Below are 255022 nucleotides of genomic sequence, written 5' to 3' on the forward strand. Positions count from 1 at the left end.
TTATTATCCCTGCTTTACATTTGAGCAAACAGAGGTTAAGTGACCTGCCTAGGGTCACACAGGTGTCTAAAGCTAGATTAGAACAAAGTCCTTGATTTCAGGCCCAGCCCTTTCACTGTTCCACTAACTGCCTCTCACCTGAGAGGGTCTATGTTGCTCTCAAGACTTAGGAGTCAGTGACCTGTTCCTTAGTTGCTTGCTTTGGTATTCTCCTGGGAAGAGCACTAGACTAAGTAACCTGGGTGCCAGTAATTTGATGTATGATTCTGGGCAGATCACTTCCCTTCTGTATGCTCCAGTTTCCTCATACATAAAAAAATACATTAAGAGAGATACACTATGAGTAGATGGAAAGAATGCTGGATTTGGAGTCAAGGGATTCTGTTACTATCTTTATGTCTTTGGGCAAGTTACTTCACTTGTGTTTAGCTTTATTGACCACAAAATAAGGGGAGTGGAATAGGTGATCTCTAGGGTCTAAATCCTGGGAGGCCATGAAGAGCTGTTTTATCTACCTTACATAAATATCAAGGATAAGAATTATACCTGTAATATCATTAATATTGTTGTTGTTCCATCCTTTCTTTTCAAAGAGGACCAATGACATCAGGGATGATGTCTTGACTTGCTCCTCAATTGGATTTAAATGAGGCAGAGTTGCATAAAGTAAGTCATCAGCTTCACTCTCTCCTAGAGTCATCGAAGTCCAGTGGCTGCACAAAAGTCAGGAAGACTGCTGATGGTATCTTCAATGCCTGACCAAGCTCTAAGATCTCCACAGCACCTGCTTCAGCTGTCTTTATGGCCCTTGGAACAAATTATCTTCACCCACCCATTCCACCAGAAAAGGTCTTCACATGCTTGAGGCAGACATCGCCCTAACTCACCAATGGGTTTGAGGTCTGTCAGTTACCCTCAACCTGGTTTAGCCCCTGTGCTAAGATGGTTTTAGTTGGGGCAGGGGATGGCTAATAAGTATGCTACAGTTTGTTGGAGCCACAGGTGAGAGTTGGGTGAAAGGTGGACACCAAAGGAGGAAGATGAGTCCTGAAAAGAGCTCAGCAAGCCCTCACATCAGAGGTGCTAGTCTTCCTAAAACACTCCATATGTCCCAATTTCATTAATAAAGGAATGTCGGAATAAGTAAACTTTCTCCACCAATGCAAATCAGCATATTCTCTGCAAATTATAACCGTAGAGAAATATCTAGAGATATTGAAGAATTGAATGATTTGCCACATGTTACGGAGTCAGTATGTGTTAGATGTGTCTAACACATATGGACTTGAACCTAGGTCTTCCTAGGCATCTTGAAGGCTGCCTTTCCTAACCATTGTAACCACATTGCCTCTCCATAATAATAGCAGCTGGTATTTATACAGTATTTTACATATATTCAATTTATCTTCAAAACAGCCCTGGGAAATTTGTACTATTATTATCCCCATTGATAGATGAGGAAACTGAGGCTATGAGAGGTTGAGGGACTTGGCTAGTCAGAGTCATACAACCAGTCCTTGTCAGAGCACCGCTGTCTTCATGGTTCTGAGATCAGTTTTCTATCTACTATTCCAGGGCTGCTTCTTCCAAGAGGTGCTATAAGGACTAAAAGTCTGGAAAGAAGAGACAATTGCTATGAAATGCCTAGAAAAACTATTACCTATAAAGAAACACAATGAAGGTTATTATTATTTATATGCTAATAGGTCTAGAATTATTATGAAGGTCCCTAAATCAGGCAGAGATTAAATGGCTGTATCTTGTATGCAAAACTATAGTAAATATCTAACATCCATCTTAATTCCAGTTTTACCACTGAGACATATAAGAATAAATTTATGTACCTAGGAAATATACGAATAAATCAACTAATTGAGTGAGAAACATTTATAGAGGTCTTATAATATACTTGGCATTGTGTGAAGCCTGAAGTAGACATCAAAATCAGTAAGACATAGATTCTGCCCTGAAGAAACTTTCATTCTGGTAGGAAAGATAAGGTATGTATACCCAAAAATTATAATACAAGGTAGAATTGATAAATGCATAATAGAAGTACAAACAAAGTGCTAAGAGAGTTCAGAGACAGATAGATAACACTTTGAGGAAGATTTCCTAGAGGAGGTAGCATCTGATGTTGAAGGTGGGCAGTTAGACAAGAAGACAGAAGAGTATTTCAGGCACACAGAACAGCGTAAGTAACAGAGATGGAAAAACTTTTAAGAAAGAAGTCAGGGTCCTAGACATGTCTTTGCCCAATTGGTCCTAGCCCCTCTCTTCAAAATATTGTCCCAACACCTCCCAGGATGATAAAAGCAAAGCAGTTTCCTCTTCAGTGATCAGCATAATATAGACATTGAATAAGCATTTATTAAATAAAATATTGAGCACATCCTGATCTCCTCAACTTTCTGGATATAAATATCATCCCTAATCCAGGCCTCATACCTCTATTGAAGTTCTAGTCCTGAATCTTCAGCTACCTATTAACATCTCCACCTGTGTGTCCCCTGGGCATCTTAAAATCAACACACCCAAAACAAGACATTATGTTTCCTCCACACCCACCCTTTCTCCTAGTTTACCTGTTTCTGTGAAGGACTCCACCATTCTTCTAGTCACCAAGAGTTGTGACCTAGGAGACACCTTGTCCTCTTTAATCTAACTAAATAGTAATTGTTTCTCTTTTACCCAGAAACCCTGAGGGTCTTCCCCTCCCAGTTTGATTTTTTATTTAAGGGATCATGCCTTGAGTAACTTAAAGAAGCCTATTTATTGAATGGGTGTATCTCACTCAAAGTGAGAATGTGATAAGACCTTAGCCTGAAAGGGCCAGGGTCTCACATTGCATCCTGGGTCATCTCCAGTCATCGTAATGAATATCAGGACACTGGACCCAGATGGCTTAGGAGAAGAAAGTGAGATTGGTGACCTTATACAGCCCTTCCTCTCTCAAATCAAAGTCAACTACAAGTCATGTCTTCATCTTGATGCCATGGTCCTCTTCGAGAATGAAGGGCAAACACATTGCCTGCATCGAGCAAGCAGTCTGGTCTTGCCAATTCTGTCTTTTTAACATCTCTCCAATCTGTTCTCTCTATCCACTCAACAACCACCCTAATTCAGGTCTTCATTACCTCTCTTCTCTCCAAACCGTCTCCCACAAAGCTGCCAAACTGATATTACTAAAGCACAGGTCTGACCATGCTATTTCTCTGCTCAAGAACTTCAGTGATTCCCCATTGCTTGAAAGTTAAAACACCAAATCTTCTGCTTGGCCTTTGGAGCCCTTCACTATCTGGAGCTAGCCAATCTTCCCAGGCTGATTACAAATGACTCTCCCCTCACAACTTGATATCCCAGCCAAATTGTGAAATTTCATCTTCTGTTTCCAAGCCTTTGTAGAGGCTCTGCTCCATGCCCAGAATTCTCTCTCTCCTCTTCTGTTTTTGGAACACTCTCCAAGATTCAAATCAAGAATCACCTCCTTCAAGAAACTTTCTCATGACTCTCTCAGTTGTTAGTGCCCCATCATTAATTATTTTCTTTTCTATGGAACAGGGACCTAGGACCGGCCAAGGATACCCTAGTCCTAATGAGCACATGCAGTATGCTCTGCCTAGTGTAATTCTCACATGGACTTGGGGGACTGCACAGGCATTATTCCCAGTCTTCCTACTCCAGGAAGAAGAGGAGCACAGTCCTGAGCCAGGATTAAGAATGCTTCCAAAAGGTACTCACCATATGAATCTACCTTTTATCCTTCTTTGGTGTTGAGTAAGAAGGAGAAACTGTGGAGTGAAGGGTACATGGTCCCACTATTGCTGAGAGAGATAAACAGCAGGAGCATCAGTGGCCTTCTAATGCCATTTACTTATTACCCCATGCCTACTACTCCAGAGAGTCAATGAGGACCTTTTCTCTTTAATTTTTTGTATTTGCTCTTTTCTGTTCATAGGTAAAGGAGTACCAGACTAAGCTGCAACCTTATGACTTTCAAAAAGTCAGATTATCAAGCGCCAGAGGTCAGGGAGCTGAAGTCCATGCAAGATTTTTCAGGGGGCAAAGTCAAGATGACAGAGTAGAAAGATGCACATACTATAGCTCTTCCCCAACAGCCCATAAAGTAGCCGTAAAAAATGACTCTCAACAAATTCTAGAGCAGCAGAAGCCACAGAACGACAGAGTGGAGCAGAGCCTAGCCCTGGCCACAAGGCACCAGGAGGAGCAGGACCAGAACAGGCCTCCGAGGCAGAATCTTCAGCAGAGAGGGTCTCAAATTCCTTAATCCACAAGCTCCAAAGAAAGCTTCAAACATCAGTGAAAGGGCTTTCCAAGCTGGGCAGGAGGGGAGCAGGATCCCCCCCAGCATGAGCTCCAAGCAGTGGCAGCAGCAACAGCAGCAGTGGGGCAGTAGCACTGCATGGCAGTGGCCAAGTCGGGCAGCAGCTTCCATCGTGGGAGTGGTTCAGCTTAAAGCCCCTGGGGGAATTGAGCAGCTGATCTGAATCTCAGCCCTGAGCACAGTCCTGGGGTGAGGAGGAGCACTAGGACCTTCCTCTTGACAAAAGATTCAGAAGTCAAGTAACTGACTGGGAAAATGTCCAGAAAAGGGGAAAAAAATAAGACCATAGAAGCTTACTTTCTTAGTGACCAGGTATTTCCTTCCATCCTTTCAGATGAGGAAGAGCAATGCATTCTGTCAGAGGAAGTTAAGGTTTCTGCAGCAGCTCACTAAAGAAGATCCCAAAAAAATACTGAAGAAAATAACACCTTTAAAAATAGGCTAGCTCAATTGGAAAAAGAGGTCCAAAAAGCCAATGAGGAGAAGAAGGCTTTAAAAAGCAGAATCAGTCAAATGGAAAAGGAGGTTCAAAAGCTCACTGAAGAAAGTGTTCTTTAAAAATGAGAGTGGAGCTGAGGGAAGCTAATGACTATATGATAAACTAAGAAATTACAAAACAAAACCAAAAGAATGAAAAAATAGAAGTCAATGTGAAATATCTCATTGAAAAAATGACTGACTTGGAAAATAGATCCAAGAGAGATTTTTTAAAAATTATGAGACTACCTGAAAGCTATGATCAAAAAAAGAACCTAAACATCATCTTTCGTGAAATTATCAAGGAAAATTGCCCTGATATTCTAGAACCAGAGGGCAAAATAAATATTGAAAGAATTCACCAATCACCTCCTGAAAGAGACCCAAAAAGAGAAACTCCTTGGAATATTATGGCCAAATTTCAGAGTTCCCAGGTCAAGGAGAAAATATTGCAAGCAGCTAGAAAGAAACAATTCTAATATTATGGAAATACAATCAGGATAACACAGGATCTGGGGGCTTCTACATTAAGGGATCAAAGGGCTTGGAACAGGATATTCCAGAAGTCAAAGGAACTGGGATTAAAACCAAGAATCACCTACCCAGAAAAACTGAATATAATAATTCTGGAGAAAAAATGGTCATTCAATGATACAGAGGACTTTCAAACATTCTTGATGAAAAGACCAGAAATGAAGAGAAAATTTGACTTTCAAACACAAGAATCAAGAGAAGCATGTAAAAGGTAAACAGGAAAGAGAATCATAAAGGACTTTCTGAAGTTGAACTATTTGTTTTCTTACATGGAAAGATAATATTTGTAACTCTTGAGACTTTTGTCAGTATTTGGATAGGTGGAGGGATTATACACACACATACACACACACACACACACACATAGACAGAGAGAACAGGTTGAGTTGAATCAGAAGGGATGATATCTATAAAAAAAATAAAATTAAGGGGTGAGAGAGGAATGTATTGGAAGGAGAAAGGGAGAAATGGAATGGGGCAAATTATCACTCATAAAAGAGATAAGAAAAATCTTTTTCAATGGAGGAGAAAAGGGAGGAAGTGAGAGGGGAAAAGTGAAGCTTATTCTCTTCACATATGGCTTAAGGAGGGAATAACATGCTCACTAGATTTGGTATGAAAATCTATCTTACACTACAGGAAAGTAGGGGAGAAGGGGACAACTGGGATGAGGGGGATGATACAAGGAAGGCCAAATGGGGGAAGGAAGTAACTAGAAGTAAACACTTTTGGGAAGGGACAAGGTCAAATGAGAGAATCGAATAAAGGGGGGACAGGGTAGGATGGAGGGAAATATAGCTAGTCTTACACAACATGACTATTATGGAAGTCTTTTCCAAAACGACACATATATAGCCTGTATTGAATTGCTTGCCTTCTCAGTGTGGACGGGTGGGGAGGAAGGAAGGGAGAGAAGTTGGAATTCAAAGTATTAGAAACAAATGTTGAGAATTGTTATTGCATATAACTGGGAAATAAGAAATACAGGTAATGGAGTATAGAAATCTATCTTGCCGTACAGGAAAAGAGACAAGATGGGGATAAGGGAAGGGTGGGGTGTGATAGAAGGGAGGGTACATTGAGGCAAGGAGTAATCAGAATGCAAGGTGTTATGAGTTGGGGGAAGGGGAGAGATGGGGAGAAAAATTGGAACTTAAAATTTTGTGGAAATGAATGTCTTAATGTAAAAATAAATAAATAATTAAAATAGAAAACTCCAAGTAGAGTCATAAAGAGTCAAAAACGACTGAACAACAACTGAGGATGTTTTGGGCAATAAGGATAACAAATCTCATTTTTAACTTTTTGGACATTTTCAGAAGTCTGCCGAAAGGCTCTCTTAGTAAAATTCAATTTACCTATAAAAATTTTAAGTTCAATAATTGGATAAATATCTCTTACAGAGAGTAGAAATGCAAAACTGAAGACTTAATTAGGTGGTCCCATAATTATAATTTCATTAGATGACTTTATTTTTCTCATTTGTAAAGTGAAGGAGATTTAACTAAACAATCACTGAGGTTTTTTCCAGCTTTAAAATTTTTATGGTTCTAATTTTTTTGAGGCAACAGATTATTTACCTTATCCATAGGTAAGGAGGGAGTGGGAAAATATACTTCATATGTATATGCTCTGTCTTCTTTAGATAGTAGGGATTATAACTTTCCACAAGGTAATAAAGTGTTTTTGTTTAAATACTGTATAATGAACCCAGCTTACTATATACATTTAATGATCTTTTTAATGTATCTTTGCATAAACATTGCCTATTGATTCAGAAAAATCTCTAAAAAAAATTTAAAAAAAAAGATTTTTCAGACAGTTGAGCCCAGTGAGAAGCAAAGACTTGTGGAAACTTGACCCAAAGTAAAAGTGGATTGAAGGCAACCAAGAGAGGTATAGCAACATATCCATCCATTGTACCAGTTCAGAAGTGGACTTGGTGGGCTAAATGCTATGCACTACCTACCTTAAATTGAGCCCACTCTCCCCTGGAATTGAAGTAATATTAAGGATAGTGTGAACCCAAGATTGAGTGGAGATCAAGGGAAGAAATGTTCGCACTTTTCATCTTGTTACATCTTCTCAGTAAATATCCCTCCATAAGAGCTAATTGATGTAAACTGGTTAAATAATACCGAGGCACAAATCACTGGCAATTAACAGGGGGGACAGAACACACTGCAATCAGAGTATAAGTCAATCTCATTAGAGAAGATACCCCAAACTATTCAGTGTACCCCAAAACTCTAACCTAGGAGTAAACCCCAGGATTTAGCCTTGGAAAAAGCCTTATTTAGGGGAGATCATTTGTCAGAACAAATTAGATTTGAGATGAGGACCTCATAACTAATATGGGCTACATATATATAAATAATGTTTATCTATGAACATAATAACTCCTGGGAGAATATAAACACCTTGCAGACAGGGACTGTCTTACTTTTATATCTGTATCTCATTGCTTTGCATGTAGTAAGTATAAATAAATACTTGGTGATTGATTGATATAATTCCAGTATCTCTTGCCTAAGCTACAAATGACTAATGCTTGTCATTTCAGATCAGTTTAAGAGAGGAGGTAGACACCAAAGGGAAAGCGATTGTGAGAAAGGCAGGGCTTGGTGTGCCTTTCAAATTGTACCAGATAGACAGCCATCTAGTCTGCCTATGTATAAAACTGGACCAGAGTATCAAGTCATTTCTCACTAAGAGTGAAACCAAATACTAAGATTTATCACTTAAACCAAAGGCCTCTTTACCTTTTATTTTTTTAATAAATAAGGAAATTGAAACAGAGTTAAGAGATACTTTTCCTATGCCTAGGAAAGAATGAGCAATGGAAAAAAAAAGCAGAGTGTGCTGGAGAATGTATAGCAAAGGAGAGTTTGAGTTTGAAATAAGAGATGAGAATACATATGTTAGGGACAAAGGAGAAAAGCAGCATAATTATCCACCTCCTTTTGCATTCATGGAACAAGGGAAGGCTAATTGGCCAAAATACCAAGATGTAACATGTAACCCTGGCCTCCTTAACACCATCATCTGGCCAGCAGAGTTAATGGGCCACAGATGAATTACAAGTATACTATGAAAATGATTACGTTATTTTTGGTGAACTTACCGCTTAGTAAAGAATTGTTCCAAGAACTTGAGAGAAATCACTGGGAGGGGACTAACTCTAACATTAATGTAACCTAGAAAAAAATCCCTTTCCCTCTCAGCCTCAGTTTCCTCCTCTGAAAAAAGGAGGGGAATAGCATAGAATTGATGATTTCTAAGGTGCTTTTCGGATCAGTCTGCTTCTGTGAGCTGGAAACGTGAGCTTTGTGTGGAGGCACAGAAATGATTATGGGAAAGTGGGACAGGAGAGTACACATGGTTCTCCCTTTATCAGACCCAGATGTCCAGGCACCGGTTCTCAAGATACTCATGTAATAGTACAAAGCACTGCTGATCTGGGCTTTGGTGTTTTCTTAACCACCAAAGAGCTTGAGGAAACCAGTGGCTGGGAGCTTTTCATTGTGCACTCAAGAGCTCCCTGGGGCCCTTAAATAGTCAATGCCACTTCCAAGTGGGATAAATTTACACATAGTCAGAACTGGATCTGGGCAAAATCTCTGCCTCTTCACAGTAACAGTATATGGAAGAGGGCTTATCTTCCCCTTGCCCTTCCCTCTTTATCTTCCCAATTAAATTCATAAGACCATAGATCTAGTAATGGAAGGAATCTTAAAGGTCATCTGGTTCAACACTCTCATTTTATTGATATAGAAACTGAGGCCCTTCGAGATGAAGTGACTTGCTCCAGGTCACACAAGTAGTAAGTGACAGAGACAGGATTTGAAGTTGGACCCTGTTTATTCCATTTTACCACTCCAAGTTCAACACTCTATTTTTTCCTGTTGAACATAGGATCATAGATTTAGAGTAGGAAAGGAACTTAGAATACAAGCCCCTCAATTTACAGTGAAGGAAAATGAAACCCAAAGAGATTAAGTGATTTTCCTAAAGTTTTGTTTTTTTTCACATTTGTATAAGACTTTTGTTATTGTTGTTGTATGAAAAAGACCAATGGCACCACAGGATGACATCTTGAGAGTAAATTAGATTGAAGGGAGGTAGTTGCACAAAGTCGTGAACCTCACTCTCTCTTCCAAAGTCATCTAAGTTCAGTAGCAGGACTTAAGTCAGGAAGACTGAGACAGTGAATGACCTTGGCATCTTTGATTTCTGACCAAGCTCTAAGCTCTCCACAGGGCCTGCTTTAGCTGTCTTCACCCATTCCACCAGGGGAAGTCTTCATATGCTTGGGGGAGATATCCTCCTAACTCATCAATGGGCCTGAGGTCCATCAGGTTACCCTCAACTCGGTTTAGCAGGTCTCCTAAGATGGTTTGCTAAGGTGTGGTCACTGCCTATGCTCCAGCTTCTTGGAGCCACGGTGTTGAGTTGAGTGCGAGGTGCACATCAAAGGAGGATAAGTGACCCTGAAGAGATCAGCAAGCCCTCACACCAGTGGTGCTAATCCTCCCTGAATAACCCATATATCCCATAAGATTTTTAATATATTTTTAAAGCATGCGCACGTAGGATTTGGAACACACAGAATTTCAAGCTGGAAAGGATATAGACAGCATTTTATTCAGGGGCTCTTAACCTGTTGTCCATGAACCTTTTTAAAAACTATATTTTAATATAATCAGTTTTCTTTGTAATCCTATGAATTTTATTTTATACATTTAAAAATATTATTCTGAGAAAGGATCTACCAAACTGCCAAAGGGATCTATGATGCAAAAAAAGTTAAAAACCCCTGGTGTAATCCAACTTCTTTATTTTACACATGAGGAAATTGAGACCCAAGTAGGGTTAGTAAATTGTCACATAAGTAACAAGTTGCAGAGGTGGTGGTGGTGTTTGAATCCAGGTCCTCTGAGCCCAAATCCACCTTTTCTATAGCATTTATAAGTTTATAAAGTGTTTTACCAAAAACAACCCTATGAGGTAGGTAATACAAATATATTATCATCCCATTTTACACAAAAGTAAATGAAGGCTCTGATGGCTAAATGACTTGCCCAAGGTCACCCAGTAAGTAAATCAGGAAAAACTGCTGCTTAACTGAAGATAAAATGGAGTCTTTTCTCCTTATCATTTCAGGATTATCCAATTGATTCCATCCTAGAGCAGAATCTTCTAGTCTTTACAGGGCAGATCTGGTTCCTGTAAGTGAAACTAATTCTCCTTTTCCAGACAGAATTGGGACCTCTGGCCAAATTGGGAACTTAGCCAGTGTGTCTGGGCTCTTTCCAATGATGGAAAAGTTGGCTCATAAGGTAGAAGCTCTGGCTTCACTGTGGGTGGCCATGCTTTGCTCAGTGTAAGAGTCGTCATTTTCAAGCTTGCTTTTCAGAGCAGGGGAAAAAGTCTGGATTCTGACACCAGATTTCCTGTTTCCCAATACAATGCCTACTATGCTGTACATATTTAAATTTTACAATATTTGGGAATAAAATTAATCTGTCAATGGGCATTTATTAAGCATTGCTGTGTAACAGGCACTGTAATATGTATCAGAGATTAAAAAAAATAAAAGAAAAAATCCCTGCCTTCAAGGATCTTGGATGGTGTAGAGTTGAATTGGTTCACTAAGGAATTAAGGTTGGAAATATAGAAGAGTATAGACAGATTTGGGGATGATACTTAGGGGTGGAAGGACTAGAGATTACAATGAGGATGGAGAGTAGGCTTAGTAAGAGATAGTGGAGGATGGAAAGGTAAAAGATTATGATCTGATAAAGAATCCTTAGACACCAGCTAACCAAATTTCCTCATTCATAAAATGAAGAAATTGCTTCCCAGAGAGGAAATGGTTTGCCAGAGGTGATACAGAGTAAGGATGAGAGTCAGCATTGGAACACAGGTCCTTTGATGTCAAATTCAATTGTCTTTCTCTCATATAATGCTGCCTCTTAATATGTATATATTTTTTTAAATATTTTTACCCAAAATTTCTTTGGGGACTTTGTTTTCCACATTGATTGGGATGGGTGTTGATTTGTAAGTACCCTTTCTAGCCAAGGCTGGAGAAAGATTTAAGGCTTTTTTGCCTTTGTGAACAACCCCAGTCCTACCAGCTGACTACCTGCTCTTTTAGGCTATCTCTAGGGAAATGGGGAAGGGGTGGGAGTTGAGGGGGGGTGTGGACTGGGAGAAAAGGCAAAGAGAATAAACATTTATTAAGTACCTGCTATATAGCAGGGGCTGCACTAAGTACTTTCATAAATATTATCCCATTTGAGATTCACAACAATCCTGTGAGGTGGGTGTTGCTATTTCCCCCATCTTACAGTTCAGGAAACTAAGGTAGACAGAAGTTGGTAATATGGGTACAATAGAAAGAATACTAGCCCGGGGTCTAATCCAGGCTCTAACATAACACACGCATAACAGATGGCCAATGATGGTTGGTTGCCATGAATCACATGACAGCTACCCAAAATCTTTTAGCGGGCAGCATGTTGTGCAGGACTACTCCAGTATTTACTACCTGTGTTATTGTAGGATAGTCATTTTATCATTCTGGTCCTGAATTTCTCTTATCCATATATAAAGAGGGTTAGAGCATATCCCATGAGGCATTCTTGGGATTGAGCCTTAGGGAGCCATCCCATGGAGCATATAATAATCCCCAAGAGGTACTTACAGTTATACATGTGCTTAGTACTGAAAGACATGGACTTTGGGATGAAGCAGTCCCTTTGTGCCTCCCTCTACCTTTTAATAGCTATTGTGTCAAAGAGGATTGGTCCCTGATCCAAGAAGAGTGGCCCATTCAGTAGACCTTAAAATACCTGCCCTCTGGCATCTCCTCTCATCTAAGTGTAAGGGCTCTTTAGAGACTCTCTTTTGGACTTGCGTTGGGGTTGCGGAAGCTCTCCCAGCCAGCAGCTGTTATAAATGCCTACACATTGCAGCAGGCACATATGGAGTTTAGGTGAGCCTCAGCGCAGACCTTGGGCCCTTGTCTTCCTTTTCTCTTTGTGTTTCTCTCCTTGAAGATAGGGGACCAACTAGTGATTCTAAGTTATACATTTCTAGCCTTAAAGGCAACCTTGTAAATTCAAGAGGTTAGAAACTCCAAGGTACTTCAGACTGAGCTGACTGACAGCAGATGGTTTTCTATAATCACATCCTTCTTAGAAAAGATGGGCATTCATTTTAGAAAAGAGGAAGCAAGATGGTATAGTGTATAGAGTGTCAGGCCTGAAGTCAAGGAGAGTCAGTTTCCTGAGTTCAAATCTAGCCTCAGACACTTACTAGCTATGTGAATGCTAGACAAGTTATTTAATCCTATTTGCCTCAATTACCTCATCTGTTAAACGAGGTGGAGAAGGAAATGGAAAACCAGTCCAGTATCTTTGCCAAGAAAACCCTAAATGTTGTCACAAAGAGTCAAACACAACTGAACAACTAGAAAAGATTACCACCAAACTATGCCTCAACTTGTCAGAAGACATGAACTTTGAGGGAGTTGCCTGGACAGTGCAGAGCTAAGGTAGAAGTAAAATCGCTACTCTGCAGTCCCTCTAAATGTCTCATATTTTAGTGTTTTAAGTATCACACTCCCAGGAGAATGCAATAGGAGTTATCAGTTACTGATAGATGTTTTATGTCTTTGTAAATATATGCTCATGAGTCTTTTGTGTTGCAAGAATTTCTTTTGTGTTGAATAAATAAATATCTATCCTTTGATGTACTTTGCACACTGTTTCTTTCTAGTCTTTTTGGATAAGTCTTAGACTTAAGCAAAACCTAAGCTTTAAGTAATTTTCCCTGGGGCTCCAACATGGGGACATAAAGAGCCAAAGACAATGAAAAATTGTCCGATTCTTCTTCAGAGGTCAAGTTCCTTCCAGATTAAAACTAATTAAGAGTATAAGCCCAGTGCACCACAGCTGGATGGTTCCATTGATAGAATACTGGACCTAGAAATCAGGAAGATCTGAGCTCAAATGTGACCTTAGACACTAAGCAGTTGTATGACCCTGGGCAAGGTACATAACCTCTGTCTTACTCAGTTTCCTCATCTCTAAAATGGGAATAATAATAGCTCCTTCATCCCAGAGCTGTTGTGAGGATAAAATCAGTTAATATTTTTAAAATGCTTTTTAAACCTTAAAGTACTATATAAAATGCTAAGTGACGATGAGGATGATGATGTTCAAGACTCAGCTTAAGTGCTACTTCCTACAAGAGGCTGGGACTAAGGCAGTTGTGTTGTGATTAAAAAGAGGGGACATATGCAAAAAAGTGTTAAAGAGGTAGAATTGACCAGTTTTGACAAGTGGGTGAATATGGGGAATGATTGAAGGTGAAGAGTCAAGGGTGGACTCCTAGACTGTGAACCTAAGTTACTAGAAGTATAAATAGAGCCTTTGATGGGAACAGGTAAGTTAGGAAGAAGGGTTAGTTTAGGAGCAAAGATAATTTTAGAGATGATGAGTTTGGTATGTTGATGGGACATCCAGATGGAGGGACCCCAGCAGGAAGCTGGAAGATGTAGATGATGTAGAATTGGAATTCAGGAAGGAGATTGGATATGTATTAATCATATTCATAGAGATGAACTCAAGTCGAATCCAAAGAAACTGATGATGATGATAATGATGAGGATGGTGGTGCTATTTATGTAACAGTGACTACCTTGCCTGAAAGTCACATGCATTACATTTCATCTTTCTCCAAGGGTTCTCTGATACCCTTAAGGGGGTTTAGGAGTATCTAGACATTCTGTGTTATTTTTTCCAGTCACCAATGGTGTTCTCATTGTGGGGAATCCTTTTGCACTCCAGTTCTATTTAACCACTTAACAGTTTGATTAGCTTTTAAAGGCACATTTGCTTCAAAAGTATAATGAATATACAAGTATATTCCCCATACATGGTCCATAATCCATCCACCACCAGCGCCTCATTCTCTGGGGAAGGAAATGGGATGAGGTTCACAGTTTAGCTCAGTTCTCATACAGTAGAGTTCCAAGTTCCAAGTCCCAGCTCTCTTGACTTCCCTGTCAGTTTGTCTGACTGCAACATCCAATCTAGAATCCTGGTCCTGAGGTCACCAGTGAGATCCAGGTCCAGTGAGTCTCCTGCACCATGGGTAAACCTTCCATCCTCTTTGGACACTGATGCAGGAAAAAAGAGGGAAGACCGTCTCCGGCAATTTTAAAGATGTAGCAGCCAGTTGAAAGAAGCTCCTTCCATTCATGTAGTAGGGAAACACAGATTGTTTTCTTCCTGAAGCATAGTGCCTTCCTGTTAGGTAATCTGGACACGCTCCAAAGCCCCAGTTATATTTATACAGCACTTTAAGGTACATAGGTATATAACACTTTAAGCACTTTGCAAATATCTCATTTTTTCCCTCACAACTCTTCTGAGAGGTAGGTGCTATTATTCCCACTTTACAGATGAAAAAACTAAAGTACTCAAAGGTTATATGATTTGCCCAAGGTAACACAGCTAGTAAATGTCTGAGACCGGACTTGAACTCAGTTCAGATTTAATGATCTCCTGATGAGATCACTAAAAAATAAAAGGAAAAGGAGAGAAGGGCTTTAAAAGTATTCTGGGGTTTATACCCATTCTCAGGAGATAACCTGTAAAGCCCCTTTCAGCTTTAGATCTCTGATTCCCCTACATAGAATTTTTTTAAGCATAACTTTCCTATATTTTGTGACAAATAGAAAAGGGAACTAGAGAATTGCTATAACTAGAGAATTGCTATAACGGAATTCAAGTGATGTCTTGTTTCATATCTCTTATAGTATTATAGATTTCAAGGTGAAAGGGTCCTCAGAGATCACCTAGTCCAACCCTCTCATGTTACGGATGAGGAACCTGAGGTTCAGAAAGGTTATATAATCATAATAATTGATGAATTTATAAAACACTTTGTACCCATTATCTTTTTTGACCTTCACAGTGATCCTTTGATGCTAGTGATGCAGACACTATCTTCATTTGACAGATGAGGAAACTGAGACACAGCAGCCAAGTGACACGTCCAAGATCATGCAACTGGTAAATAGCAGAGCTAGGTCTTTTGACCCCCCAAATCCAGGGCTATTTCCTCAGCTGCCTGCTCAAGGTCAGCTAGGTAGCAATGAGCAGACCTGATATTCAAACCCTGATCTCCTGGCACAGGATTCAGTCCTCTTTCCCTAGAAAAATATCTGCTATTTAGAATTTTTCACGGGCTCCAATATTCTCTCAGTTGGCAGCAAATCGCATATAGGTGAGATAAGTGCCCTTGTGCTACTCCTTAAGGATGTGCATAAATATGCACAGCTGTCCCTGCATGCTTTAATACACCCTGAAGAATAGGGCTGAATATTAATACCACAGTTGGATTTATACCATCCCTTTCTTCTGGAAACACCCATGACTTTTGCAACTTAGGTTGAGAGGAGAATAGCTACTACTGTGTTTGCTATAATATGACTACCTTTATGGCATGACCAAAGGGATAGCGGCTTGCCTTGTCTATCTCTCGGGGAGGGGGGGGGGAGGCACCCTTGAGGATTCTGGGATCTCCCCTGGATAGCGACCGTTCTTTCTGGAACCATGAGCCTGCTTTGGACTCACAGCTTCCTTTTTTTTTTCGTTTAGTATTCACATGCCAAAAACAATTCCTCATAGACACGCCTCACCTACCAGAAGCAAGGAGCAGGTCCTGGGAGCGTGGAAGTGTGGGAATGCACATGAGCAATACCTCTTTCAAAGGGAATCCATCCCCTGACTGGTTCATTAAAATGTGTAGGAACAATGTGATCAGACTATATAATTATTCTCTCATGAGGGAGGCCTGGAGGCAGAGAAATGCCGCCAACTGTAAAGACAAATACTTTCCCCCAGCTGTTTATCATGCTTGTTGGACATCATAAACTTGGAAGGCTGGGGGCAATAATTAATCTCTAGCAAATCAGCAAGGTCCTTGTATATCCCGACTCTTTTGTAGGCTTGGATAATTACATAAAATATTTTTCTTGGGACAGGCAAGCAAGACTGTATTTCTTCCCCTTCCTCTTTCCCTCTCCCCCTTATTTAAGTGACCAACTTGTCTCTCAAAAGAAGTCTACTTTATACAACTCTCCATGCTATTAGTTTCTACCTTCTTGGTGCAGTTAGAAACCATAACCACTCTGTTTGATATCAGTCTGATACAAAAATGTACACTGGATTTAGAGTCTGTGGATATGGGTTCAAATCCAGTTCTTTCTGAGCCTTGGCTCCGTTATCTAAAAATGAGAGGGGTGGACTAAATAACTCTTCCAGCTCTATAAACTGTAACTTGGGATGTCTGACCCTTAGCAAAATTCTGAGGCAAAAAACATTTATATCCACCTACTTCCCCTTTTACAGATCTTTTCTTTCTTGTCCCTGCTTGTGCATGGAAATCAGGTGTTAGCTGATAAGGTCTTAAGGTGTTTATTACCTCTCCTGGAATATTTGCGTTTTAATATAAGACTCTAAAGGAGGCCAACATTTTTTTTTTTTTAGAGACAACTGAATAAATTTCTAATGGTGGGATTTTCAGCTGATGGCAGACTATTAGGGGAGACGTTTTGGGAGTGGAGGCCTTTATGCCATACCTCCTGTCAATCACATAAGTGGCCATGCATTATAAAATGAGACTGCCTTGGAACCAGAAGGTTGTATAATACAATGAAAGAATGCTGGATTTAACGTTAGAGCACCTAGGTTCAAATCCTGGCTCTGTTACTGATTGCCCATGTTGTCTTGAGCAAGTCATTTTCCTTTCTGGGTTCAATTTCCTTTTCTGTAAAATGAGAGTGTTGAACTAGATGCTTTTTGTAAAATCTTCTCTACCCTAGGATAATGAATGCTACTGCTACTTCTCCTACTTAACAGGGTTGGCATTGGAGCCCTGAACTGGACCACATTTCTCTGCCATTGTGGGGAATAGAGAATTTTATCAGGCTCACATTTCCTCACATTTGTCAGGCACACTGTGGATGTTCCTCTTCTACTCCAGAAGGCTGTCAATCATTTCAATTTATCAAAGAGTTTCACAGCCAAATCTTGGCCTTCATTGCCTCCCAAATGTCAAGGTGTTCCAGCACAGTGGCTCATGTTCTTTTATCTTAATGGGAAAATGCTCTGGACTGTGAATTTGTGGACACTCAAAAAAGGAAAATGACTATCTTTCTGTGACTGCAGGCTTCTTGCAGAGTAACTATTACTGTCCAGGGCTTGGGTCCTGAAGGAGGAAAGAACTACAGACTGGCTCCTGTGACTTGTAGGTTGTGTGTGTATCGGGGTGAAAATCCAGACTGTCAACTAGAGACTGGTAAATTGAATCTAACCAGTTCTCTCCTATCAGAAATCTGTCCAGAATCATGTATATACACATCAATCAATGCTAGGAGGGTCATGATTGGTTCTGCCTAAGGATATCCAGAAACTGGAGATGGGAATGTGATCTAGGGCAAAGCAGCAGGAACAAGACAAACACAGTCATGGGGATCACAGGATTGAGAGCAGGAAGGTACCTCAGGGAACATCTAATCCAATCCCTCCTTTTACACAGAAGGAGACTGAGACCCAAGGAGATTTAGTGACTTGGTCCAAAGTCATATAGGTAGTAAGAAGCAGAGGCAGGGTTCAAACCAGGTTCTCTAGTTTCCATCACAATATGCTGCCTAGAGACAGAGGATAAGCTACCAGAACATGAAGACTGAATTGAACACGATAGATCTGAAGTTGGAAGGGACCTTAGAGGTCAGCTAGTTCAACTCTTTCATCTTCCACATGAAGAAACCAAAATGCAATGACTTGCCCAAGGTTACATAAGTAATAAATGTGGTGGGATTTGAACACAGGTCTTCTGTCTCCAAAGTCAGTGCTCTTTCCCTCTGTCTCTCAGTTTCGGGCTTCTCACTTCCCAGAGTCTATCATAATGATACCCCAATCCTCCCACTTCCAAGAAATAAATCTGATCCTAGAAGCCATTAGAAGAAAGGCTAGGAGGTAGCTTCTCTGAGGCTTCTTATCCAGTGTCCTTCACAACTGCCCAGGGTGAGCCTATTATCAGGGCTTTGCATTCCCATTCCATTCAAACAAGCATCTATTATATTCCAGTTATATGTCTGGCACTGTAACAGACAATGGGGATACAAAACTAAAAATGAAAACAGTCCCAGTCCTTAAAGAGCTTATAGTACATTTGAGGGCCTCAACATATTCACAGATAAGTAAATAAAAGCTAAATGCAAAGTAATTTTGGAAGGGGAGGTGAATATTAACTACTGTGTGAATGAGGATCAAGAAATTCTCTTAGAGGATATGGCTCACTACATATCAAGAAGAACAACAATGTGACATGTCTGGAAAGATGGGCTGGAGCAAGACTGAAAATGCCAGAGAGGTTTTATTTTATTCTGACACAATAGAGTTTCTTGAGTAGGACAATAACATAGTTAGACCTCGGCTTTAAGAAAATCCATTAGGCAGTAAAGTGGAAGATGGAGAGATTGGAAGCAGAGAGAGAGAAAACATTTAGAAAACCAATACAATGAGTGGTCCAGAAAAGAGGAGATAAAGGCTTAAACTAGGGTGGAAGATGTATGAGTGGAGGACATGATGGCAGGGCTATGAGAGATTTGAAGGAAGATTTGGCTATTGATTTTATTTACAGAGTAAGGAAGAGAGAAGCTGATTGCAAACTTGATTATGGTCATGGGTAACTGGAAGGATGATTGTGTTCTCATCAGAAATATGGAAGTTAGCTGGGAAGATATATGAACTGAAGCAGAATGAGGTGAGCAGAACCAGGAGGACATTGTACATGGTAATAGCAATTTTATATGATGGTCAACCGTGAGTGACTTGGATATTCTGATCAATGCCATGATCCAAATGCAGTTCCAAAGAACTTATGAAGAAAAATGATACCCAATTCCAGAGAACTGATGGAATCTGAGTGCAGACTGAAGCATGATTTTTTCACTTTATTTTCTTGCCTTTTTTTTTCTTTTTTGCATCATGGCTAATATAGAAATATGTTTTGCATGATTTTGCATGTATAACTGATATCACATTTCTTGCCTTCTCAATGGGTGAGGGCTGGGTGAATGGGAGGGAGAGAAATCAGAACTCAAAATTAAAAAAAAAAGAATGCTAAAAATAAATAATACATTTATTTTAGAAAATAGGGAAGTTAGGAAAATGGGGTGGGTTTTGGGGTAAAGATGCTGAATTATAATTTGATTCTAATCACAGGGCCTCATTTGGGGTTTGAGAACTCTCATTCCTCTGTTTATATCTTCATACGCCCCTAGAATCTATAGTACTAGTATTCCAGTAGGAGGAGAATTCCTGCCGTGAGACAGTATTGTATACTAGAATAAAGACTGGACTGTGAGTCAGAATACCTGGGTTGTAGTTCCAGTTCTGCTTTGAACAAGCTATGTGCTTGAGCAAGTCCGGGTTGACTTTTCTAAATCTTTTTCCTTTCTCTATAAAGTGAGGTTCATAATCTATAAGGTTCCTTGTAACTCTAAAATTCTATGATCTTCTGGATCCTATCTGCATCCTTTACTGGGTGTTCACACCTTTCCTAAGCCTACTTTTCACCAGTTAGATGTGTAATTGACATCTAGAGGAACTGAGACACTGTCCAAGGTCACCAGAGCCCCAGGGATCGTCGCTTCTAGTAGCCCCCTCACTCTGGCTGCTCAGCTCACAGAGCCAAGCAACCGAACTAATGAGCATCTCTCTCTTCTGGACAACCCCACGAAAGCTGAGTTAATAAGGAAGCCTTCCTGCCTGCCCCTTTCCAGCTTCAGCTCTGACTCACCCGCACTAGGGAGTTCCAGAGACATAACCCTAGAGGATGAGCGGAGGGGGGAAGGGTGGGGAAAGAGGTCGAGGCCTGAGTTGACAGCCCTAAGGGCAGGCAACTCCCTCCTTCGATGGGAGGAGTCCTGCAGCTGAAGCCAAAGACTAGGAAGTGCCGAGAGCCAACACCAGCCCAGCCGCAGCTCTTACAGACAGACAGCAGCAGCAGCAGCAGCAGCAGCAGCAGCAGCAGCAGCAGCAGCAGCAGCAGCAGCAGCAGCAGCAGCAGCGCGGGTGAAAGCGGACTCCTGCCGTCCGGAGATGTAAAATAACATGGGTTAGTAATTTTCATATTCAAAATTAATTGGGAAAAACAATCTGATCGTCTCTAAAATGGATGGATGCCTCGGTGCGACTTGTAGATAAATGCGTTTGGGGGTTTTGTTTTTGGACTGGGTCACCGGAGTCCTGGAGTGTGACATAGAATAGTAATTCTGTCTGTCATGTCCTTTGGGTGACCTAATTAGGTCTCAGCAGTCACAGAGGTGGTTTGACCTGGGAGTGGTTTCGGCTGTAGCGAGGAGAGTAGCACCCGGGGGGGGGGGGGGGGGGGGTGCCTTTGGACTTAGCTTTACATAGATTCCCATGGGTGGTAGGGACCTTCAGAGGTCATCCTGTCCATCCCTCGGCTTCTATATCCCAGATCCCCTTCCCCCAACCCCACTCCCCCACCCCACGAAGTCATCTCACAGAGATGGCAGTCTGCCCTCTTCTTAAAATACCTCTGAGGAAGGAGATTCCAGTCTCTCACATCGTTCCTTCCAGAGTCTCACACACCTCGCTGTGAATTGAGTCCTTTCCTCTGCAGGTCTGAGAGTGTATTGACCTATATTCACAGCCCTTTATTGGAATAGATTCTAATGGTTCTCCAGGCGGTAGGTTGGTGGCGGCTGGCAGTCCTCTTCACTTTCTGGTTTTTTAGAGCAGGAAAGAATGATTTAGGGTCAGAGGACCAGAGTTCAAATCCTAGTTCTGCCCCTTAGTACTCCATGTATGCCCTTGTGCCAGACATTTAACTTTTCCCGACCTCAGTTCCTCATCTTCCATCCGAGTATATTGAATGTCCAAGATCCTTTTCAGTCCCAAATCTAAGATCCTAACGTCCTTTAGCTGGAGAGTGTGCAAAACCAAACTTTCTGAGATTTCAGAGTACCATGTCAAGAGTTCAGTCTTGGAAGTTGAGGGTGTGACTTGAGTCAGCTGAGAAAACTTGACTGCCACTCCAAAGAGACATACACGTCTTTCTTCTGTCTACTGGAGCAGACAGCAGAGAAATTATCTAGATAATTGGATCAACGTAGAGAGCCAATCTGAATAATTCAGTCATTCCTTCCACAGAAACTCACCTCCTTTCTCCCTCATGGCAGGTTTCCATCCCAAAATCATCCATAAAATTGCTTCAATTTATTTTGCCTGTGAGTCCTTTGGCTTGGGGGATGGAGAATTAAAAGAGTGCTTATCAGAGTCAGATTCCAAAATTTTCTTCTTTGAATGAATGAAAGAAAAAAAGCATTTGTTAAGTGCCTATTATATGCAAAGCATTTATTAAGTGCCTACTTTGAGGCAGCTAGGTGATTCAGTGAATTGAGTGTCTGGCTTCTAATGTGGCCCCAGACATTTACTAGCTGTGTGACCTTGGGCAAACCACTTATCCTGGTTTGCCTCAGTTTCCTCATCTGTAAAATGAGCTGGAGAAGGAAATGGCAAACCACTTCAGTGTCTTTGCCAAGAAAACCCCAAATGGGGGTCACAAAAAGTCAAACAACTAAAAAAGACAACTAAACAATGACAAAAATGTGCGAAGTGCTAAGGGTACAAATAGACAAGCAAGACAGTCCTTGCTGTCAAAGAACTTACATTTTAATGGGAGAGACAATACATACAGAAAATTTCAGCTGCAAGTCAGAGGGACATCAAACTTGAAAAACAGATCCATTAGCCAAAAGTTATTTTGCTGGGTTTAACATTTAGCAGATTGCAAAAGAGGGATTTTTCTCTACAAAATAAGAATTCTCTTTAAAAATATTTTATACTCATCTAAGGTATTCATTTGGGCTCAGAACACATGGGCCTCAGAATAAATTTGCCAAAGTAAATAAAGAGCATAACCCTTGACTACATGATGGCCTATAACCTGACAGGCAGTGCCAAGTGGTGCATTTACTTTCATACCCCTCACATGACTGAGCTAAAATTCTTCTTTTTTATTTTTTCAAAAGTCTATGGATGTTGTAATTGTTGAGATGAAAACTGCAAATCATAAAATTACAGATTTAAAGCTGGGATCTAGTCCTACCTCTCCATTTTACAGATGAGGAAGAAACAGGCCTAGAGAGAGAAAACTGCTTGTGCAAAGTCACACAGGTATCACCTGATTAGAATCAAAGGATATCAGAGTCATTAGGGAACTGACTGGCCACCTAGGTTAGTCCTGCCCAGAAAAAGAATTCCCTATATCACATACTCAACAAGAGGTCTTTCCACATTTGCTTGAAGACCTCTAGGGAGGGAAAGCCCACAACCTCCCTAATCAGTCCTACTGTAATTTAGGATACTTCTGTTATAAAATGTTTCCTTAAAGTAAGTCTAAATTTATCTCTATGTAGCTTCTACCCATTGCTACTGGTTCTGTCATTCAGGACCAAAGAGAACAAGCCTTCAGATACTCAGTCATTGTGTGCTCTCAATCATATCCCCATTTCCTTTACTTGGACAGAAAGATACTTCCCCATTCTGGTTGCCTCCCTCTGGATATTCAATTCACTTCTTTTAGATTGGGAACTCACCAAGGGCCAGGACTATCTTTTGTTACTTTTTATACCCTCAGGGCTTAGCACAGTGCCTGGCACACAGGAGGTGCTTAATAAATGCTTATTGACTGATTGATTAGACATTCTCCAGTTTGGTAATGTCCCTCCTATACTGGGGCACATAGAACTAAACACAGTAGTCCAGAAATAGTCTAACTAAGACAGAGTACAGTAAAGTTATAGTCATGTTGATTCAAATCAGCAAGCTTTTATTAAGTGCCTACTATGAGCTGGGCACTGTGCTAACCTCTTCGTTATAGAAAACTATGTTTCTCTTAATGGAACCTAAAATTTTACTAACTTTTTTTTTGTGGTAGCGGTTGTATTATTACACTGTTGACTCACCTGGATTTTCAGTGTTCTTTGTTTTTTCTTTCAGACAAACTGTCTAACCTTGCTTTTCCACATCTTATACTTATTCAATTTTTTGAACTCAGATTTAAGGCTTTACATTTATTCCAACCAGATTTCATCTTATTATAGCTAGAATTTATATAGCACTTTAAGATTTGCAAAGCATTATTTATCCTCTCAACAGCCCTGTGAGATTTTTATCCCCATTTTACCAAAGAGAAAACTAAGGCTTAGAGAGATTAAGTAACATGCCCAGGGTCACACAGCTAGCAAATGTCTGAGGCAGGGTTTGAACTCAGGACTTCCTGACTGTCCAAGTCTAGCACTCTTAGCCACACTGAACCACAGTATTCTAGAAAGAAGTGCGCTTAGATTTTGAACCTGATCTTTGAGTCCATATCCGGTACTCTTTCCATTATTCCATGCCACCTAATTCAAAGCACTATCACTAATTAATTAATTAATTACTAATTAATAACAGTGGTTGATACTTTTACTGTGCTTTACAATTTGCTCACAGCTTCTGTATCATCTCCATCTTACAGTTGAGGAAACTATGAGTTAATGAGTGGGATTTGATCCTGTTTATGTGGCTGATAAGTGGTGAAGCCAAGGCTTAAATCCCAAATCTTCTGACTCCAAGATTAAAGTTCCTACACAAAGTAGTTAAACAAATTGTGAGGAGGCAGCATATACAAAAAGCACTAAATTTAGACTCAAAAGGCCTGGGTTCAAATTTGCCACTTACTGGTTCTGAGATTTTGAACAAGTCATTTCTACTCTCTGGACTTCATTTTCTTTTTTTGTAGATGGGGCTAGTTTAGATAAACTTTAAAGTCTTTCCTAGCTCCAAAGCCTTGTATCCTATTTTACCATCCTTATTTTTTAAAAATAACCATATGTTTATATAACCAGATTGTCATTGGTCACCTCTTCTCTCATGGGTGTGTGAATGGGACATTAAAATATGATGATCATGTTGTTATAACTATTGTTCTGATGTTTATGCAAAGGGGAGTTTAAAATATTAAATCATACTGCATTTCAATATTACTTTTTTGTCAAAAAGCTAGCTGACCAGTGGATAGAGCACTAGACCTGGAGTGAGGAAGGCTTGAGTTCAAATACAGCTTCAGACTGCAAACTAGCTGACCCTGGGCAAATCACTTAACCACCATTTACCTCAGTTTACTCCTCTATAAAATGGGAATAATAATAGCACCTACCTCCCAGGGTTGCTGTGCAAATTAAATGAGATAATATTTGTAAAGTGCTTTGCCAACCTTAAAGCAATATGTAAGCAGTAGGTGTTATTATTATTATGTATCATCTTTGTTGTTAAAGTATTTGAGGAAAGGGTGAAGTATGACAAGTGGTTTTCTCATATATTTAACCAACACAAGAGGGAGTTTGCTACTTTGACTTGTGTATGTGAAAGAGAGAAAAGAGAGAGAAAGAATGCATTTATCAAGTGATTACTACGTGCCAGATCCTGGGCATGCAGATTCAAAATTTTATTCCCATAAGGGAAGACATACCTTATCCCCATAAGGGAATGATGACTAGGGAGATCTTTTTGGTTTAGGAAGTTGAAAGGATGGTGAGTAAAGACCTAACACAACTGATAAATCAGTCCTTTCCAGGAATAATAGTGCTGATAGATTTCTATGCCCGTTCGTTGGTCAGTGGGTCATTTGATAAGTCAGTCAGTTGGTCAGTCAGTGAGTATTTATCAATCACTTATTATAAGACCAGCACCTTAGGACTGATAACATAAGTACAAAGAATGAGACAATCTCAACTCTCAGAGATCTTTCTTTCCACTGGAAGGGAAGAGGTGAAGAAGGATGGTAGTTGTCCTTAGTTTTCAAAGGGGACCAAAATAACATGACTACAGTTCGTCTGACTGTGACTCATCTTACCAACATGAACTTGGAAGACTCTGCCACAATTCAGGCACAAATAATCCATGAAGAAGGATGACAAGTACATATATAAGTAAAAATTATACAGAATAACTAGAGTATAACTATATACTCTAGAGCATAACTAGAGGATCACAGAATAACAGAGTAAATACAAATAAATGAAAGGTACTTAAATAAAAAACAGTTATGGGAGGAAGTATTAGCAACTGGGAATCAGGAAAGACTTCATGTGGGAGGTGGTGCTTGAACTGCATCTTGGAGGAAGGGAATCTATGAGGCAGGCAGAGGTGAAGAGGGAATTTATTTCTGATATGGGAGATAGCCAGTGCAAAGATACAGAGCCCAGAGACAGAGTATACTGTGTGAGGAACAGAGAGAAAGCCAATTTGGCTGGATGACAGAATGTGTGAGAGGGAATAATCTTTCCAGCAAGGCCTGAAAGATAGTATGGGTCCAGGTTGTAAAGGACTTTAAAAGCTAAACAGAGGAATATGTACTTTATCCTAAAGGTAATAGAGAGCCCCTGGCAATTAGTGAATAGAGGAATGACATGGTCAGGCATGTGCTTAAGGAAAATAATTGTGTCAGCTATAAAGAAGATAGACTAGAGTAGGAAGGAAGAAGGCAGGAAGACAAATTAGGAAGCCATTGTAATAGTCTCGAACTAAGGAGGAGGTAGTAAATAGATTGGGATTGATGAGAGGGGATCTCCAATCTCCTCTGAGAAGAGGAATGGTACCTTCCACTCAGTGACGCAGGGTCATACCCATCATTCAATGATTATGAACCTCAAAACTCATCTTCAATCCCCAGCTCTTGATTCCTTATTTTCATACACCTCAATTCTCCCACCCTAAAGTTCCAACCAAACACCATTCATTCCCTCCCTTGTGTCCTCCGGAATTCCTCTTCCATAGGCAACAAATTTCCCTTCAGACTAGATTCTTTTCCCACTATGTTCATCTTCTACCTGACTCCCCACAATGACACAGTCTCTCTGACCACCCTTTCCCATAGTGGATGCATCTTCCTTCATTCGTTCCCCTTGATTCACTGGTTGAGATCAGGGCGTTCAAATATTCCTTACTTTCCACTGCCACTTCCAGGTTCTCTCCCTATGTCTTTTCCTCCTTTGAAGTGTGTGCTATATTTATCTACCATCCAATCAAAATCTTGGTAGCTATTGTTTACAGACTTCCAGACCACTTCAATTCCTTCCTTAATGAACTCAGAACCAAGCTCATAATTATTCTCTCTTTCCCCAACTCCTTTGATACTAGGAGACTTAGTATTCATGCTGACTCTCCCTCAAATACCTTAACCATTCAGTTCCTCAACCGATTCATTTCTCATGACCTACTCTTCCACCCCACTTCAGACCCACACAGATGGTCATACCCTTGATCTTGCCATCACTCATAAAAGCAATACCTCCATGTTAAAGAATCCCAAAGTCCCCTGATCTGACCATAGCCTATTGGCTTTTCCTCTCTTCACTTACCAAATCTTACTCTTTGTCTACACCACAACCTATCATCCCTTGATCTCTCAGTTTTCTCCCAGGCTATACGCCCCCTGAAGTATTCACTCTCTCCTTTTGTACCCTTTGTGATCCATTGATGAATCAGTTCGACTTTACATTGTTTTCTTCTCTTGAATCCCTGGTCTTCTTAACATATCATTGAGCTCCCCTGCCAACACCCAGCCTTGAATGACTCCCACCATCTACTACCTTCACTCCTACACATGTGTTGCTGAATGCAGGGGGAGAAAATCACACTGTACTGAGTTCAGTATGGATTATTTTATGCAACTTTAAGTGGGCTCTCTCGCTGCCTCTGGACAATCTTTCTGCACTTCCCCAATCAACTCACTATCCCACTCTCCAAAGCAACACTTTCAAAACTATTTTTTAAAATTTCTCTTCAAACATCCTATTGCTCTCCTTTCCCTCTTCTCAACTGAGAACCTTGCTTCATATTTTACAGAAAAAAAATTAGACCATTCTCTGTGAGTTCCCTCTTCTCCCCTCTTCTCTATCTTCTATCACTCAGATGTCTTCTTTCACTATCTCCTTCTTTCTCCTTGGCTCACATGAAAAAGTGACCTCACTCCTTACCAAGGCCTGCTGCTCCATTTGCAAAATTGTTCCCATTTCATCCCATCTCCTCCAATAGAATGCCCCTTTTGTCATCCCACCCTGTCACTTATCTTCAAATGCTTCCTGTTTACTGGTTCTTTCTGTACTGCTCACACACATGCTCATGTCTCCTCCATCCTTAAAAAAAAAAATCACCTGATCCCTTCATCTCAGCAAATTTTCATCCTATATCTCTTCTGCCTTTTGTGACCAAATTCCTTCTGCATACAGGTCCAACCATATTAGGCCCTTGACCACTCAATAAATTCCCATGGTTTCCTATTGCTTCCAGTATCATCTATAATATCCTCTGTTTGTTATTCAAACCCCTTCATGATCTAGTCCCTGCCTCTACTTCTTTCCCTGCCATATACTTTTTTATCCAGAGACAATGGCCTCCTTGCAGTTCCTTGAACAAGACACCCAGTCTCTTGGCTCCAGGCATTTTCTCTAGCTGTTCCCCATTCCTGGAACGCTGCCCCTCCTCATCTCTACTTGCTGGTTTCTCTCATTTCCTACAAGTCCCAACTAAAATTTCATCTTCTGCAAGAAGCATTTCCCTGCCCCTCTTAATTCTAGTGACTTCTTCCTTTACTTATTTCCTGTTTTTCCTGTATATAGCTTGTTTGTACATATCTATTTGCTTACTGTCTCTCCCTTTAGTTATATGCTTCTTGAAGGTAGGGACTGCCTTTTGCCCCTTTTTTGTATCACAAGCACTTAACACAGTGCCAGGCATATAGTAGGTGCCTAATAAATGTTTTTTGACCAACTGCTTGTGAAGGTAGAAATGGTAAGATTTGTTCTGTGGGGTAAGGGAGAGTGAGGAGTCTAGGGTAATTCTGAGGTTACAAACCAGGAGTAGGGGAATGAGTTTACTGAAATAGTCATGGAGATGGCTAAATAGTAAGTGTGATGGGTCTAGAATAGGATGGATTGGGAGAACTCCTATCAATCAGGAGTCCAGGGCCCCATGATAGAAGCCAAGGTGCCAGGTGGGAGGCTTAATGTGAAGGGAGGGGACATGGCAAGAGCAAAGATAGTAAAATATAAAGTTATTTTGGCTGAGATAGAAAAAAAATTGTCAGTGTTTAAGCTGGTTTCGTCACAAGTAAAAGAGTGATATTTACATGTGATCCTTGGTCTGTATAGAACCAACTGGAACATATACTCACATAGGCATAGTTTGTCTTTGACACTTGCCTTCCTTTGATAACCTTTCCAGGTGTCAACAGCTAACCCTCTAATCAGTGCTTTCAGCCCCAGTGCCCCAGCTCATATTTGGCCCATTTCAGCCTTTCTCTTTTCCTCCACCAAGCTAAAAACTTTTGTCTTCTCTATTTAGGAGTAAAGACAGTGGAATGCTTCCAGCTTTTAAAGAGATGGGACTTGTAGCTTTGCCTAGAAGATGTTACTATGTAAGCAACTTGTTCACATATTATGGAGCTGTCTCTCATATGTTTATGAGCATAAAGTTTTAGAACTAGAAGAGACCTTAGAGGTCATCTAATCCAATCTCCTCATTTCACAAATTAGAAAACTGAGAATGAGAGAGGAATTGACTAGGAAGAGTCAGAGCTCCATTTATAAATCAAACAGCATACATTTCTTAAGTGCCTTTTATGTGCCAGGCACCGTGTTAGGAACTGGAGATATAAAGACAGAAAATGAAACAGCCCTTACCCTCAAGGTACTTACATGTTACCCACCCACATACACACACTCTAACATGTAAAATTTAAGGAAATACAAAATACATGATCTGATCATAGGGATTGTAGAATTTAGAGCTGGAAGGTACTTCAGAGATTATAGTCCAATTTTTTTCATTTTGCAGATATGAAAATGGAAAATCTGAGAGTTAAGTTCATAGGTGTAGAGATAGAAGGGATGTTAGATGTCATCTAGTACAATCCCCTGTTTTCGTGTAAGGAAACTGAGGCACAGGGAGAGGATAAGGACTACTCTTTCTCTTCCTGGTATCTTTAAGTCCCCCAACATGGCCTAACACTGTGCCTTACTTGCACTGACTCATTAAATATTTATTGAATAAATGAAGGGAAGTGAGGGAGGAAAGAGTGTCCTTAAAAAAAGGGGAGAGCTTCTATGACTTCACAATTTTGCCTAGGGTAAGCCTGGCTTTTTGATCAAAAGATTCTGGTAGCCTAAAGAAAATAGGAAGCAGGACAAGCTCTAGAACCTATAGTTTCATGGTGTTAAAAATTATACTTACAATCACCTTTATCTCCACATGAAGAAGAGTTACTTCAGGGTATCCTTTAAACTTTAAAGACCTTTTATCTGCTTGAGGTCTTGTATTTTAGCTATTAACTCCTCACCTCAGGATTAAATCATCTGTGGCCTTAATGACTAGAGTTGATAAGAGGGTCTTTAAAGTTTAAATAGTCCCCTGCAAAACCTAGGTGGTTTTCCTACTGTGTTTGGGAAATCTTTATGGGGATGTGAAGCATGTTAGATACTGGGAGAGGGGGAACCTCAAAGAAAAAGATTCTGGGAGCAACAGGGGTACAAATAACATTTAAAAATCCAATCTTGTCTGACCATTGTCCCTCCAACACTTTCCTTCTTTTTTCACTATCTGAATTACATTAATTAGGCACTTACTCTGTGTATGATCCATTTCAGACTTCTATGTACTGGTTCCATAGTGATGCTGTATTGAGAAACAGTGTCACTCATATAAACACTTTGGTCACTCAACTCAAGTATTTATAAAGGACCAACTACTTGTTTAACATTCTGTCAGTGTTTATTTGGATTCTTGGTTTATAATTATTGTATGAACTGGAATTTTTGTTGGTTTCCTTAAAGTTTATGGTAAGACATCAACAAGATCATTCATTTGTTTTTCCTGGTAAAGAGAAACAATGGTTTAAATTGACTTTTTGCATGGTCTTAGGTCTGGTTTGGCTCTTCGTAAATAGGTTTTTTAAAATTTTAATATTTGTTTTTAACATTCTTTTCTTTTAAAATTTTGAGTTCCAAATTCTCTCCCTCCCACCCCTCCCCACTCACTGAGAAGGCAAATAATACGTTATTAATTATACATGTGAAATCATACAAAACATATTTCCATATTAGCCATAATGCAAAGAAAAGAAAACATATTTCCATATTAGCCATAATGCAAAGAAAAGCAAGAAAAGTAAAATGAGAAACTTATACTTCAGTTCTCACTTAGAGGTCATCAATTCTCTCTCTGGAGATAAATAGCATTTTTTCATCAGGAATCTTTTGGAATTGTCTGGGATCATGTATTGATCAGAGTAGCCAGGTCTTTCACAGTTGATCATCATTAACATTACTGTTACTATGTGCAATGATCTGGTTCTTCTCACTTTACTTTGCAGCTCATATAGGTCTTGCCATCTTTTTCTGAAATCACCTCTCTTGTCATTTCCCACAGCACATTATAATCATATGCTACAACTTGCTCAACCATTCCCTAACTGATGAACATTCATTTGACTTTCAATTTTTTACCACACAAGAAGAGCTGCTATAAATATCTTTGTACATGTAGGTCCTTTTCCATTTTTTTTTTACTTCTTTGTGTTACAGACCTAGTAGGGTTACTGCTAGGTCAAAGGGTATGCACAGTTTTATAGCCCAGTTCTAAACTGTTCTGCAAAATGATTGTACCGATTCAGTACTCCACCAACAATTCATTAGTGTCATTTTCTCATCCCCTCCAGCATTTGTCATTTCTCATAGGTATGAGGTGGTACCTCAGAGTTGTTTTAATTTGCCTTTCTCTAATTAGTGATTAAAGTGATTTAGGGCATTTTTTCATATGACTATAAAAAACTTTGATTTCTTCTTCTGAAAACTGCCTGTTTATGTCCTTTGACTATTTCTCAATTGGGGAATGGCTCTTATTTTATAAATTTGACTCAATTCTGTACTCAGCATATATTTGAGACATGAAGCATTTATTTGAGAAACTTGCTGTAAGAGCATTTCGGTATTACTTCATTGTCTATGCTACCTTTTAGTAAAATGTATCTAGTAAAATGTAAAATCATGATTGCTACATTCCTGCCTTTTTTAGTTTATCTGAAACATATTAGATTCTATTCTAGCTCGTTATTTTAACTCTGTGTGTGTCTTTCTGTTTCAAGTGAATCTTTTGTAAACGACATATTGTTGGTTTTTATTTCTAATCCATTCTGTTATCCATCTGTTTCATGGGTAAGCTCATCCCATTCATATTCACAGTTTTGATTACTAACATTGTTTTTCCCTCCGATTGGGTGCTTGGGTACATGTGCTTGGGCCCCAATTCTAAAATCACATTTCTCTTTAAAAATCACATTTCTCCCTAGCCTCAAAATACTATCCCAGGAAGTTTCTCCCCAGCTCAAGAATATAGCCTGCCCCAGTAACAACCATTGTCGCCTTTCCTGAAATAGCAGCCAGCTGCACCTATGAAACTCATTAGGCTTAACCAGTTGTGCATTGGCTGAACAGGCTGTGTAGTGGGTCATAATGACATTTACTACTCACTGACCAATATATGTATCCTACACTTAGACATATGTATACTCCCTTACATTTATCTTGTCTAACAAGACATTGATGAGAGCAACCTGGTATTTTTGAGTCAGTCCTGACTGCTAGCTGACTTTGTGATATTTCAGACCTAAAAACACACTTCCAGGTAGCCCTTCCCACCCCTGGGCTATTTCCCAATGAATTTTGGGTAAAATACCTGCACAGCAGATACAAAAAGTACATGTTCCTTTACGAACTGACCACTCCTTAATCACTCCCTAATCCCACCCCAAAGCACCCTAGTTAGCATACTTGGCACACATCTTACTATAGAATAATCTATATAAACTTTATCTATAACTGTTGTAAATTACAGGTTCCCTAAGAACTCTTGCCCACTGAAAAGCATAATAAATCTTTACCTTGTCCTCAGCAGAGCTTGAGCATGTGAATTCTTCTCCAGACGACCTGCTCCTGGTACCTCTGTGGTTGTGGCGGTCTTATACCCCCCTTCTAGCCCTTATCATCTCCATCCCATTTGCTTCTATTTCTTTTCTGTCTCTCTCTCCTGTACTTCCTCAAAAGTCTATTTTGCTTGTAACCACTGCTTCCCTTAATCTGTCCTCCTTTTTATCATCCCCCCTTTCTCTTATCCCCTTTACATCACTGCATGTATATGTGTGTGTGTGTGTGTATATATATATATATATATATATATATATATATATATATATATATAGTCTTCCCTCTTTGAACCAATTCTGATGAGAATGGGATTCAAGTCTTGCCTGCCAACTTCCCCTCCTATTTTCCTCTCCATTGTAAAAGTTCTTCCTTGCCTGCCTCTTTTATATGAGAAAAATTTCCCCATTCTATCTTGCCTTTCCCTCTTTTCCCAGTGCATCCCTCTTTCTCACCCCTTTCCTTTGTTTGGAGATAATTCCAATATAAAGAACTTATATCCATGCCCTCTGTCTATGTAAACTCCTTTTAACTGTCCTAATAATGATAAAATTCTTAGGAGTTCCATGTATCATTATCCAATATAGAAATGAAAACAGGTGAAATTTACTGAGGTCCTTATGATTACTCTTTCATGTTTATTTTTTTGTGCTTCTCTTGAAACTTATGTTTGAATGCCAAATTTTTTATTCCTTTCTGCTCTTTACAACAGCAATGCTTCAAAGTCCTCCATTTCATTAAATACCCATTTTGCCCACTAAAAGATTACACTCAGTTTTGCTGGGTAAATTTTTCTAGATTGTAATCCTAGTTCCTTTGCCTTCCAGAATATCATATTCCAAGCCCTTCACTTCTTTAATGTGGAAGCAGCTAAGTCTTGTATGATCCTGACTGTGACTTCACAATATTTTAATCATTTCTTTTTGGCTCCTTGAAGTATTTTCTCTTTGACCTGGGACCTCTGAAGTTTGACTATAATTCCTGGGAATTTTAATTTTGGGATCTCTTTCAGGATGTGATTAGTGGATTCTTTCCCTTTCTGTTTTACCCTCTGAATCTAAGAATATCAGGGCAGTTTTGCTTGATAATTTCTTGAAATGTGATATCTAGCATCTTTCTTTGATCATGGCTTTCAGGTACAGACAGTTCTCATTTTATGCAAATTCACATTATGTAAATTAGACTTTATGTAAGGAATTCTGAGAAAATCTGCATTCTAAAAAAAGACCCATATTAACTTTACTAAACATTACTGTGTTCTCTCTTTTCACTGCTGACCCTGCCTGAGTGGTGGCTTGAGAGGAGATCTTCACCCCGTTCTGCCCACCTGCCCAAATTCACATAAAATAAAAAAATAAAATAAAAAATAAAAAATAAAAATCACTTTACATAGAGGTCTGTAAAATGATCCACTTACATAAATCAAGAACTGCCTGTAGTCCAATAATTCTTAAATAATGTCTCCTTCAATGATATATTTTCTACTTTCTAATATTTTTTTCATTCTTTTCACTTTGCTTTATTTTTTCTTGAGGTCTTATGGAGTCATTAGCTTCTACTAGCCCAATTCTGATTTTTAAGGGATTATTTTCTTCACTGAGATTTTGTACTTCTTTTTCCATTTAGCCAATTACGTTTTTTAAGAAGTCCTTTTCTTCATTGAATTTTTGTACTTTTTTTTCCATTTGGGCTGTTCTGCTTTTTAAGGAGTTCTTTTCTTCAGTGAATTTTTGTGTCTCTTTTACCAGTAAGCCAATTTTGTTTTTTAAGATGTTATTTTCGTTAATATTTTTTAAGTCTCTTTTATCAAGCTGTTAATTCTCTTATAATTTTCTTCATGATTCTCATTTCTTTTCCCAATTTTTCCTCTACTACTCTTACTCTTTCCCCAGCTCTTAAAGGAATTCTTGTTGGCCTTGGATCCAAGTATTTTTCTTTGAGGATTTATAGCTGTTTTCACATTATTGTCTTCTCTGAGTTTATGTCTTGGTTTTCCCTGATATCAGGGAAAGCTTTTTATGGTCAAGTCCTTTTTTTTTTTTTTTTTGGTTGTTTGCTAATTTTTCTAGCCAATTTCTTGATTTTGAATTTTATGTTAAAATTGGGCTTTGCCCACCTTGGGGTAGGGAGGCACTGTGCCAAGTTTCAGATTTTTTTTGTACTGCTATTTTCAGAGCTAGTTCTGGGAATCTGTGCATTCAGTGTTTCCAAGAGGCTAGAGATGTGGTCACTGCTCCCCTGGTCTACATGCTGATCTTTATCCAGGAAGAATCCCTGGTCTCTTGCAGCTACAAAAACTGCATTGGAACTGCAACCAGGACCCCTGCTCCCTTGTGACTTACTCCCTCTTTGCCCTAGACCTGACCCAGAGCTGTGTAATGGCAATAGAGTTGCCTATCAGTGCCAACTGCACCCAGGGTCAGCATAAGGTCTTTGGTAATTTCTTTCTGACCAGTTGTCGAAACCACGTATTGCCTCTGGGCTGAAAACTCCTGAACCTGTTGTTGCTACTACTGCTGCTACAGCTGCTACAGTGACCACTATTGCTACTGCCTTCCATGTGGGCTCTGGAAAGACCTCCAACTGGATGTCACAAACTTCTTCTACTGACCTCTTAAATTTTCTTGAGCCAAAATAATGTTCCACCCTGGCTTTTTGTTGGCTCTGCCACTTTAAAATTTGATTTTGAGTGATATTTTAAAGTTTTTTGGAGGGAATGTTGGGAGAGTTCCAATGGGTTGCCTCTAATCTGCCATCTTGGCTCCTTCATGGTTAATATTTTGAAGAATAAAAAGATCCTCCTTTTCATAAAAAGTGTTTTTTAAATTATTTTTTTTCAAGTAAAAAATTTCCAATTGTGAGTAAGGCCCCTAAGGTTGGGATTTTCCAAGCTTCCAATTTGGATAAGAGGTTGGTAATGTGGAGTTGGGACTCTCTGGGGCTGCACTCGAGTCTCTTCCTCAATGAAGATGTGGACTTTTGGAAACTTTTTTATATACCTAGTTTTTGTGAATTTAGGGTTTTTCCTGCTTTGCTGCTCAGCTGCACCTTTATTTTTCTGTCAAGAATTTCTCACTTCCTCAGCCAAGTGAAGGAATTTGTTTTTAACTTATTTCTTTTCAGGAAGAGAGTGAGAAAGTGTGCATGCTTCGAGCTATCAGCTAGGCTGTTCCTTTGGCTTTGAACTTTCATAGCATTTTTGCTGAGATAATGGACCTAAGTTACTGGGTCTCTCATCTCCTCCCTGGCAGGTTACCTTCCTGCAGAGTACTGACTTTAAAAAAAAAAAAGAAAGAAAGAGGACTTGGTTTGTGGGTCTTGCTTTGTTGTTTTGTGACCATTCATAAGTTATCCAGAAGCTGAAATCTGAAAAAAAAATATTTATAAATATCCAAGATCTGACATAAGAAGATCATAGGAACTAGAGCTGGAAGGATCCAAGATTTAATCTAACACATCTAGAGCTCTAAGAAGAATATCGGGGGGCAAGTTTCACAAAATGTATCCAAACCCAGCTTTGCAAAACATTCCCTGGGTGAGCAGCAGGAAAAGCATACTCACATCAACTTATAAAAATTAATTCATTTGGCTTAGGAAAGACAAAGGACCCTGGGACATAGTAAGATAGTTCCATTACAAAATGGGGATAGCAAAGTGCTCACCTAGTATGTAACAGCTGATGGGAGGAAAATAGCCTATAGAGTAGCTTCTGATTTCAAATGATTATTTTTGTTATGTGCTAAGCTCAACTGTTTCTATGCTACTGAAGAAGTATGTACTGTTAGCACCTTCTGAATTTCAGTACTTGTTCAAAATCCCAGTCACCCTATCCTGATTATTCCTCTATCACCCACTCAATTTTACAGGTGATGGAAGTGGCATCCAGCAAAGTTAAACGTCTTCCCCAGGGTCAGTCAGGTAGTAAGTTGCAGAACTGAAATTCAAATTTAGGTCATCTGACTTCAAATCCATTGTTCTTTAAACTATTCCATATTAGGAGTCTGAATGATTGATTGGTACCTAGTCTCTATGCTATGTGTGACCTTCATTCAGTCAGATTAAAACTGACCCCAAATTAGAGTATCTATTCTTTTGGGAAATTACAGATACATGGGATAGAAAATAGCCTGCAGAGAGCAAATGCCTGCCTGGCATTTACTATAATTTACCAAAAAAAAAGTTACTCACTATATTCTTGCTAAATATTATGCACTCTGAAAAGCAAATGGAGATATCTTTAGCAACATAGTGTGTACTATGAACTAGGAGTAGAGAGGCCTGGGTTAGCAATACTATTTTTGGATTAAAAAGTACAGATCAATTCCATGTTCCTACTTTCACAGAGGATGACATACAAGTCATACTTGACATATTATTAACCTACCCTGTTAAAAAAATTTTCATCGGGGAAGATGACAAACACAATTTCCCTTGGTAAGACATATTGATGTCTCATAATTGTTAGATTTAGGAAGTTTTTTCCTAATGTCCATTCTAAGATAACAAATGTCAGGAATGGTATTTCAGAATATACATGTGATTTACCGGTCCTATGTGAAAATGAACTACCCAATTCTGTGGAGCAGGTAGTTATAATTAATAAATCTTTCTGCTTCTATCAAAAGATTCTCGTGTGAAATTAATCATAGGATTGTAAACCTAGTGCTGGAAGAGACTTTAGAAGTCATCTAGTTTAACCTTCCCATTTTACAGATAAGGAAATTGGATTCCAAAATAGTGGACTGACTTGCTCCAGACTCCACAGCAGTAAATGGCAAAGCTGGGATTTGGACCTAAGTCCTGTGATTCCAAAGCCAATGTTCTTTTGTTTTTCAGTCACTTTTTAGTCCTGTTCCACTCTTTGTGACTCCTATTTGGGGTTTTCTTGGCAAAGATACTAGTTTGCTCTTTCCTTTTTCAGCTTATTTTACAGATGAGGAAACTGAGACAAACAGGGTTAAGTGACTTGCTCAGGGTCACACAGCTGATAAGTGTCTGAGGACAGATTTGTATTCAGAAAGAGGAGTCTTCCTGATTTCAGGCCCTATGCTCTATCCACTGCACTTAAAATGCCTTTCAATAAAAATAAAATAAACACTCTGGTAAATGTAGGTGTACTTCAAAATCTGACCTTATAAGGAAATATGTATAAGACAAACAAGAGCTCTGCTTATTATGGAGAGATAGAAAGTTAAAAGATGCTAAGGAAAAGATAGAAGAAGTGCTGGACTTAAAGTCAGGAAGATCTAGGGTCACTTATTAGTTGTGTGACCCTGGGCAAGTCACTCAACTTCTCTGGGCCTCAGTTTCCTCATCTATATAAAATGAGAGATTTCACTAAGTTTCTTTTCAGCTGCAAATCTATGATTATATGAAGCTATAAATTATGAACATAGCAAATCTTTCCCAACAGCTAAATGTAGGTATTGAAACTGAATACTGTGAGCTGCTTGAGGGCAGGGGCTGTCTCTTGCCTTTTTTTTTTTTTTTTTTTGTATATCCAGTGCTTACTACAGTCTCTGGCACATAGTAGATGCTTAATAAATGTTTATTGAATTGAATTGAGCTATTTAATTGATCCTACCTTGTCATACAAAAGCATGATCTGAATTCTGGACCACTTGTGGCAGAGTTCTATGCAGCAAACTATTCAAATAAATCAACAAGTGAACTAAGGAAACATTTCTTCGTTGGATTTCTTCTCAAGGCTAAACAAGATAGAGCGGATTTAAATCACTGTAAGTTTTAATGGATGGTGCAAGTGACTAGAGTGCTAGACCTAGAGTTAGGAAGATTCATTTTCCTGAGTTCAAATCTAGCCTCAGACACTGTGTGACCCTGGGCAAGTCACTTTAACCCTGTTTGCCTCAGTTTCCTCATCTGTAAAATGAGCAAGGAAAAAGAAATGGCAAACCACTCTAGTATCTTTGCCAAGGAAACCCCAAATGGGGTTGCAAAGAGTTGGACACAACTGGAAAAACAACAGCAAAGTTTTAATGTATTTCAAGGAAAAACTCTGCACTCTGCATCTATACACAAAATGTATAAGCCCACATTTTTCTTTTTTTAAAACAATATTTTATTTTTTCCAATTACATGTAAAGATAAATTTTAACATTCATAAAAAAAATTTTCAGTACCAAATTTTCTTCTTCCCTAAGATGGCAAACCATTTGATATGGGTTATAGATGTGTGGTCATGTAAAACATTTCTATATTAGTCATGTTGTGAAAGAAGAAATGGATCATAAGAAAAAAACACAAAAAATAAAGAAAATGAAAATTGTATGCTTCAATTTGCATTCAGTCTCCACCAGTTCTTTCTTTAGATGTGAACAGCATTTGCCCTCATGAGTCCTTTGGAATTGTCTTGGATCATTGTATTGCTGAGAACAGCTAAGTCATTCATAGTTGATCATCATACAATGTTGCTGTTACTGTGTACAATGTTCTCCTGGTTCTGCTCACTTCACTTTGCATCAGTTCATGTAAGTCTTTCCAGGTTTTTCTTAAATCTGCCTGCTCATTATTTTTTTATAGCAAAATAGTATTCCATTACATTTGTATATCACAACTTGTTTAGCCATTCCCCAGTTGATAGGCATCCCCTCAATTTCCAATTCCTTCCCACCACAAAGACAGCTGCTATAAATATTTTTGTACAAGGAGGTCCTTTTCCCCCTGTTTAAAATACATATATATGTATGTATATGTACATATATACAAATGTATGTATATACTTTTGATAACAGACCTAGTAGATAAACCCACATTCCTTTTCCTCAGCCTCTCCTTAGCCTTTGTTTCATGGAAGATAGAAATGCAGGTAGACCTGACTTTAAGCAAATCCATTTGCATTTGAAAACTGATTTATCTAAAAGTTAAAATTAACCTACTTGTTCAAGGACAAGAACCTTATTTATTTACCATAAAATTCTTTAAAATAGAAGATTTCCCAAGTATATTCAGAAGTAGCAAGATTTAGTGCCAAAAGGGATCATAAAAGTCCAAATGCTTCATTTACAGGCACAGAGGTGTGAGGCACAGAGAGGTTAAATTACTTGTCCAGGGTCACACAGCTAGAAACTATTAGAGTGGAATTTGAACTGTTTTCCTGATTTAAACTCCAGTGCCCAATCCATTCTATTTACTTTGCACATTTAGGACATTTATTAATCTCCTGTTATGGTAAGTGATTACCATAATATTGCCTAATATTAGGTATTGTGCTAAGTAAACTGGGAATAAAAAGAAAGACAAAAAGTGTTCCTGCAAAGAGTATATCTTTTAATGGGGGAGACAACTTGTGAATAACTAAATACATACAATATATAAAGGAGTCCAAAAGTAAGATCATCTCAGGAGGGCAGGCATTAGCAGCTAGGGAGACTGCAAAAGCCCTCCTGCAGATGATGTGAGATGAGTCTGGAAGAAAGCCAGGGAAACCACAAGGTGGGGTGAAGGAGCAGAGTATTCCAGGAATGAGGGACAGCCAATGCAAAAACATGGAGCCAGAAGAAGGAATATCATGTGTGAGAAACTGCAAGTTCAAGGTCAGTGTTGCGGCAGAGCACAGGCAAGGGAATAAAGTGTGAGAAGACTGGAAAAGGAGGAAGAGGCTAGGTTATAAAGAGCTTCCTTCAACAGAGCAGTTTATATTTGAATCTAGAGGTAATAAAAAGTCAGAGGAGCTCATTGAGCAGTCAGATGACATACTTAGACCAATGCTTTAGAAAAATCATATTGGCAGCTATTTGAAGGGTTGATTGAAGTAGAGAGAGGCTTGAAGCAGGGAGACCAGTTAGAGGGCTATTGAAGTAGTCCCGATGAGAGATGATGAAGGCTTGGACTGGTGTTGTGGCAGTGTACATGGAGAAAAGGGACATATCTCAGAGATGTTGGGAAGGTGGAAATGATAAGGTTTGGAAGGAGATTGGCCGTGTGAATAAGAATGAGGAGCAATGGAGGACACCAAAGTTGCAAACTTGGGTGACTGGAAGGATAATGGTATTCTTGACAGTAACAAGGAAGACTGTAAGAGTGGTGGATTTGGGGGAAAAGATAATGAGTTCTGTTTTAGTCATTCTGAGTTTGAGATAGTTAGAGGACATCCAGTTTGAAATGTTTATGAGGCAGTTGGTGATGCATGACTAAAGCTCAGGAAAGAAACTAGGGCTGTTTATATAGTTCTAGGAATAATCTGCATAGAGATAATAATTGCACTTATGGAAACTGATGATATTTCCTCAGAACTGATGATCTCTCCAAGGGAGAGAGAAAAGATGATGGCACAGGATGGAGCCTGTGATACCATCCAGCAAAGGAGCTGGAGAAGGAACAGAAAGGAAGGAGAAGAATCAAGTGAGAATTGTGTTAGGAAAACTAAGAGAGGAGAGAGTATTGAGGGTGGGAAACTGATCAATAGTATCACATGCCATAGAGAGGTGAAGAACAAGGATTGAGAAAAGGTCATTGGATTTGATAATCAAGAGCTCTTTGGTAACTGGAGAGGGCTGTTTCCTTTGAATGATAAAGTTGGAAGAAAATATGCATGCAGAATTGAGAAGAGAGTGAGAGACAACTGTGAGCAATGAGTATAGATGGCTTTTAACTTAGAAGGGAATAGGATGATAATGGGGATGGTAGGTACCCATGAGGGTCTTTTAAGGATGAGGAAGACTTGGGCATGTTTGTAGTAAATGGAAAGAAATGGTAAATATCAAGGGACTGTAGAATGAGAAAGGGAAATGAGAATGGAAGCAGTCTACTAAAAGAGATTAGAGGGGATGAGATCAAGGGAGTGGTTACCCTTAGAAAGAACAAGGCAGAAACTATATGAAAGGAGGAATTAATGGAGAGTAATGTCGGGGAGCTGTGAGATGAGAAGAAGAGATAAATGGACTCTTGGAAGGAACACATTATGTACAGAGAAGTAGAAGTATAGAGTACTAAGATGGAAGGGATCTTAGAGATAAACTAGTCTAACCAATTCTCATTTTCTAAATTTGTAAATTGAAGTTCAGAAGATTTAAATGACTTCCTTAAGGAAGGACATGTAGCTAGTAAATAGCAAAGCTTCGAATAGAACCCAGGCTTCCAGGCTTCTCTTTCATTTTTCAGTCATATCCCCAAGTACACATGTAAAGAATCCCATAAACTATTGCCAGTTTGGAGCATGTGAACAACTATCAAGGGTGCTCTAAGCTCTCATAATCATAGTTTTTGGGCATCTAGGGAGCACAGCAGGTAGAGTAGTGGCCCGTTCAAATCAGGCCTCAGACACTTACTACCTCTGTGACCCTGGGCAAGTCACTTATCTTTGTTTGCCTCAGTTTCCTCTTCTGTAAAATGGGGATAATAATAGCACCTACTTCCCAGGACTGTTGTAAGGATCAAATGAGATAACATCTACAAGGCATTTTTTAAACTTTAAAGAGTGGTAGTTATTATTATTACTTAAAGGCAGGAGCTGAACTTGGATTTTAGACATTCCATCAAGCCCTATGCCCCCTGGTACCTGTGTAAAGATTACTTTAGTGACTTGTCCCTGAATAAATAGATCTAGAAGAAGAAAATGGACAGAGAACATCCATTTGATAATTTGCCACTCCTCAGAAACAGGGACATAAAGCCATTTCATGGGAAAGGACAATAGAGATCATTTAGTCTATGTCTGCAACTTTTAAATTTGAAAAAAAAATCCCTGAAAAAAATAGTTTTATTTACTTCTGGCCCTTTTAGCTTGGACACCTCCCCCAGTCCCTAATTTCCTTACACACTTTGATAATGAAAGAATATTCAATTATTCTATCTATGTAAAATTTGTATATGGACTGTGATGTAGAATCACTCACTGTCCCACCACATTTTTTCCTGCAAAACCAATACTCCACATTACAAATACATCCATGTGGTATGGTGAATAGACTGTTGAACTTGGATTTAGGAAGACCTGAGTTCAAATCCAGCCTTAGACACTTAGTTTCTTTGTGATCTGGGCAAGTCATTTAACCTCTGTTTGCCTCAGTTTCTACATTTGTGAAATTGAGGATAGTAATTGCTCCTACTTTCCAAGGTTGTTTGTGTGGATACAGGAACCATTTGAATGGCTTCACTCTCACTAACTCAATGAGCAACATACAGCTAGGAAAGACTGGCCATCTGTGACTGGCCAGAAAACTGGCTCCTTTTCTACTGGTCTGTTTAAAAGGTTAAAAAGCAAGGGTCTTAACCTTTTGGTGTGTATCACGGACCCCTTTGGAAGTCTGATGAAGCCTATAAGCCCATCTTGGAACAATGTTTTTTAAGTTAATAAAATACAATACATACAAAGGAAACCAATTATAATGAAATATAGATAGCAGATCTATATTTTAAAAATAGAACCCTTGCCTTGGAGAAACCTGTACTTTTCTTTGGCTCAGGGAAGCTTCTTAAACATCAGGGGCTAGTGTAAATTTAATTTTTCTCACTGGTGAATTTTATATCATTTCGGGTCTTTCTCCTAGCAGCTAATGGTTTAGCTCTTCAAACCATTATCCATTACTGCAAAAAAAGAAATTCTAAAGTATGTAAAGCATCCTTGTCTAGAGGAGGCAATGAAACATAAAAAAAAATTATTATGAGTCTAACTGCAATTAAAAATGATAAAGTAATTTATCTTCACAGATGTTGATAGCCATTAGTGATCTGTGATGGAATATCTAGTGTCCTGACTAGTGAATTAATTTAAACAAGAATCAGTCGAAATCTGATTACTTTCTTTATTCCCATACTATATTGAAAAACTCCATGAAGACAAGGAATATAACTTAATCTAAACTTTGTATCTCTTCCAGTGCTGAATATAGTGCAATGCACATAGCAGGGGCTTAATGACTTTGAAAAAGGAATGACTGAATAGGTAGGTCTCCAGATAAAGGTATAAGAATAATAGCTTTTGCCAGAGAGAGAATAAATTTAAATTTAGATTTAGCTGGCACAATATGTATTTGTTAGGTGTATTGTAAGTATAATCAAGAGAGCTTTGAATCAATAATCAGCCACCATATCCAATGTTGCCAGAGCCTGCTGATTTGACATTTGTCACATTTCTTTTCTGACACTGCCACATTGGTACAGAGCCTCTTTACTTCATGCCTAGACTGTTGCAATACCCTGCTGGTTAGTCTCCCTGTCACAAATCTCTTTCCAGTCTAATCCATCCTCCATTCAACTGTTAAATTGACCTTCCTAAAATACAAGTCTGGTCACATCAACCCTTCTCCCACCCCACTCAATAAACTCTAATGGCTGCCTTTCACCTCCATGATGCAAAGTCCTTCACAATCTCTCTGCCCTTTTCCTTTTCCCCTCCAATTCCTAACTTTCTAGTGTTTTTACATGTTATAGTTCATATACTCTGTAAGCCAGTGACACTGACCTCCTTACTGTTCTTTGTATCCCCACAAATTAGCACAGGGCCTGGCACATATTAAGCACTTAACAAATGCACATTGACTGACTAACTAACTGCTAGGTAAAATCAGTTAGCATCTCTGATTTTTAAAATGTTGTAAAAAAGGAGTAAAGTATTAAAAAATAGGGAACTTAGAATATCAAGATGTAACATTTAAAATAATGCCTAATAATAATAACAAATATTAGTCAGATAAGAGAAAAGTTATGCCTTAGGCTTTAAACTTTTCTGACATGTTGAATTCATTAATGTATTTGAATGATTTTTTTATGTATCATATTGATAAATCAGTGAACAGGTATTTAAGTGTCTACTTTGTATCAGGCACTGTAATAGGCCCTGAGGATACAAAGTAATAAATGAAAACATCCCCTTCCTCAAGGACATTTATATTCTATTAGATTAGATAATGCATACATAGATGCTAGCATTTGGGGAAAGGGGGAAGGACTAGCCCTGTGCTTTCAGTGTATAGGGGATCTTCCTTATAGGGAAACTGGGTAAGTGACACTCAGAAAGTAGTCTTTATTGAGTCTGTCAGTTTGCAGGTAGACCTTTAGTGGATTCTCACAGGGATGTCTGGTTGGCCTGGCACCATTTTCACATTTTTACCAATGACTTGTATGAAAGCATAGATGGCATACTTATCATATTTGAAGATGATACAAAGCTGGGAGGGAGCCATCATGCTGGATAACAGTCAGGATTGAAACAACTCTCAACAGAGTGGCTAGAATTCTAGCCATTAGAAAAGTTGGACCACTAAATATGACAAACTTTAGTAGAGATAAATGCAAAATCCTACGTTTGAATTTTTAAAAAATCGACTTCCCAAGTACAATATGGAGGAGGCATGGCTGAAGTTGGTTTATTTGAAAAATGTTTGGGAGTAGATTGCAAGTTTACTAGTAAGTATATTGCAGTGTAATTTGTAACAAAACATAATAATTCTGTATTTTAAAAAGCAGAGTGTTCATAGTGAAGCAGGGGATAGTCTCAAGTTCCTCTGCTAAAGGGAGATCATATTTGGGATTTTAGGAAGGACATCTTACTCCAAGATCCAGCCATAATCAGCTCTCTTGCCGTTCTTTTTACTGGACACTCCATCTTCTGTCTCTGCTTTTGTGATAGCTTCAGGCCTAGAATGCTCTCCCTTTTCACCTCTGTCTCTTAGAATCCCTTGGCCTATTTCAAGAGTCTGCTCAAACCACCCTCCTGAAGTAAGCCTTTCCAGGTAGCCTCAGCTACTACTGCCTTCCCTCTAAGATTAATCTTTCTTTTGTATGTACATACTGATGTGCATGTTTTCTCCTGTCCTTGAAGGTAAGTTCCTGGAGTACAGGGACTGTTTTTGCTTTTTCTGTGTATTCTCAGGGCATCCATAGCACAGTGCCTGGTATGTAATAAGTATTTAATGAATGCCTGCTGATTGATTGATTAAACTCAAGAGCATTCAGAGTTGGGTAACCAGTATGGTAAAAGGTCTTAAGATCATGTCATTTTGGGACTGGTTGGAATACCTGGGGATATTTAGCCAGGAGATTTAGGAGGGGACATGATAACAGCCATCCAGTACTCAAACAACTGTCATATGGAATAGGCATTAGACTTGTTCTGCTTGGTCCCATAGATTCAAACTAACCATTGATGGGTAGAAGCTGCAGAGATGCAGATTGTTACCCTGGATAACAAGTAAGGTCTTCAGAATGGATTTTCTCAGGAGACAGCAAAATCTTGGTCAGGTTCATAGATTTTGAACAGGTGGGACCTGAGTGGTCATCTAGTCAACCCTCTTATTGTACAAATGAGGAAATTTAGGCCCACAGATATTGGGTGACTTGCCTAGCAAATGGAAGAGATAGGATTTGAACTCAGGCTCTCTAATTAATAGAAATAAGGAAGGTAAACTGCCCATGTAACTATTGTGGTGCAGTGGAAAGGATCCTGGCCCCAAAGTCAGAGTCCAGGACTTGGTTTGAATCATGGCTGTTCTGCTTTGTGACCATAAGAAGGAAGAGGGAGGGAACAAACATTTCCATAGCACTTACTATGTGCCAAGCACTTTATCTCATTTGATCCTTACAACAACCCTGGGAGGTAGGTGCTATTACGACTCATTTCATGGAAGAGGAAACTGAAGCAAACAGGTTAAGTAACTTACCCATAGTTATATAGCTGGTAAGTGTCTGAGGCTGGTTTGGAACTCAGGTTTTCTTAACTCTAGATCCAGCGCTCTATCCACTGTGGCTCCACCTAGCTATAGAAACCATGGGTAGGTAGGTGCCTTCACCTGTCCGGGCTTCAGTTTCCTTCCTTATAGAGGAGAAGGCTGGATGATATCTACAGACCATTCCACCTTTAAATCCACCATCCATCTGATCCTATGATCTTCAGGTTTCCAGGATACTGGAAGAAGTGTGGCATAGGAGAAAGACCGTCAGATAGTTTTTAAGAACACTTGGGCTTTGGATTCATGCTCTGCGACTCTGGACACTTCCTTTACCTCTCTGGGCCTAAATTTCCTTATCTGTAAAAACAAAAGGGCTAGATTACAGGATCTCTTGGGGCCCCTCATTTCTAAATCTTCAGCTGGTATATTCGTGGTTAACACACGGGTGCAGAGGCTTTCATCATCTGTACGGTCACAACTGGATGTGGGGGGTGCCCCTTGGCATCAGCCAGGGTGGGAATCAGCAGCCCGAGACCTCAGGTCTGACCTCACCGCCTTTACAGGTGTGGCCCTGGCTCACCTTTCCTTTTCCAGTCTTACTTTCCTCATCAGCAAAATAGAGAAGATAAGGGTGCTGCCTTTTTACAAGGTTGTTTGCTAGCCTAAAAAAGCAGCACACAACTACACATTTTATTTCGTTACCGATAATAAAGGTTGGCTGATATTACTTCCCTACACACAAAGGTATTTTTTTTAAACTTAATGACTAATCTCCGATTCTTAATAGATAATAGGGGTGGAACCAGCTGACCCCTATCCGTTCAGAGGGGTCTTTTTTGGCTCCTGCTTCCACAATATAGGTGCAGAGGGCACTGGGATTATACGTTAAATTTGAGGTGGGCCTTGGTATACATACGTTAGCATTTGGAGACGGCAAATCTGAGAACGCGACTCGGGCTTCGCAGGCCCATTTGCCCCGCTCCACTAGAACGGGGAGAAACGTGCGGCCCATGCCCGGGGAGCGGCAGGGAGACACATGGTCCGGTAAATACCCTCATCCACTCGAGCAGTGGCTGGAGAGACGCCCGCCCCCGGCCGAGGTCTAGCAGGGTGGCAGCCCCGGGCAGGCTGGCGGGGGTCCGAAGCCAGGCCGTGACGTGGCGGCGGGGCCGCGTCCGGGGCGGGAGGCGTCGGGGTAGGAGCTGAGGGGCCGAGCGAGGCCCTGACGTGGCGGCTGGGCCGTGGGAAGGGGCGGGGCGGGGCGCTGCTGCACTGTGCCGAGCTTTGGCCAGAGGGCGCCACAGCCCGGGCCTTCCCGGCATCCGAGACCTCCCAGTGTGTGGTGCGAGGCGGTCGGGAGTAACCGCGCTGGGGATTGGGCTGCCGGAGCCGCGGGGCCTTGATGGAGCTGGGGCAACCCCGCCTCCCGCATCACCCTTCCCCATCCCTCCCCAGAGTTTGGGTCGGGCGTGGAGGGGAAGGAAGATTGGGATTAGGCGCCTCTTCTTTTGCAGTTCTAAATCTCCTCCGCTGCAGAAGCAGCCAGAGCCGCGGCTGCAGCCCCGCCCATTCGGGCCAATCAGCGGCTTGGGCACAAATATGCAAATGAGGCGCCTGTGCTGTCGGTGTGCCGCTCGTTGGGGCTGGTGGGGTCGCGCTTGGGGATTGAACTGGGCCAATCAGGCGGGTGCGTGGCGGCGCGGGGGAGGCGGTGCCCCTTCCCTCCTCCCTCCTCGACCCCGCTCTGACAGGGGGGCCTGGCCGCGCCGCCGGTAAGTGCTGCCGCCGCCGCCGCCTCTGCCGCCAACCGCTGCCAACCGCCGCCGGAGGGGAGAGCCAGGGCCCCCGCTCAACTGGTGGGGAGAGGCTGGAGGGCGGGGGGCGCGCGGGCTGGGGCCGGCGGGGGCGGGGGTCTGCCAGGCGGGTGGTCTCGGGGCCCCCTCCGGGCCAGCCGGTCGTGTCAGTTTCCGTCGAGGTGGGGGGTCGGCGCCGCCGGCGGCGGGGGGCGGCTCCGTCATGGCGAACCGAGCGGCGGTGAGTACGTGCCGGTGCCGCTGCCGCCGCCGCCGCCGCCGCCCGGCCGGGGGTCGGGGCCGGGGCCAGGCCGCGCTCCCGCGGAGGAGGTCTCCGGCTGAGGGGGTGTGGAAGGGGCGAGGTTGGAGGCTGGTGGCGAGGGGTCCCTGACACGTGTGGCCGAGGGCGCTGGAGTCTCCTGGGGCTGTCATGGCTGCGGGCTCCCTCCCCGTCCTCTGCCCGGGGACGGACCCAGCCGCCGCGGCCGTGCCTGTTGCACGGGTGTGTGAGAGTGAGAGAATGAGTGTGTGGTGTGTGGTGTGGGGAGGCGGTGTCTGCTCCTCGCGCTGCGTGTGGAGGGAGGGAGGGGGCCTTGGCATGCGGTTGCTTGGCCTCCAGCCGTGTTCCCAACATCCTTCGAGGGAGAAAGAAGCCCCTGGGTCTTAGGCCCCGGGCTCCTCTCCTACGCCCCCACCCCACCCTGGGCTCCTTCAGCTACCAGCCCCCCTCCATCTTTGATCTCCCTCTCGCCCCCCTCCTCCCTCCCCTGGTTCGCCTTCCGTGGCCAGCCGTGACTCATTGACCGGGTGTCCCGGGAGCACATCGTGCCCTAGGGCACCGGGCCTCCCGTGCTTTCCCAGGCCCTGGCTCTGGGGTTTCAGCCGAGCTGCTCCTCGGTGATACTTCACCCGCCCCCTCCCTGTCTCCCTCCCCCTCCTTCGGGTGGCAGCCCTCTCTGGGCCTATATTCATGCCAACAGCATGGCCAGGTTTCCTCTCACCTCCTGCCCTGTGCGTGCTTGGTTGCAGCTGCTTGGCATTAGAGTAGAGGATGTAATGGGTGATTCCATGGCACCTCCTGAACTAAGTACCGTGTCCAAAGTCTGGGCCCTTTCCTCAGCTGCAGGTCAGCCTTGGTTGTTTATGTTTTTGATTTGTTTTTGTTTTGCTTTCTTTTTTAAATAAAACTTTTCATCATGAAACCATGTAGAGGAGAATAATAAAAGTTATTTGAGACCTGCTGTTAACACATTACACACATTTACTTTCATAAAGGTGTTGGATATGACACTTTCCCATTACCCAGGAGATGTGAGCCCACCTCCAACTTGTGCCCCTTTGAACATTAAATCTTAGTTTTGTTAATAAAATTTCAAACTATCAGAATTTAGTTTGCCAGTCTCTAAATAGTGCTACGATCACATTTCTACCGTTTAATCATAATTTAAGTCCTCCATGTTTTGATTAGCCATTTATATATCATATTGAAGCAAAATATGATACGATGATCTTGTCCTATATTGCTTTATAGTTGTCCCCTATTTAAAGAAGATCTGGTATAGGAAAACATAGGATTATTGCTCTACACCTATAAAAGACCTCAGAAAACATCTGGCCCCTTTCCCTCAGTTTACAGATAAGAAAACTGAAGACCTAGGGAAGTTAAATGATTTGTCCAAGGGCAGGATGGTAGACTGCTTTAGAAGTAGACTGGGAACCCAGGTCCTCTAATTTCACAGGCTACTAGTACTCTTTCCAACCTACCGTACTTACAAAACATTACATTACAAAGAGATTTGGGGTAAAGAATGTAACATAAGTTTAAATAACGAATATACCTTTTATGTCAAGTTTATAGAAATTGAGTATGTATACACAAAACCCTGGGAATAGTGCTGTCTAGCAGTAGGTGTTTACTAAATATTTGTTGACTGAATATGAAAAGTGCATTGTCCTAGTAGTATTAGGATTTCACCACACTAGCTGGGGGACCTTTGGCAAATTGCTTTGCCCTTTGAGGGTTCAGGATCCACTATAAAATAAGGTAGTTTGACTAGATAATTTCTAAGTTCCCTTCCATCTCTCCAACTTCTGTGATTCAAACACACCTGTTGCTAAAAAGGCAAGGTACAGCACTACCAATAGATTTCTTCTATTACTATTTTAAAGTAACTATGCATTAAACAGACTGTACAATAAGTTATTAACAAATTTCTGCCTTTAGGGCTTATACTCTGAATTTCAGATTTCATAAAGCTGGCATAAAATGTACTAGAAGAAAAATTATTTACTCTGACCATCAGATTTCTAATCTATCTTTTCATGGAGAGTATGAGTTTCTAGCAGCAACTCATGAGTTAAGGAATGATAAAAGGGATGAGATAAAGAAGATAAAAGATAAATAGCTTGAAAGAAAACATGCTGATGGGTTGATTCAGGGAAATGAAAGGAAAAAAAATGAGGCAAGGAGGCATAGTACAGTGAAAAAGAACTAAACTGTCGGAACACCTGGGTCATAGTCCCAAGTCTGACACCTAATTGTGTCAGCTTCAATTCAACAAAAAAACATTTAGTGGATTTTAAAGCAAGTTACTTAGGGACCCCAGTTTCCTCATAACACAAAAGTTGGGGAGGGTAGTTTGAACTAGGGAGCATCTCTTAAAGCCTTCTACTGCAGTAAAATTGTGTGATTCTAAGCACCTGTAAAAATGGAAGAGAATGGGGGGGGGGGTTGAATTTTATAAGGAAGGACAAAGTAAAGGTATTAAATAGATAATATAGATGCGGAGAATGAAGGACTTTAAATAACATAATCTTAGTGGATAGATGAAAAAGCACAGTTAATCAGTGAAGAGTCCTTGTCAGGGTAAAATAATTCATTGATCAAGGTTTTAGTGTAGTTACGTGAAATAGAGAAAGACATTAGAAATGTGAAGGTGAAGAGGGATCTGCATATGAAATTTGAGAGATGGGGAAAGTGGAGAATATTGGTACTATAATCAGTAGAAGAAAACTTACTGGCCAGGTTGAGACATTTTGGTCTCCTTTTAAAAATAAATTTTAATTGGTACCTTGTTTTTACATCACACTTGTTAACATAATTCTTTCCCCATTTGACTTCCCATTTAGGTCTTTTTATGCAGTCACCATTAAATATTAAAGAAAAAGATCAATAAGGGAGTGATAAATCTGGAAATCACCAATGTAAATGTGATAAATTAGAGAAGGAAACTATCTTTACAGAGATATTGGAGATGATTAAGGAAAAAATAATTAAAATCATGGGAAATAGCAAATAATAAATTCATCAGAAATAGTGAGTAGACTGGAAAGAATTAACCAGATAATTAATTGTTATGGTGAGATCCATTCAATTGCAGAAAAAATATCCAAGAGTATATTCAAGGGTAAAAAGTTGAATTGGTATTTAGTTTTCAATTCAACAAACATTTGTTTTAGAATCAAGTTGCCTTAAGTGAGAGCTTAAGATCTTTAAGATTTGGGTCTCCAACTTGAAAGACTAAATAAAAGAGGCATATAAAATTAATGAAAATAGTGATCACAAATTGACAGTGTTTTCTAAACTTAAAAATTTCACATAGCTGCCACTGTGGCATTGGTATGCCATGTGGAGAATTTCATTGATGGTACAATGATTTAACTACATTGCTTTAATTCATAAATATAGGATGCTACATTCCATACAGTTTTATAAAATCGTAACTGTTCTAGCTTTCTGTTACTGGGTATCTCAGTTTCTGCCTTTGAGTAAATAGAGTGGTTAGAAAATCCAGCCACGCGATGAACTGAGCCTCTGGAGAATAGAAAGCCCAGTGGACCTGTAGTTGTTTTCTGGTTCTTTTCTGTCACATCTCCCCATCTTACTGAATCTCCAGATAGCACCATCTTAAGGTGACCCTTATTACCTGATCTTAGCAAAGATTCAGAGTGGTATTTATGCAGAAGGAGTACATGGGGCTTAGTAGATGTGTAACTCATGCACCATAGTATTATAGGTACCCAGCTTAGATGTGTTGTGTTTCTTTTTAAGACTGTTATTTCTGTTTAAATAAGTGTCACTGTATTTTAAAAGGACAGCAAAGCCTTCAAGCTTTCTTAATATCTCTTAATAGAAAAATAGTTAACAATATTTTACTGTTGGAAAAAAACCTTTTTTTTGACATTTACTAAGTGCATTTCTCTTTTTGAAAGTGTGTTGATAAATGTGTTTTCACTTTACATATAAAATTAGACATTCCTCCCCCCCAAAAATATGCCCTTAATAGTGTCATATACAGTTACAAACTTTTAAAAAACTACTGGTCTCAATTATGTCTTTATCTATTCAGTCATTGGCATGTGTAGCCTGTTTGAATGTATCATTTTTAATAAGAGCCCTAAAGCTAACTAGTAGAAATTGCTTAGGCCACTCTTTTAGTGATATGTATGAAATAACTGTAAGAAACAGTGGAGTTTCCTGTAATATAACTAATTATCACTGGATGAATGAATTTGTAAGGTGTTTTTTCAAGGTGGGAGGGGGTTGATGTTTGTTTTTTTAAGCTGGATGAGATTTATGTTTGAGAACTCTTGAAATCAGTCATTTAAAATATAATTGTTTCACCCAAAGGGACAGGATTGATATGAGTTGCAATAGTTGTTTCTGTTTGATTAGCATAAACTATATTAAATTTTGTTTATAATACATTATTGGAGGTTAACTACTAGTACCTTTTTAACTAAAGTATAATTTTAATATTTTGTCACATTGAGTTTGGTTTATTTTGGAATTTGTATACATTTTGACAGATAAGTAAATGTGATATAGTTTTGTTCCCTTTAACTTTGTAAACTTTATTATCTTTTAGAAACTGTCATATATGCATACAAGTGTGTAAACATACATGTATGTATTTGTCTTTTTGGTTGAAATGCAGTGTGTATAAAGAGTGGGTCTTTGGGTAGTCCTACCTCTGACAAATAATAGCTGTGAGACCCTGGGCAAGCCAATTTATCTGTCAGTTTCCAATGCAACTTTCTAAAACTACTAGTTTTAGAACATTTGCTGATTTGTATTGGTGGTGGAATTTATCATATCAGGATTTTCCTATGCCAGTGGAATCACAAACCTGAACCAAAGATTTGATTGAAATAATTCTAGCTTATTTTTGACAGTGGGGAGAGGGGGAAGGGAGGAATGGGTGCAACAATCCCATCACTGTAGTTTTAATATTATTTTGGTAATAATAATAGCTGACATTTACTTAGAACTTTAAGGTTTATAAAGCATTTTATATACGTTATTTCATTTGAGATGCACAACAGTTCTATTACCCAACTTTGTGTATACTGGACAGATACTGCAAATTGATGTTGCAAATCATCTTAGGAAATTTTACATTGAGGATCATCTAGAGGTCAGTGGAGAGGTTAATTGTGGACATGAATAGGCCACTCCACATTATGACCAAAGGATGAAGAAGCAAACTAAAGGGTGGTATCAAAGAAGTATGTGAATGAAAAATGAAATAGGTGTTAGTCATGTAACAAAAGCAATAAATAACTGATGCATAGCCTTTGTGCTCCACTGATGTACTGGGAGAAACTGAGGAAGGTGCTTTGCATGTTAAGTAGTCCTCCTGTGGCAGGTTTATGGAAGGAATTGGACAAGAGTCATTCAGAATGAGAAAGCATGGATGAGTTGCAGTCTATATCATTGATGAGATCACAGATGTATTTAAGTTATGGCATAAGATGTATAGATAGATCACAGTCATAGAATCAGAATCACAGAAACTGATCTTATGACTGGGGAATATTTTAGAAATTATCTAGCTCAAACTCCCTTAGTTTACAAAAAAAAAAGTTCCAGAGAGGTTATTAAATTTACCATACATCACACAATGGCAGAGCTAGAACTAGAGCCCTAGGTCACCTCATTCCCAAACCATGGTTCTTAACATTACTTCATGCCATTTCTTCAGAAAGACACCATGTTCCATAACAGATGTATGACCCTGTCAAATCTCTTTAATTTATTTGGGTCTTTGTGAGGGGTAGTAGAAAGTTCACGAGATCTGTATTCAAAGGACTTGCTTTTTAATATTGACTTTGTTACAGAGTTTCTTTGTGATATTGAGCAAGAAAGTTATAGCTCTCTGTATTTCAGTTTCCTCATCTGAAAAATAAGGGTATTGGATTAAAGTGACCTCTAAGTGTCTCGGAGGTTCCTAAAATTCTGTGATTTAAAAGATCCTGGATTCACTTTTTTTCTTACAAATTCCCATTCTGATGCTTCATGGTAGTATGGAAGTGACTGGGTTTTCAAAGGCCATTCTAACTGAGTGCCAGAGGCTACCAATCTGGAAAGGCTTTAGATAAGAGCCTGGAGATGCAGACCGACTGTGTGCCTGTCATGTGAGGACCAGTCAAGCTAAACTCCAGATTGGAACTCCATCTCTAGGCTGCAGAGTACTCCATCTCCATCTGGGCTGCAGAGTACTGATTTTTTTGACCACAACAACTCTGCAGGTGTGAATGGGTTTTGATCTGTGTGAGTGGAGGGAGGTTTCTATACTGACCAAATTTCAGATCTTTAAAATATTATTAGAGTTAGATTCAATCTTAGGTGGGGCTACTGGATTCCTTGGAAAACACTGTACTAGATGGTTCATAAAGGTTACAAAATGATTTCTGTCCTGAGAAATTCAGTGAACTTTTTCTTAGTCCTCATTTGATATTTGATGATAATGACTGTCCATTCCTTTTTGAAACTCACTTTCCTTGGCTTGTATAGTTTTCTTTCAACCTCTCCTCTTGAGTTCTGTAGAATATGGCTGCCCTATTTTGAAGCAAATCAAAGAGCTTAGAATGATAGAATTTGAAGAACTTTAACAATCTTGATCCTATAATTGTGATTTTCTTTGACTAGAGGACAAGAATCACAGAAGATAGATGACAAGGCATGGAGAGAGGTGATCTCCATCATTAGAGAAGATATCCATCAAATGAAGTAATGGAAATTTCAGAGTCTCAAAATATGAGATTCTCTAGTCCAACCCTCTCATTTTTCAGATAGGGGAAACAGAGGCAATGAGTGGCTAAATGCTTTGTATAATGTCACACAGGTAATTGAAAACCTTTATCTAAATATTTCAGTTAGTGTATAGGGATTTTTTTTTTGGTTGAAATCAGTAGCTGAAGCATTTTCAGTAGTACTTTAGTGGCATTTTTATTCATTCAAGAAGTTTTCAAATTCTACTTCAAAGCCTTTTGGTGGGGAGTGGGGCTCTAGATTTTAGGTCTTCATTAAGGTTTAAATGGTGGCAAATTATTTGAAAATTTTGTAATTATGCCTCATTTTGATATTCTCCAGAAGTACAAAAAGTATTCATGATGGGTTGCTCTTCACTCAACTGAACTCTCATTGTGGGTTCCTTCCTATTTACTTGGAGTGTAGTTGAAAGGAACAGCTGCAAATAGAAACCATTTTTAATTCATAGTTTATCCATATTATGTTAGATTAATTGCAGCAGAATAGAAAAAATTTTAGATTAGTTATAATACCATCTTACTTTCTAGGTGGTTTAATTTGGGAAGCGTGTATAATATTTCCCCTCATAGTTAGTTGTAGGGTTCTTGAAAGAGATAAAATTGAAGGAATGTGGGATATATTAAGATCAAAGAATTTTAGAGCTGGAAGAAATCTTAGAGATCATCTAGGTCAACTTCGTTCTTCTTTTCTCTAGCACCTAGCATGTCTTTCACATAGATGCTTAATGAATTCTGTTAATTTTAATTGGATTATATTTAAGAAACTGATTGGTGATTTACTCAAGGTTACATAGTATGTGATAGGTCTGTGTCCTAGTCAAGTGTTCTTTTCATATTATACTGCTAAGCTGCGTAGGATGCTATAAAAGAATATAAAGAGAAAAGTATGAAAAGAACATAATAAGGATCTGTATTATTTCTGAATTGAATTGAGTGGGTCACAAATGACCATTTACCCTGGTGCTTACATAGTGGTAATGTAGCAGTGATCCAGGCTTCTACTTTCTAAGTATTGTATAGTTTAGAGCCCTTTAGAGACTACAAGAGTATGAGGCAGTTTTACTAACGTGATAGTAATTTTCTTGCTACTACTTAGAATTGGCTTTATAACACAGAGTATTAAGGCAGAAAGAAATAATTGAGATTAATTTTCATTCAGAAGACACTTAAGTGTGCTTCATAGCAGCCTAGGTATAAGATTACAAATAAATTGATAAGGGTCTTGGTTATAGGATCACATCCTCATTGAACACAGTGAATTGCATACTTAAGTATTTGGATGAATGAAGTAGTCATTGTGGGGAGTAAGCCTAGAAGTACACAAGAAATGAACAAATAAATTGCAAAGAGAGGCTAGGATAAACTGGAGTTAGTGTGAAACTGTAATTGTTCTAGTCTATACTGTTCTTTTTCCTCTGTACCCAGAGACTTGAGGGTAGGAGTAAAAAGAACAGAGAGTAGTCTGGCCGTCTGAGCTAGAGTTGTGCGTTTACATGATTGTCCAAATAAAAGGCTCAGGGGACAAGGAGTTTACAATAGTAAAGGTGGTGAAAAAGCCAGAAGGAGAATATGATTTGTGTAAAGTGGAAGGGAGTGACTGTAGATCTGAGAGAAAAAGAACAGTACATGAAAGAGTGAGAAAGATGAGAGATAGGAAGGCTGTAGTCAGAGTGGGCTTGAAATCAGGATCTTGGAAGAAAAGCAGTGCTTCTTGATAATGAGGTGTGAAGTTTGCCTGATGGAATGGAAATGGAGATCAGTGGAGTCAGGGAAGGCAAAAAACAGGTTGCAACAGAGTTATGATGAAGTTTGAAAATATTGTTCCTCCCCTTCCAAGTTTATAAACCTAGCTACCTATATATTACTCTTCCCATGAAGCTTTGGGCTGTCTTTTGTAACATCTTCATTGTAGCTTGCAATTTTGTGCCTTACACATTTTTTAATTGTGTCACCTATATGTTACTCTTCCTTGGAAGCTTTTAAGCCTTCCCTGTAACACCTTCCCTGTAGTGTGAACTTTGACTCCTGCCTGCCATGAGGGGAAGATCATCACTGAACAAAACTGAAAGTTGGAGAAAGCCTTAATTAGTTGATGTTTAAACCCTCTATCTTTCCCTCTGTCTATAAATATGTTCAAGTTTTCCTTACCCCCAAAATTCTTTTTCCAAACCCCTAATATTCCTTGAAGCTGTCTTTGGACTCTGGAAAGAAAGGGCTTCAGAAATCTTAAATGTGATTTCTATTCACTGCCTCCACACCCACTCAGCCCTTTACTCCTTACTAATTTGCCTTGCATTTTTACCATGACAAAATTAATTTGCTTAAAAATTTCTAATGTCCTGATTGTCAAATCCAGCAGCCTTTTTCTCAAAGTTCCCATCTTCCAGGGCCTTTTTGAAGCATTTGAAACTTTTTCCTTGGAATTTCCTCCTTCCTTACCTTATGTAACATTGGTGCCACGCTTGTATTCCTTCTGTTTCTTATCAAAGCAATGTCTCATTATTTATTACAAATTCTTAAATGTAGGTATTCCTCACGGTTCTGTCCCTATCCCTCCCTTTTATTTGTCCTTTCTCTGTTCTCCTTTGTGGTCACATTTATATCCATGATTTCAACTGTTATCTCTACATAGAAGTAGCTTCTAAAATCAGAGGTTTTTTTGGCATGACATCTGATAATTTCCCGAGATGAACTTCTAAAAATATTTATTTCATTACTTTAAGTTTAATGTTCAAAACTGTTTCCTCTAATCATATGATTTTCTTTTTTAATGGACTTTAGGTGTTTGGAAATTCTGTATTGTCATCAATATCCTAAACTTAAGTCTTAATTATTTGAATTGTTCAAGGTTAGAAGATTGGAAAATACAGACACAAATTACAGAATTAACAGATTTAGAACTAATAAGATAAAGATGCCATCTACCTATAAATATAATTCAGATGATTTTATACTTTAAAATATACTAAGATGAGACCCTTGATGCATAATATCCATTCTGTAAGGATACTTTTAAGGGTTTGTACCCTGTACTGTACTGGTAAATACTATATGACAACTTCCTCATTTTACAGAGGAACAAAGGTTTAGAAAGCTTGAAGTGCCTTGCCCAAGGTGAAGTGGGTAGTAGGTAGTAAAGCTGGTGTCTGACCTCTCAGATACTGACTCAAAATTTACTTAAGTTTCATTAAGCCATATGTTTGTATTTGACTTTGGGATGTATTTTATTGTTATATTTGAATATGAGTATGTCTAATGAGAGTGGTATCATAAATTTAAATCTAGAAAGGACCTCAGATTATCTAGTCAGTCTCCTTATTTTACAGATGAGGAATCTGAGACTTAAAGAGATTGTGACTTCTCTTAAAATAATATATAGCTATGCTAAAGATTTGACTCAGGAGGTTTCCATATTAATATTTCTTCCTGCATCCTCCTTGAAGCATTGATAACTATTTGTTAGCTTTATTCCAGCATCAGTTGAAGTTGAGCTACCCTTTCTTAATAATTGAGATTAATGGAGTATTAAAGAATTTCCCTACTGAGATGCAAAGTAATAATAAATTTAATATGAATGTCAGCAAAGCAAGTAAATAAAAGGGGTAAGTTGTCAATGGTGGAAAGTTTTAACAAGAAATCTACAGAATTATTGTAATTTTAGACATAATATGCTATAGTCAGCATCAAATCAGGCCCCCTGCTTGTTTTTGTAGAAACTGAATAGTTGTTTTGTAAAATGTAAAAACTAGTCTTAGCTGGCAAAACAGGAGGAATGGGATTCAGGGCATAGTTTGCTAAATGTCAATAACCAAATTGTCAAAGCAATATTTTGCCTAAATAATGCCATTTATGGATAGCCTACTGATCTGCATTGGTAGAAGGAGTTTTCTTATCAGGAGTTTCCTGTATCAGTAAAATCGTAGTTCTGTTCCAAAAGTATACTTTTAAGAGTTAGGCTCTAAAATGGGTCATAAAATTATTAAGAGTATCATACCAACTCTTAACGTAAGACTTCAGAAGAAATTCCATAGAGTGCATTTGTGGTAACTTTTCTGTTTGTTTTTGAGGATAGTCTAAATCTTAACATCTGTAAAAAGTAGAGGAAGAGGATAGAGTTAAATATCATGAAAACAAAGGTAATCAGAAGTAAGTTACTATTATTGGTAATAAGATAATGATACCATTTACCTATAAATATAATTCAGATGATTTTATACTTTAAAATGTACCAAGATAAGACCCTTCATGCATAATATTCATTCTCTAAGGATGTTTTTAAGTGTTTGTACTCTGTACTGCTAAATACTACATGACAAGCCACAGTAGGTAGAAGACATGATGTGTGACTTTGAGAAGACCAGTACATTTTGAATAATATATGAAATTGACTTGATAAAAACAGTAGAATTTGTTAATAAAGCTGTTCGATTAAATAGAAATATATCTTCCTTCCCTTACTTTCCCTCCCCCTCACTACTCAGTATGTAGACAAGCTAAGAGCGTGGGTATTTGGTAGGTGACCTTAAATTGCTTTCAAAGTGAAACCACTTGCCATCTTGGCTGTTGTGATGCTTATACATTTTGAACACTAATGGAACATCTTGACAAGTTATATTTCCATTATCAACTGACATTAATTCAGAATGATGTATTCTTGGTTAACCAGAAAATTTTTTTCCATTGGTAAATTATAATTTTGGTTAATATTCATATTATTATAATTCTTGAAAGCCAGATTAAACTGAGAAATAGAAGTGGAATGATGATGATGGCACTTCTAATTTGAATTAACAGCACTTTTCTTCAATAGAGTTTAATAAAGATTTTAAACTTAGAAGGGCTGATACCACTTAAGACATAGTTACTCAACTTTTATCATTATACAGGAGATTTTGCTTGCATGCTTTGCTCTGAATAGAATTTTGAGACCTGGATCAATGCTTTTTTATTTTGCAAATGAGAACACTGTCATAGAGAAATTAAGAGATTAATCCACTATCATTTGGCTAGCTTGTGGCAGAGCCAGGAATAGAACCTACATTATCTGATAGGGAGAAAATGACATTTATTTGTTTAGTATAGTTAGCAATGAAAATGGTCCTTTTGAACGTTGTGAGGAAAGATTTTCATATTGTCCTTTAACATTTAAAAATAAACTATTAAGTAAAAGTTATTTGAAAAAGCTCTGGATCAGAATTTGGGACTTGCAACTAAAAATATCTGCTTTCTACAGACTATCCAATCTAAGTTTGGGCTTTCCAAGTCCTTTCTTCCTTTCTTCCTTCCTTATTTCTTTCCCTCCTTTCTTTCTTGTAGTGAAAGCAATCCATACTTCCAGTTTCAGGATAAAATTGAGTGAAAAGTGTGGGACATTTAGAAAATAGAATGGAGTCCATTCCAGAGTAGCCAAATGAATTTTAACTCACTAATAGAAAATACATTGAAACCAGTCAGTCAGTTTTTATTAAGTGCTTACTGTGTGCTATGCACTGTGCTAGGTGCTGAGGATGCAAGTATAAAGGATGAAAATCTCTTGAGTTCAAGGTGTTTACATTCCAGTCTCAAATGCAGATCCATACCAAATATATATGTTAGTCTTAACAAGTGGGATTTAAAATACTAGATAGTAAACTAATATTCTAGGTCATAGAACTCATGACATAAAAATAAGAATATAGATGTGAATCAGAATTTATAAGTAAATAAGATCCCTCCAGTTATATTACAGGAGGGAGTATAGGTAGGGAAACTTGATATCTTTTCAGTTGCCACATGGTGTGAGAAGATTCTTATAATGATGGCTAGTGTGCATCTGTATTTTAGGAGGTTAGATAACAAATCGAAGGCAGATAGGCACAATTGGGAATGTATAAGGGCTCTGGGATAAGGGTAAGTAGAGACTCTTACTCAACTCATGTTGCATGCAAGACTTTATTAAAAGGTGAGAGTAAATAATAGAAGTATTTAAATCTAATTCTTTGATCACTCTGTAACCTTGAAAGAGTCCACTCTAGGAAGTGGAAACTATCAGGAGATGGAATATTTCTCTTATCACTTACATCATAGACTGCACAGCAAAATTAATGATCCTAAATTTCTGTTAAATCTAGATATACAATAATTAATTTCAAACATGAGTTTTATTGTTGCCCTGTTTTTGTACCGTAATCATTTTCCCCTAGTCAGTGCCTTCTATAAACCCTACTTTGTAATAAAAAAGACATTTAAAGCCAGTGGATATAGCCGTGGTTTCTGATTCTATATATTGCATTCTTCATCTTGAGAATTCATCCCCTTTACTAAGAGCAGGTAGAGTTTCCTTACCAGCGTTTCAGGACTGAGTTTGTTCATTACAATTCATTTATATTACTGTAGCCACTGAATATATCGTTCTCTTGGTTCTACTCTGTTCATTCTTCATCACTTTATATTTCTCTGAATTCTTCACATTAGTCAATTCTTAAATGGATCTGTGTTCTCATGAATGTGGGTATTCCTTCCTGTGTTAGCAATCTCATCCTATTTATGCCTGTCCATCCTGTGCAACTAGTGTCTGGTACCTAGTAGGTACTTAAATGCTTATTGATTAAAAGTTCACAACTAGAACCACCAAAGGATGCCTTTAATGTGGATATTGATTATTTTTACAAAAAGTTTATTTGAATTTGGCATATGGAGATATTGTAAGAGGTTTAAGTGGAGAAGAAAGGGTTTGAAATAGCTGTTGTGGAGATTGGGATAGCAAATCAGTTAGGATTTAAAGTTATTGTCTTGTTGCAGTAGAGGTCCACTTGAGATTAAATAAACATTTTAATGGACCCAGTCAGTATGACTTTGTCATTTCTTCCAACTCAGTTGTGCACCATCTGAATGGGAGTAAAGGAGGCAAATGGGGGCAGTAATTAACGAGTGTGGTTGGTGAATGTTATTAGCAATAGGGCAAGAAGGAAAGGAATATGAGAGTAAATAATAAAGCTGAGTTGGCTTACCAGGAGCTTAAATAGAGAAGGCAGGAGAGTATAGCCAGTGCAGAAAAGATAGATTGAGAAATAACTGAGATGTTGAGGCAGTGGAGGCCATAGTGAGGATAAAAAACAGTGTTAAGGATCACAAGGCATAGGGGAAAAATTAAATGATAAAAGATTATCATCAGATAAAGGAATTTCAGAATTTGTTTAAAGCAAAAGTCAATCTCATGGGTCTGATGGCAAGATCAAAGAAGGGTATTACGGCAGAGCCAACCAAATGGACTGAATGGCAGAAAGTACGGCTGAGTTCTAGACTACAGCTCTTCCACGTGGATCTAGAAAATGTATCAGACCAAGTCCTAATGTGAAAACTCAAGAAAAAGTCACAGAGAGTCATTTCTTCAACCCAGGTCATCAAAGAGAAACAGAAAGTTCTGTGGAAACTGGGGATGAAGTCTAGACAGGAATGGTCAGTAGTAAAGAGAGGTTATGTACCAGAGGTCTTGGATTTGACACAGAAGGGCTTAGACTTGTGCAGGATATAGGAATTGGTACCAATCAGCAGTTCTACCACTTACTAGCCAGTTTTGGGTCACAGATCCAGGGCATACTGAAGGGAGACCTATAACTAGGGATGGTGTTGCAGGGTAGAAGACTATTGTGAACCTTACTCTGTGTACTGAGAGGGCAAGTTCAAAAGTTAGCAGTAGCTATGTGACTTGACCTTAGGAGTGGTTGGGGTCTCAATTCCAGCCCCTATCCCAGTCTGAAATCTACAGGGTAATAATCAAGGGAAGAGCAAAGGCAAGTAGTTCTGTTTCCATGAGACTACAAGATCTTTTTAGCAGGCTTATAGTGGCTAAATTCAACAGTAGCCTACTGGAGCTTCAACCAGGGGTAAGCCCATAGGCATGTTACTCAGAAAAAAACCCAGGTCAGGAACCTGCAGAGATCAGAAGAGAAGGGCAGTAGTGAGATTTACCCTGGATCACACTACTATGAGAGCTCTGAAAGCTTTCAGGTCTCTAGCCTGAGGTGTCCCTGAGATCCTGAAATAACATAACACTTAGTATCCCAGAAAGTAGGAGAAAGACCTAGTGAATAACTCTGCCTTAGGCATACCCTTCAGAAATGCACAGAGTCTGGCCCCAGCATAAGGTTTAAATTCAAAAATCAGGCAGGAAGAATGATCAAACAAACTAAAAGAATCCCCCAGTAAGGAGCTTTTATGGTGACAAGGATGCTCAGGACACCATACCAAAAGAAGAAAATGATTGAAATATCCACAAGCAGATCCTCAAAGTAAAACATAGCTTGAGTTCAACTAGAATTTCTAGAAGAGATGAAGTAAGAGTTAAAGAGTTAAAAATGTTTGTATAAATGAAATGAGAGTGCTAGAAGAAAAAATGGAGGGGTATGTGTATACATGAGAGCTATGGAAGAAAGAATTAGAAACAATTAACTGTTTGGGACAAAATGTACAAAACTTTACTCAACTAACGTACTACCAGAAAATTAGAGTGGACCAAATAGAAGATGATGATTCCGTGAGACAGCAAGAAATATCAGAACAAAGTCAAAAGACTGAAAACAATGGGAGAAAATAAAAGGTGATCATAGAAAAAACAAAACAAAACAACTTACTTGGAACCTGGAGATAATTTAAGAGTGACTAGACTACTTGAAAACCAGAACCAAAAAAGAGCCTAGACATCATCTTTTGAGAAATCATACAAGAAATCTGTTCACATCTTTGAACTGTATGGCAGCATAAAACGCCTGAGAAAAATCCCCCAAATGAAAACTCAGAATCATTGTAGCCAAAATCCAGAACTTCTAGGTCAAAGAAAATATTTTCCAAGTAGTTAGAGAGAAATTGAGTGCTGAGGAGCTACACAGTCAGAATCACAAATGATTTAATAGCCATCACTACAAAGAGACAGAGACTTTGGAATACACCATTCCAGAACATTATGATTAACTTACTCAGCAAAACTGAGCATAACCCTACAGGGGAAGAAATGGATCTTTAATGAAATAGAAATTTTCCAAGCATTCCTGATGAAAAGACCAGAGCTGCATAAAAACTTTGAAGTGTAAACACAGAAGTCAAGAGAAGCATAAAAAGGTCAACATGAGTGAACACAGGAAGTAAACATAAGAAATAAACATTCTAATATGGAGAGATGATGCCTATGTCCTTTCAGAACTCTGTCATTATCAGGAGTCATATAGAGAGAGTCTAATTAGAAAAGAGAGCTTGATCATGGTTCTGTTATGCTTTGATGATTTTAGAAGAATGGAAAGGGAGGGGAAGAGTAATATACTCGAGTTAGGGGAAGGGAGAAGGAAGCTTGGAAAATTTATTTCCTAACTAAGGTGCACTAGTAGAAGTCTATACAAAGAGGAAAGGGTGGGGGAAGTAGCACTAGAGGGAAGAATGAACAGTTGGATACAGAAATACATTTTTCATGCAACGTGGAAACAGGAAGAAAAAGGGAGAAGGGAGGATAAGAGAGAGGACAGATAAAGGGAGGGATTAATCCTAATCAAAGCAAACTCTAAGAATGTAGAGCAATGTATAGTAGCTATTTTTGGTGTGACAAGGAATTGGAAATTGAGGGGTGCCCATCATTGTGGAATGACTAAATAAGTTATGGTATATGAATGTGCTAGAATATTGTTGTGGAAGAAAGGATGGAAACAAGCATTTATTTGTGCCTACTATGTGCCAGGCGCTGTGCTGAAGTGTTGTGAGTGCTGATCCTCACAACAACCTTGAGAGCTAGGTGTTATCCCCATTTTACAAATAAGCAAACTGAGGCAGTTCAAGGTTAAGTAACTTTTCCAGGATCATACCATGAATGAGTGTCTAAGGCTGGATTTGAACTTAGGTCTTCCTGACTCTAGGTCCAGTGCATCAGTTCACTTTCTGTAAGAAATGTGCTATGGTTGTGCTATAGGAAATGAAGAGGTTGGTTTCAGAGAACCCTGAGTAGGCTCTTTTTCTGTGCTCCTGACATTAGGTATATTTTTATTATAAATGCTTCTAGATCAGTTAAAGAAATCTGTGCATAGAAAAATTTTAAAAGTTGTATTTTAGACTGCATAATGTGAAGTATACTTATTTTTTTCACAGAATAGTTTTGAGGAGACATGTGATTATGCTTTTGTATGTTTTCTTTCAGGCTTCCAATGATGATGAATTTCTTGGATGCAAATAAACATGTCCCAGAGTTTCTTAACCATTTGTGACAGTGTCTGTTCTGTATTCATGGGTAAGGATATTATTATTTGAAAGTTTATATGAATTGATAAAATTAATATGTTGTTGACAAAGGATCTTTCACTTATGAATTTTTTAATCATTATCTCAGAGTTCATGTTTATTTTAAACAGTTGATCATATTCTACCTTACTTCTATCCGCTCGTGTTTTAGATTACCAAAGGTTCCGAAAATGCATCAAATAAATCAATTAAATGAATGAAATGTTTGTTTAGATGCCCAGTTTTGAGCCTACCTTTCTAAAGTAAATTTTATATTTTCTTCAGGGATCCATGATTTCATTGGTGGGGCTACTCCCATCACAAATAAATGTTGCAAGCCCTGTATACCACTTTGGATATGAGTTGCTTTGGCAGGAAAATTCATCACTCTGAATTGTGATGGTGGTGAACATCTCCAAACCTACCTAGTTTAGTCCTTGAACAACAGATACATTGTCCAATATGGGGCTCATTACTTGAAGTCTTTCCTGCTTTTCAGGACCTGTCATAGCTTATATTTTATTGGTATAGCCTTGAAGAATCCAAGATTATCTCCTAACACCTGACATTTAAAAAAAAACTGAAAAATTACATTTGATAATGTAAAAGAAGCATTTATTTTCCAGTAACATTTAGAACTTCATATCTTTCTTATTGAGATGGATAAGTGACAGATTATTAGGCGCTTTTATAATGAATATAGATTAATTCTACAAAAGTGTCGGCTGCTTTAAAGTTTTCATTTGGAATTTAAAATTTATGTATTTTAAAATATGAAAGTAAACATTTAAATGACATACATGTAATTTTATCTTTAGGAGCAAAGGTTTCTGTATTGGTTCCTTCCTTTCTTTGGATATATATTATTTTAGCATCTTTATTAACTGTTGCTTAAACTTTTAGAACTAAGTACTATATTCAGATTTACTTTATTCATCTTTTTAAAGTCATATTTAACAAGTAAGGTATAATTTTAGTATGCTTTCCAAGCAAAACCTATTTTAAGGAGTAATAGTAAAATCTCTATACAAAATAAATATTCCATATCTTTGAATTTTTAGGAATGCTAAAAATTTTTTTCAAGTTGTAGTTAAAGGATAACATTACTCAGTACAGATTTCAGGTGATTCTAAAAAAAAAGATTACATCATTTTGGACAAATCAATAAAAGGATTGGCAGTCTAAAGTTTTAAATTCTAATTCTTATGCTATATTGAGAGCGTTTATTTCACAGAACTTCTGTTTTCGTATGAAATTGATATGAAAATGATACCTTTCTATTTTTCTGAATGCTTATAAACAATAAAGTATTTTTAAAAAAATATTCCAGCATTTTCCAAGTAGAAAGTTCTCAGAACTTTTTTTTTAAAGGCAATCAGGGTTAAGTGACTTTTCCCAGGGTCACAGAGCTAGTGAGTGTCTGGGGTTGAATTTGAACTCTGGTCCTCCTGCATTCAGAGCCAGTATTCTAGTCACCGTGCCACCTAGCTGCCCCTTTGTAATGCCTTTAAAAAAATAATGGATTACATTAATTTTCTCTTTAATAGTTAACTTGATGGAAAATGCTTCTTATTTTATGTGGTAGAAATTATCTGAAATATTTTTTCATTTAAATCCTGGGGATTTTTCTATTTTTAATCTTTGTATTGGATAAAACCATTGGTTGCAACAGAGAGATATATAGTTAGCATAAGTAGGCTGCAGTATATGTCCAAAAAGCTATGTATAAGAAGTAAGCTTCAGGTTGTAATTACCACCTGCTTTCCCTGGAATCCCTTTAGGCATCTCAGACTCAATATGTTGAAAATAAAACCCCAGACCTACCCCTCTTCTTAACTTCCCCTATTTTTGAATGTTCTGCCATCCTTCTAGTTACTTATGTTGACAACCTGGGAGGAAATTCTCAACTCTTTGCTTTCCTTCATCCCCTGTATGCATTCAGTTTATTAAGTCTTACACATCCATAATCCTTCACTGAGGCTGATAGAGTTGTGCTTTGGAAGTGAACTGGGCCAATCGAGCCAGGTGCATGGTGGCACAGGTGAGACAATGCTCTCACATCCTCCCTTTTCCATTCATATGCCAGCACCCTAGTTCAGGCCCTAATTATCTCTTGCCTGGACTATTGCTCTTATTTTCTAATTGTTTTCATTGTCCTAGTTCTTTCTCCACTCCAATCTATCTTTGGTTTAGTTGCCAAATTTATATTACTAAAGCACAGATGTGACCATGACACTCCCTCCTCTCCATTACTCAGGGATCTCCAGTAGCTCCCCCTTGCCTTTGGGATAAAAATAGAAATTCGTCTGTCTTTTAAAGCCTCTCACAATCTAGTTATAACCTACTTTTCAGGCTTATCGCACATCGCTCTCCACACATATTCCAGCCAAACTGGCCTACTTCTTTTTTCTTCTTACCCTGCTTTTACACAGGTTGTCCCCCAAACCTGGAACACATTTCTTCCTCTTAGCATCTTTAGCTCACTTCAAAGCTTAGTTCACTTGTCACCTCCTACAGTAAGTTTATCCCATCTCCACAGTTTGCTAATGTCCTACCCCCTCACTCCCCCAGAATTTATGTTGTATTTAACTTAATATACATTTTGAATTTACTTTTTGGTATATATATATTGTTTCTGTTCATATAGAATGTGAGCTCCTTGAAGGCAAATATTCTTTCTTTTTTGTCCTTGTATTCCAAGAGCCTGGCGTGGTGACTGGCATATATATAATGGATGTGTAATAAATGCTTTTCAAGTGAATGAATAAATAGAAGATATCATATAGGAAATGTATTATCAAGAAAGAAGGTGGGTTCATCATGAAGTGAGGTCACGATAGCAACCAAATAATCTAAGTCCTGTGCTAGACTAAAAGACCTACAAGAAGGCTTCTACCATATCTCAATGGAGTATTTATGGGAAGATACAGATAAGAATTGTATAGGATGAGAAGCTAGAGGTGAGAGGATGTGTCCCATTTAAGAGAGAGTACCTGTATGGATGAAATCACAGATCCATTGAAGTATGAGTTGGTAAGTGTTTTTTGGAAGATCTGTGGCTGACTAAGCACATCATTGATTACTTGATGGTGGAGGAAAAAGGAAGGGGATCCAAAAGAAATTCTGTAGTTGTATGTTTCAGGGATTATGTATAAGTGAATTTTCTAGCCAATTGAGGCTCATACCTTCTGGCACCAACATTTGAAAAAATTTAGTCATTTAAAATAAAAATGATTTTGAAGGGAATATTCCTCTGTTGTCTTATACGTTGAGTTCTGGTACAGGCTTTGAATTGCTCAAGGCTTTATCAAGTTACTGAACCTCTTTGTTTCCTTTTGTTGTGTTATTTCAGTCATGTCTGACTCTGTGGCCTCTGTGGCTTCTTTACAAAAGTACTGGAGTGGTTTGCCATTTCCTTCTCCATCTCATTTTACAGATGGGGTAAAGTGACTTGCCCAGGGTCACATAGCTAATAAGTTTGTGACAGAGGATTTGAACTCAGGTCTTCCTTACTCCAGGCAAGGTACTCTATCTATTGTGCCACGTAACTGGCCCCTTAAAATGAATAGATTGGATTTACTGGTCTTTAAGAACCCTTCCAGCTCTATGATCTTATTGATGATTCAGAACCATTATTATTAATAATAGTTAAATTATACTTTTTTTAATCCAAGGTCTGTTGAGAAGTGTAGTAGTGCTGTTTACTCTCAAAGTGCTGTGTATTTTCAGTTCTAGTATCTGCTTTATATAGAGATTTTTTTTGGTCACTTTTTGCTGCTATTGTATGTTTGTCATTTCCTTTCCTCTTCTTTCTAAATTTGTTGCTTCTGATCTGCTCCAGGCTAGGAAACCATCTATTCAATACTTGAGTGGATCTCTGATGATAATGATGTGAATTTTCCTTCTATCCTTGCAGTCACAATCCATCCATGTCTTTGTCCATGCCTTTTTAACTTTTTTTTGGCTTTCATTGTAGCCTATACATTGTATATTTGTTATCTCTCATTCTCATTTTGTAACTGACACATCTTTCCCTGTTGTACATTTCTCAGATAAATATTTGTTATGCTACTTGCATACTGGTAATTTTTGGAAATATATTGCAGCCTGCTTTTACTCATTATGCATCTCTCTTTTACCTGAAACTTAAAATTTATTTATTTATAGTTTTCAGTGTTCACTTTTATAAGATTTAGAGTTTTGAATTTTCTCCTTCTCCTTCCCCTTCATCCCCAAAATAGTGTGCAGTCTGATATAGGCTCTACATGTTCATTCATAGTAAATGTATTTTCACATTACTCATGTTGTAAAGAGGAATCAGAACCAAAAAGGAAAAACCATGAGAAAGAAAAAAAAAGGAAAAACAATATGCCTTCAGACTCCATAGTTCTTTCTCTGGATGTGGATAGCATTTTCCATTATGAGTCTTTTGGAATTATCTTAGATCCTTCCATTACTAACAAGAACTAAGTTTATCAAAGTTGATCATCGTACAGTGTTGCTATTACTGTGTATAATGTTCTCCTTCTGCTCACTTCACTCTGCATCAGTTCATGCAAGTCTTTTTCTTGTTGGTTTTTTGAACCACTTTTGCCATTTGGGTTAGTCTATGTTTTAAGGTGCAAATTAGTGAGGACCAAACTGAAATCCATAGCAAACTGAAATCAGGTGAAAGTAAATAGTAAGTTAGGGTCTATAAGTGTAAGGTAATAGAACAAGGCAACATATGTAGCATATATACATATGTTTCTTATGTGTGTGTGTTTTGGTGATAGCGAGGAGTCTCAGGACAACATTATAGATATGTGGAAAGTAAATTTTGTAAATTTTATATTTACTCATTTTGTAATATACTTAATTAAATTATTTTTAATTAATTATTTTTATTTTAATAGCTGATATATAAATTCATAAAAAATGATCCTAGGTAGGTTGATGTTAATTCCTATTTCTTCTGAAATTCTTAATATGGAACTATGCCTAAATCTAAGTTCTTTGGTCAAAAATAATTTTTTTAGAGAATTTACATGTATTATATATATGTATTGTATCCAGTTTAAATTATAAACCTTATAACATTTCAGAAAGGGCCCTTTATTTACTAAGATTAATTATAAAGTAAATAGGTCTTTAGAGAGCAGAAGCTTCTTTCTGTCATAACTCTCCCTGCAGTACAGGTGCATGGGGGAAGGACTATAAACTAAAGTTCAACTCTGGCTAAAAAAAAAAAAAGGAAAGAAAATAAGAAAGTCATAGAATTTGGGCACAATGGTAACAAGGTAAGATTGACAGTATAGAAAATGACCCTCTACATATATATATGCCTCACCATTTCTACATTATTCATACCTTTCCCTTGAAAGAGTAAATTATGCTGCTTTCTTTACTTGGTTTTGAGTCACGAAACTGATTTAGTTCTGTTTTAAGCTCTAGTTGATTTTATAAAGTATCTGGTTGACTGGGAGGGAAGAGGTTTAGAAATAAGGAATAAGCATAAATACTGATAATGCAATAATATTACCCTGATTTTCTCTTCCATTGCTGGAAAGCTTGATTTCTGTCTACAACCTTGGGATCTTTTTTTTGAGTTTCTATGGTGAAATTCAGTTTAATGTTATTATTAGTGCTGGAAAATGGAAATTATTGTTATAGAATACTTATCAATAAAGTTATGGTTTGTACTACACCATTATACTTTACATTTTTATATTTTGCCATTTTAGTTTCTGTGATTAAAAAAGCAGCAAAGAGAATTTTAGTTTTTCATTTATAGGTAAGGTTCACTTCTTCTGCTGGTGGGTTGGTTAAGATGATTTTATGGTCTAAACTTGAATTCTCACTTATCTTATTCCAAAAATATGAAGTACAGACTGATGACATGTAAATGTATATTGGTATCTGTAAGTACATATAATTATTTCATCTTTGACAAATTACTTCATATTGAGAGTACTGAACTACTTATAGTGAATTGTTCTGTAATATAAAGTACTGCATTTTGATATTTAAATTTAAAAAAATTTAATGGTTTCACAGTCCATTAGCTATAACATATATATATATATATATATATATATATATATATATATATAATATGTTGAAAAACTAATATTAAATTTGAAATTTTTGCTTTTTTTCTGTTAGAATTATGACATGCCATGATGCCCAATTCTCCAGAGCAATAATAAATATTGACATGCCTTGGATTAGTTAGTTGATGACTTCTGTTCCTACCCACTACAAAGAAGATAAGTTTATTACATTTGGAGTGAACCATTTAAGTGGCCTAGAATTTTCAAGATGACTGATCCAATGATGGACTTTTTTGACGATGCCAATCTTTTTGGTGAGACCTTAGAGGATTTGTCAGATGATGCCTTTGTACAACCAGTACCCGTTTCACTTGTTGATGAATTGAACTTGGGTGTAGAATTTGAACCTTTACATATAGATTCATTGAACCATGTCCAGGACACTCAAACACCACAGAAGATGACTGATTTTGAGCAGTTAAATCAGTTTGAATCACTGAAACTTCACCAAGTTAATCAGGCATTCAGTAGCCCAGTTGAAAATGTTTTATCACCACATTCTCAATTTAGTTGTTCCCCAGTTCACCCCCCAAATCAGTCCAATGGTTTGTTTCCAGATGTAGCTGATGGCAGTCCAATGTGGGGTCATCAGACTAGTGTTTCAAATCAAAATGGGTCTCCTTTTCACCAACAAGGACATTCACATTCTATGCAGCAAAATAAAAACTTTGTAGCACACCCTGACTTTGCCTTATTTCAGGTCAATGAACAACAGCAACAGTGCACATCACTACAGTCACAACAAAACAGAAACAATAATAACCCAGGGCAAGAAACTTTAAGCCAATCGAAAAACTTTATGGAGGTCAATATTTCTGGTCCACATAGAGTCCATGTTACCCATCCATCTCAAATAACCAGTGCATCAACTTCACAACAACCTCTCTCCATGCAACAATTTTCTCCAACATCAAATGCCTCAATGCACTTCTGTGGCAATCACCAAGATGGTAGTTTTAATGGACAGTCTCCAAATATGACTCCTTGCTCTGTCAATAATTCACAACAGTTTTCTTCACATTATTCCTTCTCCAGTAATCATATATCTCCAAGTAGTCTTCTTCAGCCCTCTACAGCTCTTGCATCTAGTCATTCAACTCCTACTTTATCTGATTTTACTGGAAGCAATGCCTTTATAGCTCCGACGGGGACCAAGCAGGAATCTACCCCGCATCTCCTAAACTCGAATTCATCTTTGAACTCAAATAATTTTGAAATGTTGCATTCAGCACATCCTCAGGGTAACTTCAGCAGCTCAAAATTATCTCCTGTGCACATGAATTTCCCAGATCCTGTTGGTTCTGCTTCTCATATGGGACATTTCAGTGATCATGTGGAAGCAAATGGTTTTTCATCTCTAGAAGATAATTTGCTTCATCCAGTAGAGTCTCAAACTGAGACATTCACAGGACTTGATCCAGAAGATCTTCTTCAGGAGGGTCTCCTTCCCCAATTTGATGACTCAGCATTTGGGCAAGATAGTTCAAGTCATGTCTTAGAACATGACCTTGATCAACAACTTACCCCACAACTTTTAACACAACCTCCGGATGTGGCTCGAACTCATTCTCAGAGCCAAGTTCACTCATGGCATTTGTCAGTTTCTAATCATCAACACTTACATGACAGAGAACATTCATCCTTCCATCGTCAGGTATGTAGCTTTCAGCTTTCTTTTTTGACAGTTTTTGGACAGTGTACATCTTAGATTGGGTTTCAATAATTTTTTTTTCTCAGAAGCATTCAGTGTCATTTGGTGTTTCTACTTTTTGGGTTTTTGTTGGGTTTTTTTTTTTAGTGCTCAGTTACTGTTAAATGTGTTAATTTTATTGTCATAACTTTTAATTTGGAAATGATTCATTGATTCTCTCATAGCAGTAAATATGTTGAACTCTTGGCATCTACTGTTTAGGAAGATTTGAAAGACATAATTTTAAGACCTTACCGTTAGCTTTCAGTTTATAAGTGGATTACATTAAGACATTTTATCACCTCTTTCTGATATGTTGTTACTTAATTAAGAATTTGTAAGGTGCTTATTTGTGATGTTACCCTAATTCTAAGACACACACACACATAATTTTGAAGTAAAAACAATTACCAATTTTTTTTTTCATTTTAAAAAAGCAGTGGTGTCCTATAAAGTGTCTCATCTTTCCATGGGGTTAAGTTCTAGTTCAAGTATGAATGAAATTTTTAGAGTCAAAGAATTATTTAAATGAGACAAATGTGCTCCTTTGTCACCCTTAACTATTTTTTTCATATGATTTCAAGTTCTGATGTTTTTGTTTCTGCTCAAGAGTTTTCAATATTGTTATCTTCATGTAGAGGGATTGGGTGGGAACTTGATTAAAGGTGTACCAGTGTGGATAGAGCACTGAGCCTGTATTCAGGAAGGTCTGAATTCAAATATGGCCTTGGACAGTTACTAGTGGTGTGACCCTGAGTAGTTCATGCAACCTCTTTTTGCCTGAATTTCCTCATCTGAAAAATGGGATAATATATAGCAATGATTTTCCAGAGTTGTTTTGAGGATGAAATGAAATAATTGTAAAGCTTTTAGTACAGTGCCTGGCACATAATGAGTGCTATATAAATGCTAGCTATTATTACTAATTGATAGAGATATAGTTTCTTTACTAGTTTGGCAAACCACCCCTTCCTTCTATCCCCACCCCAAACATAACTAGAAGTTATTGAACTTTAGGTTTTGCAGCCTTCCTTCTTAATTTTATTTTTCTGTTGTTTGCCCCCATTTTAGTTCATACTAGGCTATTATTTGTTTTTCTATGCATGTTTTCATAGTTAATAAAAAGTAAGTAATGAACACTCTGAGCCTCTTAAAGGTGTAGGATTTTTTGAAGGAATCTTGTACGAGTTTTCTTAACTCTATAGCAGCATCTGCTTAAGTGAACATGTTGTCTAGGAGAAACACCTCCTGGCTTTAACAAGTCATTTCTAGAATCATTACATTCCCTAACAGCTGTTTTAAGCACCATTTTTGATGTCTCTCTACATAGGGTAAAAGAAAAAGTAGTTCTTAGGAATGATTAACTGTATTTAAAAATTTACCCCATTTTATTTATAATGTTTCATTTTACTTGGGTAAAAAAAGTAATACCAGGTGTAATAGTACAGCAAGAATCTGTACTAATTATTAAAAAACAGGGCCTATGTTATGCAATAAAACACAGAATTTTTCTTCTTTAAAAAGATATTGGGGATTTATAGAAGTTATTCTAAAATGTTAAGTATATACAAGAAATGCAACTTATATGAAAGAAATGCATATTTAAGCACATGTACATATATTCTATGATCAATTTTTAAGTGAAGGAAATTTCGGAGAGTATAAACCTTTTTATTTTGCTTTATTTCTTTTTACTTTGTAACATCTTGAGCTTTTTTACTTTATGAAATGTAAATACTTTTAGAGACCTTGTGAGATGTGCTAATGTTTGAAAAATATAAGATTAAAAATTTTCTATTTAAGTGATTCAGTTAAAATGGCCTATGGTATAGTCAGTGTAATAGAAATAGCTATCAAAATACCAAATAGCATTTTTAAAGTCTACCCATCCCTCCAACTTTGTTAATCATTGGTCCGTTGTGAGTGTAATGCTTTCATGTGCTTGTCATAATTATAATTTTCCCATTTCTACTGAAGAAATGAGTTATTAAAATGTTTCCCATTACCTAAAGCCTTTCTGAAATTTTAGAGAAAGCAAATCTGAATAGCTTCTGATGAAATGTATTTTTTGTTTTATTGTGGTGGGAGTGGGGAAAGAGAAAGGGTAGCAGTCACATAGTAAGTGGTCTGTGAACTAAAAATGATTTAAAATGTGCCTACATTTTACTGGATATGTTTATCCAGTACATATGATTTTTTTTTTTAGTGCTCACATGAGCATTTAAATTTAAAATATAGAGATGTTCTTTTTTGTTTTGCTTTTAAAGTGATCTTCATTCTTGGGATCTTTATACTTCATTGATGTACTTCAAAAAAGCTAGGATACTATAAATACTTGGGTTAGCTTATTAACTGTCAACGGGCATTAAGTGCCTACTATGTTCAAGAAATCATGCTACGTGGGAATACATAATCCTTTTGATTCTTTCTTAAAGAAAGACTTCTGACTGTGAACTATTTTGTTTTATTCAGATGAACTATAAAGAGTCCAAGACTGAATCCAGTTTATTTCTTTTTAAGCTATTGTATTGATGAGGCAGAAATTTGTGTTATAAAGCTTCTTACAGCTAAAAAGTCAGTACCTTGTTCTGCTTTCTGGAACTTTTTACAGTGGGTCTTCCTTTAAAAAATGCCCTTTCAAAAAAGCCTCAAATAACTCCAGCTTTCAGAGCTGATATGACATCTTTTAAAAGATCATAGTAAAAAAAAACAAAAACAAAAAATTAGCTACATAAAAGTTAAGGGGATATCTGATAGCTATCTTAAATGTTTAAAGGACTATCATGTAGAAGAGAGAGGTTTTTTTTTTTCTTCAAAGGTCAGAACTAGGATCAGTGGGGTAGGCAGATTTCAGGATGAATCAGAATCAAATTCTAAAAAGATTTTGACACGCTAGAACATTTGGCCAAATTTAATAGGAGTAAGTCCAAAGCTCCTATGCTTGCCTAACTTCATAAGTATAACATAGGGGAGGTAGTAGTTCATTTGAAAAAGATATGCAAGTTTTAGTGGACCACCAGCTCATTAAAAGTGAACAGTATGTTATGACAGCTGAAAGACAAAACAAAACAAAAACTAATGTTAGGCTGGGTTGAGAGGTATTGTGACCAGGACCAGGGAGTTGATAGTATCACTGAGTACTGTGTTTAGTTCTGGCAGCCACATTTTAGGTCAGATAGTGGTCAGCTAAGAGAGTAAGATATATGGGATGGTGAAGAGCCTTGAAATCATACAGTATCAGGAGCAGTTGAAGAACTGGAACTGTAGGCTGAAGAAGGGAATACTTGCTGAGGGTGGGGGTAAGTGGATGATTAGCCATTCTCAGGTTATCTGAAGGACTGCTAGTGAAATTAGAGAAGAGAGATTATTAGAATTGTTCTGCTTAGCCCTACAGGACATGACTAGGAAAAATGGAGGGATGTTGCAGAAAGGCAGATTTACACTTGATTGTAAGGACAGTTTTCCCAATATTTAGAACTGTCCAAAAGTGGGGTGGCTGCCTTAGAAATTAATGATTCTGTTCACAATAGAGCTCTTTAATCAAAAAATAGAAAGTGCTCTTTCACATGCATCATAGCATTTAGATTTAGAACTAGAAGGGACTTTAGGGTCCATCTAGCATAGATCCCTTGTTTTATAGATGAGAAAATTATAGCCCAGAGAAGCTAAGTGACTTACCTAAAGTCACACTGGTAGTAAGTGAAGGAGATAGAATTGAACCCCATTCATCTGACTCCAATGCTAGTGCTCTTTCCACTGTACTACTTCCTCAGGTGATTTTTACTCAGTTATGAGTAGATGATTGCTGAGATCCTTCCAGCTCAGATGCTGTGATTCCTACCATTTAGACAGTTGAAGAGGATACCTTGTGAAGAGGTAGGGAGCTTCCCATTTCAGCTAATATTCAAATATAGGCTGAATGACAATCTGTTAAGAATTTCTGCGTTGGATGAGTTTGGAGTAGTGAATTGATTTAGGTCTATTCCACCTCTAAAATCCTATATTTCTGTGATCCTGATTTTGTGTCAGTAGGTGAAAATAATTGCTAAAAATATGCATTTATGATGTTGAAAGGATATTGTAATTGAGTCTGAGTAAATAAAGTAGAGAAATCATTCATCTGCATTGTTGGGGAGAGAAGTGTTATGGTTGAAAGAATTTTCATTATGCTTAAAACTTATATTTAAGCATCACAATTTAAAAAAAGATTAACTGCTTTTGATGGAAATATTACTAAAATATATGATATGCCTAAAATAAAAGTATTTTGTGAATACTCAAAAGATCTGTTAGCATAGAGATTCCCTTCCACCAATCCATATTAAAACCCATCTAGGATTTTTTAATTAAATTGAAGTGAATTGCCTAGGAAACATAAAGTGATTTGCCCACAGTCACACAGCTAGCAGGTATCAAAGGTTAGATTTTAACCTAGGTTTTCCTGATTCCAAGCCTAGCACTATCCATTATACCATGCTGCTTCTGCAGTAAAATGAGAATACTGAATATAATTTAGCCTTTTCTTATTGACTACATAGGTCATCGTTATGAATGTTAACTCACAATCAAGTATTTACTTCAGTGTCTAATGTTTGCAAATGCACTAGGATATCAACCGTTTTACTATGCTATAATACATTACTTTATTCAGGGATTATTGGCAGACTCAGGATTGTTTGTTCTTTGTTAAATGACTTTTGGTTTCTGTATTGTTTTGGTTTCCATATTAATAGTTGTCGTTTCTTGCTGTTGTCCCTGGATTTTTTTTTTTTTTGATACTTCACAGCTTCCATCCCTTGTAAGTATATATTTTATGTTAACAGAGAAACTAGGTAAACAAGGTTTTAAAATGGGTGTGCTTAATTTTTTTAAAATCAGTTTTATTGAGAATTTATCAGCTTCTAATTGACTTTTGCATGTATGTTAAACAGTTTTTCCTTAGTAACGTGGTCTTTCTTGAGTGGTCCCATGAATATTTTCTTCTCTTCCAGGATTTAGAAGTGGTCAAGGTGGGATGTTTTATAAGTACTAGAAGGAACTTTTGAGGAATGAGAACTTCTTAGTCTTGACAATGCAGTTTTAAGCATGATAAAAGTCATTGGTCACTTTACCAAAGTGGATTAAAAACTCCCAGAGACTAATGCTTTTGTCAGACAGAGTGGTATTTATGTAAGCATTGTTCATGAGCAGTTTTATCATTCTTGTTTTCGTATTCCTATTTGGTCTTGTAGATCTGACTTCACTTTTGTTAGTGTTAGCCTTTTTGACCAGCCTCATGTGATATAAAAGGTGCAGTGCCAAGACAGGCCACAACAAGCTATGACCGCAATGGTTTTTCAAGTCATCTTTTGGTGTGCCATTGGCTGATGACCTCTCCCTTTGGTCACACCATTGACATCAGTCATCTTGTCCTTTCTACACACAATAGACACTAGCTCCTGCTGTTCTTATTTCTCCTGGACCTAGTCTAGCTCTTAGCCATGATGTAGCAGTTCAGCTGACCTCCATAAAATGAGATTTCTTCTGCCTTGGGGAACAGAGCATATGGGTATAAATAATAACGTGGATTCCATGACAGCATTCTTTGTACTACTGAGGTCTATGTTAAGCTGTCCAAGCTGTTCCTTGGGGGCAGGTACTGTATTGTTAAGGTTTTTTTGGTTTCTGCATCTCCAGTTCCTGGAGCACAGGGGGAACTTAATAAATGTGTCTTGAATTCCCAGCCTTATCCTGGTATTTAATGTAACGTTTAGTGAAGTCCTTCTTGAATTTGTGACAGTTTCTATAGATTTCATTTTATACTTATCACTGACAGATCTGGCAAAGATTGAGGATTTGTACATAGCCCAGAATGCCTGTGATAACCACAAGGGGAAATTTGAGGGAGGACTGCACATTTCCACAGAGGTGATAGCCTATATTACCTCTTTCTTGTTCATCCAGTACCTAAACCTGTAAATGTTAATACATGATATCGGTTGTCCCTCCCTTGTACCTGAAAAATGGTGAATTAGGGGGATAATCCTTAGGGAGCTCTTTATCTTCCCAAAGTCCCTGCTGCTGCTTCTTTTCTAAAACGGTAATCCCATTGTCTTGTGTTTGTGAACAGAGAATTTTAGGTAGGACCTCTTGCTTCCAAGATTAGCTGGTAGAGCCTACCAACAGTTTTAGTCTTAAGTCAGTAGACTCTGAGGGTAGGAGGAAAGTGGGAAGAGAAATGGAAGGGAATAAGCCTTTATGTACCATATGCCTGTTATGTGCCAGGCACTGTGCTAATGCTTTACAAATGTTACATTTGGTCCTTAAAACAACCTTGCAAGGTAGGTGCTATTCCTACTCTGTATTACAGTTGAGGAAACTGAGACAGACAGAAGTTAAGGGACTTGCCCAGGGTCACAGCTAGCAAGTATCCAAGACCAGATTTGAACTCAGGCCTTCCTGATTTCAAGCCTATATCCATCATGCCACCTAGCTTACTCAAGACCAGGTACCTTTGGGTAGCCCCTTTCCTCCCCCATCTATGGAATAAAATGTATGGGCTTTATGGCTACTCTTTTCTTCACTGATCAAAAGATTTTTTTCATTTGGTTTTGTATTTGCAAGTTTGATCTAGATAGCATTGATTTCTACCAGTTTGACTGCTAGTTGAGTGTTATACTTTCCATTTTTTAAATTCGCAATTTTAAAAAATTTATTAATAAAATTTGTTTTGCTGCAACAGAAATGCATCTCGGAAAAGCACCCAAACCAACTTAAAAAGTATACTCCTACTTTTAAAAAGGATTAGTTCATTGACTATTTATAGTACTGGAATTTAAGAATTCCTTGAAGGGCCAAGTTATATCAATTCATGCAGTACATTTTTTTTTTCCATAGACAAAGAAAATAGAGATTAGGAGAGAAACTTACTTGAAAGCAAAATTTTAATATTGGCTTGTAATTATTTGTGTTTAGCATTTATTTTCACAGGATAAATTATAATAAAATTATAAAAAAATTTGCACCAATTGACACACTTGTTCTTTCTGATGTTCAGCTCGAAGGAAGGTATATATCCTTTTATTTTGGCAGTATAATTCTAACATTGGCTTGTATTTAGTCAGTGTTATTGCTTTGACTTTATTGACATTGTTGCAGTCATAGTTATTTTGCCTTCTTCACTTGGCATCATTTCATAGTTCCTAGGTCATAATCTGAATTTGTCATTCTTTCTGATGCAATAATATTCCATTCTATTCATAAACCCAAATTGTTCTGCCATTCTTCCAGTTCACTGAGCACATATTTTGTTTCTAGGTTTTTATTATCACAAATAATGCTGCTGAGAACCTTGCTGTACATATATTTCTTTTTTTCCTTTCCTATCTGTGACCTCCTTGGAATATAGCCTCAGCATTTTTGTAACTTTTAAAAAGTCCTTGCTAATCTTTTAAGGTTTTTAAAATGTTCACTTTTTAAAAAAAATGTAGATGAGATTACATATTATCTGAGTGGTTCACTTTTCTTTTGAATCTCCAGATATTTCTTTTGTTTGAGGCAACTTGTTACATTGTTTGATTTCTTTTTTCATTTCTAATCCTAGATTGAAAATGTTAGGAAAATAATCAAACAAGTATAGAAAGTAACTGCTGATGACTAAGGTTCACATTTTTTGTTTACCTTTATTAAATGTTCAAAGGCAAGTAAATATAAGTTTAATTTTTTTGAAACTTTAATTTATTTATTTTTAATTTTCAACATTCATTTCCACAAGATTTTGAGTTCCAAATTTTCTCCCCATCTCTCCCCTCCCCCCACCCCAAGACACCAAACATTCTGATTACCCCTTCCCCCAGTCTGCCCTCCCTTCTATCACACCCCTCCCTTCCCTTATCCCCATCTTCTCCCTTTTCTTGTAGGGCAAGAGAGATTTCTATACCCTATTACCTGTATTTCTTATTTCCCGGATGCATGCAAAAACAATTCTCAACATTTGTTCCTAAAACTTTGAGTTCCAACTTCTCTCTCATCCTTCCTCCCCACCCATTCCCACTGAGAAAGTAAGCAATTCAATATAGGCCATATATGTGTAGTTATGCAAAAGACTTCCATAATAGTCATGTTGTGAAAGACTAACTATATTTCCCTCCATCCTATCCTGTCCCCCATTTATTCTGTTCTCTCGTTTGACTTTGTTCCTCCCCAAAAGTGTTTTATGCCCTCCTCCCATTTGTCCTCCCTTCTGTCATCCCCCCACACCTCACTTTTATCTCCTTCTCCTCTACTTTCCTGTAGCGTAAGATAGATTTTCATACCAAATTAAGTGTGCATGTTATTTCCCCCTGAAGCCAAATGTGATAAGTAAGCTTCACTTTTTCTCTCTCACCTCCCCGCCTTTCCCCTCCATTGAAAAAGCTTTTTCTTGCCTCTTCTATGAGAGATAATTTGCTGCATTCCATTTCTCCCTTTCTCTTCCCAATGTATTCCTCTCCTACCCCTTAATTTTATTTTTTTAGATATCATCCCTTCCTATTCAACTTACCCTGTGCCCTCTGTCTGTATATATGCATTTAATCCCTCCAACTACCCAAATACTGAGAAAAGTTTCAAGACTTACAAATATTATCTTTCCACGTAGGAATGTAAACAGTTCAACTTTAGCAAGTCCCGTATGATTTCTCTTTCCTGTTTACCTTCTCATGCTTCTCTTGATTCCTGTGCTTGAAAGTCAAATTTTCTATTCAGTTCTGGTCTTTTCATCAAGAATGCTTGAAAGTCCTCTATTTCATTGAATGACCATTTTTACCCCAGAAGTATTATACTCAGTTTTGCTGGGTAGGTGATTCTTGGTTTTAATCCTAGTTCTGAACTTCTGGAATATTATATTCCAAGTCCTTCGATCCCTTAATGTAGAAGCTGCTAGATCTTGTGTTATCCTGATTGTATTTCCACAGTACTCGAATTGTTTCTTTCTGGCTGCTTGCAATATTTTCTCCTTGACCTGGGAATTCTTAGAATATTCCTAGAAGTTTTCCTTTTGAGATCTCTTTCAGGAGGTGATCGGTGGATTCTTTCAATATTTATTTTACCCTCTGGTTCTAGAATATCAGGGTAGCTTTCCTTGATAATTTCATGAAAGAAGATGTCCAGGTTCTTTTTTTTGATCATGACTTTCAGGTAGTCCCATAATTTTAACATTGTCTCTCCTGGATCTGTTTTCCAGGTCAGTTGTTTTTCTAGTGAGATATTTCACATTGTCTTCTATTTTTTCATTCTTTTGATTTTGTTTTGTAATTTCTTGGTTTCTCATAAAGTCATTAACTTCCATGTGCTCCATTCTAATTTTTAAAGAACTATTTTTTTCAGTGTTTTTGAATCTCCTTTTCCATTTGACTAATTGTGCTTTTTAAAACATTCTTCTTCTCACTGGCTTTTTGGACGTCTTTTGCCCTTTGGGTTAGTCTATTTTTAAAAGTGTTATTTTCTTCAACATTTTTTGAGTCTCCTTTAGCAGGCTGTTGATTCACTTTTCATGATTTTCTTGCATCACTGTCATTTCTCTTCTCAGTTTTTCCTCCACTTCTCTTACTTGATTTTCAACATCCTTTTTGAGCTCTTCCATGGCCTGAGACCATTGCATATTTATTTTGGAGGTTTTGGATGCAGAAACCTTGACTTTGATGTCTTCCTCTGATGGTATGCATTGTTATTCCTCATCTGAAAGGATGGAAGAAAATACCTGTTCACTAAGAAAGTAACCTTCTATAGTCTTATTTTTTTCCCTTCCTTGGGTATTTTCCCAGCCAGTTACTTGACTTTTGAGTCTTTTGTCAAGAGGAGGGTATACTCTGGGGATCTATAAGTTCTCAGTTCCTCCAAGATGGAACAATCAAGGGAGAGGAGTTTACTCCTCTCCTGGCCTGTACTCTGGTCTGGGAGCAACCACAACCACTCCTCTGCCCAGGATCTGCAAGTAGGAATCCCTGTCCAGAACCTCAACCAGTTCCACTAGCCAGTGCTCCTCCTTACCCCAGGACCTCCACTTAGGGCTGAGATCCAGATCAGGGGCTCAATTCCCCCAGGGTCTTTAGGCTGAGGGCTCCAAAAATGGATGCTGCAGCTGCCAGGGGCCAGGACTTGGGCAGGACTCTGCTCCCTTCTCACTCATGTGAAAAAGCTTTCTCACTGATCTTTGAAGCTGTCTTTGGCGTTTATGGTTTGAGAAATCTGGGAACCGCAACTGCTGCCCAGGATTCCATGCTCTGATCCTGTCGGTGATGCGCAACGCAGCCAAGGCTGGGCTGCATTCCACTCTGAGCCAGTGTGATAGACTTTTCTTGTCGGCATTCCACGCTGTCTTGGGCTAGAAATCTCTCACTGTCGTTTTGTGGCTTCTGCTGCTCTATAATTTGTTTAGAGTCATTTTTTACAGGGCTATGGGAGGAGAGCTACAGCAAGTTCGTTTTTCTACTCAGCCTTCTTGCTCCGCCCCTGGGTTGACTCTTAAGGAGCCCTAAGCATTTGTAATGCTTGTATTAACAAGTGGGCCACATAGAATCTCAGCTAGACAGTCTTGAATATCTATAAGTTTAATTTTTCCTGTATGTGTATGATAATAAGTTGAGTGATTGGCACTGTGGCTTTTTAAAGGTATTGAGAGTTTGACCTTTGATCTGTTAGGATGTTTTCCTTCTAAATGGAATGAAAAGCCCTGAAACAGCTGAGATACAATTTTTCCTCCTTAGAGAATGGTGTTTTTTTTTTCTGAAGGAGTTTGGCTGTTAGAGAACTGTCTTTAATACTTAAAAGTGTGAGGGTGTAAAATTCTTCCAGGTTTAGTAGTACTTAAATAGAATATCTGTTTTGCTAACCATTTTTCTGAATTCCTTTATTTGGAAATTGCATTTCATATGTGTTTAATATTATTTTAAAAGTTTTACTAATTTTTTGAGATATCTGCATACCCATTTGGCATAACAAGGGTTATAACTCACCACTTTAGCTATCTTGCAAAAGTAATAGCTTTCCAGTTGTCAAAAGTATCTGATTTGGTAGGAGAAAACAACTCCAGCATTTATAAGCCCAACCCATTTGCATAGATTAACTTTAGTGTATTGATTTCACTTGAAAATTACAGATTATTTCCCTAGTTGGAAGAAAGTTATGGATTTTTTTCTGTAAGATCATTAAAGAAGATAATTGAAGTGTTTTTAAGGTAATGGGGCACAGGGGATAAAGAGGTAGCCTTGGAGTCAGGAAGATAAGTTTAAATTCTACCTGTGACATATACTGATGCAGGGTAATTTTTCAGTGCTCCCAGGCAACTCTGTAAATCCCAGATTACTTACAGACTTACTTTGGCATGGAGTTTTTTCCTTATTTAGGGGTACCCTACGAAGTGAAATAATTCATAGTTCAAATTTTTAAAAAAATATTCTATTATGTAGATGTGGGGTTGGCATGACTTTTTAGATCTAACTTACCTTAATTTTAATAAAAAAGTGTGTCCTCTGAAAAAATAAGATGAATTACTTTGAAGTACCATAATCAGGAAAGAATCTGTATCAGTAGAAAGAGCATTGGACTTTGAGTTAGGCAACCTGGATTTCAGTCTTTGCTGCCACTTACTAGCTTTTTTGACCTTGGCACTTATATTTTCTAAGACTCAGTTTCCCTGTCTATAAAAATATCACAATAATTCCAGTATAGGTTTGCAGTGAAGAAAGTTTTGTATGTACACTAGAGTAAATGATGTATAAGAGCTATTTACAACTGAGTGAAATGAGTAATTAGCCATTTGTCCTAGACAACTAGAGGACACCAAAACAGTTATTTTAGTCTATAATCCACAAGAGCCTGGCTCCTAGAAGAGGTCCTGGAGGCAGAATTCTGAGAGAAATATTGATAATGGATATTCGGTCACAATTATCTTGTCACTTATTTTCATGTACTTGACAATGTTCCATAAAATTTCTTAATATAGTTTTTCTTTTTCATTTTTTTCACTGAACAGATTGAAGAAAAAATAATAGAACCCTCAATATCAAAGTTCAGAGTTTGACAAAACAAACTCTATTATGTCACTTCCATGACAGTAAGGGTCATTTCTTCTTGACTGGTGGTCTTTCACTGATGAGAGTTCTGAAGTCTTCCAAAATTGCTTTTCTCTATAGTGTTATTATCGTCATATATTCTACTAGTTATGCTCACTTTACTCTGCATTATGTCATAGAAATCTTCCCAGTTTCCTGTGATACTAACCATTTCATCATTTCCACAACATTCCATTATATTTGTATTCTGTAATTGGTTTAACCATTCTCCAATAGGAGATCCTCTTGGTTTCTAGTGTTGGGTCACTACAAAAAGACATACTACAAATATTTTTGTACATTTAGGTCATTTTCTTCTTTTCTTGATTTCTTTGTAGTGTAGACACAGAAATGGTATAGCTGGGTCAAAGGGTATGCACAATTTAGTAACTTTTAGGGCATAATCCTAAATTGCTTTCCCAAATGATGAGACCAATTCACAGTTCTACTGTGTACCAGTGTACCTGTTCTGCCTTTGTAATTTTATTGTTTTGTCATCTTTGCCAATCTGATGGATGTCTAGTAGGATCTTAATTTTTTATTTGCATTTTTTATTATTAATGACTTAGAGCATTTTTGTATGATTGTTGATGTTTGTATTTCTTCCTTTGAAAACCACCTCTTTGTATCCTTCAACTATTTTATCCATTAGGAAATGGTTTTTAGTCTTATAAATTTGCATAAGTTCCTCATGTATCTTGGATTTGAAATCTAATTACAGAATCTTGCTGCAGAGATTTTTTTTCCAGTTAACCTTTATTTATAACTTTATTATATTTGTGCAAAAACTTTTAAAATTTTATACTCCCAAAATTGTCCATTTTATTTTGTGCGGTTTTTCTATCATTGGTTTATTCATGAACTCTTCTTCAACCAGAGATCTGACAGGTAATTTCTTCTTTGCTTTTCTAATTTGTTAATGATGTAACTTATATATCTAGGTCATGTTATCATTTGGACCTTATCTTGCTATATATAGTGTGAGTTGTTGGTCTGAATCTGTTTTCTTAGAGACTGCAGTCCAATTTACCATCAGGTTTTGTCAGATAGTGAATTCTTCCCTTAGTAAACTAGGGATTTCAGATTTACTGAACACCATACTACTATGTTTGTTTGCTTTTGTATGTTGTATACATAATCCATTCTGCTGATCAATGTCTCTCTTTTTATAACCAGTACCAAATCATATTAGCATAATGATGATTGTTTTGTACTACATTTTGAGATTTGGTAAGACAGGTAGGTGGCGCAGTGGGTAGAGGAACACCCTGACTGGAGTCAGGAAAACTCATCTTCCTGAATTCAAATTTGGTCTCAGATACTTACTAGCTGTGTGACCCTGGGCAAGTTACTTAACTGTTGTTGTTGTTGTTGTTTTTATTTTTTGCTTCATTTTGCCTCATTTTCCTCATCTGCAAAATGAGCTGGAGAAGGAAATGGCAAGCCACTCTAGTATCTTTGCCAAGAAAACCCCAAATAGGGTCATGAAGAGTTGGACACACCTGATAAACAACTGAACAACTGACAGACCCCTTTTCTTTCTACTTTTTTCCTTTATTACCCTTAAAGTTCTAGATCTTTTGTTCTCCCATATTAATTTTGTTATTATTTCTTCTACTTCTATAAAATATTCCTTTGATCGTTTGATTCAGTACTGAATAAATTATTTTAGGTAGTGTTACCATTTTTATTGGTTTAAGTTATCCATAAACAGTTAATGTTTTTCAAATGTTTTAGATGGGGCAACAAAACTAGTTTTTGTTTCTGTTCAAAAACTTTTAAAAAAATCTTTGTAAAAAAACTCTTTCCTTTAAGATAATTTCTTGTTAAGACGTTGGTAGTATATTCCTCAAGGGATCAGCTACCCAGGATGTAAATTGGGTTGGATGTAAATAAATTTAGATAACTCCTAAATTAACAGGAGAGGAGGGAAAAGCTCCTAAAAAAGTGGAATGTCATTTAAAAAAATTTACTGTTTTTATTTTTTTCTCTTCTTTCTCCATGAGAAGGAAAGCCTGAACTCTGAGGGCAGGAGGGTTAAAAAGAAACATCCTTTTCTTGTGCCACCTCAAATAACTTATCCAAGACATGGAAGGTCTCCAAGTAAAACAAAGAAAGCTAGGTTCTGAGAAAAATATTGTGTTTCGATGCTTTGATAGCCTGTAGTTCATTATTCCAGTTGTGTTATTCAAGGAAACATTTAGAATGAAAATTTTAATAATGAGAGAAGTATAGCATTATACTGTAGGCAGTCATTTATATCTTTAGAGACATGTTCTTAAATCTTTGGAGATTTGGTAATTGCTATTGTTCACTTATTTTAATCAATATCTGTTTTTATGTATTTATGGTAGAAATTTAATTATTTAATCTGTGTTTGATCAGCTAGCTGTTTCTAAATCTTGTGTAAATCATTTATTTACTTTGTATCACATGCTTAGGGTATTATTGCCACCTGGTGGTCATGTATAAAAATTGCAGATTCAGGTATTAGTTTGGTTGTGGGGGTTTTTTAAGTGTCAGACTATTTCCTCTGTAAATTCTTAATCTGATTCATTATCCTGTCATGAAGGTATATCTGGCATGTGGAAAACTATCCCAACGGAATATAAGTTCTGGAAAGTCCAGCCAAGATGTGAAGGCTCCAAGTATGAACCTGATGATAAAGCATGTGTCTGCCATCTAGGGTTTATCAGCCTAGCTAAATTTGAAAAGGATAATTACCACCTTAGATGTGATATACATTTTTCGGTCTCAGCACCTTTAAATTATCTTTTTATTATGAACTTAGTCATCCACAAACACAAACACTTCAATATACAAAGGGAAGCCAGTATATGAACCTTATTTATTTGAAACAAGTTTCTTTTGAAAAAGGGTATTTTAAATATAACAAAATTGTATTGTGTATATCCCCTAATGAACTTTTTTTTCTGTTTTCAATATTTTATTGATGCTTCTTTATTTCTTTTTAAATATTTCTTTGATTTCTTATTTGAACCCTGTTGGGTTCAAATCTTGCCTCTGATACATACTGGTTGTTTGACCTTGGGCAACTCACTTAAGCTCCCACTGCCTCAGGTAATTTTTTAATACTATAAATCACAAAGAGGGTACTAATCTGTAGTGATAGACATTGCTCTACTGACCGAGAGTTCCTTGTACAAATGAAATCAAGATCTAATCCAAAAAAAGAGGGTAATATTGGTACAAAGTGCTGTAGAAGCTCTAATCAACAAGCATTTATTAGACCCCTGTTGCATGTTAGGCATTCTGCTAAATGTTATAGATCCCTACTCTAAAGGAGCCTATATTTGAATGGGGGAAACTGTGTAAGTGTGTGTATGTGTGGTGTGTGTGTGTGTGTTTGTGTGTGTGTGTGTGTGTGTATCTATCTACTCAGTAACCACAATGAGACAGGGCACTAGATCAAAAGAAGAACATATGTCATTGTGAGGAATCAAAAGAGGTTTAACGAGTATTGTGGTATTTGAACTGAACCTTGAAGAAAAAATAACCGTTCACTTATATAGTAATTTGAGGTTTTAAATTCAGGATGGTAGGTTGAAACAGAATTAGCAAACTGGATTCAAATCATAGCTCTACCACTTCTACCTGTTTGACCATGTGTAAGTTAGTTTACCTCTCTCCTGAGTCACAGTTTCCTCACCTGGAGAATGGGACTAATAACCTGGTCTACCTACATCACAAATTTGTTGTGGGTATTACTTTAGTGGAGCTATGATTTTATCCATGTCGATACTCCTTCCATTCATGTCTGTCCTTCCTTTTTTGCTCTTGACCATGTCTTACCATAAATCCACCAAGGTATCCACCTACCACACTGGGGAGCTTCTTTCAGTTTTCTGGACGCTAGGATATACTAGTGGACTATGTGGGTTGTTCAACTCTTACTTCTATCCTACCTGCATGAATCACTTTGACCTCTTACAATGTCTCAGGCCACTCTGTAAGATCATAAGATACTAAGCAGATATAGATACACTTTGAAAGAGGGACTTCTATAATCTAATGAAATTACAGATATTTTCCAGAGGAAAAATATATATATATGTCTTTGAACATGTGTGCATATGCTAGTAGATTAGCACTGTAAATTGTCCATCCAAATTCACATCAAAGTCTGAACAATAGACATCTCAAGCCACTTGTTTTTTCTTTAGATGATTCTTTTAATTGATTATAGTTCCCATTTAGAAGGCTCTGTAAACGTCTGGGCTTGATGCATTCAAGACTCAAAATATTCAAATGAATATGTCATCTCATCAGTTTGGGAGTTCCCTCCAATGCAGATTGTAACCCTTCTATTCCTGCCATCCCATGTGCTTCTTATCTATGTCCTTCCAAAAGTTCATCACAAGGGGTCTACCCAACATCTTGAGGTCTTCCTAACTTTCTGTTAATTTCTCAAGGTTACCAGTAAAGCAGTCTGATTGTGTCTCTTCCATTCCTCCCTTTTACCACATAACCAGCCAGTCTTCTCATTCTGTTACTCATATATTTGATGATATCTTTTAATTCCTTTTCTTTTTTGGAGTCTACTCACATCCACTATGCCTTTCCATTGCCTTCTGTGTGATATTTATCTTTAGTTCTTCTGAGACAGCATTCCAGGTCTCACTACCAATATTGCAACACTAATAAAATGTTTATAATGGAAAGATGGGCCTTTGCTGTTATGGGGAGCTTTGAGTGAATAAAAATTTTGCAGTTTTCGAACAGCAATCCCACCTGCTCTCCTCTTTCTCAGCTCTGAGCCTAGCTCATTGTCCATCTGTATTGTCAGTGCAAGACATACATGCTGTTGGACAAGTGCTGTAGTGTCTCTAGTCAGATGCATGTTGAAAACTAGGCCATAGACATTTGTCATCCATTTGGTCTTTTCTGTGTGAATGGACAAGCCAGACTCCTTTGAATGATTACAGTTCTCTTATGGGAAGTTCTTCCCTGTCTCAAGACTTGATGATATGATTTGCAAACAGGAACATCTGGAGAACCTCAGTATCCACAGGGAATTCCTTTTAAGCATGAACTCTTCTTCATTGAATCTCCATCACAGTGGCAAAGATTTTGTCAAACATACATTTCTCTGTTTTACACCTCGCCTGATATTTATTATCAGAGGGTCATTGGACAGGGATAATTTTGTTATATCATCTGAGAAATCCTGAATGATTTTGATATATGCACTCAAGGCAGACACTATATTGGAGCAGAGCTCTACCAACTTAAATACATTTTTGGAGCAAAACAATAAACATATTGGGTTCTTGTATTTGTTGCACCTTTCAGTCAGCAATTATTTTAAAATATGGTCCATTAGAAAGTATCATTTTAAAAAAACCTTTCTTTGTTATACCTTTGTCAATGTATGATACACATGTAGATTCTTATAAAAAGTTGTAGAGATGGGAAGGTAGACATATGGGTCAATAGTTATTTTATTATCTTGGCCATATTTTTAGTATAGTTCTAAGATGTCTTTTCCCAAATCTTTGAATCCACCTGGTTTTCCAATAATTTGAAAATTGATCAAGTAATTTCTCCATTTCATGGTTTTGAAAGTGTTCAGGAATACTCTCAGAATTGTATTGTCTCTAGCATTGATCTTTTTATATGGGCATTTGATCTAGTCTAATTATTTTTCTCACCTTTTTTTCTTCCTTTCAGTGGCATTTGTGCTTCCCCTATTGCTTTTTCAGGATGGTGATGTTAGAGACCAGATGTGGTCATTCCACTGTCTTTGCTATAAGAAATTGTTATGGGTCTTTTTTGTTTTTCATTTTCTTTCAGTTTATTGCCTGCTTTCAGTTTCATCCTTAAATGTCTTCAGGATGACTTGGTTCAGTTGGGTCTCTCACTAAGCTTTCATTAAACTAATTTTTCTCTCCATTGAAGCAATCTTATTGTATCTTAGGTGATTCTATTCATATTCTTCTACCATATTTCTCCATGAATGATTTTATATTCTAAACAAGTGTTGCCTTTGGTTATCATACCTGTGTTTGACAGGGAATGAAGTGTTAGCCAATTGAGGCAGTTTCTATGAGCTTTTGTTCTCTTTGTTATGGTAATTGATATATATTGGTTGAACTTCTTTAAGACACTTTTAAAGTACTTATATACACATGCATGTATATGTAAAACATGGGGGAATTATGAAAAGATAGCATTTGTTTTGATCCTTATCTGAGGGATATAGTGGACCACAAATTCAATGAGACAGTGGTGTGATGTGACAGCCAAAAAGCTATTCATTTGTGGGCAGCATTAGAAGAGACAAACTTCTAGAAACAAGGAGGAATAATCCTACAGTATTCTATGCTTGTAAGTCCTCATCTGGCTTATTTTGTTCATTTCTAGGCACCACAGCTTAAAGACATTGATAAAAACCATAGGGTACCTAGGAAAGGGCAGCCAAGATGACAGATGGCCTTGAGTAGATGACTGTGAGAATCCACTGAAAAAACTGGGTGTTTTTAGCTTTCAAAAAAAAAAAAATTAAAAAGACTGAGGATGAAGGGTGACATGGTGATTTTTTTCAATTATTTGAAGGATTATCATGTGGAGGAAGGATTAAATTTGTCCCCAGAGGGCAGAACCAGAAGCAATAGATGGAGTTACAAAGCTTCCAATTTATCCTTGATGTCAGGAGGGATTTTGTAATAGTTAGAGCTGTTCAAAAGTGAAAATGGCTTGCCTGAAGAGGTGGCCTCCTTAGCTGTAGAGGTCTTCAAGCAGATGGTGAGCAGCTGCTTTTCAGTTATGTTATAGTAGAGATTCCTGTTGTGTATGAGTTGGACTAGATGGCTACTGAGGTCCCTCTAACTCTCAAATTAAGCGATTAAGTGACAGTATTATTTCAAGGCCCCTTCCAGTTCTAAGTCCTTTGATTTGTTGTCTAGCAGGTTATTGGAAATAATGGTCAACTACTTGGAAGCAAGTTCCAGATCAAAGATAGAGATCTAGAAGTTCAGGAGTAAATCAAGTTGGCAAGGGAGACTATAGGAAACCTTGAAAAATGACTACACTAAGGTATGAGAAAAGGAATATTTGCCATCAAAAGAATGGTCAATGTGTTATTTTTAAACTAGCACTATCCCTTTCGTTCTGTTATAATATGTATGACAGTAGAGAAAGGTAAGGAATAAGCACTTTCTTTGATAGTTGTCAAGGAAACAGTTGGTGGTCTTCATCACTCAGATCTCTGAGGCCTTGAATACAGTTTTATACAGAAATTGTAGTTAAAATTTTTCAGTGTATTAAATATCAGCTATGGATTCCTTCTTATAAGTTGTTGCTACCAGGAAAACAATCCAATACTTGAAAATTATTTTAGGAGGACAGTTACATTTTAAGTGGAAATTTATAAGTGAAATTTATTACAGATGAATAAAAGTAAAGCAAGGGTGGCTAAGTGGCACAGTGGATAGAGTGGTGGGCCTGAAGTCAGGAAGACCCATCTTTCTGAGTTCAAATCTGGCCTCAGACACTTATTAGATGTATGATCCTGGGCAAGTCACTTAACCCTGTTTGCTTCAGTTTCCTCATTTGTCAAATGAGCTGGAGAAGGAAATGGCAAACCACTGTAATACCTTTGTCAAGAAAACCCCAAATGGGATAATGAAGAGTTAGATGTGACTGAAATAACTAAATATAACAAGAACAAAAGAATAACACTATATAAAGGCAATGGAGTATATTAAGTAGCAACTGATATGGAAAAAGAGTTAAAAGAACCTGGGGTATATTGCTTAATGTCTTTGAGCTTCAGTATCTTCATCTATTAAGAAGAAGAAATTGCTTATACTACCTACATTATGGGATTGTTATGAATAAGGTCAAATGAAGTTCTGTATATAAAATATTGTATAAACATAAAATACTAAATTATAATATTTAGAGCTAGAAAAGACCTTGGAGTCATAAATCCCAACCCGTCATTTTACAGAAGAAGAAACTGAAGCCAAGACAGGTTAAGTCACTTGTTCTGGATCACATAGTGAGTATCTGAGGTAGGTGGTGTTGTATAGGGTCAGAGATTTAGAGCTGGAATGAATTTTAGAGGCTGAGTCCCCTTATTTAACAGATAAAGAAGCTGAGGTACAGAGAGGTAAAGGACTTGCCAAAGGTCACATAGCTAGTAAATCTTTGAGGTGGTATTGAACTTAGGTCTTCCTAACTCCAAATCCAATAATTTTTTGTACTACCTACAGTGAACCTGAATTTTCCTGACTTGGATTCCAAGTCCAGTGCTCTATTTTTGGAGTAGTAAATTGTTTTTAAATTTTAAAAAAAGCTTTAGGTCATAATACAGCATAAAATTATTGAGCCTTAGTTTTTACATGAATAATAAAAATTTTGCTAAATTCTTCTCATTCTGCCTGGCTAACATTTCAGAATTGCATTATGGTATTCCTTTACAAGCCTTTAAAGTTTGTACATATTGAAAATTTGTCATGATATTGTTTTTAGTAATTTTTAAAGTTTTTAGATGTCTGACCAGCCAAAACAATTGAATGGGAATTTTTCCAGATGTTCTTTTTTATTAGCATGTTCACTTAGGTCATTAGTCTTTAGATTTGTCATTTCCAGTGAGTAATATTTAGTACAACATCCTATTAAAAACAGAGAAGTTTATGGAATGGCAGCTAGTGGTGAAATATGATCCTACTTATTATTAGGCTTTGTATTGTAAAGAGAGTTGAGCCCTGTGCTGCTGTTTGCCAGGAAACTGAATAACAGAAACAGTAGCTTCCAGGCTATTGGCCTCCTGTATACATTCTTAGGGGTAGTGAATTCCAGGAAAGGGGAGAGGAGGGTGTTGAGTTGGGGAAGTTGGTTAGATATTCGTGGATTAATGCAGAATGTGAAGATCATGAGGTATCCAAACCAAACAGTAGGTCTAAAAAAATTCTTTCAGTTTCTTATACTTCTGTTGGTGTAGTATAATTCCAAACATCTCAGAATAACAACTCATTAAGTCAATAACTACTAGTAAAGTTGTTCCTAAACTGGAGGAATTTAAAAGAAGCCTTTGAGGTCTACAGATGGAGCCTCTAGTCATTAAATATATAAGTATAGGTTGTCCGTATTATTATTCCTACAGTGAAAAAGCGGTTTTTAAAGCATTTCAAGCTCTGGTGACTGGGTCTATTTGGATAAACTCAAATAAGTTAAGGAGGTGAATCCATTGTATTTTAAATATAGAAAGCTTGATGTGTTCATGTGAATCAGGGAATGAAAATTTTTGAACAGTGAAAAGTTAAGTATATTCTCCAAAATATGGTGCTATTCATTCCTGAATAATGTAATGAGTGAAATATGGTAGTAAAGTACTATCTAACTACATAGAGATACTTTTTAAAAAATGTCCACCTGTTCACTTCTGCCTTAAACAGCAGGTATAATGAAATAAGATTAGTAATAATATCCATTTTAAATAAAATGTAGCAATAAGGAGCAATATAGGCTGGTCAGTGGATAGAATATTGGTATAAAAATTAGATTAGGATAAAAAACTAATTTTATATTGATTTCCTTTAAAAATTTTATTCAAAAATGAAGATATAAATTAATGTTTTTGATTAGAGGGATGATTTTCATATCAAAAAGTTATTTGTAACTCTTGAGTAGGTTAAAAGAGAAATGAATGTTAATGTTTGTTGTTTCATAAAGTATACATTTAATTTTTTTTAAATGAGTATCATTTTTTGTTTGCACTTAAATGCTTTTAACACACAGATTTTGAGAGTTTTTTTTTCATTTGTCAGGTGACTCTTTTGGGGAGAAAAGTCTGCAGACGTCCTGAAATCCTTTTGAAACAACTTTGTTACTTCAGCTTTGTACTGATATATATCCCCAGAGCTACTCTTTCCAATTAAGAGAGTGCTGTTTTAGTTGAATTAAAAGCATTAATATAGGGTGTCCCCAAAGTGTTAGTGCAGAAAATTGCACTAAGACTTTGGGGACACCCTGTATAATGTTAGAAAGTAAACTGCTTCAGAGTAAGATTAGTAAACTGTTAATGATTCAGTTTAATGAGCTCTAAGGGTTTATTGAGCACTTCCTATGTGCCATACACCTAAAACAGGGGCTGGGGAATACAATGACAAAAAAAGAAATAATCCTTACTCTAAAGCACTTTACATTATGCTGAGAAAAACAGCATGTACACAGGTAAAATACAAAATGCATGTAAAATAAATACAAAGTAATTTCAAGGGGAAGGGGGAGGGGAGAACAATATACTATTAGGGGAATCTGGAAAAGACCTTTTTTTAGGAGACAGCACTTGAACTAAGATTTCCAAGAGTAGAAGTGAGTATCTTTAGAGAAATCTTTACATTTCAAATAAACAAAGAAAATATGCACCAGTAAGTGAAACTTTAAAATTTTTTAGAAAATTTCATTGAAGAAGTTTATAGATTAAGAAAATTGGAAATTAGATTTCTAAGAGCTGATTCCTTCTGACTTTTTATTTTGGGAGCACATTGACTTTTTTAAATAATGTTTTCTTTTTTCTCCAGTTACATGTAAGGATAATTTTTTTAGCATCCTTTTTTTTTTTTAATTTTGAGTTTCAAATCTCTGTCCCTTCCCCCCTCCCTGAGACAATAAGCACATTGATATAGGTTGTATATCAGTCATGCAAAACATACTACCTTATTAATCATTTTGTGAAAGAAGACACAGATTCAAAGGAAAGAAAAAACTATCCAAAAAATACAGAAAGTTAAAAGTAGTATGTGTTGATCTGCATTCAGACTCCCATCATTTTTTTCTCTGGAGGTAGAAAGGATTTTCCATCGTGGGTCCTTTGGAACTGTCTTGGATCATTGGATTGCTGAGAATAACCAAGTTATTTACGGTTGATCATTGTGCAGTATTGCTGTTAATGTTCTCCTGGTTCTTCTCACTTCATTTTGCATCAGTTTATATAAATTTTTACAGGTTTTTCTGAAATCTGCATGCTTATCATTTCTTACAGCACAGTGATATTCCTTTACAATCATATACCACAACTTGTTGAGCCATTCCCCAGTTGATGGGCATCCCCTCAGTTTCTAATTCTTTGCCACCACAAAAAGAGCTACTATAAATATTTTTGTACACATAGGCCCTTTTCCCTTTTTTGTGATCTCTTTGGGATATAGAGCTCAGAGTGGTATTGCTACATCAAAGTCTGTTTCATAGCCTTTTGGGCATAGTTCCAAATTGCTTGCTGGAATGGTTGGATCAGAAGCCCATTGACTTTCAAGTTTCTTAGCTTCAAAGCAGCTAATCCCTATTTTGCTTTGTATTAAAAAATATTGCTGAATAATGGAATTCACCTAAATCAAGAGCTCTTAACCAGGAATCCACTAGTTTTTTTTTTGTTTTTCTTTTTTTTTATTTTGAAAACTGTATTCCTCCTGACTACACTATTTCTGTTAGTAGCAATAGTGTTATTTTTGCCTCCTCCCTTTCTTTCCTACCTCCTCCCTGGATTCAGATGGATCTGGAGGAGAACTGAGGCTGGTGACCTGCAAAGCCCTCCCTTACTCAAAACAAAGTCATGTCATCATTTCTCTGATGGCATGGTCTTCTTTGGCAATGAAGGATGAACACAATCCTGTGAATAGATGCAGCTGGCTGAACTCCTCCTCTCCTGTCTGCCTCCCCCTCCTCTTTCTTCTCTCCAAAGAACAGTAAATTTGGATGGCCCTTCCCTTCCCTTCCCTTCCCTTCCCCCTTCCCCCTTCCCCCTTCCCTTCCCCATTCCCCCTTCCCTTCCCCCTTCCCCCTTCCTTTCCCCTTTCTCTTCCCTTCCCCCTTCCCTTCCGCCTTCCCTTCCCTTATCCCGTCCCATGTGTATCCCGTTCCATGTCCCTTCCCGTCCCTTCCCTTCCTGTCCCTTCCTCCTGTTCTGTCCTGTCCTGCCCTGTCCTCTCCCATAACCTTCCTGTCCTCCTGTTCTGTCCAGTCCTGTCCTCTCCCATAATCTTAAACCTACTTTACTCTGAAACTGTGATGCCAAAGGGCCCCTGCCTAAGGGCTCCTCTTCACCCTCCTAGCATTACAGTGATTATCCATAGAAACTGTTGCTGTTTCCCACCCAGCCTGTTGTCTTTCTTTTTCTTGGCCTCCTTAAAGGGGCCATGCCCTGGCTACTTCTTAAACAGGCCTATTCAATGAATGAGCGTTACCTCACCCTAAGTGAGTACCTTCAAAGACCTTGGCCTATAGGACCCAAGGTCTCCCAGTGCATCCTAGATCATCTCTAGTCATCCTGATGAATATCTGGATGGAGGAGTGAGACTGGATGGACTCTGGAGGAGAAGTGAGGCTGGTGACCTGCACAGCCCTCCCTCACCCAAAACAAAGTCAGGTGCAAGTCATGTCATCATTTCTCTGATGGCATGGTCTTCTTCGGCAACGAAGGATGAGCACACACAGCAGCACTTTAACCTCTAATACTTTATTTCACCATACTCAAATAAAGTAACAATTTTAAAACACTGAGCCCTGTGCCTGGCACAGGGTAGTAAGCACTATGTAAATGTTAACTATTATTAGTAAATTGCTGTATGTCTTGTACTCTATGTTTATCTCTTCTGTACTAGATTCTAAGTTCCACAAAGGCAAGAACTAGTTCATCATATGTCACCCATAACATGTCAGTATGCTGTTCAAGAAATATTTATTAAATAAAATGAAAAATGATGTGATATGGTAAAAAAAAAGGGGGGGGGCATTGAACTTAGAGACAGAGTTCTAGAGTACCTCTTACTAGCAGTTTGACCTTGAGCAAGTCCACTTAATCACTCTGAGCCTTAGTTTCTTTATCTGAAATATCAGGGCACTAACATATGTAAGTGACCTATTTCACAGGTTTGTGAGAATCAGGTTAGATAACTGTATTCATGGAAGCACTTTGTAGATTGTAATATATTATGTGAATGTTAAGTGGAAACCCTGAATTCTAAGTCAGAAGACCTGAGTCCAAAACCAAGCTTTGTATCTTATAAATCATTCTATCTGTAAATCCTAAAAGTTAGATAAAAGCTACATTTCTTATGAAGCTGTTTTGAAATAGATAAAAAATAAAATTGCCAAGCAGTAGATACCTCCTCAATTAAAGAATAAGTAGGATTGTTGTGATATTAGGGTTAGATGGTCCCTCTGTATGTAGATGTTATCATTTCCTAAAGTCAGCACTTGAAAGTAGATCCTTTGTCTGAATTCATGCCTTCAGCTGTTAGAAACTTTTACATGAGCAGGACTAGAACAAGAGTAATATATGAAGAAACATGAAATATTGATTGCCTATAGTTGAAACTGAACTGACCTCTTATTAGCTACTAACATGCCAGTGGAGACTCATTTCAGTGTTCCCAGTATTTATGGCTTATTTTTAGGCCTGTGTTGATATTATACTATTATATAATCATCTAAAATCTAGAAATATATACATGTTTATATCATTTTACTGTGTTTATCTTTTTAAATCCAGCATATCAATTGCCAAACATACTTGTTTCTATTTGACTGTTAAATTTATTTTATTCTCACAGCTTGAGCAATGGAAATGACTTTTTTTTAGTTTAAAAAAATCAAAATTCTAGTACAAAAGGAAAGAGGTTGTGAGTTTTGCATGCAGACTTAATTATGTGTCAAGCATTCTGTTAACCACTTAAAATACAGACAGTTTCTACTCTCAAGGAGTTTGCATTCTTGTGAGATTGAGGAGTGGTGGTCAAGGAAGCATATTTTGGTCTGGGCAGCTTCTGGGAGGATGAGAGGAACATCTGGGCGATCCATTGACACATCTTTTTCCAGAGGAAATGGTAATGCTGATTTGATTACAATTCTCTGAAGTAGAGTTAGAAAGGAAGGGGAAGTTCATCTGTGGGAAAGATGGTCAAGGAGAAAATTAGGATACATCATCTCTGGGAATTCTGAACTGAATGGCTTAGTGATGAAGTAAAGTGTACAATTTACTTCTTTAAAAATCAGAGAGAAGATATGGTAATAAAACCCAGAAGAAAGCATTTAACAGGCTATATATAGTTAATTCTTTAGTTATTTACTAAGCATATATTTTCATAAGTAATGAGTAATATTAGTAGCATGTAAAAGAGATAAAGGCCATTGTCAGCTGAACCATAAAAAAGGTCTCCAAATCCATATTTGACATAGAAGACATAGAAGTTAAATTTACACTTTTCAAAAAGCTGACTTAATAGAAATATTTCAAACAAGTATTGACCTATATGCATGTCAAGGGTTTTTTAGATAATAAAATGTAAAACTAGCACCTGTTTTAATTCACATTGTTTAGAGGGAACTGAAATTTCACCCTGGAAATTGTCTTTACCATATATAACATTATTGTAATATGCTTGATTTGCATTTTAACTGTAAAAGAAATGAAAGTTAAAATAGTGATTAACCCACAGAAGTATGAAAGCACTTTTATATTAAGTGGTGAGGGCAATAAGAAAACAAATGCATGCTCTATAGGTTGTGTTCCACATGGGAATGTAGATGTACGAAACATGAATGTAAGGTTAAAAAGACTGAAAATAAGTCTCATTACATCATAACTAAGACAGTTAACTTTAGAATTAATAGGTGTGTGCGTGCATGTGGTGGTGGTGGTGGCAGCAGCAATGGCTCAGTGGAGAGAGTGTCAGGCCTGAAGTTAGGAAGACTTATCTTCCTGAGTTCAAATTGGGGCTCAGACACTTACTGGTTCTGTGACTCTGGGCAAGTCACTGAATCCTGTTTGCCTCAGTTCCTTGTCTGTAAAATGAGCTGAAGAAGGAAATGGCAAACCATTCCAGTATCTTTGCCAAGAAAACCCATAAAGAGTTGGGCACAACTGTAATGAATGAACAACAATAAAAATTGTTTTATTATTATTTTCAATATTTTGTTATTTTTCTTTTAAAAAACTTATTAGGAGGCCGTTGCCGTTATTGTCCAGGTGAGAAGTGATTAGAACCAGAGCCAATTTGATGGTTTTGTGAATAATGAGAAGGGGTTGACTGCAAGAAATGCTGGGAAGATAGCAATGGTATGATTTAGCAACTGACTGGATATGTAACATGAAGAATTGAGTATAATACCAAGGTTAGGAACCCAGGATTCTAGAAGGATGATGGCTCCCTCAACAAGAATAGGAAAATTTCAATAAAAAAGTTTGGAAGAGAAGTGAAGTGGGCTGGGGCAGGGACAGAACAGTGAGGTGGTAAGAGATAATTAGCTCAGTTTTGGATACTGCGTTTGAGATATCTATGGGATATCCATTTTGAAATGGCAATAAAAAGAGACTGGAAATGGATATGTGCACCTGAAGATCATTTGCATATGGATACCAGTTAACCCCCAGGGAACTGATGAGTTGACCAAGGGAGAAATACCAAATATATATATATATGTGTATATATATATATATATATATATATATATATATATATATATATATATATATATATATATATATATATATATATATATGTTTATATTTGTGTGTGTGTGTGTATGTGTATAATGCTTTAATTGTAGCAGAAAAAGTTTCTGTCAGTGTTGTTTCTTCTTCATCCTTTATTTTTATTTATTTATTTGTGCATGTGCCCTAACTTTGTGGAGCAACTCTGCTGATGGGAAATTTTTAATTATACTTGAATATTTACATGTTGAAAAAAATTCCTTCATCTGCATTTTACATCCACTAAAAATCTGTTATTGTTAAAGAGAATTTCTCAAATATGTTTGAACTCATCCCTTCATTTTTTTTTAAATGGGCCAAATTAGCACTTTTATTTTGGGCATATTTTGCTTGGTAGATGAGATCTATTGATTGTGGTAGACATGTATGTAACAGTGCCAGTTCACCCTCAGCTCAGTCTTGTCTGAAATTGATAAGACTTTCTTCTTTCTTCCACTTTGAGAGCTGGTTCATTATTTCCATTATTTTCATAACACCTTAAAAGTATTAAGTTTATATATTTTAGAGTTTGTAAGAATCTACAAAATCATCACCTTTGAGTAACTATGCTTTTTGGGGGAAATGGAGTTGGAGCGATGTAATTTTTACCAAAGAAGAAAGGTAAGAAACTGAGAAAATTTCTTCATCTCTTTGTCTATTTCCTTCTTTGGAGGGGAAGATTGATGTTTGCAAGGGATATGAACTGTATCATTAATGAAGAATAGCTACCTCTGTAAATTTGTTAAGAATGTTGACATTTGGAATAATAAAAATAATTCACGTGCTATACCTTAACTTTTTCAAATGCTTTTCTTAGAATAGCCCTGTGAAATAGTGCACATATTCTTATCCCCATTTCACGGATGAGGAAACTGAGGCTCTGATCACATACCTACTAAATATCTAAGGTGAGAATCAGACCCAAATTTATTGACTCTAAATGAAGCACTCTTTCCACTACACCAGGATGCCTTACAAACATAAAAATATAAAACAAAAACATGAATGAAACTTCAGCAGAGTTTACTGAGAATGAATGGTCAAACAGGTAGGAGAACCAGGATAGAGTAATATCACAAAAATCCAGAGAGAAGAGATTATTGTGGAGAAGAAGGTGGTTGACAGTGTCAGAGGCTGCAGAGCTCTAGAAGGATGGGGATTGAGAAAAAAGCCGGTAGATTTAGCAATTAAGAGATTATTGGTGACTTTGGAGAAAGCAGTTTTGTTTGAATGATTAGATCAGAAGTCAATTCAATTCAATCACTTTACAGGAACCTACCATGTGCCAAGTTCTGTGGCTACAAAGACTAAAAAAATGAAATAATCTCTGTTCTCAAAGAGCTTATATATATATATACATACATACATACATATATATATATATATATGTATATATATATATATATATATATACACACACACACACACACATATATACACACATATATAAATAAAATAAAAAATAATTACAAGGTAGTTAGAGAGAGCACTGGTAGTTGGACCAGGAAAAACATCTGTGGAAGATGGTAGTTGAACTACATCTTGAAGTGTGAGCTTTCATGAGTTGGAGTAGATTTTGGGCATGAAAGATGGACTTGGTAAAGGCAGGAGATGGGAGATGGAGTGTTTCATGTGAGAAATAGGAGACCAGATTGTTTGTGCTATGGAAAGAGGTGTAAGGTATAATGAAGCTGGAAAGGTAGGCTGGGGTCAGGTTGTGAAGGCCTTTATATGTCAAACAGAAGAGAGAGAAATATATTATTTTTTGTGTTTTTGGTATAATAACTTGCCTTACTAATTTTGGTTCTTATTTTTCTGGGTGCTTGGTTAATTAATAAAGCATCAGCATTTAAAGTAATGCTTTGCCATATTTAATTTCTTATTTGAAGGAGAGAAAGAATGGAGGAAGGAGAAGAAATATGGAGCTGGAATTTATCTATTTTCTGTACCTGAGTCACTAAGCATTTGCTAAGCATATATTATTGTGCTACACTGTCCTAGATACTGGGGAAGCAAAGAAAGGAAAAAAATAGTCCCAGCTCTCAAGAAGCAGTCTGCTGGGGTAGAAAACATGGAAACAACCATGTACAAACAAAAGATATACAAAGTAAGTTGGAGATAATCAGCATAGGTAAAGCACTGGCATTGAGGGGTGTTGGGAAAGACTTCCTATAGAAAGTGGATTTTAGCTGGGCTTGAGAGAAGCCAGGAGGCAAAGATAAGAAAAGAGAGAATTTAGACAAAAGAGATGAGGCAGTGAAAATGCTCAATCAGGAGACAGAATATGCTGTACGAGGATTAGCCAAGGTATTAGAAGACTGGAAAATAGGAAGAGGCAAAATTATGAAGGAATTTGAAGACCAGAGAATTTCATATTTAATATTGGATGTAATAGGGAGTCACTGGCATTTGTTGAGTAGTGTGACAACCTAGTCAGACCTGCATATTAGGAAGATCAATTTGACAGTTGAGTGGTGGATGAACTCTGGTGATGAGAGAACTCAAGAAGCCCAAGTAGCAGTCTGTTGGAGTATACAGTAGTACAGGTGTGAGGTGAGAGTGACTTGCAATGTTAGAATAGAGAAAGGGATGTATGTGAGAGATGTTAACAAAGATAAAATCAACAAGGTTTGTTAACAGGTTGGATATAGAGGGTGAGAGAGAGTGAGAAGTTAAGGATGACGTTGAGGTTGTGATCCTGGACAGCTGGGAGGATTGTGGTACCCTGGAGACTAATAGGGAAGTTAGGAAGAAGGGAGAGATGGGGAGGGGGGATAATGAGTTTAGTTTTGGATATGTCGAGTTTAAGAGTTAGTTCTTGGAATATCCAGTTTGTGATAGAATAGGTAGTTGGAAATATGAAATTGGAGGTGAGGAGATAGGTTAGACCTGGATGAGTAGACTCGAGAATCATCAGCATAAAGATAATAATTGAATTTATGGGAGCTAATAAAATCACCAGGTGAAATGGTATAGAGGTGGAAGAAAAGAAGGCCTTAGACAGAGAAGCCTGTAGGAAACCAACTATCAATGGGCATGATAGAGATGAAAATCCAGCAGAGGAGACTGAGAATGAATGCTCAGACAGGTAGGAGGAGAATCAGGATAGAATAGTATCATGAAAACCTAGAGAGAACAGAAAGTTCAAGAAGGGTTGAGGAAAAGCCATTCGATTCAGCAGTTAAGTGATTTTTGATGACTTTGGAGAAAGCAGTTTTGTTTGAATGATGAGGTCGGAATACAAAATGTAGAAAGTTTAAAAAAAAAGTGAGAGGAAAGCACATAGAGGCCTTGATTATTGCCTCCCAAGGAGTTTAGCTAGAAAAGGGAGAAGAGCTTTAAGATGGTAACATGGATCAAGCGTGAGGATTGTTTTGAGGATGGAAAGGGCACGGACGTATTTATAGGCAGTAAGGAAGCAGCCAGTAGAGAGACTGACAATAAGTGAAAGAGTAGAGATAATAGAAGAGGCAGTCTGATGGAGAAAATAGGGTGGAATGGGATCACTTGGGTATATGGACGGTTTACCTTGGCAAGAAGAGCCATCTCTTCATATGAGACAGAGGTAAAGGAGATAGTGACAGAAATTCTCTTAGTGATATAAGAGGAGGAGGAAGGGAAAAGAGAGAGTTCTTGGCAAATGGCTTCAACTTTTTCTGTGAAATATGAGGCCAGGTTCTCAGCTGAGAGGGTAAGGTGCAGGGCAGCCATGGTAACTTTGAGAAGGGATAAAAAGGTTTGGAAAAGCTACAGTGGTGAATGGGAAAATCAGTTAATTAGGGAGGTATCAAAGGATTGAGTTGATCTAATTGAGGACCCAGTTGGGATGATGTCATATGAATCTGTAATGGATCTAGTCAGCATGATTTCATGATTTTCTCCAGTTTCATTCAGCACATGAGTAAGAGTGAATGAAGGCAATGGATCATGATGTTTGGTAGGCAAAATTGGCAATAAGATAAAGGGAGAAGCAACTCAAGAGAACACAGTGTAGAGTTGAACTTGTTCACCAAGAGATCAAGATAAGGAAGGGAAAAATATAGCCAGTATTGCAGTGATGGCCTGGGAAAGAAATGCAGGGTTGAGGGAGTAGAGATCATGGTGAGGATGAAGAACAGTGTTTGGAGTTGCAACACAGAAAGAGAGGTATGTCATGAGTGAAATTTAACAAAGGTAGACTGAAGCACATTTTCTCTGAGCAATACAATAGTTTATTAACAGGGCATGAACCTATTAATGAAGCAGATTTAATGACTGTCTCATTTAGCCAGACAGTCTCAAAGCAAGACAGTTCTCTCTTCATAGGTTTTAGGGAGCATAGGACAAAGAACAAAACAGGTAGGTGAGGAAATAATACAGTTGTTATAGGGTTGGTGACAATGGCATTGAGGACAATATGATTGGTTATACATCTGAGGCATGGAGAAAAATAGTATTGGTTGGAAGTTGGGAATGAAGGGCTAGCACCAACCCCTTACCTCCTTCTGGTGACTAAGAAATGTTTGTTGTTTGAGTCTCCTTGCAAGGTTAGAGATAGTGGACCAGATGTCTTTGAAGGGTACGTTGGTGATTTATAGATACTGGAACAGACTCTCTGGTGTCCATCCTCATTCTTCAAGGGTAGCAGATTTCCATGAAGCAAGAATAGAACAGTGATTAGTAGGAGAACCGAATTTCTTAACTTAAATCATTAGAGGCCAGCTGAAGTTCTGACTTAGTTCAGAGACAAAGAACCATGGCTTAGGCAGTTGCATGACAAAAACAATTAATTGTAAATAGAATCTATAAAAAAAGATATAGAATCAATTTGATCATCTCAAGTAGAGTAACAACATATTGTAATCAGATAAGGGAATTTCAGAGTTCATTAAAATGGAAGTAGATCAAGTATATGACCATCTCTGTGTGGCTAAAATGAAATGGAGAAGTGCCTCCTGGGAAATGAATAAGTTGAAGAACTGGAAAGTTATGGTTTTGAGGGAATGTCATTATGGATGTTGAAGTCTCTATTATGAGGGCATGTATTGGGGAGACGTGAAGGACTGTGAGACAGAAGTTGTATTCATTGAGGAAAAAAGAAGAATGTTTTGGAGATCAGCGCACAATAGCCATCAGAATCTTGATTGGGTGATTAATATGGATTTTATGAACATGAGAGGAAAAGGGGTTACTGAGTGGTGTTTGGAGAAGGAGATTTTGAGAGTATCATTGGTAAGCAAGGAGTATTCCAACTCACCCACCATGACCAGTGAGTAGAATGAATCAACTAGTGTTGCAAAGGGTCACCATGAAGCTGTGTCATTAGGAGAGATCTCAGGTCCAAGTGAGTGCAAAAAAGATGGAAGGAGCAAGAAAGCAAAAGGTTTAAGATGAAAGCTAGTTTATTCCCTTTTAAGTAGATATTCTAGAGAGCTGTGGAAAGGATGAGTAGCTTTAGAGTAGGATCCTTGGTGGGACTGAGTTGAGGGAGATGGGAATAAGGGGAAGGGTCAATAGAAGATCAAGGATAGGATCTGAACAGTGGCAGCCAAGGATGGGAATCTCTGGGATGAAAAGGGAGTGATTGGGTTGAAGTATGTTAATCACTGAAGAATGAGTTCAGGTTAGCCAGAGGTTCAGCCTGGGGTAGAGGTATCCTATGGCATCATGTAGCAAAGTGCTGCTGGAAATGAGGGAGAGGTGGCCTGACGCAGACAAGCTGACTGCTGCTGTGTTTCAGCGGCCTAAGAGAATGATTGAAACATGATCCAGTGGTTTCCTTGGAAGCCCCAGAGCCATCACAGGCAGGCATATCCAAACCAACTGCTGTGTAGTTTGGATAGCCCAAGGGAGTACCTAGAGGCCCCCAGGCAAGCTGTCTGCCTCTCACTACCACATAGCCTCTCATAGCCATGGATATTTTTTGTAGTTTCCACTTAAGTCTATATGAGATCAAATTGTTCTATACATACCACTAGATGTCATATGAACAACTCAAGGAAATATTTTTGTATTCTATAAATACCTGCCATTTACTCCCATTTCTCAGTGCCTAATTGTCTTTAAATAGTGTATGTGGTTATCTATATCTTTTCAATTTTGTTAGTGTTAGCAGACAAGTTCTTACAGAACAGCTGGGTTTATAATTTTTACTTTATAGTTCCAAGTACATCATTATACATAGCTATGAGGATAGGGACTAGAACTGTGATTCGCTTGTATAGGGAACTCCACGATGAGGAAACTCTTCTCAGTACTGTTTGAAATCTCTGAAATTGACAATTTTGGAGAATTGCTGGAATGTTGAGGCTTTAAATGACTTGCTCAGGGTCATCCAGTCTATATGTGTCAGAAACAAAACTTGAATCTAAATCTTCTTGGCTCTAAGGCCAGCTTTGAGCACACTGTACAATGCATATGGATATGTTTTTAAAAATTAAACTTATTGATGAACAGTATCCTTTAAAGTCTAGAACTCTGATTCTAGGTTTTCCAAACCTTTTAATGGTCAACATTTTGTCTTTTCTCTTGCTTATAGTGAATCAAAAAAATATCTTACCATATAGTTCCTATTACTTAAAAAGCAGAAATTGCTACCTTCTGGTCTGTTGATTCTACCCTGGCTCAACTAATCTGCATAGTTGCCCTAGATAAACTTGCCTCTCTTTATAAATTCATATAAATTCTTTAAGTTCCTTTAGTCTCTTATCAAAATGTTGTATTGTCTTGTTATCATTTTTAATACTTTATTTTTTCTTTTTTTAAAAAATTTGATTATTGCAAGCAGTATTTATTTTATGATCATCTGATTGCCAAGAACTACTTTGGCCACTAGAACGTAAACTTCTTGAGAAGAAATTGTTTCATTTTTGTCTTTGTTTCCCCAGTATTTAACAGTGTTTTTTACATGGTAAGTGCTTAATAAATGCCTTTTAATGATTGAATATTGAAACATTAGCTTGCCCAGGTGTAGTTCAGTATAGTGGAAAGGAACATTGGCTTAGTAGTCAGAGCACCTGAATTCAAATCTGAGTTCTGCCAACTTATTATTTGCATTGCTGTTAACTTAATTATTCCTAGGCTTCATTTTCCTTGTTTAGAAAATGAGGAATTTGAATGAGATGGATCCTTGAGGTAATCTTCAGCTCTAGATACTCTACTTTAATAAAATAATTTGAAGGTCTTCAAAATTGTGTAATAGTCGATATTGAGATTTGAATCCTGAAGTCAAGGTCTTCTCAACTTGGGTATAGTTTTTCTCTTGAGTTCATTCTTTTGTCAGTATGACACACTAGAATTTCTTGTGTTTTTGAGTGCAGGGTTAACCCCATCTGTTTGTCCAACTGTTTGCTTGAGAATAAATTAAGTGGAAAATAATCTTTTAATTGAGGACCTTAAAGTGAGAATAGTAGCATCTGAATGACTTATCCTGATAGCAAAAGATATGTTTGGCTGTGAATTTTTTGTGGGAAATGACTTGATTATTTATTAAGATTTTATTTAAGTTTTTATTGCTTCTTAGAATGAGATGGGTAATGGAAATCTGGACAAATAAATACATTGCCTCTTGGTAGACAGTCTTTATAGATGTTTGTGTTTTGACATATCTTTCTATTACTATATCATAATTAGCAGTATTCTCATTTATTGGGGAGGGAAATATTTTTTATGGAAATTGATACTTCTAAGTAATCTTGCTAGGCAGTCACAGGTAAATAAATAGAAAACACTGAGTAGAACTGTTAGATCTATTTAAACCAATAACATTTAAAAATTAAACATTTAACTTTTCTTGGCAAAATGCTGCAGAAGAATTAGCAGCAGTTTATAACTTTAGATTTAGTTTAGGATGAGTTAAAGGTCAGAATTATTCATATAGATTAGTAAAAGTTTTACAAATTAGTCTCAAAAGACCAAAAGTCTTAATGTGTTCACAGAGATTCTTGAGTCTTCTAAAAGATGAAAAATAAAGTTTATTTTCTTTGGGGTTTCAAATCATGGATTTGTGGCTCTTTAGGGGGAAAATCTCAATAATAAAAGTATAGGGAGTCCTATTAATCAATACATTATATAAGTTTGTTATGTCCAGAGACAGTAGCCTGCAGGTCAATTTTCAGTGGATTACTAGACAACCACTGTTACCAAATCTTATACACTCTTTCCTCAATGCTTGTTGAGATTCATTATCATTTTGAAAAAGTATGCCTACTCTAAATATCCCCTTTTCTTAACCACCCCCAGATATTTATGTAGGCCAAATATGTCTTGTATGACTTCTCTATAACTAACCTTTTGCCTTCTGGTGTTCACCAACCCCTGCCCCTACCCCTTCTGTCACCTAAGAATTTATTGCTTTCTTATTGAATTTGGTATGCCCCAAATTCCTTTTATCTATTGGTGTTCCACTTAGATTTGACCATCCCATCAGAGCTTATCTTTCTAAACTATTTTTTTTTCATCACACCATTTTAGGTCAAGTTTATAGTCAAGTATTCTAAAGAAAGTAATCCTCTTCAATTAAAATTTCAGGATTATAGAACGTTGGAGCTAGATGGGACTTTAAAGCTATTAAGACCATCTTGGTTCTCATCTTTTACAAATGAGGAAACCAAGGCCTAGAGAATGTAAATGATTTATAAATTATTAAATAATTTATATAATTATTAATAATTTATAATTTATATGAAATCATTGTGCACATCTTTATAGTATAATCTTGATATCAAACTGGCTCTACTTTCTGACAGCCAACCTCAATAAGTACAGAGAACTTCATTGTGTTTAAAGCTGGATGCTTTTTGGCCATAACAACCCATGAAACAAAGAAAAATACAAAATGACCTTCAGTTGTATGGTCTTCTTCCATTGCTACAGTGATGGTGGCAGTGCTGGGAAAGGGATTGAGAATGCTAAGGTTATAGGCCATCCATAAATATTAACTTAGCTATTGGTACTCTAGATTTAAGATCCTTTCCCAATTACTAGGGAGAGAACATACTTTTAGAGGAGCTGGATCATCTCAATCTTGACATTTTCATTATAAGCAAAACTAAAAGACAAAACTACAAATCCCATTTTAGATGCTTTATACCTATGACCTAAAGCAAGTACCTTAACTTTCCTGACTCACAGTTTCCTCATCTGTAAAATGAAGGGATTGAACTAAATAACCTCTTAGATTCCTTCCAGATTTAAATCTATGATCTTATGTTAGATGGAAAAATGGTTCACAGGTTTTTCTTAGAGACAAAGAAGTTGATAAATTTGGCCTTGTGTATTTCAAGCCAACAAGGAATATTATTTCATGGGAAATTTGGTTAAACATCTTGTATTGTGCTTAGTAGAACGTAAGCTTCTTTAAGTCAGGAACTGGTTCTTTTTTATCTTTGTGTCCCCAGAACCTAGAGAGTACCTCATACATAGTAGGTACTTGCTAAATGCTTAAGTATTGGGGAAAAGATGGTAAAAAGTTTCATCTGCCAATATCAGTTTTGGAGGATGAAGAGGGGAAAGGAATCCCATGAAGAACTTGACGTAATACCTTCCAAATTAAATATATTTTTATTCTCAGTGTTTTCAGTGTAAGGGTGTATTTAGGTGATGATGGTGAATATGTTGGAAGATATGATTCAGGAGTAAAGAGTGAGAGAAATCAAAGTCTTAAAAGTTATGTAGAACTCACATACCTATATACCATACTTTCTTTGGTAAAAGAATTAGGAGGTGCTGGACATAGCATGAAAACTCCTCCAGTGCTCTCCCCACTCCACTCCAGTAATAGATTTGATTACATGTAGGGAATTATTAATATAGACATCATTCCCAAATACCTCTGAATATGTTCAGTCCACCAGCATGTTAGAGCAAAAATTAAAATAGTCCTCTTCAACTCTATATGTGTGGTCCTATAATCTCTAATAAAAGAATAAAAATGAGAAAAAGGTATCCTTTGCAATTAAAAATCTTCAGTCTGACTTTGAGGTAATGATACCAAAAATGTATCTAGGAAAGAACTTTGACACTGATATAAATTAATTACCATAAAAGGAAGAATGAAAGAACCTAAGTACCACTTTACTTGACCAATGCTTGATCTTCTCATGTAGAAGAACATGACAGCCAAGGACAACACTGGTTTCAACCATAAACTTACTTATAAAATTTCAGAGAGAAGCATAGAGGAAGATTATGAGCAACTTTTCTTTATGATAGTGAGAAATCATGAAAGAAAAAAAATCAATTTAATGAAAATTTGGTGAGAGATCCAACTAAGCCAAGTCATTATCAGGGCTTTTAAGTAGCAAACCAAAAGTAGCAGACCAAAGGAGGACAAGAAACAGAAAATTGAATATCTGTAAAGATTTGTAACAAACTTTTCATCAACTACATTCGAACTCATAGTCCTAGCGATTCTTCTTAAGTTCATAGAAATGTGTGGAGGTGACACGATTTGGGTATATATGAAGGAGGACAAGATACCAAAAGTGTGGAAAAATCTTGAACTTTATTCTTCTTCCCCCCCCCCCCCCCAATGACCAAGAAAACACTAAAAACTTGCTGAACTATATGCTTGCTTTCTTACTTATATAAAATCTTTTTATGGGAATTATCCATATATTTGTTAAGGGTATCCTTGGTGAGGACTATTAGAAAGGAAGAGAGGAAAGGAGGGAATAAACACATAATGCCTACTATATGCCAGACACTGCCCTAAGTACTCTATAAATATAATCATATTTGATCCTCATGACAAACCAGGAAAGTAGGTGCTATTATTATCCCCATTTTATATTTGAGGAAACTGGGGTAAATAGATACCACACTTGCCCCGAGTCACACAGGTACCCAGGGTCACACAGCGTCTGAGACCAGATTTGAATTCAGGTTTTCTTGATTCCACACCCAGCACTCTACCACTGCACTATCAACTTTAAAAGAAAATATATTTTTATTATAAATAATAATTTTATAATTTTTTATAATTTTATAATTTATAATAAAAAATAATTTTATAAGCTTTTTTACATAGGGGTCTTCATCTTTACCATTATGTCACTGCCCAAAAGATGTTGGCAAAACAGGATCTCACTGTTTATTGTCTGTTTAAAAAAAAGCACATGATTTGGTGGAGAAGAGGTGTTACTCTAAACCAGGTATCTCATATGCATATGTCAGAATTATCAAATTATAAAACATTATAAAAGATTGCTCGTATTATATAATGAAGATAACTCTGATTTTTAATATCAAATGAAATATAAAATAAGGAATTATATTCTTAACACTGTCATAGAGGACATCCAGTAAGAGACCAAGTCAAATAAAAATTCCCTAAAGATGGTGAGATCTTTTGGATGGTTCTGTTTGTAGATTTCATCAAGCCCGGGTTAACATTAACTTTGCTCAGTAAAATTTATAATCAGTCTAAAAAAGAATTAAATCTATTTATCTATGCAGGAATAACCCAAGTGGATGAAAAATGTCTATTGTCTAAACTCAGACAATTGCATTGATGGCTTTTATTCTTCTGTCAGTGTGGCTAGACAGTAAAAGCTAGGCCCAGAATTGATCCAGCAAGATGATGGCAGACTGTGAATTACCTTTGAAAAATAAAGAAGTTCTTATCATAACCCATAAAAAGTCTAATTTTTTAATACCATTATTCCTCCAGTGGCATAGAGCTGCATTATGAGACAGCAAAGGATTTAGAAAATTGAGGCTAAGGGTTACCCAAAGGACAATGAAGAGGAATATGTGGATTACAGAATGCTCTAACAGATTACAGACAAGGAAATTATGTGGGAAAAACTGTATAAAAGATGTCATCAGAGAAATGAAGACTGAAAAAGAAAATGTGCTGGTCAGATAATGAGGGCAAGGGATAAGTACTGAAATCTAGTCTTCATGTGCTCCCCATTAATACCCTCATGAAGTCAAAAGGGTACAAGAGATGTCCCCAGCACTTTGGGTAGACCACTTGTTACAAACTTAAAGGAAAAGATAGATTATCATTGCACAGAATAGGCAGCCATGGATGGGTTGTGATCTCCATCATTGGAAGGAGTATACACGGATGAAAACATAGATCAGTTGGAGTAAAAGAGTATCTTCAGAGTAAAAAAACCACAAAAACCAGCTCTTGATGAACTAGATGAAGTTTGTCTTTCACTCTTTCTCATCCCATTCCTCTTTCTTAGCCTCCACCTCATCTTGGATTCCATATCCCTCCAATTTCATATTACCTTCTATCAAATATAACCACTCTATAAAAAGCTCCCCTAAGTGCCCCATGTGCCAAAATTACCCCTCTCTCTGTCTTTTCCAGTTTTCCATCAAAGCAGAAGGAAAGCAATCTTACTGATTAACCTTATTGTAAATCAGTTTAGTGTAGCAAACTCAAATGTAGAGGGCAGGGTTATGCATTTTTATCAAGGATACTTGTAAATCCAAATGAATTTGAGAATGGTAGAATTTCACAGTATAATGTCCTAGAACAAGAATTCTTAACTCTTTTGTGTCATAGGCTCTTTTGGCATTCTAGTGACTTCTCATAATGATTTTAAATTCATTAAAGAAAATAGATGTGATTGCAAAAGAAAACAATGATATTGAAATACAATTATAAGAGCATATTTTTTAAAAAGTTCAGAATCCACATTAAAAACATCTGCCTTAGAGTATATTCTCCACTTTGCATCTGCTGCAGTGCTTTGCTTCAGCTTCACTAAACAAGATACCCCTCCTAGGATAAGTTCATCTTTTCTAAACTGACCAGCAAGCTACTAACTCCATCCCTGATTGACTTCACCTCCCTCAGCCTCCTTTCTCCTGTGATTCAGGGCCGACTGGTGGAGTACTAAACTCTTCCCAGTACCTTCCTTTATACAGGTCAGAAACTGGACTCAAATCTCCATTTTGCATCTGCTGCCCTGGCTGACTTCAACTCCAGGGAATAAGATGCCCATCTCTCCGTACTCTGTTGTGTCCCTTCTCCCTCTGTGCCTCCTATTATATATTGTCTTCCCCCTTTAGATTGTAAACTTTTTGATGGCATTGACTGTATTTAATTGTATTTCCAGTGCTTAGCACAGTGCCTGGCACATAGTTGGTTATTGTCCTTCTTTCTTAAAGAGGACCACAATGACATGATAAAGTGAAATTTCAGTGTGTCCAACTGTGACTTATCAGACCAATATGAGCTTGGAATGCTCTACCACAGGTTGGGCACAGATAGTCTGTGTGAATATTTGGGGTGGATACTCTTGTACGTTCACTTTGTGCTGTCTCAGTTCTGCATTGCTCATAGAACACAGCACCCTTTCTGATATGGGCATGCCATGCTGAGCGGTCCAGTGCCAGTGTCTCCCATGTTGCACAGTCAAATCCAAAGTTCTTGAGAGAGACCTTAAGAGTGTCCTTGCATCACTTCTTCAGCCTGCCATGTGATTGCCTGCTTCATGTGAGTTCTCCATAAAATAGTCTTTTTTGGCAAGCATACATTTTGCATTTGAACAAGTGGCCAGCCCATCCAAGTTGCGCACTCTGGGGCATAGTTTGAGTGCTTGGCTGTTAAGCTCGAGCAAGGACTTCATTGTCTGGTACCTTATCCTGCCAGGTAATCTTCAGAATCTTCCTAAGACAGTTCAAATGAAAGTGATTCTGTCTCTTGGCATCATGCTGGTAGACTGTCCATATTTCACAGGCATACAACAATGAGGTCAGCAAATGACTCTGTAGACCTTCAGTTTGTTAGCGTAATACCTCTTCTCTTCCAAATTTTTCTTTGGAGCCTCCCAAACACTGAGCTAGCCCTGTTAATGTGTGCCTTAACCTCATCGTCAATGTGTACATCACTGGAAAGTACACTACCAAGGTAAGTGAACTTATCCATAGCATTCAAAACTCCTCCATTTGTTGTAACCAATGGTTCCATGTATGGATGGTGTGGTGGTGGCTGATGGAGCACCTGTGTTTTCTTGCACATAGTAGGCACTTAATAAATATTTATTGGAATGGATTGTTATAGATTTTATAGTTTTTTCATTCATGTAGATTTTGTTTGCTCCTCATAACTTTGACAAGTAATAGGCTTATTTTATAGGCTAAGAGAAATTAAGTAGTTGCTTTCAAGTCAAACAGCTGTTTAGACCTCAACCAGCTACTAAGTAGAATACCCAGGTTTAGAAATCAGATTTTCTGGTTGTAGTCTGTTGCTTTCTGTTATATTGGGTTGCAGTCTTATAGTCAAGTGTAGAAAGATATTTTAGGGTTAGAGGAGCCTTCTTGATTCTTCTAAATCACACCGAACAGATTTATTTCCACTTAAGATTAATGCTTATTTTTTTTGTGATACCTTATTGAAGCTATAAACATTTTTTTAAAATTGAAAACAACTATTACTAAAATATGAACATCAACATTCTTTCATAGAAAATAAACTTATTTTCCCCCTTTCATTGTGGGAAGATAATATATGAGTAGTATCCAGTGAGTAGTAATAAATATTAATTATGCGACTGTTATTTACAAAAGGCATTATTCTGAGCACTGAGGATACAAAGGCAAATGAAAAATAGTCCCTGCCTTCAAGGAACTTGCATTCCATTGGGAATAGGGTATGTAAACAGATAAGCATATATAATGATAACTTGAGGAGGAAGGGGCAAAGTAAGGAAAGGAAATACCTTGACACGTCTGACTCTTTGTGATCCCATTTAGCATTTTCTTAGCATACTGGAGTGCTTTACCATTTCCTTTAACAGCTGGTTTTGCAGATTAGGAACCCCAGTGTCACACAATTATGAAGTATATGAGGCCAGATTTGAACTCAGGAAAATGGATTCCTGACTCTGAGTCCAGCAGGCTATCCACTGTGCCACTTAACTTAAAACACCAAAAAAATAATATTTTCATACATGTAGCAGAACACAAAAGAAGATCCTGTAATGAAACTATGAATCTCCATTTCATACTACTTGCATTTTAATAGTATTTTATCTTTTCAAATGAACATAAGAAGATAACTTTTAACATTCATTTTTTTAAAGTTTGAGTTCCAAATTTTCTGCTTCCCTTCCTCACATCCCTTCTCTAAGATGATAAACAATTTAATATAGGTTATGTATGTTTGTACAATCATATAAAACATTTCCATATTAGTCATGTTGTGAAAGAAGAAGCAGGCCAAAAGAAGAAGCAGGCCAAAAGAAAAGAACCATGAAAAAAAGTGAAAATAGAGTGTTTCAATCTGAATTCAGACTCTTTAACAGTTTTTTTTTCCTCTGGATATGCATACCATTTTCCATCATGAGTCCTTTGGAATTGTCCTGGATCATTGTATTGCTGAGAAGAACTAAATTATTCATAAGCTGATCATCACACAATATTGCTGATGCTGCATATTACTTATCATTTTAAGGAAAGCTCCATTTATCCCTCTGCTCCCTAGTTTTTTAAAATAAGAATGGGTGCTGTATTTTGTCAAAAGCCTTTTGTGCATCTGTTGAGATAATCATATGATTTCTGTTGGTTTTGTTATTGATATCCTGGTTGCATTTTTAAAAAATTTATATGATTTTACATATTACTTTCAAAATTGCCTTGCTTGTCTCTGCTTCTTTCTCAATGAACTTCCTTCTCTTAATGTGCTTCTCTGTTTTTTGGAGGATCTGTATTGTTACTCCTTCAGCTTACTCCCCCAATTAAAAACCAAAAGAAAAAAATCATATAATAGATAAGCATAGTATGTTGTTTTCTGCACCTTCTGTTCATCACTTCTCTGTCAGGACATGGGTAACAAACTTCATCATAGATCCTCAGGAGACATGTTTGGTCACTGGATCTGATTTCTTAAACTTTTCAGAATTGTTTTTCTTTGCAGTGTTGTTGTCCTTAAAGAAATTATTCTTCTGGTTCTGCTCATCTCTTGTCTTTTCCTTTTAATGCTATCCAAGATTCTCTAATATCATCTTTTTGTCATTTCTTACAACACAAAAATATTCTGTTACATTGCCTTATCAGAGTTTGTTCTGCAGTTCCCTAGTTGTCCAAGAGGCAATCTAAGGCACCCCTTTATATTATAGTTCTTTACTTTTCTTTATTTCCCCTTTTAAGGCCTACTTCTGGATCAGGAAGTTTGTTTGTGACTATTTCCTGCTTAGTTTATCTTCTCTCTTAATTCCCCTCCTTATCTCAAATGTTTTCCTTGTTGAGTTTGTATATATGTGTGTTCAACCCTCCTTTGTTTCAAGAGTGAGGTTCAACTGATGTCTCCTCCCCCAGCCCTTTTCTCCATGTTTGTACATTCCTCTTCTCATGTACCCCAATTATGAGAAATGGTGAGTTCTACCCCAAGTTCCTCCTTTGTGCACACTATTATATTTCTTCTTTTACCCTCCCTTTTCTTTCTCCACTTCAAACCCACAGAATAGAAGCATTCTACCCCAGGACCTTTTTTTTAATTTAACTCCTTCAATATCCTATAAAGGCATTAAAGTTCTGAAAGAACATGTGAATTTCTTCTTTTTCTGTTAGAAACTTAGCACAATACCATCATATGACTCCTTCCAGTTGCTCCAAAAATTTACTTTCTGGTTTCTCTGGACTCTTATGTTTATTTGTATTTCAGAGTTTTTACTCAGCTCTGGTCTTTTCATTAGAAATATGGTGAAAGTTCTTTATTCCATTAGGTGCTTGATGGCCTGGTGAATTTAGAATATCAGCCCTGGAATTAGAAAGATCTGCATTCAAATGTGGCCTCTGACCCTTACTAGCCCTGTGACCCTGAGCCATTCATTTAACCTCTTTCTGCTACAGCTTCCTCAACTGTTAGATGGGGATAATCATATCCCCAAAGGGCTTGTTGTGAAAATCAAGTGCTGTACTTTTTGTAAAGCACTTATGCTTGTGCTTGGCATACAATAGGTGCTTAACTAATGATCTCCCTTGCCCTTCTTTCCATTAAATGTACATATTTTTGTGTAAAAAAAAATTTTCGCATTTAAGAGTGTATTCAGTTTTGCTGGAGGAAAGTGATTCTTTGTTGTAAGCCTTTATATTTTGCATTTGGGATTATTGCATTTTAAAATCTCTTGTTTATTGAAGAAGGTTTTCTTTGATCTGCACTTTAGTTCCTTGGTACTTGAACTGTTTTTTTTTTTATGCTTGCAGTATGTTTTCTTTGATGTGTCGGTCCTGCATTTTGACCCTGACACTCCTGGGACTTTTTCTTTTGGGATTTCTTTCAAGAGTTGATCAGTGTATTCTTGCTATTCACCTTGTCCTCTGGTTCTGAGAGATTAGGGTGGTTTTCATTATGAATTCTTGAAATATAACATTCAGGGAGTGTTTTTGTAATTATAATTTTCAAGGAGTCTAATGATTCTTCAATTATTTCTCATTATTTTATAGGTCAGTTGCTTTTTATTTTAGATAGCACATATTTTCTTCTCTCCCCCCATCTGAATTTGTTCTAATATTTCTTGCTGTTTCATGGAGTCACTGATTTCTGTTTGGTCAGTTTTCAGGGGTAAGATTTCCTACCATCTCTTCTAATGAAGTTACTCTCCTTTCTTTCCTCAAGAGATTTTACCTCCTTTAAAAAAATCTCTTGCATAAGTTTTTTATGTATTTGTGTAGTCCTTCTGGAAAAATATCCTTTCGCCCTTCAGAGTTCATATTTCAGTAGGTCTGGTAGGTCGATGTGAAAGTTTGGTTAAAGGAAGCAAACAACCTAAGTGATATGCAAATCCATATAGTTTATTCCCTTAAAGTTACTGGACTTGTACATAGAAGGAGTCAGAATATAAGTTCTGACTGTGCTGAGTGACAAAGTCTTTTATATATTTTAGGACAATCCCAAGATGTCTATGTCCCTCAGATTTGTGGTCTCCATATGTTTTTAACCATACCATGAGAAAGGAAGTTTCTTAGTTGAATAAGGTGTAAATACAAATTGACAAGACAGACAAAGTAGTGTCAGTTGGAAATTATGTTCCCAGGATATCTCTTTTTCCCTATATAGCGTATGCCTCTGGGATACTAAGATAAGACAAGTTCCACCACTCTGGTTGCAGACATCCTTTCCAGTCTGACCTCCATTCAGATGCCAAAATGATTTTCCTGAAGTACAGGACTGATTGTCTCCTCTCTACTTGGTAAACTCCAGTTGTTCCCTATTACATTCAGAATCAAATAAAGAATACTATTTGTCATGTAAAGCGCTTCACAACCTGTTCTTTTCCTATTTGTCCATTCTTTTTATTCTTTATTCTCCGTCTGTGATACAGTGATACTGGCCCAGTTGATATTTTATCTTCTGACTCTGCTTTTTTACTGGCTGTCCTCAATACCTCAAATACTCATCGTTATCACTTCTGTTTTCTGATTTCTCTGGCTTCCTTCAGGACTCATCTAAAATCTGACATTCTACAAGAGGCTTTTGCTATTCTTTCCATGGCTACTATTACTCTGTGCTAGAATAATGGGGCAGGAGGGACCTTTCTCTGATATTATTTTCCATTTATTCTGTGTGTGTGTGTGTGTGTGTGTGTGTGTGTGTGTAGTTATAATTATAGTAATCTTTCACGTTGAAGGAAGGGGGGGTGGCTTTTGTAGTCTTTTTTTGTATTCCTGGCACTTAACACAGTGCCTGACAAATAGTAACCACTTACTAAATGCTTATTCTCTGACTGAAGGTTTTTGATCATGGAGGTGACATGGCCATTTTTTGTGCTTTTAAGATGATTGTTACAAAAGTTGTGTAGAGATGTTCAAGAGAGAAGAGACTAGAAGCTGGGGTTCATATTAGGAGGTTCTTGCTATGGTTAGTGATGAGGAATTGACCTAGAATGGTGTCTGTATCTGTTTCTGAGGAGAGAAGGAAATGCTACAAGGAATGTTGTGGCATTAGAAATGACAAAGTTTGACAACTGATGAAGTAAAACAGAGCAATGAGTGAGAAGGAAGTGTGGGATGATTCCAAGTTTACAAATCTGACTGACTGAGAATGGTGGTAACTTCAACAGAAAAAAAGAAAGTTTTGAGAAAGAGTGGGTCTAGGGAGGATCATACTGAGTAGTAAAGACTAATAGGTTGGAGATCCGATGAAGGAAGTAATTGATGACTAAAGGTATGATATTCTGAAAATTAGCATGGGGCTGGTGATTATGAATATAGAACCAAAACATTTCTTCCAGTGATTTGAAGATAGTGGAATATGGTATGGTTTCGTTTCTATGAGACCAAGGGGAAAGCCATCATGACAAGAGAGTGTGAAGAGGGTAAAAAATATAGTTTTAATTAGATATCAAAATCAGTCAATCTAAACCTAGAATCTGTGAGTTACAGTCAATAGTTAGACATGAAAATTCATGAAATATGCTCAGAAACTTTTTTTTTTTTGCCAAAAAGCAAGTTGAATATATTCCAACTGATCCTGTTATGCAAGTAGGAGATTTTCTTTACCATGCCAATGCTACTTTTATCAATGATTTCTATAAATAGTCCAGATTTAGTTAGGCTGTATCAATTCAATATTTATTTTCTGAAAGGAAATTTTTGTGTTATTAACAATGATTCTACGAGCCATTTACAGTAATTATTCTTCACATATCCCATGCAAAGCAGTAGTATTTTTTTCTGTTTTACAGTTTAGAAAACCAAGGTAGTAAAAATCAAATAACTAACCAAGGACAACAGAAGAGTTGATTTTTTGAACTATAATTAAAATAATGAAATTTAATTTTAGTGATACATTTTATATGAAAGCATTTCCTAAAATAATGAAAGACATTTTCAGGATTCAGCACCTGACACAATACATCTGACATAGAAGGCACTTTAATAATTTTTTAAAAATTGAATTTGCTATTTTTATACTTAGCATTTATAATTTATTGCCAGGATAAACACCTTTTAAGAAAACAAATTTCAGACTATACTTGAAAAGGTTAACACTAACCTTTATTTGGTGTGTAGTGTAAAGGTACAAGAAGAACATGAATTTGTTGTGATTTTTTTTAATGACAGATGAATTTATTGATAATCTTCAAATTAAGGGATTTTAAATAAGTATTGTTTTTAGTAAAAATTAAAATCTAGTTAGAAGGCCTTTGTATTTGGTTCTTTTTTATGGAGTGTTAAGTTGAAATATCAAATCATATTTGTGAGTTTAAATGTAGATACCTGCACTAATGATTTTTTTAAAATTTTAAGTGTGTAATACATTTTAAAAAGAAGAACCTATAAAAACTTTTTTCAGAGAGAGCTCTAACTTATTTGATTATTTCTTGGACCAATCCCTTAACCCATTGATCATCCTAAAATATTTTTGTATCACAAATATTTTTGCATCTTTGCTAAAAATTGTATAGATCTGTGTGTGTAGATATATATGTATATGTACATGGACATATATATGTTTTTATATGTGTGATGTATGCATGTGCATATATAGCATGTTAGGTCATATCTTGGTTTTAAGTTTGGTATTTTTTTATTGTCAGTGTTTTCTCAATAAAAAAATACAGAAGGAGTGAAGTGGCAGGGTAAGAGTTAACAACCCTGCCACATGTAGGGAAGAGCAGTCCATTGGGGGTTAAATTGCAGAGTCTAATGGAATAATAACTGGTAGCACCATCTGCTGGCCTACTTCTGCAGAAGGAGTCAGTATTTTTAACGACATCTCTAATATTCATGCTGATGCATTTTGATGCTTTGTGCATTCATTTCTTTCTGTGCTTTGTTGGAATCTGGCTATCTGCTTACAGCTTTTGTGGAAACTCAGCTTTTTAGGAGAGGTTGACAGTCTTTGTCATACCTGAGTAGGCTAAACAGTGGATATATACTTGTCAAGGAAGAAATATGTTTATAAATCACAATGTGTATTTGTGGAGGGTTGTTCATATCTTGGTTGCAGCTTGCTAAATAGGCCATTTAGGAATCTTCTTTCAATGCTTTTCTCTTGAGCACTGCCTGGGGTGGTGAAAAAGCAGAGGGCAAACCTTTGTCTGACGCCAAAAATGTCTTCAGTGAAGAGGCCAAGAGGAAGGGTAAGTGAAAGCCTGAATGAGTGGGAGGAGGAGGGGTTCTTTGGGCTAAAAGGCTAATGGGATTGAATAACCTTCCTTATTACTGGCTGCTGCTGCGGGAGTCGTACTGCATCGCCATCTTGAGCTTGTTGCTGTTTTCTCCAGTCTTGGTTATTTGTTATAGCCTGTAGGCCTTAAGGTGGCATTTAGTGAGTGAGCCTAAACCCTGCCTCCTTTCCCAGTGCTGCAGCACTGCTGTGAAACCTTTGATGAGGCTCGTATAGACAATGTATCCAGTGAAGTATACTGGATTTTGCCTGAAAATGTGTTTGGAAATTCCTGGTGGTTTTTCCCTTTGCTGTAGTCAGAGGCATGTTTACGGGTGAGAAAATAGCAAAACTGTGATCTGTTCCGTATCTGTTTGTGTGCATGTGTGTTTGAAGAAGAAATTCTTTCCATTCCTTTTTCAAAATTTGCTTTTTATTTGCCTTCTTTGATGTTTCAGAAACATTAGTACTTTTAATGTAGAACTATTAGAATTTAGTTTTCTCTACAATTATTTGAATAGGAAAAAAATGAGCAGATAAACTCATAGAACTAAAAGTTTCTCAATTCCATGTAAGGTACTATATATATTTGCCGACTGACATTTGATGAGATTATACATATATATATATGTATAATCTCATGATCCTAGATTATACTTGCTTATAAAAACGATTTTTTTAATGCGCTATAAATGTTATAATTAACAATTCTAAATTTAGATAATTTACATGTTTGTATTAGTTTTGTAGTCTACACATTCAAAAAGGAGGGGAAAGAGTTTTATTCCAAATGCACAAAAATATTTACAAGATTAAGATTTGATGTAGTCAGTTACCAAGGTGGCCAAGAATGCTATGAAAATTTCAATGAATCTGTTCCATCTAGTTGTTAGGTTTTTTGTTTTGTTTTGTTTTTGGTATGCAGTCAATACTAATTTAAAAGTCACAGTTCTGTTTGTTTTGAAACTAGGGCACTTTTTGGTCAAACAAAATGTGATTATGTTCTTAGATTTGTTTTACTTCACTTACATATTTGCTTATGTAATTCATCTTTACTAGGTAAGCAGATTTTTCTAGTTCCAGCTGTTTATGAGAATGACTTTAGACGTACTTCATTATTTTCTGTAAAATATATTTTATTTTTTCAGCCTCCTTCCTCTAAGAAAACTGATGGTTCCGGGACATATGCTAAGTTACAGAATACCCAGGTGAGAGCCCTGTCTGAGAAGAAGCAGAAAAGAAAGGTGGAATCAGAAAGCAAGCAAGAAAAGGCTAATCGTATTATATCAGAGGCAATAGCGAAAGCGAAGGAACGAGGAGAACGAAACATTCCTCGAGTAATGAGCCCAGAAAACTTTCCCAGTGTTTCAGCTGAAGGAAAGGAAGAAAAAAAAGGTAGAAGAATGAAATCTAAGCCAAAAGATAAGGAAAGCAAGAAAACAAAAACTTGTTCCTCAACTAAGTTAAAAGAGAAGACAAAAATTGGGTAAGTAGGTTAATATTTAAGTTTAAATGAATTAATTTTGTTAAAAGTGGAACTGATTTAATAATTTAAAAAACATTTCTTAAATTGAACTAGCCTTCAATTTCTGCTTAGCATGCTATGCTACATTTATTTACCCCTACTTTTCATAATACTATAGTTCTTAGTCACCAGATACGTTAAAAAAAATGTTTTAGGAGCCATGTTATATTATTTGAAGGCTGAGGATTGTACCAAGTGATCTTCCAAAATCTTGAAATTTCTAATATTCTGTTATTTTAGCTAATGTATATTTGGCAAGTAGAAGAAACTATGCTTTTGAAATGTTATAGTTTATTGCAAAAAACACAAGTAAAAGAAAAGCCTTAATGTTTCACTGGTGCTTTACTCACTATAGAAAGCATACGTTAAAATTCTTTGTAGGGTTTCTTCAACATAGCATATGTGTTTCACTATTTACATTAAAGTTTAGAAACAAGATTATAAAATGCATTTTGAAGGAGGCAAAACTTCTATATCCATATCCTATAGCTCTTCACACCCACACTAACCTTCAGATTGTTTTTTTCAGTGTAGAAGAATGGGAAACAATTCCTAATGTACCTCACCCAGTTTAGTCTCTAGGTTGCTTTGAGAAAGTAGATCAAAAAGTCTTCAGATTTTTACAAATTCTGGCCTTTCTTAGCAGACTGTCATGAAGTTCTTGTTTTATGTATCTATCTTTAAATAGAGGAAGAGTAATTTGAACAATTCATTTCACTTAAATAGGCTTTAAAGTTTACAGTATGTTTTGCCTACATTGTCTCATTTGATTCTCACAACCTTTGGAAGAAGCTACTTGCAAGTAATTTATTATCCCCATTCTAGGATGATTTTTGTCTGGCTATTTAATGATTTGGGATTTTGGAGAAGCATTTCTAATAATTATGGCAACTCATTGTATAGTACTTTAAAGTTTGCAGAGTACCTTGTCTACAGTATATCATTCTAGAGAATGTTATAAATTGAAATGTATATTTGCCCTCTTTTTTAATCATACAGAAGTATACTTGTTAAAAAGCATTTACCATTTTTAAAAAATGCAAATTTTCTTAGTAGTGATTAACATAAATTTTAAAACTCATTTTCATGTAAACTAATGAATAATGTGAATAAATTCTCAGCATTTTAAGTGAAACAACAAAACTAAATTGTTCTAAAAAGAAAAATGTTAGCATTAAATCTGCTGTTATTAATCTATAATAAAAATTGATTTTGTATTTTATCTATAGTTAACTAATGAAGTTTGAAGATTAAATTTTCTGTTTCTTCATGTATATTTTACTTTTGTGGGTAAAAGTTTGATTTTCCAAAGGTTGTTGAGGGAAAACAGTTTTTAAAAATCTTTGATACGTTAAAGTATTATTGAATGGTTTAAAATGTTTCAAGGTTTTTTAGTATTTAAATTGCAGTTTGTTTAGATATTATAAGCAATAATGGTGTACTGGTTTGAAGGCTGGCAAGTCATTGCATAATGTAAAAGGATATTAGTAAAGAATCTTGAAATGGAGGATTAATTAGAGCAGGGACAGTAGAAATTACTTTGTTAGCAAATTTTAGGACCTGCTAAATAAGACTCAAGAAGTGAGTGGTTAAAAAAAATGAGAGATAATTTAAAACTTACAAGTTAAGAGAAAAAATGGTTCAGAATTTTGAACAAGAAATGGCAGAGTTTGGTAGAAAGGTTTGGTGATAAAAGTAGAATAACTACCTCATAAGAATTTTTATGGCATTGATCAATGTTAGTTTATGTTGATATTGAAGAATATTTCTTTTCCTAGTGATAGGAAAGAAAAAAGAGTTGAATAATTATAGCAGAATAATAAGGTTCATTTTTTCCATGTTTAAAGTGTAAAAATAGTAAGGAATAATGGATAAAGAAATTCCTTGAGGTAAAGACCTAATGACAAAGTGATACGTGACAGTAGAAAAAAGTAGATTTGTGTTGGTAATAAGCTATTGGAGTAGAAAAAACACTTCTAGACTATCTGTTTATGAGAAATCAGGATCTATTTAATTTTTTGAAATTTTATTTTTAAAATAAACAAGTAATTTGTTTTCTTTCCCTTTCATTTCTCTTATCACCACCCCCATTGAGAAAGAAAAAAACAAAAACAAAACCTTTATCACAATTGTGTGTAGTCAAGTCATGCATATTTCATTCTGCATATTGATTCTATCACCTTTCTAGGAGACATTTTTCATCATGTCTCCTAGAATCATGGTTGACCATTGCAGTGATAACCATTTTAAAAGGGAAAAAATGATGGTCTGAATAAATGAAATCCTTACATGATTGAGTAGTTCCATGTTAGCTAATAGTTTCACTGAAATATATATATATATATATATTTAGCTATAGCTACAATTTCTATGACTAATTCTGTAAGGGTTATATGTTAGTATATATTGTCATTTTGGATTTGCAGTTATAAGATAATTTGATTCCATGAGTATTTTGAAAGTATTTAAATATATTGACTTCTTCCATTTGATTCATTTAAACTAGTGTCATTTAATGGTAAATACATGCAGTTCAAATTACTGTTTCTGTTTTCCTGCTCATATCAGGAAACTAGGGTTGTCACTTGTGACTTAAGGAAGATGTCACATAAATTTTAAAGGAATGAATTCTGAAAGTTTCTCCAGTAACAGTCTGAAGCACAGATTTGCACAACATTGAACTTTTAAAATTTAGTAGTTTAAAACTTCCGGGACCCTTCTGATGCATGGGTTAAGTAGCTGGTTCCCTATAAAATGTGAATTCAGGGGCAACCAAAGGTCAGTCTACTCCCAAAATATGTATAGAGCCTGCCACAGTGCCTGAAATACTATTTGAGCTACTCTTATGAATTACTAATAATGAATGCTTAATATTTGTATAGCTTTTTACAGATTTCATTTTATCCTCTCAGTAATTCTGAAGTCTGTTATCCTGCCTCATTGGTGTTATGGTATAGTTTGAAAGACCATATTTGGAGTTATAGGACCTGAGTATAAATTCTAGCTCTGCCCCTTACTTGGATAAGTTACTCAACTTCCCTGGGCCTTAATTTCTTCCTCTTTAAAATAAAGGTTTTGAAAGACTGTGTAGTCTGTGATGAAGGCATTTTCTAGTTCAGTCTGTTGATACCTATTTTACAAATTTAGAAATGGAGATAAAAGAAATTAAGTGATTTGCCTGAAGTTATATATAGTTAAATAGTGAAGGAACTGGGACAAAGAATCTTGATCTAAGAGTAGCCAAACTTTCAGCTGCATTAGGCTAACTCTTCATTAAGACATTCTATCTAGAAAACCTCAGTTAAAATTCACAGATAGCTTAAGGAAGGGGGTGGGGGTGGGGATAATACATAAAAACTTACTAGCACTTATTATCACATTAGTATGGATTGGTTTTTTAGACTAGGTCAAAATGATTTGTAGAATAGATAAATAAATGGTTGGGGTTGTAGTCTGGAAAAGGAATGAAACATTTTTTTGCTTGATAGGGCAAGCTGAAAAAGTGAAGTCCTTGAGTGGAAATTAAGGGAGAGAATACAAGGCATCAGGAAGTAGCATTAAAAAGAGGAAAGCAATGTGGAGGGAAACTAAAAACAAACCTATTTTACTACATTGTTTGCTTGTGGTTAGCCCCACTGGCCAGTTAAATGATTAAGAAATTACCTTTAAGGAAGAAGAGCTATTTTGTTAGTCACCAGAAGTAATTTAAAATGAAATGTCTTCTTCAGTCCATAGCAAAATGTGAAGACAACTAACAGTGGTTTCTTTGTGGGCATGTAACTAAATTAGATTATGTGATGGTGTATTGGGATGCTTAATTTATATTATGTGACTTTCACCTCTTTGAGGGTACGGATTGTTTCATTCTTTATATTTATATCCCCAGCGCAATACCTTGCACTTAATAAATACTTGACTTCATTCTTACTTGATTTTCTCCTCAAAGCTGGCATTATAAAAAGATCGCTGAATTTAAAATTAGGAGATATGGATATGTTTAAAACTGAGCTTAGCTTGGTACCATTTGTATGATCTTGGACACTCAAGTACTCTGGGCCTCAGTTTCCTGAAAATAAGGTTATGGGACTGGTTGTTTTTAAGGCCTTTTTGGACTTCCTTATTTAATTAATTAGATTTATTTACTAAAGCTGCCTCCTTTATTATCCATGGCAGTTTTTAAAAATTAGTATAGGAATAGCAGTTCATATCTTACACTAAAAATAGCTTCTAATATCTTTAAGACAGAAGATGAAAGAATTAAGGTTCTCCTTAATAGTACATGTTATAACTTATCTCTAGAAATAAGTATAGGAATATAAACAGGAGTTGATTTTTAGCATTAAAATTTTTTTAAAGTAAGCCTGTATTATACTTCTCAAAAAAAAGTAAAATCTATTTCATGTTTGAAAACTGAATTTTGGGGTTTGTTCATTTTTTTAAGTATTTGGAAGGAATTTATGGGGTGAAAACTCATTTATTCTCCCAGGTGTTGATACAGTATGACCTTAACTAATGATGCTCTGTGTATGGGTGCATTTCTTGCAAAAATTAAAAGATGAATGTCACATAGAGCTGGTTACATCATGATAATGGTTACACAGTGATTTAAAACTGGTTTAGAAATGTGTTAAAAATCTTAAATAGGATAGCTATGAAGCAGTCCATATCACTTGGTTATTATACCTGTGATCCTCATGTAAGTTTTTTAAGTACTTTTAAAAATTTGGTTAATGGGGAAAAATGTTTTTACTAAGATAAGCACTATTACAAATAATAAACACTAAGAATACCATTTTACCTGCTTGATGTTTCCTTTTTTCCTGAAATGACTATCTGAAGCATTTTATATTCATTGACTCTAAAAATAGTGCATTATGGCTCCAAATAAAAATTGTTATAAAAATTACTCTTATTTCCTTTACTATGAAAAATTGAGTGAACCAATCATAACAAATGAGCTAATTAGATAAGATACATTGTTTGTCCAATTATTTCAATGAGTGAATCAACAGGGGGCAATTACAGATTGACACAGTGTATAACACAGCTTGTTACACAGCATCTACTAATGCCATGTGGGCAGGATTTAGATGAATGCATAAATTAAATGTGAAAATCAAATATAGACACTCGAAGTATAAACACTGAAGTTTTCCATTGCTGGTATTTATTATATGGGTTAACGTGCTGAATTTATACCTTTGTTCCTGATTGTCCTTTTCCATCTGGAAAAATATTTTTTTTTGAATTGTGCTCATTTAAGTTGTCACTTTGTTTTGCTGTCATTTAATTGTTAAAAATTTTAAACATTAGTAAGATATGTCATCACATTTTCAAAACAGCTTGAACAAGGTCCTTCGAAACAAATTATTTCTATGTGATTTAGAATTGTGGACTCCTAGAACTAGAAGTAAACTTAAAGGTCATCAGGTCCAATTTCTTTGCTTTATAGATAAAGATGCTGACATCCAAGGTTATCTAACTAGTAAGTAGGGGAACCATGTATACATATGATATTTGATCTACTTATGTATTGTAGTCTTCCTCATACTTCCTCTTCTTTATAAATATATTCTCTTTAAAATGATTGCTTTATCGGTTCTTTCAAGACTTATAAAAATAATTATCTTTGCATGATGAGCACTAGCTTTAAAATGTACTGTTAAACTCTGTTAACAATCTATTGAACTATGGGGCCTTATGGTTAACTGTTAGTGCACACAAATTACACCCCCCCACACACACACACACCTCTTTGCAGGAGGGTGTTGGTGGTGTGTGTTTGACTCAATTGGCACAGGCTACCTCCTATCTTTCCTTCAGAATGCTCTGCTGCTTCATCTAGGTTGGCTTGCCTTGCACCATATGTGGCAGTTGGTTGGCTGTTGGTGAGGATATCTGACCAGTTTGAATCAGTGAACATTCTGATTGATACATTTTAAAACCACAATGTAATAAATTACTTTCTAACAGTTTTCCAAATGGGAAATCCTGCTTAACTTATTCTACTAAATAGGTATGTTATTCTTTGTATAGAACACTTAGGTTTTTATATTTATTTGTAATTTGTATTATCAAATATTCTTACAGTTTTCCTTAAGGTTTTAAGAGAAGAACATTCTCTTAAGCTGATGTAATGTGACAACTTTTTTCCTTTATTTTTTAAAATATATTTTTATTGATATATTTTATTTTTATAATACCTAGATCTCTCTTTGTATCCTTTCTTATTCTCCTTACAGAGTCATCTATATGACAACTTTTTTAAAATGAGAAAACAATTTAGCAAAACTGATTAATACATTGAAAAGAATCTTCTACCTCCCCATTTCTACAGTGGAGAGGAAAGTTTCTTCTCATATCTTTGGAGTCAAACTTGTTCGTTATAATTGCATAACATTCATTGTCTTCTTATATAGTAATAGTTGGTGTGTCCTTCATCTTCTGGTTCTGCTTTTTTTTTTTTTTTTTTTTTTTGCTCTGCATTATATACGTCTTTCCAGAGTTGTCAGTATGTTTTACACTTGTTACTTTTAATTACATTATAGTATTCCATTTTTGATTAACATGCCACAAATTACTTAATAGTTCCCTTGTTTCAGGTTTTGCTATTTTCTTTTGCAATTGCATGTACTATTGCTACAAAAATCTATGAATAAGGATAGCCCATTTTGGCTTTTTTGTTACCACATATAATATTAACAGTTGAATTATTAGTTCTAAGATGATTTTTACAATTTTAATGGATACAACCATGGATTCTCCAAAAAAGATTTAATGTATTTTTTAATTCTGCTAGCATGAATGAATGTACACATTCCTTAACAACCCTGCCAGCATTGAGTTTCATTGTTTTTAATTGGTTTTGACAATTTGATGGATATGAGTTGGCATTTCTAAGGTACCTCAATTTGAATCTCTTTGATTATTTGTGAAGTGGAGCATTTTTTCGAGTTATCTTTCATAGTTTGTGTTTCCATGTTTGAAAACTGGTTGATCTTACCTAGCCCTGAAAGAACCTCAAAAACTATGTAATCTGGTCCCCTTGTTTTATATATGAGGAAATGGAGGGACAGGGAAGATTCATACACATTGCCTCCTCTAAACTAATAAAAGATCTTCAAGGCAGCAATGGTTTCAGTTTTTATTTTGTTGTATCCTCAGGTCCTATTATAGTACGTGGTACATAGTTGGCACTTAAGTATTCATTGATTAATTTGCATGATTTTTTTAAAAAAATTACTGAAATTCACCAACACGTCAAAAAATGCAAATCTGAAAGTATAATCTTTCTTTTATTTGACAAATGTTTGTTGGGCATTGTTCTGACTACTCTATATTTATATTCTGTTTCTAACAGTTCCCCATTTCTTCTGCTTTGCTCCTTTTTACAACAGATTAAAAGTCATAGGTGCAAGTTTACCCAGCAGAGAGTCACCAAGTATTTATTAAGTGCTTACCACATTCTAACCACTTTGCTAAGCTGTGAAGATATAAAGTAAGGCAAGAATAGGTCCCACCTTTAAACAGCTCAATTCTAATGTGGGAAATAACATACAAAAAATTATATAAACAAGATATGTGCAGTGTAAATGGAAAGTAGTCACAGCAGATGGTAGAGGGGACCAGTAAAGTCCCCCCTGCAAAGGGTGGGACTTTGGCTAAGTCTTGAAGGAAACCAGGGAATTCAAGAAGATATGGAAGACAGCCAGTGAGAAGGAGCAGTCAGGACATAGATTATTGTGTTCAAGAAATTGAGAGAAGACAGTGTCACAGGGTTGTAGAACACACATGGAAGGGAAAGGGAGTGAAGTGAAAGTAGGCAAGAGAGGTAGAAAGGGGCCTGCTTGTTAAGGGTTAAATGTCAAAAAGGATTTTATATTAGATCCTGGAGGTATAATAGGAAGCTGCTGGTGGTGGTTCTTCCCCCATCTTCCACATTTTTTTCCTGGGTAGAAGTTTCAGGGGCAGAAGAAGTGACATTGTCAGACCTGTGCTTTAGGAAAATCACTTTGGCAGCGGAGTGGAAGGTGAACTGAAGTGGGAGAAATCTGAGGTTGGGAGACCACCTGGAAGACTATTTTGATATGATAAAAGCCTCCATTAGGGTAGCAAATACTGTAAAGTGAAATGGAGTCTCTAATGGTTCAAGATAGGGGGAAAATGGTTTAACCAGTACATGGAGAAATGGCCTGGAAGGAGTTGTATACCAGAGAGAAAGATAGATTGAAAAAAGGCTGAACAGATAAAGGAATTTCAGAGTTCATGAACATGGAATTAGAACACTTATGAATATTGATATGATAATCTCTATGTAGATTGCAGTGGAAGTCATGAGAATGAACTGGCAAGTTAAGGTATTTGAGGAACTATCAATGTGTGTTGAAGTCCCCTAGATTGTGGGCACAAGTTAGAGTGGAGAGAGAAACTATGATCCAGGCACTGAATTCATTGAGGAAGGATGGAGAATGTCATAGGAGTCATTAAATGTTGTTATTGTTGTGTGGTTGTTGGGTCTGTCCTTCCTTTTTGAAGACTATGACATCAGAGAAATGATGACATGACTTGCACTTGACTTTGTTTTGAGTGAGGGAGGGCCGTGCAAGGTCACCAACTTTGCTTTTTCCTCCAGAGCCATCTGGATCTAGTGACCAGTCAATAGTAAGAGCTTCTCTTTCCCTCCCAGTTTGATTTAGGTATTTTTTTTTCTTTTGCTCATTAAAAGGGCCATTCCCTGACTACTTCTTTAAGAGGCTTTTTTACTCAATGGGAGTCATTAAATAACAGCTAACAAAATCATGATTGGGTGATAAATTCCGATCTGAATGAGCATAAAAGGAGAGGTTCCTGACTGATGAAGATAGAGGAAGAGTCTGAAAATACATATTGGAGTAGCATGGAGATTACACAGCTCTACCATGGGTGACCAGGGATGGATTGTCAGTAGACTTGAGACATCTCTTAATGAGAGGTAGAAAATAATGAGAATAAGAAAGGAAAAGTTTAAAATAAAAACAAGTTTATTAATCATGTGTCAGGTACTCCATAGAACACGGTGAAAGAGGAAGGAGGTATATCTGGAGTGGAACATGGAGGGTATGGAATAGGTTTGCAGAGGATGAGAATGAGGGTTAGTGGGGGACAGGGAATAAGATTTGTATAAAGGGGGTGGGATTTATTTTCATAGCACACTTTTATGGTTGTACATTGGAATTTAAAAAGGCACAAAGGAAACTCCTAAGTAAAAAAAAAAAAATTAGTGCACTATTGAATAATGTAAATATTCTCCCTAATGTGGTTCTAGGTTAAGGGATCCTGTGTCAAGTGAGAGAAATACTGGGGGGGGGAGGGGGGGGGGGGTTACAGTTAACCCTTTGTTGGGTGTGAGAATTATACCCTCATCTCTCAGAAAACCAAAATCTGCCAGCCTGAGTTTTTAACTTTTCTATCTTCCATAGTTCCCTTTTAAAATGCACATATTTCTGGGAGTGATAGCTCTTTAAACCTTATCAGCTAATTCTTTAGCAGAAATTATCTAATTACCAGTTGAAGATTAGGACAGCTTAAGTGTAGGTGATGTGAGAAGAGAATGTCCAGAAACTTTCATGGTATTTGAAAGGTTCAGACCAGCTGGTTTTTGAGTAGAATTCTCTATCGTTGAGTTTCACTATGGGAAAAATGTTGGTTGCTTGAGTACCATTCAAATGAACTTTCCTGCACCATGAAAATGAAGACCTGCTTTTGTTCAATAAACCCTTCTTTAAATAGCATATTCTATGGTAGCCATTCATTTAGTGAACTGAACACAATCTCTGTGACCTTTTAAACATCCAAATGCAGTATACTAGATTAAAACTTCCAATATTTGTTTGTTTGGTCTTTTGGGGGGAAGGAGTCAGACTTGTTATTTTATTGACATAGAGAACTCACAGTGAGTTCTCTATCAATGCAGATTATTCACTCTTCTACAGTTTATATTCTGAAAGAGTTGCCTAGAGCACTGAGAAGGTGAGTGACTTTCATAAGATTACATAGCCAATGTGTTTCAAAGACTGAATTTGAACTCAGGTCTAACTGACTCTGAGGCATGCTTTTTATTTATCAAGCCTCTCTTCTATATTTTTAAAAGCATGAAAAGGTCACATAGTTAGATTATCTACTTAACTAAATTACCATGGGGGAATGTGGGGAAGAAAGAATGGTGACTGCTCACAAGGCGTGCATTTCCTGAAATGAATAAAGGGATGTTTGGAAGTAGATTTTATGAGTGCTACAATAATAAAACAAATAAGTAACATGCTGTGTCACAGCTATTTTTTAAAAATCTTCCATTTTGGAGAGTGGGAAAGATAAGGGATAGTGATTAGAGAGTCTACCTTAGAGTCAAGAAGACCTAATAATAATAATAGCAGCTATCATTTATATAGTGCCGACTATATACTAGGCATTATGCTTCAAAGGTTTACAAATATTATCTTGTGATCCTCATAGCAACTATGAGAGGTGCTAATATTATTTCCATCTAACAATTGAAGAAACCGGTTAAGTGACTTGTCTAAAGTCACACAGCTAGTAAGTATCTGAGCTGGATTTGAGACCAGATTTTTATTCAGGTCTTCCTGATTCTAGCCCCATTATACTATTCATTACACCATCTGGAGGCTTACGTCCTGAGCTCAAATTCCCATTCCAGAGACTTACTAGTTACATGACCATGAGCAAATCACTTAATCGCTTTGTGCCTCAGTTTCCTTACCTATAAAATAGAGGATTTCCACTCAGCCTCTAAGGTTCCTTCCAGCTCTAAATCTACGATCTTCTGACACACCCTGATTATATGATTCTGGGCAAGCCATTTAAATCCTGTGTCCCAGGTAAGGCTTGGCAAATAATCAAATATGGAGGGTGAAACAGAGTTAGTTATGACTCCCCAGCTGGGAACCTGGATGACTGAAAGTTAGTGACCAGGATGAAGAAAGGGAAGTTCAGAAGTGGGGGGAGGAGAATAGAATTTTGGGTATGTTGAGTTTGAGGTGATTATGGGAAACATCCAATATGCAATTAGTGATGTGAGACTGGAACTCAGTTGAGAAACTAGTGCAAGATATATAAATCTGAGTCATCCACATAGACCACACATGGGGGAAAAGGGAGAAGTAGAGAATAGAGGGAGAAATGAGTCTAGGACAGAACCTTAGGGTCAATTCACACGTGTGTTGAGGATATGTGACATGGATAATGATTCAGCGAAAGAGACTAGGGCATGTTGAAAGAGAAATAAAAGAGAGCCAGATTGCAAAAATCCAGAGAAAAGAGAATATCCCTAGAGGAAAGGATTTTCAGCAGTGCCAGATGCTTCTGAGAGAATGAGAGGAATTGAGAAAAGGCCATTGAATTTGTCAGTTGGTAACTGTAGAGAGTGGGCAGCTAGGTGGCACACTGGATAGAATGTGGGGCCTAGAGTCAGGGAGACTCATCTTCTGAGTTCAAATCTGGCCTCAGACACTAGCTTTGTGACCCTGGGCAAGTCACTTAACCCTGTTTGCCTCAGTCCCCTCATCTGTCAAATAAGTTGGAGAAGAAAGTGGCAAACTACTGTCTTTGCCAAGAAGATCCCAAATGGGGTCATGAAGAGTTGAACACAACTGAAAAACAACTAAACAAAAATTTTTAGATGGAGAAACTTCAGTTAAGTGAAACTGGAAGCCAAATTGCACAAGGGGTTAAGAAGTGAATGAGAGAAAATAGAAGCAGTGAGTTTAGACATCTTTTTCTAGGATTTTGGTAAAAAGGAGGGAATGATTTAGCTTGAAGAAATGATTGGTTCAAGCCTTGTTAAGAATGTAAGAGGCCTGGTCATATTTGTAGGTAGTAGAGAATGAATTAGTAGAGAGGGAGAAATAGAAAATTGGAAGGAAGGATGATTGTGGGGGTTGTCTGCCAGTATAAATGGTAGGGGGAGGAGATTAAGGGTGTAAGAGAGATTGTTCTTAGAGAAAAGGGCCACCTGTTCAGAATTAGGGAATACGTAAAGGAAGATTTTATGTCAAAGGGTTTTGAGATGTAGAGGAGAGGAGGGCTCTTTTTTTTTTTTTTGTAAGGGAGACTGGGTTTCCCTATTTTACCCAAGCTATTTCACTCATGGTCCCCAATTCCACCCTTAGCACTTGAGAGCTTTGACCAGCCCCATTTCTAATGAGCTTATTCTCCCTTCTTTGGCAACTTGGTTGGGGATCCTTCTACAGAGCTCTATTTGGTGTTGGACTTTGTTTGGACACCCAGTTGTCTTTAGCCCACTGTAGTTCCAAACGATCTCACCAGCCTCAATTACCCTGGTAGCAGGCATTAGAGGTATGCACCACTGTACCTGACTGCTTAATACAACTTTTGAGTTAAGGTCATCTGCTAAAAAGGTTGGAGACAGAGAGGGTTTGAGAAAAGATTTAGAAAAGTCATTCCTAACAAATATTCTCATAACATCAGTGTTGAGTAGATAGGAAGACAGGTAATAAAAGAGCCAATATTTTATGGTAGTTTAAAGTTTACAAAGTGCTTTACGTATGTTATCTCATTTAATGCAAACAACAGTCCTGTCACTTAGATGTTATTATCCGCATTCTTACCATAAGAAAATTGAGGCCAAAGTTAAGTGACTTACCCAAGATGAAAAGTAGCTACTAAGTGCCTAAGGAACAATTTAAAGCCAGGTCTTCTTGACCCCAGGCCCAGGCCTCTAATACACTAGGCTTTCACAATTTAGAATGCTGCATCGTGAAAAAGATCAATAACTTGAAATGCTCCATAAATGCAATGGTTTTGCTTTAGTTTACATGGATACTCCAGTCCAGCCTCCTCTTGGCTGTGGCAAGTAATTTTCCTAAAGCACAGGTATGACTATGTCATCCCTCCTACTCAGTAAACTCCTGGGGCTCCCTATCACTTCCGGGATCAAATATTAAATCCTGTGTCATTCAGAACTCTTCATAACCTTCTCTGTAATTAGTCCTTTTGGGTTTCATAGTGACTCTTTGTTCATGAAAATAATGTTCATGAAAAATAATAATCTGGCTGGTGTTACTTATGTATAGTTTGAGAGGTTCATTTTCTGACTGATTCTGAAAATCATTTCTGATTTTCTTTAACTTTCATCGTGGTGGTGTCCATGTTGGTTATTTGTAAATAATTTGTGTAATGATCATAGTTTAATATGTTGTGATAGTTACTATTTGTATTGCATGTAGCATTGTTTTTCCTGTCTCATCAACTTTAAGAACTAAATATTACCTTACCATTAAAAGAAACCTTTCCACTTACTGCATGTCATCATCCCCGTGCTTTAAGGAAAGTTTCTATATTATTGAATAGCCATGCTACATTATTTTATGTTGATCTGTAATACTTTGTGGGTTTTCCAAAATTCAGTACTTAAAGGATTTGTGTTTTTGTCAGTGTGAGTACTTCCTTTACTGATATAGCTTGTGACAAAAGTCCTCTATGACTTGGTAGAGTCTTCATGAGTTGCTCATACACACACACACATACAGCACACACACACACAAAATATATATGTATTGTATATTTTGTTTTCCTCCATTATATGTAGACAGATTTAACTTTGACTTTATTTTTTTTCTTTTTTAATATATAATTTGTTTTTCAGTTCTTAGCGTTCACTTCCACAACAAATTGAATTCAAAATTTTCTCCCCATCTCTCCCCACCCCCTCACCCCAGGAATCATTTATCCCATTCATCCCTTCCTCCAGTCTGTCCTCCCTTCTATTACCCACACTTCTTCCATCCCCCTTCCCCTCTGTTTTTCTGTAGGGCAAAGTAGATTTCTGTACTACATTGTCTGTATAGCTTAATTTCCAGTTGCATGCTCAAACAATTTTTAACATTCATTCTTAAAGCTTTGAGTTCCACATTCTCTCCCTCCCTCCCCACCCACCCTCATTGAGAAAACAAACTATTCAATATAAGTCATACATGTGTAACAATGCAAAGCACTTCCATAATAGTTATGTTGTAAAAGACTAACCACATTTTCCTCTGTCCTATCCTGCCCTTCATTTATTCTACCCTTTCCCTTGACCTGTCCTCCCACAATAGAGTTTGCTTCTGATTATCCCTTTCCCCAATTTGCTGTTCCTTCCCTCTCCTATCCCCTTCCTCCTTGTCTTCCTGCAGGGTAAAATAGATTTCCATATCCAATTGAGTGTGTGTTATTCCCTCCTTAAGACCCATCCCATGAGAGTAAGGCTCAATTATTTTCTTTTATCTCCCCCTTTTCCCCCTCCATTGTAAAAGCTCTTTCTTTCCTCCTTTATGTGAGATGATTTGCTATATTCTACCTCTCCATTTCTTTTGCTCCTAGTACATTCCATTCAACAGTAATTGTTTTATAGGTATTCTCCCTTCTTATTCAGCTCATCCTGTGCCCTTGATGTATAATACCTATGTACATATACATACACATACACATATACACCCATGTACATATACATACCTACACATATATAATAAACACATACATTCATACCCATACCTACCTATCTATCTAGATAGATAGGTAGGTATGGGTATGAATTAGGGTAGTTAGAAGAAATTTCTTCTAACTACACTAATACTGAAAAAGGTCTCATGAGTTACAAATACATCTTTCCATGTAGGAATGTAAACAGTTCAACTTTAATGAGTTCCTTAAGGCTTCTCTTTCCTGTTTACCTTTTCATGTTTCTCTTGATTCTTGTATTTGAAGGTCAAATTTTCTATTCAGCTCCAGTCTTTTCAACAAGAATTCTTGGAAGTCCTCTATTTCATTGAAATTCCATTTTTGCCCCTGAAGTTTTATACTCAGTTGTGCTGAATAGGTGATTTCTGGTTTTAATCCTATCTCCTTTGACATGGAATATCATATTCTAAGCCCTTTGATTCCTTAGTGTAGAAGCTGCCCAAATCCTGTGTTATCCTGATTGTATTTCTGCAATACTTGAATTGTTTCTGGTTGCTTGTAATATTTTTTCCTTCACCTGGGAATTTTTGGAATTTGGCTACAATATTCCTAGGAGTTTTCCTTTTGGGTTCTCTTTCAGAAAGTGATCGGTGAATTCTCTCCATTTCTATTTTGCCCTTTAGTTCTAGAATCTCAGGGCAGTTTTCCTTGATAATTTCTTGGAAGATGATGTCTAGGCTCTTTTTTGATCATGGTTTCAGGTAGACCAATAATTTTTAAATTATCTCTCCTAGACCTATTTTCCAGGTCAGTGGTTTTTCCAATGAGATATTTCACATTGTATTCAATTTTTTTCATTCTTTTGGTTTTGTTTTATAATTTCTTGGTTTCTCATAAAGTCATTAGCTTCCATCTGCTCCATTCTAATTATTAAAGAACTATTTTCTTCAGTGAGCTTTTGAACCTCCTTTTCCATTTGGACCATTCTGCTTCTTAAAGCATTCTCCTCATTGGCTTTTTGGACCTCTTTTGCCTTTTGAGTTAGTCTCATTTTAAAGGTGTTATTTTCTTCAGCATTTTTTTGGGTCTTCTTTAGCAGACTGTTGACTCACTTTTCTTGCATCTCTCTCATTTCTCCCTCCCAATTTTTCCTCCACCTCTCTTGATTTTCAAAATCCTTTTTGAGCTCTTTCAAGGCCAGGAAGACTATGCATATTTTTTTTGGAGGTTTTGGATGTAGAAACCTTGACTTGGATGTCTTCCTCTGATGGTATGCTGTGTTCTTCCTCACCCAAAAGGATGCAAGAAAATACCTTTTCACCAAGAAAGTAACCTTCTATAATCTTATTTTTTCTCCCTTTTAATACATTTTCCCAGTCAGTTACTTGACTTTTGAGTCCTTTGTCAAATGGAGGGTATATTCTAGGGACTGTAAGTTCTCAGTTCCTCTAAGGTGGCACAATCAAGGGAGAGGTGTTTACTTCTCTCCTGGCTTGTGCTCTGGTCTGAGCAACCACAAGCACTCTTTTCTGCCCAGGATCTGCGAGTAGGACTCCATCTCCACAACCACCACCACTCCACCATGCCAGTACTCCTTCTCACCCCAGACCTCCACTCATGGCTGAGATCCAGAGCAGGGGCTCAATTCCCCCAGGGTCTGTAGGTCAAGGACTCCAAAAGTAGATGCTGCTACTGGAGTGGCTGCTGCTGCCCTGGAGCCAGACCACACTCCCTTCTTACCTATGTGAAAGAACTTGCTTACTGGCCTTTAAAACTGCCTTTGGCATTTGTGGGTTGAGAAATCTGGGAACCACAGCTGCTACCTGTGATTCCATGCCCTGAAACCTGCTCCAGTCCTGTCTGTGCTACAGGCCCCAGGCTGAGCTGGGCTCTGCTTTGAGCCCGGGGCAATAGACCTTTCCTGTCGGCCTTTCAGGCAGTCTTGGGCTGGAAGTCTCTTTCACTGTGTAGTTTTGTGGCTTCTGCTGCTCTAGAATTTGTTTAGTCATTTTTATAGGTATTTTATGGGCTACGGGGGGAGAGCTAGAGCAGCTTTGTCTTTCTACTCTGCCATCTTGGCTCCATTCCCCCAACATTCACTTTAAAAAATTTTTGAGTTCAAAATTTTTTCTTTCCCTCCCTCACTTCCACTCTCCCTGAAATAGTAAGCAATTTGATACAGGTTATACATGTTCAATCATGCAAAACGTATTACCATATTATTCATGTTGTGAAAGAAGACACAGACCCAAAGGAAAAAAAACACACAAAAGTACACAAAAGTAGAAAATAGTATGCTTTGGTCTGCTTTGAGACTATTAGTTCTTTTTTTTTTTTTTTTTTAATTTATTTGTTTATTTATTTAACTTTTAACATTCATTTTCACAAAATTTTGGGTTCCAAATTTTCTTTTGTCCCCTACCCCTACCCCAAAACACCAAGCATTCTAATTGCCCCTATCACCAATCTGCTCTCTCTTTTATCATCCCTCTCTGCCCTTGTCTCCATCTTCTCTTTTGTCCTGTAGGGCCAAATAACTTTCTATACCCCTTTACCTGTATTTCTTATTTCCTAGTGGCAAGAACAGTACTCAACAGTTGTTCCTAAAACTTTGAGTTCCAACTTCTTTACCTCCCTCCCTCCCCACCCCTTCCCTTTGGAAGGCAAGCAATTCAATATAGGCCAAATCTGTGTAGTTTTGCAAATGACTTCCATAATAGTTGTGTTGTATAAGACTAACTATATTTCCCTCCATCCTGCCCCCCATTACTTCTATTCTCTTTTGATCCTGTCCTTCCCCATGAGTGTCAACCTCAAATTGCTCCCTCCTCCCCATGCCCTCCCTTCCATCATCCCCCCCACCCTACTTATCCCCTTCTCCCCCACTTTCCTGTATTGTAAGATAGGTTTTCATACCAAAATGAGTGTGCATTTTATTCCTTCCTTTAGTGGAATGTGATGAGAGTAAGCTTCATGTTTTTCTCTCACCTCCCCTCTTTATCCCTCCACTAATAAGTCTTTTGCTTGCCTCTTTTATGAGAGATAATTTGCCCCATTCCATTTCTCCCTTTCTCCTCCCAATATATTTCTCTCTCACTGCTTGATTTCATTTTTTTAAGATATGATCCCATCCTGTTCAATTCACTCTGTGCACTCTGTTTCTATGTGTGTGTGTGTGCGTGTGTGTATGTGTAATCCCACCCACTACCCAGATACTGAATAGTTTCAAGAGTTACAAATATTGTCTTTCCATGTAGGAATGTAAACAGTTCAACTTTTATAAGTCCCTTATGACTTCTCTTTGCTGTTTACCTTTTCATGCTTCTCTTCATTCTTGTGTTTGAAAGTCAAATTTTCTTTTCAGCTCTGGTCTTTTCATCAAGAATGCTTGAAAGTCCTCTATTTCATTGAAAGACCAATTTTTCCCCTGAAGTGTTATACTCAGTTTTGCTGGGTAGGTGATTCTTGGTTTTAGTCCAAGTTCCTTTGACTTCTGGAATATCCTATTTCACGCCCTTTTATCCCTTAATGTAGAAGCTGCTAGATCTTGTGTTATCCTGATTGTATTTCCACAATCCTTGAATTGTTTCTTTCTAGCTGCTTGCAATATTTTCTCCTTGACCTGGGAACTCTGGAATTTGGCCACAATGTTCCTAGGAGTTTCTCTTTTTGGATCTCTTTCAGGCAGTGTTCTGTGGATTCCTTGAATACTTATTTTGCCCTCTGGTTCTAGAATCTCAGGTCAGTTTTCCTTGATAATTTCATGAAAGATGATGTTTAGGCCCTTTTTTTGATCATGGCTTTCAGGTAGTCTCATAATTTTTAAATTGTCTCTCCTGGATCTATTCTCCAGGTCAGTTGTTTTTCCAATGAGATATTTCACATTATCTTCCATTTTTTCATTCTTTTGGTTTTGTTTTGTGATTTCTTGGTTTCTCATAAAGTCATTAGCCTCCATCTGTTCCATTCTAGTTTTGAAAGAACTGTTTTCTTCAATGAGCTTTTGAACCTCCTTTTCCATTTGGCTAATTCTGCTTTTGAAAGCATTCTTCTCCTCATTGGCTTTTTGAACCTGTTTTCCCAATTGAGTTAGCCTATTTTTCAAGGTGTTATTTTCTTCAGCATTTTTTTGGATCTCCTTTAGCAGGGTGTGGACCTGCTTTTCATGCTTTTCTTGCATCTGTCTCATTTCTCTTCCCAGTTTTTCCTTCACCTCTCTAACTTGATTTTCAAAATCCTTTTTGAGCTCTTCCATGACCTGAGCCCATTGGGTGGGCTGGGATACAGAAGCCTTGACTTCTGTGTCTTTCCCTGATGGTAAGCATTGTTCTTCCTCATCAGAAAGGAAGGGAGGAAATAACTGTTCACCAAGAAAGTAACCTTCTATAGTCTTATTTTTTTTCCCTTTTCTGGGCATTTTCCCAGCCAGTGACTTGACTTCTGAGCGTCCTCTTCACACCCACTTTGCCTCCAGCTCCTCCCAGCCAGCGCTTGGGGTCAGAGATTCCAATGCTGCTTCCCAGCCTCAGGGCTTTGGGCGGGGCGAGGCTGCTATTCAGTGTGAGATTAAGTTCAGGTGCTCAGGTTGTGGCAGGGCCGCCTCTCAGGCTCAGTTCCCTCAGAGGGTTTATGTGGAGACCTTCAACAATGGATCCAGGCTCCTGCCTGCTTGGGGAGCCCTGGTCTACTGCTGCCTCTGCTGCTGCCTCCCGAGGGGGCCTGAGTTATGGGGGCACCCCACTCCCCTCTTGACCTGCCAAAGAGACCCTCTCACCAACCCTTGTCACCTGTGGGTGAAGGGACCCGCGTGGCTGCTGGAGATTCCGTCCCTGAAGCCTGCTCGGATCTGCTTCTCTCAGCGCCGTGCCTCCAAGGAGGGCTGGATGCGCGAAGGACCTTTTACGAGAGGTTTTCAGGCTCTCTGGAACAGAAATCTCGTCTGCTCCATTGTTATGTGGCTTCTGCTGCTCCAGATTTTGTTGGGTGTTCTTTTTTACAGATATTTTATGGGCTGTGGGTTCGGAGCTAGCGTATGTGTGTCTTTCTACTCTGCCATCTTGACTCTGCCGTCTTGGCTCCGCCCCGAGACTATTAGTTCTTTATCTGAATGTGGATAGCAGTATTTCATAATGAGTCCTTTGAAATTGTCTTGGATCATTGTATTGCCGAGAATAGCAAAATCATTCACAGTTGATCATCATGTATTTTTGCTGTTACTTTGTATAGTGCTCTCCTGTTTCTGCTCACTTCACTTTGCATCAGTTCATATAAGTCTGTCCAGGTTTTTCTTTTTCTTTTTTGTGAAATGTACTTCAAGTTGCTCTTATCAAAAATGACTTGTTGCCTACCTTTCTGGTGGTGAGCCTTTCCAGATTTACTTAGGCTATTCCTCAGTATATAATCTACTAGCAAACCTGTACTAGAAACTTGCCTGGCTTAGTAGTATCTGCCAAACTTATACCCTGCTGACAAAACCTAAGCAAGCAATACTGTCATACATGAGGCATTAGAATGGGACTTTAGTGATGGTACTTTAATATCTTGCTTAATGACCTTTTTGTCATTGAGACCAATCAGTGAGCATTCTGCTAAGGATCAACGTGTTCAAATTATCATTGTTAATAATCTTGTTGTATTTTTTATTAGCATGTCTTATAATTGTTAGTATTGAAACTTATAAAGAAATAGAATGTTGTCTGTATTGAGTCCAACCAAATCCTAAATATTTGTTTTTTTAATTTGGTTTTATGTATCATTGATTTCTGAATATATCCTTCCCCCATCATATGCTTTAGAGCTAGCCTTTGTAACAAAGATTTTTTTAAAGGGTAAAAACAGCAGTTTTGCAAAACCAGTCATCACATCAGTCTTGTCCAAAGGCATATGCAAAATCCGACATTCGTGCTCCTTCACCTCTGAGATGAAGGGAGAAAAGTGCCTTTTTCAAGTTTTCTCCAGAGCCAGTCTTCATCATTATAATTAATACAGTATTGGGTGCCTTTTAAAAAAAATCTTTTCACATGCATTGTTGTAGTCATTATGTATATTATTTTTCTTCTTTTGCTTTCCTCATTTCCTATTAGTTCATTAAGTTTTTTCATGCTTTTCTGAATTCCTGGTGATTGTTTTTTATGGTATACTGATACTAAATTACATTTATGTACCAGTTTGATTAACCATTTCCCAATCAAAGGACATCTACTTTATTTCTAATTCTTTGCTGTGAATAAAATATGAAGCATTTTCATATGAAATTCACATGAAATATGAATATTTTAGTTTATATGTGACCTTTCTTTTGACTTTTGAAATTCATTGGGTATATACTAACAGTAGACCCTTTGAGTCAAAGGGTTTGTATCTTTTAGTTACTTTTTTTCACATAATCTGAAATTGCTTTTCAGTCAAGTCTTATATGGAGCTTGATTTGAATAACAGTAATAACTAACTTTATAAGTTTTAAGGTTTCCAAAGCTCTTTTTTTATGTTATCTCATTTGATCTTCAGAACTGCTCTATAAGACAGAAGCTATTATTCCCATTTTACAAATGAGGAAACTGAAGCTTTAAGGTTAAGTGCTTTGCCTAGGTAAGCACACAGGTACCTGTCACACATAGGAAATAAATGTCTGAGGTAGTACTTCAGCTCAGGTTTTTGTGATTGTAAGTCCAGCACTTTGTCCATTACAGTTCCTAGCTATATTGTGGACATCATGTGCTATTTAGTCAAAAGGTTTTTTACTGTCTTTATCTTGAATTTTAATTGCATTTCAGTCAGGTTCATTACCTAAAGGAATAGAGTCCCCCATTCCTAAAAATGTAAACACAGACACAGAGACACACACAAAGAGACACACACATAGAGACACACACACAGACACACACAGGGACACAGACACAGAGACACACACACACACACACACACACACACACAAAACATCAATGGAAGGATATTTGCATTCATGAGGTTTTCCAGCCACTTCCAAATTTTAGATGTTGATTCGAATGTCTGAAATGCAAAGAAATACACATTCATACTTTGAAGAAACCACACTTTTCAGGAACTATAGTGTTCCTGAATGGTGTCAGTGGTTAAGATTGATATCTTTTTGTACTCAAGAAGGCCAAGTGAGTTCAGGCCTTTTTAATACTCCAATCTTCAGTAACCAATTTCAGATGCTTTTTGAATACATCCTCCATTCATGAGTAAGATAAAGAAGGATGCACACAAAGGGGTTTATAGAATTTCTTTGATGTTACTTAAGGAGTCATCATTCACTTTAGCTATTTCAGTCTTTTTTTGCCCTAGTTTCTGGGAGAGTGAGCCTGTCACAAGCTGGATATCTTACAGTCATCAAACTTAACATATCCAAAACAGAATTCAGCATCTTTCCTGCAAACTCACCCTTTTTAATTTTCGTGTTTCTATTGAGGGTATCACCATACTTATAGTTAATCAGATTTACACTTTGACTCTTCATTCTCCTACCTACATATCAAATTGGTTACATATCTTGTTAATTCTGCCTCCATAACATCTTCATTCAGTCCCCTTTGCTCCATTCCCACAGATCCCAGCCTAGTTTAGGCACTTATTACCTCTCCTGCTTTGACTATTGAATTAGATTCCTAATTGGTTTCCTTGCCTCAAGTATCTCTCCTCACCAGTCTCTGTATAACTACCAAAGTTATGTTAGTAAATATGAATCTGACCATGTCACCCTCCTTCCTGTTCAATAAACTTCTCTTGTCTCTAGGAGCAAATCTATACTATGTTTGACATTTTAAATCCTTGACAATGTGATTCTGACCTGTCTTTCCAGGCTTTTTACACATTATTCTCCTTCACACTCCACATTCTAGCCAAACGGTTCTTTATCCCTCAGATTTAACATTCTGACTCCTCTCTGTGCCTTTGTACAGGCTGTCATCAGTGCCTGGTATACCCACTTTTGCCTTTCTAGAGTCAAAGGTTAGCTCAGGTGCCACCCCCTGTGTAAGACTTTTGCTCATCTCCCTGGATACTGGGTTCTCCCACAAAAAGGATCTTGTATTTATTTTGTACAAACTTGTATGTATGCATGGTGTTTAACCTAATAAAATATAAATTCCTTGAGGACAAGGACTGTTCATTTTGTTTTTGTGTCTCCAGCATCCAGTACAGTGTCCAGTGCAAAGGAGGCTCTTACTAAATTCATATTGGTTTCTTTATTGGCCAGATCCATTTGCTGTCCTATATGTTGTAGAAATTAGTTTTGGGAGATTTCAGTCTGTCACCCTACTTGCAATAAGAATACATAAAATTTGGTTTCATTGCTTTATAATTTTTATACTTTGTGATTAGTGTGATAAGGGAATTCTTAAGCTTTGGCCTTTGTAGTTATACAAACCAGTAAGAAAATCCTAGTCTTCTCTGATTCCAAAATGAAAAAGAGAAATAGTTAACACGATTTAATCATTTGAGACTCATTTACTGCATGTGTATTTGTGGCATGGATACAATTTTACCCATTCATTTGAATCACATATCTATTTGAATGTTCATTGTGAAGTTCCTACAGATAACCATCACGAGGTTGGACTACTCTGGAATGATATTCCGTTCAATTTAATAAGTATTTATTAAACATCAGTACGTGCAGACATTGTGCTACAGCCTAGGGAGAGGGGCAAAAATTGAGAACAATCTCTGCCTTCAATAAGTTTAAATTCTGAGTGCAGTAAGCTGTAAGAAAATTTTTCATGTGAATTTGATTCATCTGACATTATGATGGTTATGCTCTTTTAACTTGATTTTTAAAAAATCTTGAAACAGGAAGCTCATTATTACATTGGGTAAGAAGCAAAAAAGAAAGAATGTGTCTTCAGATGAAATGTCTGATGCTGAGCAGATTCCACAGCGTCCATTCAGAGATGAGGATTCTCAAGTGAGTATTTAAAAGTTTTGTTTTGTTTTGTTTTGTTTTGTTTTTAAGGGAAGACAGATACTCATAAGAGCATTTGATTATTAATTTACTTGGTAAAAACATGTACCCGTTTTGCTCATAAAGACACATTTCTTTTGATAGATGTCCTTGACAACATTTTACAACAGCAGTATAGTAATGATAATTAAGTTTTATACCTGTGTTTTTCAGTAACTGGATGTATGCAGTTTTAATTTTTTTAAGTGATTTTTTTAAAGTAAAATATAAGAGATGGATCAAAACAAAACATAGAATTTTTGTAAAGCCTATTTGAATTCATGTAGTTTGCATATGCTAAGTAAAACAATGATTCTGTTAAAATGCCCTAACCTATTAATATTGTGCTTAGTTCCTCTTTTTTTTTGAAGCAATCACAATAGTTTTGTGAGCTTAAAGAAACTATATAGTATGATCATCATCAGTCTTCTCACCCTGCACACTCTAGTAACTAAAGTACTGCTGTTGGCAGTAGGGTTAGTGACAGTTGTTTTATGAAGGGGCCAGGAAGCCCCTGAATGGCCTTTCTTCTTCCTTATGCAGCTTCTTATCCAATGGAGAGTAGTGGCTCAAGGCTCCTGGGCTGCTGGAAGAGTTGAGGTAAGGGCAGTGACATAAGCTCCTGATACTATGTGGCCTAGATTATTTTCTTCATATATTATATTGTACTTGACCTAAATAAACCCAACATATTACTTGTTCAACATAAAGAATTTCTGGTTAATTTTTTTATTAGTGTAACGCTGGCCATCTTTTCATTATGCAGTTGCCAAATAATGAAATGACAGTGTAGATAGCTCAGTCTACAACATGTGCTTTTTCTTTGTGCTTCTCACTATAGTATGTCTGTACTTTAATTTTAGCATAAAAGTTAAATGTTGTTGGGAAGGACTGTCTTGTAATTAATTACTAAACCAAGCATACCCTCCTGGAGAGTCTTCTCAGTGACAAAAGCACTTAAGTTTCAAAGGATTGTAACTTATGTTTAATTTGGAGTCAGACATGACTTAAGAAATCTCAAACGTATGTATTATTTTTGTTACCTTAGACCTTTAATATTTGATATTTTCTCAGTCTGACTATGCCTAGTGGCCTGAAGTTGATGGTGTTGTCCTTCCAGGCTTGCCATGTTTGGAGGGTTTCTGCTTTGCCTTCTGCAGACCCTATTGGGAATATTATAGGAAGCAGGTAATATGTCATAGGAATGAAGTGTTGTTATTAATTAACCATAATGCTTCTGGCCACTAATGCAAAATGCCTGAATTGAAGGTTGTGTCAACCAATATTAGTCTGCTTTGATGGTGCCTTTAAGTCTTGACAACAGAAAGTGTTAAAGTCAGGAAGGGAAGATTTATCAGGTTAAAATACTACCCTGAAGAACATTATGAAAAAAAAATGAGCTAGAAAAGGCATATTTATGGTTTAATAATATGAGGTCACCACTTTACATATCCAGAAGGTAGTAAGAACATTATATACCTGGAAAAAACTATTTAGTAAAAAAAATAGATATGTATTATTGCTTACAAAATACTTTTGTGAGAATAAATAACATAATTGATGCTTTGCTTAATTTATAGCTACCTAGTAGAATGAAATACAGTATGCTGACATTAACTTGATGACATAAAAAGCCCACAATTCATGTATATTTTATTTAGCATTTAGAGTCTAAGAAGTATGATTATTTTTAAAAATCATCATGCCTTCATATATGTTGAAAGAACTGAATTTTATGATAAGATCATGTACTTACTCTTTTGGAGGAAAAACATGTTAGATAATGATGTATATACATTTTTATAAGTGAATCAATCAATCAGTATTTATTAAATGCCTACTGTGTACCAAGCACAATGCTAGGTGCTGGGGATACAGACAAAACAAAAAACCAGTTCATTTCTTTAAGAAGCTTTATATAAAGTTTAGGAAGAGTGCCTTAGATCCATATAGTTAATGAGTTTACTGTCTACTGAAGATGCTAGATAATCTTGAATCCTTCTTGAAAGTACATGATTTTTCACTAGGAAGAATAGGAAATTCATAGAAAATTATATTTGTTCCTGTAAAAAGATTCCTTTTTACCAAATTTTAGGTCCTTTTATGGATCGGACAGATATGTAACATGTATATATGAAATAAAGCAGAGGGGACAGGATATTGGGGTTGGTAGGTTATATTTTAATACTTGGTTATGGAGGAGATAGAATCTAATTCAGTATAATCATTTTAGTGTGTCTCCTTTTTCCAATTATTGAGGGGGAAAGTTGAAAGTATCTTTTTCACTAATTGCAATAGCCAAAAAAATTTTCACACCTGAACCTCATGAATACTTCAAAAAAATTTCAGACTACCTGAGTATGTAAAGTACCAAATGATACACACAAGAAAATTGAAATTAATTTTGAATTTAAGAGGACTCCATCCACCAGTTACACACATAGCAGTCATTAGAGAATATGTTTTCTAGGTGTACTCAGAGCATCAGCTAGTTAAAGCATTGGTCCAAAGTAGTACAAAATTTAAAAATAAAGAAAAAGAGACAATGCTGCTTGTGATTATAACAATTTTGGCATATTTAAACAAACTGTTAATGCTAGGAAATAGAAGTAAAGAAATTAATTCTTAATGTCACCATTCCTTAATTGTTTAATTGATGCAAAATTCTACATTGAAGGAGCCAAAATCCCCAAGAAATTGCCTTTTTCAGTAATCATTTGATCCCCTTATCAACTGAGTACCAACTAATTTGTTCAGCAGCCCAGAGGAGGATGATAGAAGATTGTAAGCTGTATGGCATAAAAATCCTTCAGTCTAAAAAGAATAAAGGTTGTGGTTTACCCAAATGACAATGGAGAGCCATTTAAGTATAAAGTAGGATTCATCATATTATCAGTGATGACTTGTACACCAGAAGTAGTATAAGAAGATAATATTAAGTTTATATATGATCATAAAAGGATGAAACAATAACAATGGACAACTTGCTATAGATGTATACACAAAATATTTAGAAAACCAGAAGATTGCCTCTAAGACATTGGGTGGATAATCTTTGGAGGGTTTACAAGAACACATGGCTAAAAATTGGGTAAGATGATGTAGTTTTATGGAATTATTATGATCTCCCACCATTATTATGATAAAGAGGAATAAATACACCAGTGAAATCAGTCAATCACCAAGCATTTATTAAGTTTCAGGTATGTGCCAAGAACTTTACTAATTGCCAGGAACACAAAGACAAAAATGACAGTCCCTGTGCTCAAGGAAGACTGTGTTTTCTATCAGAGGAGATGACGTGTACATATTAATATATATACAAAATAAAGTAATTTAGGTAGTAATTTAGCTGTGAGAGTAAAGAAGGTTTTGATAAAGGAGCTATCATGGCATAATGGAAAGCTTGCTAGACTTGGAATCATGAAGACGTGGCTTCAGACCTCATTCCTGACACTTCAGCTGTATAACAAGGCAAGTCACTTAATCTTACCAGGCTTCAATTTTATATCTATAAATGGGTATAATAATAGCACCTATTTCACAGGGTTGTTGTGTGAATCACATAAGATAAAGTGTATAAAGCACTTTGCATGAGAATGCTGTATTAATGTTAATTATTTCTATTATTGTCTATTGGTGCTTGAGCTGAGGTGAGGAAGCAGAGCATTCTAGAAATGAATGATGGCCTGTACAAAGCACCACCCAAATATGGGAGATGCATAACCAAGGAGGCCAGTTTGTCTAGAACTTAGAGGGCAAGAAAGGTGCTGTTATATAACAAGGCTAAAAATATGAACTGTACCAAGTCACAAGGGGCTTTAAAAGGAAAACAGAAGTTTTTGTTTTATCTTAGGGACAGTAGGGAGTCACTGAAGCAGAAGAATAAAATGGTCACACCTGTGCTTAACAAAAATCACTTCAACAGCTCTCTACAGGCTGAATGGGAGTGACTAGGGACTTGAATTAGGAGGCCATTCTAGTAGTCCAGGCAAGAGGTAAAGAGGGCCTAGACCAGTGAGGAGGTGACTGTGTGAATAGTTAGAAGGGGAAAATTTGGGAGATTTTTGTAGACTGAGAAATGTAAAGGCGATGGTGATGATGCTAGCTGACATTTATATAATACCTTCTATGTGCCAGGTACTGTGCTAAGTGATCCTCACAACTCTGAGAAGTATTTGTTGAAGTTTAAACTCTGGGACATCAAAACCTGTTGGGATTTCATGATATGCTGGTGTGGAACTGTCTCTCAAAGAATTCAGTCAGACCACCTCCAATCCATGTATAGGCATTTATTGAGATTGACGCCTCTCATGAAGCTGGCTAAGTTCTGAGAGGAACCACCAACTTCAGAGAAAGCAAGATGGATTTTTATAGGGTGAAGATGCTGATTACACAATCAAAATTTACATAGAATGTAGGAATATGATCAATATTAAAAAGGCAGGGATTAGGGATTAGGTAATGGAGGAGGGGTCTCATCTATGGTTCAGAGGTTAAACATTCTGGTCATGCTGCCCTCCAATTGGCTAGCTATTGCGGTCCTGTCTGGTCAAGATAGATGGTTAGGTATTGTGGTCCTGTCTTGGGCTAGATGGATGAAGTGATTGTGATTGAATATAAGAACACACCTGTTCAAATATGTGGGAATGGGTCTGGGGGCTGTAGCTAGATAGAGGTAGTGACTGGGTTCCCATCACATGGACATGCCTACTGTTTCTGTGGGAACTAAGAGTTCAGGGACACACCTGTTGTTCTAATGAGCAGTGAGGCCTACATGAAGAAGTTAGGACATTGATGGAGTGGCTGGTACTGTTGTGGGAAATTTTACTTTTTCCTTTTAAAAGCCTGTGCATTGTTCCCTCAGTCAACTTTAATGACCTTTAAACAGTTTTGTTGTAGTTTTAGTCATTCAGTTGTTTCTGATCCTTTGTGCCCCCATTTGGAGTTTTCTTGGCAAAGATCCTGGACTAGTTTGCCCTTGCCTTCACCAACTCATTTTACAGATGAAGAAACTGAGGCAAACAGGGTTAGATGACTTGTCCAGGGTCACACAATCAGTGTCTGAGACCATATTTGAATACAGGAAGATGAATCTTCCCAAGTTCAGGCCTGGCACTCAATCTATGCCATCTAGCTGACCCCCCCAAAATTTTACTGTCCTTAAACTATAATGATGAGTGAAATTTTCTCCTACTTCTGGCCATATGGAGACAGATTTCTGGCCCTTGATCTTGTGCATCATTTCCTCTTGTGTCTCACCCATTTACTTGACCAACCTCTAGTCACTACTGAACATATATTACCTTGGAGATAGGTATGTCTTTTATATTCTTTGGTATTAGTGAAATATAATTATCAGAATGAAAGGAAGAAGACATTGTGCCCAGAGGATGATAGATATCACAGTGTCAGAGGCTTAGGAGGAGAATGAGACAGAGTCCCTTATGCCAACACACTGGGCAAAGATTAAACAAAAAAGAGACACAGAGCATTTGATGACAAATGGATGAATTCTTGTCTTTTACCTGCTCTAAAAGCTTCAGTTTCTACAGTAGTGTGGCTCCCTATTTTGTGTGGGATAAAATACAAACCTTTCACCTTTAAAACCCTTTACAATCTGTCTTTAATAACCTACTTTTCAGGCTTATAATTTATTACTCCCCTTGAAAGCCTACAGTCTAGCCATATTGACTACATGCTGTTCCGCATGAAAACATTCAACCTTCCATCTCTGCCATTTTATTTTATCTTAGGGACAGTAGGGAGTCACTGAAGCAGAAGAGTAAAATGGTCACACCTGTGCTTAACAAAAATCACTTTGGCAGCTCCCTACAGGCTAGATGGGAGTGAGTAGGGACGTCACTCTTGCTTGGAATACTCTCCTTTCTCATTTCTCCTGTTAGAATCCCTAGCTTCTTTCAGAGTTTATTTCAAGTGCCACCTCCTCCATGAGGCCTGTCCTGATCCTCCCAGCAATTAGTATTCCTCCCTACCCATCAGTGAATTAGTTTGTAATTTGTATTTTGAATTTACCTTGTATCAGCTTTATATTTACATCTCTTTACACATTTCCCTTGTCAATTCTTTGGTGAGTATAGATCCTTTCATTTTTGTCTTTGTATCTCTAACACCTAGCACTGGTGCCTGGCTCTTAATAAATGTTTATTGATTCATAGGATGATTGATACTCCCAAGAATCATTATTGTACATGAAAATCCCTCTGTCCCTTGTGACAGTGACCCATTGACCATTAATTAAATGAGTTCCTAAAGGTTCTGTTCTACCTCGAAACCTAGCAGAATGGAGTTGAGCAAAATTCTTTTTTATTAGACTCACCTAGCTATTCATCATTAAAAGCCTATTTAATTTATTATCCAAGATTGTTAATTTCCCCTAGTCATTCATGAAATTGAATGTTTACCAATGTATATTTAGGAATTTTCCAAATCTGGCCACCAATTTGTTTTTTATTTCTTTTAACTAACTTCAGGGAATTGAAATTAAAGGCTTTTAAAAATTGCTTATATTGTTACTATGTTAGAAATTAGAAAATCCAAAAGTTTTTTCTACTTTTTCTTTTTCCTGAGGATGCATAGATTAAAATTTCTTTTAAGCTAAGATGCTTAGTTAACATAGCTCTTCATTATAAAGATTCGTGTATATAACACTGATTGAGTTGCATTCTTCAAAGGCAACTACTGTTTTTAAAGAAAAAAGCTTATTGGTTTTACACATGGTTAACCTACCATACAGATTTTAATTTTGTCTTCCAATATTGCTATCATAAAAGAGTTCAGACTGTGTTTTAAACTGACTATACATACACATATAGATTCTTTTCACAGAGAGGAACTTTTTTATTTAGTAAAGAAATATCTCATTTAAAAATTTTCATGATTTTGTAGGCTGTTGACTAAATTTAAGATCTCTTTACTTCTGTGGCAAAAATCTTTGTTAATTTGGGAAAAAAAGACTATGGGGAGATAGCCAGTATAAATTCATGAGAAATCTAAATCATAAAATGTTTAAAGAAATATAATCTGAGTAATTTCAAGGTCATTAATGATTCCGACCCTTTTTAAATTGTAGCACAATTTCATGACACTTCTTTTCTTTCTAAAAGTAAAATATGATCTGTACGTAATTCGAAATGATCTCCCAATGTCCTGGTTGGGACGTTGGAATTAACCAACGTCCTCCTACTAGGAGTTAATTGGCAGCATCTAGGGCTAGAGGTTAATTGGAAAAAACCAACTGAACTAATGGACAAAGTGTTGCCACGTGGAGAGATATCAAGCTATGTCTGTTTGAATAAATAAATATAAATAATAGTGAGCATGGTAATCATTAGCAATGAATGATTTTTAAAGATATTTTCAAATAATTTCATAATAATAATTTATTTCTGAATTATGCTCTTTCCATTGTTGTTTTCACTATTAATTTATGCTAACAACTCTTTATAGATAGTACATACATAAATTTCAGTTCTACTGTTGCAAATTATTATGAATCTTCAAACTAATAGCATATTACACATATACACTGATAAAGCGTATAGTTCATTTAAGTAAGATGATCTTCAAAGTTAAGCTAAAAGAAAAAAAGTTTGCTGAGGATGCAGAAGGGAAACATGGAGAAGCAGCAAAAGTTTCTGTAAAGAAAAAAATTGTTTTAGCTTACTTAACCTGATAAGCAACTCTTGCAGCTATTTGTAGAATGCAAGACTCCATAAAAAGTATGAGGTTCTGTGCCTTATAAGTAGCTTAGGATGGATAGTTTATTTTTTACTTTAAAATACACATTTTTGAGTTTTAAATGTATGTAAAATATTAAAATTTCAAATAGATACAATAATTTACCTTTATGAAAACTTGTTTTAATTTTTGAGTCCATAGTCTAAATCTTCTAAATCTCAGTCAGTTTTGATGATATTAAATGATATCATCCCTTACATGACTTTTTACTTTTAAGAATAATTTAGATTTTAAAAATTATAATCATATTCCAATCATATGATCATACTTCACTTTGCATAGTGTTTGTAACAGAGATTTTATCCTTTCTTTACCACAATAATCCACTCTTTTTTAAGAAAAATAGAAGTACTTAAGCTTGAACTAATCCTTTTCCTGCTTTATTTAAATATTTGATGGCTTTAAAATTTTCTTTCTTTTTAAAGTACAAAAAACTTCATATTGTCTTTATTTCCATTAAGACTAAGTTCATCTATTCTTAGGCCTATACTATCAAACTGATTATTTTGACCGTAAAAAATTATTTTGCACTTTGGCGTGTATTTTCAAAACCACACAAAAAATATTAAAAACTAAAAATACACATTGCTTAAGCAGTAAAATAGCTGACTGAAAGAGATGAACCTTTTGATACATCTTGAAGACCATCAGTGTCCAAGTTTTGAGAAAATTCTTTACTAACCAAATTTTGTTTACTGAGGATTTGCAATCCTTTTATCCTTTTGTGGCAATGGGCACAATACTCTTCCTCTTGTTGTCAGGGAAAAGAAGGGAAAGAAATCTCATAAAATTAGTCTGTGTGTGTCAACCTTTTGAAAATATTAATTAATCTTTTAAAATAAGTTATAAAATTGCTCCTCTTATGGTTAATTCCAGAAGAGAAGATCGAATCGCCAAGTTAAAAGGAAAAAGTATGCTGAAGATGCAGAAGGAAAACAGTCAGAAGAAGAAGCAAAAGTTTCTGTGAAAATCAAAAAAAGTTCAGCTTCTTTACCAACTGAACAACCTTTGCAGTTATTTGTGGTAAGCAGAATTATAGACTGACAGGGAGAATATGAAAACCCATCTTTAATTCCTTTTAATTATTTTCTTCTAATAAGTAAAATGTGTCTCTTGTGATTTCTACCTTATCTCATTAACAATTTTAAGAGGTTCTCTCTTTTCTTTCTGCTTGAGTATTTCTCAAGCAGCTAAGGCATTTCTTTAAGAAAAGCATTCTAGTACTGTTTTCTTCTATTTTTCTTTTGTATTGATTTTTCTCCCCTTTCTCTTTTTAAGTTAGTACTTTGTTCCTCTGATTAATTTTAATTGTACTAATTTGATGCTAGCCCACTCCCACACCGTTTCCCATTCACTTTTATATGCCTTTTTCAACATTCCTTTAAGTAAACCTTCCTGTCTTCTTCCCTTTCTTCCATTTGTCTGTCTCTTTCTTTAATGTATATGAATATAGACCAGGTAAGATGAGAAGCATTTATTAGGCTTTTACTATGTACTTGGCACATGCTAAGAACTGGGAATACAAACAAAAGCAGAAAGTCTCTGTCCTGAAGAAGCTTACATTCTAATGAGGGAAGACAGTACATAAAATGGAAGGAGAATGGAGGCATGGGGTTGAAAGTTTGGAAAATCAGGAGCCCAGCTAGGAGGGGACTGGGCCCTTCTCTAGGATGGAGTCCTAAGGAGGAATTCACCGATGGGAGAAGGGAGCTAACACTAAGGAGAGATGTTGGGTGAGGAGACCCCTGGTGGTAAGGGCATCTGCCAAGGTGAGATTGCAGCTGAGGCATGATGTTGAGTTCTGAGAAATCAGAAACGGAGCCAAGAGAGCGAATGGAGGTTGGCCAACTCACCAGTTGAAGGAACTCACCAATGGGAAAAGGGTTTTGGCATGTTTGTGACTGAAATAACATTCTGTTGTGGCATTCTTTTCCAAGTCTTTCTTTGCTTTGTCCTTTTCCTTTTTCTCTTCCTTTCTATTATGAGTCCTATTCATTGGTATGGGTTCATGAGCTATACTTCTTTATTCTTTCTATGCCCCATATGAATATAGAACTGCTAAAATAAAATTAAAAAATTGAATTCCCCTCATCACATTTCTGGGGCAAGTAGGTGGTGCAGTGGATAAAACACTGAACTTAGAATCAGGAATACTTATCTTTTTGAGTTCAAATCCAACCTCAGACACTTAGTGGACCTGTGACCCTGGGCAAATCACTTAACCCTGTTTGCCTCAGTTCCTCATCTGTAAAATGAGCTGGAGAAGGAAATGGCAAGCCCCTGCAGTATCTTTGTCCAAAAAAAAAAAAAAGCCCAAAATAGGGTCACAGAGAGTTTCATACAACTTGGCAACATCATATTTCTATTTTATTGCATTTGTACATCTTACCCCATATTCCCTTTGTTTTGCTGAATGTCATTATTAGAACGATCAATTCAGAAGAAAGCCATGTCAAATGGAAGTCACTCTATGTTCAGAGCCTTGGTCCTATTCCTTTCCCCATGACCTTTTCTCCCTACCAGCTATGAGTTCTTTTATCCTTGGGCTCATGTATCTCCTCTCCTTGTGTGAGATGCAGTTCTGGTTAGGTTCAACTCTTTCTTGGAAAAAGGTATATTCTAATGTCTAAATTCCCCCATTAGAAGGTCCCTGCTTCTTATAGACATATATTTCATTCCATGTCAGAAAGTCTAAACAATTACTATTATTATTCTTTCCCTGATTGTGGGTGGGCTGTGCATAGAGAGGGGAGGAGAGGCATCTCTGTGGCTCCTGAGGCATTTCTTCATTTTAAAAATTTAGTCTTACTGAGTTTTTTTTTTTTATTAACAAGCATTTATTTTCTCTCTCTCCTCTCCCCTCTCAATTGAACAAGGAAAAAGAAAGGAAAAAAAAAACTTGTAACAAATACATACAGTTATGCAAAGCAAATTGCTACATTGGCTATGTCCAATAATGTATATCTCATTCTGCATCTTGAGTCTATCACCTCTCTCTCAGGAGGTGGATAGCATGCTTCATTTTTGGGCCTCTGGAACAATGATTTGTCATGTTTATCAGAGTTAGCAATTCTTTCACATTTGTTTCTCTTTATAATGTTATTATTCGATAGTGTGTTCTCTTTGATTCCACACAGTTCACTCTGTATCATTTTATATATGTTGTTCCACTTCTCTTTGAAGTTATCCGCCATTTTGTAATTTTTTTTACATGATATAGTATACTATTACTTTAATGTACCATAATTTGTTTAGCCATTCACCAATGCAACCAAGGTGACAACCAAATAAACTCCCTTAGTTTCCAGTTTGTTGCTACTACAAAGAGAGGTCCTATACATATTTTTATAGATTATGGGCACTTCTCTTTCTTTGACCTCTTTAGATTATGGGCCTTAAGTTTTACTTAGTATAGGCATATAGGTATTATTTGGTCAGTGAGGCATTTCTTTAAATATTTATTCAGTAAAAATTTATTCTAACTATAATAGTAAGAAAAGACAACATTAGCCATAGTTTCTTGTATGGAAAAATGAAATATTTAATGTTTGTTTATCATTGTGATTTTACCTAATAGAGTAGAACCCTAGTATGTTGGACAAAGTACTGGCATTAGAGTTAAGAACTCTGGAGCTTAGACCTGGTCTCCAGCTTTTACTAGCCATGTGACCAGGCAAATCAGTTCATTTCTTTGAACTTCATTTTCCTTACCTCTAAAATGGGGTTAATGATGCATGTAGTACATACTTCACAGGGTATTACGATGGCGTATTTAAAACATTTTGTAAACCATAAAGCACTATGCAAATAATCAGTTCTTATCATTATTAGTATTACTTGTTTCCAGAACTCACAATTAGCATATAGTACATTTGTGGATTAATGAGGTGACTTGGTATACAGATTCATTCATATATTTTAGCCAAGAGTCTGTGTGACCTGAGCTCTTCCTGATTGCCAGCCTTTGATCCAGGTTAATTGCTTACATAGTGAAATTGTCATTTAGCATTTACTCAAATTCATTCAACATCCTAACACAGCTTCTTTAGAATTATTATTAGTGTCCCTTGAAAAGGCTTTTTCCACTTCAGTGTTACACAAATGATGAACTGTTGTTATTGTCTTGAAGGCCACATTAAATAGTTTTGAGAAATCTTATAGTTTAAAAAATATTTCATAATCCCCCTAAAAGCTTACCTACTTCCCCTAACTTTCTATTTATAATGATTGCTTAGCTTTATCCTTTCAATCGTCTGGACTCTACATCTTTGGCTCTTCTGTATCCTTCATCTTCCAAGTCCAAACATTAGAAGCATCTAAATGACACAGTGTTAGTCTTTAAATCAGGAAAACCTGAGTTCAGATTCTACCTCAGAGTCTTACTTTGTGACTTTGGGCCATTAACCTCTCCCAGCTTTCATTTCTTCACCTGTAAAATGGAATAGTAATAGTTCTTGCCTCATATAATTCTTGTGAGGATCAAATGAGATAATAAGAAAGCCCTTTGTAAATCTTCAAGTACTATATAAATGCCAGCCATTGTTTGTTGTTGTTATTATCAGTCAAATCTTGTTGATTCAGCCTCCACAATATCTCTTTAATCTGTCTCCTTTAAATTTGAACTACCCAACTTGTTCAAGCTTTTGTCATCTATCACTTAAGCTGTTGTAAAAAGTACCCAACTTGCCTTGAAATCTCCCTATTCTCCAATCACTAAAACATGCAGTTAGAAAGGATCTTTGAGTTCCACCCATACCTGACTAGAATTCTCTTTCTAACATCCTCAGGAAGCAGTCATCCAGTTTTCATTTGAAGACTTCACAGGAAAGGGAACCCAGTGCTTTTTGATGCAGCCCATTTTATATTCAGATAGCTCTCTCTAATTTTTAAGAAGTTTTTCCCTATATATAGTATTCCCTTTATGATATCCTCCCATGGTTGGGTCCACAGAGGGATGCCTACTCCAGTTTCAAGATAGTCTAGGTCTATATTCCTAAAACTGTTGCTTGTGGGCCCCTACCAGTGAATTTGCCTTCAGTCAGCCAGAAGCCACAGTGATCTTATGCATTTACTGAGACGGAATAGGAAGAAGAGTAGCTACAAAACATCTTTCCCTTCATTCATATATTTTAGCCAAAATTATACACAGAGTATACTAGTAGAGAGATATACACTTCAGGAGCCCATGTAGCAGAGATAACTCACACTACAGAGTACCCCTTCTTTTCTTCTGGTATCCTTATGATGCTCCCCTTGTGCACAGCATCTCTTCTGGTCATATCACTCTGTGGAGATTCCTGGATCTGATCCCTACTGGGCACAGTGAGTCCTACTAGGTAAGTAATTGCATTGCAACATGCCAAGACTGATTTGGCAGGGATAGGGGAATCCCTGCCCTCCCCAAGAGGTATGAAGAGGGATTCTATCTAGAGAGCTGAGCTGTTATTCCATAGTAGGCTCTTATCAACCACCACAATTCATACTTCTTCATGCTACCCTGCCTCAAACCAATCTCTTGAGCAAAGGTTCTTAACCTTTGGTCTTTGAACTTATATGTTTTAATAACTGTATTTCAGCTTAATTTGTTTTCTTTATTACACTACGTATTTTATGCTTTTAAAAATAATATTTTGAGAAAAGGTCCCTAGGTTTCAGTAGACAAAGAAGTCCATGACACAAAAAGGTTAAGAATCCTTGTCATAGAGACTGTCTTGCCACCAGAGAAGTAGATGGCCTTTCTAATTCTATCAGGACAGTTAAGTGGTACAGTGGATAGACTGTGAGGCCTAGAGTCAAATAGATTGATCTTCCTGAGTTCAAGTCTGACCTTAGACACTTAACAGCTGTGTGACCTTAGGCAAGGGACTTAACTCTGCCTTTGTTCCTATCTGTAAAATGAGCTGGAGATGGAAATGGCAAACTACTCCAATATCTCTGCTAAGAAAACCCCAAATGGGGTCACAGAAAGTTGGACAGGACTGAAAAACAACTTAACAACAACTACCTTGATTGAAGGACTTATTGATAGTTCTTTTAAACCCTTCAGAACTCCTTGACCCTCTTACCTGGTGCTTGTTCTGTCATCACCTAGAGTTTGGAGTGATAATGTGGAGGAACCTGGGTACTCCTGATCAGTTCCTCAATTCTAATTAGACCAAACCTGAATCCATCTATCTGTAACATGTACCTGTTGCTAACTCTGCCCTCCAGGTCTTATCTGAGCAAGTTGAATCCCTTTTTATATATGATAGTCCTTCAGGTACTTAAAGATAACTGTCTTGTCACTCTAAATTTCTTCACTCTAAATATCCCTGCTTCCTTCAACTGATTCACCTAGGATATGATCTGGATGACCTTTTAGATAGTTCCTTGCTTATGGGTGTCTTTTCTAAAATGTAATGTCCAGAACTGAACATAGTTCTCTAGATATAGTCCAACCAGGGCTATGCAATGGAACCATCACCTCTGGACACTTATCTCTCTCTTTTAATGCAGTCTAAGATTGCATTAGCTGTCAGATCACATTGTTTTTTCAAACTGAACTTGAAATATAATGAAATCCCAAAGTTGTTTTTTTTTTCAGAAGTTGCATTTTGATGCCCCTCATCTTATACTTGTGAAGTGTAAGATTTTGCATTTATCCCTATTAAATTTCACATTATTAAAAAGATTGAAGGTAGCTAGGTGGCACAGTGGATAGAGCACCAAGCTTGCAGTCAGGAAGACTCATCTTCATGAATTCAAATCCAGTCTCAGACACTTACTGACTGTTACCCTGGACACGTCACATAACCGTGTTTGCCTCTGTTCCTTCATCTATAAAATGAGCTGGAGAAAGAAAAAGCAAACCTCTTCAGTATGTTTGCCAAGAAAACCTGAATGGGGTCACAGAATATGAGACAGAACTGCAAAATGACACAACAAAAGCAAGTAAGATTCAACCAAACATTCTACCCTGCCTAGATAGTTTTAACTTCTGACTTTATTCATATTATTTTAATCTTCTAGTTTTATGTCATTTGAAAACTTGATAAATATACTATCTTTATCAAAATCCTTATTAAAAATTTGAAATAGCACAGGACAGGTGGAACTCCACGGGACACAGTGCCATATACTTTCCTCCAAGTTGACATTAACATAGTATTGAGTGCCATAGGGATCTGGTCTTTAAAGTCGTTTGCAGACTTGATTTTTCCTTTCCTTGATCTGGGGAATGGTTATGCCTCTTTGGTCCTGTGATGCCTCTCCCATTTTCAGCATTCTTTCAGTGGTCACTTATAGTAATTCAGCAGTCACATCTTCCAGTTTTTTCATTATCCTCCAGTAATGATTTGAATTCATCAAGAGTAGACAGATATAGTCTACTGCAGTTAGAAAGAGAGCTGAATTTGGAATCAGAACCCAATTTAAGATGTCTGCGGGACATCCAATTCAAGATGTCTAATAGGTGTTTGGAGATGAGAAACCAGAGGTAAAGAGTTGTTAGGGCTGGACAAATAGATCTGAGATTCATCTGCATGGATTTTATCATTGAATCCATGGGAAATGATGAGATCACAAAGTGAAATAGCACTGAGAGTGAAGAAAAGAGAGCCAGAACTTAGCTGAAGGGTACCCACAGTTAGAAGGCACAACCTGAAGGAAGAAAAAAGGGAGAGTCAGACAAGTAGGAGGAAAGTCAAGAGAGAGCAGTGCTATAAAATTCTAAAGAAAAAAAGTATTAAGGAGAAGGTCACTGAAAGGTCAGTAAGTCTGAGGATGGAGGAAAAAAACCATTAGATACGGCAGTTAAGAGATCATTGGTAGGATTGGTAATAATAATCCTTAATAATCTTGGAATTTCAACTCCCAGTTAATAATTTTTATTCTGTCTTTTCTGGTTTCCTGGGCAGAAATAAAAATGAACTGTTAGTTGAGCAGTTCTACTTTCTCTTTTTGTCATCTATTGCCATTATCCTATCCACCTAAGCCAGAGATTTTGTCCTTTCTTTGATCTTCCTCTTTCCCACATTATACTAAGAAAACTTTGTTATTTTTAACATGCCTTCCCAGCTTCAGCTCATTGTAAGCTTTATTTCAATTGACACCATTTTTATAGAATCAAGCCACATTTTTGTGTTTGTTCTTAGTTATCTGCCTTTGCTTTCATCAGACATATGTGTCCTTTTCAGTCAGTGAGTTCCCTTTGCATCTGCATTGGACTTTGGAAACCACTCACTTTTCTCTGTTTTTTGAAATTGTTTCCATTTATGCCTTTAGAATTTTATTTTTGAAGTTTTCCCTCCCTCCTGGGCTGAATTGCTCAGTAGAATTTCAATCCCTGGGATTCTACTTAGTCTTTCTCTGAATTCTTTAGTGTAACATTGAATGCCCTTTTTAATTTTACTTCATCCTTCCTTTGCAGCTTTATTTCATACTATTACTCTGCTAGCTGTTACTGATCTTGTCCTACAAATTCTGCCTCTGCATTCACTTGCAGAATCTCTATCCCTTCAGATCTCTGTTCCTCCTCATCTCTACCCATTGAAGTCCTTCCCATTTTTAAGGTCCAGATCACCTTTCTGAAGCTTTTCTACGTTTCTTCTGTTAACCTGCCATAGCTGAAAGTGATCATTTCCCCTCAAATTTTTTAGAGCACTTTATCTATGTATTTGCTCCAAACACCTTCTACCTTATCTCATACTTATTTGTATAGACTCATCCACCCATTAAGTTGTAAACTTCCTGAGAGCAAAGGTATATTTTGATTTCATTTTTGTCTTTGTGTCCTAGCCACCTACCACAGTGTCTTGGGCATAATAAGTTTATAGTAAATGTTAAGTTGAATAAAATTTAAATTTCCCACTTTTCTTAGGAGAATCCAAGTGAAGAAGATGCTGCTATTGTGGACAAAATACTGTCTTCTAGGATAGTAAAGAAGGAAGTGAGTACCTGACTATTTTATATTGTATATTTCATCTTCTTTCTGAATTGTAATAATTGTTCTTTTTTTCCTTAGATATCACCTGGAGTGATGATTGATGCAGAAGAATTTTTTGTAAAATACAAGAATTAGTGAGTATTGATATGTTTAAGACGGTAAAAAAAGGAGACTGATTTAGAATGAAGTACAATGTTTGGAATATTAGGAAGCTATTAATTATCACCCTAATTTATTTTTTAATTTTAATATTGTTTTTATTGTTTAAATTATTGAATTAGCCTAATTGAAAGACTAAGTAGAAGCCCATGGTCCAAAATCACTTACAGGAAATTAAATAAATTTGTTCATTATGTTCCGTTTTTGAGATGCTTATATTTACTTTTTATGATTATCATCAACTCACATGGTGCCTAGTTAATTTCTTTAACATATAATTCTTATATTTTATATTATAAAATAAGTAAATTTTAACCTATTTTATGGATTAATCGAGTATAAAAATGAATAATTGATGGGGAGGGAGAAAAAAATTCCAAATCATATGTTTATAGTAAAAAGAGAAAGTCAAATAGATTTGATTTATTCTGTTGTTTTTTAAAATTCCTTTTTTTATCTTACTTCTTCCAGACTTAAAATTTAACTATGTGATTCTGGAATTTAAATGATTTTATTTTCATAAAATAGCATTTTCTTTAATGACAAGAGAGTTAACAATAAAGATATTAATAATAAATGACACTGTTGCTTATCAGTCTGCTTCTACTTAAACTGCTGACTTATACAGTAAATCTTGTTGAGACTACAGTGAGCAAAATATTTTTAGTCCAGAAATTATTTATGTGAGAGTAGTAATAAAGCAAAATGTCAGATCCCTTTTACAAAGCTGAAAGTTAGTATGTATTACTGGATAGTGTAATTAAATTCAGCTGTGCCCACCTTGGCTTACTTTGGTATGATAACATAATTTTTATAACAATTTCAGCTCCTATCTTCACTGTGAGTGGGCCACAGAACAACAACTTTTAAAAGATAAAAGAATACAGCAGAAAATCAAAAGATTCAAATTGAGACAAGCACAACGAGCACATTTTTTTGCAGATGTAAGTAATAAAAAACAAAAAAGGTGCCATAAACTTCCATTTGCTGAACTCTATGTTTACAATATTGTTTGCCAAGACTTTGATTAACTGTACATCTCAGCTTCTCAGCCTTCTTCTTTAAATGTAACTGCTGTATATTAAGTTTTTCTTAAAAATTCAATTTGAGGACATTTTTATGTCTTCATTTATGGAGAGTAATAGCCTTACTAACCTAAATTAAAGGGTACAAAAAATAATTTTTGATGCTTATAAGTAGATACAGATACACATCATATGCAAATTTACAGTACTTAAGAAACAATAAAGAAATCACTCTGTAGCCCCCTCATCCCACCCTGTGGTTATATCTCAAAGGGCTTTTGAACAAAAGAATTGTTTAATTTGGGGAAGTTATGATTGTTCAAGAAATTTGAAAATAAGACCTATCTTTTGGTAGACTGTAATAGGCAAATTATATCAGGATCCTGTTTACTGGAGGTAGGGTTGCCCACCAACCGTTTTTTTGACCAGTGTCTTATCTAGTCAAAAGAGAAGCACTTTTATTTTTTTTTTTAAAAAAAATTATTTTTTTATTTATTTTATTACATTTATATATATTTTATTATATTTATATATTTACTACATTTAAATGAGTAAACAGCATGGGCCTAACCTTTCTATAGCTAGTTCTCTCATTATTAAATAAAGGGTTAGTTCTATCATTTCCAAGGTCCACATGAAATTATTTTTAACCTAATTCAAATAAAATAGGTAGCAATTCTGCTAGTGAGTTTTTGAGTTTCTTCAGTCATTGAGTTTTTCCCACCCTTTGATAACTAAATTATTTTTGAATTTCAGATGGAAGAAGAACCTTTTAACCCTGACTATGTCGAAGTAGACAGAGTGTTAGAAGTTTCTTTCTGTGAAGATAAGGACACTGGTGAGGTAAGTATTAAGTGAAAGAAGTCAGTCAGAAACACATAGCTTTCCAAATGAAAATTATTAATTTTTTAAAATCATTTTCTAAAAATAAAATACTAATAGATTTTATTTTTATTTTGAAGTATTTTAGTATACTCAGAATATTTTAACTTTTCTTTGTTTTAATACCATCTTTTTTAAACTTGTAAAATTTTTAAATGATTTCCTTTTTACAGCCTGTAATTTACTACTTGGTAAAATGGTGCTCATTACCCTATGAAGATAGTACATGGGAACTGAAAGAGGATGTAGATCAAGCAAAAATAGAAGAATTTGAACAACTGCAAGCCTCAAGGCCTGACTCTAGGCATTTGGTAAGGACATCTCTGGGTTACAGATAAATTACCTTCAAAAAGTCATGATATCTTCCTGATTTTTGATATTAATTTAGTTCATAATGCTGGGTTGCTTTCTACTCTGTTTCCTTTTCTTATATTTTCTCATTTTCCTCTGTATTTGAAGACAATCCAGGAATGATTTTGTTACTTTTGTCAGTTTTCTCTGTCAGTGGTACTTAGACTTCAGCAATTATTATGTTTATATCTCATCCTATCTGCTCTCCTGCTTTTAATTTGTAATCTAGTAAGTCACCTGGAAATTAATGTGGAGCATATTTTTTGTCAGGTTATCTTTTTGATAACAATATTTTATAAGAAGTACTAGTTTATCATTATTATTAATATTGATAATCCTTCACTAAAACCCTATTCTGGGATGCCTTATCATGTAAATCCAGGAAAATGACCCTGGATTCTTAAAAGACAGTTGCTGCAGAGTATAAGTTCTGTCTGGCCCTACCATACTCAGAAGACTTGATTATCTCAGTGATGTGTGCTATATATCTTTCGTCTGAAGACTAGCCTACTTGACTTTGAGTAGTTCATCACCAGGTAGGTCAGAGGGTAAGAATTTTGAGACCACAACAGCTACTAAATGCTTCCTTCTGAATCACAGAGAGGTAGCCCTTGGCTTCAGTGAAGGAAGTTGACATATTGGCAGAAAAGGAAATGTTTGAAGTATTCTTGATTACAATGATTAACATTTATGTAACACATTAAGGTTTACAAATCACTTTCCTTATCACCTTGTAAAGTAGGTCAAAATATGTAGGTGCCATAGCAAAGTATTAATCAGTTCCAACTTGAAAGTAGGCCTACTATTCAAAGAGGTGAAGGTGGCAAATAGTAGAAGAAAATAGTGCTGAATTTTTATGAGCATTAACTATCAGTAGCAGCTACATTTGAGAAATTATGCCATCTACAAAAAAAATTTACACACTTGAAGGGGAAAAAAACCTCAAAATATCCAGGATTTAATATGTAACTAGTAGTAATCTGGAAATTTGCCACAGTCTGTTTAAATATTTATCTTATTATCATTATTAAATTAAATATTATTATTAAAAATAATTTTTTATCTTTATTTAAAGGGGAAATTATCTTTATATTAAATCTATATTTAAGAATAACTCAGATTGTCTAGCATATTTTGGGGAAAATTAGATTTTAGCATTAGAAGGCACCTTAACACCTGACAGTCAATTCACTTTACAGATGAGGAAACTGAGGACCAGAGATGAGAGGTGATTTACCCAAGGTTAAGCTGGCCTTTCATTCTGCATCCTCTGACTTCACGTCCAATATGCTTTTAACTATTCTCATTATAAAATGAGAAATCCCAAAAGAAACCTGAAATAAAATAGGTCACATAGCAGAATTGTGTCACATAATTACTTACATAATAGTAATGTAGATTTGTTTCAGTATTAGGAAAGATCAGCTATCAGTATGTTTATGCGTAGTGTTTCACCTGATCCAGAATGATAAGATGTGCTGATGTGTAAATGACAATGCCAGTTGGCATAGCGTAGGGTAATGGGTAATAAGAAAGTACTAGAATATGGACATGTAAAGCTTTTTACCTTATACCTTTCTTCTAATGTTCTTGGTATCATAATACCAGGGATCTCCACCATGTAAAGTAATAATTCTTGCTTATTGCAAAGCTGCCTCTTTCAGACTTTATTGGGTTCTTTTGGTTCTAGGATTTATTCAGAAATACCATTTCTGCACTGTTCTCATCCTTCTTAATTTTGTAACAGTGACTTTATACTCACAATTCTTAGTAGTATCCCCTAGTAAAATGTAACCTCTTTGTTTCACTTTTATATTTGTATGCATAGTATATAGCATTGTGATGGCATAAAGTAATTATTAATTGTTGTTGATTGATTTGTAAACTTTGACTACATTCTATGTTAAACATTTTTATTTACTGAGTAGAATTCCAGTTTTAATTTGTCCTCGTACATAGAAGGTTCTCCATTACCATGAGCATTTTTAGAACATTTTTAGTTGCACTTGTGTAGACACATCTCATTCTGGTTTGTGATTTAAACAGATTCATACAGCTTTTTTTTTTTTTTTTTTTTTGGTTCTAACTGATTATGGGAGAGGTTTTCCTTTACTGGTTTTATATCAGCTCATATTGAAATTTATTTTTTCTGATTGTTCGCATAGCCTTTTGAGATTTTGGTGTAATGCTACCTAGAAAGCAAATAATTATACTCAAACTTAAAGGTTTCTTTGTGTACTTCTTCTAGACCATTAAATATTAAATAACACCAATTTGTAGGGGAATCCCGTAATTAATAAACTTCTCCATTCAGAGAAATACTCAAATCACTACAGTTTATAACTTTAAATAAAATAGGCCTCTATCCATAACTAAATATTCTCTTGAGTCCCTGGCAATTTGATTTAATAACTTTTTGTGTCTAACATTCTAAATTGTTTAAAAATTTGGTATACTGATTTTCCTTTCTGCTTCTTAGCATTTCAAAGAACACTAGCAGATTAGTGAAAACATCATAACCCAATTTTTGAAACAATATATTCAGAGCACTTAGAGTTAGCAAAGGGACCTTAGTGATTATTTCATCTATTTCCTTTTGTACATAAGGAAACAGAGGCCCAAAGAGATTAGGGCCACACTTTGGCCCTAAGTGTGTGTTGCTCTTTAGTGACAGAGCATCATCTAGAATTTGGGTTTTCTGTTTCTTCTCACTGCCCCCTAAATACTCCTACTCCTATGTCCTATTGACTTCCATGTTCTTTTTCCCTAAATTGCTTTAGTTTGTGCATCCAATAATTCTACCACACACTTGTCTATGTGGAAGTGATATTGAGAGCCACTCCTGTGGATGAGTTTGACATTGGCAATATGCTGTTTTGCTGCTATCTTTAATAGCTTATTAAATATTTTGGAAATAGTTTTGTAATTTCATCATTGAGTTTCTTCAGATTTATGGGTGGAGTACCATCTGATCCCAGCAAAGACATCTAAAGTGATTTATATCCAGTTTATTAATGAAGTCTAAAATATCTGGCAGCCTTACCTGATCCCTCTATTTCAGGATTTAATTTTGGGATCAGACTCTTTAGTATTTTTCTTAGTAAAGAGAAAAGGTTGAGTGAACTTACTTCTGGAAATTCACCCAACTCCATCATAAGAGTTTAGAGCAGTTCCTAAGCTGATGGCCCAGAAAAGGTTGGACATCACCACTTGACCCTGATTTTGATATGGCAATTCTTGTATGTATTTAAAAAAGAGGGGAGGAAGTCCTCTATAAAGGAGATTATCATACTGTTATTTCTCCTTTCACTGACTCTTCTTTCTGTTGCCTCACAAATAGCATATAAATTTATTCCAGCCTGTTTGACCCACCACCCCCTATCCTGCAAATCTGCAACTGTACAGGGTTCAAATAGCTAAGAGAGAAGTATGTCAAACTGAGGTGTCCTAGGGAAAGTGTTTGTTCTTTAATTTTTTTATGTTACAAGTAGCACCCTGTTTGTTTCACCAAATAAAATATTGTCCGGTATATTTTTTGGCAAAGGTGGTTCAATAAACAAGCACACCCCTCTGATTTGATGCATAATTGCTTAGGTATCAAAATTACATAGTGTTGTAGTACTGTTTTTAATAATGAAGTAACATTTAAATATAAAATAGTTTAAAGCAGAAATCATTACATTGATTTTTCTTCTTTAACATAAATGTATGTAACTGTTGGTGACAAAGGAATTTCTTAAGAAAACCTCACTGAATGAGAGTGAAGCACTTTTCCACAAACATTTGATTTAGAATAGGCATTCATATTGGAAGGCCCTTATTAAAGAAAACATTAAAAGGGTGGTTATTCTTTAAGCAGGAGTTCATTCTGTTATTACCAGTCATTATTTTATAAAATTCATTTTCTTTAGTAAATCCTAATTTTACTGAACTGAATAGCTGTAATAAAATTGGTGGAAACTAGTCCTGTTTTCACAGCATTCATGGAAACTGTACTTCCATCCTTGAGTTGTCTTCATTCACTGATATTTTATCTAGATCAAATTAATTCTTTTGGCAGTATTAGTTTCAGAAATTATAAAGGAGCAGAATAACAATATTATATTATTTTTGTCATTTTGTAACAGAAGACAGTCTTAAAATGCTGTTGACCTTTGCTATTTTCTTTCTAGTTTTCAAGATATTTTTTGAGTTTTTAAGGACAGAAAGTCTTATTTCTCTACTTAAACTGTCATCCCTCGAGTCCATACCCTGTCCAGAGTAAAACAATAAAACATTTATCATAAATGCCAAAGGAAATGAATTAAATTTAAACATAATTTACTTTTAAACTATGTTGTTATTCAGCTAACATTCTTGAAAGAGATGTTTTATATCTTGAATATTGAAAATATTGTTTGTTAAATGTTTATAATAATTAAATGTATTGGAGATAGGCCTCTCTGATTTTAATGATCAGCTTTTTAAAACTCTGTTATAAAATATTGATAGAGAATTCTTTTAAACATATTTGTTTTTTCATTCTGTCTCAAAGGACCGTCCTCCTCCTAACACTTGGAAAAAAATAGAACAGTCCAGAGAATACAAAAATGGCAACCAGCTCAGGGAATATCAACTAGAAGGACTCAACTGGCTATTGTTTAATTGGTACAATAGGTATGTCCTCTGTTTTTAATATCAGTTCTTAAGTACTGTCAGTCTAGTGTATACATACACACACAGAGATACACAACATTCATAATATGTTGACATGTATATTAAGTAAAAAGTAAACACTATTGTTATATTGGTGGTAAAGTTATAATCTTTGATATTAATTAAAGATAGGCAGAGAAACATATTTTAGCTTGTATTTTAACATCAAATGTGGGAGGTTATTTTAGCCTTAATATATGCATATCAGTATGTAAATAAGTGAATATGTTGATTATGATTGGATAAATATATTAAAAATATCATTCCCTTCAAATAGTAAAGAGACTGCCTTTCTTCATAATATCATCTTAACTGATGTAAATTATCTTCTATCATGCTTGACAGTAATTAGAGCTGGTGAATCATCAGCATTTACACCTGAAAGGATCAGGGCTCTATTTATTGATATAAGAATTCAGGAAATTAAAAGTGACATTTAAAATTGGGTCGGAGACCAAGATGAAGTACAAAATATAGAAACATGATAAATAATACAGGATGTTTCATAAGTCTCAATGCTATTCTTATCTTTAATAGTTTATATAGTGAAAATTTTTGTTGTTACTGCTAACATTGATGTTCTTATTTGCTCTTGCTCTCCCCCATACTGTCATCCTTTTCAGTCATTTCACTATTAATTTTCTCTCTGCATCTCAGTGTGGGTGGCAGTAAGAGATGATACCAATGAACATTTTGAGTATCTTGGAAGATGTAAGACCCAAGTAGTTTACAGGTGTCCCAGAGACTTTGGGGACATATACAGCCATGCTTGACTACTACAAATAGTATAATAATATATTCCAAAAATTTCAAAAAGTTATCTTCCAAGTTGTACTCAAAATGTTTTGTAGCTATCATCTCTTTTTGCCACTCACCCACAAAGAGATGGAGAGAGCAAATAAATAGTTCCATGACTGAAAAGGAAGCCAGTAATGGGGACAGCAAGAGTAAATAAAGAGTAAACACTGCATCATTGTCAGTGTTAAACACTTTCATGTAATAATTATTAGAGATCACATTTTTATATATATGATTTTTCTCAGAGATAATTAGTAATGATAAATTTAATGCATAATTGACAGTGAGTAAAATGGGGTACAGATAATTTAAGTATCTCTTCAAAATTCAGTCAGTGATGATAACTCACCTTAGGTCTCCAGTGGTTCCTTACAACCAGAAAATGTCATTCTACTACTTTACGTTTCATGAACATTAATTTTTATTATACCCAAAAGATAACTCCAATAAAAAAATTGGCAAATATGTTTACGTTATTACTTTCGGTATAATCTCTTACGATTTTGAGAGGAGAATGCAATAGAACACAGTTCATTATTGTAAAGCTTCAGATATGCTATAAGGGCGGGATGGGGGCAGTTCATCATATCCCTTGAAACAACTTTCTATAAAGATAACATAACCTTTTTTATAACAGAAAGATTCCAGTGTATTTGTTCAGTTCAGTAAACATTTTTGAAATAATTTCTATGCGTAGACAAAATAAGAAAATGTAATGGGGACAGGTTGCTTAAAGCTAGGAGAATCAGGAAAAGCTTCACATTAATGCTGGAAGTTAATGGTAGTATCTTTGTGTTGGAATAACAACACACTTAATTTTATTCAGTTTTATGTTCCAGACTAATGAGATAGAGGACTTACTTTGAAGCCAGGAAAAACCTAGGTTCAGGTTCCATGTCTGATATGGGCTAAGCGATTTAGGGCAAGTCACTTAATCTCTCTAAAATTATAAATTGCATTAGTAAGGAGAATTTTCTCATCTGGGAGTTAATTAGTTCCTTATCAATGAAGTCATAGGTCCAGTCCTGTCCCTTACATTTCCAACATAGTACTAATATTAAAAGTCTTCAACATACACTCCACTGTTTCAACTTTGATTAGTTCTGAATGTTTTAATTTTCACTTTCATAATTTCAACATGTTGAGTCTTGGGAAAAATTTCTACATAAAGGGTGTTGTCTCTATAGTATCTTGTTGAAAACGTATCTCTGTGTTTCAGACGAAACTGCATTTTAGCTGATGAAATGGGTCTTGGCAAAACAATTCAATCGATTACATTCCTCTACGAAATACTTCTCACCGGTATACGGGGGCCGTTTCTGATCATTGCACCGCTTTCAACTATTACAAACTGGGAGAGAGAATTTCGCACATGGACTGATCTTAATGTTGTGGTATATCATGGGAGCCTGGTTAGCAGGCAGATGATACAGCAGTATGAGATGTACTTCAGGGACTCACAGGTATTTTATAATGGTACTTTTGCATCTTGCTTGAGAAAAAAAAACCAAAACTAAACTTTGAATAGACAGATTGGAAAGGGAGTATATACAATATCTGCTATTGACATATAATGCTAAAGATAAACTTTAATTACATGCCTAAATCTTATTTTACCATACATTATATTTTTTTATTCAGTTATATAATGAACACAAAAATCATGAAAGAACAAATTAACTAATTTATAGGCATTTTCATTTGGTATCTTATTTAAATGAGAACTGTTCTGATTTCCAGCATCACAGACTTATGTAGAAAATTAAGCGATACTCATTAAATTATTTTAAAGTATTCTAGCTAGCTGAATTTTAAAATATTTTTCCTAAGTGAAAATTGAATTTGGAGTTCATTTAGCTGGTGATAACTGGAGACAATTTCTCTGCAATTAATAGGGTTAATTTCTCAGTTCCGGGGTTACACATTTGAAATCTTAGCCAGGTAAGACTCACTCTATTCTGATGAAGTGTTGCCACCAAAACCCTTTTCTCTTTAAAATTAGATTTTTGACAAGAAAGCAAAATTAAGTGCACTATTATTGAGTAGTGTTTGAGTGGTTTACTCTTGTCTCGTGGAGCCACATTTCCTGTTTTATTTTGGCCATTCAGTCTGGATATTTATTGTCTTTCCCCACCCCAAACACACAGGACATAAAAATGTGAACAAGCAACATAAGAAAAAATTTCTTGGAAGTAGATATAAGCCAGAAAACATGAAAAGGGAGATTTTAATCTTAGGGGAAAGACATTTACTTTTATGGTGAAAGTAATTAGTTAAAATAAAGAAAAAAACCCTCTACTTCATTAATATCCTCGCATAATACTTTATCCTTTCATTGAACCTTCAGTACTATGAGTCTTCAAAATTATGAAAGTACTTAAAGAGTTGCTATTACATTTGTATAATTATGGTGCTAACTGGTGATTTTGGGTTGTTATTAGTGTGTTATTTTGCCTTTCATTTACATCTTATTATCTACCTCTTACAGATATAAATCAGCAAAAGTGACTGGTTCTGTTCCTATAGCCACAGCTATTTTTATGAACTTTAAGGCTACATGCAAATTTTGATTAATGTTCTGGAATTCTTTGAGTATTTCTGAACACATTACTGAAAACTGATTTTAACGACTTTAGCCCTTTCTTCACCCTCTATGCAGATCAGGACATCTTACTATTTATAGCTGTATATGTTTCTTCTTCTAAATACTAGGAGTATAGATCTAGAGCGCGCTAGGACTTCCTCTTACTTTACAGATGAGGAGACTGTGTCGCCTAGAGGTTAAATGACTTGCATAAGGTTAAAAAGGTAGTAAGAATGAAAGATGGAAATCAGAAAATTTCAGAGCTGAAGTAAATCTTAGAGGTGATATAATGCAACCCTCTGATTATTATTGTTATTGTTATCATCATTATTATTCTGTGGAGGCAATCAGGGTTAAGTGACTTGCCCAGGGTCACACAGCTACTACAACTCTCTGAATTTAAAAAGTTCTGGGAATCTTAAGGAGTTTGATCTCAAGGTTATAATTCATTTTTATATTTGCGTTATTTAATATGAATTGTAATATGGCACCAAAGCATCTTCACATTTCTGCTATGTATAACAAACATGTTTGTTCACTAAATAACCAAAATAAATCATAATCCCTTATGATATCTTAAAAATTATACTACCTAAATTATTTTACCTTAAAATATTCCATATTAGAATTGACTGAAGAAGTTGCATATACTGAGACATGATTTGAGGCAGCCTGGAGTCAGGAAGACCTGAGTTTAAATCTAGCCTCACATATTTGCTACCTGTGTGACCGAGGGCACGTCATTTAACTTCTGCTTGCCTCAGCTTCTTCACCGGTAAAATGAAAATAATAATATCACCTATCTCCCAGGGTTGTTGTGAGGATCAAATTGTAAAGCACTAAGCACAGTCCTCTTACATAGTATGGGCTATGTATGTTCACTATTAGCATTATTATTATGAATTTTAAATTTGGGGAAAACAAATGCTTTCAGAGCTTCCTCTTTGAAAAGGTATGTCACTGTAAATTGTTTATCCAGGATCTGTTAATGGTGAATACCAGCCAAGTTTTTTTTTGAAAGTTTATAGAACTGTATTGAGATCAGCCTAGTAGCAAAATCACAAATTCGTCAAATCAACGTTGAGAAAATAATTGATATGATTAGTTATTTAGGAATCTTATCTCAGCTTTCTACTACTGCTTACATTAATAACAACAGTGACTTAAAATAACACCCCATCCTAAAGTTTATCAACAACAGCAGAGGGCTTTCCTCACAACAGTCCTGTTGGGAACAGGAGGTAGTGCAAGTGTTGTTATTGTCATTTGATAAAGGAAGAATTGGAGGTTCTGAGAATACGTGTTGTACTATATCATAGATTTAGAAATGGAAGGATCATTTATACCATGTCATAATATAAATTGTATGAGGAAACTGAGACTCGGAGAGCTTAAGTGATTTGTCCGTGGTCGCAAATGTATTAATTGATAGAGATTCCATTTTAACTCTGGATTTCTGACTCTGAATTCACTACTTTCTTTTTCCATAAAATTTGGTGTAGGATTCAAAGCCAGGTCTTCTAGTTCCAGTTCTGTAAAACAAATACCAGAAGATATTAATAGAATTGTGATTTTTTTAGAGACTTTAATAGAATATGGTACCTAATATACAGTTGGCTCATATCTAGTATACAGTATTGCCCTGTGGATGGCTGTCTAATGTTGAGATAAATCAGAACACATGATTCCCTCATTCTCTCTTCTAAGATGTTCCTGGTTTAATTCCCAAGGTCAGTCACTACAAGGAAAATTATGAAATCAGAGATGTAGTCACACTGTAAATGATTGGTTTTTGATAATTTAGTTTACAGTGGACTGTTAGCTTTAGGCTTTTTGATCAACTGCAATATATCTGTAAATAATAAACGCATTTTAAAAAAAATCTTATTGGCCAAATTTTGTTGTTGTTTAAATGAAATATATAATTGTCTTTAAAAATTATGTGTGCATGCATATATACATATATGTGTATATATTCCTAGAAAGAATTCTTTGAATACTGTAATGAATTAACATAACGTCCACAAATTTATTTGTAAATATATACCATAATAATCTTGAAAAGTGCATAGCCATATAATATTTAATAAATTTACTACACATTTTCAAGGTTTTTATGATACAAATAATTTTCTTAGATTTTAATCTATGGAAAAAATCATGTGATATATAAGTTTAATATAATTTTATGTTAGTGACAATGAAATGAAACCTGAGATGTGGCCTCTAAGGTGTTTTGTCAATTTGTTAAATTTGTTAATAAACTTCCAGGGGCGTATTATTAGAGGAGCATACAGGTTCCAGGCCATAATCACCACTTTTGAAATGATTCTGGGAGGCTGTGGAGAGCTCAATGCAATTGAATGGCGATGTGTGATTATTGATGAAGCACATAGGTTAAAGAATAAAAATTGCAAACTCCTAGAAGGTCTGAAACTCATGAATCTGGTAAGTAAACTCATTTTTAACATTAATTCAGTGTGTTACCCATTTATATACTGAAATTGTTTAGTCAAATGGAAATGGCCAAAGTTGAACCTTGTTTCTCAAAATGTTGAGACTATATTTATTTTACTATTATCTGTGATCTTAAGCTTTCTTGGTTTTGATTTTGAATTCAGATATTTGTGTTTTTCATATATTTTGAAGCCCTTAAATACTGGGAGTATCTTAGAGGGGTTCTGTTTTTGTAGGGCCTTATTTTTTTTTCTTTTTAATTAATATAATTTCCATTGAAAAGACTTCCTAGAATTGAAAAGCAAATGAGTGATTATATTTTTAATCGTTTGTTTTGTATCACCAGCATTTCCCATAATGCCCAAACACACTTCACCCCCATAATCCAGGAGCCATCTTCTATAACAATGGATAAAAAAAAGGGAAAAAGGAGTTCAGAAAAGTTAACCAACCAAGTTTAACATCACATAAAATATACACCCATAGTCCTACTCCTGTATGAAGAAGAGCACCTATAAATATTTTCTTGTGTATGAAACCTTTATTTCTATTTTATACCTCTCAAGAACATATGCCTAGCACTAGTATCTCTGGGTCAAAGTATATGGTACTTATAGGTGCTTTATTGTTGGTGTTCATTTGTTTTAGTCATGTCCCTCATTTGGGATTTGGGATTTTCTTGGCAAAGATATTAGAGCTTCTTCAACTCATTTTGCAGATGAGGAAACTAAGGCAAATGGGGTTAAGTGACTTGCTCAGGGTCACATACATGCTACGTGTCTGAGGCCACTTTTGAATTTCAGGTCTGGCACTATCCATTGCATCACCTAGCTGCCCCATTTACTTTAATAGCATAATTCTAATTTTGCTTTCCAGAATGGATAGACCAGTTTGAATGTCCTCCAACAGTGTGCTAGTGTTCCTCTTCCTGTAGCCCCTCCAATATTTACTCTTCTCATCTTTTGTCATGTCAACCAATTTGCTAGATGAGGGATGAAAACCTCAAAGTTGTCTGACATTTTTCTCTAATTTTTTCGTGATTTGAAGCAGTCTTTCATATAGTAAAGGTTTATAATTCTTCCTTTTAGAACTGTTTATTCATATCCTTTGACTACTTATTTGGGAAATGGCTATATGTTTGCATTAACTGGTCTCAGATCTGAGGTGTTCTGTAGTCATAAATCTATGGAATGGAATGAAATAAAAATAAAGTAGAATGATGTAGTATTTGTTAAGCCCTCACTCTGTGCAAAACACTGCACTAAGCAAAGAAAATTTAAAAAGTTTCTCCTCTTGAGGAGCTCACATTCAAATTCAAGGAGATAGCACGTCAAGGAGGGATCATGTTCATGTTTGCTTCAAATCAGGTGGAAAGGCCAGATAGTAGTCAGGCAGGGAAAGTAACAGAACATATAGCAAGGCCCAAAGGATGTTAAGGAGTAATGGTAGCGTAGGTGGTCCTGTTCAAAAGAGGATGGTATCCAAGGGTTAGAGTGTAATGAGGCCTTGGATAGGGATATGCAATTAGCAGCCAGCTGATAGTAGGCATCCTGTGCTTGCTGGGAACTAGATAATAAGACATTGTTTTGATTGGAGAAAGGAAATATTTGGGTTCCCTCTGGGAACTGGTACTGGTCTCTCTACAGATATCCAGTTGTTAGTGGCATCATATTTCATGAAAAAAAATTTTTTTAATTCCCACTTCAACACTTCTTTTCTTATCCTAGTTGTGTTAATTTTTTCAACTAGACAATTTTTAATCACTCAGTATGTATATTGCTATGCAAAGGTAGGGTTCTTAACCTAGGGTCTATGAACTTTAAAAAAAAATTGTTAACTAAGTAAAATTAGTTTAGGGTGCATGGCACTAAAAGGTTTAAGATTCCCTGCTCTAAGGTATAAAATCATGGAAGAAACTTGCTAACATTCATAGCTTTCTTCATGTGTGGTGTTGTGGATAGATTCTATATTTTAGCATGATGGTAATCAATAATAGTAAATTTTCTTTTTGAACTGTCTTATTTTTAGTATTTGTTAAATTAAAAACTCTGAATTGTGAGTCCTAAAAAAAGATGTGATTCATAAAAGTTGGGGGAATTTATTTTCCTAGTTAGAAAAATAGTAGTTGAAAAATAAAAGTGATTTTAACTGAATTGTAGTAATTGATTGATTTCTTCCCTCCCCAATCTGCCCTTCACATTTCTGTCAAAATTGATTTTCCAAAAGCTCAAATTCGACCATGTCGTTCCCCTATTCTGTAAACTCTAGTGGCTTATTAGTACTTTAGGGATTAAGTACAAACTCTTCTGTTTGGCAATTATAACCCTTTACAGTCTGACCCCAATCCTAGCTAGAGTGTGTACTTCTTGAAGTCAAGGACCATATTAACATTTGTTTTTTGTTATCTGTAGTTCCTAACAGAATGCTATACACATGGGTTGGCATGTAATATGTACTTATTGACTAATTTATTCTAATCAGTTCTTAACACTTGTATTTTAGATTATATAAATTAAAAACTAGAATCCTACCCTTTTTTGCAACAGGATTAATTTCATTCAAATACAAAAATGAATAGGTAGAGTTGTATACTTACGTTAGCTTAGAGTCTAGCCTTTGCTTCCCCTTTTCAACTGCCTGTACCTCTAGCCTCCTGAAATTCTACCCCTTCTTTATGTAGGTTCATATGCCACTTTTTGTATGAAAATGCAGAAAATACCTTTCCCTTTTCAAACTTAACGTAGCACTTTATACCTTTACTGCACTTATTAAGACCTGTTTTGTATTACAATGATTTCTGTATATTGTATTCACCTACTGGCTTATAAGCTCCATGGGCACATAGTAGATGCTTGGTAAATATTTGTTCATTTTAACTGTGTGAAGTTATGGAAGAAATGGTCATTGCTCCAGCTCTTAAAAGAAATTGTCTTCCAGTTGAAAAGCTGATGACACATGTGAAATGAGTTTTATTACCTAAGCACCACATCAATAGGTGGAAATTAAAATAGTGTTAAAGAAGCATTCAAGAAATGCACAATAAAAGTATTATTTGGGTAAAGTTAATTAGGGAGAACTTACTAGAGATGAATTTTCAACTAAATTTTGAAGATGATGGGTACAATATATTTCTTAGGTATGCAACTGTGTTTTTGAAAAGGTAAGAGCAAGTCTTCAGTTGACTGAGGTACTTAGAAAAATTGATATATGAACCATTCTTATTTGATGTAGGAACACAAGGTGCTTTTGACTGGTACACCCCTTCAGAATACAGTTGAAGAACTATTCAGTCTTCTTCATTTCCTTGAACCCTTACGATTTCCCTCCGAATCTACTTTCATGCAAGAATTTGGAGATCTCAAGACAGAAGAACAGGTAATTTCTAAATAAAGGACATCAAATTTCTTATCTTTGTTGTTATTTTTACATAAATATCCGTTACAACTATTTAACATTTTCTGCAGGTGCAAAAGCTTCAAGCCATTTTAAAACCAATGATGTTGAGAAGATTAAAAGAAGATGTAGAAAAAAAGTTGGCCCCTAAGGAGGAAACCATAATTGAAGTAGAACTTACTAACATTCAGAAGAAATATTACCGGGCTATCTTGGAAAAGAATTTTGCATTTTTATCCAAAGGAGCAGGACAAGCCAATGTACCTAATTTAGTTAACACCATGATGGAACTCAGAAAATGCTGTAACCACCCTTATCTTATCAAAGGTATCTTCCTTAGAATTGCAGAGTAATACTTTGTCAAGTCTTTTACTGTATGCTTAACTTTTCTGCCCTAGGTATTCAAATTTCATATCATATTTGTGTGTTCAGTAGATAGATTAAGAGCCCAGGCTGTGATACTTTTCCTTGGCTATCTAGATAACCATCAGTACAGATAATGAATATGTATACAGTCAGGAGTTGATGTACTTGTATGTTTATTATGTGTGCTTATATTTATTTTACAGGTGCTGAGGAGAAAATACTTGGGGAATTTAAAGAAACACATAACCCAGCTGCTCCTGACTTTCATCTTCAAGCAATGATCCAGTCTGCTGGCAAATTGGTCCTCATTGATAAACTTCTTCCAAAAATGAAAGCAGGTGGGCATAAAGTGCTCATCTTCTCCCAGATGGTGCGCTGCCTTGACATTTTGGAGGACTATCTTATACATAAGAGGTAAGACAAGTTGCAGTCCACAGAAAAAAACTTATGCATAATGTTTGTGGTATTTGATTTTATATGTTGTTTGTGCCATTGTAATATCACATAGATTTGCTCTTTGCCTAGGATAAGAAATAATTTCTTTGAAGTGATCAATCAACAAGAATTTATTGTATGTACTCTGTGCTAGGCAAGGCTCTGCATGTGGTGCTGGGGATACAAAAACAAAAAACAAATTAAACTCCTTGTTTTCAAAGAGCTATCAGGAGAGCCACATGTCCTCATTTAAGTGTATGCAGAATAAATATAAGATAAATGCACAGTAGTTGAGGGAGAATACTAGCAGTTGATGAGAACTGAGAAGTCCTTAGAAAGGAGTGTTTGACTTGCATCTGTGAGAAATAGTCATTATTCTGTGGGACAGAAGTGACAATAGAGTTCTTTCCATCAGTGGGAGATGACCATTACAAAGACACGAAGATAGAAAATGTAGTGCTATCTGGAGTAGACACAAGTCCAGTTGGATTAGACCATAAAGTATGGAAAAGAGTCCATATATAATAAAAATAGAAAGAATGGTTTTGGCCAAGTTGTGAAGTCCTGTAAGAGCCAAACTGGGGGAGTTTATATTTTATCCTAGAGGCAGTGCTCCAGGAGTTGATTCGGTAGGGGATGGCATGGTCAGATCTATGCTTAATTAAGGAAAATCACTTTGGCAATTATTTGGAGGATGGAAAGGAACTAGGAAAGACATCAGGCAGAGAAACCAATTAGAAGACCATAGCTTTAGTGCAAGCAAGTAATGATGAAGGCCTGAACTCAGGTGGTAGCTTTGTGGAAGTCATAATTGCTGTGAGAGATATTGTAGAGGGAAAAATAGCAAGATTTGGCAACTGATTGGATATCGTTGGATATTGGGCTGAGGGAGATGGAGAAGTCAAGGATAATAAGTTATAAACCTGGGAGAATGGATGCACATGATTCTGTGGAAGCAAACTACACATACACCCTCTCCCTCTTTTAGAAATATTAAAGCAGTATCCTAGTCTGAATCCTACAATGCTGTGCACTGACACACACACATACACACATACACCTTACAAAGACCTAATCACATTCACCTAGAACTCTGTTCTCTCTTTGGGTAGAATTTTAGAGGTGACTGGACAAGATTTTGGGGCCATGAAGATCAGTACTTATCAGGCCTTTGTTAACTCCACCCTTTCCAAACTCACACCATCATTGGCTGGTTAGGTTCCCAGACTGCTTCTAAGGAGAACTTCTAGATATAACAGTTTGGGTACTTATTCTCCTAAGCATTAGATCATGAGCCCCCTAAATACTAGATCATGCCCCACTAGTGTGCTTCCCCTTAATCAACTAGTACGCTCAGTTCTTTATCAAAGACATTTACTCAAATAACTTAGCAAGTATAGTACCACTTTATACAGTGCATACACAAAACCAACTTACCATTATTTAGTGTGATGGAAATATTAATTATATTTAAACTTTTCAATAATTCAATAGCAATTAAGCTTCATTAGTCAAATGTGTACCAACCTTAGTTTACATTATCTGTTAGACAATGTAAGCAATAACCCCACTGGTAACGTATCACCAACCTAATTTCCTAGGGCTTCCTAGTAATTGTGTCTCATACTGGTACTCATTGACAGGGTTCCCTTTCTACCAAGCTGGAGGCTACAATTCTCCCTCTGAATGGGTTGCCTGATGAGTCTGCAAATCTCTGTCAATCAGCATTGCCCTCAAGCAAACAGTGAACATGAGTCTCAGATGCAGGGAACAGAGGAGCCAACCTCATTGGTGAACTAAGGCCAAACAGGCTGAAGTGGATTTCTTAGAATTCTAACTGAAAATTAGCTGGTTACAGTTCTAAGCTTATGATGAAAGGAGGACTCGTATCATTAGCAGTTACCAAATCTGGGGAGACATACATATAGACATAGACATAAGTAGCTTTTTATAAGGTTTGGGAGGGGGACACATCATTGCTGAACTGTGTCACTAACATCTTATTACACAACTTATGTAATTACATTCAGTCACAAAATGAAAGCTTAAAACAAAATGGAGTTAGGTCAAGGCAGCAAATTTATTTTCATTGCAAGTTAGTTTCAAAGTTTCTCCCTACCCCCAAATTCAAGGGTTTGTTTTCCCACAAGTATACCTAAAATTCAGAAGTGGGGAAGAATGGGCATGAATGTACAGTGTTAGTGAGGCACACATATAGGAGACACATGTGATCAAGGATACTCAGAACTCACAGGACCTCAGTGCCTTTTTTGTCTCCAGAGTATCCTCACAAAGTTCACTACCCCACTGTTCATCTGGGCTGGCTCTCTTTATAGGGCTCAATATCTCTGCTGGATTTGTCTCTCAGATGGGCTACTGACTTCGGTATCTCTGCTGAAAGGGCCAGTCTGCTTCTGGGCTGGATCAAGCAGGTTACTAGGGGACTATGCTGACTATCACCAGGCTCTACTGTAGCTGGACTGTGCCAGTCACATCACTGAGTGACTGCTGGCATTCACCAAGGTCTGCTGCTGCTGCTGCTGCTGCTGCAGAAATTTTGACTGCTGTGCTTCTCAGGGTGCTGTGTCTCTGCTGGATAGGTAAATCCTCTGGCCTCTCTTCACTGAGCCATTGCAGTCTTTTTCCCCTTTCACCTACTGGTTGCTCTGGGAAGTACTTTGTTTTCTTCAGCTGGAGTGTAGCTAAACCCTTTCAGCTAGATCAATCACCCTTTGCATTTTGACAAATTCTTCCTCTCTCAAAAATTCCTTCCCTACATAAGCCTCTTGACATATATAGCTTTAGGGTGATTAGTTTTAGTTCAGTCTTTTTCACCATCTGTTTGCCTTTGGGAATCTTTTGAAAATGAGTGACTTCCTAGGGATAAAGATGTGAATACTATTTATTCCCTGAAGGTACATTCAATGTCTTGCTGACCTCTACATAGGCAATTGAGATATTCTTTCCTCCCTTCCTTTTTAGTATGGGAATATCTGTTTTCTATCTGAAGACTCTTCCCTTTATCTTTGAATTTTTCTGTTTTTTAGCCTTTGCATACCATCACCTTTTACTGAAATATCTGAGAAACTCTTACTTACCTTCCCTTACACGTTAATTACATTACATTATTAATCAAACTAAGAGAAGGAAAGGAGTCTGATTATTTCAATTAATGGAGTATATCTCTGGCTTATTCTTGACGAACTAGAGAGAGAGTCTTTGAAGGAAACAGTTGAAGAGAGTCAGAATGATTTATAAAATTATTTTCCAAGGGTTTGAAAAAGTTACATGACTCTTGTTCCATTTGATGAAGCAAGATATCAATTGAACTATTATCTTAGTTCTTAACCCTTATTCAATCTTAACTATGAAATTTTGTCTCCTCGCTTGAAATGCTGTAAATTGTAACTCTTAATTTCTTGTGTTAGAGAGATTTCCAGGGGTGTAAGGGAATCCTGCCAGTTTGGACTTTTCTCTTTCCAAGGAGAAAATTGTTTAACTTAGAATAGTTTTGATTAATGAGATTGTTTTTGATAGGCTCATACCCCAAACATAGAGTATAATTTTAAAAAATTTCTGTAACACCTTTAGAAATAAGGAAGTCTGGAAAGGGATACATTGCAAGATATGGGAGGGAGGGGTGAAGGTGGAAAAAGAAAATGCATTCTGATTTAGGTACCTGAATTTGAGATATCTCTGGGGCATCTGATTTGAAATATCCAGTAGGCAATTGGTGATATGAGATTGAAGCTCTGTGGAGAGATTTGTTTTAGAAAATACAGATATGGAAATCATTGGCATAGAAATAATAAATTAAGCCCTAGGAGACTATGAAGTTACCAGGAGAAAGTGTAAAAGGAGAAAGGTAGGAACCTAAGACAGAACCTTAGAACACTTTCACAGTTAAGGGGCATAATATGAGTTATAAAAAAAATAAAGGAGATTGGGGAGAACCATGAGATAGTATTGTCAAAAAAATCCAAAGAGAATATATGGGAAGAAAGGTTGGTCAGCATTTTCAGATGCATCAGATAGATTTTTTTTGACAATGAGGCCTGAGAAAAGATTTAGCATTTCAGAAACCTTTGTTAACGTTGGAAAGAATAGTTTTTGTTGAGTTATCAAGTCAGAAGCCAGATTGCAAAGAATTGTTCAGTGTGTGAAATCTGAGAGTGGAGACTGTTTTTTCAAGGAGTTTGGCTGTGAAAGGGAAGAGAGAGGAATAGCCTAATAGCTTGAGAGGATGATAGTGTTTAGTCAAGGTTGGATTTTGTTTTGTTTTGTTTTGTTTTCACAACACCTCTCAGATATGCTCCCCTCTCTCTCCTCTGACACTGCCACCACTCTAGTACAGGCTTTATCACCTCAGGCCTGTGTTATTGAAATAATCTGTTGGTTGGTCTGCCTGCCTTAAATCTCTCCTCACTGTAATCCACCTTCAATTCTGTCAACAAAGTGATTTTAAAATCTCACAGCTTATCTAATGTAACCGTTTGAGGTCCTCTGTTTAACCTGTAGTAGCATAGTTTATGTAATCTTACAGAAAAGTCAAATTCAAAGCCCTAGTCACATCTCAGACCACATTTGTCCAGATGTTATATGATGTTCATTCTACAGAGTTCCGTCTCCATCCAAGAGATTATAAAACCATGCCACCTCCCTTTTTCCTTACCTCTGAATTTAGAGTAATCTAAGGTGACCAAACTCTAGCCATCACACCACAATAACCTTTGGTAACAGAAAATAGGAATCCCCTGGTGGCTCTACACAACCCGGGGTGAGGCGGGGATTTTTGTTTTGGAGAAATGTCAGAATATTTGATTTCTTATCTCACACCACTCTCCAGTGTGATCTGACCAAATTTTAGTAGTGCCCCATCTGGAGTCCAGCTTTTTAACTCATGTAAAATTTTTAAAAGGGAATAAATTATGAATTATCGAGCAACAGTGTAGCAAAATATGGAGTTTGCAGCTTATTAAGCAGCAGGTGGTCAATACCACCTGAAGTAACAAGAACCAATTTTTTAAAAAATATTTTGTTATGTAATGTATTTGAGCTCTCATTTAAATAAAATTTATTTTCAAAGCAAATAATTATAATTAACCATTTGGGATATCCAATTTTTTTTGAAGATACATTTCTAGAACTTACATTATGATTGTATGGACAAGACCTAAAGATGTGACAAGTACTTTGTATTCAGTAGGAAAAGAAAGAAATGTCAAGAATATAGTATCCATTTTTCAGACTACTGGGGTATTTTTCTTACATTTTGTTTCACTTGGTTTTTGATTACCTCTTAAATCTTAAATCTATTGTGAACATCAAATGAGATAATGTTTATAAGCTCTTTCCAAATCTTAAATGCTCTGTAAATGCTAGCCTTTCTTATTATTTTGGAGTTTGCAACTTTTGTTTAGGTAATTGGAATATTTGAGGTGGAAAGGAATGAGAGGAATTCAAAGGAAGTTGATGCTTGATGCAGAAATTGGATATCATTCAACTTTTCCTTTCCTTATTTACAATAAAAATAATGTACAATCACATTTTAAATTTTCGTTGTGTGCAGCAAGCAATAAAAAAAGCTTGTGTTGAAAAGAATTCCTCAATGTGTTATAATCAGATCAGGTCAGCAAAGTGTAGTTGCCATGCATCACATGCTAGTTATAGAACTATAATTTGGTTAGCTGGACCACAGGAAAAAAAAAAGTATTTACTCTGATATTTCACTTGTACATCTAAATAACTGCAAATATGACTAGGTTACAAGCTTTAGAAGGCATGGATCAATTGACTTAAAGCTTTTTTATGTCTCCCAGAGTGGTTTATACAGAGCCTTGCTTATAACAAGTACTCAGTATCTGCATTCATAGATTGTATTTTGTATATCCTCTGAATTTTATTCAGCAGATATTTATTAACCTCCTATTCTGTTTAAGGCACTATTGTAAGTGCTATGGAAAATAACTGTATAAGAGCTCACAATCTAATAGGAAACGTATCTTCCCCTAATTTTTAAAATTATACATAGATCTGAGTAGGAAAACAGAATTGCATCTGAGTAGGTTTATTTTCATTTTGTTTATGTTATTCTTCCTAAATTTTTTGTTCTTCAACCTGACAGGTATCTGTATGAACGAATTGATGGAAGAGTCCGAGGAAATCTTCGACAGGCTGCCATAGATCGCTTTAGTAAACCTGATTCAGACAGATTTGTATTTCTTTTGTGCACTCGAGCTGGTGGGCTGGGCATTAATTTAACTGCAGCTGATACATGCATCATTTTTGATTCTGATTGGAATCCCCAAAATGACCTCCAGGTAAATTCCATGATTAAAGATTTTGAAAACACAAGATAAAAGTTTGTGAAATTCTGATCTCTCCAACACAGATCCTTCTCTTTTTTTTTTATTCCAAGAAATCTTTTTGCCAAATAAGATGCTTGAATTATTTTAATTTAATAATGGCACCATTTAAATTATTGATCCTACCTGACTATGTTGTAACTGATCAAAATGTATTTTCAAAATTGAAATAGCAAATATTCACAGTAATTTTTTTCAGTGGTGCACAGGTACAAAATTCTTTAAAACTTTAACAGTTAAACTTTTTACACTTAGACACTCATCAAAGTAGAAAGCTTTATACTTACTCATTTTTATACAAGGATAAAATATTCCTTTTATTATTCATGATCCTGGATGGGGTCAAGGATGGGCTCTTCCTGGCTTGGGGTTCAACCATAGCACTAGGTAGGATTTCCTAGGAAAAATTGTGGCCAGATAGTAAGTACTTACTCCTTTGGGAAGGGACCAAAAGCCCCAAGTCAGTTAACAGGGTATGGTTTTCTGCTCCAATAGACCAGAATTGGAAGCATTATTTAGAAAGACAAGTTGCCACCAGAGTTTTTTATGCAAGGAAAGAGCTATACTTGGGTTAGGCAGAAAGACCCAATACCACAACGACAGTTTTCAATTCATCAGAGTCCTAGACAATTTGCAGCATTCAGCTTCTTGTGGGTACATATGTGTTTTCATGGCCCCTGCTATATAGGAGGGCCTTGCTTTCTAGTTTTCCTTGAATTAGCTTTAGTTGAACAGTCCTGCCGTGTTAGAAATAGCGTTGTCCTCTACCCTCTTTATTCAGACTTGGAGATCATTCAAACAGGGCAGACTGCTATATTTTCAGCATCAGGCCTGTCTCCATGAACCTTTTGGGTTTTGTTGAATATTCTTGGCCTGCTTTTCCTTCTTCAGGCTCCTTTGCTCCTACCTTTTCCCCCATGGCAAAGGGCTGATTGTATGGTGCTGACTCTGCCTGCATCTTGAGCTTTAAGGAGCTAATTTCCCCTTCCCAGTTTTTATTTAGTTTCAAGTATACCAAAAACAAAATATGATGTACACAAGCCCCCTTTTGCCAAATAACAGAAAATCGAGAACATCAATAGAGGACATTACAAATCGACTTTCAGGAAATGTAAAGGAAAGTATACTAGGATACAGGAAGGAAAGAAGATTACAAAATAACTTGTGTAGGGACAGATACATGACAAAAAGTGCACCAGAAAATTTTTTTTACATTTTGCATTAGACTTTTGAGACTATAATACTAGATTTAAAGAGATTTAAGCTTAGAGGCAGTTGCTATTTTATTCTACACATATAATCATAGATATATACCCTGTTTAATCTAAATTTAATTTAGAAATAAAACCAACTTATTTATTCTAATCTAGGGGAATAGGGCCACGGATTGCCTGAATTGATAGATGATCTAAAAATTACTCATGTTTTACTTTAAAATACTTTAACAAAATATTTATTTTGGAAAATGATTGTGTTTGGTGTTCGAACAAAATAAAGAAGCCACACTGAAAAGCTGATGACATGCTGGAAAAATGTCTAATGTTTTCACCCATTTCCACTAAGGAATAGGAATAAATCATCTCTCTCTTTGATTAATTTAGAATTTGCCTGTCCTTACACCATCTCTGGAATGAGGCTAAAATTGTGGGTTTTATATGACTTCTTTATGTGCAAAGTAAATACAGGCAGAGGAAGTTGAAACTTCAACGAATTAAATAAATTAATGTTAAATTTAAGCTCAGGAGCAAGATATATAGCTATATTTTGTTCAAGAACAATGAAGAATTGACTAGTGATTTTGGGAAGATATTATAATCGCTTTAAGTTCTGGTCCTTAACTGCCCATTTTCCTAAATTCTGTATGGTCACTGAGGATAAAATTTTAAACCCTATTGTGAATTACATCTAAATTTGCCACCATTTTCAAATTTTTTTCATTCTTCACAAAAGTTAATTCCTTATTCAGATAAACCATAATCCTTCCCCTCCTTACCACACACAAGCTAGATTGAAATACTTTAAAAGGATGACTGACAGTTGGCCTTTAGGAAATAAAAGATTTTAGTCAGAAATTGTTTAAGATTATTCAGAAGATTCTCTATAGCTTTTAAGAGACCATCAACAAAATTTTTCTGTTCGTAAGACTTTAGAAATTGTTTAATTTGATAATAATACTTTCTCTTTGTTTTATTGATAACAGCACTTCTAAGATTTTGTATAGTGTATACAATATCAGCTTAAATTTTGTCTTATTGTTAATTGTTATTCAGTAAATCAGTTTCTCATTTTAGATAGCTACTTAATTTAAATTTAAAAAATTTGCTGGGTTATCTAAAATAACTTTATATACAAAATTTCCTTTTTTAAAAAATATCTTTCATTGTTAAAGGTATTCTTTGAAACTAAATGTAACTTTTTTATTTTTCCTTTATTCCAAGGCCCAAGCTCGATGTCACAGGATTGGTCAAAACAAAGCTGTCAAAGTCTACAGATTAATAACTCGTAACTCATATGAGAGAGAGATGTTCGACCGGGCAAGCCTAAAATTGGGTCTAGATAAGGCTGTATTACAGAGCATGAGTGGAAGAGAAAATAGTGTTGGTGGTGTATGTAAATTTCCAAGTTCTCTTGCTTCATTGGATTTATTTCATTGGATTTAGTTTGTTAGAATATATAAACATTATTTACTTTGAATATCATTTGCTATTACAACACACTGGACTCTGATTTAAGCTCTTCATAATGGACTTCTACTATTGTTTCAAAATACTGTAGTTTCAATCTCTAGTTAACAGTGTTTAACTCTGCATGATTCCAGTACTTATGAATTATAAAAATATCTTTGTGTTTGGTGTTATTTTTAAAAATTTTTAAATTAATACATAATGAATGGTATAGGAATTAGGTGAGTTTTTTGTTATATTTATCTTCAATTACTTTTATTTAATATCTAATATTTTTTCTTTTTAATTATTCTGTTAGAGAGTAATTTTAATTTATTCAAGTAGAATATTACAGCTATATAACATTGACAGTATGTTAATGTCCAGGCTTTTGGAAGGTAGAAAGTTCCTTTACCATTGAAATATTTTCTCATAAGCAAACTTTACATGTAGGTATCTTAGTAATAAAAGAATATAGAATCTTAGTAGTAAAAGCTTTTTCTCTTCCTTTCCTTATAAACAAGACTATCTCTATCTAAACCATTCCAAGCATATCTTAATGATATGCAAGAAAGCAGAGCCATAATCTTACTGGGCAGTCCTTTGTTTAATGGCACACACTTCTAGGAAGATATTCCTTATATACTAACCCATAGGATTTAAGACTGCCCTCCGTTGTTTTCTTTGGCACAACCAGAAATACTGTCTAAACGTCTGAACTTTTTGAATCTTATGATCACTCAAAAAAAAAATCATATATATATATATACACACACACACATTTTTTTGTCTATAGATTCAGCAACTATCCAAAAAAGAAATAGAAGATCTACTTCGAAGGGGTGCATATGGTGCCATTATGGATGAAGAAGATGAGGGTTCTAAATTCTGTGAAGAAGATATTGATCAAATTTTACAGCGTCGCACAAAAACTATCACCATTGAATCAGAAGGAAGAGGTTCAACATTTGCCAAGGTAGCAGTGAGACCAATTTATAAAGATTTTGTCTAATAAAATTACTAACTTTATGTTCCTTTATCTTCGCTGCTTCAAAAGTTACTCAGATCATCTACTTAGTGCTTAAATACACATCCAAAAGTAGTACTCGATAATAAGCTTTCTGTTTCATATACTTGACATTTGAAAATGGTTATTTTTGGTATTCCTAGAAATTAGTTTCAAATAAAATACAATGCTCACATGTGTTATTAAGATTACCTGCTCAGTTATAAAATAGGCATGCCTACTGAAAACAGCTTTATCAGAGTAAAATTATTTTGAGATTGAAGTAATTTAGAAATTAAAATATTTATTAGAATTGTGTAGGGTGAGTATAAAGTATTCGTAATAATATAGCAAATTAATCTTAAATAACTGTATTACAGTGTACTTAGTTTTAAATTATAGCTCAGTAGTGCAGCAGATAGAGCACCAGGCCTAGAGCCAGGAAGACCTAAATTGACACCCAGCCTCAGACACTTAGTAGTGGTGTGACCCTGGACAAATCACCTAAGCTCTCTTTGCTTCAGTTTCCTCATCTGTAAAATGGGGATAATAAGAGCCCCACGTTCGTTGTAAGGATTCGATTCTATAATAATTGTAAAGCACTTAGCACGATGTCTGGCACATGGTAGATGCTATATAAGTGTTAGCTATTATTGTGGTGGTGGTGGTTTCTTTAAATTACAAAACTTTAACTTAATATCTTAAAATGAAGTATAAACTAGCTTTCTACCTCTGATAGACTGGGAAGGAAAGACTTTGAAAAAATGTATAAACTAGTGCAGGAGATTTGTTCTGTGAAGTTTGAATTCAGTTAAAGGGAGGATTTGAGGACTCTAAGGGTCTTGTGTGGCCTTGAGGCCACAGGTTCCCCACCCTTGAACTAGTGTTATTCTTTTCTTATGCCACAGATGTACATTTATGTATCATGCATTAATTAGACTAGTAAGGGATTTTCCAGTTCCCTTTTCCATGGTCACCTGGCCCCACCTTCCTGACACAGCTGGCCTAGTTAGTGAAGCTTCAGCTTTACTCACATCTGGTTCTGAACATCCTGAGCAAGGCATGCCCCTTCTGTGAGCATCAGGGTTTCATCTGTCAAACGATGACAATAATGTAGCCTGTCTCATAGATTTGTGAGGATTGTTCTTTGTAAACCTAAAATAATGTGTAAATGTGTATTATTATTATTATTATTATTGCATATTATTGAGTCCCATTGTTTGTCACCTTTCCTTCCTTCTTTCCTTTATTTTCAGTACCTTCTCTGATACACTGTTCTTCCTCCCTCCCTAGATTCCTTCTTCCAGTCCCCATGATGCAGGAAGTAGAGATACTGCACCATAGTAGTGTCATTAATCCAAGTTGTAGGAGTTTTCTTAACTTTTAATATCTCTTCAGAAAATTTTTTTTGTTGGATTTCCCTTTTCCTACCCCAGCTATATATACACTATTCCAAAAGCTATTTCCTATTTTCCATATCTAAGGTGGAAACGAAAGGTGGGCAGTTTAAAATCTGTGATTTCATTGTTATAGGGGATGTCTCTGATGCAGAAACTCCTCCATGAATGTACATCAGTCACTTTTCTGTAACTTGTGCTCCTAGAATGTTGCCTAGGGTACTGGGAGGTAAAATGATTTTCTTACTGTCCTACTACTACTATATGTCAGAGACAAGATTTGAACTTAGTTCTTCCTGACTCCAGAGCCAGCCTTCTTCATATCTCTGAATGCTGTAATACTAGTATTTCCTTTGAAATCTTCGTCAACAAGTATTTATTAAGCATTTGCTATATGCCAAGAATTATATTAAATGCTAGAGATACTGAGACAAAAGTAAAACACTCTCTGCTCTCAAGTTACTTACATTGTAACAAGATAGACATGTATATAAGTTTTAGTCTTAAAATTAATTATTATGAATTAATTTTTATCTTAATATATCATAGACACTAGAATTTATAGCTCAAAGGGACCCAGAGAGCTCACCTATCCAAATGTGGTCATTTTATATATATATATATATGTATATATATACAGATAGATAGATAGATAGATAGATAGATAGATAGATAGATAGATAAGAAAACTAAAGTTCAAGAAAGTTGATTAACTTTTCCATTATTACACAAATTTAATCTAATGATTTTAAGATTCTCATTGTAATTACAACATAAAACCATATATGGTATTGTAATGCATTTGATTTCATTACTGTACTTGATTCCATATTGTACTTGTTTATTAAATGGTGAAGTGATTCAAGTGTGCAGTAATCATGATGAGGTTGGTATATGTCAGCACTTAAACATTTAAATAATTTTTTTTTTTTTTAAATTTGATTGGAAAATGCTAAATACAGAGCCATAGGTTATGACTTATAATTTCTACCCCTTACCCCAAAATTCACTTCTCTTCTAAAGATCTTGAGAAAAAAATAATTTAAATACAAGGGGAAAAGAAAAGGAAGAAATAAGAGGAGTTTTGTATCTAGAGATTAATGGTTGAAGAACTTTTCACTGACAGTAAAGAATACTAGAATTCATTTGGCTGCCTTGATGAAATTTGTTCATGCTCTCCCTCAGCAGTTATTCAGACAATAGACACTTGGAAAAAATTATTGACTGATTAAAATTGCCTCTATCCCTGTGGTCACTCCTGCTGAGATGATCTCTGAAGTTAAATACTTTTTTTTTATCTCTGGAAGGAATAGATACCTAACTCTGAGGTGAAGATTTTTTCAGGAGAAGGGGAAATAATGTTTAGAATATATTTTCATCTATTTACTTGTATATTCACTGAATAAAATTTAAGTTTGCACTTGGGAAAATCATACTGCTTTGTAAAATAACAAACTATTTAGGCGTGGTCTTTATCCCCTAAATACTTGACATCTAAAACCTATTGTTGAAAATTTCATTTCTAACTGATTATCTGTCACCTATGCCTTGTTTTGATTTTTTTTTTGGTTCGTTAAAAATTTCTTAAAGCCAGTATTTTTCCAAAGATGTGCAATCGGGACATGCTTTTAAAAAACAGAATTTTTTAACCTCTGGTGTGGAGGGAGGGGGATCTAGAAACAACTTAATTTAAAACAAAGCAAAACATAAAACAATATGGAGCATGCTGCAGATTGCTTATTTGAAAGGGCCATTCTGTGAAAACACATGGCCCCTACTATCTTTCTGCTACTTTCTGTTGTAGGAAGATGGATTTCACCATTTAAAAGTCTTCTCTTGCAAATAATAAAGGGATTTAATGATTGAAGGAATGCATTTAAAGAAATATGATTTATTGGGAGCTAGGATATTAGAATTTAACATTTGGAAGCAGTCGGTAAACCAGTACTTGATGACATCTTCCACTTATCACAACAGGTATTTTAATTTCTGTAGGCTTTATCCATTGTTATGGTCCTAGAGAATTTTTTGAATTTTTAAAATTAAGATATGTGTCAGTTAACAAGATAATTCTCTGGATTAGCTAAAAGACTTAAACTTGTTTAACTGAAAAATACCATGTGTTGATCCTCTCATGGTATACATGTCATCATAAATGGCTTGCATAAAATCCATTCAATCTAAATTGCAAAATTGCGTTTCTCTTCAGAAATTACTGTTTCATCTGGCAATCTTATATCTAGCAGCAGAATAAAAGAAATTAGTCCTGGTGACATATATGACATAGATTTTATGAGAACAAACAGGCAATAATATGTTTTAAAAGATTATTTTGTTTGAACTGTGGTGTTAACTTTGATGGTGGCTCTAAATGTAAGAGGTCCCAAATCATTTAACTCAAATAATCATTTACTAAGATTGCTAAGACTTAAGTGGCTAGCATATATCGATGAAAATTCAATATGAAATAAAATCCCCTGAGAGGTATTCAGTGCATTTCTCTCTTGGTTCAAAAAATTCAGAGAAGTGCATTTAAAAAGATGTGCAGATATTGATGTGTATATCTTCATTCATTAAACTAGAAATTGATTTCATAAGAAAGTTAAGTCTTTATTAAATATTCAGGTTATTTCTTGTATACAGATGTGATTGTGTTACCAATTGTGATGTTTAGTCACCTTGAAAACATTATATTATAGTGAGTTTTCATGTTTTCCAGCTGTCTATTTTAATACGGAATGATGGTGTCATTTTGGCTATGCTTTATATTTTAAACTAGTATGGCTTTACTATATAAATTAGAATTGTTTTATATGTACACACACACACACAAAACATTCAGAGTTTTAGCTTTCATTTTTTAAAATGTAAAATAGCACTTTTGCATAGTTCTATATTATTGTAAATTTCTATTCCAGTTCAACAACACATATTTATGAAGTGCCTGCTATGGAGATAGCACCGTTATAGTCACTAGAAATCGCTTAAAAGCCTATTTGATCAAAATATATGTTTCTCCTATTTCTGTTTCATGTATGACTCTACTAGTGATGTGCAGTTTCCAAAATACCCCTTTACTAAAAATAAATTTTTACTTTTTTTTAAGCTTTTACTTTACTAAAAAAAGAAAAGTTGCAATAAATTAAAGGTCCTTAGTAGTACAATCTCTTAAGACAGTGATCTTATACACTTGTTAATTTGTAGAAACAGTATTATGTACACAAGCTTGGATTTCAGTAAAAGCCTGTAGTGTTTTTTCTTAGACTTATGATTTTGCTCATCCTAACTTCCTAAATATGAAACATGCTTAAATTCCATTAAGAAAAAGAATTGTCTTTTTATAAATAGAAAACTTTTATTATCTTTAAATTGTACCTGTAGTAATTAGGCATTATGAGAATAGATTGTAAATTTAAAACATATTCTTTGAATATGCTACGAGGTGCTATCTTATGGGGATCATCTCTTAACAAGATTGCCATAGGAGTTGGAATATTTTCTGGCAGTTTTTTGTTCTGTTGTTCTAAATTAGACTGTCAATTTCTTGAAACTTTGTCATATGTATAAAACCCTTTAACTTTTCCATACCTTGTATTACTTGTTCTTATATTAAGAAAAGGTATGAATTATAACAGAAATTTACTTTCCTAGTCTATGTATTCTTGTACTAACCCAAAATCCTATATTATTTAGAGAATAAATACAATGATAGTTTTCATTTTCATTTTATCTAATATTTGCCTTTTTTTATTTTTACAAAGTTTGCTTTAAAGTGTGAAAACAAAGTAGAAGTTTTCAACTGTGATTGATGTTTGTGGTGTGTGAGGAAATTGAACGGTTTTGTATTCATTTTTGTCCCCTTTATCAGTTACTATTTCTTACAGAGAAAAACTGCTCTTTGCTTATGAAGAGCTTAGAAACTATCCAGTAGCAATAGTGTAATACAGCTGCCTAAATTGGTGGGAAACCCTCTACCCTAAGCAGAATTTGTACTTTGTCCAACATTCATCATGAAACTATTTTAATAGGCAAGTGAATATACTCAGAGCGTTGGTGTTGGTGTTGGTGGACTTGGGTATCCAAAACAAACCTGAGGAGATTTTGTTGAAATATATAAAAGTTTCCTGTCATTATTAATAGTTAAGAGCTATCATTGTGTATTTTAGGCAAGTTTTGTGGCATCTGGAAACCGGACTGATATTTCCTTAGATGATCCTAACTTCTGGCAGAAATGGGCAAAGAAGGCAGAAATTGATATAGATGCCATCAGTGGTAGAGTAAGTATTCCCTTTCCTCTAAAATGTTCCTCTTCTGAGAGTACAGTACCTTGAGATGATTAATTTTTTGGTTATTTCTGTCAATTTTTGCTTAAGTATTATGGAAAGTTCATTTCCATTTCCTTAGATTAAGGCCTACCAGCTTAATGCCTCACCATAGTATAGAAATAATTCTGATTTCTCAAAATCTATTCTAGCAGAGTATAATGTCTGCATACTGTTAAGACTTTTATTTTAGACTTGTTAGAGAAACACTATGTCTGTTCTCCAAGGAGTAATAGCTTAACTAAGCTTAGGTTGGCACATAGATGATGTTTTGAAGTGTGGTTTTCTGGGGGGCAGGGAGGCAGGGTGGCAGGGCAGCGATTCATAAGGACCATTAAATTAAAAATCCTTAATATACAAGGCAATATGTTTGTCACTGGGGATATAAAGGCAGAAATAGGACAGCCTTTGCTCTCAGAGACCTTACATTTTTATGGGGCAATACCGTATGTAAACAGATAAGTTAAATATGAGGGAAAAAGTACTAACAACTGGAAGGACCAAGGAATCTTCACAGAGAGGTGGGTACCTGACCTAATTCTTGAAAAAGGATGAGAATTCTGGGGAGTGGGGGAAGAGAGTGCATCGCAAGCATGGAAGATGGCATATGCAGATATACAGAAGTGGAAGATGGTATGTAAAGTGTGGGGGCCATCAGGCAGACCTGTGTGTTGGAATATAGGGAAATAATATGAAATAAGAATGGATGGGTAGTAGACCACTGGAGGTTTTGAACAAGGGATCTTTCAGACTTGTGCTTGTTAGCTGTTTGGAAATGAAAAGGCATCGGTAGGAAGAGGGGAATGTGAAGGAAAGAGAGTAGTTCAGTATGACTCTGAGGTTACAACCATCCTCTTGGTCTTGGAGGAATTTCAGTCTGTTTCTATAGTGAAGAAACTACCCACACCAATAATTCTTCTTTTTAAACTTGAAATACTGAAGTAAAATAATGGTTGCAGAATGAATACTTGTTAGTTTAAATTCTGCTTCTGCTAGAGATTGGCTTTATATTTTTTAGAGTAATGTAAAATGAGACTCAGAAAGGGACAGGGACTAGACACAGGGTTTATTACTGTATGAGCTCCTCCTAGTTCAGAAAACTCTTAATAGTTCTCTGGTTAGCATCTTGTCTGCAATTGCAACGAGAGGTTAAATGACTTGCCCAGAATTACATAGTTTGTATGTGCCAAAGGCAAGACTTGACCTCTGGTCTTCCAGGCTTTGACGCCACCTCTTACTTCACTAAAGACTTCCATCTCACCCAGAAGCTGTTTGCTCACTTTTCTCATTACTGTTCTCTTGAAGATAGGTCTTTGTGCTACTGTTTAAACCTTCCATTAATGAAATTGCAAGCAACTATAGAAGGAGAAATAAAATTAGCCTAGAGAGGTTCTTTTGATTTTTCCTTCTTTCCTCCTTGGTTTTACTGTTAGAGTCAGAGGATAAGGAGGGAAAGAATAGAATTAAAGTTGTGGTACTTAAGGATGGCCAGCCATTTATCATACTTGTCTAGCAATTGTATGAATCCAGATGAGCTGTGTCCAGCTTACAGGTACTGGGTAAGCCCTTCCCTTAGTCAAAAGTAATTAGTGTCCACTGTGAATAATTCAAGAATCCCTAAAATTTGAACGTTTATACAGAAAATCTGTTGTTGACAAATCGCACGTAAAAATGTCTTTAAGTAAGAAAAAATACAGGGAACCTCCTGTAATGTCTGTTTAATTTTGTAGAACAGCTTAGTTATTGACACCCCAAGGATTCGAAAACAAACAAGACCCTTTAGTGCCACGAAAGATGAATTGGCCGAATTGTCTGAAGTCGAAAGTGAAGGAGATGATAAGCCTAAACTCCGTAGACCGTGTGACCGATCTAGTGGCTATGGAAGGACAGAATGCTTTCGAGTGGAGAAAAATCTACTAGTTTATGGGTAAAAATACTATCCTTTATGTGTGTGATTATTATATATTGCATAAACTAGTACATTTTATTTTGAGTGAGGTCAATATTTGACATCTGTATTTTATGTATTTTAATATCAGAATGGTGGATATTCTTAATATTATTTGAATATATACATGAAATATCAGTAAAATACAGCTCTCTTAATTCATGAAGTTGGACCTGATATTTATTCAGTAATCCAGAATAGAAAATTTATTAGTCATGGTTTTAAATGGTGCAAGAAATTATATCATAAATCTGTGTCATGAAGAGTTTTTCCCGCCACATTGTAACTAAATTTTAATATAATAAAATGTAATATATAATCTATATTTACATAATATATAACGCAAATATATTAAAATATTATAATAAAATGACCAAATATTTTCATTTGTTTATAATTACAATTCTTTGCTTATACAATTCTTTATTTAAAATATTAGGGGCATTTGTGATTTGTGGGATATTTTTAAAATTAGACCTTAACAGTATCTTAATGTGCCTTTGGACTAGGTGGGGTCGATGGAGAGAGATTCTAGCTCATGGTCGATTTAAAAGACAGCTAAATGAACAAGATGTGGAGATCATTTGCCGAGCCCTTTTAGCATATTGCCTTGTTCACTACCGAGGAGATGAGAAGATTAAAGGTTTCATATGGGATCTTATTACCCCTACAGAGGATGGGCAAACAAGAGAATTGCAAAATCATCTGGGTAAAGAATATAGCTTTTTAATATGATAAGCTAAATCAACCAGTTTAAAAAATAGAACTTCTGTAAATGTGGTTTAATGCCAAAAAAAAATGTGTAGATGTTACAGTTATTGAATATGTTTTACATACCATTTAATCACTGTGATCTTAGCTTACTCATACTCCTCTCTGTGCTTCAGTCTCTCTATATTTTGATAATTATTGTTCATTATACAACCAGTTGGCATGTTATTGTAAATAACTGGTTACATAAATAAGATAAATAAATTCACATTTATAAAAGTGCCTTTGTCTTCAAATAAAGTAATTAGAAATTGTCTTTCTAATCACAGTTAGCAGTATTAAGAATTATGAAATGATTTTGTCAATTTTGTTTTTAATTTTTTGTCAATTTTATTTAAAAAGCAGTGTTCCATGCGCTTAAACTGTGCCACTAACTGATGCCTATAAATTGTTAACAAAAAAATTACACTTTATAGGTTTACCTCAATAATCATAATTTCTTCATATTTTGAGCAAATATAGCGATAAGTAAAATTTTGTAATGAATACCTTATGTTCTTATGATAATATAGTAAAAAATAGTTTCAATTCATACATATCAGGATTAAGAACAGAGTTTCTGTGCTGCCTTAAAAAAACAATGATTTTTTCTTAAACCTGTCTGAGAACTCCCATCAAGTTTTCAAATATTAGATAAAGAGGACGTTACTGTTTTCCCCTTTAGTTACCATACATATAGACTTAAGAATGTTATTTTGTACTAGTTTTTGCCTATAAAAGATAGGAAGACTATAGAGGACTGAGAATGTGATTATTTCTTATTTTTTATTCATAGTATATATAAAGTATTCTCATAGTTCCTAGTGTTGTCGTATCAAGTAACTAAAGAGCTTTAAAAAAGATTGATTAAACGAATGAATGAAATTGCCAGAGTAAATGAATCTCTGGCAATCTAACAAGCCTTAGTTGTTGATATAATGGAAAGCTTTCCATTTAAACTACTTAAAAATGCGAACAATAACTTTTTTTTCTAGTGACAATTTATTTTTTTGTTTGTTTTTTTAATTATTATTTTATTTGTTTTCAGTGTTCTACGATCACTTTGATATAACTTAAATTTTTTTCCCCTTCCCTTCCCTCCCTGAGAGGGCATACAATTTTATATAGGTTCTACACATACATTCCTATTAAATACATTTTCACTTTAGTCATATTGCATAGAAGAATTAAAATGAGTGGGAGAAATCATGAAAGAAAATGATCTGCTACATTCTGTGATCAGATTCCATAGTTCTTTTTCTGGATGTGGAAGGCATTTTGCCTTAAGAGACCATTGGAAATTTTTTAAGTCCTTGCATTGCAATGAAGTTCTAAGTCTACCAGAAAAAATCCTCGCACACTGTGGTTGTTGCTGTGTATAAAGTTCTCCTGATTCTGTTCCTTTCCCTTATCATCAGTTCTTATAAGTCTTTCCAGGCCTCTCTGAAGTCTTCCTGTTCATCATTTCTCATAGCACAATGTATTCCATTACATTCATATAGCACAATTTATTCAGCCATTCCCCAATTGAAGGGCATCCTCTTGATTTCCAGTTTTTGGCCAACACAGAGTACTGCTGTAAATATTTTTGTACATGTGGGACCCTTTCTCATTTTTATGATCTCTTGGGGAGACAATCCTAGAAGCATTATTGCTGGGTCAAAGGGTATGCACATTTTTGTAGCCCTTTGGGCAGAGTTCCAAATAGCTCTCCAGAATGGTTGGATCAGCTTATAGCTCCACCAACAATGAGTTAGTGTTCCAACTCTCCCACATCTTCTCCAACATTTATCATCATCCTATTTTGTCATGTTAACCAATCTGATAGGTGCGATGTGGTGTCTCAGAGTTGTTTTGATTTGGGTCTCTCTAATCAGTAGTGATCTAGATATAAAGATTGATACTATAAACAAATTAGTGGAGCAAGGAATAGCGTATTTATCAGGTTTATGGAGAAGGGAAGAATTTTTGACTAAAAAAGAGATAGAAAACATTAGGAAATGCAAAATGGGTAATTTTGATTACATTAAATTGAAAAGTTTTTGCACAAACAAACCCAATGTGAACAATAACTTTTACAGAAAAAAAAGCTACTGAAGTAAAATTAACTTATTCCACAGCTGATTATTCAATCTGAGTACTGTACCATCTTTTTTCTTGTCCATTCTGCTGTCTATGGTACTTCCCTATTACCTTATTTTAGCATTTCTCCTAGGATATCTGTATTTTATTTATCCAAAATTCTTTTGACCCCATTATATTATGATTTTGTCTGTCCAGCTTCCTGCGCACCAGTGTTTAGAAGGCACATCACTAAAAGTCGAGTTGTCAGGTGATGAATTTACAGCAACTCTTAGAGACCGTCAGCAAAGGAGTTGCCATCTCTACATGGAGGGAGCACCTACATTGTTTAAATTCTGCGTCCTTGACATATTCAGTCATATGAATGAAAACTTTTTAAGATAAACAGTCCTTCCTGTGAAGCTTACTGATTATCAGTAATAATTAGCAGTTGGTAGCTAATGATCATGAGCAGGTTACTTAATATGTTACTTTATTTTCCCCATTTAGAAGATGTGATTTTATTTTATCTCTCTGGTATAGTAGCTTTATATCCAGTGAGTGTTTGAATGCACTTACAAAACTTTACACTTCCAAGGCAATGTTAGCTGAGAAGGAAAAAATCCTTTAATGAGACCAGATCAGTTTGCTTATAGCTTTTAAGGAAATGAATAACTTTAGTGTATTTAGTGTATTAAACTTGAAGCCCAGAGGAGTAATGAGTACAATGAAAATATTTCAAATGTAGGCTTTTAAAAACTTAGGTTTATCTACTCCCAATAGTATACAGCTTGAAAGGTGTATCGCCTTTATAATTCTAAATTTGTACCAGTCTAGGAAGTATCAGGCTAATGTCTAAGAACTGTCTCTTAAATTCTTGAAGGAACTTTCCACATTCTACACAGACTTCAAATATTTTCTTGGAATTTTTAAATTGAGAAAATATTTCAAATTATGGAATTTCTATAAACTATCATTTACTCCACATTTTTTCTCATTTTATGTAGGCCTGTCAGCTCCTGTTCCCAGGGGCCGAAAAGGGAAGAAAGTGAAAACTCAAGCAAGTACATTTGATATCCATAAAGCAGAATGGCTTCGAAAGTATAATCCTGAGCATCTGCTGCAAGATGAAGGCTATAAAAAACACATAAAACATCATTGTAATAAGTAAGTAGCATTCTATTTCAAGCACATTTTTTTTTAAATCCTCTTTTCCTGTCTTTACAGCTGAAGTATCCCCTAAAAATACTAGTCTATAGTAAGAATTAACATAGCTTAATGAATACATTGGACTTGACCTGAAAGTTCTTTTCTAATCTTACAAAGTACAATCAGGCAAGTCATTGTACCTCTCTGTATTGCTATTTCCTAATGCTTAAACAGGAGCATATAGTAAGTACCTCTGATTTGCTTTATAACCTTAAAGGTTAAATAATTATATTCCTCAATATCACAGAGATATTATATGGTATGGAGAGGCATTTAATTAAAACCAGATGTTACTAGTTATTTTGTTCTTAAAATTATAATGAAAGGCTAACAGACCTCCTTGATTATTACATAATAATAGACCTGTTTAGAAATATACCTAATGGGAAGCCAGATAGTATTGATATTTCTTTACTTTTTGTTTTTTAGGGTTTTGCTTCGAGTGCGGATGCTGTATTATTTAAAACAAGAAGTCATTGGTAATGAGTTCCAGAAAGTATTTGATGGAGTTGAAGCAAGGTGAATTAAATTAATCTTTCATATTTTTCATTTATGTGGGTAGATATGATTTTGAAGCTTTTCATTTTTTGAAAATGGAAGATGACATGAAAATTTCACCATAAGTATCTCTTGATGAAATGTGTTGCATAAGTTTAGAATTCTGTTAAATTACAAATTAATCCTAAGGAGCAAAATTCATCATATTTACAGAATTTTTTTTTTTGTCTTGCTTCTTAGGAGGGCTATGTAGCAATAGGCAAGTTTCAACAATGAATCCTCTAATTAATATGAAAATAAATCCTAATGTCATCAATTACAGACTAAATCATATGATTAGTAATAGTTAAGATAGGTACATTCATATAGGCTGATTATCTTCCCATAAAGGAACACCTAGCTTGTGAACTACCCTTGCATGAAAACTGTGGTTTGCATATTTCTTTTTCTACCCACACTGTTCTCTCTGTCTCTTACAGTCTCATCAATAGGTGATAAGAGCTAACCAACCAATAAACTAACACTGGGAAAGCATATGATCCTACTATGCATCTCTCTAGTGTTCAGTTCTGTATACATTGTAGGCACTTGATAAATATTTGATGAATTAAATTTAATAAAATTTCCATTAGTCTTTTTTTTAAGTTTTGCTCTTTTTTTGGTGCAGTCTTTTATATCCAATGACTAATTCATCCTAATTGTATAATCTTGAACCAAGTCACTTAAACACTGCCTCAGTTTCCTTGACTATTAAGTGAAGATGTTAGATTAGAAAATTTCAAAGATCTCCTCTGGCTTTAAAGTGATATTTCTGTTTTCCAGAGGAACATGTCCCTGTTGTTACGTTTGTAAATGAGAACAGATTCACTTAACATAAGTTTACTTTACCATAAATTTTCTTGCAAGACAACTGTTCTTTCTGGATCAAGGATAGATGTCTATATATTATGTTGAATGAAGCTTCTAGATGACACAATGGATAGAGTGCTAGACTCAGTCAAGAAGACCAAAGCACCTTAAAGCACTGTGTAGATGCTAGTTATTATTATTGCTTCCAGGGCATAAGTATTATGTTCTTGATGGTGACAGTTTAAAAAAATAAGCACATGAAGCATATTAAAATTACATAACAAATATGGCCTAAGGATGTCACCATTTTAGATCACTATTGAAAACTTTAAATACATTTCAGGAGTTACTTTTCTTACTAGTCACAGTCCTATAATAGTGTGAACTCTAATCATAGCCCTCTGATTGCTACTCAAGCATCTTCTTCCTCTGACTTGTAATCAAGTCTTTTACTCTCTTGATGATTATATTTTAGTGACATTGATGTTTGGGTCCCTGAGCCAGACCATTCTGAAGTCCCTGCTGAGTGGTGGGATCTTGATGCAGATAAATCTCTCCTTATTGGAGTTTTTAAACATGGTAAGTAAAAGGGCAGAGTGGTATGGGCATTTTCTTTATATAATGAAATGCAGACGGCCCTTAATATGTTAGTTCATTTAGATCATTTTATTGATTACAGCTGTATAGTTAGAGATATTTAACAGAAAATAGTGAACACACTTTGTTCTTAAACTAGTCTGCCACCTCTTAACACTCAAATATATAAGACTTTCTCCTCTACTCTTATGCTCTTATCTCCCAGCCCCATCTCCTGGGGGAACCTTTTGAGCTCCAGGCCTCAGTGGTGCTCTTCTCCTACAGATCTCTTACATACACAAAATGTATGTGACTGGTATACCATAGAGTTCTGCTTAATTGATGTATATACATTTAATAAATCTTTATACTTAGAACATGTGGGGTATATAATTTATACCTGATTAAGGTGATTTTGATCATGTCTATAAAAAACTGGACGTTTCAGACCGAAAAAAAACCACGTCTAAAGCTTTAGGAATCTGTATTGGTCAAGATCAGGAATGTAACCTTTTAGTAACATTGTATCCCTTCTCTCTGTACTGTCTCCCTTGTTGACCTCATCCTGTCTCCCAGCTTTGATTAACTTCCAAGGGGCCATGCCCTGGCTACTTCTTCTTAAACAGGCCTACTCAATGAATGGGCGTTGCCTCATCCTAAGTGAGTACCTGCATAGATCTTGGCCTAGAGGGGCCAGGGTCTCCCAGTGCATCCTGGGTCATCTCCAGTCATCCTGATGAATATCTAGTCACTGGATTCAGATGGCTCTGGAGAAGAAGTGAGGCTGGTGACCTGCACAGCCCTCACTCACTCAAAACAGTCAAGTGCAAGTCATGTCATCATTTCTCTGATGGCATGGTCTTCTTTGGCAACGACAGACGAACACAACTTCCATGCAAAGGACTCTGAAAGTCACATATTCTCAATTGTTATCTCTGGTGTGAGATATAATCCTACATTTCTATATGTCAACTATAGGTTTCTTCCTCAGTGTTTTGATTTTTCAAAATCAGCGTATACAAAACTGAATGTAACAGCTTTTAAGCAAAACTTGGTCTCTCTTCCAAAGTGTTAAGAGTGTGTCTTGTAGTGGAAAGAACATTGGATTGAAGTCAGGAGATCTGCATTCAAATTCTCCCTCAATAACTTCATAATTTTATGACCCAGGAAAAGTATCAGTCCTCCTGAGCTTCATTTTTCTCATATGCAAAATAGAGGTAATAGTACTTACACTCTCATGGCAAAGAGTTTTGTAGAATCTAAAGGCTTAAGCTTGAACTATTCCCCATTTCCTTAAATGGGACTACTATTCTCCAAGGTCTCCAGATTTAAAACTTCAGCATTATTTTTCATATCTGTCTCTCTGTCATTCCTCACATTCAATCAGATCTTCAGTCCTATTGATTGTATCTGCTCCATTTCTTGAATTTGTTCCCTCTATTTCCTCTCCCACCAACCCAGTTTATCTTTTTACTACTTCACAGGGCCATTTAGAATACTTTTTGTCTTCCTTAAAGTATTGTATGAACCCAAATTGTTACTTCTATTCTTATTATTATCCCTTCCCCAGAATATCATAATAAGCCACATCCCTCTGGGTGTTTACCTTTCTAACCTTGCCTATTCTTTCAGTTATCTTACTAATTCACAACCCTAATTTCTCCTCTGCCTACTAAATAGGCTACCACTCAAAACCCCTCACAATCTAATCCCAACCTTTCCAATTTTAGATTTCATTTCCCCTCATCATGTTGATATTCTGCCTCTTCTTGTGTCCATACTTTTGTTCATGCTTCTTAATATCTAGAGTTTCCTCCTCCTCAACTCCACTTCTTGAACACCTTCAAGAATAAACTCAGGTATTTTCTCTTACATGAAGTCTTTCCTGGTCCATCTCAACTGGCAATTATTTTACTCTCCTTAAATCTCATAGCAGTCTATACTTCTTCATTCTTCTATTCTAATTTTTAGAATAGATATTACCTTTGTCTTATCTACCATATTAAGTTGCTTGATGTTGCTGTTCGTCTTTTTATCCCCATCTGTCAGAATTTTGTGGTTGTTCATTTGTTTCAGTCATGTCTTACACTTCATGATCCCATTTGGGGTTTTTTTTGGCAAAGATACTGCAATAGTTTGCCACTTCTTTCTCTAGCTCATTTTACAGACAAGGAACTGAGGCAAACAGGGTTAAATGACTTGCCCAGGGTCACACAGCTAGTAAGTGTTTGAGGCCAGATTTGAACTCAAGAAGACAAGTCTTCCTAACTCCAAGCCCAACATTTTTCCGTTGCACTGCCTAGCTACCCCATTAGAGTACTTGTATATAAGTATTTCTTTTGAATTGTTGCTTTCCATGATAAAATTCACCAAATCATAGGGTCTCATATGGAAGGGACCTTAAACCATCTTAGCCAGCTCTGACTGGAATGAAAATTCACTCTACGGTATACCCAGAAAGTAGTCATTAAGCCATTGCTTGACAGCTTCTAACAAGGATTCCACTACTTGTGAAACAATTCATTCCACTTTTAAGTAGCTCTAATTTTTAGGAAATTTTTCTGACATCAAATCTCAGTTTGCTTATTTGCAGCTTTTATCCAGTTGTACCTTCTGGATCCAGACAAAATAGGTCAAATTCCATAAATATAGTGATATTTCCCAATAGTCTCTTTTCCAGGCTAAAGATTCCCAGTCTTTTCAACTCTTTCTCCTGTAATATGATAATGAAGTCCTTGACCTTCCCAGATAACCTACTTATGGAAGTGTCCAACTTATCATAATTTTTCTGAAAATATAGTGCCCAAGCTGAACACCATTATTCCTCTCATTATATACTCTACCTTTTGAAATATCACTAACATAAGTCAGGAAGTGATTGGCTGCTTTGCTTTTGGCAGAGAAGGAACTCTAGGGAATAGCCAGATAATTGAAGATCCTCCCAGCTGCTCTTGAATCCTGCCTTTGCACCCTGCTTAGGATATAAATTGATAATATCCTTTTCCTCTGTCTCTTTGCCTCCGTTAGACTTTACTCACATGCTCCCCACCATATTGACCCCTATGGTGCTCCAAATCAACTAGAATATAGGTTCTTCCATTAGAGTGGAATTTCCTTGAAGGCAGGAACAGATATCATTTTTGTCTTTGTAGCTCCCAGACCTAGCCCAGTTTGTGGCATTTAGTCAGTGATTAGTAAATTTTTATTGAACTGAATCCAACAAGAATTTTTAATGTGTATGTCTATTCACTAGGCACAGTAAATATAAAAACAAAACAGAAAACAGCCCCTGCCTTCAAGAAGTTTACTTTTATTGGCAGGGGGAGGATATGGAAGAGAGAGAGAGATAAAACCTGTAAACTTAAGTATATTTGTAATTATTTGAAGTCAGAGACAAAACCAACAAGGATCAGGAAGGGCTACACTTGGGAGTTAGTATATGAGCTGAAGCTGAAAAGAAGCTAGAAATGCCAAGAGGCAAAAGTGAGCCAATGAGTATGATGCAAAGGCATGGAGGTTGGAGCTAGAATACTCTTAGTTTAGGGAATAGCGAGTGAGACAAACTAGTTAGAACATACAGTTCGTAAAGAGAAATTATATAAAGTAACCCCAGAAAGGCAGACTGGAGTCAGATTGTGAAGGACTTTAAATGTCAACTTGAGAAGTTTAGATTTTATCTTAGAGACAAAAGGGAGCCTCTGAAGGTTTTGGAACTATGTAGTGACATGATCAGATTGGTGACCTTTTAATCTCTCCTGTTCTTTTGAATCAAACATACGTTTCTGGGGCTATGTTCCAGTCATAGATTTCATTTCCCCAAAAGTCTCAGTGGCACCTGATGTTAAGTTTGCTTCTTTGCTTTAAGAACTCTGTTTTACAAGATCATAGATCCTAGGACTGGACAGAATGTCAATGACCACCTAAACTAATTCCTACAGTTTACAGCTGTGTAAAAAACTGAGGCCCAAGAGATAGTAAGTGTCTTCCCCAAGGTCATTCATTTGATTGTTACTCATGTTTTGTAGAAGTTGTAGATCCATCTGAGGACAAGACACTACTCTCTCTTGCTTTTGTTTTCTGTAAATTGTGGGTTTTTCTTCTATTTTTCTTATATTATAAATTATTGCTGATAGTATTTGGCTTAGTGAATATAACAAGCAGTTTTCTTCTTCCACCTTCTTTTCAGTTTAAAGCGCTTTTCATTAAATTTTCAGAACACTAGGCAATTGAATTATTTTTATTTTTTAAAATTTTGAACCAAAATAAAATTTAAAAAAAGTCACCAAATAAAATTAGCATTTCCATATATATAGTATACATACATACTGATTACACATGAAATTGCAGGTCTCTATTATATAAAGCTTGCTTTTCTAAGTATATAATAAGTTTACCTTATGACTTTAAATGCCAGTCTACTTGTCTGTGATTTCTGCTGGCCTTCTTCCTCTCTTATGCACTTTTTAAAAATACTTCAATGACCCTTATTTGATTTTTTGTTTGTTTGTTTTGGTTTTTTGGCAACCCTACCCCTAACTCTGTCTCGCCTGAGAACTCTATCCTTTGAATTGGAAAAAAAAAAAAAACCCTTTCTAACAAGTGTGCATAAGTGAAGTAAAAGAAATTCCTGCATTGACCTCTCTTGAAAGTATGTTTTATTAAGTATTCTGAGTCTATTGTGTCTTTGTCAGGATGCGTGCAGCATGCTTCATCAGTCTTCTGAAACTGTGGTTGATCCCTGCATTGATCAGAGTTCTTAAATTTTCAGAGTTGCTTATCTTTACATTATTGATGTTATTGTATAAATTGTTTTGGTTCTGGTCACTTTACTTTGCATCAGTTCATACGAATCTTCCCAGGTTTCCCTAAAATTTTCACTTTTACCATTTCTTACAGTACAGTAATATTTGATTATATTCATATACCATAATCTATTCAGCCATTCCCCAATGGGCTCCCCCCCCCTCCTTAGTTTAAAGCTTTTTATTATAGCAAAAAGAGTTACCGTGAATATTTTGGATTATGTATCCTTTTCCTTTTTCTTAGGCAAATGCATTTCTCTGGCTAGGAGCCCATAAGCTCTATATTGAAACCAGGGTACAAAAGTGAAATCTCATTCACGTATATTCTTCTCTTGAACTGTTTATTTTCTTCATTTGCCTTTATTTCTGAAGTACTTGCCTGTGATCAGCAGCAATGATGAAAACATCACCAACTGATGTTGCCCGTTTCTTCTCCAATATATCATAATCCTTACCAGTACTTTTTTGATCCCTTCTCAGACTATCATTTGTACTTACATGAAGTAGCAGCCATCATGTTTATTAGCTGGTTTCAGGAAGTTGTTTGTCTAGTTTGGGATAATACTAGACCTCTCTTTTGTTGTCATCAATGAGGCAAATACCTGCTTTAGTCCTCCCCTAATAGAATCACCAGCTACCACATCTATCTCTTCTTCCTCTAACCCTTGCTCTCTCAGCCTACCTAAGGATCTACAGAATTATTCCTTGAAGGGCAAGGACCTGTTTCCTGAGAGGGACCAGATGTCTCTTCCTCATGTAGACTTTCATGTTCACTAGTAATACTTTCTTTTCTCTTATGTGTCACAACCATTCACCATTTAACTTGCTGACAGATCAAGAATTCCTTCTGCATTTGTTGATTCTTTTTTTGTTGTGGCATTAAGCTATTTCCCTCCCTTATTTTTAAAAGAAATGCCATTCTCCCTGATAATCTAGAGCATGAAGTGTTCTTCAAGTTCTTTTACCTTCTCTTTAAGGAACGGGACTGATTCTTATAGAGGCCTGTCTACTCAATGGGCGTTACCTCCCCCTAAGTGAGTATGTGAAAAGGCCAAGGTCTCCAATTGCATCCTGGGCCATCTCCAGTCATCCTGATGAATATCTTGTCACTGGATCCAGATGGCTCAGGAGGAGAAAGTGAGGCTGGTGACCTGCACAGCCCTCCCTCACTCAAAACAAAATCTAGTGCAAGCCATGTCATTATTTCTCTGATGGCATGGTCTTCTTTGGCAGTGAAGCATGAACACATGTAAGTAGACAGAGCTGCCCGAGTGGGGTTTACTTGCTACATGTCCTTCCTCCCTCCCTCCCTCCCTCCTTTCCTTCCTTCCTTTCTTCCTTCCTTCCTTCCTTATCATTTCTCTGATGTCAGGATCTTCGAAAATGAAGGATGAACACAACAAGGAATGGGACTAGCCTGTACTTTGACCATCGACAAACATAGTGCGTTCTATGCAAGTCACTGTAGAAGTATTGCCCTCCATATCATCCTCAATAGAATATCATCCTCAATTCTTTTATCATTTTTTATGTTATCTTTTCATATTGTCCTGTCCCTACCTCATGATCTTTTTAGAGTTGTAATTCAGCCGATAACTATTTAAAGCATTTACTATGTGCTACATTCTGGGGATAAAGGTAGAATTAATGAAAGCATTCCTATTTACAAATGCTTATATTCCAACAGGGAAGATATATGCACACATAAACGTATGTGTCTTTACATACATCTGTGCACATGTGTATATGTATGTACATGTCTATGTGTGGATAGAAAAAGCCTTCAGAGACTAAATAAAAACTAGTTAAAACACAAGTCAATTTGAGAGGAAAGGCATTGGCATTCTGGGCGTGAAGAAAAGTTTCATGTTGCTTGAGTTATATTTTAAAGGAAGAGAGGGATTCTATGAGCCAGAGAGGTTAGGAGGGAGTGCATTTTAGGCATGCAGGATGATGAGAGCAAAGGCAAAAGACATGATATACAGAAAAGAACAGAAAAGGCAGGTTTAGCTGGATCACAAGAGTGTGGAAAGGAAACTTTTCGTGCAATTAGGCTGAAAAGATTGGGGGGAACCAGGTTATAAAATGCTTTAAAAGCTATGCAGAGAAATTTATATTTTTATTCTTAACACAAATGGAAGCCACTGAAATTGAGTGGGCATTCACATTGCTAGGTATTTTAAAGAATATTAGTTTTGCATTGGTGTGTGTAGGTTTGACTGAAGTGGTAAGAGATTTGAGGCTAAGAGGCCAGTTGGGAAGCTGTTGGAATAATCTAAATAAGAGGTAATGAGGTCTTGAATTAAGGTGGTAGCTAAATAAATAAAAAGGAATCATATGTAACAGAAGTGGAGGTAGAAATAGCAAGATTTGACAGCTGATGGAATATGTGGGATGAAGGAAAATGAGATGTCAAGGATAATACAGAGATTATGAAAATGAGAGACTAGGTAGATGTTGGTGCCTTTGACAGAAATAGGGAAGTTTGGAAGGAGAGAGGATATGTTCAGTTTTGGACATGTTGACTTTGAGTGGTCTGTGGAACATCCTGTTTGAAATGCCCAGTAGGGAATTGGTTATGGAAGATCACTCATGGGAAAGAATTGGACTGGATATTTAGATCTCAGTCATCTGCCTAGACTTGATACTTAAAGACATGGGAGCTGATGAAGTTAATAAGAAAGTGTACAGACAGAAGAGATGAGAGTCTAGAACAGAACTTTGGCAAATATCCACATTTCTGGGATGTGATGTAAATCAATACTTCTTAAACTGTGGTTCTCAGCTCCTTATGGGGTCACTGAATGTGGGAGCCTCGAAAAATTTAGCAACAGTAAAAGGTTTCTTAACATGCAACAACTGAAAATTCAAACTCAAATGCATAATGAATCCGAGGTGTTTCTGGCAGCACTTGCCCATTGCATCATGCAACTTTACTGCAGCCTTGGTTCTGAACACTCAACATGCGCACTTTGTACTACACATGTCATCATGCCTCACAATGCCAGTGAACACTGCCAGAAAGAGTTTGGCTCAGATTCAAGACTATTGTGTGTTATGAATTACGGTGTTTTTTTTTTTACTGTACATACAAAATCCCTAAAGGAATTTTGGCTTGGGATTAGGGTAGAATTCCCAACAATTTCTGAAATGTACTTCTGCGATTTTGTACTATGTATTTAGGCAAAGCAACATTCTCAGCATTGACAGTTATAAAATCAAAATATCAAACAATTCTGAAAAACATCAGATGCTCTATGTCCTGCAGTATCAAATATTCTATCATAATTTAATCTTTATGTAAAAATAAGCACATCTATTTCATTAATATGCAAATTTGCTTTCATCTTTAATAAATGGTAAAATTATAAAAATACCAAAGAATTATTTTAAAATAAATTTCTTTATGACTTATTATCAGTAAATGTTTGATTTGTACACCTTTTTTATATACACCTAGATACCAAAGGGTAGTGTAAAAATTTCTTGAGCAAAAAGAGGTCACTAATGGAAAAAGTTTAAGAAGCTCTGATGTAGATAATGAGCCACCAAAGGAGGTGGAGGAGTGGTCAGATAGGTTGGAGTCTCTGTTTCTCCTTTATCACTGGAAACTGAAGCAATGACTCTTTGCTGGGACCTTCTTAGAACTCCCCAAAAACTTCAGGGAACAATAATCTTGACTGTCTCCCCTTTTGGGGAGCTGATAAGAGTTGGAATCTTTGCTTTATTCCTTTCTTAGAGCCTACAGTAATCAGTATTGCTGACTATCCTTGACTAGGCAACAACCAGGAGCCAAAGCACAGGCTTTATCTCTCCTCTCTGGGCTGCTATTAGTACTAATGGACTCAGTAGTAATGGACATCCTGGACTCAGAGATGTTGTGAGTCACATGGGATCCCAGAATTGGAAGGCACCTCAGAGGCCATTTAGTCCAAACCATAACTTGAATAAGAATCCCCACTACAACTTGCCCAATAAGAAGTCATCATCTAGCCTTCATCTGAGACCTTTAATGAAGGGAAGTCAGTACTTCCAAAGGCAGCCCTTTCCATTTGGGGACAGCTCTAGTGATAAGGAAGTGCTTCCATACATTAAGATGAAATCTGCCTCTCAACAGGTTCTACCCATTACTCCTAATTCCACCCTTTGGTGCCAAGCAGAAAAAAATCTAATTTCTTTTCCATTTTATAATTCTTCAGATAATTTTGATACTATATTGTCCATTCCTCCCCCCTCCTAGTCTGCTTTAAGCTAAAACATCCTGTTTCACTTCAGCTGATAGAATGTTGTTGAGTCCTTTAACTCTCCTGGTCTTACCAGTATCCTTCCTAAAATGTGGCGTCCATAGTTGAACATAATACCTCAAAATGTGTTCCGACCAGGACAAAATGGAGTGAGACCTCACTTTGATCACTTTACCTCACAATGCAGTTTAGAATAACATTAACTTTTGTCTTGTCTTGCTCTTGACTCATGAACTTGCAGCCCACTAAGATTCCTGTATCTTTTTAATCAGTTCAGCATTAAGTACCTTCTATGTATAAAATATTCTGAAATATGCTAGAAATATAAAGATTAAAGCAATATAGTCTCTGCCCTGAGGGAGCTTATGATAATCAGATTCAACAAATCATTGTGGTTTACTGTATCTTTAAAAAAGAAAAATAACAATAATGATACAGTTGTTGGTACTTTCAGGTTATGAAAAGTACAACACGATCAGAGCAGACCCAGCACTGTGTTTCTTGGAACGAGTAGGAAAACCTGATGAGAAAGCAGTTGCTGCTGAACAGAGAGCAAATGATTACATGGATGGGTATGTGCAATTCTTAATAGTACCATTGTAAGTTTTTTAAAAGCAGAATCTATATTTCTCCATGGTCTGTTCAATACTATATAAATGTGAAATGATGATGTTAAATAATAAGCAATGGAGAAATAAGATCCTCAAAATATTTATCAAACTGTATTTAAACTGAATGGCTTTTTATTTGACTTTTTAAGTGAGCAGTGTTAAAAGAATAAAAAGATAAGTGATATAATCAAAATATTATTGGATTCACAGTTGATAGACTGGGTTGAAAGTTTGGTTCTTCTTCTTACTAGATGTGAAAATTCAGGTTAATTATTTATTTATACAGTAACTGCCTACCTCACAGGGTTCTTGTTAGGGCCAGAAGAAATAATTATATAAAATGTTTTTAACCACAGTTTCCTTTTATTATGTTTAAGTAATACTGTTATTGTTTTTCATCCAGAAGACACTAGTTATGCTATAGTGGTGAGGCAAATATAGCAGTCATGTGTGATCAGCAAATAAAACTCAACCCTTACCAATTTATCACATTCTTTTAGTGAGTTCTTCACTTTTTTCCCTGAAACAAGTACTTGGAGGTCATAAGAGAAGTATCATAACATGCTAGGTATATGAGAAGGAAGAAGAAAAGATAAGAACGTGAGACTTAGAGAATTGTGATAGAGAATTGTGAAATAATCTGTTCATTTGCTTTTATAATCATCATTTTGTCACTAGGAGGAAAAAAGTGAATGACTTTTCTGAAACCAACAATATAGCAACTCAAAATGGCAGTCTTTCACACTGGCAAGGCATAAAGCCCTCTTCAGGGTTATCGGGAAAGCATAGGAATAGCTTAACTCAGGGGTGGCCTAACCTATTATGTATTTTCTTATTCAACTACCACATAAATACATCTGCTTTATTAATGGGGGAAAACAGTTAAAATCAGATTCGGCAAAAGTGAGACTAAAACAGCAAATGTATTCCAACAGTGAGTGCAGTCAGTGGTTATTTAATACAGTGTGAACGAATGATGTCAAATTTGAGCCATCACTTCATTCTGTAGAATCAAATCTTATTTTAAAGGCCTAGATATTTATAAATATAAATGTATAAGAAACTCATTTTCCAAATGCACATTTAGTTTTCTTCCATCTGATCAAGAATGTTTAAAAGATTTGTTTTATGATAGTTTGTTGAATCAATTTTTTGAACCTAAACTATCTTCTTGTATTTTAACTTGACTGAATAAAGCAACCTCTGGTTCATCAAAGTGATGCAAATTATTAATAGTTGAAAAACAGTTAAAATTAATAACATCGTCTATGTTTTGAGAAATGTTGTGATTAAAAATAGGCACTCTTATTGCATTATGATAATGATGATTTTTAATGAGTTTAAGTATGTTATTATATGCTTAAGATGATTCTGTTTTATAAAATTATTTAAAATTATTAATTTTATTAAAATACTAGTAAGAAAATCATTTGTGCAGATCATTTTATGGGGAAAAAAAACTTGTTTAAAGAGGAGAAAGATCACTTTATAAAGTCTGGAAACTACTGGCCTAAGGAATGGGTGGTGATTTGAGCCAACCCCTTTCCTTCTGAGTGTCTTCCTCACTACTGTGACATTGTTAGTCTCCTTTAGTTGGGGGATGATTTGAAATTCCCCATCCTTTGCTTTTTATAGTTATAGGATCTATCTCTGTTAGAGAAAATGAACCAAATAACTCTTTCATCTAGACTTTTGCAATTTGTCTTATCAAAGAGAACCTTGTTCATGGAAGTAATTACAATGCATATTGGTATGTTAACAGGGATGTGGAAGACCCAGAATATAAACCAGCTCCAGCTATGTTTAAAGATGACATAGAGGTACGTTTTATATCAAATGTTAAATCCTCAATTATAGCTATCTCGGTTTTCCATTCAGTGTATGGTTTATTTTCACATGTAATTCTATAGGTTTCCAGTTTATGTAACACTTCTGCTTCAAGATAGATAACTAGGCAAGGTATTTGCTTAAGTTGAAGTTGGGACACATTAGTCATTGATGATTACAAATTATATAAATAGCATAAAAGCAGCTTCACATTTATTTTTCATTGTATTCACTTTTGCATAGTAATATGTGACCAGTATCAAAGATTTAAGCTTATGAGTATGAACAAAGTTATAATGATTATTCCTTTTCATACTTCAGTAATTAAAGGTTCTGAAATATCTTTAGTGTGGATACTGATTCTACATAATGCAAATTGCAATCCTTCTCTATGTCTTACTAGATTATCTTTAGGAGTTGCTGTGGATAAAAATAATTCATCAAACTGGTACATAGGTGACAAACAAATAGTCTGTCACTGGATCAGTACTGATAACTTTTCAACTTCATCAGACCTGACAGACCTTACATTCCACTAGTGTCGATTTTGAGAACCCAGGGTCACTTCTGCACTATTTTTAGGAATCACTGGAAGATTTCCTTTTCATATCACTTTCATATTTCCATTTTGACCAATAGTTAAAGAAACTATGATTAACAAGTGTTTTAAAGTTAGTCTTCATTATTCATTGACTTTTATCTCTAGTAAAAATACATGTTTAAGGCTCCTCCAGATTTTTTTTTTCATTTTTGTCTTTGAAAGTTCTATCTTATGAATGTGATTTTTGTTTGGTACCTGATGAGTTTAGTTTTGGTTGTGCTGAATTTAAGTTTATGGTAGTGTATCCAAGTGGAAATGTCTTGTGGAAGGTTGAAATACAGGCTTAAAACACAGGTTCAGACCCTTAGGAAAAGGATTTGGGAGTAATGTGAATTGAAGTAATGAAAGTAGATGGAAGTATATGAACTCACCCAGTGAGTTTAGAGATAATAGAATAGGGGGAAGGGGTGAGATCAGGTCTTTAGGAAAACTTTCACTTAGGGGGCTAAAGGGGAGAAAAAGCTAGCAGAGAAGATAAAAAAAGAAAGAAAAAACCACAGTGCCTAAAGGGAAAAAAATTTCAGTAGTGGATGTCTCAGGGAGGTCAGTTGAAGGAGGACAAAGAAAAGGAAAATGAACTTGGCCAAAAAGGAGATAGCAAAAGTAAAATTTTGTCCTTTCTAAGTTAACAAAGCAGAGAGAGCCTCCATTGTTAAAATTATAATCTTTTCTTTCTTGATTTGTATGTCGTTCTGACCTGCTATAATTTTTGACCATCTGATAACGCTACCTCACAAAATTTTGATTTCTTTTAAAGGATGATGTTTCATCTCCAGGAGATCTTGTAATAGCAGATGGGGGTAAATATACATTTATATTTGTGAATTTCTGATATCATGTTGCTATTCGATTGATAAACTATAATAAGCTTGTAATTGTTGAACTAGTTAGTCTCTAAGGTCCCTCCCAACCCTAACCTTCTATGTACCTTTATCAGCATTTTGAGAGGCACAAGTCACATTAGAAGGGAGATTTATTTAGATTTGTTACATTTATCGATTTATTTAGATTTGTTACATTTATTTAGTCTTTGCATTTCTTTATCTCTTTAGCCTTTTTCATTTGTCCTGGTCAGAGCATATTTGTTGTACTTAGTTCAGTTCTAGCTACCATATTTTAAGAATATATTAAACTGGAGAGTTACAAGGGTGGACGACTGATTAAAGTAACTGGGAACATTTTGCTTAGACAAAATATTTTGGAGGAGGCAGTTTGAAGGAGCGATAGGTCTGGTACAAGATAGTTGTCTTCTAAACATTTAAGGAGTTGTCATAGAAAAGACAAATTATATTTGTTCTGCTTGCCCTCTTAGGGCAGAACTAGTAGTATTTTGTAGAGTAGGGGAAGGGAAAAGAAAGGAAATGAGCATTCACATAGTGCCTACTCTGTGGCAGGCACCGTGCTTAAGTATTTTACAAATATTATTTCAATTGATCCTCTTCCTCAGTTATGGGTCAGACTAAGGCACCTTCTAATTCTGAAATCCTATGATTCTTTAATTCTGTGACTTTTTATTGGTCCATAACTTCTAGTGAATGAAGAGATCTTATTGGCAGATTAATGGAATTTTTAGATTTGTTGTTGATCACTAGATCAAAGATTTTCATAAAACTGAGAGTTAAATTTTTAAAAAAGTTTTTAGTCACACTGATGTTTTGAGGTTTTATAGTTTAAAGTACACTTTGACTGTTCTTTTAACAACAAATTAATTTTGTCCTCTGTTCTTAACATTAAGTTCCATGTTCCGTCACCCAGTTTTTACAGTACCTTTTCAGGTCATAGCCATGGCCCAACTTCCTGCTACAGAGAATCAGTAACAGGAAATGAAATCTGCAGAAAACTGGCCAGAAAGAAATCTTTTCATGTAAACATATTTCCTGAATCACAGTTCCCCACCACTCATCTAGTGGTTGAATAATAATCAAAACCTCAATTCCCATTTACCTAGAGATAGGTTAGCTTTGCCAGTTTCCTCCTTCATTGATTTGCATAATTGCATCTTATTTTACAATAGTTTGCTCTTAGAAAATAATTTGTTTGTTGTATTTGTACATATATTTAGAGACTTAAACTTTATACTTAAGTATTTTGGTGAATCTGAGATATAATTGGTATGGGTATTTCTTTTCCTTGATCAAGATTGCAGTCCATGAGTACCTACCTATCCTGTATGTCCTTTGTCTATGTCCTCCATTTCTCCTCCAAAGGGTGCTCTCAAAAGACTCCCCTTCTACGTTATCTTGATATTGACTAAAGATGAAGCCCAAAGGATGTACTTGATTTGTTCCTCATTCATGCAACATGACTGATTCTTCATTTTGTTGTCAGGCTTTTATTTGACCTATGACAGTAGAGTTATAGCATTATCACATTGTGGTCTCCCAAGCAAATCTTTTTTTTTTTAAACTAAAGGCTTCTGAGTTATTGGAACACATTTTGATTCATTAGCAGAAATGGCATTGCAACTGGTTCCTATTTTAATTTATTAAGATAAAACTGTTAGAGTAGTTTCTAATTGCATGTGATCCGATTTCTCCTAGGGTTTTGGCTTTGGATTTGTTTAAACTAGAAATAGAAAAATAACAAGGGAGATATTACAAACCTAAGAGCTGAAGATATGAAAGTGGCTAGGTATGAATGCAGCGTTGGACTTGGAGGCAAGAAGACCTGAATTTGAACCCAGGCTACCTCACACATTTTCTAGCTGCATGATCCCCAGGCCTCAATTGAAGGGATTGTTAGTACCTACTTCGCAGTGTTGTTGTAAGGATCAACTGAAATAGCATGTTAAATGCTTTGAAGATCTTAAAGAGCTCTATATAAACTTTTCTTTTTTTCCTCTCCATGAGTTAGAGACTATTAGAATAGATATTTCAGTCTAAAAGAAGTATGCCATAGTAGATAAAGGGGATGACTACATTTGAAGTTGCTAAGACTTGGATTTATGTCTTGCCACTGATACAAACTAGATTTGTGACCATCACCTAACCTCTGAGAGTACTCAGGCAGCTAAGAGACTATAAGTTACAGATAGGTTGCTTATCTGCGTCAGTAGAGTTTCCACAGTAGGTATTCATTGCATTCCCTATTATATCCAAATGCAGAAGGAAATATGTTTATATATCGCTACATATTTATATATTTTATACAAAGAATCCAAAACTAGCTAGTTGCATACTTATACTTTGAATATATTCAAATACTGTAATTCTACAATGACAAGGTAATTTAGATACCTTATTGAATTTCATTGTAATGAATTGGGCTCTGTATTTACCAAATGGAATTTGTCATGATATGAAAAATAGTTATTTGAACTTGATCAATTCAAGATATAATTGCTTTTTGTTTGAAACATTGGTCAAAGTTTAGTAAAATGTGACTGCCTTGTATTCTAGCATTACATCAGTTATTTCCATTAGTTAATGTTTGTGTTTTCTTTGTAATTCAGATGGCCAAATGATGGAAGGAGACAAGATTTATTGGCCTACTCAGTCTGCCTTGACCACACGCTTGCGCCGCCTCATAACTGCCTATCAACGGACTAGCAAAACTAGACAAGCCCTGCAGATCCAGCCAGCATTCTCAGTACAGGCCAATGTGATGCAGCCTCCTTATGAAGAAGCTGCCCTTAACCCTAAAATAGCTGCCAAAATTGAAAGACAGCAGAGGTATGAGGAGAGCACCTATGTTAATATTTAGTATGGTAGTTTGGAAATTATTTTAGAAGGTGCTGAGATAGGATTGCATCTTGATTGTTGTTTCTAAGTGAGTAAAGAATTTCATTTAAAGGACTCTGAAAGAAAAAGAATTTCTGGGCAAATTAATCAAGTGTATCTAACAAAAGTTTGTCACTAGATAAACTTAAAATGTAGGTACTTAAATTTTCTCATGTCATACAAATGAACACAGAACTGGTAAAGTAATCTCAATGAAATAGAACTCAGCTTGTAAAGAAAAAAATTTAATGAAAACTGAAATGTGAAACACAACAAAAGTACTACTTCACATCTGAAGGGTAAATGGTGCCATTTGCCATTACATATATGTGACTGTTCACATATATCTGGCTTCCTTCCATGACCAAATAGTCAAAACTGTGGTTTATAGACCAATTTATTTTCATTCCTTTGACATCCATTCACTTCTGACCTGTCCTCACCATTATACTGAAACTTTATTCTTAAAAGGCACCAATAATCTTTTCTTACTCCTTGTTCTCTTTGCTCCAAACCCAACCTTGACTCCCCACCCGAACTTTCCTATTTATTTCTCTGTTTCATCATTTAGTCATCAAGTCTTGAAACCTAATAATAATCTTTACCTTTGTTTTGACCATCATGTCTTATGATTCACCAAATCCTACTGTTTCTAAATATTGTCATTCACATCCATCCTTTTTCATTCTCATTGCCTTCTATTTTGGGCTGTTATTACCTCACAATTGATTTATTACAATAACTTCCTAACAAAACTCCCTGTTTGTAGTCTCTTCATTTTTTTGTGAGGCCTAAAGCTGAAAATTCAAAAGCAGGGTATGATATTTGAGATCTAATAATCCTGAACCTCATTCATGCTGTGTACCCAAAATCAGTCTTTTTAGAACTCATTGTTTTCTATCCTAGCAAACCTTTTAGCTTCTGCATAGAATTGAGAAAGATAGTAAGTTAGGGTTATATATAGAAATATCCAAACTTAACCATAATTGTAACATCCAAGTACATCTAAGTAATTCACAAAGAGAACAAGGATTTTTAGCTCTACAAAATATCAGGATTTGAAATAAAGATAACCTTATGTTACATTGTAAGTACAAAAGAGAAACATATTCCTCTTTCAGTCTCTGGTTAAAATACATTTAACTTTATCTCTTTATTTCCCTCTAACCCCCAAAGTGTGTGAAAGCAGTGACTATCAGTGCAGAAAGACACCAAATAGAACTAACAATGCATTATTTGAATTGTAAGAGGAAAGCCTGGTTTGTTCTTCATCCAAACAATTTTATCCTCTAGGAAGGAAAGAGAACACAGAGAAAGTCAAAGGTTAGCAATGATCTGGTCTATTTATGACACCTTGTGAAGAAGAAATTAATTCCTTTCTTGTAACTTTTTTTTTTTTTTTTTTTTTTTTTTTTTTTTTTTTTTTTTACCTCTCAGAAGCTATTAGACTTCTGGAATTTTTTTCTTAAGATTCAGAAGTTCCAGTAATTATTTTCAGATAGCACAGCTTCTGTTGTTCTCCATCTACCATCCATCATACCACATCCAAATTAATCCTCCTAATCTCTTCTCCAGTTAAAGGCCTTCAGTGGCTCCTTATGACCTATAAAATATAAAGTCCAAGGTAATTAGGTTTATCTTCAAAAACCTTTACAATCCTGTACTAGCCTGATCTGTCAATGTTATGTCCTACCCTTCCCAAACATGTGTCCTGCATTCCAACCATTCCAAAGCCTGTATTTTGCTCATGTTGTTCCCACCATTTGGGATGCCCTCAATCCTACACTTCATCTAGCAGAATTTTAACTATCCTTCAATGTTCAGCTCATATTCACATCATGCATGAAAACTCCCAAACAACTCCAAACTATAGTAATCTTTACCTATTCTGAACTCCTATGGTACTATTTCTCTATGCTAATTTGTCACTTAATTTACTACCATGCATTAGCTTAAATTTTCATGTGTGTATGTCTTATTTTTACAACTAGATTACAATTCCTTGAAGAAGGAAACATTTCTCATACGTTTTAGTTTCCCATAGTGTCTTGCAATGATATATTCTTACTACTATCATCCACAGTCAGGTCTTGGCTTCCTGATATATAGACTTGTTAAAGACTCTGAACTAGCATTGCTTCTTCTATATCCCTCCTCCCTCTCCTTTCCAGTTATTTCAACTCTTGCTCAAAAAATTACTATGGTTCCCCATTTCCTACAGAATAAATTTATATTTCTCAGCGTAGCATTCAAGACCATCTGCAATCTAGCCCCAAATTCTCTTTTCTCCTGCTGTTCAGCATACAGCAACCAATCTGGAAAACTCATTCACCCAGTGTGAATGATACCTTCTGGTTTTTAGATTTAAGCACATGCTATTTCTTCTTCTACTCCTACCCCCCAAATTTTCCTCTGTTAAAATCTTACTGCCTTCTAGCACTCAACTCACATGCTGTCTTTTCCACTATACCTTCTCTAATAACCCAGCTAGATAAAATTCCTCAACCATCTGAACTACATATTATTTATGTTATTACTTATTTGGTATATATTCCATTGTAGCAGTAAACACTCCAACATACACAGGAGGGCCTTCTATCACAGGTTCTTAGATCTGCATTCATAAAAGGAAAACAGCTTTCAAGGGGTTAACAATCACTTTAACCAAGCACATGTATCATTCCTTTAACCAAATACGTATATCATTCAGTTAGTTCAGGGAGTCAGCACCCTGAATTTCAAAGAAAATACAGAGAAATCAGAGTCAACAGACATGGCTTTCTCTGCCTGAATTCAACAGACAATCCCAGTAGCCTGACCATAGTTACCAAAGAGAGAAGCATGGCATTTGGGTTCTGGAGAGGGGAGAAGGGGAGGTGGGGAAGGGCCGGAGGTCCTTAGTGGCTTCCCTGGAGTCCTCATATGGCACTCCAACCTTTTTACCAAAAACTAAGCCCCAAAGTAAAACCTCAACTCTCAGTATTTATTTTTAGAGCCAGAGGACATCACCACCCTTGAGAACCAGTGCCTCATTAACAAAAGGCTTGGTCTTTCTCACAAATCTTTCCTAATCAAACTGCCTTTAATGGGCAGGTCCATTAATGGGTGGGGAAGATCTTTAATTACATTAAAATAACTAACAATACAAATACATATACTATTTCTAGTTAAAAAAAACTCTTGTGTCTGTACTTTACTCCTTGTAAAGACTCTTGGTTGATAAAGACAAGGTTCAGTCAGAAGCACTTGATTATACTAAAAGAAAAACAGCAAAAGATCCTATTTTGATTGCCATTATATCCGTACTGTTTTTTATCCTAGACATTTGACAGTAAGTATCATAGCCTTTACAATATTGCAAGCCTCTTGAGGCTAAGGACTATAACTTTCATAGTTTTGTATCATTCACGAAGCTTAGGACGTTACTTTGTACATAGTAGGTAATCAAATATTTGTTGAGTGATTCAGAAGTAGACAACTCTGAATATTTGAATAAATGAAAGAACCAGTAATATGAATACACACACACACACATACACACACAAGTTTTGATTAGTTCACTTTACTCAAATTTGTTTGTGCTACTTTCTTAAATATGTATTGTTCTTTTTTTCAACTTGATAAAAAAATAGATGGACAAGAAGAGAGGAAGCTGACTTTTATAGAGTTGTGTCTACTTTTGGAGTGGTATTTGATCCTGACAGAGGACAATTTGACTGGACAAAATTTAGAGCCATGGCTAGGCTGCACAAGAAAACTGATGATAGTTTGGAGAAGTACTTATATGCTTTTATGTCCATGTGCAGGAGAGTTTGTCGTCTTCCTTCCAAAGAAGGTTTGTAAAATCTGTCTCTATGTGCTAACATGATAAAAAAAAAAAAAACTTACATAATGTCACATTTTTATCCCAAATCACAAAATATTTATACTTTAATTACATTTGTAATTTTTAATTCTGATTATTTCTTTGTTTTCATATTACTTTTTAAAATCTGTACCTTCCTACTTATTTAAAACATTTGTTAGTGGGGAAAATGGCAAGATTAATAATGGGACTTAATCTAGAAGATGTAGAATTAACTTATGCTTGTATAGAGAGCTGTAAAATACTTTTATGGATATTACCTCATTTGATTTTCACAACAACCCAATGAGAATAGGTAAGGGAGATGTCCTTTTTCTAAAGATGAAGAACTTAAACTAAGACTTAGGAAGGCACATTGCAATTTCATTTTGGTTTATAATCAGTTATTTATTTTTAGTGCCCTATTTTGAAGTGTTTGATTTCTCTTAATGTAGAATTGGTGGACCCAAGTATTTTTATCCAACCCATCACAGAGGAACGTGCTTCTAGGACTTTGTATCGAATTGAGCTTCTGAGGAAAGTCAGAGAACAGGCTCTCCGACATCCACAACTGTTTGAACGCTTAAAGCTTTGCCAGCCAAATCCAGATTTGCCAGTCTGGTGGGAGTGTGGCACTCATGACAGAGATTTGCTTATTGGAGCTGCTAAACATGGGGTTAGCAGGACAGACTATCATATTCTTCGAGATCCTGAACTTTCATTTATGGCAGCTCAAAGGAACTACAGTCAAAATAAAGTGACTCATTCAAGGACTTCAACCCCACTTATACAACAGTATCACATGGCACTGTCTGCTTCCCCTCTGGCTTCTCAACCAAGGTTACTGGATACTAAAGGGAATGCTCTTGAGGATACTAAAGTTAAAAGTGAAAGCCTTAAAGAGGAGCCTCAGTCTTCTGGAGAGGAATCTGTGTCTTCTGAAGAAATCAGAACAGGAATAAAATCTGAACCTTTAAGCCCAAAAAACGGTATTTTTCCACAGACTGCTGGAGATCAGAAGTCTACTGGGAAGGTTGAAACAGATAGGCGCATGGTTGCAGCCAGGACAGAGCCGCTAACCCCAAACCCAGCTTCCAAGAAACAGCGAGTGCCCAAAAGGGGCTCCGAGTCCAGCTCTGACTCAGACTCTGATTCTGACAGATCATCTTGTTCTTCTAGATCATCATCTTCCTCCTCCTCTTCTTCTTCCTCTTGTTCCCACTCTAGATCAGGATCTAGTTCTTCATCATCTTCATCTTGTTCTTCAGCATCTTCTTCATCCTCCTCTTCCTCTTCCTCTTCTTCCTCTTCTTCATCCTCATCAGAAGAAAGTGATAGTGAAGAAGAAACACAAAAGCGAGGTAGGAGCATAGGTTATTCTTGCTATTTTATATGTGTAGAAAATGGCAAATGTATTAATTTACTGAAAGCATAGTTTGTTTAAAATGTTCACCAAGTTGAATTTTATGTAGTAATGTTTTATTTTAAAAGTACTGATGAATAACAAACTAGAATTTCTGATAATAGGCAGATGGTGTGGTACAATTAAAAAAGAGTTGACTGAAAATGTAGGACACTTGTGCTTCTCTCCAAGCTCTGCCAGTTACTTACATTGTGACCTTGGGCAAGTTGCTTCACTGTTACTGTAAAGTGATGGAGTTGAACTAAATGATCTCTAAGGCCCCTTCCAACTCTTAAAGGCAATGTTAAAGCCAGTGAGTCTTTGAAAGCACTACAAAAACCACATTCTCAGCACTCAGTAGCAGAAAAGGAATATTGCTGCTTATTGGTACTGCTAATTTGGCTACTACTTCATAGTCTTTTTCTAAGAATATCTTAATTATTGTAATCATTCCAGAAATAGGAGTAACCAGTGAAATGAATTTGGAAAATATTCTGTAATAACTTAAATACTGCTTACCAACTTCAAAGATTTAAAAAAAAAAAAAAGGAGTTATTCTTAATGGCTGTATCACAAGTAATTTTCTTAGGGGAAATAGTAATTTCCTAGAGGAAAATACCATTTTTAAAAACCGTGCATTAAGTTTTCCTTTTGAATTTTGTTTTTCTTTTCAAATAATTCTTACAAGTTACAAGGAGAACTTAAAATATAAACATGATTATTAAAATGTACCTAATTCAATTCCACAATCATTTTTTAGACACCTACAGTGTACACTTAAGCATTCAGGTAGATAATGCTAATTGTTATCATTAGCAGAAGGCACCACTCACATGAAATCATATGATGAGGAAAGTGTTGCATCAATAAGCACTATACAAGATGAGACTCAAGATAGTTTTCAGATGAACAACGGAACTCCAAATTCTGCTTACATCCTACAAGGTGGATACATGCTGGCAGCTTCTTATTGGCCAAAGGTAATTTAATCAACGATATCTTCATTTTTCTGATTTTTTATTTGAAATTCTAATTTTAGATTTTTTGTTCTGTTTTGTATGGTAAGACAATACCACCTGATAACTTGATAGAAAATTTGAGGGTAACAAGGAGCATAGAAATCATGCAAAATTACTCCTCCCCCAAAGTTATTATTGAAAAGATATATATTTATGCAAACAGATGATTTATATAGGCAGTCTTCAAATTGCAGCATTCCTAAAGTTCATCTATAAATTGGTTATTGAAATTAAGAACACATTTTCCAATAGAAGTAATGTTATTTGTACATGATAGTTAGGTTCCTCAGGCCAGCTCACAAACACCTTATTAAGAGTACTCAAGAACCTAACCACCATATATACTAATAATTCTATGTTTCTCTGGAACATTGCATAAAAATTTGAACTTCAGAAACAGAGAATACATTTTCTTCCATCCTTGAACGTTAAAGCAAGGATTTAGTTCTTCACCTCCATAACATTAGTAGCAATGCTATAGTCAGGGACTGTAGTTCTGTCAGCAAGGGCATTGACAGTAAGAAGTTAGGAGAGTCTTACAAACAGCATTGAGCAACTGATATTGGGGCTCAGAAGTAGAGAAACATAATGGTGGGGCTACCCAACAAGCATAAATGCTAACAGACCCTTCTGGAGCCTGAGTTGGTTCCCTATTCATACCCTTTCCTCTGGATATGCCATGGATTGGCCTACCTTTTTCGTTTTTAAACATACTGCATTAAAAAGCTTTCATTCATTGTTTCCTTACCTTCCCTAATTTATCCCCTGTACACACATATAAACCTTCTCTTTATTCATTTAGACACTAAGGAGAAGCAAAGAATCCACAAAGGACTAAAGATCCAGCAGTACTTTAGAAGCTTTTATCATTGGTCCAACACATTTTATTATGGAAGCTCTGGGGTGATGAGGTCTGATAAATAGGGTTTGGAGAAAAGGAAAGAGATGAGAACGTACAGAGGGGTCATTGCTTTAAAAAACAAACCAAAACGTGGATCTAAATGGGCCAGAGGCAGATGAGAAGGAAATGGAGGACAGGGCAGGAAATTCCGATGGGCAACAAGGCCCACGGCCCCTCCATTTAGGAAGCACTTCTATAAATTAAGACTGTTTATACATATATAAATCAAAATTTGTATGCTTTTCCAGAAACAGATGTGTTTCACAAGACTTGTGTTTAGGGGGAAATGTGCTATATCTAGGTGTTACCAGGCAAGTTACTTGCTCACTTTAGTAGTTGATGTTGGATAACTTGACAGAAAGTGACTACTTAGGTGAGTTATACCACACAGAGACTCTAACCATATTTATATGTAAAAGTCAAAGGTTTGGTTTTGGTTTTTTTTTTTTTAGAACATGTTCCAAAGGTTGTTCTATGGTAGTGATTTCAACATCTTTTCTGTTGTTTCTAATTGAAGAATTTGGTAATTCTCCTTACATTGCATAGTCTTGTATAGCATAATATTCATTACAAAACTGGTTAATTTTTTTTACCCCCCCATTCTAGGGTTTTTATAACTGAAGGACTTAACTTTAACTATCAGTAACATGATTGTGCTGCTAACACAGTCCTACAGTAAAAAAACAACAGTTCAATTAGGTAAAAAAGACATTTAACTAAATATTAATTTATCCATTAATGACCCTACTGAACTTATTTGTACAACATGCCCTTTTTTGGACAATTAAAAATGCAAATTAAATGAAATTTTCAAAGAAAAAATTCCTTAAAAATACTTTCAAGAAATTACATTTTATTTTTCCTCTTGTGTTTACGTTATGTAGACTGCTTTAGTCTTACTGAATTGCTTTCCCAAGTTGCAGGTTTGATTCATTTAAAATTTTCTCTCCAGTTCCAAGTAATCAAAAGTTAACCCCTTTTGTTCACTTGATATTTTACATCTCTATAAAATGCATTTTGAAGCTGTGAACCCTTCTTCATACATTTGAATGTGTACACACTTATGCTTAATTAAATCCAGTAATGGATCGTTGAAAGTTTATCACCACAGTTCTGTTCTGATCCTTAAATTGCTCATGTGTGACACAGGATCGGGTAATGATCAATCGGTTAGACAGCATTTGTCAAACAGTCCTGAAAGGAAAGTGGCCATCAGTCCGGAGAGGTTATGAGGGCAGTGCAGTGGCATCTTTCTACACAACCAAGCTTCTGGACAGCCCCGGTGCTGCTGCTGACACTGGCGAGCCCCGTGTGCCGACTCCCCCAACTGCAGGGGTGAAAGAAGAGCGTGACCAGTCCACACAGATGTCAAAGGTGAAGAAGCATGTACGAGAAAAGGAGTTTACAGTGAAAATCAATGACGTATGTTTATTTTTATTGCCCTAGGACCTGATTGCGATTGCCGTGTGCAGCATGTTTTTTCCTGCAAGTGGCTGCCTGCTCTCACTCTTACTTCTTTGCACACTAGTTTTCGGTATTTGGATTGGGTTTCTTTTACACATTCAGAATGTTGAACCTGTGTATTCTACTAAAAGGATTACCCTGCTGATTGAGATGCTTTCTTAAGTTAGTGTGGTGCAGTTTCTAAGCATCTGGTACATTTTTGACATATGGATACACATACAGACAGTATGCTGTAGTGGATAGAGTACTGAACTTGAAGTAAAAAAGACCTGAGTTCACATCTTTACTCTGGTCTCTTAGTGGCAGAGGGACCTGCAAAGTCATTCAACTTCTCTGATGCTCGGACCACCTCTGTATGAGAGAGTTGTCTCTATCCTACGAAGGACAAAGCTCAGGTTTTGACCTGTTTCAATGGGGGAAATTCCTTTCCTGACAGAAGCACGTATGTTTGATAATATTGGTGTATACAGTATTTTTTCTCAATACATTTGACTGCTTTGAACATTTAGTATATCGTATCGTAAGCAGTACTTTACATTTTTGTGTATTTTTTAAACTGTCCGTGACTAAATTGATTACTCAGTGTTCAAAGTGATAAAATTCTCTTAAAATAGCCTATGTTAATGGATGAAGATATAGTTGTATGGCAATCATATGAGAAATAATTTTTGGTTGGAAAACTATGTGGTACTCGGATATTCCATGTAAGCTAGAATGTCTGTAACAAACTTTTATTCAAAAGAAATCAAAAATTGGCTTAAATTAGGAAAGGCATAATTTCATAATTAATTTTCATTATTTCTTCCAATATCCCTCATCTTCTGTAGTAGAATTTCTCTTTAAAATCCTTTATGTTGAAGGAAATGTTATTTTTTTTTTTTTTGCAAATTTTTATATTAATGCTCACATTTATTTAACAGGAAGGTGGTTTGAAGTTGACTTTTCAAAAGCAAGGACTTTCTCAGAAAAGGCCATTTGAAAATGAAGATGGTTCATTTGGACAACAGCAGTACCTAGCACGGCTTCGGGAACTTCAGAATGCTTCAGAGACCAGTCTAGTCAATTTTCCAAAGTCCCTGCCTGTATCAGGTCAGTAAATCATATATAAAAGTGTGAACTACTTCATAATAATAAAACTTTCTCATCATCTTAGCATTCTACTCATAATACATTACATGAAAATGTTTTATCATTGCTTTTACACTTTTTGTTTCTCTTAAATATTAATAAAAATAGTAACAGTGTTGTATAGTGACAGGACTTGGACTTAGGCCACAGAACTAGTCTAGTTCCTACTCATTTTTTAAGTGGTGTGTCAATTGATTTCTGTGTGCCTCAAGCAACTCCCTAGGTTTAGACCAAATCACAGATGGGCTGGAATACTCATGGATGGAATCAGTTCCTACAAAGAGAGCTACTCAATAATGATGATATCATAGATCCTTTATACATTTACCTGCTATCTACCTTATAATATTGTCGTGAGGAAAGCACAATGTCAACCTAAAAGTACTACATAATTCAGTTGAAATCCCTCTTTAATAAAATGAGGAATGTAAAGCCCAGAGAGGTGAGGGGAGGGGAGCTGACACACCTCTTTATTTCTTTTTTAACTCCTTCAGTACCCTATGAAGACATTAAAGTTTGGAAGGAGTGTTTCTTCTCCCTTTATTACACTGTTAGCATGATGTCATAATATCACTCCTCTAATTGCTCAAAACAATTCCTATTCTGACTTCTCTGGACTCTTATGTTTGTTCGTATTTCAAAGTTGTTATTCAGCTCTAGTCTTTTCATCAGAAATGCTTCAAAGTTCACTCATCTCAGGCACCTATCTAGGTGTTTCAGTAGATAGAGCAATGGGCCTGAAATCAGGAAGACCTGAGCTCAAATTCAGCCTTGGACCCATACTAACTAGTCAGAGTCCAGTCGGAGGGACAGCGGGCACTGGGGAAAGGACCAGGTAGATTCAATCATGGGGAAGGAAGACATGATGGAGAGGTCCAAAAAGAGCAAAAGCAATGGACCAGTTGAGAAAATGGGAAGGTATTAGTATCTGTTTTCTTATTTTTAAGATGGGAACATTTGTATTTCCTACTTACAAGGTTTCTTCAAGGAAAACACTTGTTAAAGTGCAAAGTACTACATAAATGTGGGTTACTTTTATTAGGAAAGAAGTGCTTAGCTGTAAATTTCTTCAGTGCAGAAATTATGTTTTATTCACTTTTGTACTTTTCACTACACCTAGGACAGTGCCTTGTAGATAAATGACCGGTAAAATTTTTTTGAGAGACTAACTCAAAGTACTATTTGCTAAGAACTTCTGCTGGGATAAGATTTGCTACCTAAATGGCTTAAGAAATAGATCATCGGACCTAGTTAGACAGACTAAAGTTCAAAGACAGCCTCACGTACTTGCTAGCTGTGTGACCCTGGGCAAATCATTTGATCTCTCCCAGCCTCAGTTTCCTCATCTCTAAAATGGGGATAATAATAGGTCCTTTCTTGAAGGTTATTGTGAGGCTAAAGTTAGGTAATATTTGTAAAGCACTTTGCAAACCTTAAAAGTACTACAGAAATGTTACTGTTATCATTACAAAAGCTTCTAGTCCAAGTATTATTTAATACACACAAGAGGAGAATGAGTCCATTTTTAAAGGATGTTTTGATTTTAAATTGTAAAATGAGATCCAAATACTTGATTTTTATTATTGTGTTTTGCGTTCTCAATTTGCTCAGGTACTTCTAGTCAGCCAGCAATTGGTGCCAATGGAGTGATATTAGATAACCAGCCCATAGTCAAAAAAAGGAGGGGAAGAAGGAAAAATGTAGAAGATGTTGACATTCTACTAGTAAACAGAAATAAACCACCTAACCATGTAAGTAACAACCAAATTAGAACTTTTTACTCTGATTGTTGACTCAGAATCTCTAATCACAAACTAACTTTATGATTGCAAAATTGCATTTGCTATTTTGTGAGTGCTTTATAAAATGAAGATCCATGAACTAATAACAAGCTATAACATTTTTTAGATTCTTCTACAAAATGACTAATAGGGAAATGCTTTACATGATTGCTCATATATAACCTATATCTGATTACTTACCATCTCAGGGAGGTGGGGTTGGGAGAGAAAGAGGGAGAGAGAAAATTTGAAATTTGAAACTTTTAAAAAGATGTTTTAAAATTGTTTTAACATGTAATTGGGAAAAACATGAAATGTTTATAAGAAAATATATATGTGTGTATGAGTATGTACATGTGTAAACACTTTTTAGATTTTGTGATCCATAATACCATAACACATAATAGTTTAAGTAAATTTGAAAAAATTGACAGGTCTTTAAATAACTACATAAATTCCTCCTTTACTATTTTCAAAATCTTCCCTAGTATCAGAATAAAAGTTGTTAATGAATTTGACTTGCAGTCTTTATCTGGTCTTTTTCTAAAGGTTACAGTAGGCATTACCACCTCACAAATTACTCCAGGGATAAATCCAGCACTGTCTTATACGCAATCTCAAGGGATACTTGACATAGAAAATCCAGTTCCAGTTATTAATCTGAAAGATGGAACAAGACTTGCAGGTGATGATGCACCCAAAAGGAAGGATTTAGAAAAATGGCTTAAGGAGCACCCAGGTTATGTGGAAGATTTAGGAGCCTTTATTCCTGTAAGTAATTTTAAAAATAGATTCATTTAAATATATTTCTGCTATTTTTATGAATTATTATGTATTTAAATACATATTCTGTTATTTATTTAGATTGCATAGCAATCTAAGATTATTGTAAGGCATTCATTATGTATTTAGCCATACTCTTAGTAACTAAACAAAGAATTACACTACATTGCCATCTTCTCGGAGTCATAATGATTTAAAGATCCTGATGTCTAGTTGGATGTGGAAGAAGTTAAACATACCAAAAATGTGTCCATCATACTTGGAGTGCTCTCAATTCCAGTTTTGGATTATGTATTTATAGCTTCTGCCACTTTTTGTCTAAGATGCAAGAAAATTTTAAGCAAATTTGAAAGCTGTTGCACATTTTAAAAAGAGAGACCTGGACCTAACCATCACCCACAAGTACTCCAGTTCAGTGTTGAAAAATTCAAAAATCCCTTTATTAGATCCTAAGTACCTCTCGTCTCACCAGTTCATTTGCCTAACCTCTCCAAAACCTCCTTCATCCTTATTAGAACCTCCAGTCCTTCTGTTCTCTCCCAGACTAGTCACCCGTGCTCTGACCTCACTTTCCTCCTTTCCCAGTCTCAACCTTCTAGTTAATCTACAGCTCTACACTTTGCTCTTGAATTCCTTTCCCATCATCCAGTCAACCCTCATTCCTTGCCAAAACCCTAGCACTAGATTACTCCAACCATCCTAATTTCCAACCTCTTCGGTCAACTGAAACTCCTCTCCAAAGTTACTAGTTCTTTCTTTATTACCAGATCTAGTTTTTTTCTTAGTCTTCATCCTTCTTGATCATGCAGTATTTGATGCTGTTGACCATTCTCCCTCCTGGAAACTTACTCTGTCCTCTCTGGTTTTCACTTCTACCTCTTAGAATTCCCATTATTTTCTTCAAAACTCTATTCAGGTGCCACTTTGTGTTCTCTGCTCTTGAATCCCTTGCCCACTGTCCAGTCAACACTTATGCCTTGAGACCCCAGCACTCAATTATTTCAACTTCAACATGAAGTTTTTTAAGTGCCTTTCCACCTCAAAAAATTTACCTTTATTTTGTACATATGTATATGTTGTCTTCTTCTATAGAATGTCCACTCCTTTAGGGAAGGAATTGTTTCATTTTTATCATATCAAGCACAGTATTTGGTACGTAGTAGGAATTTACTAAATGCTTATTGATTAATTTTCCTGAGGGCAGTAGAGTATTCCATTTACTAAAGATGACCTTTATCTATAATAGAATTCAGACAGTACCTTCCCATTAAAATCCAACAAAGACATAAAGCTAATTTAATAAAAGTTTGTTGAATTGAAAAGAATTTATTTGAATGGAAGACTTTCTGAAGAAAAAATTCAGTACCAAAGAGCTAATAATGTTATTAGTATTACTTCTTATAATCGCATATTCAAAGCCCCAGAATTTTTTTCCTATACTGGTAGGTGTTAATAATTCAGTATTATCTGTGGTTTATTTCCTACTTGAAGAATTCATTATTTCAAAAGATCTGTGATATACTCAGTGTGAGTACTCCTTTCACCAATGCAAATATCAGTCATTCTGTACCCTAGTTACCTTAACTGTTTTTTTGTTTATTTTGCTTTAGGAGAACTGTAGAGGGAAGGTAGGGAGGAACAAGTCTTGTGATTCCACAGTTTTGTGTAACTTGATTGGACCTGGCAGAGTTTACATTCTGCTGTTGTAGCCATTAGAGATCTAGAACTCACTCCTATCCCACAATGATATCTAGATATATCTATATCTACGTGTGTGTGTGTATATATATATATATATACATATATATTTAAATAGGACCTTCGTAGAAGTATTTTACAAGAGATTAATTTCAATCTCGTGGTTAACTCTAATTTTTGCATTATTTCTCATTCAGCCTAGCTCTTCACCTGACTCAGGAATACTCTCTCAAATTGCAGGTGCAAAAAGATAGTGGAAAGTTGACTGCATTCCTGATAATAAAACTTCCTCATCCTAGTATTTCCAAAATACTCTTGAACATTAAGTTTTAGAAGATTTCTGAATTTTGTTTCTTTCGAATTGTTTAGAACAGCCAGGTTCAAAGTGTTTGGATATTTTTTTCCTTTGGAAGTCTGGACAAACTGTTCTGTATTAACTTCAGAGCTATCCCAAAAGGAAACAGACTGCTTCAGGAGTTAGTGGATTCCACTTCAGCAAAAGTCTACAAGCACAGGCTAAATGACCACTTGTTGGGAATGTAATGGAGATTAGAATTAGGGTTAGGGTTGGAATAGATGGCTTTGTAACATTTAAAAAGGTTTAGAGACACTTTCCGGGTAATTTAATCATTTTATTAATAAGGCCAGCACATTTATTAATAAAAGAATGCTCACTTGGCTGTGTCTCCTAGACCAAAGACTACTAGTGGGTTCATAGTTTATATAGTCTTTGAAGAATAGATGGTCCTGAGGGGTGGCAATCAACTCTTAACTGGTTAACAATTATATGAAAAAAATGAATATTACAATGAGAGGCTGGGCTATATTACAGTGATGTCTTGGGGTATGTGACTTGGATCACCCAAATCTTGATCAAAGAGACATCACTTTCCATATCACCTTTCTTACAAAAGGGAGAATTCACATCTATTCACATCTTCCCAGATATGTCTGAGCAGACAACGAACAGGAAAGTACCCATTAAACCCAAACTTAGAATTTCTTTTACTATCTGATTAGAGCTTAACCTGGTGAAATCTCTGCCTAAGATTTCCCACACTGGTTGGTTTTTAGATGAGGATGTAGTAAAGGGGAAAATCCTTGGTCCTAATATAATAATTAGTTATTAATGCCAGAGAGAAATAATCATTTCTCCTGGGCTTGGGACTAGATAACAAACAGTCCTTTCTAATTCTGAGATTCTCTGATTCTGTGGAAAAGACTGCATTGTAGTCTTTCCCTGTTGAAGTTGTTTACACCTGAACACTCATTACTGAGCATTTTGCAATGTTCTTTAATGTTTAAGTTCTTCAGATGTGGGGTACTGCTGCTCCTGTGCCTTGGTCTGTTCATGCCAAATTCACATTAAGGAAATGTGGAGAGGGTAGCATGTTATAGCATCTCTGAAGAGAGTTAGCCTGGAAGACTTGGATCCAAGTCACACTCTGACTCTAGTTATTTGACCCCGAGTAAATCACTTAAATTCTCAGCCACCAGGCAGTTCTTGAAGAGTATTCACTGCAAAGAAGTTATAGATTTGCATTGGCAGAGGGAGTTTCCTCACCAGAGATCTTCCTACACAGATGAAATCAGTCTAGACACAAAAAGAAGAGTTTGAGAAATATTTTGTTATCCTTTGAATTCTGAAATGAATAGTCGGAGTACCTTGTCCCCTGATCCTCAATGAAGAATTTTCATGTGTTGTACTTTAGAGAATGCAGCTTCATGATGGGAGACCTAAGCAAAAAAGACATCGCTGCAGAAACCCCAACAAACTAGATGTTAATAGTCTCACTGGAGAAGAACGTGTTCAATTGATTAACAGAAGAAATGCCAGAAAGGTATGTATAATTGCAGTGTACATTACCTGCAAGTGATATCGTAGCATGGTGGCAAGAATACTGCACTTGGAAACAGAAAAACCTGAACTTAAATCCTGCCACTGAGACTTACTACTCTGTGATCCTAGTAAATTACTCAGTATTTCCTTATCTGTGAAACTAAGACAATGGTAGCACTTACCTCACAGGGTTTTTGTGGTAAGGATCAAATGAAGAGTGAGTGAGTGCGTGTGTGTGCGTGCGTGTGTGCATGAGCACATATACACACATACCATCATTTTAATGGCTCTAGGTCTCAGTCCTCCTTCTGTGGTTAAGTTACTTAAACATTTATGTCCCTAAGTCTTTTCACCAGTAGAATTTTCAGTTTAAAAAAAGTACCATATTAGCCTGAGGTATATGAATCTAGGTTATTCTATTGTTTTTACAAAGTCTATTTCCTGACCCTATCTGAACTATCTCCAGTCTGCTTAAGTTCATCTCTTTATTCATGCTGAAATTGTAATGTAGAACTGTGGTCTCATTTATCTCACAGAGGAAACATTGGAAAAAATTTATCACATCCTTTTCTAAAGTATTAGCTTCTTACACTCTCCTGTGTTCAGATAAGGAAGCAAGCAATAGGGAGAAGCAGAGTAAGAAGAAAAGAAAATGAGCTTGAAAGTTAGGAAATACATATTTCTTTGGCCTTTCTGACTACATTACTCTGTGTAAGTCATATAACCTGGGTGGTTTGGTTTCTCCTTCATGTAGGTACCTCAGTTGCTAGAATAAAGGATATTTTCAAACTTTTTTTCTTAAAGGAAAGAGGGGCATAGAATTATTTAAATTATTGTTTTACAGAATTCCTTCCACTTTTGTGTTGCATTTACATCATTTGACAAGCATCTGGTTTTTATATCCATAAAGTAAATTCTTTCCCTATAGAAGAATAATTCAGGACCATTGTTGATTTCTGACCTTATGTTTTGATCTTAGAGAAGGAAAACTTCTCTGTACCTCACCTTCCTTATCTCTTAAATGACAAGGTTGGACTAGATGACCCCCAAGGGCAGGGTCTCTTTCTAGAAAAAAACCTAAAGTCACATTTTAGTTGTAGTTGCATATATACACACATAAACAAACATTTATGTACTTGCATGTATGCATAAAAATTGTCGTTGATATCTTGTTTCTTATGTCATCATTGGTATCCCCCCTTCTCCTCCCCTTCCCAGAGAGCTATCTTTCCTAATAAACGATATTTTTTAAAGAGAAAAAAAATCAGCACAACTGATAAATACATTGAAAAAATCACAAACCTCTGTAGTTAATTCTTTTATCTAATTCAGGGTTATTGGTTTCTGTAACACAGGGTGGGTTTTTAGACGATTCTGGAAAACTAAAATGACTATTTTAGGCTAATTTATCTTAGCTGGTTGAAACTAAATGGTGGAATTTTTGAGGGAGTAAATATATTATCAACTTTAATTATGGTTTTACTTAATGATAAACACTTCAAATAATTAAATATATAACTGCATGAAGTTTGCACACATTTCTTCTCTTTCTAAAAAGTTTTTTCTCCTATTGCTGCTCATACCTTCTCAAACCCCAACACAGATTATTCCCACAGTCCACCCCACATACTGCTGAATAGTGCTAGAGAAGTCATGGAGCCATGCTGACTGGGTCCATAACAAATTTATGTTATCTTATCCCAAATGAACCTTTACACCAACAAAACAATCCTTCTGTTCTTCACTATTTGAAGAGTGGCTGTGTGGTACAGTAAAATGAGCACTGGTCCTAAAGTCAGGACCTGTGTTCAAGTAAACCTCTTTAATTTACTACTGTGTGACCTTAGATAAGTCACTTAACTTCTCTGGGCCTCTTTCCTCATCTGTGTAATGATGGGGGCAGGTGCACTAGATTTGGGATGTCAAACGCATGGCCTATCATATTCCCCAAGTGTGGCCTGAATCAGATGAAAGTATAATTATGAAATGTTTAACAAAATAAATAACTATTCAATAAAAAATAATATTATATTTTTAAACTAAGTCAATGTGCAGCATATGGAGATCCTTATGTATGGATGATGCCCCTATTTCTATTTGAACTTGACACCACTGGACTAGATAGCATCCAAATTCCCTTCCAGCATTAGTTCTTTGATCCTACACCTATGTGATCCTGTATCTCTATATCTCATTCTCTACAAGGGATGTTCTGAATCCTTTCTTGTCATTACATTTCCTAAAACATCCCCTGACTCTTCTATCTTAGCAAAGGATCTCATCTTATATTTTATTGAGAAAATAGAGGCTATTAACTGTGAGCTCTGGCTCCCCTTCTTCACTCTTAACCTAGCTCTCTCAAGATTCCTTGACAATATCTTTCATTCTTTCCCTCCTCTACTCCAGTTTGTGATGAAGAGGTGATATTAGACCAACTTCTTGATACCATTTCCTACCATCCCACTCTGTTAAATTGTTCCATCAATCATCTTCCCTCATTTTTTATTTTTTCCTATTGGCTCCCTGCAGGCTGCCTACAAACAGTCCAAGGTTTCCTTCATCCTTAAAAAAATGCTAATTTATACTCTATCATCTCCTCCAAGTTATCATTCTTATTATCCATCTCCTCTCTATTTCACAAGGAGTCTATATAGATGCAGAAAAAGTTGTCTACATACTCATTGCCTCCACTAACTCCTCTCACTTCTCATCCTTTTTTAGTCTGATTTCTGACTTCATCTTTCAACTACATATGCCTTTCCCAAGGTTAACAACCATTTTTTTAAACTACCAAATCCAGTGGCCATTTCTCAGTTTTCATTGTTCTTGACCTCTTTTCAGCATTTGATACTGTTGAATACCTTCCTTCTCCTGGGTTCACTCATTCTTCTCTGAACATACTCTGTGTTTTTGTGACACTTCTCTCTTGGTTCTCCTCCTGCTTCCTGGATGCTCCTTTAGTGTCCCACCCCCTAACTAGGGATATATCCCCAAAGCTCTGAACAGGGCCTTTGCTGTTCATTTTGTACACTTTCTTGATAGTCTCATCAGCTTCCATGGATTCAGTTATCACTTCTATGCAGATGACTGCCAGATGTGTATATCGAACTCTGGTCTCCTGAGCTCCAGTCCCACCAACTACCTATTAGAAATTTCTTTTTTGTATGTCCCATAGGCATCTCAAAACTTAACATGTCTAAAACAGTCTTTATCATTTTTCTCCACCTTTCTTACTAACTTCCCCATTTCTGTCACTTACAGAATCATGAATAACTGGGATATAGGCTTCCACCCAGATTATTAATAAAAAGCATTACCTGATGTTTCCACTTAGGCATATAAGCGTCTAGAGACCTGAGTGCCTAGGCGTTACGTTATGAAAGGGACTGTACAGTGATCACAGCTCACATTTGGATAGCATTTTAACATTTCCAGAGTGCTTTCCACACAGCAGTCCGATAAGATCTATCATGCAGTATTATTAATCTCCATGTTACAAATGAGGAAACTGAGACTCGGTGAGATTAAATGACTCACCTCTTGTCACACAGTTAGTAAATCAATGATAGAATCAGAACTCAGTAGTCTTAAATCTTCTGGCTCCTAAATTGAGAAACATGACAAAAACTGGCAAGAGACTTCAACAAAAGAGTAGAAGAAAACCTGCATCATATGTTATAGAGCCCTTAACAGGTAACTTGAGAATTTACATATTTTGTCCAGTCTACATGATATTGGACAATAGTATATATGGATGTAGAAAATATTAAGTCAGTCATAAATTTAGAACCTAAAATGGGCCTTAGAGGTCATCTAGTCCAATATTATTAAACTCAAATGGAAACAGGGCTACCATGCCATACATAAGAATCCCTGTCTGCCAAATATTGATTTAGAAAATCAAATGTTTACATTATCTGTATTCTATGGAATTTTTATTTATCAAATATTTCCGAATTACATTTTAATCTGGTTTTGGACCACATGTGGTCCATGGGCTGAGTGTTTGGCATCTCTGTTCTAGTCTTGCTCTTTTTTTTTTTTTTTTTAAACAGAAGAAGTAACTGAGTTCCAACGAGTTTAAGTGATATCCCCCCAAAACATGCAGGTAGTTAATAACAGTAAAGCTGGAATTTTAACACAAGTCTTCTGACTTCAAATACAGTACCTTTTCTCTCCTGCCACACTGGAAAGGGCCAAATCTCTTGACGAAAGATAAATCTGATTTTTTTAATCTCAGGTTAAAGGTAATTTAACTACCTTTATTAAATGCTTTATACTAAATTGTACACTAAACCTTATTTTAACATTGTTTGAGCACACTAATGAGCAGCTCCATCTTTGTATGTGAAAGAGATAATTTTGAATGTATTTTTATCTTGATCTAAAGTCATCTTACTTTAATGGATCTATGATATCATAGACATGAATATTCCAACTGCTGGTGTAGATCACAGTTTATCTATACCCTGTTTTCCTGTGCAACTCTTTTCTATGTCCTATGTGAAGGATTCACCCAACATACTGGAGTCCATATCTTTGGTTCCTTTAATATCTAATTGATAAAAAGGAAGCATATAGGACTTAATATAACATTTACTGTCTTGGGGTTTGGGACACCATAATAATGATAATGCATTTGGGAGTTGGTTCACATTTTACATTTATATTTAATTAAATAGGGAAAATATAGAGATCATAGAAGGAAAGAAACTTTTTTCAGTATTTAATGAGATTGTAATTATCTAACATTTTGTTTTTCAATTACAGGTAGGAGGAGCATTTGCTCCTCCTTTGAAAGATTTATGTAGATTCTTGAAAGAAAATTCTGAATATGGTGTTGCTCCTGAATGGGGAGATGTTGTCAAACAGTCTGTGAGTGTTAAACATTCATTTAAGCTTAAACTTGATATAATTTTATCTTTAATTACCAAAACTATAGGTAGAAAGAGTTTGTAAGATCAACTATTATTGCTATCTTTGCTTTTTAATTAACTGCATTTCCTGTTGTATCCCTCACTATGTTTCCTCCCAGAGAGAGAAAAGCTCTTCTTTTATCTTTTGTAAGGAACAACTATGGGGGGGAGGGAAATCACACAAAAATAATCAACATATCCAAAAAAATTGAAATTATATCTGTTTTCCATACTTCTGCAAAGAAATTGAGGAGATACCTTTTCCATGAGCCATGGTAAGAAAGCTCTGAAGGGGTACTAGGAGTTTTTCTATTTGTCAAAGGCTGTTTTGTTGCTCCCCAGACTTTAGCCACTGTCACTGTTTCCCAAGGCAGATGATTTTACCTCATTTCACTTCTTGTTAAATACCGTATTCAGCTTGTTCCTCTATGCACACGGAAGTGCATGCACATACCTCATCTCTGATCCCTCAATCCCGAAATGTCTGGCACATCTCAAGCATTTAAGTCTCACTTCAACCATCCCTTTTCCTTCTTCACTTCAGAAACAGAACAGGAGCATATTGCATTAATCTTTTTCTCTGAGGCTATAGTGATATAGAAGTAGAGGCATAGAAGTCTTTGTGAAAACATTTTATTATGGTTTTTTTTCAACATTTCATCCACTTAGTATAAGGGATGGCCACCACAGTCTTCTAATGATCTATTGGCCCAAAGTCTTTCCAGATTCTCTTTGATCCTAGAGAGGTTAAGATTTCTACATGGAGAAAGGCTCTATCTATACAAGTTATTTTATTTACTTCAGTGGAAAACATTCCACATTTACTTCTTGATAAATATTTAGTTTGGTAAGCAAATTAGCTATTACTTCCATTGTCAGATTGTGATTATATAGATATATTATTATTGAATAAGAATTTATTTTTCAGGGGTTTCTTCCTGAAAGCATGCATGACCGTATTCTTACTGGTCCTGTTGTACGAGAAGAAGTAAGCAGACGGGGGAGACGGCCTAAAAGTGAGATTGCTAAGGCAACAGCAGCAGCGGCAGCTGCAACAGCAGCAAATGTGTCTGGAAATCCTTTGTTAGCCAATGGATTGCTCCCAGGTGTGGATCTAACAACTCTTCAGGCCTTACAACAAAACCTGCAAAACCTTCAGTCGCTACAAGTAACTGCAGGGTTGATGGGGATGCCTGCCAGCCTATCTGGTGGAGAAGTTAATAAAAACATGGCTGCTATGTTCCCAATGCTTTTGTCAGGGATGACAGGATTACCAAATTTACTAGGCATGGGAGGACTCCTGACAAAACCTGCAGAATCTGTGACAGAAGAGAAGAAGGGCAATGACTCCAAGGAGCCAGATGGAAGAAAAGAAAGGACAGAAAGCCAAAATTCTGACAGTGTCGGGGAAAACTCTGTATCGAGTTCTCCTTCAACATCCTCTTCTGCTGCATTAAATACTGCTGCAGCTGCCAACCCCTTAGCTCTTAACCCATTACTATTGTCCAATATACTTTATCCAGGGATGCTTCTCACTCCAGGCCTTAATCTTCATATCCCAGCTTTGTCCCAGTCCAATATTTTTGATGTACAGAACAACAAAAACAGTGACCTAGACTCAACTAAGCCTGTAGAGGAAAAGGAGGAAGATTCCAGGGTTAGAGATCAGGAAGAAAAAGGGGAAACTGAACCAAGTTCTCTCAATGAAAACAGCACAGATGAGGGTTCAGAAAAAGCAGATGCTTCATCTGGATCTGAGAGTACATCATCATCATCTGAGGAGTCAGATTCAAGTAATGAAGACTGACCTCAGACTCTGCACTTAAATTATGAACTGATTTTGAATTTATTCTTTAATTATTCACTGTAAATATCCCAGTGTTGAGTGCATTGATAACTTACTGACCGAACATTTCAGTATTTGTTTAGAAGTGCAAACTGCTTTCAGAGACATTTTGCATGTAATATTTCTTGAAATTCATAAGTTTCTGAACTTGTATGTACTATCAAATACACAATGGTGTAAAATTACAACAGAAGGCATTATAATTTTGTTGGGGGGTTAATTTTATGGAAATTATGCTCAGTGAGAGCTGTATATTTAATATATTTGCAATGAACACAGAATACTTTATGCACATTATTGATTTAATTTGAATATAGTTTTACAGCCTCCTTGACACCTATAATTTACAGATCAAAACTCAGCAATAATTTGGGCAGCTAATGAATGTCATGAAAGCTGTAGAATCTACATCATCATCCATTGCTTTAATTACATGAAAATGTTCTAGTGTTGTGATGCACTGCTGATGTTTCCAATTCAGGTACAAGTGTGTTTAAAGAAGAGAAAAGATTCCCAATCAGCCAGTTATACTGGCTATCTGTTACCTCAGCTGAGTTAGTTTAGGAAGTTTACATTCATTTCTAATTCTATACTTGTTTTCAGGGTTTTTTTTAAAAAGAGGAAAAACACACACATCCTGTATATCATGTTAATCTGGCAAAAGAAGTGACTTGTTTTGCTTAGTCAAAACTCTCTGATCCCAGTGAAGGCAAGTCAGCATAAAAATAATTCTATTTCATGGGACTTTGGGCACCCTCTATACTTACTTAGTTTGAGCATTGTGGACTTCGGGCCTCCTTCAAAAATCATCATGATGAGGTGCAGTAGTGTCTCTCTAGGGGTCAGAAAAAGCAAATTCATGAAGTGCCACTGACACAAGAACTTTCAACACTGCATACTTCATGTAAAAGAAATTGTTTGTTTGCTCTGTTTGTGTAGATTTCTATTTGTGTTTTATGTCATTGAACGTTTAAGAAGTTACCAGATGATATTGGTAAAGAAAATGCAGATAGCCTAAATTTATTTTGAGTTTCTAGGTTTAATCAGACTAAACGTTGCCCAGAATCAGTGTTGGGTTATCAGTTCATATAAAATATGCTGAGTTGCCCAGTTTGAAAATGCACTTTGAATAGTAACAAAAAGAAATACAAATAATACCTGTAAAACACAAAAAGAAGCCCAAGGCTTCTATTTAATAGTCCTTAAAACCCTTTTATCTTTAAAAAAAAAAAAAACCTGTCCAATGTTTCATGTGTGATATGACTTTCTGCTTAAGCTGCTATTACTCTTGACATGGTAGTAGTCCATGTTCATACTCAAATCCATTTGAACTTAAAATTGAGTTTAGAATCTCATTTGAGGCCCAACAAGAGTAAATGTTAAAAATAACAACAACACATAGGTACTAGTGTAAGTCAAAGATAACATTTGCAAAGGATTAAATTTGGGGGGTCACAAATCACTCCCAAACGCTTCTCACATTAAATGAACCCTTTTATATTTTGATAAGAGTTCTGTTGTTTTGTCACAAAGTAAACTTTTATATTGGGTTTTACTAAGACCTTTACCAGGAAATTATAACTTTATATGTAAAATAATTATCCCCATTATTATAGGAGCAGTATTACATGTAATTACAAAATTATATAAGTTCTATTGGGATTGTATTGATTATTGTATTTTCCCACTATTTTATTTTGATTTGATGGCCCTTTATGCAATATCTTAGCAATAGTGAATATTATACCCGTCCAAGAGAAGTGGGTAGCAATTCTTCATCATGAAAAGGATATATTACATATTTAATATTTTCCCTTTGCAGTATTGCACTTTTGTTTAACTAGAATACACCTATGAAATAGCCAAAGTTTTCAAAAAGTTATTAAACTTAGTTTGCCGATGGAGTATTTCAACACCATCAGTTCTTCCTCTTCATGTTCCCTTTATTCCCTTTCCTTATCTTCTCTATCCCCACCCCCCCAAAAAAAGCCCTAAATCTTGTCACTAAAACCTAATTTATATCAAATTTATGAGATAAAAGTATTTTCCTAATTATGGTCGAGTGAGTTTGGTTAACATCCTAGTGATTCTCTTTCTATGTAATAAGGCAATTACAGATTTCAAAGCATTAAGGCTAATACTGACTTTGAAAGTATTTTATTGGGTTTCAAGGCATTCTAAATTGATACCAATTGGGGAAAAGTTGTCTAGCTATCAGCCAAACAACATGCAAATATGATTGTATAGAGTTAAGGGTCTAAGGAAAATTCAATAGAATTACACTAATACTGAAGTTCCAGTTGAAAGGATATCCAAGTGTGTGTTGGTAGTTACTAAAAGAATTATAGCTGTTATTGCCTTGTATTTATATCCCTTGTTTCAGGCTTCATGATACAAGTCTTAGTCCAGTTTTTCCTTTGGACATTTCGAATATTTGCCAGTTGTGTTCTGTGTAGTCTGAATTTGCTTTCTGTAGTTGAAAAAATGTCTTTAAAAAGTCATTTGTAATTTATTGAATTACTTTCTATGATGTTCTATAGAGCAAATGGAAGTTTAATTATTTTTTATTAAACATATTCTTTGACTACCCATGATGTCAGCCTTTATAAATGACAGTAATTATTTTAATTGCATTTGTAATAAAAACAGTTTAGTCACTAAAAGATACTACAGATATGTATCTTGAGAAAGTTGGGATAGCTTTAAAAAGCAAGGACAAAAGTTGTATCCATCCATCTATATATATACACATACATCATACCCACAATTATTTTCTTTTGAGAAATTCCAATTGTATGCTTAGGGTTTTTTAAGTCATTAAAACTTCATTATTATAAGATATTTCCTTTTGCAGAGTCGTAAGCATCTGACTGCATTTTTCCTTTGTCATAAGGTATCTTTCCGATTCCCTGCAGTGCCCCAACCAGGAGTGCTCAAAGGTTAGAAAGATTAGCAGAATAGTGTAAACAGCACTGGAGTGGAAGTCAGTAGAAAAATCAAAATTCAAAGCTACTTAGTAGCATGTTGTCAAGCTGTAGTAGACTGGTCAAATCTGTTGAAGCCTCTTTTGTTTCTCTGTAAAATGAGGTTGGACTAATTGATCTCTGTGGTTCCTTCTAATTCTGACAGTCTTTTTTTCTCACAGAGAAGTCACTAGCCCTGTGCAATATTCCATTTTGGAGGATCAATGGATTTTTCTCCACCTGATGCTAAAGAGTTTAACCAAAGTCACTTCTTTCTTTGGTAGTGAGTTATTACCCATAAGAATTCTGAAACCTTGGTTTAAAGATTTATCCATTTTGTAATAATAATAATAGCAGTTACAACTGATGTAGTATTTTAAAGTTTTTAAAGTGCTTTACACATATCTCATTGAAGCCTGGTAACAACCCTGTGAAGCGGATATTGACAAGTATTATCCCATTTGAGATGAGAAATCAGTGGGTGGAGTGGTTAATTGATTTCTGCAAAGTCACACAGCTGGTAAGTGTCAGAAGTAGGATTTGTACCCAGGTCTTCCATATTCCCAAATCTAGCATTTGATTAGTTATACTTCATTGTTTCACATGTACTTTAAATATTTGGGTGTTTTTTTCTGATAATTCTCAATAAAAGTTTCTGTGCACTATGATTAGAATGTAAGAGGAGATAATTGTTCTTTGCCTAGAGTGAAGCATTACTTTAGCCTAACCAAGTCATTATAAATCTGCTTCGCAATTTTGTAGCAGGTGTTTTCAACACCACACACTGCTGCTTTCTCCACCCCTCCAAAAAAGTTTAAATTCTAATAGAGACTAATCTTATTATCATACTACCATTTATGTAAGTGTTAGCATCATGAAGTATAATGAAACTCTAATCTTTTTCTCTTGACTTCTGTGAGAGCCATAGATCTGGAAGTTATCCAGGAAGACTGTGAAATAGCCAAGAAACATTATAACCTGAAAACACAAAAATGATTATGCTCTGATGTTTTTAGATGGAATAAAGAACTCTTTATTTTGTTTATTTTGTAAATCTTAAAGTGACATAGGAATATGAGTTATACTTTTAAAGTAACCAAGCAGATACTAAAGGACTATGTCAGGAACACTGTAGAGGGAATTCCTGCTTTTGAGTAGGAGGTGGGACTAGCTGACCTCTTACATCCATTCCAACTCCAAGATTCTCTTAAATCAGAGGTTCGCTAAAATTTACCATGCTAGAGTACAGTGAAAAGAGCATTGACCTTGAAGTCAGAGGATTCAGTTTCCAGTCATTCCTGCTTTGCCACTTGCCAGCTTTATGACCTTGGGTAAGTTATACCTCTCTGATTTTGTTTCATCCAATGAAGAGAACAACATGTTCATTACCCACCTCACAAGATGGTTGTGAGGATTAAATAAGGCAAAGTTTACATAACATTTTCTAAGTCTGTAAGCATCCCTATAAATGGAAGCTATTCCTATTATTATCAACTTATCCTATGCATCTAAACTATAATTTACTATAGTTCAATATAAACATTATATTTTGAGTTTTTAAAAATTTATTTACTTATTTTTAGTTTTCAACATTCATTTCCACAAGATTTTGAGTTCCAAATTTTCTCCCCATCTCTCCCCTCCCACCACCCTAAGACACTGCATTCTGATTACCACTTCCCCCAATCTGCCCTCCCTTCTATCACACCCTTCCCTTCCCTTATCCCCATCTTCTCTCTTTTCTTGTAGGGCAAGATAGATTTCTGTACCCCATTACCTGTATTTCTTATTTCCCAGTTGCATGCAAAAACAATTCTCAACATTCATTCCTAAAACTTTGAGTTCCAATTTCTCTCCCTTCCTCCCCACCCATCCATACTGAGAAGGCAAGCAATTCAATATAGGCTATACATGTAGAGTTATACAAAAGTATATTTTGACTTTTAAGGCCAATCTTGAAGTTTGCCATATTTTTTCATTACGTAAAGTCAGATAGCTGCTCGGTGAAAGATTTGAACAAAGATTGAACCAGTTGAGAAGATACGGATAAGTTTCAATCTATAGAAATAGGGGAAACATATCCACATCATTGAGATTACACGTGGTTCAACAGTACCATTTAGGAACGCCAACATAATTCAACACGCACAATTTGATAAGGCCTTGTAATGCCTATTATGTGGTTTTCACATTCATATATACGATTTTAGGTAAACTCGATCAATTTACACTGAAAATGAGGTGGAGGGGGTCATAATTCACTTTACAAAAGCAGTAGCAGGGCAATTCCTGCATCTAATTTTAATAGTTTGATTTTTGATAACTTTTCAGGAACCACAGTGATTGCGTAAGTGAACTATAATCTACATTTCAAAACCAGTAAGTAGCTTCATAGAAATATGAGAGCCATATTACTACTCCGTCAGTAGCTCCCACTTATTGACAATAATGATCCAAATTGTGGTTTATTTCATTTTCAAGAGACATAGATTTGGAATTCAAAGCGATTTCTCAATTTTTGTTTTGATGTCATTGAGATCAGAAGTTCATCAAACCTAACAACCATTGATCAAGATAAAATTTTTCAATTGGTAAGAAATGTTTTTCTTGTGACATAAAAGCTAAATACCTAGTGCTAAATAAATAATTGATTGAAATTAATAGGTAATGAATATTTTATGTAATTCACTAATGAGAATATAGCATATAGCATTGGCTGAAAAAATATTATTAAAAACAAAATTACTCAAAAATGGGTAAAGATTGCCTTACAAAAAAAGTTTTTTCATCTTAATACAGTACTGAAGTAAGACAGCATTCATTGACATCTCAGTTTTTTTTTAGCTTAACATTAAATTCCAAAATACACAGTTGAGTAGTGGTATCATTTTAAATAATAATCATTTCATCATTTTAAATGATGAAATCCTACAGCCAGGTAGGAAAGATGAGGTATTTGTCCAAAAGCCTCCTCCTTAAATAGAGGATCTGGGAGGAATGCTTAGGAAGTCCACCTTCTCCAATCAGAGGGAGGGTCAGGGGCAGCAGGTACTAAGGAGGTGTGAGTTTCAGAGTTGATACATTCCACATAATAATGAATTGGTTTTATACAGTGTAACAATGGGAGATTTTTTTTTCAATTAAGGGAATGTCATTCCCCCTAATAAAATTGACAACCAAATAAATTAGTTAGCAAGAAAGTAGAAAATACTGAAACTGAAACAAGATCAATCAAGTATTTAAGTGATTAAGCTAGGAGAAAGATGCAGGTAATAAAAAGTACAAAGAAACATTCCCTGCTCATCAGAAACTTACGTCCTAATGAGAAAGTCAACAATACATGTACAATCATGTATATAATACGCATAAGAATATAGTGAATAAAATTGCAAAATATCAAAAATAGTTAAATACAAAGTAATTTGGGAAGGAAAGCACTAGTAAATGGGGGGATACGATAAGACTAGCAGGTAGTGTTTCAGCTGCATCTTAAAGGAAGAGAAAGAAAGGAATGCAGCCTAGGCTCATGGGATGCCTGGAGAAGGAACAGAAGGCCAGTATGGTTGGATCACAGAATGTGGAAAGGTAGGGTGGGGCCTGTTTATATATAGGGCTCTCAAAGCTAAAAAGTTTGTATTTATCCCAGAGGCAATAGGGAGGCACTGAATTTAATTGAAATTGAAATGGTACTTACTTTGGTAAAATGTGTACAAAGGACTGGAGTAGTGAGAGACTTAAGGCAAGAAAACCCGATTAGGAGACTGCTGTAATAATCTATACAAGAAGTGAAAAGGGTCTGAACAAAAGTGTTGACTGTGAATGCAGGAAAAGGATCAGAAGTCAGATTTTGTGACGGTTGAAATAGTAAAGTTATTGTATATACAAGATGAGGGAAAGTGAAGAGTCCAGGATAATGTCAAGGTTACAAAGCTGGAAGATTAGAAGGATGATTGGTGTCTGACAGAAATAGGAAAGTTTGGAAGAGGAGAAGGTTTTGGGGGAAGGATAATGAATTCATTTTTGGACATGTTAAGTTTATAATGTCTCCAGGATATCTAGTTTGAAATGCCATATACATACAACACACATGAATACGTTTGCATAAGAAAACTTCTGATGTGTTTGTGTGTCATCTGCATAAAGTTGATGGGGTGACCAAAAGGGAATATAGAGGGAGAAGAGGCCCCAGGACAAATCCATAGAGAACAGAGCTGGTATGAAATGGATAAAGAGGCTGAGAAGGCATGTTCAGACAGGTAGAAGACCAGGAGAGGATAATGCCTCGAAAGCCCAGAGAGGAGAAAGTATCCAAGAGGAGAGGGTGGTCAATATTGTCAATACAGTAAATAGGGCAAGAAGGATGAGGCCTGAGAAAAAAATTGGCAAAATGTCATTGGTAATCTTAGAGAAAGTAGTTTCACTTGAGTGATGAGATCAGAAGCCAGACTGCCAAAAAGTGAGAAATGACTGAAAGGAGGTGAAGTATAGAGTTTTTCAAGGAGTTTGAGAAAGCAATAATGAGCAAGGGAGTCCATTCTAGGCACTGGAAATTACTAAGTTACTAAGCTTTACCTTTAAAATGAATGAATGAATGAAAAACATTTATTAAGCACTATGCATCAGGCCCTTTGCTAAGTGTGGGGTATATAAATACAAAAGAAAAGACGAGGTCCCGCCTTCAAGGAACTTACATATAACACTTATAGAGGATTGTTGACTAAGGAAAGATGTTTTGGTCTGAGAGGTCACAGCTGGAGTGAAACTTAACATTGCTTCTAGAAGAGGTATGTCAATCGACTTCCCTATGGCTCCATAGTTGATTGATATATGCTTTCTAGAAGCAGTGTTATATTACTTTAGTACTAATTACTGTTTCCTAAAGAGGAAGTTTGTTTATCTAGTCAATGTGACTCTCCATGTCCTCACATAAATATACCATACATCTCCATCCTTACGTTGATCTCTTAACACTGCATGTAGAGTGTTGAGGAAGAGGTTCAAGGTTCTTCCATAGAATAAGCCCCCCACTAATGCATTACCTTTAATAATCAGAGAATGCAGTTAGCTCAGAACAGTCATCTTGAATGAAATGTCATAGTAAGAAAACTAGCAATAAAACATTTCTCTCATCAATATTGGGGCATACTCTTCCACAAATATATGTGCGGAAAGGGGGACACACAGGGAAGAGGGACACATGTTAAGGTATAAATGTGACCAGACCATACATGTGAAGGGGCATATTTGTCAGTCCATAAATATTTTTTAAGCACTTACTATCTGACACCATGCTGAAGTTCCGGGGATACAAAGAAAGGCAAAAGATAGTCCCTGCCTCCAAGTAGCTCACAGTCTAATCCAGGAAAACAACATTAAAAAAAGGTGAAAGGTAGGGGCCACAGAGTTAGAGAAGTACCCATTTTGGAGGCATGATGAAATCCTACAGCCAGGTGAGAAAGATGAGGTGTTTTCCCAAAAGCTCCCTCCTTAAATAGAGGATCTGGAAGGAGTGCTTAGAATGTCCATCTTCCACCATCTCCAATCAGAGGGAGGGGCAGGGGCAGAGGGTACTAAGAAGGTGTAAGTCTCAGAGTTGATTTGATCTTGCAGGGAAATGAGTTTCTGGAGACATGGTGAAGTCCAGGCAAGCAGCCATGTGGGAAATAATATGGTTTCTACTTGGGGTCCCTGTCATACATAGAGAATCTGGAAACATATGCGGCCAAGGTTTCCAAGTAGAGGGACCACTCGTCCCTATGTTAAAAAGCTTTTGATGTTTAGAGTGATGCTACACTGCTCCCTACTGGTTGTTCAAGGGTTGAGCTAACAGCCCGATGGTCCACAAGAAGTGCTGTTGGAAATGTCTCCAACCAGTGACTGCCTAGCACTGTTAAATAATAGTGATGCTTCTTGCTATGTGATCCTGCTTCCAGAATAGATATATGTATATGAGAATATATTCATATCTTTATATAAGGGTTACCTGACCAATAACTGCCCAACTCCTGAAGGGTTCATTTTTCCATTAAAAAAAAAATTCTAAACAATTTCTGTTTTTCCATGTAGGTGAAAGGATAAGGGAAGGATATAAAGAGGAGGACAAATAATATCAGGAGGGTAATGTCTTGACTTGCAAGTGAATTGGATTTAAGTGAGACAGGGCTGTGCAAAGTCACCAGCTTCACTCTCCTCCAAGGTCATTTGAGTCCAGTAGCAAGACATAGATCAGGACAACTAGCAATGGCCCCAGAAGCTATGGGAGACCTTGGCCTTTTTAAGCTAAGGTCTTTCCCACATCTCGGTTTGAGGCAATACCCATTCTGTGATTTAGAGCTAGGTAAGAAATGAGGCAAAAGATGACTTCATTTGCCTGCCCCAAAAAACAAAAAAGCCAAATTTGAACAAAGGAAGGAGTCTTCCTGTCTCAGGCCCAGTGCTCTATCCATTTCACCATCTAGTTGCCCCTTTAGACTCCTAAGGACTACAATTAAGAGATACTGGGTTAGGCTTCTTGTGTGACATTAGGCCTTGACAGCTCTTTGTAATCTACTCCCTCACCCCCTTTCAGTCTTCCATCTTCTACCACGCCCACCTCCCTTCACACACTCTTCAACCTGGTGACTCTGGCTTCCTTGTTATCCCTAGCAAGATGACAGCTCTCAACTCCTGAATTTTCTCTTGCTATTCCCCCATGACTAGAATGATCTCCCTCAACTCTGTCTCCTGGCTTCTGTCAAGTACCAGCTAAAATCACACCTCCAGGAAGTTTTTCCCAACACCTACATTTCAGTGCACTCCCTCTTCTATTTCCTATTTTTCTTGTATATAGCTTATGTTTATACGTGCATTTGTTTGTTGTCTCCCAATTGTACTGTGATATCCTTAAGGGCAGGGATTGTTTTTTGCCGTTTTGTGTCTACCCTCTCCCCCCTGCCAATGCTTAGCACAGTGCCTGGCATATAGTAGGTGCTTAATAAATGCTTATTGACTGACTGGGAGAATGTACATTCCTTGAGGGCAAGGACTCATTTTTGTCTTTGCATCCCACAGCATTTAGTGTGGTACCTTGTACATAGCAGGAACTTAGGTGCTTGTTGATTTATTGATCCCTATGAATGACCTTTTTTTTACTTCATTTTTTATTTATTTAGTATCTTATTTTTCCTCAATTACATATAAAATCAACTTTTAACATTCATTGTTAAAACTTTGAGTTCCAAATTCTCTCCCTTCTCCCTCTCCCTCTCCCCCCCACCCTTTGAGAAGGCAAGCAATTCAATACAGGTTATACCTGTGTAGTCATGTGAAACATATCCACAATAGTCATGTTGTGAAAGAAAACATAGAAAAAACCTCAAGAAAAATAAAGCAAAAAAAAAAGTATGCTTCAATTTATATTCAGACATCCTGATGACCTTTTCACATTTATTTTTTCTTTTACCTCTCTGCATCATTTCTATTACTATCCTTTCTTCCTGGATACTTTCTCCTCTCTGGGTTTTCATGATTAATTAATCAGTTTTCTTTTTATCTATCTAAACTAGTCTTTTTTGCAAAAGAAATGCTTATCATACTCCTTACCTGTGAGTGTTACACAAGGTTCTGTCCTTGACCTTCTCCTTTTCTTTCTCTACACTCTCTCGGTGACCTCATCAGCTCACACAGGTCTAATGTTTTTCATCTCTATATAGATTAATTGTAGATCTACATATCCAACCCTAGTCTCTTTCCTGAGTTCCAGTACTATATCACCAACTTCCTAGTGGCAGTGGGATAACCTGGATATTCCAGAGGATCAGAAGCTGAGCACATTCAAAACATAATTGTCTTTTTCCCAAATCACCTCTCTTCCAACTTTCAAAGGTACCACACTACTTCCAGTCACCCACGTTCACAGTCTTAACATTGTACCCAACTGTTCACTCCTCCTCAGCCCACAGAGCCAATCACTTGCCAAATTTTGTTATTTCTACTTCTACAATCTCTCTCATACCCAACCACTTCTCTCTATTCACAGATCTGCAACCCTAGTTTAGGTTCTCATTACTTCTGGATTATTGCAATAGTTTCTTGATTGGTCCCTCTGCCTAAGTCTCTATTCCAAACCATCCATACAATTGCTAGAGGATTTTCCTAAAATTCAGGTCTGACCATGTCACCCCTCTACACAACAAATTCTAGTGGTTTTGTATTACTTCTAGAATAAGTTATAATTTGATTACCTGTTGACAAATCTATTTGGCATTTAAAGCCTTCACTCCAGATTATCTTTCCAGCCTTATTACACTGTCCTTGCATTCATGCACACTATTTTCTTTCCCCCCCAAATTTATTAATTTGTTTTTAGTTTTCAACAATCACTTCCATAACTTCAAAATTTTCTCCCCCTCCTTCCCCAAGATGGCATGCAGTTTTATATGGGCTCTACACAAACATTCCTATTATACACATTTTCACATTAGTCATGTTGCATAGAAGAATTAAAACGAATGGGAGAAGCCATGAGAAAAACAAAACATGACAAAAGGGAAAATAATCTACCAACTCCATAGTTCTGTGTTCCAACTCCATAGTTCTTTCTCTGGATGTGGATGGCATTTTGCATCATGAGTCCTTCGGAAATGTTTTAGGTCCTTGCATTGCTGTGAATCTATCAAAAATAATCCTCACACTCTGTGGTTGTTACTGTGTATAATGTTCTCCTGGCTCTGCTCACTTCACTCAGCATCAGTTCATATAAGCTTTTCCAGATTTTTCTGAAGTTAGCCTATTTGTCATTTCTCATCCTCGCTGAATCACAGGTAGAGAGCAAATAAGTCAGCCACAACATCATTCACCAGGTCCTCCTTGATGAGCTACAGCAGGAGTAACAGGCCTGGAATCATCTCTGAGCCAGATCACTGCAGGGCTTGGTCAGCTATGTCACCTTCATCTGTAGCATCTTTGACTATTGAATGATGCCAGAGAGAACCATCTACTTCCTCTGACCCTGTTGTCCCCTTCATTTCTTACAGGGTGATAGTATTGCATCACAGTTATGTATCATAAGTTGTTCAGTCATTCCCCAAAGGATGGATAGTCCTTCAGTTTCCTATTTTTTGTTTCAACAGAAAGGGCTACATACTTGGTTTTGCTAAGCTGACCTTTTCTTGTGTTCTCAATGGGAAGGTAGGGAGTAGAGAGGTAGGTGAGAAGGCAGTCTTGACCAATTAAATAAAAATATATCATTATCTGTCTATATCTATAAAACTTAGGAACCTTAATAAACACGGTGACCAACCAGAAATCCTAAGGGCTTATGATGAAATATGTTTCGAGCCTCCCCCCCCCCACCCCACTACATAGTAGGTACTTAGTAAATGCCTATTCTTTCCTAAATCTTCAGTTACATCATTTCATTCTCTTGCTCAATTCCAGTGGCTCCCCATGATGAAGTACAAACTCCTCTGATATTTAAAATCCTTTATAAACAAATTCCAAACTACCTTTCCAGAGTCATACATTACTTTCCTTTGTATGTGCTGTGGTCCAGTCAAACTATACTTCTTGGTATCCTTCATCTCGCAGCCTTTGCCCCAGCTGTCTTCCATGCTTGAAATGCACGTCCTCCACA

At 36.2% G+C, this 255022-nt stretch overlaps 1 protein-coding gene across 19 annotated transcripts; it reads left to right on the forward strand.

Annotated features, from left to right (window-relative positions):
• Positions 1–20379: 20379 nt before the first annotated feature.
• CHD9 (chromodomain helicase DNA binding protein 9) lies at positions 20380–243592 on the forward strand. Of its 19 annotated transcripts, none has more exons than XM_072632204.1 (41): positions 20380–20560; positions 65123–65212; positions 71347–72948; positions 122755–123092; positions 146400–146511; positions 147091–147147; positions 155185–155331; positions 163166–163234; positions 163310–163365; positions 164217–164334; positions 165172–165258; positions 165471–165608; positions 170183–170304; positions 172361–172604; positions 175997–176173; positions 179414–179557; positions 179647–179902; positions 180145–180355; positions 186501–186696; positions 189180–189347; positions 190201–190380; positions 195974–196084; positions 197860–198056; positions 198587–198786; positions 201896–202055; positions 202527–202616; positions 203920–204023; positions 213521–213638; positions 215440–215497; positions 216863–216905; positions 219557–219776; positions 223457–223659; positions 224124–225029; positions 225887–226050; positions 228140–228412; positions 229375–229543; positions 231194–231333; positions 231913–232134; positions 235557–235685; positions 240455–240559; positions 241529–243592. In XM_072632204.1, exons 3-41 carry the CDS (start codon positions 71503–71505, stop codon positions 242405–242407), a joined length of 8757 nt encoding a protein of 2918 aa, XP_072488305.1. In that variant the 5' UTR covers positions 20380–20560; positions 65123–65212; positions 71347–71502; the 3' UTR covers positions 242408–243592. The 19 variants fall into 19 exon arrangements, with proteins under 19 accessions (XP_072488305.1, XP_072488311.1, XP_072488303.1 ...); XM_072632202.1 differs by lacking the exon at positions 20380–20560 and adding an exon at positions 47766–47892; XM_072632206.1 differs by lacking the exon at positions 20380–20560 and adding an exon at positions 47766–47892 and having other exon boundaries at positions 228140–228376.
• The last annotated feature ends 11430 nt before the right edge of the window (positions 243593–255022 follow it).

The sequence above is a fragment of the Notamacropus eugenii genome, chromosome 1 (assembly GCF_028372415.1).
Source record: "Notamacropus eugenii isolate mMacEug1 chromosome 1, mMacEug1.pri_v2, whole genome shotgun sequence".
Taxonomy (NCBI): domain Eukaryota; kingdom Metazoa; phylum Chordata; class Mammalia; order Diprotodontia; family Macropodidae; genus Notamacropus; species Notamacropus eugenii.

Excerpts from the sequence above, each read along its gene's own strand:
- CHD9 (XM_072632204.1), top strand. The coding sequence starts at position 71,503 with ATGACTGATCCAATGATGGACTTTTTTGACGATGCCAATCTTTTTGGT. Across the intron at positions 172,605-175,996 it reads TGTACTTCAGGGACTCACAG|GGGCGTATTATTAGAGGAGC; the intron begins GTATTTTATAAT and ends ATAAACTTCCAG. Across the intron at positions 204,024-213,520 it reads TATTGGAGTTTTTAAACATG|GTTATGAAAAGTACAACACG; the intron begins GTAAGTAAAAGG and ends TGGTACTTTCAG.